The sequence below is a fragment of the Coregonus clupeaformis genome, chromosome 30 (genome assembly GCF_020615455.1).
Source record: "Coregonus clupeaformis isolate EN_2021a chromosome 30, ASM2061545v1, whole genome shotgun sequence".
NCBI classification, from domain to species: domain Eukaryota; kingdom Metazoa; phylum Chordata; class Actinopteri; order Salmoniformes; family Salmonidae; genus Coregonus; species Coregonus clupeaformis.
In genome coordinates this window covers 4,427,802-4,686,015 of record NC_059221.1, presented here as the reverse complement: position 1 = coordinate 4,686,015, position 258,214 = coordinate 4,427,802, and the positions used below count along the sequence as shown (strand labels likewise).

At 44.3% G+C, this 258,214-nt stretch overlaps 8 protein-coding genes across 12 annotated transcripts; 5 read left to right on the top strand and 3 right to left on the bottom strand.

Annotated features, from left to right (window-relative positions):
* Positions 1–48,109: 48,109 nt before the first annotated feature.
* LOC121546768 (ventricular natriuretic peptide) lies at positions 48,110–49,586 on the top strand. Its single transcript, XM_041858008.2, has 3 exons — positions 48,110–48,291; positions 48,514–48,823; positions 49,139–49,586. The coding sequence occupies exons 1-3, from the start codon at positions 48,181–48,183 to the stop codon at positions 49,165–49,167; spliced, it is 450 nt and encodes a 149-aa protein (XP_041713942.1). The 5' UTR covers positions 48,110–48,180; the 3' UTR covers positions 49,168–49,586.
* Positions 49,587–51,423: 1,837 nt separating this feature from the next.
* Positions 51,424–52,439, top strand: LOC121546767 (brain natriuretic peptide). Its single transcript, XM_041858007.1, has 3 exons — positions 51,424–51,621; positions 51,768–52,062; positions 52,246–52,439. Exons 1-3 carry the CDS (start codon positions 51,502–51,504, stop codon positions 52,260–52,262), a joined length of 432 nt encoding a protein of 143 aa, XP_041713941.1. The 5' UTR covers positions 51,424–51,501; the 3' UTR covers positions 52,263–52,439.
* A 2,343-nt stretch (positions 52,440–54,782) lies between these two features.
* On the top strand, positions 54,783–56,082 carry nppa (natriuretic peptide A). Its single transcript, XM_041856874.2, has 2 exons — positions 54,783–54,949; positions 55,342–56,082. Exons 1-2 carry the CDS (start codon positions 54,824–54,826, stop codon positions 55,672–55,674), a joined length of 459 nt encoding a protein of 152 aa, XP_041712808.1. The 5' UTR covers positions 54,783–54,823; the 3' UTR covers positions 55,675–56,082.
* Positions 56,083–69,896: 13,814 nt separating this feature from the next.
* LOC121545940 (chloride transport protein 6) lies at positions 69,897–92,985 on the bottom strand. Its single transcript, XM_041856872.2, has 22 exons — positions 92,775–92,985; positions 91,901–91,960; positions 91,668–91,733; positions 91,357–91,422; positions 91,066–91,132; positions 90,799–90,905; positions 90,255–90,381; positions 89,883–90,009; positions 89,660–89,792; positions 89,433–89,546; positions 89,114–89,280; positions 88,772–88,892; positions 88,208–88,340; positions 87,608–87,761; positions 78,287–78,443; positions 78,068–78,174; positions 77,526–77,712; positions 76,730–76,893; positions 76,302–76,458; positions 75,215–75,322; positions 71,530–71,655; positions 69,897–70,719 (listed from the first exon to the last, which is right to left on the bottom strand). The coding sequence occupies exons 1-22, from the start codon at positions 92,910–92,912 to the stop codon at positions 70,639–70,641; spliced, it is 2,667 nt and encodes an 888-aa protein (XP_041712806.2). The 5' UTR covers positions 92,913–92,985; the 3' UTR covers positions 69,897–70,638.
* A 34,209-nt stretch (positions 92,986–127,194) lies between these two features.
* Positions 127,195–149,873, top strand: LOC121545939 (methylenetetrahydrofolate reductase-like). 2 transcript variants are annotated; one of them, XM_041856871.2, is made up of 12 exons: positions 127,195–127,492; positions 131,759–132,010; positions 133,123–133,361; positions 135,081–135,191; positions 136,123–136,316; positions 137,005–137,255; positions 147,188–147,322; positions 147,558–147,738; positions 147,912–148,094; positions 148,566–148,667; positions 148,768–148,887; positions 149,373–149,873. In XM_041856871.2, the coding sequence occupies exons 2-12, from the start codon at positions 131,760–131,762 to the stop codon at positions 149,658–149,660; spliced, it is 2,055 nt and encodes a 684-aa protein (XP_041712805.1). In that variant the 5' UTR covers positions 127,195–127,492; position 131,759; the 3' UTR covers positions 149,661–149,873. The 2 variants fall into 2 exon arrangements, with proteins under 2 accessions (XP_041712805.1, XP_045065346.1); XM_045209411.1 differs by having other exon boundaries at positions 131,756–132,010.
* Positions 149,874–162,346: 12,473 nt separating this feature from the next.
* On the bottom strand, positions 162,347–254,740 carry LOC121545936. Of its 3 annotated transcripts, XM_041856867.2 has the most exons (29): positions 254,704–254,740; positions 254,250–254,343; positions 252,415–254,074; positions 252,165–252,220; positions 251,549–251,768; positions 248,783–248,979; positions 246,020–246,196; positions 245,023–245,214; positions 243,935–244,032; positions 242,988–243,174; positions 242,641–242,840; positions 242,276–242,420; positions 241,810–242,115; positions 241,573–241,672; positions 241,241–241,447; positions 228,187–228,330; positions 227,589–227,776; positions 227,101–227,309; positions 226,380–226,524; positions 178,905–179,177; positions 178,145–178,339; positions 177,145–177,418; positions 176,554–176,671; positions 175,988–176,132; positions 165,035–165,248; positions 164,565–164,680; positions 164,268–164,388; positions 163,788–163,898; positions 162,347–162,931 (listed from the first exon to the last, which is right to left on the bottom strand). In XM_041856867.2, the coding sequence occupies exons 3-29, from the start codon at positions 254,071–254,073 to the stop codon at positions 162,875–162,877; spliced, it is 6,054 nt and encodes a 2,017-aa protein (XP_041712801.1). In that variant the 5' UTR covers position 254,074; positions 254,250–254,343; positions 254,704–254,740; the 3' UTR covers positions 162,347–162,874. The 3 variants fall into 3 exon arrangements, with proteins under 3 accessions (XP_041712801.1, XP_045065344.1, XP_041712802.1); XM_045209409.1 differs by having other exon boundaries at positions 254,250–254,717; XM_041856868.2 differs by having other exon boundaries at positions 227,598–227,776; positions 254,250–254,717.
* On the top strand, positions 199,398–222,790 carry LOC121545937 (zinc finger protein 679-like). Of its 2 annotated transcripts, XM_041856869.2 has the most exons (5): positions 199,398–199,742; positions 210,777–210,942; positions 219,760–219,841; positions 220,060–220,405; positions 220,792–222,790. In XM_041856869.2, the coding sequence occupies exons 1-5, from the start codon at positions 199,455–199,457 to the stop codon at positions 222,355–222,357; spliced, it is 2,448 nt and encodes an 815-aa protein (XP_041712803.2). In that variant the 5' UTR covers positions 199,398–199,454; the 3' UTR covers positions 222,358–222,790. The 2 variants fall into 2 exon arrangements, with proteins under 2 accessions (XP_041712803.2, XP_041712804.2); XM_041856870.2 differs by lacking the exon at positions 210,777–210,942.
* Positions 254,741–254,838: 98 nt separating the features above from the next.
* Positions 254,839–257,946, bottom strand: LOC121546507 (peroxisome biogenesis factor 10). The gene is made up of 6 exons (XM_041857770.1): positions 257,554–257,946; positions 256,912–256,992; positions 256,695–256,756; positions 256,023–256,195; positions 255,703–255,841; positions 254,839–255,439 (listed from the first exon to the last, which is right to left on the bottom strand). Exons 1-6 carry the CDS (start codon positions 257,663–257,665, stop codon positions 255,374–255,376), a joined length of 633 nt encoding a protein of 210 aa, XP_041713704.1. The 5' UTR covers positions 257,666–257,946; the 3' UTR covers positions 254,839–255,373.
* Between the last annotated feature and the right edge of the window lie 268 nt (positions 257,947–258,214).

Below are 258,214 nucleotides of genomic sequence, written 5' to 3'. Positions count from 1 at the left end.
CAACCATTGGTTGATGCATGCAACTTCTGAGCAGGGTAACGCAACCAATTATAGACTTCTCAAAGGAGAAGACAGACACGCTCATCTTGAAGGGTACATCTCAATAGTCTAAATTGGCCTCTTCTCTTTGATCCACACTGAAGAATAATACAATTGTAGGCTTTTGCCATGCTGCTGAATTAAGGCCTGGGTTATTACATTCCAGTTGGAGCTCTAGACGCTACCAGCCAGACACTCCTGCGTCTCAGTTTGGGAGTGCTGATCTGGGCTCAGGTCCCTCCTGTTCATATAATGATATTCATAATATCTCAAAGGCATCCATGATTAGCCCAGCAGCTAAGTAGTTGGACCTGTAGCCGAAAGGTGGCCGGTTCGAATCCAGGGCAGGGAGCTGGGAAAAGCGGGGAATTGATCTGGCAACTGGAGGGCTGCTGGGTTCACATCCCAAATACATTCCCTTAGCGTTTGGCCCATGAGCAAGGCCCTTTACACTTGTGGGAAGTGGCCTATATAGATAGGGCTAAATTGAAATGTTTCTTTCAGAAGGCATATGTATAATCATGGTAGCAATTGAAAGGGAAAAGTTTGGAGATTATGGGAAAATTATTAGACTAAACACAAGACTGAATCCAAACATTACACTGTTGATTATAAGTGCATTTTACATTTACTGTACTTTTCGCTGCATTTGTTGAGAACAAAATCTGAAAATACTCTGGATATGTTCAGTAACATGATAACAATATTCCTGGAAAGGGGTTTGAGTGAGAGGACTAACTGGTGTTTCCACACACCTCTCCAAGGTGTGCATAGTTCCTAAGTAATTTCAATGGACTTTTATGACTCAGAGAAGAGTCTTCAACTGTAAGGTGCTTTTTTGAGCTCTCCTAGCTGTGCTGTTGAGTAACTAGAGCAAGCACACTTGTAGTTGTTTTGGTTGTAACACAACCCTGCATCCCCGCCATCACACAATTACTGTTGTTTACGCAATCCAAAAATGGTCCATTATAAATCACAATCTCTGTCGGGTGGGAATCATTTGAAAGCTTGTTCTATTGCCAACATGACTAGCTATACTATATTACAGTGTTAGGCTTTCACAATTCAATTCAGAGAAACTGAATTTTGGCGCGCTAGAAAGGAGTCAAGAATTAATTCAGGTGGGTGTGCTGCGGTGAATTTTCTTCACAACAGACAAATATAGGCTCATTCTTTTCAGAACAACCAGGGTATGACACCAAGTCATCTTGTAACTGTACATTAAACATAGTGATCATAAACGTTGACACTGTATATGACATGCGTTTTATGCTGTGAAAATGTGAAGTCGCTCTGGATAAGAGCATCTGCTAAATGACTAAAATGTAAAATGTAAAGTGCACATTTGGACTCATGGGTGTTTGGCTTGCTTGTATATCAAAGCAGTATTTATTATGATCCTCAACGTCTTATCTTTCCAAATACATAGAGTCCTCTTCATTTATAGCATTTTCCTCACTCAGATAACAAACTATTTGCAAAAGTTGCCCGATTAGTTGGTTGGTGGGATGGGACCAACTTCTTGTTGCGCCAGGTGCTCAAGTTCAGAACGGCTGTCAGTCAAAACCTATACAGCGCTGTGAAGCGCAGAGCTAGAGCTCTGACGTCATGTATAGCATGTTACTGTACAGCCACTGCATTCAAATGTAGGCGTTTATCAGTGCCCAAATCTGCCATTTTCAACCCGTATACAGGTGCGAGTGTAAAGGGATACCCCCACAACATGCTCTCCATCCAAGGGCGCTGCACTGCAGCTTGACCCTGCGCTTGTCTCAACTGTGTGTGTGTGATGTGTGCTGTCCAGAGACCGTGCTGTCAGGGGTTGTTCGCTGTAACATGGAAAATAAAGTTGTATTGTATGTATTGTGTTGTTGAATGGCCAAAATTCCACCCTGCCTGTCAGAAAGCACGGCAAAGCAAATACTCCATCTTAAACCTAAGATCTACAGCAGTGCCTCATGTAGTGGCCAAGGGTGGATTTGAAGTTCAGAAATCGTGTTGGTGAGACAATGGATGTATAATGGATGGTACTGTGTATAAATCATGTAGCTTGTCAAGTGTAAGGTGTTCTGTCAATATGCCACAAGGGGGCACAATTTGATCAAACTTCAGCCCCTTGCTGACGTACAAGCTTAGAGTGCCCTGCTTCACTAATCAAGGGCTGCAGGGGGCATAGCCGCGGGAAGTAATTTGGGGGTGGGGCTGCTTCGATTTGCAGAAGAAAAAAAAGTTACCCCACTGAAGACATCTAATTTATATCGGTCCGCTAATACAGGACTAGTAAACGCCCAGTGCACTACTTTTGTGAATTTTTTTAAACTAAATGTATTTGAGTGTTTACCAGCATTTGTAACTTGACTCTGATAATTATCTGTACAAAACAGTTAATCTGATAGTACTTGTGGAATATAAAAATACTTGCTTGATATATGTTGTCCAGTTTCTTGAAATACTTTGCAAATACAACTTATTTCTATGTGAAAAGTGAAATGGTCTAATCATTCCTTTTTAGTAGATGCACAAACAGTAGTGATGGCATACATTTTCATACTTTTCCCCTGTGGAAATCAAACCCACAACCCTAGCAATGCAAGTTCTATGCTCTACCAACTGAGCCACATCATCACCCACTCAATGTACTCAATTACTGTATTGTGCATTGTTTTTCTTCATGGTGATGGAAATCTAGAGGTACAAACCTAGATGACCAGCCTATGTACAAATACAATAGTGTACATTTACATTAAAAGTGGTTTGTAAGGATGTTAAATTAATACTGCACAAAAAGTGGTTGTTTTGCATGTTATTTGATCAACAAAAATATTTAATTTGATGTGGATGTTTTGTGTCTTGTTTTATGTATATATATATATATATATATATATATATATATATATATATATATATATATATATATATATATACAGTGGGGAAAAAAGTATTTAGTCAGCCACCAGTTGTGCAAGTTCTCCCACTTAAAAAGTTGAAGGAGGCCTGTAATTTTTATCATAGGTACACGTCAACTATGACAGACATATTGAGAAAAAAAAATCCAGAAAATCACATTGTAGGATTTTTAATGAATTTATTTGCAAATTATGGTGGAAAATAAGTATTTGGTCACCTACAAACAAGCAAGATTTCTGGCTCTCACAGACCTGTAACTTCTTATTTAAGAGGCTCCTCTGTCCTCCACTCGTTACCTGTATTAATGGCACCTGTTTGAACTTGTTATCAGTATAAAAGACACCTGTCCACAATCTCAAACAGTCGCACTCCAAACTCCACTATGGCCAAGACCAAAGAGCTGTCAAAGGACACCAGAAACAAAATTGTAGACCTGCACCAAGCTGGGAAGACTGAATCTGCAATAGGTAAGCAGCTTGGTTTGAAGAAATCAACTGTGGGAGCAATTATTAGGAAATGGAAGACATACAAGACCACTGATAATCTCCCTCGATCTGGGGCTCCACGCAAGATCTCACCCCGTGGGGTCAAAATTATCATAAGAACGGTGAGCAAAAATCCCAGAACCACACGGGGAGACCTAGTGAATGACCTGCAGAGAGCTGGGACCAAAGTAACAAAGCCTACCATCAGTAACACACTACGCCGCCAGGGACTCAAATCCTGCAGTGCCAGACGTGTCCCCCTGCTTAAGCCAGTACATGTCCAGGCCCGTCTGAAGTTTGCTAGAGTGCATTTGGATGATCCAGAAGAGGATTGGGAGAATGTCATATGGTCAGATGAAACCAAAATAGAACTTTTTGGTAAAAAACTCAACTCGTCGTGTTTGGAGGACAAATAATGCTGAGTTGCATCCAAAGAACACCATACCTACTGTGAAGCATGGGGGTGGAAACATCATGCTTTGGGGCTGTTTTTCTGCAAAGGGACCAGGACGACTGATCCGTGTAAAGGAAAGAATGAATGGGGCCATGTATCGTGAGATTTTGAGTGAAAACCTCCTTCCATCAGCAAGGGCATTGAAGATGAAACGTGGCTGGGTCTTTCAGCATGACAATGATCCCAAACACACCGCCCGGGCAACGAAGGAGTGGCTTTCGTAAGAAGCATTTCAAGGTCCTGGAGTGGCCTAGCCAGTCTCCAGATCTCAAACCCATAGAAAATCTTTGGAGGGAGTTGAAAGTCTGTGTTGCCCAGCGACAGCCCCAAAACATCACTGCTCTAGAGGAGATCTGCATGGAGGAATGGGCCAAAATACCAGCAACAGTGTGTGAAAACCTTGTGAAGACTTACAGAAAATGTTTGACCTGTGTCATTGCCAACAAAGGGTATATAACAAAGTATTGAGAAACTTTTGTTATTGACCAAATACTTATTTTCCACCATAATTTGCAAATAAATTCATAAAAAATCCTACAATGTGATTTTCTGGATTTTTTTCCCTCATTTTGTCTGTCATAGTTAACGTGTACCTATGATGAAAATTACAGGCCTCTCTCATCTTTTTAAGTGGGAGAACTTGCACAATTGGTGGCTGACTAAATACTTTTTTCCCCCACTGTATATATATATATACACAGTCAGGTCCATGCGTATTTGGACAGTGACACAGTTTGCATCATTTTGGCTCTGTACGCCACCACAATGGCGTACAGAGCCATTGTGGTGGCAGCCATGCATGCCCACACCATAACACTACCTCCACCATGCTTCACAGATGAGGTGGTATGCTTCGGATCATGAGCAGTTCGTTCCCTTCTCTATACTCTTCTCTTCCCATCATTCTGGTACAAGTTGATCTTTGTCTCATCTGTCCATAGGATGTTGTTCCAGAACTGTACAGGCTTTTTTAGATGTTTTTTTGGCAAAATCTAATCTGGTCTTCCTTTACTTTAGGCTTACCAATGGTTTACATCTTGTGGTAAACCCTCTGTATTTACTCTGGTGAAGTATTCTCTTGATTGTTGACTTTGACACAGATACGCCTACCTCCTGGAGGGTGTTCTTGATCTGGCCAACTGTTGTGAAGGGGTTTTTCTTCACCAGGGAAAGAATTATCCTGTCATCCACCACAGTTGTTTTCCGTGGTCTTCCGGGCCTTTTGGTGTTCCTGAGCTCACAAGTGCGTTCTTTCTTTTTAAGAATGTACCAAATAGTTGATTTGGCCACACCTAATATTTTTGCTTTCTCTCTGATGGGTTTGTTTTGATTTGTCAGCCTAATGATGGCTTGCTTCACTGGCAGTGACAGCTATTTGGACTACATATTGAGGGTTAACAGCAACAGATTCCAAATGCAAATGCCACACTTGAAATCAACAACCAGACCCTTTATCTGCTTAGTTGTAAATGAACTAATGAGGGAATAACACACACCTGGCCATGGAACTGCTGAGCAGCCAATTGTCCAATTACTTTTGGTCCCTTAAAAAAGGGGGGGACCATCTATAAAAAGTGCTGTAATTCCTACACCGTTCACCCGATTTGGATGTAAATTCCCTTTAATTAAAGCTGAAAGTCTGCACTTTCAGCTCATATTCATTATTTAATTTCAACTCCAATATGCTGTGGTGGACAGCTAAAATAATAATAACTTTGCACACTCTTGGCATTCTCTCAACCAACTTCATGAGGTAGTCACCTGGAATGCATTTCAATTAACAGGTGTGCCTTCTTAAAAGTTCATTTGTGGAATTTCTTTCCTTCTTAATGCATTTGAGCCAATCAGTTGTGTTGGGACAAGGTAGGGGGGGTATACAGAAGATATCCCTATTTGGTAAAAGGCCAAGTCCATATTATGGCAAGAACAGCTCAAATAAACAAAGAGAAACGACAGTCCATCATTACTTTAACAAATGAAGTTCAGTCAATATGGAACATTTCAAGAACTTTGAAAGTTTATTCAAGTGCAGTCGCAAAAACCATCAAGCGCTATGATGAAACTGGCTCTCATGAGAACCACCACAGGAATGGAAGACCCAGAGTTACCTCTGATGCAGATTATAAATTCATTAGAGTTACCAGCCTCAGAAATTGCAGCCCAAATAAATTCTTCACAGAGTTCAAGTCACAAACACATCTCCAAATCAACTGTTCCGAGGGGACTGTGTGAATCAGGCCTTCATTGTCGAATTGCTGCAAAAAAAAACACTACCAACGGACACCAATAAGAAGAAGAGACCTGTTTGAGCCAAGAAACACAAGCAATGGACGTTAGACAGGTGGAAATGTGTCCTTTGGTCTGGAGTCCAAATTGGAGATTTTTGGTTCAAACCGGTGTGTCTTTGTGAGACGCAGTGTGGATGAACGGATGATCTCCGCATGTGTAGTTTCCACTGTAAAGCGTGGAGGAGGAGGTGTTATGGCTTGGGGGTGCTTTGCTGGTGACACTGTCTGTGATTTATTTAGAATTCAAGGCACACTTAACCAGCATGGCTACCAACGCATTCTGCAGCGATACGCCATCCCATCTGGTTTGGGCTTAGTGGGACTATCATTAGTTTTTCAACAGGACAATGACCCAACACACCTCCAGGCTGTGTAAGGGCTATTTTACCAAGAAGGAGAGTGATGGAGTGCTGCATCAGATGACCTGGCCTCCACAATCCCCCGACCTCAACCCAATTGAGATGGTTTTGGATGAGTCGGATGGCAGAGTGAAGGAAAAGCAGCCAACAAGTGCTAAGCATTTGTGGGAACTCCTTCAAGACTGTTGGAAAATCATTCCAGGTGAAGCTGGTTGAGAGAATGCCAAGAGTGTGCAAAGCTGTCATCAAGGCAAAGGGTGGCTATTTGAAGAATCTCAAATATAAAATATATTTTGATTTGTTTAACACTTTTTTGGTTACTACATGATTCCATATGTGTTATTTCATCGTTTTGATGTCTTCACTATTATTCTACAATGTAGAAAATAGTAAACTTTTGACTGGTACTGTATATATATATATATATATATATATATATACACTGCTCAAAAAAATAAAGGGAACACTTAAACAACACAATGTAACTCCAAGTCAATCACACTTCTGTGAAATCAAACTGTCCACTTAGGAAGCAACACTGCTTGACAATAAATTTCACATGCTGTTGTGCAAATGGAATAGACAACAGGTGGAAATTATAGGCAATTAGCAAGACACCCCCAATAAAGGACTGGTTTTGCAGGTGGTGACCACAGACCACTTCTCAGTTCCTATGCTTCCTGGCTGATGTTTTGGTCACTTTTGAATGCTGGCGGTGCTTTCACTCTAGTGGTAGCATGAGACGGAGTCTACAACCCACACAAGTGGCTCAGGTAGTGCAGCTCATCCAGGATGGCACATCAATGCGAGCTGTGGCAAGAAGGTTTGCTGTGTCTGTCAGCGTAGTGTCCAGAGCATGGAGGCGCTACCAGGAGACAGGCCAGTACATCAGGAGACGTGGAGGAGGCCGTAGGAGGGCAACAACCCAGCAGCAGGACTGCTACCTCCGCCTTTGTGCAATGAGGAGCAGGAGGAGCACTGCCAGAGCCCTGCAAAATGACCTCCAGCAGGCCACAAATGTGCATGTGTCTGCTCAAACGGTCAGAAACAGACTCCATGAGGGTGGTATGAGGGCCCGACGTCCACAGGTGGGGGTTGTGCTTACAGCCCAACACCGTGCAGGACCTTTGGCATTTGCCAGAGAACACCAAGATTGGCAAATTCGCCACTGGCGCCCTGTGCTCTTCACAGATGAAAGCAGGTTCACACTGAGCACATGTGACAGACGTGACAGAGTCTGGAGACGCTGTGGAGAACGTTCTGCTGCCTGCAACATCCTCCAGCATGACCGGTTTGGCGGTGGGTCAGTCATGGTGTGGGGTGGCATTTCTTTGGGGGCCGCACAGCCCTCCATGTGCTCGCCAGAGGTAGCCTGACTGCCATTAGGTACCAAGATGAGATCCTCAGACCCCTTGTGAGACCATATGCTGGTGCGGTTGGCCCTGGGTTCCTCCTAATGCAAGACAATGCTAGACCTCATGTGGCTGGAGTGTGTCAGCAGTTCCTGCAAGAGGAAGGCATTGATGCTATGGACTGGCCCGCCCGTTCCCCAGACATGAATCCAATTGAGCACATCTGGGACATCATGTCTCGCTCCATCCACCAACGCCACGTTGCACCACAGACTGTCCAGGAGATGGCGGATGCTTTAGTCCAGGTCTGGGAGGAGATCCCTCAGGAGACCATCCGCCACCTCATCAGGAGCATGCCCAGGCGTTGTAGGGAGGTCATACAGGCACGTGGAGGCCACACACACTACTGAGCCTCATTTTGACTTGTTTTAAGGACATTATATCAAAGTTGGATCAGCCTGTAGTGTGGTTTTCCACTTTAATTTTGAGGGTGACTCCAAATCCAGACCTCCATGGGTTGATACATTTGATTTCCATTGATAATTGTTGTGTGATTTTGTTGTCAGCACATTCAACTATGTAAATAAAAAAGTATTTAATAAGATTATTTCATTCATTCAGATCTAGGATGTGTTATTTTAGTGTTCCCTTAATTTTTTTGAGCAGTGTATATATACAACTTAAGGTTTTCAAGAAAATAAAACGGATCCGATTATATAAAGTGGTCCTCTGTAGCTCAGCTGGTCGAGCACGGCGCTTGTAACGCTAAGGTAGTGGGTTCGATCCCCGGGACCACCCATACACAAAAAATGTTATGCACGCATGACTGTAAGTCGCTTTGGATAAAAGCGTCTGCTAAATGGCATATTATTATTTCTATCACAGCGCTATGGTCCGCGATGCTTTATACTAGAAACAAGCTAAAATACTCTGGAAATACGTGATTCGAATGAATATGTGCATATCATTGTTTCGTTTCTTTGATATTCAGAGGCTGAGCTAGTACCTATAGCTGAGGAGACAAAACATTGACTTTGCTCTGGAAGTAATCTAATTATGTCACTATCAATTGATTAAGCTATTCACTTTCTATACAATAGAAGATGTTTAAACCCAGATACGTTTTAGGGAAACACTTGTGACTTTCTCTCGTTGGGTTAAGCCACGGAAGAAGAGTAGCCAGCAGTTAAAGTTTAGGACTACATTTTTCTTCGTCGGTAGACCTACTCTGTCTGGGGTGGAAAGCAAGGTAGGCTTAACTTTTGATTCCAAATGACGTCTCAGATTTAATTATTTACAAGCAGGGACAGTTACGTTGCAAACAAGAGACACTGATTTGGCATTGGAGAAATATGATAAGATGAACACATAAACCTATATCTCTGTCCATTCTTAGCCTGTAATTTTGGTAATTTGTGTGGTATTAAAAAATATTCTGCTAATATGTAAAATGACGTAGAAATGCATGAAATGTTTATAAAAGGCAATTTTTTCTCTGGCCTGTAAATACGATGATAGATTCATGCAATGCTTTTACTATAAATGAGATCTTTCCACCCCTACTCTTGTCCACAGTGGTCTGCGAACCCACAACCTTCTGGCCCGCAGCCTTGTGCTCTATCAAAATTCCCGCGTTGCCATTCAATGCTTACAGTAGGAAGAACAGTTTCTAAAACTGCATATTTAAGGCTCTGGTCTGTCCAAGAAGTCAGGGTAAACGGTAGACATGTTCTCTGCTATCCACTTTGTTTTAATTATTATTTTGGGTTAAGGGGAGGGTTTAGGTAAAATATATTTTGCTGAAGGGAGGCCCAGCCATCCATTTTCATTTCTGAGGGATAAAAATTGAAATACACCTTTGTTTACATGTGCACATTAAACCCTCCTCATGTTCAAACAGTCCTGATTACAGTTTTGCATTCAGAAGTAAAAAAAAACGTGAAGCTACTTCAAGTGGTCCAGAACTATAGTGTACATTATAGACATCATTATTAAAACATGACGACAGTGAAAACGGACTGGTTATATCATTAATTGGATACCCTTTGCATGTTCGAGCTCGAAGTCCAAGATGCCATGTGCGGGTTGAGAATATGTTGTAGGATGAGTTATTTATTGGAGCTAGCTGGCTTCAGGGACAATGACCTGAGTGGTATTAATTTGGGCACACAGTAGCAAAACATTTAAAACTGGTGTACAACAGAAAACATAAATAAGTGTTTCGTATTGGACAAGTTCAGATAGTACCTCACTGTTCAGGACCGTTTACTTCCATTTCGTGCCTAATGAATACGACCCTGCTATCTTTGTCAGGTCTACCAGAGGCTTCTGGGACTGGGGCATCATATGACCGGTGCTGCAGTAGGGTCCTGTAAACACTTGAAAGTGTTCGCCACGTCCATGGAGTGACACCCAGAGAGAGCGAGAGAGAGATAGAGAGATGGGAGTCGTGTGACTTTGACTGTGCCTGGAATGGCAAGAGACCCCTGTTACACATAACACACACACTGGTGCACAGCAGCACCAATCCAGTCTAGGCCAGCCATAAGTGACACAGTTACTGTTGGGTTAACAAAGATGGGAACATAGGATACATAGGTCCCCATTTGTAATGATTAGGGCCAGGAGTTTTACCTTACCTTTTCAACTGACCAAACCAGATTTTTTTTTATAATTGATTAATAACCTCCCTACCTAATAGCATTTTGAAACCTTAAAACACCACAGACAAATAACAATGGTCATTATGTACTGTATTTAGCATGGGTGAAATTATGTTAATCACTACATGATCAAACGTATGTGGACACCTGCTCGTCGAACATCTCATTCCAAAATCATGGGCATTAATATGGAGTTGGTCCCCTATTGCTGCTATAACAGCCTCCACTCTTCTGGGAAGGCTTTTCACAAGATGTTGGAACATTACTCTGAGGACTTGCTTCTATTCAGGTTGTGTGGCCTGCCACTTCGCGGCTAAGCCGTTGTTGCTACTAGACGTTTTCACTTTACATTTTTTGTCATTTAGCAGACGCTCTTATCCAGAGCGACTTACAGTTAGTGAGTGCATACATTTTCATACTGGCCCCCCGTGGGAAATGAACCCACAACCCTGGCGTTGCAAGCGCCATGCTCTACCAACTGAGCTATAACAGCACTTTCAGCTCTAGCAGGGCAGAAATTTGATGAACTAACTTGTTGGAAAGGTGGCGTCCTATGATGGTGCCACGTTGAAAGTTACTGAGCTCTTCAGTAAGGCCATTCTACTGCCAATGTTTGTCTATGGAGATGGCATGGCTGTGTGCTCGATTTTATACACCTGTCAGCAACGGGTGTGGCTGAAATAGCCAAATCCACTAATTTGAAGTGGTGTCCACATACTTTTGTATATATAGTATATTTGCTTATACCATGGCATTGTTGAATACTCATTTCTGATTGGGTTGAAGGGCATTCGTTTTTTCCAGTTGATACCCCTTACCGCTATGAACGCCTGCTGATGAGAGGTAATATTTACAAGAAGCTCTTGTCCTATGGCCCAACAGTGAATTGCCAGCTACCGGGGCCATTTTGAATGCCAAGCTTGTCATTTACTTCAATTACTGCTAGCAGCAGCCAGAGACTTGACCTCTGACCTCTGTAATTGAGCCGAGTGTATGAACAACACGACACCTGACAATAGCTAACTGAACCTGCCAGATGGCGACATAGGGATCCTGTCGGTGTTTAGTGTTAGTATCATACAACATGTTAATCCAAAATTGTTGACAAATTTATAGTATGACATTTTGGGAACCCATTTTTGTGAATAATTTAGTATTCATATTTTAAACATTTGAACACAGTCACAGATATTCAAATAAAATAAATGTATCTTTTATCTGGGAAAGCAGTTAGTGACGGGTGAATGACACAGTTGTGAATCAGTAGTGACGTGATGTGATAGAGGAAGGGGAAGATTGTTATGCTTCCACAGTTAAGTTTAGGATGCTGCTTCAGTGGACTACAATGTTGATATATAATATGGAAAGCTTATCACCTGCTCTGACGTAGAGGAAATGACTTAAATGCCACATTTTTGACTCTATAAAACAGTTCGTTCTTTATCACAGACAGTAGCCAACATACCTGCTGCGAACTTCATCCAAACAAATAAGTGATTAGGAGGGTAAGCCATTTAGAGAGTAATGTTGGCTTCTGTTGTTGAAGAGAAAAATGATCAAATCCATGCTCTTCTAACCTATAACCTATTATTATGTATTATGATACCACTTCATACCACATTAACATGTCCCAACAATCAACTTGAATAATGAAGCCATTTGACAGAAAAGGTCAAGATAGGCCTGTACCTTCCCATCTCTAGTCACCCCCACCCCCCCTCTTATACCCCCTCCACCCACCACAACAAACACCCACATTCTCTCTCTCACACATCACACACACACTCCCAAGGAGAGCCTGGATGTCATGCCACACTCACTTGTCGTGAGGTGTGGAAGCAGGTGGGCTCATTAGTGGAAATGACTCTTGTGTGCATTGCTGCCCTGATAATAACGCTGTCACGAGGGGACAACGTGATGATGGCACAGCAATGAATAGGTGCTGCCCTCTCTCTGCTCTCTCTCTTACTACCTCTATACCACAGGCAGCCAGTGGCAACTTAATTGGGGAGGACGGGCTCATAGTAATGGCTGGAACGGAATCAATGGAATGGTATCGAACACATCAAACACATGGTTTCCATGTAGTTGATACCATTCCATTCACTCCATTCCAGCCATTATTATGAGCCGTCCTCCCCTCAGCAGCCACCTGTGCTCTCTTTCTCGTTCTGTTTCTCTCACTCTCTTTGTCTCTCTCTTTGTCGCTCTCTCTCTTTGTCTCGCTCTCTCGACCCCAGGCACTGACTCAGAGAAAACGCACTGCCATCTAGTCATATGCACACCCCTGTGCAATATTACTCTATGACTCTTATATTACATTATATAATATTGTTTCATGCACGTCCTCTAAAACGGGTCCAATCAGAACCTATTGGGGGAAAGGAGAGGCTTGTTTTCTTAAACCAGCATCAGACACTTAGCGTTTGTTTTGCCCAGGACCAGTGAAAAGGTGTTAAATGTTCAGAGAATATCAGTGTAATTTCTCAATGCTTAGTGCTCCATGCCCTGCATACATATCTCAGTGGTTCTCTGCTTTTGAAAATGTAGCTGTTCTTCTAAAAGTCAATAGCCCGTCTAAAGTGCTGTATTATTTTCACTTCCCCAGACCTCTGTTTCAGTCACCAGGGCCATAGCCAGTGTCTTGAGTTTTAGTGAGGTCAGTTTAAAAAGTTGAAGTTTAATTTTGTGCATTTCAATACAATTTAAAAACTCAAAAATGCTATTTGGAGAACAGCAAAAACAAGCAAAAATTACTCCTACCGCTATCACATTGGTTGCTGGAGCTTCATTCACCTCAGTCGATCTACAAACACATAGCCTATTAGCTATACAATTAGCCGCTACACATTAACTCAGCACCGGGTTTATACACTATAATTGAATACGTACAGAGGGATCTGTTAGCAGAAAAAGTATTTTATTAACAAAAGATAAACAAATATGTTTGCTTTACAGCAGATTTCCTGCAATTCTACACATTTTGCCATGACTTGTGCCATGTTAATATGATATCTGAGTTAGAGGGACTAACATAATCAATGGGGGCCCACTGGAGGTCAGTGCCCCTGGGCACGTGCCCGGTCAGTAATTCGGCCATGATTACTACAAGTTTAGATAGCTGGCTTGACTAACTAGTCTAATTTGCCAATCTAAAATGTTCAACTGACGTGGGCTAATTGAGTGACTGTCAGTGAGTGAAATATAACAAGAGGAAAACTGCTGATGCACAACCAAGTTTTTAAATGTCACATTATGTATTCTATTATTCTATCTCTCAACAGTAAGTTGAGACCCCGACTGAGTTCCCAATTGTATTATTATTATCTATTTTTTTACATTCGAAAAGATTGCCGAGGTCCAGACCTCTGTGTCCTCATATGTAGCTAAGGCCCTGCCCTACCAGTAACTAGGCTCCATGTGTGACGTTCTGGCACAAAGGGGCGAGAAGCATTCCACCCCAAAAATGGAAGTGGTGCGGTGCAGATAGGGCGAGCCGAAACATGGTCTCATAGACTTGATGTAACATAGTAAACGAAAATCCGGGACACTCAAATTAGTATGATAAGTTATGTTTGGTATGGTTACATAAGACAGAAGGTTACTTAAGGCAAAAACAAAAGGAGGGAGGTTGGTCGTGGTGGATGGGTGGGCCTATAACGCAAATGTCTAGCAACCCAAAGGTTGCGTGTTCGACCTTAACCCCTAACCCTAACCCCTAGCCTAGCTAAGGTGTAAAATATCATACGTGTTTGAAATTTTGAACATATTGTACATATTATAATCGTAACATCAGACAAATTGTAATTCGTAACATATCACATAAATTGTAATTCGTAACATATCATACAAAATGTATGATAGACATACTCAAATTAATACATACCATACCAAACATAACATTATACTAATTTGAGTGTCACTAATTTACATTTTCTATGTCACGTCTACCCCTGAGTCCAGGTTGGTTCAGTAGTAATGAAACAGAAAACGATTTGAAACAGAAAAACAAAAATGAGCATTCTCATTGGACACTTTACAGGTAGTACCTTCTCCATTTCAAAGTGTTTTCCAATTGAAATGCTCATTTTCCTTTTACGTTTCAAGACATGCTTTAAAAAAATAAATATCTGTTTTAATGCCTACTGAACACAACCCATATGTGCTCCATGTTACTATACTAATTCCATGGAACATACTGCCTGTTATTAAGCAACAATGTTATGTTTATGACCATTCATCGAAATTCATGAATACACTTTTTCATCTATTCAGTGAATTCTGGATGACTAATCAACACATCACCCAAAGCATTCCTGATATCATGCTTTAAACCTTCCGAATATCAACTTTTAAAAGATTTGGACATTGAATGGCACAGTCGGGGTAATGTCGCAGGTGGGTTTCATACAAAGCCACCAGCCCAGACATAATAGCACATGCCAACAGCAAAAGCCAGAATTCAAAGCTAATTAGTCATGGGTTTGAAACCCTGTGGACTGGGCTTTGATACCGGACCAATGCGTTACCACAGGAACACACAAACTGGCTGTCGCAACTGTCCCTGAATCCCCTCTCCAAGGAGAAAGCCCTCCCCTGAAAAGTCTGAAAGTACCACTGGGGTGTGTGTAGTCGGGTGGGCACAGTGTTTCCATTATTACTGCGTGTGGCTCCTCCAACATTAGACACGGCGGTGGTGCGTGTGGCCTGGGGTAATGTCATTGATATCTGTCAGAGAGCTATGGGGGGTCAAGTTTGGGAGGAAGGGACACTAAAGAGATTTTAATGATATTGTAAAGCTAGCTCTTTGGATTTGTGCACCGGTGCAGAATGTCTTGGAAACACATTTAGTCATTGACTGTAAATGTGGTACATTGAAATGTATATTTGATGTTGTTGTTGTTGTGGGGTGGTAGAGCCACACTCTGAAAGATGTGTTTACCATCAAAGAGTGGGCCTGCCAATATTTCAAGGTACATTCCAGGACAAGGTATTTTTGATATTGTTCAAATATCAACTGGTTATTATTTATTAATTATTTGTTGAAATCCCCAATTGTTGGAAATCAGATTGGTATGACATTTTCTCAGCAAATAAATACTACTCAAAATCTTGTAACAGGAATTATCTGAGGACTAGGAAATTCTAATCTACGCATCCAAATATACAGTAGCATATATTTCACTTTACGAGAACTTCTTTGCCATTTCGAAAGCTCCACTTGGCTTGTTTAAGCGACATACGATAAAAATAGCATGAACTAACGCTGAAGGAGGTTTCTGACATGTTAAAATAGCCTTATCTTTGTAAAAGGTGGCACTAGAGAGGTCACGCTCAGCACACGGTTATGTAGGGCCTTACGTAACTCGAAGGGAGTGCAGCAGGCCTTAGATTCCTCATGGAACCATAGGCTGTGATGTAACCGTTTGAGACTGGGAGTGCAGGCTAGGGTGGCTATAGGGGCAGGGCTAATGAGTACATGGGCCTATATGTTCTAACTCTAAGGAACATCATCCATGTGGCGTGTGTCTGAAGTCAACCATGCATGGTCCATTGCAGACCTGGGTTGAAATACTATTTGAAATCATACTTTAGCTGGGCTTGACTGGGCTTGCCTGTTGCAATTGAACCAATAGAAAAGTCCCAAAAGTGCAAACCCTGCCCATGTGGCACTCCAGGCAGGCTATAGCAGGTCGGATATGTCCTAACTCCGACGTCCATCATGCCTGTGGTGTGTGCCTGAAGCCAACCTTGGTATATTGACACAATTGGACAAATTGAAAAGTAATGAGATGACATGACATGAGGTAACATGATATGAGATGAGATCTACAATGGCTGCTCATGAGAGTCAGTATGAAAATGTTACAAGTTATTATGTTATTATTATGTTACGTTACCCAGAGTTTTTCCTTGTCAAGTCACGTGGCCTTAAGTCTTGAGTATTAATCACTCTATTCATATCCTAATCTAGAGGATATGTTTGCATTTTCTCATCTTTTGATATATGTCCAACAAATGCCTATCATTTGAGTCTTGTCGTATCTCCTGCCCTGCAAATGCCATTCCATTATGAGGTCAGTGCACACACCTCTCTCTCCCTGGCCTTTCAGAGGCTGGCAACACACACACACATGCACGCACACACTCGCACACACACGCATGCGCACACATGCGCACACATGCATGTCACAAGGTGGATGAGTGACAAGTTCTAGGTCTGGGATTGAGCAGGCAGCATGATGCAGAGGCAGAACACAAAATACTGTTTTCAACATGTATGTAAGACATGGTTTTCAATCAGTCTCAGCACATTCTTAGTTCCGGCACATTGTAAATTTGGTTTCACAATTCAGTTAGAATGTTAATTTCGGCAATTCATGTTCTCGATACCTTTACTTTAAAAACCATGCTACTTAAAACCAGACACATACAAACAAAACAAAGCAACAAGGGGCACAGGAAGCGACGCAGCCCACCAGGCTTTAAACAAGTAAATCCAGCCACCATGGACCAGGTGACTGGAGATGGATCAAAGGGACCCACTAGAGCAAATCGACCTAATCTAGTTGGGACATGCCCCAATGTTGAAGTCTCCATTAACGGGAGACGAGCGACATTTTTAATGGACACTGGGTCCCAAGTTACCCTTATGACAGAGGCATGGTGGATCCTTGTTGCTGAAAGCTAATGGCTGAAACGTTTGGTGAGAGCAACAATTCCTCAACCTTGTGAATATTGAACCAAACAGTTGAGACATATTTACTGGTCCCTGTTTCTTTGTGCCTCAGGTCCATTAGGAAGAGACGAATCTACTGGACGGAGCAGAAGTAAAATAAGGAGCTGCTGATTTTCCCCCACCCCCTAAAACAGGATAAACTATTTTTCATATTTCCATTTTTCCCTTTTGTGGAATCGATTCCACCTCAACCCCTTTAGTGGGTGGCCTACATTATTTTTGATACATTTCCAATCTACTAATTTTTCCAAATAAATGTTCATCCTTTTTGCTGAAATCTTTCCTCCTTGTGTTTCATGGTTACTGTGAACTGGTCACTAGAACTCAAACCTTTTACAGTTGAGTCCTGGTGCTCCAAACCTCCACCAGGGGGCGTAGTCAGGTTTTTATGACATACACACACCCACACACACACACAACCCTCACGTGAACACACACACACTCCACCAGAACACCTCAACAGCCAAGCTAATGATCCCCCACTGGCAAATCAATCATTACACACAGGTGCCATGAGCAATACCCTCAGTTCATAGCCAAAAATAACACGGATACTGTCTTCACAATATCCTGCCGATGACGCACTGTTAAAAAGTCATCCAGATTACCTTAATTGTCTTTGAAAAGTCAGGTTTTGCCAGGTATTTTTAGCATTGACATTAATGATTGGTTAAAGGGGACATGGAAGTGGGGGTGGATAGGGATTCGACCAAGGCCTTTCTCAGAAAGACAGTGGCTGCGTCCCAAATGGCACTTCCTAATCCCTATGGGCCCTCGTCAAAAGTAGAGCACTATATAGCGAATAGGGTGCCATTTGGGATGCATCCAGTGAATCAGGGATAGTGAGTGTTCTTCTTGCTGCGCTTTAGCAATGTATCTATGATAAGGTAATCAGTGTGTGTCGGAGGAGTGAGAGGACAGTGCTGACAGACTGGGTTAGTTGAGAACATCCGTGGTTCAGTGGCTGTCCCTCGTCCCCCTCGCCCTGTCCCTAATCAGGTGACAAATTCTCGACTCCTTCTTGTTCTGTCACACAGACATTGATGTAGATAGATATAATTCAAGTGTTGGAGCGGGTGGATGGTTAGCGTCGTTGTAATAGTCAAGATCATCAATGATTCATTATCAATGTTCACTATCATCTCTCATAGCTACAGTGCTTTCAGAAAGTATTCACACCCCTTGACTTTTTCCAAATGTTTTGTTACAGCCTGAATTTAAAATTGATTGCATTTAATTTTTTGGGTCATTGGCCTACACACAATACCCCATAATGTCAAAGTGGAATTATGATTTTAGAAAATTGTTTTACAAATTAATTAAAAATGAAAAGCTGAAATGTCTTCAGTCAATAAGTACACAGCCCCTTTGTTATGGCAAAACTAACTCATTTCAAGAGAAGACAATTGCATAACAAGTCACATAATAAGTTGCATGGACTCAATCTGTGTGCAATAATAGTGTTTAACATGATTTTTTAATGACTACCTCATCTCTGTACCCCACATATACAATTATTTGTAAGGTGAATTCCAAACACAGATTCAACTAAAAAGACCAGGGAGGTTTTCCAATGTCTCACAAAGAAGGGCACCTATTGGTAAAAGCAGACATTGAATATCCCTTTGAGCAGTTAATTACACTTTGGATGGTGTATCAATTCGTCACTACAAAGATACAGGCATCCTTCCTAACTCAGTTGCCGGAGAGGAAGGAAACCGCTCAGGGATTTCACCATAAGGCCAATGATGACTTTGAAACAGTTGCAGAGTTTAATGACTGTGACAGGAGAAAACTGAGGATGGATCAACAACACTGTAGTTATTCCACAATACTAACCTAATTGACAGAGTGAAAAGAAGGAAGCTTGCACATATTACAAATATTCCAAAACATGCGTCATGTAGTCCCGTGTAGCTCAGTTGGTAGAGCATGGCGCTTGCAACGCCAGGGTTGTGGGTTCGATTCAAACGGGGGGGGGGGCAGTTTGAAAAAATAAAGAAATTATGTATGCACTCACTCTGGATAAGAGCGTCTGCTAAAATGACTAAAACAATTTTTTTGCAATAAGGCACTAGAGTAAAAGTAATTAACTGTCCTTAATACAAAGCGTTATGTTTGGGGCAAATACAACACAACACATCACTGAGTACGACTCTTCATACTTTCAAGCATGGTGGAAGCTGCATCATATTATGGGTATGCTTGTTTTTTAGGATAAAAATAAATGGAATAGAGCTAAGCACAGGCAAAATCCTAGAGGAAAACCTGGTTCAGTCTGCTTTCCAAAAGACACTGGGAGACAAATTCACCTTTCAGCAGGACAATACCCTAAAACACAAGGCAAAATATACACTGGAGTTCCTTACCAAGACAACATTGAATGTTCCTGAGTGGCCTAGTTACAGTCTTGACATAAATCGGCATGAAAATCTATGGCAAGACTTGAAAATGGCTGTCTAGCAATGATCAAAAACAAACTTGACAGAGCTTGAAGAATTTTGAAAAGAATAATGTGCAAATATTGTACAATCCAGGTGTGCAAAGCTCTTAGGGACTTACCCAGAAATACTCACAGCTGTAATCACAGCCAAAGGTGATTCTAACATGTATTGACTCAGGGTGTTGAATACTTATCTAATCAAGATATATTTGTGTTTTATTTTTCATATATATTTTTTTACAGATGTTAGAATTTTTCTTCCACTTTGACATAACAGAGTATTTTGTGTAGATCATTGAAAAAATACAATTAAATCAATTTTAATCCCACTTTGTAACACAACTAATTGTGGAAAATGTCAAGGGGTTTAAATACTTTTTAACATCACTGTAATATATTAACATGACTGTGATTTACACTGTAAAATACAACCTATAACATATTGACGTTCTTGTGTAAGCACTTACGACGACAAATTAGTCTGTCTACTGTAGGTGACATTTATTCATTTTTTGAAGTGTGTGGGTGGGTGTGTGTGTGTGTGTTTGCATGCATATTAATGCCTACCTGCGTGTCTAGAGGCTAGAGGCTTGTTCCAAACAACCCTACACACAACCAAGAGCACACTCACACACTACCCCAGTGAGAAGAGAGACCAAGGGCAAATTATGAGCGATTAGCCTGATTACTCCCTCCTCCCACCGCCTTGGATGTGGGGCACACAGGGTGGAGATGGAGGGGGACTAATTGACATCTCACCAGCCTCTTGGCACAAGGAGCTATCATCCCAAATTGACTTAAGTCTCAGGGCATCTGGTGATAAAATACTTTTAAGGGGTTTGAAACGGTTTTAAACTTTCCTTAAGACCATTTATCATATTGGACTTTTTCAGAATGTAGCACCTGGCAGACCAAACAGTCGCCTTATCAAATATTGCAAAAAATAAAAATGTCTGAAATCTCTCTCTCTCTTGCTCTCTCTGTCCCAGGGAAAGTCTGACCTCAGAACAGAGTTGATTCGGTAAAACATTATGTGTGATCATTTGCAATAATATATTGATATGTATGTGATAATAATAATATATTATGAATCCACATGAATGTTAACCTCAGTGTTTCATCAAAATTGGAAACAAAGATCTCGACTTTCAAATGGTAATACCATGGGAATCATTTCAGGATACAATCCGGTTTTATCTAATCATGTGTTTCATTTTCCTTTCCAAATTACTACAGCTTTTGAACGTACAGTTCTGAACCTGAAGAAAACTAAAATCATGCCCATTGGGCCAATGGATGCCGTGCGTAAAGCACGCACCGGACACAGGCCATGCAACCTACATTGTTCACTGGAAGCAAACGGAGGAGGTGAGAAAGGGAACAGCTCGAAAGCCAGAAACCTGTAAGACATACAGTAGCCATAACCTTGGGAGCGAAAGCTGCATCAGGACGTAACATCACTTTGGAGTCTCCAAACAGGAAGGGTGTACTGATAGTGCGTGGAAATCCTGAACGCGCTTGGCCGATGCCAAGGCCATGAGCAGGGCAGTCTTGCAGGAAAGGACCTTCAGGTCCACAAACTCCAATGGTTCAAACGGAGGCTCACACAGAGCGTCCAGGACCAAAGCCAGATCGGTGCAATAGGCTTAGACACTGGTCTGAGCCGACGCATGCCTTTCAGGAACCGCACCATCAGAGGATGAGACTCCGGGGTAGAGCCTCAATCCCTACATGACACGCTGAGATGGCGGCCATATAAACCTTTAATGTGGAAAAGAAAGACTCTGCTCAAAAAGCTCTTGCAAGAACATTAAAATGTCCACCAAAGACCTCTGAAAAGGAGAAACTCCTTTAACCTGACACCAACCCTCAAACGTGCGCCACTTATATGCATACAACCCTCTAGTAGAGGGAGCACACGCGGTCATAATAACGTTTGAGGGTAAACTCCTACCCATCAAATTCAACCTTTCAGGGGGCAAACCCACAGATCCCATATCTGCGGTCGTGGGTGCCAAAATCTCCTGTGTGCCTAGGACAATAGATCCCGATGACACGGAACCCTCCACAGGTCCCGCCCAACAGGCGGATGATCTCCGGGAACCAGGGTTGTCTGGGCCAATGGGGAGACACCAGAATCAACAACTGACCCACCTGACAGACCCTCTCCACGGTGGCCTGAATCAGGTCCACTGGAGGAAACGCGTAGAGCAGGGTCCGAGGCCAATGATACGCCAAAGCATCTGTTCCCAACAGAATGCCCAGATCCCTCATTGAGAAGACAATGCACGTTTTCTCGCGATGCGTAAATATCTACGTCACCGTAGAGATAAAAAGTAGATCCGCACCCACGTTGAGAGATCCGGAAGGAAACGTCGCCCTGAGCGACAGGAAATGTGCACTGCTCCATACGAGCAGATAACGGGCCAGGAGAGAGAGAGGCCAAGTCCCCCCCCTGCCTGTTGATTTTTATTTTTTATTTTTATTTCACCTTTATTTAACCAGGTAAGCCAGTTGAGAACAGGTTCTTATTTACAACTGCGACCTGGCCAAGATAAAGCAAAGCAGTGCAATAAAAACAACACAGAGTTACATATGGGGTAAAAAACATAAAGTCAAAAATACAACAGAAAATATATATACAGTGTGTGCAAATGTAGCAAGTTATGGAGGTAAGGCAATAAATAGGCTATAGTGCAGAATAATTACAATAGTATTAACACTGGAATGCTAGATGTGCAAGAGATTATGTGCAAATAGAGATACTGGGGTGCAAAAGAGCAAAATAAATAACAATATAGGGATGAGGTAGTTGGGTGGGCTAATTTCAGATGGGCTGTGTACAGGTGCAGTGATCGGTAAGGTGCTCTGACAACTGATGCTTAAAGTTATTGAGGGAGATAAGAGTCTCCAGCTTCAGAGATTTTTGCAATTCGTTCCAGTCATTGGCAGCAGAGAACTGGAAGGAATGGCGGCCAAAGGAGGTGTTGGCTTTGGGAATGACCAGTGAGATATACCTGCTGGAGCGCAGACTACGGGTGGGTGCTGCTATGGTGACCAATGAGCTAAGATAAGGCGGGGATTTGCCTAGCAGTGATTTATAGATGGCCTGGAGCCAGTGGGTTTGACGACGAACATGTAGTGAGGACCAGCCAACAAGAGCGTACAGGTCACAGTGGTGGGTAGTGTATGGGGCTTTGGAGACAAAACGGATGGCACTGTGATAGACTACATCCAATTTGCTGAGTAGAGTGTTGGAGGCTATTTTGTAAATGACATCGCCGAAGTCAAGGATCGGTAGGATAGTCAGTTTTACGAGGGCATGTTTGGCAGCATGAGTGAAGGAGGCTTTGTTGCGAAATAGGAAGCCGATTCTAGATTTAACTTTGGATTGGAGATTCTTTATGTGAGTCTGGAAGTTGAGTTTACAGTCTAACCAGACACCTAGGTATTTGTAGTTGTCCACATACTCTAGGTCAGACCCGTCGAGAGTGGTGATTCTAGTCGGGTGGGCGGGTGCCAGCAGCGTTCGATTGAAAAGCATGCATTTAGTTTTACTAGTGTTTAAGAGCAGTTGGAGGCTACTGAAGGATTGTTGTATGGCATTGAAGCTCGTTTGGAGGTTTGTTAACACAGTGTCCAATGAAGGGCCAGATGTATACAAAATGGTGTCGTCTGCGTAGAGGTGGATCTGAGAGTCACCAGCAGCAAGAGCGACATCATTGATATACACGGAGAAAAGTGTCGGCCCAAGAATTGAAGCCTGTGGCACCCCCATAGAGACTGCCATAGGTCCAGACAACAGGCCCTCCGATTTGACACACTGAACTCTATCTGAGAAGTAGTTGGTGAACCAGGCGAGGCAGTCATTTGAGAAACCAAGGCTATTTAGTCTGCCAATAAGAATGCGGTGGTTGACAGAGTCGAAAGCCTTGGCCAGGTCGATGAAGACGGCTGCACAGTACTGTCTATTATCAATCGCGGTTATAATATCGTTTAGGACCTTGAGCGTGGCTGAAGTGCACCCGTGACCAGCTCGGAAACCGGATTGCATAGCGGAGAAGGTACGGTGGTATTCGAAATGGTCGGTGATCTGTTTGTTAACTTGGCTTTCAAATACTTTCAAAAGGCAGGGCAGGATGGATATAGGTCTGTAGCAGTTTGGATCTAGAGTGTCACCCCCTTTGAAGAGGGGGATGACCGCGGCAGCTTTCCAATCTCTGGGGATCTCAGACGTTATGAAAGAGAGGTTGAACAGACTAGTAATAGGGGTTGCGACAATTTCTGCGGCTAGTTTTAGAAAGAAAGGGTCCAGATTGTCTAGCCCAGCTGATTTGTAGGGGTCCAGATTTTGCAGCGCTTTCAAAACATCAGCTGTCTGAATTTGTGTGAAGGAGAAGCGGGGGGGCATGGGCAAGTTGCAGCAGAGGGTGCAGAGTTGGTGGCCGGGTTAGTGGTAGCCAGATGGAAAGCATGGCCAGCTGTAGCAAAATGCTTGTTGAAATTCTCGATTATTGTAGATTTATCGGTGGTGATAGTGTTTCCTAGCCTCAGTGCAGTGGGCAGCTGGGAGGAAGTGCTCTTATTCTCCATGGACTTTACAGTGTCCCAAAACTTTTTGGAGTTAGTGCTACAGGATGCAAACTTCTGTTTGAAAAAGTTAGCCTTTGCTTTCCTGACTGCTTGTGTATATTGGTTCCTAACTTCCCTGAAAAGTTGCATATCGCGGGGGCTATTTGATGCTAATGCTGTACGCCACAGGATGTTTTTGTGCTGGTCAAGGGCAGTCAAGTCTGAGGAGAACCAGGGGCTATATCGGTTCTTAGTTCTGTATTTTTTGAATGGGGCATGTTTATTTAAGATTGAGAGGAAATTACTTTTAAGGAACAACCAGGCATCCTCTACTGACGGAATGAGATCTATATCCATCCAGGATACCTGGGCCAGGTCAATTAGGAAGGCCTGCTCGCTAAAGTGTTTTAGGGAGCGTTTGACAGTGATGAGGGGTGGTCGTTTGACCGCGGACCCGTTACGGACGCAGGCAATAAGGCAGTGATCGCTGAGATCCTGGTTGAAGACAGCTGAGGTGTATTTAGAGGGTATGTTAGTCAGGATGATATCTATGAGGGTACCCATGTTTACGGATTTAGGGTTGTACCTGGTAGGTTCGTTGATAATTTGCGTGAGGTTGAGGGCATCTAGCTTGGATTGTAGGATGGCTGGGGTATTAAGCATATCCCAATTTAGGTCACCAAGCAGTACAAACTCTGAGGATAAATGGGGGCAATCAATTCACATATGGTTTCCAGGGCACAGCTGGGGGCTGAGGGGGTCTGTAGCAAGCGGCAACAGTGAGAGACTTATTTCTGGAAAGGTGGATTTTTAGAAGTAGAAGCTCAAACTGTTTGGGCACAGACCTGGATAGTATGATAGAGCTCTGCAGGCTATCTCTACAGTATATTGCAACTCCACCCCCTTTGGCAGTTCTATCTAGACGGAAAGTGTTATAGTTGGGGATGGAAATTTCAGAATTTTTGGTGGCCTTCCTGAGCCAGGATTCAGACACTGCTAGAACATCAGGGAAGGCAGAGTGTGCTAACGCAATGAATAACTCAAACTTAGGAAGTAGACTTCTGATATTTATGTGCAAGAAACCAAGACTTTTGCGATTACAGAAGTCATCAAATGATAGCGCCTGGGGAGTAGGAGTGATACTGAGGGCTGCAGGGCCTGGGTTAGCCTCTACATCACCAGAGGAACAGAGGAGGACTAGAATAAGGATACGGCTAAAGGCTTTAAGAACTGGTCTTCTAGTGCGTTGGGTACATAGAATAAAGGGGGCAGATTTCCGGGTGTTATAGAAAAGATTCAGGGCATTATGTACAGACAATGATATGGAAGGATATGAGTAAAGTGGAGGTAAACCTAAGCGTTGGGTAACAATGAAAGAGATAGCATCGCTGGAGGCATCAATTGAGTCGGTCTCCGCGTGTATAGGGGGAGGGGCAAAGGAGCTATCTAAGGCAGGTTTAGCTAGGCTGGGGGTCTACAGTGATATAGTACAATTAGAAATAACCGAAACAACAATAAACTAACCATGTTTGGGCTGAGGCTAAACATAAACAGGATGTAGTACCGTAAAAAGGAACAGTCCAGCAGACATCAGCTGTATAGCTGAGTTATCATAAGGTCCGGTGGTAAAGCACTAGTGAGTAAGAGGCCACGGCTAGCGTGTGCTAGCGGGCCGGGGCTAGCAGATGGATGGAATCTTCGTGGTTAACGTCGTAACCACATCAGACGATTTCGTCGGCAGACCAGTCGTGTAGGATCGGCGGGGCTCCGTGTCAACACTAGGTGGTCCCGTCCGGTTGACAGAGAGGTAGATAGCCGGGAGATGGGCCTAGCTCAGGATGATTAGCCAGACCACAGCGTCCGTTTTGTTGTAGCTAGCTGGTAGCGATGAATCCGGAGTTAAAGGTCCAGTGATTCAGTGATTCCGGCGGAAAAACGGATATGTTCTGGGTCGATAACGCGCTGTGCAGACTGGCCGAATATCCGGTGATTAATGTCCAATGATTAAAATTTATCCTGCAGAAAAAAAATCCAATGTTCTGGGTGAAATACCGCTAGCTGTGGCTAATAGCAAGTAGCTAGTTAGCTGGCTAGCTAGTTTCAACTGGAGATTCTTGATTCTAGATAAAGGTAAGTCAATAATAGAATCCGTTCCACATTGAGTGAGGCGGGTTGCAGGAAAGTATATTTTGTAGAAGGATGAAAAGTCTGATAGGGAAATATGTACGAAAAATACAGGAAAATAGGGTATTTACAGGCTATTTACAGACATACGATAAAAACACAACTGCACTACTACGCCATCTTGGATGTACACCACTGCCGTCCTGTTGTCGGACCTTACCAACACATGCTGGCCCTCCAACATCGGAAGGAAAAGCCTCAGTGCTAGCAAAACAGTCAGTAGCTCTAGGTAATTGATATACAGTGCACCATTGCACTGTTGACCAAATCCCTCTATGTCCAGAAGCCTAGCAATCACCAAGCGCCGAAACAGACGCACCAACAGAAATCCCAGAGACACCACAGCTATCATAGAGGCCATCAGACCTCTATGAAAAGGCACCGAGAGCCCCAGCTGAAACCGTGCCAGACAGAGCCGGAATGCAACCCTCAAACTGAATGCGCTGAGCCGGAGCCAAACAACTTTTCTTGTGATTCACTATGAACCCCAGAGACTGAATATGGGAAACCAGCGTGGCAGTGTGGAGCTCCACCTGTTCTCTCGACTGCTACGACCAGCCAATCATCCAGATCCAGCCAATACTCTGATCCTGTCACGCCCTGGCTCTGGGGACTATGTTATGTTGAGCCAGGGTATGTAAGTCTATGTTTGTATATCTATGTGGGCCTGAGTGACTCCCAATCAGAGGCAACGAGTGTCGGCTGGTTGTCTCTGATTGGGAGCCATATTTAACTATCGGTCTTTTCACTTTGTGTTGTGGTTTCTTGTTCCGTTAAGGTTTGTTCGTGTTGTAACCTTAGACGTCACGCATCGTTGGTTATTGTTTTGATCGTGTGATCAGTTAATAAATATATATTATGTTCACCTTCAACGCTGCGCATTGGTCCTCTCTCGTAGACGATCGTGACAGAAGAAACCACCAGAACTGGACCAAGCAGCCTAGTGAGGAGCAGAGTAGGTGGACTTGGCAACAGTGGAGGCAGAGCTTCGACTGGGTCAAGCCGAATGAGGAGCTGAATGACGGAGATTGGAAGCAGAGGAGCGAGAGGTGGGCGAGAATTATCGAGGCCTGGCCCACGGGGAAGAGAGTCTCCCAGAAATTTTTTAGGGGGGGGCTCACGACGTCGGACCAGCAGGAGGCCGCGATAGAGCGGCCCAGTGGGTTGCCAGAGGAGGCCGCCAGGTTACGGCGGCCACTGGTCGAAGAGGGGATGGAGGATGTAGAGGCACGGCGAGAGGTACTGGCGTGTGTTGCCAGTCCGGTCCGGCCCGTTCCAGATCCCGGTGTAGGGCCAGTGGTGTGTGTCCCCAGTACGGTCCGGTCTATTCCTGCTCCCCGCACCAAGTCAGGGGTGCGCATCGTCAGCCCGGTTCGGCCCGTTCTTACTCCACGCACCAAGCCTACGGTGTGCGTCGACAGCCCAGCCCGGCCCGTTCCTGCTCTCCGCACCAAGTCTGTGGTGCGCGTCGCCAGCCCAGTCCGGCCCATCCAAGCTCCCCGCACCAAGCCAGTGGTGTGCGTCGTCAGTCCGGCACGGCCCGTGCCTGCTCTCCGCACCAAGTCTGTGGTGCGTTTGCGTCAGCCCTGTCCGGCCCGTTCCTGCTCTCCGCACCAAGTCTGTGGTGCGCGTCGCCAGCCCAGTCCGGCCCATCCAAGCTCCCCGCACCAAGCCAGTGGTGTGCGTCGTCCAGTCCGGCACGGCCCGTGCCTGCTCTCCGCACCAAGTCTGTGGTGCATTTCGTCAGCCCTGTCCGGCCCGTTCCTGCTCTCCGCACCAAGTCTGTGGTGTCGCGTCGCCAGCCCAGTCCGGCCCATCCAAGCTCCCCGCACCAAGTCAGGGGTGCGCTCGTCAGCCCGGTCCGGCCCGTTCCTGCTCCCCGCACCAAGTCAGTGGTGTGCTTCGTCAGCCCAGTCCGGCCTGTCCCTGCTCCACGCACTCAAGCCTACGGTGTGCGTCGTCAGCCTGGTAAGGCCCGTTCCTCCTCCACGCACCAAGCCAGGGGTGCGCGTCGTCAGTCCAGCACAACCCGTGCCTGGGTCATGTCCGAGCCGGATCCGCCGCCGAGGCGAGTGCCCACCCGGTCCCTCCCCTGTTGTGGTTGTTTGGCGCGGTCGGAGTCCGTGCCTTTGGGGGGGGGTACTGTCACGCCCTGGCTCTGGGGACTATGTTATGTTGAGCCAGGGTATGTAAGTCTATGTTTGTATATCTATGTGGGCCTGAGTGACTCCCAATCAGAGGCAACGAGTGTCGGCTGGTTGTCTCTGATTGGGAGCCATATTTAACTATCGGTCTTTTCACTTTGTGTTATGGTTTCTTGTTCCGTTAAGGTTTGTTCGTGATGTAACCTTAGACGTCACGCATCGTTGGTTATTGTTTTGATCGTGTGATCAGTTAATAAATATATATTATGTTCACCTTCAACGCTGCGCATTGGTCCTCTCTCGTAGACGATCGTGACAGATCCCCTGGCATCACACCGGTGCCAAAGCCGACTCCACCACCATAGAAAAGGTGCAGGCGATAGGGAGAGCCCGAAAGGTAGGACCAGAAACTCGTAGGCCACACCCTCGAAAAACCTGTGTGGCCAGAGAAACCAAAATGAGCCTCACTCAGCTGAATGAGCCACCCTATCAACTCTGACCTCAGACATCCCCATTACCGGGGTCGCTTCACCGGAATACCCTTCACCTGTAGCCCCAATCTTTCTCACAGTCAGCCCGATGCCCAATGGAGGTTGAATTTTGCCGCAGACAATGGTCACATGAGCCAAGGCCTCCTGAACATGTTTCCACCCCAGGCAAACAGGACAGCACTCGTGAGTATCTTTCATTTAAATTGTGAAACCACATGCCCTATTGTTACAGGAGTAGGTCGCAGTTCCGGAGCGACCCACTAGGTGTCACCCTCCGACTGGCCCAAGGGTGGAGTGTTCCGTTACTCTCTCTCTCCGAGCTGGTTCCGGTCATGGGCCTGGACGGTCGGCCGTTGGGGTCGGGCTGCATCACCCAGCGCACTGTCCCACGCGTGTCCGGGTGGCGGTGGGGCTATGGGAGTATATCCAGTTTTTCATTGTGGACTCTCCAGAGTGTTCTCTCATCCTCTGGCACCCCTGGCTGGTCGCCCACAACCCCGGATAGACTGGTCCACGGGGCGGCTCATCCTGGAGGGAGGCTCCGCCCCTGTCCTGTTCTGGTCGCCACCGACCACTCATTAGCTCAAACCACCGTTCCAGACCACCTACCAGTCCTCACCTCTTCACCAGGAGTATTGGGATCTGGGGGAGGGGTTTAGTAAGAGGCGTGCCAAGGGCCTACCTCTTCACAGGCCTTATGACTGCGCTATCGATCTCCTGCCGGGCGCCATGCCCACACGAGGGCGATGGCTTTCCTTGTCCCAGCCGGCGACGCTGGCCATGAAGGACGACCCCATTGTCCCCAACGCCCTGATGGCTGCCCCAGTTTCTTGGGGAATTGATAGGCTGGTCAGAGCAGCGCTACGGCGGGAGCCCGATCTGGGCAGAGGTCCATCGGGGAGGATGTACGTACCCAAGGCTGCGCGCTCGCGACTGCTTCAGTGGGCACACGCGTCCGACCTCACCAGCCATCCGGGGGGCGCCAGGACGTTGGAGTTCCTGCGTAGGAGGTTCTGGTGGCCATCTGCTGAGGGGGATACGCGCGCCTTCGTGGCTGCTTGCCCGGTGTGCGCACGCACGAAGAGCTCGTCAGCCCACGGCAGGGCTGCTCCGACCCCTGCCTATCCCCAAGCGCCCCTATTCCCCGAGCAAGAGAAGGAGGCGGTGGTCCCGTCGGGCCATTCAGAGTGAAAAGGCGAGTCAACACAGTGACCTACCGCCTGCAACTTCCCCCCACCATGCGGGTGCATCCCACATTCCATGTGTCCCTCCTCTAGCCCGTCGCCACCTGTCCCCTGGCTCCCCCTCCTCGTTCTGTTCCCCCGCTGCGCCTCGTCGGAGGGCAGCCGGCTATTACGGTGGACCGGATCCTGGACTGCCGGTGGGTGGGGTCTCCTGGTGGACTGGGAGGGTTATGGGCCGGTGGAGCGGGGTGCCCAGGAGGGACATTCTGGAGGGACATTCTGGACCCAGGGCTGATACAGCATTCCGTCGCCTCCACCCGGAGGCGCCGAGGTGAACGGCTAGGGCCGTTCGTTGAGGGGGGGGGGGGCACTGTTACAGGAGTGGGTCGCAGTTCCGGAGTGACACACTAGGTGTCATCCTCCGACAACCATAGGCCGAGTGATGTTACGTCCTAATGCAGCTTTTGCTCCCATAATTATCTACGTATTGGTGTCACCTGTGGCTATCTGATTCACCTGTGTATTTATGCCCTCACTTCCCTGTGTTCCCTTGCTCAGTTTTCTCTGCTAGTTCCTTAATGTCAAGCAGTATGTATCAGTTTCGGATCAGTTTCGGATCATGTGTCAGGTGCTCGAGAAGTGTTCTCCCTGTGTCATTGTGTTTTTCCAGTCAGAGTTAGTATTTCGTATTGTTTGCTGTCAGCCTGTTTTTTGGAGACCTACAGTGAGGGAAAAAAGTATTTGATCCCCTGCTGATTTTGTACGTTTGCCCACTGACAAAGAAATGGTCAGTCTATAATTTTAATGGTACAGTGGGGAAAAAAAGTATTTAGTCAGCCATCAATTGTGCAAATTCTCCCACTTAAAAAGATGAGAGAGGCCTGTAATTTTCATCATAGGTACACGTAGGTTTATTTGAACAGTGAGAGACAGAATAACAACAAACAAATCCAGAAAAATGCATGTCAAAAATGTTATAAATTGATTTGCATTTAAATGAAGGGAAATAAGTATTTGACCCCCTCTCAATCAGAAAGATGTCTGGCTCCCAGGTGTCTTTAATACAGGTAACGAGCTGAGATTAGGAGCACACTCTTAAAGGGAGTGCTCCTAATCTCAGCTTGTTACCTGTATAAAAGACACCTGTCCACAGAAGCAATCAATCAATCAGATTCCAAACTCTCCACCATGGCCAAGACCAAAGAGCTCTCCAAGGAGATTGTAGACCTACACAAGGCTGGAATGGGCTACAAGACCATCGCCAAGCAGTTTGGTGAGAAGGTGACAACAGTTGGTGCGATTATTCGCAAATGGAAGAAACATAAAATAACTGTCAATCTCCCTCGGCCTGGGGCTCCATGCAAGATCTCATCTCGTGGAGTTGCAATGATCATGAGAACGGTGAGGAATCAGCCCAGAACTACACGGGAGGATCTTGTCAATGATCTCAAGGCAGCTGGGACCATAGTCACCAAGAAAACAATTGGTAACACACTACGCCGTGAAGGACTAAAATCCTGCAGCGCCCGCAAGGTCCCCCTGCTCAAGAAAGCACATATACAGACCCGTCTGAAGTTTGCCAATGAACATCTGAATGATTCAGAGGAGAACTGGGTGAAAGTGTTGTGGTCAGATGAGACCAAAATCGAGCTCTTTGGCATCAACTCAACTCACCATGTTTGGAGGAGGAGGAATGCTGCCTATGACCCCAAGAACACCATCCCCACCGTCAAACATGGAGGTGGAAACATTATGCTTTGGGGGGGGTTTTCTGCTAAGGGGACAGGACAACTTCACCGCATCAAAGGGAAGATGGACGGGGCCATGTACCGTCAAATCTTGGGTGAGAACTTCCTTCCCTCAGCCAGGGCATTGAAAATGGGTCGTGGATGGGTATTCCAGCATGACAATGACCCAAAACACACGGCCAAGGCAACAAAGGAGTGGCTCAAAAAGAGGCACATTAAGGTCCTGGAGTGGCCTAGCCAGTCTCCAGACCTTAATCCCATAGAAAATCTGTGGAGGGAGCTGAAGGTTCGAGTTGCCAAATGTCAGCCTTGAAACCTTAATGACTTGGAGAAGATCTGCAAAAAGGAGTGGAACAAAATCCCTCCTGAGATGTGTGCAAACCTGGTGGCCAACTACAAGAAACGTCTGACCTCTGTGATTGCCAACAAGGGTTTTGCCACCAAGTACTAAGTCATGTTTTGCAGAGGGGTCAAATCCTTATTTCCCCCATTAAAATGCAAATCAATTTATAACATTTTTGACATGCGTTTTTCAGGATTTTTTTGTTGTTATTCTGTCTCTCACTGTTCAAATAAACCTACCATTAAAATGATAGACTGATTACTTCTTTGTCAGTGGGCAAACGTACAAAATCAGCAGGGGATCAAATACTTTTTTCCCTCACTGTATGTGCTCCTCCTTTGTTTTCGTGTATAGTCTGTTGTTTTGTATCCTGGCTTTTGGACCACCAGTAAAGATCCTTGTTTCACCATCCTTGCCTACTGTCTATCCTGCACCGCACCTGGGTCACACCCAGTGTTGCCAACTAATCTTCAGGGGATGTTGCTAGAGGCAGGTCGATTTGTTGCTAAAAGTTGCTAAATGATGTTGTGATGTCATTGCGTGATGACGTCATTACTTAATAACGTAAAACTGCATCATTACATAGAATACACAATAAAGTTACTCAAATTGACTGGCCATCTTGGCGACAAATATGATTTAACATTTGTTAGTTTAGATTTGTTAGTTTATTATCACATATTTTTTATTTGTAAAAGTAATATAAACACAACACATTTTATATGATCAGATATTTTTAAACAAAACACATTGAATTATTGAACAATTACACATTACACATTATTGAACAATTACATTTTATTTATTTTCTTATTAACTAGTAAACCTACACATTCTGAACAATTATAGTTTTAAGCAGTGTATTGGTAGTTAGTTAACATGCTACCTAACTGATCAACAATTATAGGTACAAGCTAATAACAAGGTATACAGTGGGGAAAAAAAGTATTTAGTCAGCCACCAATTGTGCAAGTTCTCCCACTTAAAAAGATGAGAGAGGCCTGTAATTTTCATCATAGGTACACGTCAACTATGACAGACAAAATGACAAAAAAAAATCCAGAAAATCACATTGTAGGATTTTTAATGAATTTATTTGCAAATTATGGTGGAAAATAAGTATTTGGTCAATAACAAAAGTTTCTCAATACTTTGTTATATACCCTTTGTTGGCAATGACACAGGTCAAACGTTTTCTGTAAGACTTCACAAGGTTTTCACACACTGTTGCTGATATTTTGGCCCATTCCTCCATGCAGATCTCCTCTAGAGCAGTGATGTTTTAGGGCTGTCGCTGGGCAACACGGACTTTCAACTCCCTCCAAAGATTTTCTATGGGGTTGAGATCTGGAGACTGGCTAGGCCACTCCAGGACCTTGAAATGCTTCTTACGAAGCCACTCCTTCGTTGCCCGGCGGTGTGTTTGGGATCATTGTCATGCTGAAAGACCCAGCCACGTTTCATCTTCAATGCCCTTGCTGATGGAAGGAGGTTTTCACTCAAAATCTCACGATACATGGCCCCATTCATTCTTTCCTTTACACGGATTAGTCGTCCTGGTCCCTTTGCAGAAAAACATCCCCAAAGCATGATGTTTCCAACCCCATGCTTCACAGTAGGTATGGTGTTCTTTGGATGCAACTCAGCATTCTTTGTCCTCCAAACACAACGAGTTGAGTTTTTACCAAAAAGTTCTATTTTGGTTTCATCTGACATTCTCCCAATCCTCTTCTGGATCATCCAAATGCACTCTAGCAAACTTCAGATGGGCCTGGACATGTACTGGCTTAAGCAGGGGGACACGTCTGGCACTGCAGAATTTGAGTCCCTGGCGGCGTAGTGTGTTACTGATGGAAGGCTTTGTTACTTTGGTCCCAGCTCTCTGCAGGTCATTCACTAGGTCCCCCCGTGTGGTTCTGGGATTTTTGCTCAACGTTCTTGTGATCATTTTGACCCCACGGGGTGAGATCTTGCGTGGAGCCCCAGATCGAGGGAGATTATCAGTGGTCTTGTATGTCTTCCATTTCCTAATAATTGCTCCCACAGTTGATTTCTTCAAACCAAGCTGCTTACCTATTGCAGATTCAGTCTTCCCAGCCTGGTGCAGGTCTACAATTTTGTTTCTGGTGTCCTTTGAGAGCTCTTTGGTCTTGGCCATAGTGGAGTTTGGAGTGTGACTGTTTGAAGTTGTGGACAGGTGTCTTTTATACTGATAACAAGTTCAAACAGGTGCCATTAATACAGGTAACGAGTGGAGGACAGAGGAGCCTCTTAACGAAGAAGTTACAGGTCTGTGAGAGCCAGAAATCTTGCTTGTTTGTAGGTGACCAAATACTTATTTTCCACCATAATTTGCAAATAAATTCATAAAAAATCTTACAATGTGATTTTCTGGAATTTCTTTTCTCATTTTGTCTGGTCATAGTTGACGTGTACCTATGATGAAAATTACAGGTCTCTCTCATCTTTTTAAGTGGGAGAACTTGCACAATTGGTGGCTGACTAAATACTTTTTTTCCCCACTGTATATGCTATCTTATTGAACAAGCAACTTAACACAAATAATGATGTGTGCGCTAGGCATCTCTCTCCAGCTCTCTCCAGGTTGTTATGCTGCTTGGCTGGCCTGCTGCTGCCCGTGCACGAACTGAGCGCCTGCTGCTGTCGTCACTCACAATGCACTTTTGCAGCCAGGCACGTGTGTTGTGACTGAGTGTGTTACAGAGAAAATTCGTTTTTGTGTCATTTAGAGGGAAAATTTGTGTATTTTAGCGTTTGAGTGACTTTTCAAAAGTTGCTAAAAGTTCCAAATAAATTTTTAAAAGCAGCTACATTTGTTGCTAGGTGCTGTTTGAAAAGAAAGTTGCCCGGGTAGTCTGAAAAGTTGTTAAATCTAGCAACAAAATTGCTAAGTTGGCATCACTGGTCACACCTCACACCAACCCCTACACCCTAGGGCACGGTCGGAGGTTAAAACTCAGCTGGTTAGCCATTTTGAACTTACTCTTACCACTGGCCATCTTACTCAAGCAAGGAAGTATTAGCTACACTAGCAGAGCAGAAAGTAGTTCGCTTTTAGCAAACACAAAAACCGATACCAGGACCCAAAACTCATAACATCTAGGGGTACAAGTACTCTCTCCCCACTAACAGACACTTAAGTCAGAGACGAATCTCGTAGTCTTCACGTGCTTGAAAAGTTTGTAAATTGCGTGACACGTTCTTCCTTCAGGCAAGCTGAAGAGCCAAGAATTTAGGAAATGAATGTCTTCTGGTATTATAGCCAGAAGGCAGGGCTTCCAAGGGTGGGCTTGGCATCCATTGGCCTGTTGGGCGTGATTTCAGTTTTCTTTAGGTGAATATGATTGGTCGTTGACTCCCCATAGTATGTGATACAGAGTGACTGACTGAAAGAGAACCACATATTAACCAGTGGAGGCTCTTCAGAGGAGGAAGGGGAGGACCATCCTCCTCAGTGAACTTCATAAAAATATATTTTTTTAAACATTTCAAAAGATATCCTTTTTAGAGAAAACTATACTAAATATAATCACGTCACCAAATAATTGATTAAAACACACTATTTTGCAAAGAATGTCTACAGTAGCCTCAACAGCACACCATGGTGTAGCCGGAGGACAGCTAGCTTCAGTCCTCCTCCGGGTACATTGACTTTAATACAAAACCTAGGAGGCTCATGGTTCTCACCCCCTTCCATAAACGTACACAGTAATTATGACAACTTCTGGAGGACGTCCTCCAACCTATCAGAGCTCTTGCAGCATGAACTGACAGGTTGTCCACCCAATGAAAGGATCAGAGAATTAATCTGGTACTGAATGCATAAACTACAGCTAGCTAGCACTGCATAAAATGTGGTGAGTAGTTGACTCAAAGAGAGAGAAAGACAGTAGTTCAACAGTTTTTAACAAATTAATTTCTTCCAAACTGAAGGAGAAGCAAGAGAGAAATAGAGAGAGAGATTTTGTCATTTCTTTTCACTTTCAGTTTCACTCAACGTTACTTAGCTAGCAAATGCAGCTAGCTAGTTTAGCCTACTGAAACACCCTGCTCAAACGGAGAGATGCTATGTTAGCTAGCTGGCTATGACTTTCCAACACATACAGCTGATGTGTTGTGCACTGAAGTCCACAAGCGAAGGGAAGAGGTGAAAGGAGGAGAGCTCAAAGATGCGAGAAGGAATATAACGTGGCTGCTATGAAAGTGAACTTTGTCTGCGCGTGATCAGGGGTGTATTCATTCCGCCGATTCTGTTGAAAAACCTTTCTTCAACGGAAGCAAACTGAACAAAACGGTGATAAACATACCTGAATTTGTCCAATACAAACTCTCGTTTGCAACTGTTGGACTAATGATTACACCCTATATCAGCTAGATGCAGGCAATAGTGTGCAAGGAGGTATTGAATGTCACTGTCTGTCACCTCAAATTTTTCTCTCGACCTGTGTGCACCTACATTGTAAACTATCATTCATAGGCTAGGTTGTAGCAACCTCATGATGGGTATAGGGAAAATGTGATTATCATGTAGTAGCCTAAACCTATTGATGTTACATTGAACTGGGTGAATTGAATATGAATGACAGTCATCCAATATGCTGTAATAGAAAAAATCCTCCCTCATCTTAAACGGCACTGACCGCCACTGATATTAACCTATATGTGAAAATGAACTACATAACTACCCCAGATGTGAGACATTTAAAACAATAAACTGTCACCGAGATGAAGAATGAGTGTGATCCAGCTAACGGGGGTTCCCCCTCATTAAAAATCTTAATTAGCACATCAGTGCTTCATCATGTAAACAATGCACAACGCTAACTGATATGAACCTGATGTGTGTGTGTGTGTGTGTGCATGCACGTGCGTGTGTGTGTGGCTGAGAATAATGAACAATAGGCACATACAGCAAGTAGCCTTGAATCACATTGTATGATTTTTAAGTAATTAATCTGCATTTTATTGCATGACATAAGTATTTAATACATCAGAAAAGCAGAACTTAATATTTGGTACAGAAACCTTTGTTTGCAATTACAGAGATCATACGTTTCCTGTAGGTCTTGACCAGGTTTGCACACACCGCAGCAGGGATTTTGGCCCAATCCTCCATACAGACCTTCTCCAGATCCTTCAGGTTTCAGGGCTGTCGCTGGGCAATACGGACTTTCAGCTCCCTCCAAAGATGTTCTATTGGGTTCAGGTCTGGAGACTGGCTAGGCCACTCCAGGACCTTGAGATGCTTCTTACGGAGCCACTCCTTAGTTGCCCTGGCCGTGTGTTTCGGGTCGTTGTCATGCTGGAAGACCCAGCCACGACCCATCTTCAATGCTCTTACTGAGGGAAGAAGGTTGTTGGCCAAGATCTCGCGATACATGGCCCCATCCATCCTCCCCTCAATACGGTGCAGTCGTCCTGTCCCCTTTGCAGAAAAGCATCCCCAAAGAATGATGTTTCCACCTCCATGCTTCACGGTTGGGATGGTGTTCTTGGGGTTGTACTCATCCTTCTTCTTCCTCCAAACACAGCGAGTGGAGTTTAGACCAAAAAGCTCTATTTCTGTCTCATCAGACCACATGACCTTCTCCCATTCCTCCTCTGGATCATCCAGATGAACTTCAGACGGGCCTGGACATGCGCTGGCTTGAGCAGGGGCACCTTGCGTGCGCTGCAGGATTTTAATCCATGACGGCGTAGTGTGTTACTAATGGTTTTCTTTGAGACTGTGGTCCCAGCTCTCTTCAGGCCATTGACCAGGTCCTGCCGTGTAGTTCTGGGCTGATCCCTCACCTTCCTCATGATCATTGATGCCCCACTAGGTGAGATCTTGCATGGAGCCCCAGACCGAGGGTGATTGACCGTCATCTTGAACTTCTTCTATTTTCTAATAATTGCGCCAACAGTTGTTGCCTTCTCACCAAGCTGCTTGCCTATTGTCCTATAGCCCATCCCAGCCTTGTACAGGTCTACAATTTTATCCCTGATGTCCTTACACAGCTCTCTAGTCTTTGCCATTGTGGAGAGGTTGGAGTCTGTTTGATTGAGTGTGTGGACAGGTGTTTTTTATACAGGTAACGAGTTCAAACAGGTACAGTTAATACAGGTAATGAGTGGAGAACAGGATGGCCTTCTTAAAGAAAAACTAACAGGTCTGTGAGAGCCGGAATTCTTACTGGTTGGTAGGTGATCAAATACTTATGTCATGCAATAAAATGCAAATTAATTACTTAAAAATCATACAATGCGATTTTCTGGATTTTTGTTTTAGATTCCATCTCTCACAGTTGAAGTGTACATATGATAAAAATTACAGACCTCTACATGCTTTGTAAGTAGGAAAACCTGCAAAATCGGCAGTGTATCAAATACTTGTTCTCCCCACTGTAAATACAGTATTCTGAGTGTTTGCTATTGTATAGATATAATACAAGTAGAAAGTTGCATGAAGATATATGCAACCTTATATTGTGTTAATTTCATGAACATGAACTGCATCATCACAGGTCCATACAGTGGCATTCAACGACAGATTTACCATTTTGAAATGACAAACCACTGGCAATATGTGAACTCAACTCTTCTCTATATTGGACACTATAATATAAATAATAATATGCCATTTAGCAGACACTTTTATCCAAAGCGACTTACAGTCATGTGTGCATACATTTTTACGTATGGGTGGTCCCGGGGATCAAACCCACGACCCTGGCATTACAAGTGCCATGCTCTACCAATTGAGCTACAGAGGACCACACTACAGCAATAAAGTCCAGAAAACACAGTTCAAACAGTATTGACAATTATTATATTATGGAATATCATAATTTAGATGTATGCTCTAGTTTTGGTACATTATGTTTAAATAACCAGCCTTGTGTGTCTTTTCATCACACATAATGCATAAGCAGCCTTAAGGCATCATTGTTATAGAGGCCAGATCCATTTCTGTATCCATGGATACAAGGGGAATCATCTATTTATTTTGCTTTCAGCATTTCCTTGTGCATGCAACAGGACTAGTGAACAGTATACCAGCAAGTGTCTAAAACTCTTTGGCCAAGTATAATAAAAGGTTCATATAGAGCCCCACATTGGAGGTCTCATAATACCCATAAAACCTGGTGGTCAAACAGGGAAATGGTTCCAATTGTTTTTCCACCATTCATTTTTCCCATACAGAGTTTTAGAAATAAGGGCTGTGGCCTCCCGAGTGGCGCAGCAATCTAAGGCACTGCATCGCAGTGTTTCGGTGTCACTACAGCCAGGGGTTCGAACCTTTGCCTCAATTCAGCAGTCTCGTCCAGCTCATCAGCTCATCATATAGCCTATACAGCGCCGGAGAAGATGGCTGCCGTTTTACAGCCCTCTAACCAATTGTACTATTATGTGTGTTTTTCCGCGTTATTTGTAATTTATTTTGTACATAATGTTTCTGCCATCGTCTCTTATAACCAAAAAGAGCTTCTGGATATCAGGACAGCGATTACTCACCTCGTATTGGACGAAGATTTTTTCTTCAACGAGGCGGCCGCGAAGGATATCATACAGACACCCAACAAGGCCCAAATCCCCGTCATTCGCGTGAAGAAGAGACGGAGATATCGTGGACGCAGATCGGGGTGCCTTGTAAGGATCCGACGGCGAGCGAGTAAACTGCCTCTTCCATCAATCCTATTAGCCAACGTTCAATCTTTTTAAAATAAAGTGGACGATTTAAGATTACGGTTATCCTACCAACGGGACATTAAAAACTGTAATATATTATGTTTCACCGAGTCGTGGCTGAACGACGACAATGATAACATTCAGCTAGCAGGCTATACGCTACATCGGCAGGACAGAACGGCTGACTCTGGTAAGACAAGGGGTGGCGGTCTGTGTATATTTGTAAACAACAGCTGGTGCACAAAACCAAATACTAAGGAAGTCTCGAGGTTTTGCTCGCCTGAGGTAGAGTATCTTGTGATAAGCTGTAGACCACACTATTTACCAAGAGAGTTTTCATCTATATTTTTCATAGCTGTCTATTTACCACCACAAACCAATGCTGGCATTAAGATTGCACTGAATGAGTTGTACAAGGCCATTAATCAACAGGAAAACGCTCATCCAGATGCAGCGCTCCTAGTGGCCGGGGACTTTAATGCAGGGAAACTTAAATCCGTTCTACCTAATTTCTACCAGCATGTTAAATGTGCAACCAGAGGGAAAAAACTCTAGACCACCTTTACTCCACACACAGAGACGCATACAAAGCTCTCCCTCGCCCTCCATTTGGCAAATCTGACAATAACTCTATCCTCCTGATTCCTGCTTATAAGCTAAAACTAAAGCAGGAAGCACCAGTGACTCGGTTAATAAAAAAGTGGTCAGATGACGCAGATGCTAAGCTACAGGACTGTTTTGCTAGCACAGACTGGAACATGTTCCGGGATTCTTCAGACAGCATTGAGGAGTACACCACATCAGTCACTGGCTTCATCAATAAGTGCATCGATGATGTCGTCCCCACAGTGACCGTACGTACATACCCCAACCAGAAGCCATGGATTACAGGAAACATCCGCACTGAGCTAAAGGGTAGAGCTGCCGCTTTCAAGGAACGGGACTCTAACCCGGACGCTTATAAGAAATCCCGCTATGACCTCCGACGAACCATCAAACAGGCAAAGAGTCAATACAGGTCTAAGATTGAATCGTACTACACTGGCTCTGACGCTCGTCAGATGTGGCAGGGCTTGAAAACTATTACAGACTACAAAGGGAAGCACAGCCGCGAGCTGCCCAGTGACACAAGCCTACCAGACGAGCTAAACCACTTCTATGCTCGCTTCGAGGCAAGCAACACTGAAGCATGCATGAGAGCACCAGCTGTTCCGGATGACTATGTGATCACGCTCTCCGTAGCCGATGTGAGTAAGACTTTTAAGCAGGTCAACATTCACAAGGCCGCAGGGCCAGACGGATTACCAGGACGTGTACTCCGAGCATGTGCTGACCAACTGGCAAGTGTCTTCACTGACATTTTCAACATGTCCCTGACTGAGTCTGTAATACCAACATGTTTCAAGCAGACCACCATAGTCCCCGTGCCCAAGGACTCTAAGATAACCTGCCTAAATGACTACCGACCCGTAGCACTGACGTCTGTAGCCATGAAGTGCTTTGAAAGGCTGGTCATGGCTCACATCAACAGCATTATCCCAGAAACCCTAGACCCACTCCAATTTGCATACCGCCCCAACAGATCCACAGATGATGCAATCTCTATTGCACTCCACACTGCCCTTTCCCACCTGGACAAGAGGAACACCTACGTGAGAATGCTATTCATTGACTACAGCTCAGCATTCAACACCATAGTGCCCTCTAAGCTCATCACTAAGCTAAGGATCCTGGGACTAAACACCTCCCTCTGCAACTGGATCCTGGACTTCCTGACGGGCCGCCCCCAGGTGGTAAGGGTAGGTAACAACACATCTGCCACACTGATCCTCAACACGGGGGCCCCTCAGGGGTGCGTGCTCAGTCCCCTCCTGTACTCTCTGTTCACCCATGACTGCATGGCCAGGCACGACTCCAACACCATCATTAAGTTTGCCGACGACACAACAGTGGTAGGCCTGATCACCGACAATGATGAGACAGCCTATAGGGAGGAGGTCAGAGATCTGGCCGTGTGGTGCCAGGACAACAACCTCTCCCTCAACGTGACCAAGACTAAGGAGATGATTGTGGACTACAGGAAAAAAAAGAGGACTGAGCACGCCCCATTCTCATCGACGGGGCTGTAGTGGAACAGGTTGAGAGCTTCAAGTTCCTTGGTGTCCACATCACCAACGAACTATCATGGTCCAAACACACCAAGACAGTCGTGAAGAGGGCACGACAAAGCCTATTCCCCCTCAGGAGACTAAAAAGATTTGGCATGGGTCCTCAGATCCTCAAAAAATTCTACAGCTGCACCATCGAGAGCATCCTGACTGGTTGCATCACCGCCTGGTATGGCAACTGCTTGGCCTCCGACCGCAAGGCACTACAGAGGGTAGTGCGTACGGCCCAGTACATCACTGGGGCAAAGCTTCCTGCCATCCAGGACCTCTATACCAGGCGGTGTCAGAGGAAGGCCCTCAAAATTGTCAAAGACTCCAGCCACCCTAGTCATAGACTGTTCTCTCTGCTACCGCACGGCAAGCGGTACCGGAGGGCCAAGTCTAGGTCCAAAAGACTTCTCAACAGCTTCTACCCCCAAGCCATAAGACTCCTGAACAGCTAATCATGGCTACCCGGACTATTTGCACTGCCCCCCACCCCATCCTTTTACGCTGCTGCTACTCTGTTAAGTATTTATGCATAGTCACTTTAACTCTACCCACATGTACATATTACCTCAACTACCTCAACTAGCCGGTGCCCCCGCACATTGACTCTGCAACGGTACCCCCCTGTATATATAGCCTCCCTACTGTCACTTTATTTTACTTCTGCTCTTTTTTTCTCAACACTTTTTTTGTTGTTGTTTTATTTTTACTTTTTTTGTTTAAAATAAATGCACTGTTGGTTAAGGGCTGTAAGTAAGCATTTCACTGTAATGTCTGCACCTGTTGTATTCGGCGCATGTGACCAATACAATTTGATTTGATTTGATTTGATGGCATTTGTAGTTCTTTATGATAGCCACATTAGCAGCTCATTAGCATTTCAGTTTTGGGGGTAAATACAGGCGAATATATTGATAAAAGTCACCTTGTTCTAAATTTAATTTAATTTTATTAGGATCTCTTTTAGTCCTCATTTGGACTAATCTTCCAAGGTTCCTTAAACATTAAAATACAATTTACAATACAATCACATTTTCACATATAACACACTGTTACAAACAACAGACATAATACACTGACATATTGACCAGACAAATACTCTAACAGTCTGAAAAGATAGATTGATTCCTTCATCTACCATATTCCTGCAAAACCTTTCAATGTATTATATTTCAATGGTTCTAAAGTATTGTTTGAATTTACATATTGAAATGTTTCTGGTTTGCTCAGATAAATTATTCAATTTCTTTATTGCTCTAAATCGAAATGTTATTTTGCCGATTTCTTTTTTCTGCCGGGATAACACGTAGATGGTGTCCTAGAGAGATTTACATGGTCATCAAAACTTCCCGATAACAAACTTGAATAATGAAAACATTCTTGGCAAATGCTTTCGCTTTCGTCCGTCTTATTTGATGAAAATGTTTAAGCCTACACAAAACACAGCCCTTACTTTAAGTGTTTCTAAAATCCCCTATAGGAAACATTTCCTTGTTTGACCGCTATGTTTTATGGGTATTCTAAAAACTATTGGACGCTAAATCCGGAGATATTACGGACCATGTAAAAAACTGTTGGTCACTAAATCCGGCTAGAAGGACCACATAAAAACAGTTGGCTGGTATGCCCTCACCCGTCTGAGCGGTCGGCTGTGAATGCTCTCACCCGCTATATACTTATAACTGATTGGTTTGGTTCTGTCCTCTATAGTGCTGTCCGGTTAGAACATGACGTTGAGGCCCATCGCTGTACTCTTGATAGTCACCACCACACACACACATATACACAGCTGTTTCCTTTTTAAATGTTTATATGATTTTGGTCATTCGAATGACTTGGAATCTTATTGTTGTGGTTCTATAAGACAAAGATATGCACACTGTCACGGCTTCTGCCGAGGCTGCCTCTCCTCCTTGTTCGGGCAGGCTTCGGCGTTCGTCGTCACCGGCTTACTAGCCACTGCCGCTCCATATATCATCATTCCATTTGTCTTGTCTTGTCAATTACACACACCTGGTTCATATCCCCTCATTAGTCCATGTATAAGTGTTCCCGCTGCCCCCTTGTCCTTGTGGGTGATTGTTTTATGTGAGTTGAGTGTAGTTCGGTGGAGCTACTCGTACCTTGTATTGCCGGGGTAGATTGTTCCCCTGTGCCTGCCTGCCTGCCCGCTCGCTTGCTCGCTCGCTTGCTTGCCGTGGTACTCTGTTGCTCAATTGGTAGAGCATGGCGCTTGTAACGGCAGGGTAGTGGGTTTGATCCCCGGGACCACCCATACGTAAAAATGTATGCACACATGACTGTAAGTCGCTTTGGATAAAAGCGTCTGCTAAATGCATATTATTATGTCTCTCTGTCTGCCTGCCTGCTTGCATGTCTGTCCCTCCTTTTGACAGCATCACAAAACAGCATATTCTCAAATGAACCGCAGAGACCTGCCCACCTGACTAATTTAGCTTGAAGTATAGCCACCTTTCTGCCTCTCTTGGTATGGAGATATGGGTAATTTGGTAGAGTCCTCTTGGCATAACAGTTTTAAGGATATTATGTCAATTGAGGTGGAGCTAACTACACCCCCACGGCATTGTCGGCTCCTCTCTAGATTAGTCACGGGCCACGGTTAATGTTCTCTTGGGCCTCCGTAACGAAACGCCACAGATATAAAAGCGCACCTGGTGACGTCTTGTTGCCAAAGGAGAACAGGCAAGGGGAACGATTTGGTCTACCTACACAGCGAAGGGGGGAAGACCAACTACACATGAAAATGATTTCAAATATCACATTTTTCTCTTTATCTGCGCTTGTACTTCTGAACTTGGTAGGATCCAAACCCGTGTCCAACCTGCAGGTAAGTTTGTGCATCATGCGCCAAACTTTCGATCATTACATTTTTGCAGTTCTTCTTATTCCACCAATTCCCATAGATATATGTTTATTGTAATTGATGGAAGACTGTTTCAAGTGGCTTTAAGTGACATTGCGACTAATGATTCCATGTTTTCTCTCAATTAGAGCTTGAAACAGCTTCTGGAGGAGGAGAGTAATGTACCATATTACGTGTCGGAGGAGAGGGAGGTGGGTGGAAGAGAGTTAAATACAGAGAAGGCAGCCTTCACTGCGGGAGTGATGGGTCCATTGAACTCGGAAGATGCAAGGAATTCCGCGCTGGCGGGAAAGGATGATGCAATTGCGCGTCTTCTCAACTACATTATGAAGACCTCCAAGCACCCGTGGAGCCGATTCAAGAAGGGTGGACTGAGAAGCTGCTTCGGCGTCAGGCTAGAACGAATTGGGTCATTCAGCGGGCTTGGATGCTAATAGACAGGTATGGTTATCCACTGCGTCAATCCAACCGATGGATTCGCCATTTAAATTGTAGGCTATGTTGGTGTTTAATTGATATTAACATGTCACTTGTTTGAACCATCAAATACATGCAATAATGTTTCTCAAGACCGGCTCCATGTTTTGTGTTGTTTCTACAGGTTTTAGTGGCTGTTGATCAGAGCACAAGAAACGACCCTTACTTGAACTCTTCGACAAGGATGAACCTCTTCAACTCAGAAAGTATTGACTGAGAGTTTACAATGGCGTTTGTGATTAGATTTATTTAAATGTGTGGTTTGCATTTGGCATATTGAATTGTTCTCATTTTAGAACTGTACAGACGCATTTTAATTTTCAAATGAACAGCAAACATTTGGCTCTTGCTATAATATATTATTGTTGTAAGCTATGTATTTATCTAGGTCTATTTATTTAAATAACGTGTATACTTAGATACAGTAGCTTGTACTCCGGCGAAATAAATATTTTGCACAATAAGTTACTCTCTTATTTTTACAATGTGGTCCTCTGTAGCTCAGCTGGTAGAGCACGGCGCTTGTAACGCCAAGGTAGTGGGTTCGATCCCCGGGACCACCCATACACAAAAATGTATGCACGCATGACTGTAAGTCGCTTTGGATAAAAGCGTCTGCTAAATGGCATATTATTATTATTATTACAATCTTTGTCTGGCATAACGAGACTTAGAGCCTTCACTTGCTTGAGTGAGGAGAGTGTATGTTTCTGATAATAAGTTCTCATAGGCTTATCTCTCGAATAACATCCCTAATGGTTGATTTTGATATGATGTTGATACTGCTGAGTGAGTTACTAAACATTAGGCTATGCGAGGTTGCAACCCACATATTGTGGGGTATAGCCGAAAAAGCGGCCTTGCGCTATCTCCAAATAGTCAAATAGAACTAGTACAGAGTATCCAGCACACCAGCCAGCTAATATGTCCTTCTTGGCAATAATAAATACATTTTTATAGCCAAAATCCTCATAACTCCCACCATATATCATTTTTATTTTAAGGTGTTACACATAGGATTTTTGTAGAATTTTGCATTGTAATTTCAGAAAATGTCCATAATATATCTGGCGCTAATAGTGGAATGATAGTGTTTCACAGTATTACTTACCCGCCAGTGTTGTGATTGGCTGTGATATTCGCCTCTTGATTTCTCCCGCGAAAGCCCCATCTGTTGTCAAACTGTGAAAGCGGTTCTGACTTTGTAGATGTGTTATCTAGTGGAAATCGCTAATTTCCCGGTTGCAAAATGTTTTACACTGCTCACTTAATTTCTATGTGAGAAAATAAGCACTGAATAGTGCAGGGAATCATTGTACCATTTAAATATTTTCAATAAAACTAAAATATCGTTTTTACATCTGTTTTAAGTTGTTTGAAGCTGGTGGACCAAAACCGAAAGTAACTTTTGTTTTGGTCCATCAGCTTCAAAGCTGTAAAAACAATATTTTGTTGTTGGTGAAAATATATTTTATAGCGAGTTAGATGGTACAATGATTCTCTACACTATTCAGTGCTTGTTTTCTCACATAAACTTAAATTGAACAGTTTAGAATTTTAGAAACCAGGAACCATTTCCACTAGATAACACATCCACAAAGTCAGAACCGCTTTCCTAGTCCGGTAGGAGAAATCAATAGGCCAATCACAACACTGGCAAGTAAGTAATACTGTGAAACACTATCATTCCACTATTAGTGCCAGATATACAGAGTGTACATTACAAAACATTAAGAACACCTTCCTAATATTGAGTTGCACCCGTCCTTTTTCCCTCAGAACAGCATCAATTCGTAGGGGCATGGACAAGGTGTTGAAATGCTTCCCACAGTTGTGTCAAGTTGGCTGAATGTCCTTTGGGTGGTGGACCATTCTTGATACACACGGGAAACTGTTGAGCATGAAAAACCCAACAGCGTTGCAGTTCTCGAGACAAACAGGTGTGCCTGGTACCTACTACCATACCCTGTTCAAAGGCACTTCAATCTTTTGTCTTGCCCATTCACCCTCTGAATGGCACACATACACAATCCATGTCTCAATTGTCTCAAGGCTTAAAAAGTATTGTGTACATACAAAGAGCACAATACAATACATAGAAAACAATCACTATGGTCAACATTTCCTCTATCAGAGCTTGAAACTCAACAAGTGATACCATATATCGATGAGTAGCCTATCACAACCTCCTCCTCATCATCCTTCACCTACTCTTCTTCATCGTCCCTCATCCTCTTCCTCCTCTCATCCCCAAAGACAAACTAAAAACACGACACCAAATAGTTAGGCTACAATTGATTCTAGAGCGCATAAGTATCTCCAGTCCAAATAATGGTCCAAACGAAATCTTATCTTAAAAGGATGTCGGTCAGGGCGCCGCACACAACCAGGCTCCCTTATCACTCACTGTCAAGGCAACGGAATGTCAAGCTGAATTCTGTCATAACATGCAGTCCTTCATAAGTAGGCCTACTGTCCAAAGCACGGGGCTCTATATAAAAAGGGGACTTAGTCATCCCGTCATTAAAACACTGAACGGGACACCTCAAAAAGACCACAGGGGGATCGTTATTGGAATGGCGAAATTGCATATTTTCCTTGGATATATCGTATTAATAACGACACACAGTGTAAGCTGTGGAACTCCGTATGCCAGTCGGAATGTTCAAGAGTTGGAAAATCTGAAGGTAAGACACCTTACTACAGTAAGAACCAGCTCAGAAACATAAAATAGAAAATCAAGTAAATTGATGTTCTTAGAATTATTTAATTTCTGTAGATTTATAACAACTTTTAACTGTTGACACAACACATATATTCTATGAGCATCTATAAGTTCTATTGAAATCACCTTTCAAAGTAATGTGTTATGACTATGACATTAATACGTGCCATTTGTTCACTTATAGAACCTGATCCAGCGGCTCGAGGACAAGCTGACCGTTAACGAGGAAAATTACGCTTATCCATCGGAGTCTGAGGAGGTGGACACAGCCGAGACGGAGGACATTGAGAACTCGCCCGCGGTGATCCGGGGGCAGGAGGAGAGAATGATCATGAACGCACCCAACAGAATTGCCCCCGAAAGCCCTGTGGTGTCACGCCTGAAAGATCTCATCGGTTTGACGAGGACGGCCAAATCGTTCAACAGCTGTTTCGGTAACCGGATTGAGAGAATCGGCTCATGGAGCGGACTTGGGTGCAATAACGTCAAGACTGGTACATATTTTATGGCAATAACTTGAGTGGAATGTCTTTAAAAACCTTACAAATCTGCTCAAGAATGTAGTAGGCTACGATGTCACTTTGGCTGCATTTAGACAGTCAGCCCTAATCTTGTTTCCAGTAATTGGTCTTTTGACCACTCACATCAGATCTTTTCACATCAGATCTTTTTCAGAGCTGATCTGATTCAAATCAAATTGCCAATTAGTTAAAAAAAAGATCAGAATTGGGCTACCTGTCTAAACATAGCCTTTGTGTGGAAAAAGTACATAGGGCCTAATTTTATATTATTTTCATTTGTATTTGCAGGTAACAAGAAGAGAATATTTGGGAACTGAAGAACAATGTAGGCTACCCATTCATGGACGTCACGAAACTGCGTCATGTCTGACGTCTGTGGAAATCTCCCTCCCATTATGGAGAATGCATTTTTTTCATTCAAATAATATATTTATTTGATAAACTAACATATATTAAATCATTTTGATATTAAAACATACACAATTCAATCTCTTTATTTCAGTGTTGGTTTGTTTCTAGACTTGGTCAGTGAGAATTAGACATATGCATATTTGATTTCTACTACGAAAAAGGAATATATGATTGCTAATGGCACTCTCCAGAAATAGCCAATATTACGTATTTGTTATGTTGGACGCCTGTACAGTATTGTTCACTTATGTGTATAAAATTGATATATATATGTTTGATGATGTTGTGAGATGGTATCATTTGTAATAAACTATTAGATATAGAACACTTTGCTTTCTTGTCATCAACATATATTTATTATGAATTCAAGACATTATAGCCTACCAGTTGTCACATTAGGCTAGTTGTCGCAGAGAGAGAAAGATAATGAGAGAAATTCAAGTTGTACTGACAATGAACTACTGCAATTCAAATAGTTTATGGACTAAACCAGCGCTGCAATGCCAGCACATTAGGTCCAAATAATCGGAGGATCATCATATGAAAACTAATTATCAACAATATTTAGCATTCTTGTAGACAAGTAGTATGACACAGTTAACGAATGTGTTCCCATCATAAGCCCAACTATTGTCGTTGGACCAGTACATTGGAAAGGCTCCCATTGTTTATTGTAAAAAAGAAAGTTATTGAAACTCTACAAAAGTCAATGTAAGTTCAGGAACAAGAATGTGGCAGATGCAGTAGCCTATATTCCACATCGATATAGCACGATTAAAACATTTGACAGACTGCCAACTTTAAAATCTATATGGCAGGTCTGTAGAGAGGGCCCAGCACACCCCCCACCTTAGACACACACACAGGCTAAATTATGTCTAAACCAGTGGAGGCTCCTCAGAGGAGGAAGGGGAGGTCCATCCCACTCAGTGAATTTCATAAAAATAGGGAAACATTAAAAAAGTTATCCTTTTTAGATAAAACTATACTAAATATATTCACATTCACATTTTAGTCATTAAGCAGACGCTCTTAATTGATATGTTGGATTCACGTCACCATCTCAACCAAAGTTATAGAATAGGATTACATCAAATCAAACTTTAAATGCACTATTAATAAAGTTTGATTTAGTCCTATTCTTCAACTTTGATTTTTGGTTGAGATGGATATGTGAATCCAACATATACATATTTTATTTGTAGACAAACTGGAATTAAAGCCAGACTAAGTCAGTGGCACAAATGTTGATATGTGGTTGCATTGACAACCAAACACAATTCAATATCACTAAATATCATTACATTTCAACTCAACCAGAGCTTGAAATCCTAGGCCTATTGTATTGTCTATTTTTAGTTGAATTCTGCGTTGAATTCAAACAATTGATGTTGATGTTGATGACTTTGCAACTGCTATATAGGCCTAAATAGTATCATTGATGATTGATACATTTTGGTCACGTTTCATTTGCTCTGTTAAACCTACCCTTTGGAATGACTTTGATAGCAACAGTGACTCTATTTCGTTTTTAAGTGGATGTCTCTCAACAATCATTCTGAAAATAGCACATTGGTAATAGTCAGGGATAAATATCAAAGCTAAGCGGGCTTGGTTAAAACCTTGGATGGGATTCTCCAGTTGGAGGTGTTGCCCAGCCTATTGTTTTTGTTTCTGATAGTGGATAACGTTGAAAATCTGACATTGTCACGATACGTTGACAAATTCAATTGATATAACCAGTTTGTGCCCAGTGGGACGTAGTTTAGTGAGAACTTGATAATTACTTCATAATTAATATATCACCAATTTTAGAAGCCTAACATTAAACAAGGCGCAAGGTCTGTCCTCAATGCTAGGCAGCGGCCCACTGTTGGCAAGACCCGTATTAAGCCTGTGACTTTCAGTAGGCTACTCAATGTGAAAAATCTCTTACAATATGCAAGCCAATTTATGAACGTATGTTTCTAAACAAAGGATTGAACTGACTAGGTCATGGGTATGCCCCATTATCTAGGAAGACAACGCTTTAAAAGGAGTCATTTCCGACAGCTAGTGTTATCACAATCAGGTGTCGGCATGCAACTCCAATTCTTTGCATAACTGTGCGTGTCAGACTAGATATAAAAGACCCTGGGGTAGGTGTGTAGACACAACGACAATTGAACTGCAAGGAAAATAAGCTTCACACACAACTTCAATTTACACAACTTCAATTTCGCTGAAGAACAAAGAGAATAATGCAGCTCGCCAACATTCCTCTTTTTGGCCTTGTTCTCCTGTTCTTAAATATGCCGCTGAGCAACGAGTATCCTGTCTACAACGGTTTACTGACCAATGATGACATGGAGGTCTTAAATGTGAGCCCCTTTTAGGCTATACAGCCTTATATCTGCCTTTGAGGGATGTCTTGTTCCGGAAATATCTAGTAGTTTATAATCCCTAGACGTTGAAGCCCAAGGGTATCATTAAAACTGTTTGTTCAAACTTGTTTTTGACATTGCAGGTACTTCTCCATCAACTTGAAAAGTCCTTTCCTGAGCGGAGTGAGGTCGAGCAAGTCTCCACAGAAAAGTTGGACGACGTCACTCCCGAAGACATGGCAATGGTTGCAGAGGATGAGAGAGAGCAACCACAAACAAGACTGGACAAAGCCGTCATAAGAGAGTTCCTCTCGGCTCGGGACCTGAAAACTGTCCGAAACGACTCAACATCAAAAAGATACTCAGGCTGCTTCGGGCGAAGGATGGACCGAATTGGCTCAATGAGCTCTCTTGGATGCACCACGGTTGGCAAATACAGTGAGTATAGTTCAGGTTTAGATGGTATAGGCTACTGTGCATCAGATACAATCTCTTAATCAAATAGTGTCCAAGTAGTTGACGCCAAAACAGTGTGGTAAATTTGTCTGATATCCATTGTGAGAGTTCTAATGTTAAGAGACAAACTTATGTTGTCTAATGTCTTGTTTTCTCTATTTTCAGATGCAAAGAGAAGATGAAGTCTTACACATAACCTGGAACAGCAACGTCATTACTTACCAAAATGTATTCTTATTTATAGGCTACGTATTTATTTTATTATATTTATTGAACTTTGTTTATTGCCAATATATTTATTTGAACTGATGTAAGATGGTGTCATGGTGTACAATAAATGTTTACAACTGAGCACAAAACGTTGTTTTGGCTGGTTACTTTCATACGTCCATTTCGAAAAATAAATAGCAAATTACAGAATGCCTAAGTCATTATAAGCTCAGGCTGAATATTCAATGAGGAAAATAATGAGATGTGAAATTTGCCTAAACCTTGGGATCACATTCATAGATCTATCATGCGCCAAATTGAGTCAGGTGCAGCAGGTACACCTGCTCATTGAACATCTTATTCCAAAATCATGTAGTTGGTCCCCCCTTTGCTACTATAACAGCCTCCACTCTTCTGGGAAGGCTTTCCACTAGATGTTGGAACATTGCTGCGGGGACTTGCTTCCATTCAGCCACAAGAGCATTAGTGAGGTCGGGCACTGATGTTGGGCGATTAGGCCTGGTTCGCAGTCGGCATTCCAATTCATCCCAAAGGTGTTCGATGGGGTTGAAGTCAGGGCTCTGTGCAGGCCAGTCAAGTTCTTCCACACCAATCTCGACAAACCATTTCTGTATTGTGCATGGGTGCATTGTCATGCTGAAACAGAAAGGGCCTTCCCCAAACTGTTGCCACAAAGTTGGAAGCACAGAATCGTATAGAATGTCATTGTATGCTGTAGCGTTAAGATTTCCCTTCACTGGAACTAAGGGGCCTAGCCCGAACCATGAAAAACAGCCCCTGACCATCATTCCTCCTCCACCAAACTTTACAGTTGGCACTATGCATTCAGGCAGGTAGCGTTCTCCTGGCATCCGCCAAACCCAGATTTGTCTGTCGGACTGCCAGATGGTGAAGCGTGATTCATCACTCCAGAGAACACGTTTCCTCTGCTCCAGAGTCCAATGGCAGCGAGCTTTACACCACTCCAGCCGATGCTTGGCATTGCGCATGGTGATCTTAGGCTTGTGTGCGGCTGCTCGGCCATGGAAATCCATTGTGATTGTGCTGACGTTGCTTCCAGAGGCAGTTTGGAACTCGGTAGTGAGTGTTGCAACCGAGGAAAGACGATTTTTACGCGCTAGGCACTTCAGCACTTGGCAGTCCCATTCTGCGCGCTTGTGTATCCTACCACTTCGCGGCTGAGCCATTGTTGCTCCTAGACTTCCCACTTTACAATAACAGCCTTTACAGTTGATTGGGGCAGCTCTAGCAGGGCAGAAATGTTACGAACTGGAAAGGTGGCATCCTATGACGGTGCCATGTTGAAAGTCACTGAGCACTTCAGTAAGGCCATTCTACTGCCAATATTTGTCTATGGAGATTGCATGGTTGTGTGCTCAATTTAATACACATGTCAGCAACGGGTGTGACTGAAATAGCCAAATCCACTTATTTGAAGGGGTGTCCACATACTGTTGTATATATAGCGTATTTTAGACGTATAACTTTATATGGTTCAATGATTACATGAATTACAATGTCGACATTTACATTTACATTTACATTTTAGTCATTTAGCAGACGCTCTTATACACCAACCCTGGACTCTGCCCAGTTCAGACCTTCTGGAAACGCACACTTCATCTTAACATTGTACCAAGTGGTGTGGGTCATCATTACTGATAACCTGACCCGTGCTTAGTTATGCTGTCCAGTGATAAGGCAGCGTTACGTTTTAGGAATGAATGACGTATTTTTACAGTAATGCCAAAAATTCTAATCATTTTATGAGTCATGAGGGTTATCGATTTGAATAGGACATGAGATATGGTCTTGCCTTCTAATATGGAGTCTTATATGGAGCACCCAAGACTGTCATCCATCTATCAGCCAATGTCCAACAAGTCACCTTAACAGATCATTCACATGCTTTACGGTAATACTGTTTGAAGGGGCTGGAAACTTTTTACATAACTTGACTTATTCACAAGTCCCCTATTTATTATTGATGAGTGACTCAAATACCACCACTCAAGGTGAATCAAGTCATTATGGCCTCTCAAAGGCCTCTCTCTCTCTCTTTTGGGCCATGCAAGATGATTGGAAAACTCCAAGAGAAAACTCCATGAAGGGGGTCCACACACTCAAATTAAGATACTTTTTTTGCCTACTATATATAGAGCAGCAGAACATGCTTTTAACCCACTGTGGTATATTTAGGGTTTGGAGAGAGCGGATGTATTCCCGGCAAAGCACGGCATGTCTGAGCTCAGGCCCCAAAGACCTACCATGAGTATCCTCTCACTCACACACACACACACACATCAGCCACCACCCAGCCACCACTTAAAATTACATTTTACCAGCAGCCTTATCAGACAGAGGTGTCGGAATGCACTTCAGACAATCCACAAAATGATGAGCCACTGACACCAGACCGTCTCCTCTGTATGTGTGTGCGCCTGTGTTATGTGTCTATTTAAGAGAATGCCTGGCTAACAACCTGCCTTAGCACTAACAAACCACAGCCTAAATGGAATCAGGCATGGCGAGGACGGCCGTCTCATGGGGACTTCTGCTCCTGCTTTGTCAACAGACGCTGGTGGCGGCCCATGTGTTGGGCAGACCCTACCCTGCTAGCGACTTGGCCCAATTGAAGGTAGGTAGTTACTAGTCCTCTCAGTTGATGTAGGTAGAGTACACAGATTTATTGTCCCTAGGAGAATTGATAATAAAGTTGTGTTGGATTGAATTGATGGATAGTTGACTTAGAGTTGTTTGGCAACTTTTGTGATGTAATAACAGCTAGTCAGAAAGAAAATGTCTGACCTAATATGCGCTTTTCAAAACTGTATTTTGTGTACAATATCTAGAGTTATATTGGAAGGAAGGTTTTTTGTATTTGAGGATAAATAATATTATTTTTGTACAGCCTTTATGTCAATGGATTAAGGAACCTGTTTGTCTTTGATAGATGGCTCTAACAGTGCCCATGATACTGTAACTAAATCAAGTAATGAAACATCATGACATGAATTCCCTGTTCTACAGAATCTACTGGAGCGATTCGAGGAGACCTTGGCTGCAGTGGCCACAGCAGAGGACCCTGCAGTGGACTACGAGGGCCCCAACCCAGAGCCTGAACATAGTCAGGCTAGCCCAGAGTGGGACAGGGCCCCAGAGGCCCCACAGAGGCCTCTACTCTCAGACGTCCGGGAGCTAGCTGCAGATGAGAGCTACAGCAGGGCCCAGAGTCAAAGGAGCCGGCTGCAGGACCTGCTCATGGCCACCAGGAGTAAAGCTGTGTCCGGGTGCTTCGGAGCCAGGATGGACCGCATCGGGACCTCGAGCGGCCTAGGCTGCAGTCCTAAAAGACGTAGCTAGTCAGTTGATGTATATACGTTACACAGAAAAAACATATGTAGGTTATGTCAACTTAGTTGATTATAAGACACATGTTGATACAACTTACAGTGCAGTCAAACATTTTATTTTCCAGCGCTTTATATATATTTTCACACTGAGGTTGGAATAATACTCTGAAATTATGAAAATTATGATAATGCCCCTTTAGTGTAAGAGCTGTTTGAAAATACCGCCTGAAATTTCAGCCTGTTTTAGTGGGATGGAGTTTTAGCCTTCCATGTTAACACCACCATGCGATAAATTGGTTAATATACCAATGAGAGAGTTCCGAACCTCTGTCAATAACAGCACATTTTCAGTTTTCCCCTCCCCACTCAGTCCACTCCCAGACAGTCCCAGCTAAATTCTTGCTTGAGAAATTAATCTTTGCTAAGAAGCAATTTTTGTTTATTTTTTACCATTTTAATTTAAAAAACAGAAATGATTTGATATCGAGATAAAAACGGCGGCATTGGCCCTTTAACAATTGAAGTCATGGTAACAAGTTTTAAGTCTTGAATCTCTCCTCATAACTTGTGATACTATTATGACACATGCGGTTGTCAGAGGCATCAAGCCCATAGGGGGGCACAAGGGCACATGACCCCTTAAGATATGTCCTGTTTTTTTTATTTTTCACATGTCAAATCACTCAACTTTATTTTGAAGCCGACGATTTATCATAATATATATATTTTTTTTAATCTGTCAGCTCTATTTTGCAGAGGGCCACATTGACTGGACCAGGCAAAGAGTACCCTCCCCAGGATGCTAGATACTCTAGTCTAATGCATGCAGACAGTAACGTCAGTGGAGGAGGAGAGAGAGTGTAGAGTGAACACAGCGTTTGATTTGATTTTAGCTGCTGGTGATGGGCAGGACTAGCACGAGGTATGTTTTGTAAATGAATTTGATCAAGCTATGTATGTAGCCAATTGATTCCTTCTTGATGAATAAAATAAATGTAAAAAAATTGTTGTTTCTCTGTAATAGTAGCCACCTATCAATTTTATGAAGTTGTCTTTAGCTAGCCAGCTAGATAAGTTCCAACTCTCATAACTAGCTACAAAGCCATTTCAGGCTATCAACCAAGTTAGAGTAGCTTGTCTGACTACAGTGGGGAGAACAAGTATTTGATACACTGCCGATTTTGCAGGTTTTCCTACTTACAATGCAAATTAATTACTTAAAAATCATACAATGTGATTTTCTGGATTTTTGTTTTAGATTCTGTCTCTCACAGTTGAAGTGTACCTATGATAAAAAATTACAGACCTCTACATGCTTTGTAAGTAGGAAAACCTGCAAAATCAGCAGTGTATCAAATACTTGTTCTACCCACTGTATCTTAGCTGTCATGCCTGCTAAAGTTGCTACACTTTAGAAAATACAAAAATTGCTTTAATTCTTGGGATATGATACTATATACCAGTGTGGCAGTTGTACTAAACTCCTAAGGCATAAAAGTTCTAAAGAATAAATGTGCATCATTATGAATTAAAATGACAATTGAACAGGTAAAGAGGTATGCTTAATAGATTGAGGGAGGTGTTTCAAAAATGCAAAATTCTCCGACTTAAGGAGGGCCCCCTCCAGAACACCTCCCTCAATTAGAGCTGGCCGATATATCAAATTAATTCTAAGTAACGTTTTCGTGCAATATTCCAAATGTCTGTATGCTAGAATTACCTTTATTTTTTATTTTTATGTCCGCTTGTTCTCATGTTGTCTGTTTGGTCTCATCTCCTTAGCTCCCTCTGTACTGTGTGCACCTTCCCATTTACACCAGAGATCTGTATATAATCACGAGATGCTCCTGTCTCCGCCCTAACAATGGGAGTTGTTGTCCCAAAGGCGGGAAGGCAGGCAACAAGCTTAGGTCCAAAATAAGCCCATAGAAACGCATTGGGCTTATTTTTGACAGAACTCTGGTTTACACACACACACACACACACCAAGCCCCTCCCCCTTCCACTCACAACAACAAAGGTGAGATCGCTTCTTCCTCTCTGACAAGCGGTTTCAACTCGCTATTTGCATTTGACGTTTGGTCCAACAGAATCGGTCATATGGACAATGAAACACATCGAGACATTATTGTACACTTTTTATACCTCAACAAAGCAGACACTACTAAAACAAGAGTATCAATGAACATTGATTCTGGAAAATGAATGCTCAGTTTGTTGTGCGCGGCATTGCGGTGACAAGTACTGTTAGCAGAATTTTAGCCCAAGACTCCAGGCCAGCCCCCTCATTAGGCAGGATTTACAGACGCACCTCCAACAACCCATACAACCTCATAATTCTGACAATTTCTCTCAACCAGTGGCATATGGGCTTTTTAGGTGCAGTAGCGGTGCATGGGTAAAATCACTGGGGAAGCCAGTGTGCGTGTGTGCATGCGTGTTTGTGCAAGTAGAAAAACATGTTGACTCACCCTATTTGTAGAGAAACGGCAATGCCATCCTCCTCTCTTTCATGTTGACGAAACAGTCTATCACTCTGTCAAATAGTACACGCTTTAATTTTTTGTTGTCCTAGGCTACCTGCCTAAAACGCTTGCTCGCTAGCCTAACATCCATTCATGGGCAATGTTACCTAGTTAACATTAGCCTTCTACATCTAGCTACATATTGAACTTCCATCCTCTCAGGCCAGGGGCATAACAATGTATGAATTAATGGTTGGATCAGAATCGCTGTTGTAATCATTGGCCAGTACGGAGAATTAAGTAAAACCACAAGTCCAAATCCCTATCTCCATCCATGGCTAATTTATGAAAGGGACCATTTTAGCTAGCTAGCTAGCTAGCCACCGGAGGCCAACAACACAACGAGATGCAACAATTCAAGTTTTTCTGTCAATGACCTATGCTTTCAATGGGATTTGATGGAAGTGACGCCAAAATCCAAGCTGGCTTCCCTTGACACTTTTTTTCTTCCCCAAGGCCCTCATTACATCCTAAAACACCTTTCTAGGCAGCGGTGAAGTGAGCTAATAAGATCCTAACACCCTGTCATTTACAGTAGGGCATTCCTACAAGGAGTCTGTAGTTCCTTCAGACATGAGATGCATCTCAATGAGGTTGCTCTCATATCTTTGCTGGCCTACGAACACAGAGTAAAGGAGAGCAATATGGTGAATGCCAACCACAACAATGGCTTTTCACACTACTGAGCTGAACTGAGCCGCGCAAAACAAAGCTGTCCTGAGATGGCCTGGTCTGTGAAATGTCATTATAATTCATTTCAATATTTTGTATGTGCCACAACTCTGTGATATTCTAAAAACCAACCATTGGTGACTTAAGAGTCTCCCTATAGCAGGGTTCCCCAAATGGCGGCCCGCGGTTTTATTTGGTCCCCAAAGTGTTTTTGTAGAATTTTCATTGTTGGATATAAAAAAAAACTGTAAAAACACCAGGAAATCAGCTCCAACTGATTTATATTTGAGAAATCTGTTCCCAAGTATTTCCATGCATAATAGAGACACGTGATCATATACAAATGTAAGCAAGGTTTGAAATTATTATGTTTTAGTCAAATATTATATCTGTTTGGCCTTCTTGTGGTCAATTTGCAGTCTACAAATTATTTGTAATTATGTTCCGGCCCCCCCGACCATCCGCTCAAGAAAAAAAAAATTGGCCCGCGGCTGAATCTAGTTGATGATCCCTGCCCTATAGCCTACAATGATCGTTAGAGAAAGCACTGAGGTGGCTACAGTATGAGACAACACCAGGAAATAGTAAAAATCTGTATAACAGCCACTTCGGTACACGAAGACAAAAATAACCTCTCACCCTGAGATAAAGAATGTGGTTAATTCATAACTAATAAAAAAATGCTACAAACAATGTATGTCTGGTGGGAATGTATTCTGACAAGCAGTGTGAATGGGATGCCACTGTTTATTACGCTAAAGCGAAGCCATGTCACGCCACTCCCACACTCATGTCTAGTTGGGTTACCCGTAATGAATTAAACTCTGGTACTCTGCTTCAGTGATGCGTCACCAAATATGGCAGCGACCAATTGAAAGAAGGTGCTACATACATACAGGAGCTGTGCAGGAACTAATTAAACACAAAATGATGTGCCTGGCAACTTTTCCCTTAACAGTGTGTCACCATCGCTTGAAAACTTTAAGTGCCGCCGCAACTGACCCTTAAGGAACTCCAGATAGATTCCAGGGCCTGTCAGTGACTGTGATCCCAGTGATAAGCACAGGTGTGATGGCCAATGGATTTTTCCACTGTGGGGAAAGATTGGCCTGATTGGTAGTTTATAAGTGTGGGCTAGGTTCCCAGAGCCAGTCAAATGTGGAAAACTCAGACCTGGACCTCGTATCCGGCACATCAGGATACGATACTACCTTACACAGCCAGCCTGAGCATGCATGCCCTCATTTTAGTACCAGGCAACAGGGAGTCTTAAGTCCTTCTGGACTACTCAAGCATTGGAAAGGTGAAGTCGTGAAATACGAGAATATATTTTATATATAGAATAAGCTAAGTGAAAATAACAACACTTTCGAATTATATCTTCTAAAACATATTTTTAACAGTGATAATTATAAAAAAATAAGATGGACACATCTGAATGATTTGCAAAACAAAGGGATCTTTATTTTGAAGAGTAATGTCAAGGCACAAGACAGAGGTTTCTGCTTTCTCTTTCCCAGGGACATATGGTGTTTGCCATGGGCTTGCTATGGTGTTTGCCATGGGCTTGCTCTGACAATGGCTAAGCATAGCGCATTTACCACTTGTCCATTTTTCATAGAACTTCATCTGATCCATCTCATCTGCAGAGACACATTTAGTGTGGATGTAAAGTAGAATGATATATAAAAACATATCTTTAAAATGACAACTGGGCTAAAATTAACTTTCCCCAAATTCCACGGTTTTCCAGGAATCCTGGTTGGACGATACCTGAAACTATGAGGGAATAAGCAGGATATCCAGGAATCCTCCAACCAGGACTTCTGGAAAACCAAGGAATTTTGGGAAAGTTCCCCTTATATTTTGCAACCCTAGCTATGGCGAAGCTACAAAAAATTAATAAAAAATGTCCCCAAAGTAACATTGGTTTATCTTGTTCTAGACTAAATGTAATGCCATATCATTTTATCCATTTATAGTACATGAAGCAAATCATACAAATAACATTTCATAAAAATAAACTCTTAAATAAAACATTGAGCAAAAAATATGACTAACAAAACGAGGAATGCTTAGTGTATACAGTTCATTCGGCAAGTATTCAGACCCCTTGACTTTTTCCACATTTTGTTCCGTTACAGCCTTATTCTAAAATGGATTAAATTGTTTTTTTCCCTCATCAATCTACACACAATAGCCCATAATGACAAAGCAAAGACAGGCTTTTAGAAAATTTGGAAAATTTATTACAAATAAAAAACGGAAATATCACATTTACATAAGTATTCAGACCTTTTACTCAGTACTTTGTTGGAGCACCTTTGGCAGCGATTACAGCCTCAAGTCTTCTTGGGTATGATGCTACAAGCTTGGAACACCTGTATTTGGGGAGTTTCTCCCATTCTTCTCTGCAGATTCTCTCAAGCTCTGTCAGCTTGGATGGGGAGCATCACTGCACAGCTATTTTCAGGTCTCTCCAGAGATGTTCGATCGGGTTCAAGTCCGGACTCTGGCTGGGCCACACAAGGACATTTAGAGACTTGTCCCGAAGCCACTCCTGCGTCGTCTTGGTTGTGTGCTTAGGGTCGTTGTCCTGTTGGAAGGTGAACCTTCGCCCCAGTCTGAGGTCCTGAATGCTCTGGAGCAGGTTTTCATCAAGGATCTCTCTGTACTTTGCTCCGTTCATCTTTCCCTCGATCCTGACTAGTTTTCCAGTCCCTGTCGCTGAAAAACATCCCCACAGCATGATGCTGCCACCACCATGCTTCACCGTAGGGATGGTGCCAGGTTTCCTCCAGACGTGAAGCTTGTCATTCAGGCCAAAGAGTTCAATCTTGGTTTCATCAGACCAGATAATCTTGTTTCTCATCGTCTGAGAGTCCTTTAGGTGCCTTTTGGCAAACACCAAGCAGGCTGTCGTGCCTTTTACTGAGGAGTGGCTTCCGTCTGGCCACTCTACCATAATGGCCTGATTGGTGGAGTGCTGCAGAGATGGTTGTTCTTCTAGAAGGTTCTCCCATCTCCACAGAGGAACTCTGGAGCGCTGTCAGAGTGACCATCGGGTTCTTGGTCACCTCCCTGACCAAGGCCCTTCTCCCTCGATTGCTCAGTTTGGCCGGGCGGCCAGCTCTAGGAAGTGTCTTGGTGGTTCCCAACTTCTTCCATTTAAGAATGATGGAGGCCACTGTGTTCTTGGGGACCTTCAATGCTGCAGACATTTTTTGGTACCCTTCCCCAGATCTCTGCCTCGACACAATCCTGTCTCGGAGCTCTACAGACAATTCCTTCGACCTCATGGCTTGGTTTTTGCTCTGACATGCACTGTCAACTGTGGGACCTTATATAGACAGGTGTGTGCATTTCCAAATCATGTCCAATCAATTGAATTTACCACAGGTGGACTCCAATCAAGTTGTAGAAACATCTCAAGGATGAACAATGGAAACAGGATGCACCTGAGCTCAATTGTGAGTCTCATAGCAAAGGGTCTGAATACTTATGTAAATAAGGTGTACGTTGTTTTTTTTTATACATTTACAAAAATGTATGGGGTATTGTATGTAGATTGATGAGCATTTCTATTTATTTAATCCATTTTAGAATAAAGCTGTAACGTAACAAAATGTGGAAAAAGGGAAGGGGTCTGAATACTTTCTGAATGCACTGTAAATACAGTGCCTTCAGAAAGTATTTAGACCCCGTAACTTATTCCACATTTGTTGTGTTACAGCCTTATTCTTAAATTGATTAAATAAATAGAAATGCTCATTTTCTCACCCATCTAGACACAATACCCCATAATGACAAAGTTAAAACATGTTTTTATAAATTTTTGCAAATGTATTGAAAACGAAGTACAGAAATATCTCATTTACATAAGTATTCAGACCCCTGAGTCAATACATGCTAGATTCACCTTTGGCAGCGATTACAGCTGTGAGTCTTTCTGGGTAAGTCTCTCAGAGCTGTGCACACCTGGATTGTACAATATTTTCACATTATTATTTTTAAAATTACTTATGCCCTGTCAAGCAGGTTGTTGATAATTGCTAGCCAGCCTTTTTCAAGTCTTGCCATAGATTTTTCCTGAGCTTAGCTCTATTCTGTTTTTTGTTTTTTTAACTCCCTAGTCTTTGCCGATGACAAGCATACCCATAACATAATGCAGCCTCCACCATGCTTGAAAATATGAAGGGTGGTACTCAGTGATGTGTTGTGTTGGATTTGCCCCAAACATATTTGCCCCAAACATTTCAAGCAGACCACCATAGTCCCCGTGCCCAAGGACTCTAAGATAACCTGCCTAAATGACTACCGACCCGTAGCACTGACGTCTGTAGCCATGAAGTGCTTTGAAAGGCTGGTCATGGCTCACATCAACAGCATTATCCCAGAAACCCTAGACCCACTAATTTGCATACCGCCCCAACAGATCCACAGATGATGCAATCTCTATTGCACTCCACACTGCCCTTTCCCACCTGGACAAGAGGAACACCTACGTGACAATGCTATTCATTGACTACAGCTCAGCATTCAACACCATAGTGCCCTCAAAGCTCATCACTAAGCTAAGGATCCTGGGACTAAACACCTCCCTCTGCAACTGGATCCTGGACTTCCTGACGGGCCGCCCCCAGGTGGTAAGGGTAGGTAACAACACATCTGCCACACTGATCCTCAACACGGGGGCCCCCTCAGGGGGTGCGTGCTCAGTCCCCCTCCTGTACTCCCTGTTCACCCATGACTGCATGGCCAGGCACGACTCCAACACCATCATTAAGTTTGCCGACGACACAACAGTGGTAGGCCTGATCACCGACAACAATGAGACAGCCTATAGGGAGGAGGTCAGAGACCTGGCCGTGTGGTGCCAGGATAACAACCTCTCCCTCAACATTTACATTACATTTTAGTCATTTAGCAGACGCTCTTATCCAGAGCGACTTACAGTTAGTGAATACATATATATATATTTTTATACTGGCCCCCCGTGGGAATCGAACCCACAACCCTGGCGTTGCAAACGCCATGCTCTATCAACTGAGCTACATCCCTGCCGGCCATTCCCTCCCCTACCCTGGACGACGCTGGGCCAATTGTGCGCCGCCCATGAGTCTCCCGGTCGCGGCCGGCTGCGACAGAGCCTGGATTCGAACCAGGATCTCTAGTGGCACAGTCAGCACTGCGATGCAGTGCCTTAGACCACTGTGCCACTCAGGAGACCATAGACAAAGGAGATGATTGTGGACTACAGGAAAAAAAAGAGGACTGAGCACGCCCCCATTCTCATCAACGGGGCTGTAGTGGAACAGGTTGAGAGCTTCAAGTTCCTTGGAGTCCACATCACCAACGAACTATCATGGTCCAAACACACCAAGACAGTCGTGAAGAGGGCACGACAAAGCCTATTCCCCCTCAGGAGGCTGAAAAGATTTGGCATGGGTCCTCAGATCCTCAAAAACGTCTACAGCTGCACCATCGAGAGCATCCTGACTGCTTGCATCACCGCCTGGTATGGCAACTGCTTGGCCTCCGACCGCAAGGCACTACAGAGGGTAGTGCGTACGGCCCAGTACATCACTGGGGCCAAGCTTCCTGCCATCCAGGACCTCTATACCAGGCAGTGTCAGAGGAAGGCCCTCAAAATTGTCAAAGACTCCAGCCACCCTAGTCATAGACTGTTCTCTCTGCTACCGCACGGCAAGCGGTACCGGAGTGCCAAGTCTAGGTCCAAAAGACTTCTCAACAGCTTCTACCCCCAAGCCATAAGACTCCTGAACAGCTAATCATGGCTACCCGGACTATTTGCACTGCCCCCCCACCCCATCCTTTTACGCTGCTGCTACTCTGTTAATTATTTATGCATAGTCACTTTAACTCTACCCACATGTACATATTACTTCAACTACCTCAACTAGCCGGTGCCCCCGCACATTGACTCTGCATCGGTACCCCCCTGTATATATACCCTCCCTACTGTTATTTTATTTTACTTCTGCTCTTTTTTTCTCAACACATACTTTTTTTGTTAAAAATAAATGCACTGTTGGTTAAGGGCTGTAAGTAAGCATTTCACTGTAATGTCTGCACCTGTTGTATTCGGCGTATGTGGCCAATAACATTTGATTTGATTTGATTTGATTAATGCTTTGTATTCAGGACAAAAAGTGTATTTCTTTGCCACATTTTTTGCAGTTTTACTTTAGTGCTCTGTTCTGTACAGGTTTCCTTCTTTTCACTCTGTCAATTAGGTTAGTATTGTGTACAATGTTTATGATCCCTCCTCAGTTTTCTCCTGTCACAGCCGTTAAACTCTGCAACTGTTTTAACGTCACCATTGGCCTCATGGTGAAATCCCTGAGCGGTTTCCTTCCTCTCCGGCAACTGAGTTAGGAAGGACGCCTGTATCTTTGTAGTGATTGGGTGTATTGATACACCATCCAAAGTGTAATTAATAACTTCACCATGCTTAAAGGGATATTCAATGTCTGCTTTTTGTTTTACCCATCTACCAATAGGTGCCCTTCTTTGCAAGGCTTTGGAAAACCTCCCTGGCTTTGTGGTTGAGTCTGTGTTTGAAATGCACTGCTCGACTGAGGGACCTTACAGATAATTGTATCTGTGGGGTACAGAGATGAGGTAGTGATAAAAAAATAATTGCACACAGAGTGAGTCCATTTAACTTATTATGCTATTTGTTAAACACATTTTTACTCCTGAACGTATTTAGGCTAGCCATTACAAAGGTGTTGAATATTTATTGACTCAAGACATTTCAGCTTTTAATTTGTACACATTTCTAAAAACATAATTCCACTTTGACATTATGGGGTACTGTGTGTAGGCCAGTGACATACAATCTCAAATATGGAAAAAGTCAAGAGGTGTGAATACTTTCTGAAGGCACTGTATGTGCCATCATGGTTTGTCATAATTGATTAACTTTACGTCCATCTTTACTATTTAGAATTTATAGAAAAGCTGCACTGGCCTCATCATCATGTTTAATCACATGTTAAAAAAGGTAGACTCTGCAATATGACATCACCATACACAGCAGGGATGTAACGGTACATGTATTTGTACCGAACCGTTCGGTACAGGGACCTTGTTTCGGTCCGCACTGTGAACCCGAATTAATACATTAAAGAAAAATATGTACAAAATAAAAACACTAGGGCTATAGGTTATGCCTACGCTGCGTTGTAGGCCTATGCCTCGAGTAAATCTGATCTGAAAAAACATTTCAGGCTATTCCGTTAAAACAACTAGAGCTTAGGTGCACATTGTAATCAAAATTCTAATCTTAATTGGCGCATTTCAAATTTTTGTGAAGCGCAGCCAAGAACTAGTTCTGTACAAATGGCGAGTAGTGGGGTCAATAAACCAGAATTGGCGGATCCTCCATCATCATTTAAATCTCCAGTTTGGGAACATTTTGGATTCCCAGTAGAATACAACGGCGATGGACAGAGAGTTGAGGATAACAATATGTCACCTATGCAGCTGCCAACACCTCAAATATGTTGGCACATTTACGCCGACATCACTCCAGTATACCGGAGCAAGACGGAAACGCAAAGAAACAACGTCTCCCCTCTGAATTCAAGCAGCTAAATCTGACCGGGCCAAAGAAATTACAAGAGCGATAGGATGGCAAAGTTATTTTTTTTAAAATGTTTTACAGTCTTTGGTTTATAGCCGCGGATATGCACCCAGTCTCGGTGGTTGAGAATAGGGGTTTCAGCACCTTGTGAAAGTGCTGGAGCAACGTTGCAAACGTCCCTCTTGCACCCATTTCAGCAAACAGGTAGTACCCGCTCTATATAAGCAAGCCAAAGCCAAAGTTTTCAATGAATTGGCCAATGCACCCTGTGTTGCGCTTACTTAACAGTGACAGCCCATCACATTACCCCGGAGTGGGAAATGTACAGTGCTACAGACTCGCCCCCTTTATGGGAGTTAAAGTGTGCATCTCGCACTGAAGGAAGCAGTGTCATGGTGCGTTCGTAACCAAGTGGGAAGTGGGAATTTACCACATACGACTGGGAAAAACCCACTTGAACGGCCCTCCAACTGGTAATTACTCGTGGGAAACTTGTCGATCATCCTGAGCACCCACTTCTCCCACATGATCTCTGAAGTCACCTACTAAGTAAATGGCCACTTCTAAGAGCATTTTTGGCAGTTAAATGCAACAAAACATTATTTATAAAAAGCAATCTATTATTGAGGTTTTTGAACTCTATAATTTGTTTACAAACGTGATAGCTGTACTTTTAGTTTATGGTTGACGCAGCTTGTTGGCCATTAGCCAATCGCATGAATGCATCCAACTGCTATTTATGTTTTCAAAACGGGTAAATTTCCACCTCCCACATGGTTACAGACACAGCATCAGAGTGGAAACTTGAGGCCCAACATAACAATCCTGTCACAACAGACAATGCCAGGAACATTGTGAATGGCATTTAATTTTCCCGCAGTACCGAGACCGAACCATGACCCCAAAACGTACCAAACTGTGGATTTGGTGAACCATTACAACCCTAATTGACAGTGGGCAAACTTCCTACTTACACACATCAACTTAACAACACAGCCATTACTGGCTTATCCCAATTTATGCTACGTTCAAAACAACTGGGAACTCGGAAATCTCTGACTTCCGACTTCAGTGCGTTCAAGACAACTGGGAACCTGGAAAAATAGTTTTGAACGGTCATCCAAGTCGGAATTCCAAGTCGGAAACTCTGGCATCTTTCTAGTGCTCCGACTTTCCGACCTGAAGATCACTGACGTCATGATTTGACCTTTTTTCTGAGTTCCCAGTCTTGAAAGCACCATTACACCTTCCCTTGAGTCGTGTGATAATGTCATATAGCGGATTCCACCTTTTAAGTACCACGATCCCAACCTACATCGATGGGGAAACTAGCCAGAAAGTCACCATACTATTGGTTTCCCAATTGGTTCCCTCCAATGTGAATCTACAAGGTGAACAACGGCAATGTTTCCACAAAGGTTTTACAGAGGTACTTAGTGACAAACAAATGTCCAGCCTTTTCTGTCTAGAAAATATGCTGGACCTTTACAGTGTCTTGCAAAAGTATTCATCCCCCTTGGCGTTTTTCCTATTTTGTTGCATTACAACCTGTAATTTAATGGACATACACAAAATAGTCCAAATTGGTGAAGTGAAACTTGTTTCAAAAAATTCAAAAAAATAAATAACGGAAAAGTGGTGCGTGCATATGTATTCACCCCCTTTGCTATGAAGCCCCTAAATAAGATCTGGTGCAACCAATTACCTTCAGAAGTCACAATTAGTTAAATAAAGTCCACGTGTGCAATCTAAGTGTCACATGATCTGTCACATGATCTCAGTATAGGCCCCAGAGACTGCAACACCACTAAGCAAGGGGCACCACCAAGCAAGCGGCACCATGAAGTCCAAGGAGCTCTCCAAACAGGTCAGGGACAAAGTTGTGGAGAAGTACAGATCAGGGTTGGGTTATAAAAAAATATCCAAAACTTTGAACATCCCACAGAGCACCATTAAATCCATTATTAAAAAATTGAAAGAATATGGCACCACAACAAACCTGCCAAGAAAGGGCCGCCCACCAAAACTCACAGACCAGGCAAGGAAGGCATTAATCAGAGGCAACAAAGAGACCAAAGATAACCCTGAAGGAGCTGCAAAGCTCCACAGCGGAGATTGGAGTATCTGTCCATAGGACCACTTTAAGCCGTACACTCCACAGAGCTGGGCTTTATGGAACAGTGGCCAGAAAAAAGCCATTGCTTAAAGAAAAAAATAAGCTAACACGTTTGGTGTTCGCCAAAAGGCATGTGGGAGACTCCCCAAACACATGGAAGGTACTCTGGTCAGATCAGACTAAAATTGAGCTTTTTGGCCATCAAGGAAAACGCTACGTCTGACGCAAACCCAACACCTCTCATCAACCCGAGAACACCATCCCCACAGTGAGGCATGGTGGTGGCAGCATCATGCTGTGGGGATGTTTTTCATCAGCAGGGACTGGGAAACTGGTCAGAATTGAAGGAATGATGGATGGCGCTAAATACAGGGAACTTGTTGAGGGAAACCTGTTTCAGTCTTCCAGAGATTTGAGACTAGGACGGAGGTTCAACTTCCATCAGGACAATGACACTAAGCATTCTGCTAAAGCAATACTCGAGTGGTTTAAGGGGAAACATTTAAATGTATTGGAATGGCCTAGTCAAAGCCCAGACCTCAATCCAATTGAGAATCTGTGGTATGACTTAACGATTGCTGTACACCAGCAGAACCCATCCAACTTGAAGGAGCTGGAGCAATTTTGCCTTGAAGAATGGGCAAAAATCCCAGTGGCTAGATGTGCCAAGCTTATAGAGACATACCCCAAGAGACTTGCAGCTGTAATTGCTGCAAAAGGTGGCTCTACAAAGTATTGACTTTGGGGGGGTGAATCGTTATGCATGATCAAGTTCTGCTTTTTTTGTCTGCTTTCTTTTTTTTCTTTTTTCTTTTTTCTAAATTTTTTATAATCTTTTTTTATTTATCATTAGTTTGTTATTTTTTTCATTTTTTATATTTTCTTTTATCCTTTTTTTTCTTCTTTTTTATCTTTTTTTTCTTTTTTTGGGGGGGGGATGGATCAGCTTTATATTGCAGATAGATTGTATCTTCTATCAATGTAATTGTCTGCATCACTTCCAATCCCCCATGTTTTTTTTATTTTTTATATATATATTCCCCTTTATTACTTTTCAACCCCACCATCCTTTCCCTACTTGGAGTAAATTAGTGAACAACAACGCCCAGGCCTCTACTTCCGGTCTATACTTACTATCTACACCTTATGGACAGAGTTAATTTTGACAATAATTCTATATCTATATATATATATATATATATATATATATATATTGTTTGTTTCACAAGAAAAAAGATTTTGAATGTTCAAAGTGGTAGGCATGTTGTGTAAATCAAATGATACAACCCCCCCAAAAATCCATTTTAATTCCAGGTTGTAAGGCAACAAAATAGTAAAAATGCCAAGGGGGGTGAATACATTCACAAGCCACTGTATTGGTCCACACCCTCTGCTCAAAACTAAAACTAACAAACCTTGGTTGATTCTATCCAGTCTTGACATACACCATATTATATTCCTCCATATTCCTCTGTGCTTTCAAACACATAACATAGTATTGCTGCCTGAATATTTGTGAGAATAACGTCCTCTGTTAAGCTTAACATATGCGAGTGCAATTATGTATTTTTGTGTTAATGTAGCTCAACACATATGCCTTGATTAGAAATGGTCCATAATATGACATCTTGATAACACTGCAGGGAAAGCCTACTTTAATCGAAACCCTGGCGGCACAGTGAAATGTTTTTAGTGCAAATATATAGTATAATACATTTAAATACACAGAGAATGTAACAAAATTAAAATGTACAGTCAGAAGTCAAAAGAAAAGTGTTACAGTGATAAAGATGATAAAGCGTTGGTCTGTTGGTAAAGCGTGGACACTTGGGACATGGGGGGAATGTCTTGGGCTGTAGAGGCTCCGTAGCAGACAAAAGTCATCCTTTAACCTCTCGTTACAGAGGTGTGTGCCCATTGTGTCGTACTGAGTGTGTGAATGTGTGGGGGAATCGATAAGACATGGAAAAGTATGGTACATGTCGAGTTGAAGGAGGGATTGCAAGATGTAGGCGGCTCTTGACGGCTTTATTGACTGGACTCTGGAGCTCAAATCGTGACGTAGTGCTGTCTGAGTTTCCCCAAGAGGAACTCGTGGGTTAAATTGTGTCTTGTGATTATTCCCACAATCTGAAAGAGAAGGTACAGGGAGCGACATCATGGAGCAAATTGCTTCCTCCACTCTAGAAAGACTCAAAAATATTGAATTAGCTACAGTAGTTAGCTACTGAGCAATTTATCTGCTTAGTGCTTCTAAGCAAAAGCAAATTATATCTTATTTTGACAGTTTGACAGTAAAAATAAGTGGCATTAGTCCCTTGAAGCTGCATGTCTGTCAGAGTGTTGATTATTCATGCAGGTTTAGAATGGAACAATATGGACCTTTAATACATACTGCATCAAGTACATAAAATGAGTATTTTGACAGGGCCAGTTTTTATGTTATTAAAATGTCACCATTAATAAGCATTAAGGCTATAGTGGCCAACACCGCTTGGTGTGTCAGTCTTTATGATGGACAGACAGAGACATGTTGTAATTTGAAACAGTTCTTATTATAATTCCACATCTGGGAATTATTGAATCCTAAGAAAACTGACTGAAACAGGGAGGGACTACCTGAACTTGTCAATAAGAAATGTTCATTTTCCATTTCCGTTGCAAACAGTTTTGCTACGGCGTGCCCTAATGCAGTGTTTTTTAATCCTGGTCCTGGGGACGCAAAGGGGTGGACATTTTTGTTTTTGCCCTAGCACTACACACCTGATTCTACTAATCAAAAGTTTGATGAGTTGATTAGTGGAATCAGGTGTGTAGCACTAGGGCAAAAACAAAGGACCAGGAATTTAGAAACACTGCCCTACTGAATATGACCCAGGCCACAGAGAGGAAACAGAAAGTTAAGGAGTGGGAATTTTAACCCCTTATGGTGCGACTCACCTCTCCTACTGCGTTGACCACAGGCAGGTGTCGAAGTCCCATGGTCCTGAACAGGTTAAACACTTGGGACACGTGTGTGTTTGGGGACACCGTGTAGGGGGAAGGGTTCATGTACGAGGTGACGTCCTGAAAGTGAAAGAAGATTATCACTTACTATCACAAACATGTAACCAGGTAGTAACAACAAATAGCCTCAACACTTTTGAGGTAAATTGTTCCTTTTAGGTGACAAAGCATTTTTGGCACTGTACTGACTTCATTAAGAGATGTGTAAGTGCAGCAGTATCTGTAGATGTGTGACTGGGTTGTACCACTATCACGTAGGGCTCTAAAGTGCGACCAATTTGGTGTTACCTATTTTGCTGTGGGACCTGGAATTTTTATTTGGGAGCACTGTGCTACCCCTCAAAAAATAATTTAAAAAAAATATATAATAACAATAATTGTTACAATGATAACGCTCCCTGTACCATTGTTTCCCGAGCTCAGATTCGTTAGCGTCATGCTTGCACCGCTAATACAGCGGAAACTGCTTGTTTACAACTCAAACAGTTGTATAGATCTGACACATATTCCAGGTGCAATGTTCTTTCTTCCTGTCACGGATGGGGTGCATTTTTTTCTTCATAAACCATGTAGCGGGCCGTTCTAAAACTACTAGCAGGCCACATTTGTTTTACACCTTGTTCAGTCATGTAGCTAGCTAGCTAACAACCTGGTAACTTTACCAGTATATCCAAACATGTATTTGTATCAATATTTTAGATTTTAAAAATAAACAGACTTATTTACAGGGTTATACATTAGTTTCTAGAGCACAACATGTGCTTCAGAAGTAGCTATATTTCATATAGGCCAGGGGTATGCAACTACACTGAACAAAAATCTAAACATAACATGCAACAATTTCAAAGACTTTACTGAGTTAAAGTTCATAAATCAGTCAATTGAAATAAATTAATTAGGCCCTAATCTATGGATTCCACATGACTGGGAATACAGAGATGCATATGTTGGTCACAGCTACACTACATGGTCAAAAGTATGTGGACACCTGCTCATCAAACATCTCATTCCAAAAATATGGAGTTTGGCCCCCCTTTGCTACTATAACAGCCTCCACTCTTCTGGGAAGGCTTTCCACGAGATGTTGGAACATTGCTGCGGGGACTTGCTTCCATTCAGCCACAAGAGCATTAGTGAGGTCGGGCAATGATGTTAAGCGATTAGGCCTGGCTAGCAGTCGGCGTTCCAATTCAGCCCAAAGGCGTTCGAGGGTGTTGAGCTCAGGGCTCTGTGCAGGCCAGTCAAGTTCTTCCACACCGATCTCGACAAACCATTTCTGTATGGACCTGGCTTTGTGCACGGTGGCATTGTCATGCTGAAACAGGAAAGTGCCTTCCCCAAACTGTTGCCACAAAGTTGGAAGCACAGAATCGTCTAGAATGTCATTGTATGCTGTAGCGTTAAGATTTCCCTTCACTGGAACTAAGGGGCCTCCACCAAACTTTACAGTTGGTACTATGCATTGGGGCAGGTAGCGTTCTCCTGGCATCCGCCAGATGGTGAAACGTGATTCATCACTCCAGACAACGTGTTTCCACTGCACCAGAGTCCAATGGCGGTGAGCTTTACACCACTCCAGCCGACGCTTGGCATTGTGCATGGTGATCTAAGGCTTGTGTGCGGCTGCTCTGCCATGGAAACCCATTTCATGAAGCTCCCGATGAACAGTTCTTGTGCGGACGTTGCTTCCAGAGGCAGTTTGGAACTCGGTAGTGAGTGATGCAACCGAGGACAGAAGACTTTTACGCGCTACGCGCTTCAGCACTCGGCAGTCCAGTTCTGTGAGCTTGTGTGGCCTACCACTTCGCGGCTGAAACGATCTTGCTCCTAGACGTTTCCACTTCAAAATAACAGCACTTACAGTTGACCGGGGCAGCTCTAGCAGGGCAGAAATATGACGAACTGACTTGTTGGAACGGTGACATCCTATGACGGTGCCACGTTGAAAGTCACTGAGCTCCTTAGTACAGGCCATTCTACTGTCAATGTAGATTACATGGCTATGTGCTCGATTTTATACACCTATCAGCAACGGGTGTGGCTGAAATAGCCGAATCCACTAATTTGAAGGCTGTTGATTGTGGCCTGTGGAATGTTGTCCCACTCCTCTTCAATGTCTGTGCGAAGTTGCTGGATATTGGCTGGAACTGTAACACGCTGTCGTACACGTCGATCCAGTGCTTCCCAAACTCAATGGGTGACATCTCTGGTGAGTATGCAGGCCATGGAAGAACTGGGACATTTTCAGCTTCCAGGAATTGTGTACAGATCCTTGCGACATAGGCCCATGCATTATCATGCTGAAACATGAGGTGAAGGTGATGGTGACGGATGAATGGCACGACAATGGGCCTCAGGATCTCGTCACGGTATCTCTGTACAATTGTGTTCGTTGTCCGTAGCTTATGCATGCCCATACCATAACCCCCACCGCCACCAAGGGCCACTCTGTTCACAACGTAAAAAAATTCCTCTGTAGAGATTGGAGAACCTTCCAGAAGGACAACCATCTCTGCAGCACTCCACCAATCAGGCCTTTATGGTAGAGTGGCCAGAAGGAAGCCACTCCTCAGTAAAAGGTACATGACAGCCCACTTGTAGTTTGCCTAAAAGCACCTAATAGACTCTCAGACCATGACAAACAAGATTCTCTGGTCTGATGAAACCAAGATTGAACTCTTTGGCCTGAATGCCAACTTCACGTCTGGAAGAAACCAGGCACCGCTCATCACCTGGCCAATACCATCCCTACGATGAAGCATGGTGGTGGCAGCGTCATGCTGTTGGGATGTTTTTTAGCGGCAGGGACTGGGAGACTAGTCAGGATCGAGGGAAAAATGAACGGAGCAAAGTACAGAGAGATCCTTGATGAAAACCTGCTCCAGAGCCCTCAGGACCGCAGACTGGGGCAAAGTCCGGTCACTGGCTGGGCCACTCAAGGACATTTAGAGACTTGTCCCGAAGTCACTGTCCTGTCCTTCCAACAGGACAGTGACCCTAAGCACACAGCCAAGACAACGCAGGAGTGGCTTCGGGACAAGTCTCTAAATGTCCTTGAGTGGCCCAGCCAGTGCCCGGACTTCAACCCGATCAAACATCTCTGGAGAAACCTGACAGAGCTTAAGAGGATCTGCAGAGAAGAAATGGGAGAAACTCCCCAAATACAGGTGTGCCAAGCTTGTAGCGTCATACCCAAGAAGACTAGAGGCTGTAATCGCTTGCAAAGGTGCTTCAACAAAGTACTGAGTAAAGGGTCTGAATACTTATGTAAATGTTATATTTCCGTTTTCTATTTTTAATACATTTGCTAAAATTTCTAGAAACCTGTTTTTGCTTTGTCATTATGGGGTATTGTGTTTAGATTGATAAGGAAAAATAAATACACATTCATCAATTTTAGAATAAGGCTGTAATGTAACTAAATGTGGAAAAGTCAAGGGGTCTGAATACTTGCCGAATGCACTGTAGGTTATATCTCAATCTATTTTTAAAAATCGTATTTTCTGCTGCTCATAAATCTTATGTTGTGCTCCTAACTTTTTAAAGTTGGGAGCACCAGGGGAGCACCCTGATTGTAAGTGCAGCAGTAGCTGTAGATGTGTGATGAACTGGGTCGTACCACTATCATGCGGGGATTGAGAAGGGTCAAGTCTAGGTCGTGGATGTCTGGGAAACGGGGGTAGTCCTCCGTCATCTCAGCATACGACAGTCTCGGCTGCATGGCACTCTATGTGGACACAGACAGACAAATAAAAAGGTGCACAGACATACACAGACGACAACATGTGTAGAAACACTCTCTCCTACACACACTGACTAACTCCTGGGTCGTATTCATTAGTGCACAGAACACAGTAGCAAAACGTTTTGCAACGGAGAACGAAAACGAGAGTTCAGGTAGTTCCTTCATGTTTCAGTCCGTTTTATTCCATTTGTTGCCTAATGAATACGATGTGCAAGTGACATCGTCCTACGTCATACTTCCGGATCCTGTCCCCTAATCTTTTGATTGGGCTTGACGATTATATCATAGAATTAGTGAAAATCCGGTCATTTAAGATACAGATAAAATTATATTTGTGTTTGTGGATTAACTTACTTCTGCCAGATGCCTTTTATGAAGTTGTTGCGCTCAAGACCCTTGTGCTACGTTTTTCCCATTGAATACCATTCAAAAAGGTTACAAAAGTTCAAAAACTACAAGGCTACTTCCTGGAAAATGACACGTCACTTTCATACCTCATACTAGGGCTGGGAATTGCTAGGGACCTCACGATACGATATTATCACAATACTTAGGTGCGATTCTTTATGTACCACGATTCTATATGTATTGCGATTTGATACTGCAAAAGATTCTATATGTATTGCGATTTGATACTGCAATTTTATTGTGATTCGATGTTCAAACAACTGGCTCACTACAGGTCTTACTACAGAGGCATGAGAAAACAAGTTTTAATAAGTCATAGAAATAAAATCGCTGATGGATAACAAACTATAGGATGAAAAATTCCGGAGTTTTGGCACAAGTACAGCCGATTAGCACTAGCTAACATTGACTCCACATTAAATATTAGATTCTCTTTGAGTCAGAGAATCGAATGCAAAAATAATATTGCGATGCTCTCCTGTATCGATATTTTCCCCCCATCACTAATGAATACGACCCTGTTGTCCAGTGGGTTGGGAGTTGGGCCACTGACCGACTGGTTCTCTGCGTAGCAGACACCGCGGATCAGCAGGTTGACCAGCTGAGAGCGCAGGATGATGCCGTGGAAGGTCAGAGGTCGGAAGCGCTCCTCCATGGTCCACTCTTCGCTAGGGGACTGGTCTGGGTACAGGTTAGGGTAGGGCACATGTCTAGAAACATACATAGTCACAGACGCGTTAGAACAGCATTCTCTCCAAATAGAAACACCGGACTGACTCATTTGTGAATATATCGATTACAATGTGTGCAATGTTTATTAATAGTTAATTTCAGAAGAATGAGGGATGCAAAATCCAAATTTGACCCAAGTCAAAGTTACAGGGGATAGGATGGTTACATGGTTGGTGATGTAAAAAATGGGATGTGGCCAACTCAGGTGTGAGAATTAAAGGTGTGCGTATGTGTGTGTGTGGGGCTCACCTCCTCTCCAGCATCTGCTGCAGCATGTCCTGGCCCTCCTCCATAGCGGGCACCACGGCCGCCAGCTGCTCGTCACACACGTTGCGCAGCTCACTGGACGGGTATGACTTCATGGACTGGCAGCGCCGCCGCTGCTCCCCGGCCCGCGTCAGCACGCTCGCTTTCTGAGGAGGAGGTGGGGGGAGAAGGCAGGGTTCCACACAGACTGTCTGTGCATTCCTGTTCCCTACATTCCCTAATGTAATTACTGACACTGCCCTAACATAGAAATAGATGTGATTTACACAGCCTTTTTATCAACAACAATACTACAAGGAGGGGCGGAAGGAAGGATAGACACCATTTTCCAATTATTGGAAACACGGCCGAATTAAGTGGCCTATATCGATATCCCTAGCCCATGCATTATACAGTATAACAGGGCTCTGACTACCCCTGGTGGCAGTTCATGGTAATGCAAGGGCACCTTCAGCAGAGGTGTATTCATTTGTCGCAGACTGTAGCAAAACGTTTGGCCTGATGCTCCAAACTCAAAACGTTTGGTAACGAAAACGAGAGTTTCTATTGGACAAATCCAGGTAGGTCCCTCCCAGTTTCGTTACGTTTGCTTCCTTTTGGTTCCTAGAGTAAACAGGCGAAACGTTTCGCTACGATCTGCAACTAATGCATACACCCCAGGACACAAATGTTAAGACAGAAATAGGTAAAGTAGAACAAACATCTCTGATGTGTAGAATAAAGAATCACGTGAGTTCTATTTATGACATTTCTATCTGCACGTTGCCCTGGCTCCTACCTTGAAGCGGATGTTGTTGCTGATGAGGATGTTGCCCTTCATGAACTCGTGCTCGTTGTCCCTATTCTCGGTGACCACGGGGAAGGCATGGTAGACGGTGGTGCGCAGGATGCTCACCAGGGACTGGATGCGCGTGTGGGGGTATACGTACGTCAGGTTGGGCTCCATGATGTCACTGGCAGTCAGTCTGGGGGATAAACAAGGGACACATATGTACCAGGGTTAGGGTCAGTCAATTCAGGAAGTAAAATTCAAATTCAATCATTGAAAAATGGGAATCTATTTTCAAGGTCTTGCCAAGAAACTGAAAAGGAGAAGCAATTCTTTTCCATATTTTTTTTCTTCTTCATGAATTTAGTTCAAATTCGAATTGAACCCATCAGCAGACTACACAGTTGGTTAAAGTTTGAAAAGGGCCACATATATACAGAATATGTGTGTATACTGAAGAGAAATGTGTTAGTTGTAAGTTGGTTTGGATACAAGGGTCTGTTTAATGACCACTGATCTTTATTATCATAAATGTAGTATTATTTGCTTACTTGTCCATCTCCACCTCTGTCTCCCACTCCAGCAGTGGCACTCCTCTCAGATGAATGTGGATGTCATAGATGCCCTTATTGAAGAAATCCCCCGTCCACTTGGCCACCTGAGCATACGCACACACACACACACACACACACACAATCCTGTAAGTACCAACACTGATGCAAGTGTACTAAATTGTGAATGTAAGTTCAAATCAATGAGGTGTACTTTACCATGAGGGTTATCATAATGGGCAAGCCGTAGGTGATCTCATTGGTCGATTCGATGAGAATGACAGTCAGGCTGATGGTCATCCGGACCACACCTCCCAGGAAGGCAGCTGCTCCAATCAGAGCAAAGGTCCCAGAATAGATGTCCATCCCCAGGTTGCTGTGGCAAAAGGACAGCCAAAGGAACCAATCAGGAAAAGCAGGATCAGTCGAAACAGTAAGTGTCAACATTAGCAACATTTGGAAAGGTTTTGTCAAAGGATGGGGGAGAAATCTCAACTTGACTTTCTAAAAGCGGTCAGTTTGATTTCGATATCTAAGGAAAGACTCTCAGGCTTAATAATAGAATTGTCCGCTCAAACTGCATTATTTTCTCATTCCTAAGACCACAACGAATCTATGAACTAACAACTGTAAATCAACATATTTATCATGTTTTGATAAGACAGTTTGCATTGTCTTTCAACAGGTGGCATTACACTCACACAAGTCACGCTATCTGAAGTGAGACAATGAACTGGCACCTACAGTCCAAAACGCCAAGAGAAACTAAAATTTTAGCTAGGTTAACGATCTAACACTTGCATTACAAGGGCCCCAGTGTGGCACATGAAAGCAGTCATTACTTGCAGTTGAGTGGAACCCAGGAACTCAAAAGGCCTGAGTCTGACAAAGCAGAGTACGGAGGACAAGTGGGTCAAAGAGTGAGAGGAAAAACTCAGAGAGTGAGAAGCGCTGAGAGAAAGTGCCCAATCAGCAGATTCCCTCTCAGAGGCTATGTCAACTTTAAAAAGTAGCTTTGTTAGCATTATTTCACTTTCTAAGAGATACAAACTCCATGGGAAGTTACACTGCAGCTACACTTTATATATAAAGTACTTTGCTGCTGGGAAAGTAGTTGAGAGATTTCCAAACCAACAGATTTCAAATCATATAAACCAGAGCCATATACAGTGCCTTCAGAAAGTATTCATACCCCTTGACTTATTCCACATTTTTTGTGTTGCAGCCTGAATTCAAAATAGATCTACACACAATACCCCATAATGACAAAGTGAAAATTAGTTTTTAGAAATTTATTGAAAATGAAATACAGAAATATCTAATTCACAAATATTCAGACCCCTTTGCTATGACACTCCAAATTGAGCTCAGGTGCATTCAATTTCCTTTGAAATTTCTATATAAGGTTCCACATTTGACAGCGCATGTCAGAGCAGAAACTATACCATGAAATCCAAGGAACTGTCCGTAGATCTCTGAGATAGAACTGTGATGAAGCATACAGTGAGGGAAAAAAGTATTTGATCCCCTGCTGATTTTGTACGTTTGCCCACTGACAAAGACATGATCAGTCTATAATTTTAATGTTAGGTTTATTTGAACAGTGAGAGACAGAATAACAACAACAAAATCCAGAAAAACGCATGTCAAAAATGTTATAAATTGATTTGCATTTTAATGAGGGAAATAATTATTTGACCCCTCTGCAAAACATGACTTAGTACTTGGTGGCAAAACCCTTGTTGGCAATCACAGAGGTCAGATGTTTCTTGTAGTTGGCCACCAGGTTTGCACACATCTCAGGAGGGATTTTGTTCCACTCCTCTTTGCAGATATTCTCCAAGTCATTAAGGTTTCGAGGCTAACGTTTGGCAACTCTAAACCTCAGCTCCCTCCACAGATGTTCTATGGGATTAAGGTCTGGAGACTGACTAGGCCACGCCAGGACCTTAATGTGCTTCTTTTTGAGCCACTCCTTTGTTGCCTTGGCCGTGTGTTTTGGGTCATTGTCATGCTGGAATACCCATCCACGACCCATTTTCAATGCCCTGGCTGAGGGAATGAGGTTCTCACCCAAGATTTGACGGTACATGGCGCCGTCCATCGTCCCTTTGATGCGGTGAAGTTGTCCTGTCCCCTTAGCAGAAAAACACCCCCAAAGCATAATGTTTCCACCTCCATGCTTGACGGTGGGGATGGTGTTCTTGGGGTCATAGGCAGCATTCCTCCTCCTCCAAACACGGCGAGTTGAGTTGATGCCAAAGAGCTCCATTTCGGTCTCATCTGACCACAACACTTTCATCCAGTTCTCCTCTGAATCATTCAGATGTTCATTGGCAAACTTCAGACGGGCCTGTATATGTGCTTTCTTGAGCAGGGGGACCTTGCGGGCGCTGCAGGATTTAAGTCCTTCACGGCGTAGTGTGTTACCAATTGTTTTCTTGGTGACTATGGTCCCAGCTGCCTTGAGATCATTGACAAGATCCTCCCGTGTAGTTCTGGGCTGATTCCTCACCGTTCTCATGATCATTGCAACTCCACGAGGTGAGATCTTGCATGGAGCCCCAGGCCGAGGGAGATTGACAGTTATTTTGTGTTTCTTCCATTTGCAAATAATCGCACCAACTGTGGTCCTCTGTAGCTCAGCTGGTAGAGCACGGCGCTTGTAACGCCAAGGTAGTGGGTTCGATCCCCGGGACCACCCATACACAAAAATGTATGCACGCATGACTGTAAGTCGCTTTGGATAAAAGCGTCTGCTAAATGGCATATTATTATTATTATTATTATTATTGTCACCTTCTCACCAAGCTGCTTAGCGATGGTCTTGTAGCCCATTCCAGCCTTGTGTAGGTCTACAATCTTGTCCCTGACATCCTTGGAGAGCTCTTTGGTCTTGGCCATGGTGGAGAGTTTGGAATCTGATTGATTGATTGCTTCTGTGGACAGGTGTCTTTTATACAGGTAACAAATTGAGATTAGGAGCACTCCCTTTAAGAGTGTGCTCCTAATCTCAGCTCGCTACCTGTATAAAAGACACCTGGGAGCCAGAACTCTTTCTGATTGAGAGGGGGTCAAATACTTATTTCCCTCATTAAAATGGAAATCAATTTATAACATTTCTGACATACGTTTTTCTGGATTTTTTTGTTGTTATTCTGTCTCTCACAGTACTTTTTTCCCTCACTGTATATCTGTGAAAGGGTATAAAACAACTTCTAGAGTGTTAAACATTCCAAGTGCACAGTGGTCTCAATCAATGGAAAATAGAACAAATATGGAACTACCCAGACTATGCCTAGAGCTGGCCGTTCGACCAAACTGAGCAACCGGGCAAGAAGGACCTTGAGATGGGGAGGGGCTTTAGCGGGGGAATTAGTGGAGAACAATTGGAAGGTTACTTAGTAGCAATGCAAATATCATGGTACAGCTATATGGACAGTCAATCGCTATGGCATTTTATATTGGTAAATTTACATACAGTGCTATGAAAAAGTATTTGCCCCCTTTCAAATTTTCTCTACTTTTGCATATTTGTGATACTGAATGTTATCAGATCTTCAACCAAAACCTAATATTAGATAAAGGGAACATAAGTGAACAAATAATTTCATAAACAAAGTTATGCAACACCCAATTCCCCTGTGTGAAAAAGTAATTGCCCCCTTACACTCAATAACTGGTTGTGCCACCTTTAGCTGCAATGACTCCAACCAAATGTTTCCTGTAGTTGTTGATCAGTCTCTCACGTCGCTGTGGAGGAATTTTGGCCTACTCTTCCATGCAGAACTGCTTTAACTCAGTGACGTATGGGTTTTCAAGCATGAACTGCTCGTTTCAAGTCCTGCCACAACATCTCAATTGGGATTAGGTCTGGACTTTGACTAGACCATTCCAAAACTTCCAATTTGTTGCTTTTTAGCAATTTTCATGTAGACTTGATTGTGTGTTTTGGATCATTGTCTTGCTGCATGACCCAGCTGCGCTTCAGCTTCAGCTCACAGACGGATGGTCTGACATTCTCCTGTAGAATTCTCTGATACAGAGCAGAATTCATGGTTCCTTCTATTAAGGCAAGTCGTCCAGGTCCTGAGGCAGCAAAGCATCCCCAAACTATCACACCACCACCATGCTTGACCTTTGGTATGATGTTCTTACTGTGGAATGCAGTGTTTGGTTTTCGCGAGGGGAGGATGGATGGGGCCATGTATCGCGAGATCTTGGCCAACAACCTCCTTCCCTCAGTAAGAGCATTGAAGATGGGTCGTGGCTGGGTCTTCCAGCATGACAACGACCCGAAACACACAGCCAGGGCAACTAAGGAGTGGCTCCGTAAGAAGCATCTCAAGTCCTGGAGTGGCCTAACCAGTCTCCAGACCTGAACCCAATAGAAAATCTTTGGAGGGAGCTGAAAGTCCGTATTGCCCAGCGACAGCCCCGAAACCTAAAAAAAAATAATATAATAAAGGATCTTGGTCAGGGAGGTGACCAAGAACACAATGACCACTGACAGAACTACAGAATTCCTTGGCTGAGATGGGAGAACCTGTCAGAATGACAAATGTCTCTACAGCACTTCACCAATCTGGGCTTTATGGGAGAGTGGCCAGACGGAAGCCACTCCTGAGAAAAAGGCACATGACAGCACGCCTGGAGTTTTCAAAAAGGCACGTGAAAGACAGAGCATAAGGCAAAAATATTCTGTGGTCTGATGAGACAAAAATGTTACTCTTTGGCCTGAATGCAAAGAGCTATGTCTGGAGAAAACCAGTCATAGCTCATCACCTGTCTAACACCATCCCTACCGTGAAGCATTGTGGTGGCAGCATCATGTTATGGGGATGCTTTTCAGCGGGAGGGACTGGGAGACTGGTAAGGATAGAGGGAACAAACAAATCCTTGATGAGAACCTGCTACAGAGGGCAAACGACCTTAGACTGGGGCAAAGATGTATGTTCCAACAGGACAATGACCCAAAGCATACAGCCAAAGCAACGCTGGAATGGCTTCAGAACAAGAATGTGAAAGTCCTTGAGTGGCCCAGCTAAAGCCCATACTTGAATCCCATTGAAAATCTGTGGAAAGACTTGAAGATTGCTGTTCACCGCTGCTCCCCATGTAACTTAACAGAGCTTGAGAAAATCTGCAATGAAAAATGGGAGAAAATCCCCCAAACCAGATCTGCAAAACTGATACAGACATACCCAAGACGACTCAAAACTGTAATCGCCGCCAAAGGTGCTTCTACGCAGGAGTGTGAATACTTATGTAAATTAAATATTTCATTTTCACTTCGTCATTATGGGGTATTGTGTGTAGATGGGTGAGAAAAAAAATATATATATATAACACAAAATATGGGTCAAGGGGTATGAATACTTTCTGAAGGCACTGTAGCTGCCTTCGGAAAGTATTCAGACCCCTTGACTTTTTCCACATTGTTACATTACAGTCTTATTCTAAAATGGATTATATAAATAAAAAATCCTCAGCAATCTACACACAATACCCCATAATGACAAAGCGAAAACAGGTTTAGAAATGTTTGCTAACTTATTAAAAATAAAAAACAGAAATACCTTATTTACATAAATATTCAGACCCTTTGCTATGAGACTCCTAATTGAGCTCAGGTGCATCCTGTTTCCATTGATCATCCTTGAGATGTTTCTACAACTTGATTGGAGTCCACCTGTGGTAAATTCAATTGATTGGACATGATTTGGAAAGGCACACAGTTGACAGTGCATGTCAGAGCAAAAACCAAGCCATGCGGTCGAAGGAATTGTCCGTAGAGCTCCGAAACAGGATTGTGTCAAGGCACAGATATGGGGAAGGGTACCAAAAAATTTCTGCAGCATTGAAGGTCCCCAAGAACACAGTGACAGAAGGGCCTCGTTCAGGGCCGTGACCAAGAACCCGATGGTCACTGACAGAGCTCTAGAGTTCCTCTGTGGAGATGGGCGAACCTTCCAGAAGGACAACCATCTCTGCAGCACTCCACCAATCAGGCCTTTATGGTAGAGTGGCCAGACGGAAGCCGCTCCTCAGTAAAAGGCACGACAGCCCGCTTGAAGTTTGCCAAAAGGCACCTAAAGACTCTCAGACCATGAGAAACAAGATTGAATTCTATGGCCTGAATGCCAAGCGTCACGTATGGAGGAAACCTGGCACCATCCCTACGGTGAAGCATGGTGGTGGCAGAATCATGCTTTGGGGATGTTTTTCAGCGGCAGGGACTGGGAAACTAGCCAGGATCGAGGGAAAGATGAATGGAGCAAAGTAAAGAGAGATAATTGATGAAAACCTGCTCCAGAGCGCTCAGGACCGCAGACTGGGGCAAAGGTTCACCTTCCATCAGGACAACGACCCTAAGCACACAGCAAAGACAACGCAGGAGGGGCTTCGGGACAAGTCTCAATGTCCTTGAGTGGCCCAGCCAGAGCCCAGACTTGAACTCGATCTAACATCTCTGGAGGGACCTGAAAATAGCTGTGCAGCAACGCTCCCATCCAACCTGACAGAGCTTGAGAGGATCTGCAGAGAAGAATGGGAGAAACTCCCCAACCAGTAATCAGAGGGATTTTTGCCCATTCCTCCTTACAGAACTCAGACAATTGAGTGAGGTTTGAGGGGTGTCTGGCATGAACTGCCTGCTTCAGGTCCTGCCACAGCATCTCGATAGGAGGAGACTTTGACTTGGCCAATCCAAAACACAAATCTTCTTTCTCCCGAGCCATTATTTGGTAGATTTGCTTGAATGCTTTGGGTTGCTGTCTTGTTGGAAGACCGATTTTCGGCCCAGCTTTAGCTCCTTGACTGATGGCCTGACGTTCTGTTCAAGAATCTCCTGGTATACCTCAGAATTCATGGTTCCCTTAATGATGTGGAGTCGTCCAGGTCCAGAGGAAAAGCAGCCCCAGATCTTGACATTCCCACCACCACGCTTGACTGTTGGGATAAGGTTATTTTTGTGGTAGGAAGTGTTTGGTTTACCATACCGGTGTTGACTGTGACCAAAAAGGTGAATTTTGGACTCATCGGTCCAGAGAATGGACTTCCAGAAACCTTCAGGTTTGTCCACGTTTGTCCAGGTGGTCTCTGGCAAAGTTAAGACAGGCAGTTTGGTTCTTTTTTGACAGCAGAGGCTTCTTCCTAGCAACCCTCCCATGAATGGCATTTCGATTCAGTGTTCTTCTTATTGTTGATTTTATAGCCTTCCCCAGACAGATGTGGTCTCACTACCCTCGTCCTGATGTCCTCTGAGATCTCCTTTCCTCTCGCCATGGTGTGCTTTGCATTCACCTGGATGGGCAACACCAAACTGACCAGGTTTCTTATCTCTATTTATCAGTCCCGCCCAAACTCTTTCCTAACGATCTCTCCTTTGATTGGTTCATTTGGTAGCTAATTATTTACCCACCTGATTCTACTTACCTACTTGATTTAACCAATGCAACTTGGGGTTCACTTATTTTTGCACCTGCACCAATTCCTTTTTAAATTTTGTTTTTCTACTACAAGCATGATTTCCTCTACACCAACATATGCTATTGGTAAATATAAACCTGTTATGTCAGATCAAAAAGACTGGTTCTGATTAAATTAAGATTTCATGGTAAAAACTTACTAAATCTGTAATTGCACAAGGGGTTCACTTACTTTCAAGCAGCACTGTATATAAACTCAGGAAAAAAAGAAACGTCCCTTTTTCAGGACCCTGTCTTTCAAAGATAATTTGTAAAAATCCAAATAACTTCACAGATCTTCATTGTAAAGGGTTTAAACACTGTTTCCCATGCTTGTTCAATGAACCATAAACAATTAATGAACACACACCTATGGAACGGTCGTTAAGAAACTAACAGCTTACAGACGGTAGGCAATTAAGGTCACAGTTATGAAAACTTAGGACACAAGAGAGGCCTTTCTACTGACTCTGAAAAACACCAAAAGAAAGATGCCCAGGGTCCCTGCTCATCTGCGTGAACGTGCCATAGGCATGCTGCAAGGAGGCATGAGGACTGCAGATGTGGCCAGGGCAATTATTGCAATGTCCATACTGTGAGATGCCTAAGACAGCGCTACAGGAAGACAGGACGAACAGATGATCGTCCTCGCAGTGGCAGACCACGTGTAACAACACCTGCACAGGATTGGTACATCCGAACATCACACTTGCGGGACAGGTATAGGATGGCAACAACTGCCCGAGTTACATCAGGAACGCACAATCCCTCCATCAGTGCTCAGACTGTCCGCAATAGGCTGAGAGAGGCTGGACTGAGGGATTGTAGGCCTGTTGTAAGGCAGGTCCTCACCAGACATCACAGGCAACAACGTTAACTATGGGCACAAACCCACCGTCGCTGGACCAGACAGGACTGGCAAAAAGTGCTCTTCACTGATGAGTCACGGTTTTGTCTCACCAGGGGTGATGATCGGATTCGGGTTTATCGTCGAAGGAATGAGCGCTACACCGAGGCCTGTACTCTGGAGCGGGATCAATTTGGAGGTGGAGGGTCCGTCATGGTCTGGGGCGGTGTGTCACAGCATCATCGGACTGAGCTTGTTGTCATTGCAGGCAATCTCAACGCTGTGCGTTACAGGGAATACATCCTCCTCCCTCATGTGGTACCCTTCCTGCAGGCTCATCCTGACATGACCCTCCAGCATGACAATGCCACCAGCCATACTGCTCGTTCTGTGCGTGATTTCCTGCAAGACAGGAATGTCAGTGTTCTGCCATGGCCAGCGAAGAGCCCGGATCTCAATCCCATTGAGCACGTCTGGGACCTGTTGGATCGGAGGGTGAGGGCTAGGGCCAGAAATGTCCGGGAACTTGCAGGTGCCTTGGTGGAAGAGTGGGGTAACATCTCACAACAAGAACTGGCTAATCTGGTGCAGTCCATGAGGAGGAGATGCACTACAGTACTTAATGCAGCTGGTGGCCACACCAGATACTGACTGTTACTTTTGATTTTGACCCACCCTTTGTTCAGGGACACATTATTCAATTTCTGTTAGTCACATGTCTGTGGAACTTGTTCAGTTTATGTCTCTGTTGTTGAATCTTGTTATGTTCATACAAATATGTTAAGTTTGCTGAAAATAAACCCAGTTTATATCTACAGTACCAGTCAAAAGTCTGGACACACCTACTCATTCCAGGATTTATTTTTACTATTTTCTACATTGTAGAAATAACACACATGGAATCATGTAGTAACCAAACATTTTAAACAAATCAAAATATATTTTATATTTGAGATTCTTCAAAGTAGCCACCATTTGCCTTGATGACAGCTTTGAATGAATGACTCTGATATACACCATTACCATTCCTGGACATTTTGTTTTGAGACAGCTTACGTATTTGAGTACTGACTATGAGAACGTTGGCATTTCTGGAAAAATAATTATAACAAGAACGTCGACCTAACAATTTGCGTACATTAGAATATGCCTAACATTTTGAGAACATTTGATTATGAGAACGTTGGCCTAACATTGAGAACATTATCAAAACGTTGGTCTTACATTTTGAGGAGGTTGGCCACCAGGCGTCCGAAAGCGGCACCACAGAGCAGCGAGGGCACAAAGAGGCCGCTGGGCACCGACACGCCGTACGTCCAGCATGCCAACAGGAAGTACAACACAAAGAACACCATCAGTGTCACAGGGCTGAACGTACCTACAGAGACAGACAGGAAACACAGGAAATCACACAGTAAGGCTGCGTTTACACAGGCAGTCCAACTCTGATCTTTCTTCCACTAATTGGTCTTTTGACCAATCACATCAGATCTTTTTCAGAGCTGGCCACAGAGGTGTTCATTATGTTCTGTTTAATGATTGACTAAAGTGTAGCCATTACCATAACACTAACATGTATTCCGGTGTGTATGTGTATAGGGAGTGAGACTAGTGGCCATGTTCAAAGAAAACACAGATTAAGCCTAGTCCTGGAACTAAGAAGTGCTTTACATATTATTAATATACACAGATTATTAATTGAGCATGCTGTTTAGTACAGGCATGGGATCAGTTTTGCCCTTAAAATCAGGTGGGAGCCTGTCCATAATCTTATTCATCATTATTTAAAAGGCTAATATGATCCTAGAACAGCCCTTGTCTCACCGTCCTGGTGGAAGAGCTGGTGGATGGCCACCTCCTGAGGGTTGAAGAACAGAGTGGCCATGTCGTTGTACGTCTTGTTGGGGCAGAAGAACTGGCGGATGGTAGAGTTGATGACGTCTTCGTTGAGGGACACCTAGATAAAGCACCATATCACATATTTTACCATTGTAACAAAACCATTGGATGTGAGTATGTTTCTAACTTTAGTTACATGTATGCACTGTATACATGATGTCTGTCCGATGTGGGACGCGTTCAAAATGTGAAACTCCACTTCTGAAGGACTTGCGTGTACACTAGACTAGAGAGGCCTGGGGAAACAGTTTTGGAATAGAATGTCAATGCCACTTCACTTTATTCAACTCAGGCGGCCAATCAGAGAGGTCAGAGAGGCAATAGAAAACGTTTTAAGGATGGCTTTAGTATGAATATAGGTTGTTTTATGGGCTTGTTATGTTTCAATATGCTTTTCGTGCATATTGATTACGACGTCGTTTTACGGCTGTTCTTATCTTATTTATATATGCTTCACTTTTTTATAAAGTTGAGCTTTGCCAAACGTACCTGAGCTGTAGTGTTGTTGTTGGTGATTGTGGAGGCCAAGTCGCGACATTCACCCAACGTCATGGATGCCACGAAGATCACCACCGTGGTCACCATGGCGACCAGCAAACTCTCTAGAACCCTAGCCAGGGACCAGACAAAGAACATGAGATGAAACACAAATCACTGTAAACACTTTGAGAAATATGCCTTTCCACTTTGATGGGGAAGTTAAATATATTGATAATTTGAAACAAACATTTTCAATATGTTAATTTGAAACAAAGCATTGCAGCAACGCAACTTTCACTACAATGAAGTGTATATGTATGTGTGTGTGTACATATCTCTCCTAGCAGGTACCTGACAAACTTGGCCTTGGGGTGGACGTGTCTCATGCGGTACTTGGCCAGCCTCTTGTTGATGCAGTTAAAGAAGGCCCCCAGCAGCCCTCCCACCACCCCCATCAGGACAAAGAAGGCCAGGTCCACCGCCGTCCACAGGTGGCACTTCTTATCCCCGTCTGAACACTGTGGGAGAGGGATGGACACCCATGGAGATATAGAACTCAAGTTGCTAAATATTTATATGCACACACAGACCCACATACACAAACACTCTACGCACACCTCCACAACATGAAAAACCGTGAATGTGAATAAGTGGGAATGAGTGCTTGTACCTTGAACTCTCCAAAGTTGAGCAGGCCGGGGAGCTGGAACGAGCCCCATTTGTTGTAGTTGATCCCTGAGCGGAAGAAGTTGAGGGTGAACGTAGCCGACATGGAGCAGAAGAGCTGGGGGGGTAGACAGGAAGAGAGTGGTACCTCAGACCAGGCTGACTGACAATGACAGAAAAACAGCCTGCGTGTGTTTGCATGCGTGTCTCTGTCTGTGACCTTTGACCTACCACTTTCCAGGTGAGTGCCTGGTTCCAGAACGAGGAGCCCTCCTCCAGGCTGAAGAGGGTGCCCCCTATTGGTGCCCCAAATGCAGCCGCCACCCCAGCCGCCGCCCCCGCCGACACAAAGTCCCGCTTGTCCCTGAAATCAAGATAAATCTCTGTGCTTAAACTTACAATGATGAACTACTGCACTATTAGAACTTCAGAGTAGTAGAGTGTGCTACTGTACCTGTCACTGCGGAAGTAGGGGAAGTCAAAGTTGATCTTTTTGAAAGTGATGCTCTGAAACTGAGGGAGTCCGGCTCCCACGATGGCTCCACTGTGGATCATTGGGCCCTCCTTCCCCACAAACAGACCTGAGGGATCAAACACTTAGAGGCGGAACAGACGCATTGCCACTGGATTCCTTTCAGTTAAATCCTATAATGTTTGCATCTGTTGGAAAGTCAGGGGTCGTATTCATTAGTGCACACTGTAGCAAAATGTTTTGAAACGGAAAGCGAAAGAACTATTGGACAAGTTCAGGTAGTCCCTTTCTGTTTCAGTTTTCTTCTGTTTGGTGCCTAGTGAATACGACCTTGTTCCATCTATTTTGTAGTACCTCCGGCTACGGTGAAGAGGACTCCGATAGCCTTGCAGAGTAAAGTCCGTAGCCGGACTATTCCAGGTATTTTCACTCCGTTCAGGTAGCTCTTGATCTCAGGGATTCCCGAGCCTGCAGCTACAGGCTAAAGAACACACGACAGGGACGTTCAGTAGGAGTTGGGACAATTCTGATATGATACCACCAGACAAGCAAAGAAAACCAAAATAACTATCCAACAGGTGTAAAGAAGCGGTTTTGATAATAAACCGTCAAAGCGTATTGTCAAAGGGATTATGAGCATGCTCATTACTTCTGAAAATGAGGGTATGGTCAGTACAGGCAGGTAGGCAGTACAGTAGACTCCTGACAAGTGCACTTCAGATAAGCGCAAACTCCATTGAAGTGCAAAGGAGTCCCTTTTTAATTGCTCCTGATAACTGCACACCATCGCGACAGTCCCAAGCGACAGTCAGGAGTCGACTTTAATAGCATAACAATAGCATGTAAGGACATAATAGCATGTTAGGACATGTTAGGTATTTGTGTAGAGCGGCTTTACCTCGATGAGGACCAACATACTGGCGATGAAGATGAAGGTCATGTTGAAGGCCAGCAGCTCAAGAAGCGACAGAGCCAGGCAGCCTTTCTCACTGCACTCCTCCACAGCTAGCACACACTGGCTAAGGAAAAGCACTGTCTGCCACACAACACCTCACTGCTCTCAACTAATACAATATGTTGATTTTCAATGTTCAACATCAGAAAGACATTATCAATTAGGGATAGACGTTTTTGAGTGAAATATTCCATCTTCAAAAAAAGATACATTTTCCCACCAAGTTGAATTTGAGCTGAGTGAAAAGGCGTACAAAAAAGTCCACAAAAACACCCACCTGAAACAAAAGACAATGGTGTTAATAAGAGTTTAATTTGCATTTTTTTCAAAGCATGCAGACATTTGTTAGAAGCACCTGCACATCATCCATACCTTCGTCATACATTATTTCCAGAGAATGTACAAAGGGCCATTGTTTAATCGCTAACATACCAGTATGTAAGTCAACCAAAAATCTGAATGTCTGATTTTACATGCAGCATAGAACATGATTGCACTTACCAGGCCTACTGAAACTCCAATGGCAAACACCAGCATCCACCTCACAGCTTCATACTTTTTGGCTCTCTAATATGTGATAGAAGAACCCATGTTAGAAGAGATGGAAGTATAGACAGAACAATTGCAATATGCAGTTTGTGGAAATGAAAATGTGATTTTCAGAGGCTGTAAAAAAACAAAAAACAAAAGGCATTCTAGTGTAGTTGGTGGTCTCACCACATACTTAATGACTTAGTAACAACTTTGTAACTAACTCAAAATGTAGCCCTATTTATCACAATACCAACACCACAGTTCATTTCTTAGTATACCTTATTGTTCATCCCCTCCAGAACCTCGACATATGGTTCATTGATGCACCTGTCATAATCCAGGCTCTGCCAAAAGATAGAGAACCATTGGGAGAGGAGTCAGTGTGTGTTCCATTGAATTTATTCTGTAGTTTATAGTCAAGAGCTACACTGATTCTCATTTGGGTGTGTCTGTTTTCCCTTCATTCATATGGAGTTAGACATCTTGATCTGCTTCAAGGGGATTTTCTCACCTCATAATCTTTCCTTGGAAGGATCTCATCCTCTTCATCTTGAGTTTCCCCAAGAATAGTCTGGAAATGAGAAGAATGTGACACTGCCATTGTGCATGAAGAATAAAAAAAACAACGACACAAAACGACTCTCAGCCTGACAAATAAGGTTGTGCAGTGCACCTTTCCAGTCGTCATTAAAAGATAGCTGGCACTTGCTACACCTAGTACTATATGACACACAATAACCCCAACAAAAGAGCAAGCCGTTGGCTGAAGTTTTTTCCTGAGTCATCATGCAAGGCTGTGAATAGCTTGAGGGAAATAAATAGCTAGATGCTAGCTCTCTTTCAACATACACTTCCTCGACAATTAATGCCTCCTTGTCAAACAGTCCAATATGGTGTTTGACAAGAGCCTCTATTAAACAATGCACATCATGCATAAATAAATGGCATAGGTCGTGCTTGGCAAGTATCAAGCCAGTGTCACAGATAAAACAAGGAGGGTTCGTTATAAAAAATATTTGCTAGCGTAGTGCCAGTGGCTACTAGTTAGCATATTAGTTGCTCACCACTGTCAGCTAGCTGTCATGTTGTTAGTTTGACTCACAGTACACATTTCCCCAAAACATTTATTTAGCCTATATTGCTACCCGAGAGCTATATACTGTAACATAGTCGAACTCAATATTTATTTATTTATCAAATTATTGCGCAATATAGTTAGCTAGCTAAGTTAGCATTGAGAGATGTCCATACATCAAAACAGAACAGGGTGGAGCTTTCTCCAGCCAGGGTGAAGTCAGGACACAAGCTCAGTTTTCCTTGGACAACTCACACACAATCTTTTGCACATTGAGGCAATTCTACACATTATGCGAATTCTCTCTTACCAGTTCCTCGGGTGTTCGGGTCTCTTCATCCGTGCAGCAGCAGTGACAACATAAGCAATTCCCACAGCACGCCATCTTCGTTGTTGCCTCTTCAGCACCACCACTTCCCACATTGGCCGTGTTCGAGAGGATCCGCATGGATCATGGGTAAATTGTGACTGACTGATCTACAAATCATAGTGAGTCGCAATTTATGCTGCAAGGTGACTTGGGGCGGCAGGTAGCTTAGTGGGTAAGAGCGTTGTGCCAGTAACCGAAAGGTTGCTGGTTCTAATCCCAGAGCCGACTAGGGGAAAAATCTGTCGATGTGCCCTTAAGCAAGGCACTTAACCCTAATTGCTCCTGTAAGTCGCTCTGGATAAGAGCGTCTGCTAAATGACTAAAATGTAAATGTTGTAGAACAGTCAGTCAGCAGTCGTATTGATGCTCTCGAACACGGCCAATGTCATGTGACGAACAAAGACGCGGTAGTTTACGCAAAAGTATCAAAACTGGGTGTAATTTATGCATGTGTGATACTTGTTCTTCTTAATAAAACAACATTTGCGCTATTATCAAAGTATATTTGATATAAAGATTGCAAGACCCAGTTATAATAGTTCAATACAAATAATGTGTATGAATTCACCTTCAAACCTATCGAAAAGACCTTGTTAACAATGCCCAGCTGGAGCTTATGTAAACTGACAGGACACATTGGCCGTGCTCGAGAGGATCATGGGTAAATTGTGACTGACTGACTGATCTACAAATAACAATGAGTAGTTAGTTATTTATGATGGAAAGTAATTTGTAGATCAGTCAGTAGGCAGTCTCCTGCACTGTCGCTTGCAAAGAGGAACAAGCCCATTTTTTCAGCCATTTTGCCAGGTGAATGGTGCTATACAGTTGTGGTCAAAAGTTTTGAGATTGACACAAATATAAATGTTCACAAAGCCTGCTGCCTCAGTTTTTATGATGGCAATTTGCATATACTCCAGAATGTTATGAAGAGTGATCAGATGAATTGCAAAGTCCCTCTTTGCCATGAAAATGAACTTAATTCCCAAAAAACATTTCCACTGCATTTCAGCCCTGCCACAAAAGGACCAGCTGACATCATGTCAGTGATTCTCTCGTTAACACAGGTGAGAGTGTTGACGAGGACATGGCTGGAGATCACTAGGTCATGCTGATTGAGTTAGAATAACATACTGGAAGCTTTAAAAGGAGGGTGGTGCTTGAAATCATTGTTCTTCCTCTGTTAACCATGGTTACCTGCAAGGAAACACGTGCCGTCATCATTGCGTTGCACAAAAAGTGCTTCACAGGCAAGGATATTGCTGCTAGTAAGATTGCACCTAAATCAACCATTTATCGGATCATCAAGAATTTCAAGGAGAGAGGTTCAATTGTTGTGAAGAAGGATTCAGGGCGCCCAAGAAAGTCCAGCAAGCCCCAGGACCGTCTCCTAAAGTTGATTAAGCTGCGGGATCGGGGCACCACCAGTGCAGAGCTTGCTCAGGAATGGCAGCAGGCAGGTGTGAGTGCATCTGCACGCACAGTGAGGCGAATACTTTTGGAGGATGGCCTGGTGTCAAGAAGGGCAGCGAGGAAGCCACTTCTCTCCAGGAAAAACATCAGGGACAGACTGATATTCTGCAAAAGGTACAGGGATTGGACTGCTGAGGACTGGGGTAAAGTCATTTTCTCTGATGAATCCCCTTTCCGATTGTTTGGGGCATCCGGAAAAAAAGCTTGTCCGGAGAAGACAAGGTGAGCACTACCATCAGTCCTGTGTCATGCCAACAGTAAAGCATCCTGAGACCATTCATGTGTGGGGTTGCTTCTCAGCCAAGGGAGTGTGCTCATTCACAATTTTTCCTAAGAACACAGCCATGAATAAAGAATGGTACCAACACAACCTCCGAGAGCAACTTCTCCCAACCATCCAAGAACAGTTTGGTGACGAACAATGCCTTTTCCAGCATGATGGAGCACCTTGCCATAAGGCAAAAGTGATAACTAAGTGGCTCGGGGAACAAAACATCGACATTTTGGGTCCATGGCCAGGAAACACCCCAGACCTTAATTCCATTGAGAACTTGTGGTCAATCCTCAAGAGGCGGGTGGACAAACAAAACCCCACAAATTCTGACAAACTCCAAGCATTGATTATGCAAGAATGGGCTGCCATCAGTCAGGATGTGGCCCAGAAGTTAATTGACAGCATGCCAGGGCGGATTGCAGAGGTCTTGAAAAAGAAGGGTCAACACTGCAAATATTGACTCTTTGCATAAACTTAATGTAATTGTCAATAAAAGCCTTTGACACATATGAAATGCTTGTAATTATACTTTAGTATACCATAGTAACATCTGACAAAAATATCTAAAAACACTGAAGCAGCAAACTTTGTGAAGACCAATACATGTGTCATTATCAAAACTTTTGACCACGAGAGGGGTGGGTTTCAAAGTGCAAGGACTGTAATGTGTGGCGTCCACGTTCAACCGAGAACCCTCCGCTTGGGACCTCATTCATAAATTAAGCTATGTTGGGTTTATACTTTACAGTGTATAATTGCACTTTTATATTAGTACATCATTTTGCTTTATTTGAACTGTAGTCCTGTGTAGCTCAGTTGGTAGAGCATGGCGCATGTAACGCCAGGATTGGTGGTTTGAATCCCAAGGGTGACCAGTATGAAAATGTATGGACTTAATACTGTAAGTCGCTCTGGATAAGAGCTTCTGCTAAATTACTAAAATGTAAAGATAGCTAGCTACCCAACCTAGTCTAAGAACATTTCATATTATTCTGTAAGTAAATCTGAGACACTCCATTTAGGATGTTTCATATGGTATGTATTAATTTGTGGATGTCCATCACTCATTTCGTATGATACAATATGAATTGTAATTCGTAACATATGTTACAGATTTGCAAAACGTGTGATATGTAATGAATTATAGCTAGGTGGGTAGCTGGCTAACGTTAACTGGGTTAGGGTTAAGTTTAGGAGTTAGGTTAAAGGGTTAAGGTTAGGGAAAGGGTTAACTAAAATTGTTAGGGTTAGGGGAAGGGTTAGCTAACATGCTAAGTAGTTGCAAAGGAACTAAAAAGTAGGAAGTAGTTGAAAAGTTGCAAATTAGCTAAAATGCTAAAGTTGTCTGTTATGAAGTTCGAGCTCGTAACCATTGGGTTGCTAGACGTTCTCGTTATACGCCCACCCATCCACCCCAAACAAGTAACCATTATAGGTATTTTTCCATTACATATATTATAAAATAATTTAACAATAAGCAGAATCATTATGGGTTTAAAAGAGGATTAGTGACTACACCTGTCTATGATTGTCACGGTTTCGGCCGAGGCTGCTCCTCCTCCTTGTTCGGGCAGGTTTCGGCGGTCGTCGTCCCCGGAGTACTAGCTGCCACCGATCTATGTTTCATGTTCGTTTGGTTTTGTCTTGATGTTGTACACCTGTGTCTAGTTAGTCCTCGTTAGTGTCCTATTTAGTTCTCGTTGTGTGTGTTTGGTGTTGTGTGTGATTGCTCCTCTGTTTGGTGTTCTGAGCTACGTATCTTCCCTCCGTTGTTTGGAGAGGTTTTCGCACATGTTAGTGCGCCTTTTGTTTGACGCCTGTGTGCGCCTTTATTTCGCCTCCGGGCTTATGGTTCTCGTGTACTACGTGAATAACTCACTAAAGTCTTTTGGACTAAGCTTCTGCGTCCTGCGCTTGATTCCTGCACCACACCCACCTTCAGCACCCCTGACAGAATCACACACCTTAATGAATGGAATCAGCAGGAGCAACAGTCACGCCTGAGTCGCTGGAGGAGCATGTCCGCGGCCAGGATGACCAGATACGACAACTGGGGACCGCTCTACAGGACGTCATCAACACCCTGCACCGATGGGAGTCCAGAGGGGTACCCACACCTCCACCTACCCTGCCACCCCCCATCGGCCGGTCCACCAGTCCCAGGTCCGGAACCCAGTGGGATTCGGCTCTCGCTCCCGAGGGCGTATGACAGAACAGCTGCCGGGTGTCAGGGGTTCCTCCTGCAGGTGGAGCTCTACCTGGCCACTGTACACCCGGTGCCCTCGGGACACGAGCGTTTCCGCCTCATCTCCTGTCTCACGGGCAAGGCGTTGGAATGGGCCAACGCCGAGTGGAGGAGGATGGACGCCACCACCATCTCCTACGCCGAGTTCTCCCGTCGCTTCAAGGCCGTCTTCGACCATCCACCTGAGGGCAAAGCGGCGGGGGAGCGTCTAGTCCACCTGAGACAGGGGAGGAGGGGCGCACAGGCGTTCGCGCTGGAGTTCCGGACTCTAGCGGCAGACGCAGGGTGGAATGAACAGGCCCTCATCGACCATTTTCGATGTAGCCTACGGGAGGACGTTCAACGTGAGTTGGCCTGCAGGGATACCAATTTCACCTTCGACCAGTTGGTCGATATGTCCATCCGTCTGGACACCCTGCTGGCCACCCGTGGACGTCCCCGAGTGGGGTCCGTCCATTCCACCCTCCGGCACCTCCGAGCCGAGCCCTATGGAGCTCGGGGTGCTGGCGCTAGAGAAAGGAGGAGGAGGAGCCCGAGGGGGGCCTGTCCCCTGCACCAAGTGCGGTCGTGGAGGGCACACTGCGGCCAGGTGCTGGGGAGGGTTCCCCGAGGGAGGAGACAACAGGCCACGCACTGGGGAGCCCTCCCAGGTGAGTAGACGCCCCACTTACCCAGAGCTCTCTGATGCGCACTTTTGTATACCTGTTTGTTTTCCACAGGTTGCACCTCATTCCCAGCATAAGGCGCTAGTAGATTCAGGCGCAGCTGGGAATTTTGTTGATCGGAAGTTTTGTTTAGATTTAGGGATCCCTCTCCTACCTGTTGACAAACCTTTTCCCGTTCATGCGTTAGATAGCCGCCCGTTGGGGTTGATTAGGGAAGTCACAGCGCCACTTAGGATGTGTGCGCAGGGGGGTCATGAAGAGACTATACAGTTGTATCTGATCGACTCTCCTGCGTACCCGGTGGTGCTGGGAATTCCTGGTTAACACCCATAACCCTGCTATTTCGTGGCAACAGAGGGCTCTCAATGGGTGGTCTGCTCAGTGTGAGGGGCGATGTCTGGGTGTTTCCGTAGGGGGCGACTTCGGTGGAAAGTCCAAACCAAGTGCCCGCACTGCACATTCCGCCTGAATATGGGGATTTAGCTCTCGTGTTTAGGAAAGCTAGGGCGACGCAGTTGCCTCCTCATAGACAGGGGATTGTGCGATTGATCTCCAGGCAGGAGCAGCGCTCCCACGGAGCCACGTGTATCCTTTGTCTCAAGAGGAGAGAAAAGCTATAGAAACTTACATGGCCGAATCTTTGAGACAGGGATACATACGGCCCTCCACTTCTCCCGCCTCCTCGAGCTTCTTTTTTTGTGAAGAAAAAAGATGGAGGGTTGCGCCCGTGCATCGATTACCGTGGTCTCAATCAGATTACTGTGAAATACAGTTATCCACTCCCTCTGATTGCGACCATGACGGAGTCATTGCATGGAGCAGCGGTTTTTCACAAAACTGGATCTCAGGAGCGCGTATAACTTGGTGCGCATTAGGGAGGGCGACGAATGGAAAACAGCGTTTAGTACCACGTCAGGTCATTTCGAGTATCTCGTCATGCCATATGGGTTGATGAATGCTCCATCAGTCTTCCAATCCTTCGTAGATGACATTTTCCGGGATATGCAGGGGCAAGGGGTGGTCGTGTACATTGATGACATTCTAGTGTACTCGTCTACCCGAGCCGAGCATTCCTCATTTTGACTGACCATCGGAACCTGGAGTACATCCGGGCAGCGAGGAGACTGAACCCTCGCCAGGCTCGATGGAGTATGTTTCTCACCAGGTTCGTATTTAAAATCACGTACATCCCTGGGTCCCAGAATGGTAAGGCAGATGCGCTGTCCCGGCGGTATGACACGGAGGAGAGGTCCGTTGAGCCTACTCCCATACTACCGGAGTCTTGTCTTGTGGCACCGGTGGTGTGGGAGGCCGAAATCGAGCGGCGTGCGTGCACGACCCCAGCCCTCCACAGTGTCCTGAGGGTCGGAAGTACGTTCCGCTCGAGATTCGGGATCGACTCATTTACTGGGCTCACACGTCACCCTCCTCTGGACATCCGGGTATTGGCCGGACAGTGCATTGTCTTAGCACTAAATACTGGTGGCCCACGTTAGCCAGGGATGTGAGGGTTTATGTCTCCTCCTGCTCGGGTGTGCGCCCAGTGTAAGGCGCCCAGACACCTGCCCAGGGGTAAGTTACAACCCCTGCCCGTTCCACAACGACCATGGTCCCACCTCTCGGTGGATTTTGTGACAGACCTTCCCCTCTCTCAGGGGAATACCACCATCCTGGTCGTTGTGGACCGGTTCTGTAAGGCCTGTCGTCTTCTCCCTATGTCGGGTCTTCCTACTGCCCTACAAACCGCAGAGGCCCTATTTACCCACGTCTTCCGGCATTAAGGGGTACCAGAGGATATAGTGTCTGATCGAGGCCCCCAGTTTACCTCCCGAGTATGGAGAGCGTTCATGGAGCGTTTGGGGGTCTCGGTGAGCCTTACCTCAGGGTACCACCCGGAGAGTAACGGGCAGGTAGAACGAGTCAACCAGGATGTGGGTAGGTTTCTGAGGTCGTATTGCCAGGACCGGCCTGAGGAGTGGGCTCGGTACATTCCCTGGGCCGAGATGGCCCAGAACTCTCTCTGCCACTCCTCTACCAACCTAACCCCCTTCCAATGTGTGTTAGGTTACCAGCCGGTTCTGGCACCTTGGCAGCAGAGCCAGATCGAGGCCCCTGCGGTGGATGATATGATGAGGTGCTCGGAGGAGACGTGGAACGCTGCACACGTCCACCTGCAGCGGGCCATCCGTCGTCACAAGGCGAGCGCCGATCTCCACCGCAGTGAGGGGCCGGTGTACGCACCCGGAGATCGAGTCTGGCTCTCTACCAGAAACCTACCCCTCCGCCTGCCCTGCCGGAAGCTGGGTCGGCGGTTTGTGGGGCCTTTTAAAGTCCTGAGTAGATTGAACGAGGTGTGTTATAGGTTACATCTGCCTGTTGAATATAAGAATATTAATCCCTCGTTCCATGTGTCTCTTCTCAGGCCGGTGGTAGCTGGTCCACTCCAGGAAGGTGAGATAGGAGAGACTCCTCCGCCCCAACTGGACATCGAGGGGGCTCCGGCGTACACCGTTCGGTCCATCTTGGACTCAAGACGCCAGATGGGGGGTCTCCAGTATCTCGTGGAGTGGGAGGGGTACGGCCCGGAGTAGCGGTGCTGGGTGCCGCGGAGGGACATCCTAGACCCATCTCTCCTGTCGGAGTTCCACCGGGACCATCCCGCGCGCCCTGCTCCGCGTCCTCCTGGTCGTCCCCGAGGCCGGGGTCGGCGCACGGCTGGAGCCGCGCGTCAAGGGGGGGGTACTGTCACGGTTTTGGCCGAGGCTGCTCCTCCTCCTTGTTCGGGCAGGTTTCGGCGGTCGTCGTCCCCGGAGTACTAGCTGCCACCGATCTATGTTTCATGTTCGTTTGGTTTTGTCTTGATGTTGTACACCTGTGTCTAGTTAGTCCTCGTTAGTGTCCTATTTAGTTCTCGTTGTGTGTGTTTGGTGTTGTGTGTGATTGCTCCTCTGTTTGGTGTTCTGAGCTACGTATCTTCACTCCGTTGTTTGGAGAGGTTTTCGCACGTTAGTGCGCCTTTTGTTTGACGCCTGTGTGCGCCTTTATTTCGCCTCCGGGCTTATGGTTCTCGTGTACTACGTGAATAACTCACTAAAGTCTTTTGGACTAAGCTTCTGCGTCCTGCGCTTGATTCCTGCACCACACCCACCTTCAGCACCCCTGACAATGATGTATGAAACATATTTTGAAACATATGATGTATGAAACATATTATGAAACATATTTTGTAATCCAGATGCATGACTGGACAACCACATTGTGACTACAGTAATCAATGTACTATATAATTATCATCAGGTGTGTATGTACAGTTGAAGTCGGAAGTTTACATACACTTAGGTTGGAGTCATTAAAACTTTTTTTTCAACCACTCCACAAATTTATTGTTAACAAACCATAGTTTTGGCAAGTCGGTTAGGACATCTACTTTGTGCATGACACAAGTAATTTTTTCAACAATTGTTTACAGACAGATTATTTCACTTAAAATTCACTGTATCACAATTCCAGTGGGTCAGAAGTTTACATACACTTAGTTGACTGTGCATTTAAACAGCTTGGAAATGTCATGGCTTTAGAAGCTTCTGATAGGCTAATTGACATCATTTGAGTCAATTGGAGGTGTACCTGTGGATGTATTTCAAGACCTACCTTCAAACTCAGTGCCTCTTTGCTTGATATCATGGGAAAATCAAAAGATATCAGCCAAGACCTCAGAAAAAAAATTGTAGACCTCCACAAGTCTGGTTCATCCTTGTGAGCAATTTCCAAATGCCTGAAGGTACCACGTTCATCTGTACAAACAATAGTACGCAAGTATAAACATCATGGGACCACGCAGCTGTCATACCACTCAGGAAGGAGACGCGTTCTGTCTCCTAGAGATTAACGTACTGTGGTGCGAAAAGTGCAAATCAATCCCAGAACAACAGCAAAGGACCTTGTGAAGATGCTGGAGGGAACAGGTACAAAAGTGTCTATATCCACAGTAAAACGAGTCCTACAGTGAGGGAAAAAAGTATTTGATCCCCTGCTGATTTTGTAAATTTGCCCACTGACAAAGACATGATCAGTCTATAATTTTAATGGTAGGTTTATTTGAACAGTGAGAGACAGAATAACAACAAAAATATCCAGAAAAACGCATGTAAAAAATGTTATAAATTGATTTGCATTTTAATGAGGGAAATAAGTATTTGACCCCTCTGCAAAACATGACTTAGTACTTGGTGGCAAAACCCTTGTTGGCAATCACAGAGGTCAGACGTTTCTCGTAGTTGGCCACCAGGTTTGCACACATCTCAGGAGGGATTTTGTTCCACTCCTCTTTGCAGATCTTCTCCAAGTCATTAAGGTTTCGAGGCTGACGTTTGGCAACTCGAACCTTCAGCTCCCTCCACATATTTTCTATGGGATTAAGGTCTGAAGAATGGCTAGGCCACTCCAGGACCTTAATGTGCTTCTTCTTGAGACACTCCTTTATTGCCTTGGCCATGTGTTTTGGGTCATTGTCATGCTGGAATACCCATCCACAACCCATTTTCAATGCCCTGGCTGAGGGAAGGAGGTTCTCACCCACGATTTGATGGTACATGGCCCCGCCATCGTCCCTTTGATGCGGTGAAGTTATCCTGTCCCCTTAGCAGAAAAACACCCCCAAAGCATAATGTTTCCACCTCCATGTTTGACGGTGGGGAGGGTGTTCTTGGGGTCATAGGCAGCATTCCTCCTCCTCCAAACACAGCGAGTTGAGTTGATGGCAAAGAGCTCCATTTTGGTCTCATCTGACCACAACACTTTCACCCAGTTCTCCTCTGAATCATTCAGATGTTCATTGGCAAACTTCAGACGGGCCTGTATATGTGCTTTCTTGAGCAGGGGGACCTTGCGGGCGCTGCAGGATTTCAGTCCTTCACGGCGTAGTGTGTTACCAAATGTTTTCTTCGTGACTATGGTCCCAGCTGCCTTGAGATCATTGACAAGATCCTCCCGTGTAGTTCTGGGCTGATTCCTCACCGTTCTCATGATCATTGCAACTCCACGAGGTGAGATCTTGCATGGAGCCCCAGGCCGAGGGAGATTGACAGTTATTTTGTGTTTCTTCCATTTGCGAATAATCGCACCAACTATTGTCACCTTCTCACCAAGCTGCTTGGCGATGGTCTTGTAGCCCATTCCAGCCTTGTGTAGGTCTACAATCTTGTCCCTGACATCCTTGGAGAGCTTTTTGGTCTTGGCCATGGTGGAGAGTTTGGAATCTGATTGATTGCTTCTGTGACAGGTGTCTATTATACAGGTAAGAAACTGAGATTAGGAGCACTCCCTTTAAGAGTGTGCTCCTAATCTCAGCTCGTTACCTGTATAAAAGACACCTGGGAGCCAAAAATCTTTCTGATTGAGAGGGGGTCAAATACTTATTTCCCTCATTAAAATGCAAATCAATTCATAACATTTTTTACATGCGTTTTTCTGGATTCTTTTGTTGTTATTCTGTCTCTCACTGTTCAAATAAACCTACCATTAAAAGTATACACTGATCATTTCTTTGTCAGTGGGCAAACTTACAAAATCAGCAGGGGATCAAATACTTTTTTCCCTCACTGTATTAGTGTCAGAACAAATTCCAGTTAATCTAGTAGGAAGAGATGCACTGTGTAGAATGGGGGTCCAAATTAAATGCATATCAGAGGGACTAATAATAGTTCAGGAAGGGGTATGTCCACAGAAGATGATGGACCAGACCATCATCACATTAGTAAACTGGTTTGGTAGAAGAGGGGCCACAGAGCATGTGTAAAAGTACAACCAACGAGGCAAGAGATAGCATATTTGGGAATTGGAGTTTTCGAAGTCACGAAACATGTTGGGCGTGATGGAGTGGGAGCAGTGCGACTAGGGAAAAGCCTAGGGGTTTAAATCTTATGGGACTTTATTTCATTCTACAGTGGGGAAAAAAAGTATTTAGTCAGCCACCAATTGTGCAAGTTCTCACACTTAAAAAGATGAGAGAGGCCTGTAATTTTCATCATAGGTACACGTCAACTATGACAGACAAAATGAGGGAAAAAAATCCAGAAAATCACATTGTAGGATTTTTTATGAATTTATTTGCAAATTATGGTGGAAAATAAGTATTTGGTCACCTACAAACAAGCAAGATTTCTGGCTCTCACAGACCTGTAACTTCTTCTTTAAGAGGCTCCTCTGTCCTCCACTCGTTACCTGTATTAATGGCACCTGTTTGAACTTGTTATCAGTATAAAAGACACCTGTCCACAACCTCAAACAGTCACACTCCAAACTCCACTATGGCCAAGACCAAAGAGCTGTCAAAAGACACCAGAAACTAAATTGTAGACCTGCACCAGGCTGGGAAGACTGAATCTGCAATAGGTAAGCAGCTTGGTTTGAAGAAATCAACTGTGGGAGCAATTATTAGGAAATGGAAGACATACAAGACCACTGATAATCTCCCTCGATCTGGGGCTCCACGCAAGATCTCACCCTGTGGGGTCAAAATGATCACAAGAACGGTGAGCAAAAATCCCAGAACAACACGGGGGGACCTAGTGAATGACCTTCAGAGAGCTGGGACCAAAGTAACAAAGCCTACCATCAGTAACACACTATGCCGCCAGGGACTCAAATCCTGCAGTGCAAGACGTGTCCCCCTGCTTAAGCCAGTACATGTCCAGGCCCGTCTGAAGTTTGCTAGAGTGCATTTGGATGATCCAGAAGAGGATTGGGAGAATGTCATATGGTCAGATGAAACCAAAATATAACTTTTTGGTAAAAACTCAACTCAGTCGTGTTTGGAGGACAAATAATGCTGAGTTGCATCCAAAGAACACCATACCTACTGTGAAGCATGGGGGTGGAAACATCATGCTTTGGGGCTGTTTTTCTGCAAAGGGACCAGGACGACTGATCCGTGTAAAGGAAAGAATGAATGGGGCCATGTATCGTGAGATTTTGAGTGAAAACCTCCTTCCATCAGCAAGGGCATTGAAGATGAAATGTGGCTGGGTCTTTCAGCATGACAATGATCCCAAACACACTGCCCGGGCAACGAAGGAGTGGCTTCGTAAGAAGCATTTCAAGGTCCTGGAGTGGCCTAGCCAGTCTCCAGATCTCAACCCCATAGAAAATCTTTGGAGGGAGTTGAAAGTCTGTGTTGCCCAGCGACAGCCCCAAAACATCACTGCTCTAGAGGAGATCTGCATGGAGGAATGCGCCAAAATACCAGCAACAGTGTGTGAAAACCTTGTGAAGACTTACAGAAAATGTTTGACCTGTGTCATTGCCAACAAAGGGTATATAACAAAGTATTGAGAAACTTTTGTTATTGACCAAATACTTATTTTCCACCATAATTTGCAAATAAATTCATTAAAAATCCTACAATGTGATTTTCTGGAATTTTTTTTCTCATTTTGTCTGTCATAGTTGACGTGTACCTATGATGAAAATTACAGGCCTCTGTCATCTTTTTAAGTGGGAGAACTTGCACAATTGGTGGCTGACTAAATACTTTTTTTCCCCACTGTATGTGCACTCGATTGTGGAATTCACCGGGGAAGGGAGCAATCACTAGTGATGTTCTTGAGGGTTTTCTGGGGGGATCAGGAGATGTGGCAATAGAGAGTGAGAATTTCGAATTTAGATTGTGTGGACTGGTTAAGAGGTATCAATATGGAAACTAACTAAATGTGTACTTTTTCTTCCAGAAAAAAGGGGTGAGTGATTTTCTCTTTTCTTTGAAATATTTTCAGAGACTATAAATACGGCCATTTTTTGTTTGTTTGTTGTTTTACTATATGGTTTTCAAATAACCACAAACAACCTACTTAGTATGAAATGTTAGCTGTATAGGATTTAGATTTTTTGAATTTAGGGTTCTTTTCACAGGATAGAAGTGATATGTCTTAAAGGGGCAAACACATGTATTTTGGGCTTTTATTTACTGAGTGATAAGTAAATACGTGTGATTTATTTTGAAAAGAGCTGTACTAAGGACTTAATGTACACTTGGGATACAACATTTATGAAATGCTTTGACGGTTATTAATGATTAGACCACTATAGAATGAAACATTTCTTTAAAGGGTTTGAACGACCTCAAACCTTTGTCCTGATTTTCTAGTGTGATCTGATCACCCACACTGGAAAACTGAGTGACATAGGATGATGAGTTTAAGGTAATTTATACAGAGTTAAGGGTCATTTATAATACCGATAATTATTAAGAAGTTTATAACTTGGCAATAATCCTACACATTATTCCAAACAGGACAAGGATGAAGTGAGAGTGTTAGTCCTGAATAAGGGGTATTCCTTGAATAATGTTATGGGATACAATTAAGTAAAGACATGCTCAAAGGATGTCATTTTAATTTAATTTATTATTTTGGTTTAACAGGCAATGTTGTTTTGTTTTTGAACGCATGAATCACGATGTGAATCGTGTGTTCAAAGGGGGGAATAGTACTGGTCGGAAGTACTGGTCGCAGAGTTTTTGGGGGGAAATATGCAAGTTGTATTAAGGATATGAGCAGTAGTAATAATGTGTTATGGGTTAGGTTAAATGTTTTTTGTTTTTGTGATAGGAGGCAGGGTGTAGAGGGGGTATGTCTATGAAATGAGTGGACTGCAACAAGCTGAAAGTAGGTGCGCTTCATAATCTCAAGGCTTCTCCTGACGGATGAGAGGACATGAGTAGCATACTGTGTCTCACCTAACCTAACAATGTTCTTAAGACTTTCTTCCCATGGGTGAAGGTAACTCTGCCCAACTGAGCTGGAGAATCTGAGCATTTTCTGCGCCCTGAAGACTATATGACGGTAAAAGACTACAGAAGAAAGAGCTAGAAAGACCCTATATGGGGGGCTACCAGGTGTTGTTGGCTACCTCAAGGATGGTAAATGTGGCAGAGACAGATACTTAGATCCATGTTTCCCACCGTAGGAGTGTTCCAACCCCAGGAGAGGAAGATGGCCCCGCCATTGGGTAGCATTGTTTTCTGTTGTGTCTGTCTGTGTTTGTGTGTCTTTGCAGCAGTAACTCCGAGCTTCCCTATGGGTAGGCTGGTAGAAGGACACTCTTCACAGACCGAGGGTAATGGATTGAGAGGGACTCTGGCTGATTCGGAGACCCTAGTGACGGAAGAAGATTAACAGCTAAAGTGACCATACATCGTCATTCAGGTTACACCAACGGCTGTACGGATAGAGGGGAGAGCGACCTGGTATCATCTAAACCATTGTACCAGAGTACCACGAGGGAACCGATGACTTAGAGATGAGAGAGCTGAGGATGCTGGAGCTGGCAAGAATCAGGAGATGGGGGAGGATGGCAATTACTGATGAGCTACGTGTTCTTGCTGATTCCCTCAGCGGAGGGGCAGACCTTCGAGACCTTCGAGACCTTCTAGAACTTCAAGATATTTCATACATCCAAGACGCACCAGATATCCCCATCATTGATTTCTCTGCCCTTGAGTAGTTCCCCTGAGAATAAAGGGAATGGCATACTGACAATAGTAAAGAGCAAAATAACAAGACATAGAAGAGATATAGACAGGATTAAAATGTATATTCTTGCACAGGCAGGAACCATAACTAAAATACAGGAAAGGATCACTATTAGAGTACGAGGGTTAAATGGTTATTGGTGTGGGATGAATCAGCACAAGGATTATGGGGAAATCACATGGGGTAACTGTGACCTTAAGAAAATAAAATAAAATGACAGATGGATCAAAGACATAAGGATAGAAGGCCAAGACTTAGATAAACGATTTGATGTAGTACTTAGTGCTACATTTCCAGGGGGAAGGGATGTTGAAGTAGTTATTCCTTGGGAAAGTGCACTAAACCTTGTACATGTTAGAACCATACCAACTGCAGATGAAAGGGAATGGAAGAAGCCGTTAAACTAGTATACAGTGGGGAGAACAAGTATTTGATACACTGCCGATTCTGCAGGTTTTCCTACTTACAAAGCATGTAGAGGTCTGTAATTTTTATCAAACATAATAATTTGTCCAGCACCACCTCTACCAGGAGACCTGTATCAGAACCAGCATCCAATCAAAACAATCAACTGCCTTTTCTCTTATGCCTTTTCTTTCAAGAATGTGACAGGAGTCCACGTGGAGTGGGCAGGAAGAGAGGGCAATTCAAATACAACATTTATCATAGTTTGGGTATACTGGTTGGCAAAATGGACAAAACAGAATGGAGGTAGAGGTGGGGCGGCTCAGGTGTGACATTGGAATTGGGACATTGCCATGGGCAATCCAAGATGAACTATGAAGCTATCTGAAGAACATAATGAAGACACGCCAGAAGATTGAATGCCAGGGGAAGAAGGGATTGTTATTTGAGGTAGTAGGTGTCACGATTCAGACAGACGACCAGAGGACCACAATTGCGTCACACCAGAAAGTTTATTAAACTTAAGGGAAAAGGGAAGTAGGGAGTGAATGAAGGCTCCAGGGGTAACAGGGATCCCGTCCAATGCGCTGGGTCTGTGCCCCCCCCAGTGGCAGCGATGCGTCCTATGAAGCCAGTGGTGGGTGGTCCAGAAGTCCTGGGGGGAAACACAGACACAACAGGGCGGAATGAAACCAGGCAGCAGTACAGTTCAAGGGAAATCCAAAATACGTAGTAGCAAGGCAGAAGGCTGGTCAGAGTTACCGGGATTGAAGAGTAGTCAGGAGTCGTAATGGCAGAAGCAGGTCTGGATCTCCTGAGGCAGAAGAGTATCCAAAAACAGGCAGGTCCGGGGTCACAAAACCAGGGTGAGCCAGAAGCGCGAGCAAACAGGTTCCGGGTGTGAGCTTTGCAGACGATCTGACACCGGAGAGCTGAAAGACAGGGCCTTAAATACTGGGAGAGGTTAGTGGGTAATGCAGCGCAGCTGGCAGAGTAATTAGAGCCGAGCAGAGCAGGGACAGGTGGAGCTAGTTAGGCTGAGTAGAGAGAGGGAGGTGAGCAGAGTGGAAGATAGTGGAAACAAATTAAGGTGGTAACCCGGTGGAGTGAGAGGGCTCATGACAGAACCCCCCCAAGGGACGGCCCCAGAAGTCCCAAGAGCAACACCACGCCGGGCGGGAGGAGGGGAGCCGGAGGAGGGCTAGAACTCCTCCGAACGGTCCGAGTGAACGTCCTCATCCTCGGAGGAAGCCGGAGGGCCGTGGTCGGGAGATGGGACAGGTCCCGAGACAGGATCAGGCACAGGACAGGAAGCCGAGCGGGCCGGACGGTTAGGGACCCCTCTGGGGCGGCCCCCTACGGATTGCAGGTTGATCAGGATGCCGTTGGTGGAAAGCGGTGATGAGAGTCCTATCCACAATCCGACTAGCTGGCACCCAGGTCCTTTCCTCAGGTCCATAGCCCTCCCAGTCAATGAGGTACTGAGACCCCTACCCCTCCGTCTGGACCGAAGCAGGCGGCGGACGGTGTAAACCAGACCACCATCGACGAGCCGTGGAGGAGGAGGACCAGGCGCAGCAGGGACCAGCGGACTCTCATGGATGGGCTTAATCTTAGACACATGGAAAGTGGGGTGCACCCTCAGGGAATTAGGCAGTTGGAGCCGGACAGCAGTTGGGCTAATCACTCTTATGATAGGGAATGGGCCAATGAACCGAGGTGCCAGCTTCTGCGACTCCACCCTGAGTGGCAGGTTCTTCGATGACAACCACACCCTTTGACCAACATGGTAGGTGGGAGCAGGAATTCTCCGACGGTTGGCCCCGGTAGTGTAGCTGGCAACGGACCTGAGGAGTGTGGCTCGGGCTTGTGACCAGGTGCGGCGACATCGACGGGCAAAAGCAAGTGCAGATGGGCAAGTAACCTCCTCCTCCTGGCTGGCAAATAGAGGAGGCTGGTATCCATAAACACATTGGAAAGGGGACATACCGATGGCAGAGCAGGTCAGAGAATTGTGTGCGTACTCCACCCATGTCAATTGCTGCGACCAGGAGTGGGGGTTGCGTGAAGTCATGCATCGCAGCGCCTTCTCGAGCTCCTGATTAGCCCGCTCTGACTGCCCATTGGATTGGGGATGGAATCCGGAAGTCAGACTGACTGTGGCTCCCAGCAGGTGACAGAACTCCTTCCAAAAAGCGGAGGAGAATTGTGGACCACGGTCAGAAACAACATCCCTTGGCAGTCCGTGGATCCGGAAGACGTGTTCCAGGACCACCTGGGCGGTCTCCTTGGCGGTTGGGAGCTTGGGGAGGGGAATGAAGTGTGCCATCTTGCTGAAACGGTCAACGATGGTGAGAATGACGGTCATGCCACTTGAAGGGGGCAGCCCCGTGACAAAGTCAAGGGCGATGTGAGACCAGGGACGTCTGGGCACAGGCAGGGGCTGCAGCAATCCGGCTGGGGGCTGGCAGGACGACTTGTGTTGGTTGCAGATGGGGCAGGCTTGGACGAATTCCCGTACATCCTTCCTCAGAGAGGGCCACCAGAACCTCTGGGCGAGCAGGTTGTAAGTGCGGGTGGAGCCAGGGTGACAAGCTAGGCGGGAGTCATGTCCCCACTGAATGACCTGGGACCTCAGGTCTTCGGGGACAAAAAGGCGGTCAGCTGGGCAAGTGCTGGGACCTGGCTGGTTACGGAGAGCCTCCAGCACCTGTTCCTCAACAGCCCAGGTCAGAGCTGCAACGATGCAGGGACTTGGCAGAATCGACACAGGGTCCTTGGAGGGGGTGTCATCCTTCTGGAATTGACGGGAGAGGGCGTCTGGCTTGGTGTTGCGTGATCCAGGCCGGTATGACAGAGTGAAATTAAACCTGGTGAAGAACAGGGCCCAGCGGGACTGCCTGGAGTTCAACCGTTTGGCCGTGCGGATGTACTCCAAGTTCTTATGATCGGTCCAAACGAGAAATGGAATGGTGGACCCCTCCAGCCAGTGACGCCACTCCTCCAAGGCAAGCTTCACAGCCAGCAGCTCACGGTTCCCTATGTCGTAATTGCACTCAGAGGGGAACAACCGACGTGAGAAAAAGGCACAGGGATGGAGCTTCCTATCCTCCGCAGCCCACTGAGAAATCACAGCCCCAACTCCCACATCCGAGGCGTCCACCTCCACAATGAATTGCCGGTCCACATCAGGCATCTGGAGGATGGGAGCGGAGGTGAACCTCACCTTGAGGGTACTGAAGGCTTTGTCGGCTGCTGGGGTCCAGGTGAAGGGTTGCTTGGTGCTGGTTAGAGCAGTGAGAGGGGCAGCAACGGTACTGTAGTTCCGGATAAACTTCCTATAGAAGTTAGCAAACCCCAGAAACTGTTGCAGCTTCTTTCTGTTCTCCGGAACTGGCCATGAAGTGACTGCTGATACTTTGGCAGGATCCATTTGGATACTTCCTTCTGCCACTATGTACCCCAGGAAGGCCACTGTCTTGACGTGAAACTCACATTTCTCTGCCTTGGCGTAGAGGGAATTCTCCAGAAGACGATGAAGGACTTGCTGGACATGGCGGGTGTGTTCAGACAGGTTTCTGGAGTAAATTAAGATGTCATCCAGGTAAACGAAGACAAACTTGTTTAACATGTCCCGCAGTACATCATTCACTAGAGCCTGGAACACAGCAGGAGCATTGGTGAGGCCAAAAGGCATAACCAGATACTCGTAGTGGCCTGTTGGTGTATTGAATGCGGTTTTCCATTCATCTCCCTCCCGGATCCGCACTAGGTGGTAAGCGTTTCTGAGATCCAACTTGGTAAAAACAGTGGCTCCCTGGAGCAACTCAAAAGCAGAGGTGAGCAGAGGCAGAGGGTAACGGTTCTTCACTGTGATGTCGTTGAGTCCCCTGTAGTCGATGCAGGGGCGAAGAGATCCGTCCTTCTTCCCCACAAAGAAGAAGCCAGCACCAGCAGGAGATGAAGATGAACGGATTAATCCTGCGGACAGAGAGCCATTGATGTAGTCCTCCATGGACTTTCTTTCAGGAGCAGACAACGAATAAAGACGACCCCTTGGAGGAGCTGTTCCAGGGAGGAGGTCGATGGCACAGTCGTACGGTCGGTGAGGGGGCAGAGATGTGGCTCTTGCTTTGTTAAACACCTCTCTGAGACCATGGTAGCATTCTGGGACATTGGAGAGGTCAGGAGCGGAGTTAGTAGGTACTGGCCGAGGGGGTAGTGCGGCAGCAAGCAGGCAGGTTCGGTGGCAGTCCTCTCCCCACTCCCTGATCACCCCGGTCACCCAGTCGAGCTGAGGGTTGTGCCGGGCGGAGCCATGGGTAACCCAGGATGAGGGGTTGGCCTGGAGAGGGGAGCAGGTGAAACTGGATAGTTTCTTGATGGTTTCCGGACAGACCCATCGAGACCGGGGCCGTGACATGAGTGACCGATCCGAGTAAGTGTCCGTCCAGTGCCCGGGCAGGAATAGGAGGTGTCAAACGGAGGTTCTCCAGTCCCAGTTGGCGTGCCAGCTTGATGTCCATTATGTTGGCTTCGGCGCCAGAATCCACCAGAGCAGCCAGGGTGTGAGTTGAATCAGAGAGGCGGAGGTGAACTTGCAGCAGGGGTTTGCGGTCGGAGGACTGGATGGTCATTGAACTCAACCGGACTCCCCCTACGCCCGGTGAGCTTCGGCCCTTTAAAGGGCAGGTTACCACACGATGTCCATCACCTCCACAATAGAGGCAGAGGTTTGAGGTGAAGCGGCGCTGGCGCTCTGCAGGAGTGAGGGAGGCTCGCCCAATCTCCATAGGCTCAGACTGATCAAGCTGACCTGGGTGAGTGGCAGTAGATGACAGGAGCCCAGTCGGATCTCTCCGAATGCCGGTAGTAGGTGGACCTTGGCGCCCCCTCTCACGACGACGGGTCTGTATCCTTCTGTCGATCCTGACAGTCAGTGCGATGGCTTCATCAAGAGTGGAAGGCAGTTCATGGGAGACCAACTCGGCCCTGATATAGTCAGCCAAACTATGGAAGAACGCGTCCACCAACGATGGTGTGTTCCAAGAACTTCGTCTAGCCAGGGTTCGGAAGTCGATGGAATGGTCTGCGACTGTACGTCTGCCTTGTCGAATACTGAACAGTTCACGAGACGCCTCTGCGGTGGGTGAATCCAGGTCAAACACCTTCAGCATCTCCTCAGCAAACAGGTCGAAGGTTGCACATGCGGGGGTTTGACGTTCGAACTCTGCTGTTCCCCAGAGTCGAGCTCGGCCCGTCAGGTGAGTGATGGCATACCCAACTTTAGCCCCCTCCGTGGCGAAGGTCCTTGGCTGCAAGGAGAACTGAAGTCGGCAGCTAGTCAGGAATGGCCGGACCTGGGTTGAATCGCCGTTGAACCGCTCGGGGTTTCCAATCTTGGGTTCCGGAGCAGCGGCTGCAATGACCGGGGCAGGTAACTCGGGGGCTGGGCTGGTGGGCAGACTGGCTGGGGTAAGGTTGGTGAGGAGTTGAATGATCATGGCGAGTTGTTGTTGCTGCTGCTGGAACTGCTGCTCATGCTCATCGGTTTCATGTCGGGAAAGTGTGCGCTGAGTCCATAATGGTCAGATCGTACTGTCACGATTCAGACAGACGACCAGAGGACCACAATTGCGTCACACCAGAAAGTTTATTAAACTTAAGGGAAAAGGGAAGTAGGGAGTGAATGAAGGCTCCAGGGGTAACAGGGATCCCGTCCAATGCGCTGGGTCTGTGCCCCCAGTGGCAGCGATGCGTCCTATGAAGCCGGTGGTGGGTGGTCCAGAAGTCCTGGGGGAAACACAGACACAACAGGGCGGAATGAAACCAGGCAGCAGTACAGTTCAAGGGAAATCCAAAATACGTAGTAGCAAGGCAGAAGGCTGGTCAGAGTTACCGGGATTGAAGAGTAGTCAGGAGTCGTAATGGCAGAAGCAGGTCTGGATCTCCTGAGGCAGAAGAGTATCCAAAAACAGGCAGGTCCGGGGTCACAAAACCAGGGTGAGCCAGAAGCGCGAGCAAACAGGTTCCGGGTGTGAGCTTTGCAGACGATCTGACACCGGAGAGCTGAAAGACAGGGCCTTAAATACTGGGAGAGGTTAGTGGGTAATGCAGCGCAGCTGGCAGAGTAATTAGAGCCGAGCAGAGCAGGGACAGGTGGAGCTAGTTAGGCTGAGTAGAGAGAGGGAGGTGAGCAGAGTGGAAGATAGTGGAAACAAATTAAGGTGGTAACCCGGTGGAGTGAGAGGGCTCATGACAGTAGGTTGATTAAGGAGGTATTATACACCGATAAATGTATAGTAATTTAGACTAGGAATGCATTGAGATACTGATCTGTTGTAATTCTCTTTATGAGGAAGCTAATGCTACATTTGTTAATTAATGTGATTATGATTATGAATTGTAAGCTGACTGATTGATCTGAATGAAGTTATGTTAGTTAAAGATGTTGACACTATTCTTAAACATGTCCTAGGTAGTATGGCTAAAACAACCCTACGTTAATGTTAATACGTTTAATGTGTTAGGATACTAACACTTATATTTGTCACGGTTTCGGCCGAGGCTGCTCCTCCTCCTTGTTCGGGCAGGCTTCGGTGGTCGTCGTCTCCGGAGTACTAGCTGCCACCGTTCTTTGTTTTCGATGTTTGTTTGGTTTGGTCTGTTTTGGTACACCTGTTCATGTTTAGTGTTGATTAGGTGTCCTATAAGTTCTCGTTGTTTCTGTCATGTGTTGTGTGTAATTGTTTTCACCTGTCTGTTGGTGCTGTTCATTTTTTGCCAGTCGCTAGTGTTTACCGTCGCACTGTTGTTTTCGTGCGCAGTCGGTTTTGGTGTTTTACGCACTGTTGCATATTGTTCGCCTCCGGGTTGGTTTAGACCCGTTTGTTATTTTGTCTTTTCAAGTAAAGACTGGTTTGACTTAGCTCCTGTGTCCTGCACTTGATTCCGCACCACATCCGCATCAGATACCCTGACAATATTGGAACTGTTTTAAGTATAAATATTGATATTGTTCATTATGAGTATAACCTTGAATGCAAAGATTGTGATTGATATTATAAACATAATATACTTTTGTAAATTGATGGGATTAGTAATCCCATATGGGGGGATATGATGGATATTTTTTAGTGGACTATGAGATAAAACTGGGGTAATCACGAACATAGAGTTAGAATTCTTTGTTGCTGGGCCAGGAACTCAATTGGGTCATTTCACTGTGTGTGGGTGGGTAAAGTGAGAATCTGACCTAGGGTAGAATTGCTCGCTCTTATCCATGGCTGTCCTACTTAATGGAGACTGAAACCAGATTGTGGCCTTTTGCCTTTCTCCTCAAACAAAGTGAAAAAAGCGTCCGGGGTTGAACAGAGTTGTCACGCCCTGGCTCTGGGACTCTGTTATGTTGAGCCAGGGTGTGTTGTTTCTATGTGTTTTGTGTTCTAGGTTTTTTATCTAGTTCATTTGTTTCTATGTTGGCCGGTGTGGTTCTCAATCAGAGGCAACGTGTACCAGCTGTTGCTTGTTGTCTCTGATTGGGAACCATACTTAGGCAGCCTGTTTTCCACAGTGTGTTGTGGGATCTTGTTCCGTGTATGGTTTGTGTCTGTTACTAAGGACGTCACGTATCGTTTTGTTGTTTTGTTCGTTCGTGGTGAATTAATAAATAAGTATGTTCACTCATCACGCTGCGCATTGGTCCACTTCCTTCAGCGATCGTGACAGAAGATCCCACCATAACTGGACCAAGCAGCGTGTCCAGGAGCCAACGCCAGAGAGGACTCTAATGAATATCAACCTCGACTGGGTCAAGCAGCATGTCCAGGAGCCAACGCCAGAGAGGGCTCTAAAGGATATCAACCTCGACTGGGTCAAGCCACGGGAGGAGGAGAGAGGTTGGACTTGGGAGCAGAAGAGGGAGAGTCTGGCGAGAGCCATGGAGGCCATAGCCACGGGGGAGAGACGAACCCAATACATTTTTAGGGGGGGGCTCACACCGTGGACGACGGGACTGCTGGAGGCAGATAAGGGGCGAGTTGGTGGACGAGGAGAGAAGGCCACCGGGTTACGGGAGCCATTGGCGAGTAGAGGGAAGGAATATGTAGAGGCACGGCGAGAGGTACTGAGGTGTGTAGCCAGTCCGGTCCGGCCCGTTCCTGATCCCCATGTAAGGCCAGTGGTGTGTGTTCCCAGTGCGGTCCGGCCTGTTCCTGTCCCTCGCACCAAGCCTGTGGTGCGCGTCGCCAGCCCGACCCGGCCTGTTCCTGCTCCCCGCACCAAGCCAAGGGTGCGCGTCGCCAGCTCGGCCCGGCCTGTTCCTGCCACTCGCACCAAGCCTACGGTGCGCGTCGCCAGCCCGGCTCGGCCTGTTCCTGCTCCCCGCACCAAGCCTGTGGTGCGCATCGTCAGCCCAGTCCGGCCCGTCCCTGCTCCCCGCACCAAGCCTGTGGTGCGAGTCGCCAGCCCGGCCCGGCCTGTTCCTGCTCCCCGCACCAAGCCAAGGGTGCGCGTCGCCAGCTCGGCCCGGCCTGTTCCTGCCACTCGCACCAAGCCTACGGTGCGCGTCGCCAGCCCGGCTCGGCCTGTTCCTGCTCCCCGCACCAAGCCTGTGGTGCGCATCGTCAGCCCAGTCCGGCCCGTCCCTGCTCCCCGCACCAAGCCTGTGGTGCGCGTCGTCAGGCCGGTCCGGCCCGTTCCTGCTCCCCGCACCAAGCCTGTGGTGCGCGACGTCAGCCCAGTCCGGCCCGTCCCTGCTCCCCACACCAAGCCTGTGGTGCGCTTCGTCAGCCCGGTTCGGCCCGTCCCTGCTCCCCGCACCAAGCCTGTGGTGCGCGTCGTCAGCCCGGTCCGGCCCGTTCCTGCTCCCCGCACCAGGCCTGTGGTGCGCGTCGTCAGTCCGGCACAGCCCGTGCCTGGGTCACCGGTGCCTGGTCAGGTACCGGTTAGCTGCTCCACATCGGCGCCTGAGCGATCCGCTCCACCGATGTCCAGTCCAGATCCAGCCAGCAGGGCCAGACCGGACCAGGGGCGCTATAGGGGGTTTGTTGGAGGGTGGGGGTCAAGCCCGGAGCCGGAACCGCCTCCGAGGAGGAATGCCCACCCGGCCCTTCCCTGTTCGGTTTATGTTTGGCGCGGTCGCAGTCCGCGCCTTTGGGGGGTACTGTCACGCCCTGGCTCTGGGACTCTGTTATGTTGAGCCAGGGTGTGTTGTTTCCATGTGTTTTGTGTTCTAGGTTTTTTATCTAGTTCATTTGTTTCTATGTTGGCCAGTGTGGTTCTCAATCAGAGGCAACATGTATCAGCTGTTGCTTGTTGTCTCTGATTGGGAACCATACTTAGGCAGCCTGTTTTCCACAGTGTGTTGTGGGATCTTGTTCCGTGTATGGTTTGTGTCTGTTACTAAGGACTTCACGTATCGTTTTGTTGTTTTGTTCGTTCGTGGTGAATTAATAAATAAGTATGTTCACTCATCACGCTGCGCATTGGTCCACTTCCTTCAGCGATCGTGACAAGAGTTTAACCTAAACATGACTGTTTTTGCAAGATAAGGGATTGATTGATTGGATTACTATTGATTCTGAACTGAATGAAAGTCGAATTTAGCCGCCCTCATAGACAAAGGAAGTGGGCGGAGCGATAAAGAGCGGGAAACTGAAGAGGGAGGGATTTTAAGATAGGGTGGGGGTGAAGGAGACTAGAGAGCTAGGGAAGGGAGAGAGAAAGGAGGCCTAATCTGCAGATTAGCCTGGCTTTGTTGAAATTGCAATAAAGTCATTCTTGATTCTACAAAAACTCTGAAATAACTTTGATTTTTAATAAAGTATAGTGATTATTTTCCACAACACTCACAGGGCACTTCGGATCCCCAGCTGCATGGGCACCCCCACAGTTGAAACAGTGCTTCTGTATCCCAACTGTACACTCCCTCTGACTATGCCCTCCTGCACATTTCTCACATCGTGGGATCTCCCTTCTACACACTGCTGCAACATGTCTGAATCCTTGGCACGTAAAGCACCGAAGCGTGTTCAGAACATAGGCCCTCACAGAATAGCAAATATAACCTAACCTGACAGACAGAGTATTCTCAGTATCGCCATTGCCAGCGGGTATACTGTACGTCTCACCAAACGGCAGGCGTCACAAACATTAGGAATATTCCTTTTCATTTGATCCATCTATACACCCAACGCTACCCCACTGATCACCCCTTTTTGCGTCACCCTGCTGTGTAGAGCAAAGCACACCACAGGTTGAGCCACGTGACTCAAAGCGCCCGCTTCTTCTGGGAGGCGGATACACACATTTTTTTTACAATTCCACTTCTTGAAACTTTTACAGATGTAACCATTCCCAGTTTGCCCTTTACAATGTATGGGTTGGCCAAAAAGCAGAAATCCACTCTTTCCAAAAATCTCACTCCTACCGGTCCATCTCTGGTAGGATTCTCAGAGCAAACATTGGAAGTCTCCACTACAACTGTCACCGCAGGTAGGCCCACTTAATCCTGGACTGGCTCAACCTCAGAGCACTCACCACTACTGTCTGACTCCATTTCGAGATCATCAAGGTTCTCAAGAGAGCATGAAGACCTATAAGTCATTATTTGGTTTGTAATCAGGAGAAGTAGGTATGTACACCTCAAACGAAGGTGTATACTCAGGAGACAAATCTCTGATCTCAACAGCGTCATTCTTAAGCTTTCCCGTCATCGCACCACCTTGCAGTCATCAAACCAATCTACTAATGTTGGGTTTTCACTAGTCTCGTGTTGCCATACCTCCAAAATCATGCCGTTGTCATGCCTCCCTTGGAGGTCTGGAGAATTTTGTATTGCAAAAACGGTTTGAATGGACCGCTGATTTTGGAGGTATGGCAACAAGATTTTGATTGGATATTACATTTCAAGAACACACCCGTAGAAGGGGTGTTGTGTGCATAACTTTTTTCTATCCGGGTAGTTGTTGCCTATGCTAGTTTCAAGTGCTAGTTTTCAAGTTGTCAAGTGTGGCCGACAGTCTGCGATTTATATTTCTTGAAATTGAAAGTGGATTACGCTGGTAAAGTCAAACGTCACAACACGTTCTAAACCGCTCTGGTGACATACTTTTTTCCTTGTCTCCATTCGTCCACATGGCTGCTGCTCCACATTTACATAAGTATTCAGACCCTTTACTCAGTACTTTCTTGAAGCACCTTTGGCAGCGATTACAGCCTCAAATCTTCTTGGGTATGACGCTACCAGCTCGGAACACCTGTATTTGGGGAGTTTCTCCCATTCTTCTCTACAGATCCTTTCAAGCTCTGTCAGGTTGGATGGGGAGCGTCGCTGCACAGCTATTTTCAGGTCTCTAATCTCTCCAGAGATGTTCGATAAGGCCTGCCATCCAGGACCTCTATACCAAGCGTTGTCAGAGGAAGGCCCTAAAAGTTGTCAAAGAATCCAGCCACCTTAGTCATTGACTGTTCTCTCTGCTACCGCACGGCAAGTGGTACCGGAGTGCCAAGTCTAGGTCCAAAAGACTTCTTAACAGCTTCTACCCCCAAGCCATGAGACTCCTGAACAGCTAATCATGGCTCACAGACTATTTGCATTGCCCCCCCACCCCACCTCCACCCCATCTTTTACGCTGCTGCTACTCTGTTTATTATCTATGCATAGTCACTTTAATAACTCTACCTACATGTACATATTACCTCAATTACCTCGACTAACCGGTGCCCCCGCACATTGACTCTGTACCGGTACCCCCTGTATATAGCCTCCCTACTGATATTTTATTTTACTGCTGCTCTTTAATTATTTTTTATTTTTTATTTTTCACTTATCTATTTTTTACTTAACACTTTTTTTAAATCTGCGTTGTTTGTTAAGGGCTTGTAAGTAAGCATTTCACTGTAAGTAGTAAGTAAGTATTCGGCGCATGTGGCAAATACAATTTGATTTGATTTGATTTGAAGCAGGCTGAGAGCTTCAAGTTCCTTGGTGTCCACGTCACCAACAAACTAACATGGTCCAAACACACCAAGACAGTCGTGAAGAGGGCATGACAAAGCCTATTCCCCCTCAGGAGACTGAAAAGATTTGGCATGGGTCCTCAGATCCTCAAAAAGTTGTACAGCTGCACCATCGAGAGCGTTCTGACTGGTTGCATCATCGTATAGTATGGCAACTGCTCGGCCTCCGACCGCAAGGACTACATAAGGTAGTGTGTACGGCCCTGTACATCACTGGGGCCAAGCTTCCTGCCATCAAGGACCTCTATACTAGGCGGTGTCAGAGGAAGGCCCTAAAAGTTGTCAAAGACTCCAGCCACCCTAGTCATAGACTGTTCTCTCTGCTACCGCACGGCAAGCGGTACCGGAGCGCCAAGTCTAGGTCCAAGAGGCTTCTAAAAAAAAAAAATGCATTGTTGGTGATGGGCTTGTAAGTAAGCATTTCACTGTAAGGTCTACACCTGTTGTATTCGGCGCATGTGACAGATAAAATGTGATTTTGTGACATGATACTTAGATTTGTGTGTATTGGGTATATGTTGTGAAATTGTTAGATATTACTTGTTAGATATTACTGCACTGTCGGAGCTAGAAGCACAAGCATTTCGTTACACCCGAATAACATCTGCTAAACACATGTACAGTGGGGAGAACAAGTATTTGATACACTGCCGATTTTGCAGGTTCTCCTGCTTACAAAGCATGTAGAAGTCTGTAATTTTTATCATAGGTACACTTCAACTGTGAGAGACGGAATCTAAAACAAAAATCCAGAAAATCACATTGTATGATTTTTAAGTAATTTATTTGCATTTTATTGCATGACAAAAGTATTTGATCATATACCAACCAGTAAGAATTCCGGCTCTCACAGACCTGTTAGTTTTTCTTTAAGAAGCCCTCCTGTTCTCCACTCATTACCTGTATTAACTGCAGCTGTTTGAACTCGTTACCTGTATAAAATACACCTGTCCACACACTCAATCAAACAGACTCCAACCTCTCCACAATGGCCAAGACCAGAGAGCTGTGTAAGGACATCAGGGATCAAATTGTAGACCTGCACAAGGCTGGGATGTCCTACAGCACAATAGGCAAGCAGCTTGGTGAGAAGGCAACAACTGTTGGCGCAATTATTAGAAAATGGAAGAAGTTCAAGATGACGTTCAATCACCCTCGGTCTGGGGCTCCATGCAAGATCTCACCTCGTGGGGCATCAATGATCATGAGGAAGGTGAGGGATCAGCCCAGAACTACACAGCAGGACCTGGTCAATGACCTGAAGAGAGCTGGGACCACAGTCTCAAAGAAAACCATTAGTAACACACTACGCCGTCATGGATTAAAATCCTGCAGTGCACGCAAGGTCCCCCCTGCTCAAGCCAGCGCATGTCCAGGCCCGTCTGAAGTTTGCCAATGACCATCTGGATGATCCAGAGGAGGAATGGGAGAAGGTCATGTGGTCTGATGAGACAAAAATAGAGCTTTTTGGTCTAAACTCCACTCGCCGTGTTTGGAGGAAGAAGAAGGATGAGTACAACCCCAAGAACACCATCCCAACCGTGAAGCATGGAGGTGGAAACATCATTCTTTGGGGATGCTTTTCTGCAAAGGGGACAGGACGACTCCACCGTATTGAGGGGAGGATGGATGGGGCCATGTATCGCGAGATCTTGGCCAGCAACCTCCTTCCCTCAGTAAGAGCATTGAAGATGGGTCGTGGCTGGGTCTTCCAGCATGACAATGACCCGAAACATACAGCCAGGGCAACTAAGGAGTGGCTCCGTAAGAAGCATCTCAAGGTCCTGGAGTGGCCTAGCCAGTCTCCAGACCTGAACCCAATAGAACATCTTTGGAGGGAGCTGAAAGTCCGTATTGCCCAGCGACAGCCCCGAAACCTGAAGGTTCTGGAGAAGGTCTGTATGGAGGAGTGGGCCAAAATCCCTGCTGCATTGTGTGCAAACCTGGTCAAGACCTACAGGAAACGTATGATCTCTTTTCTGATGTATCAAATACTTATGTCATGCAATAAAATGCAAATAAATTACTTAATAATCATACAATGTGATTTTCTGGATTTTTGTTTTAGATTCCGTCTCTCACAGTTGAAGTGTACCTATGATAAAAATTACAGACCTCTACATGCTTTGTAAGTAGGAAAACCTGCAAAATCGGCAGTGTATCAAATACTTGTTCTCCCCACTGTATGTGACCAATAAAATTTGATTTGATTTGAACTGCAGTTGAATTATGCTGATAACTAATTAAATGTTACTTGTCACTTTCATTTACACTATATTCTGTGACTCCCATTTAGGTAACACAAGCGTTTAAGGGTGAACCAGGCCACCTGAAACCCTCGACGGCCCGTTTCTTGGTTATTATGGCGGGAAGATTGATCGGCCACTCTTTTCTTCATGGGGGTCCCTGCCTCCATGGACTGAGCCCTGCTGTGATCCATGTACTTCTAGGGGGAACAGCAGAAACAGCCACAGTGGACCTCCAAGACTGTCCAGAGCTGGACATCCTTGAGATCATTCACTTTGTGTGTATATTATAATTGTACATTCTATGAACACAATATTTATAGAGTCAATGTGTCATTAGATTTACTTTATCCTGTTGTGTTGATATTGAGAGCACATAAATGTAGCCTTTGTTTCGTCATGGTGTCTATTGGTACCAATGTCGTTGTCTGGGTGCTGTTCTAAGGCTTCACCACATCAGTTGACAGACAACAAAGACTATAGTATTAAGAACACGTCTCTTTCCCAATTGTCTTTCCTCGTTAAGATTCCTCCCCTCTAACATGATCTCAAATGTGTTTTTGTCATGGATTAAAATAATCAAGGATGTGATGAAAAGATGAAAGGTCTGGGGTGGGGTAAAAACATGGTCTTTGTAGTCACTCAACCCATGTGATTTAGATGGGGACTGTGGAACAGAAGCACGAGATCCAGTCATTGGCCCTGTTATGTGACCTGCCTGGAGTGACCTCGGAAAACCGGAGATGTGTTTTTGAAACGCTTCTCTTATTTGCAGTAAGTACCTTTTTGTGGTAATTGCGCCAAACACGGAGGCCTGATGTATTGAGCTATTATAATGCAGTCTAACTGCATGACGACAACATTTAAAAAACCCTTTTATAAATATTGGAATGCTTCCTCATGACCAAAGGCTTGTGTACATTACAATCATGTCTTTTAGGTGGTTGGACGAACAATGAGACAGGTGAAGCAACTCAGAAAGGGCCTTCAGGAGACCCCCGTGTGGCACCTCCTGACACAGCAGCCAGACATCATTCCAATGGAGTTTCTTGGAGAGGAAGCTGCTGTGTTACGCCCAGAGGTGCAGTGCCCTTCTTAATGTTTGGACATTGATGTAAATCTATACCCCTGACCTGGCCATGACCTGGCTAAGCATCTGGGGGTAGCTAGCTCTTTGATGTTGCTGGTACAATGAGTCAATAATTGATGGGGTAACCATTGGGTATGTACATTTTACATTTACATTTTAGTCATTTAGCAGACGCTCTTATACAGAGCGACATACAGTGCATTCATCTTGAAATAGGTAGATGAGACAAGCAACATATCACAGACATAGTAAGTACATTGTTCCTCAATAAAGAAGTGATCAACAAAGTCAGTGCTAGTAGGAAATTACAACAAAACCGCTGGGGGCTAAGACAGATTCGGTAAGATGTTTTCGGAAGATGGGCAGGGACTCCGCTGTCCTGGTGTCAGGGTCTTTGTTCGACCATTGGGGTACCAGGACAGAGAAGAGCTTTGACTGGGCTGAGTGGGAGCTGACCCCCACCTATGGGTGGCAGGGCCAAGAGACCAGAGGTGGCAGAATGGCGTGCTTGGGTTGGGGTGTAGGGTTTTAGCATAGCCTGAAGGTAGGGAGGGGCAGTTCCCCTTGCTGCTCCATAGGCAAGCACCAGTGTCTTGAAGCGTCTGCGAGCTACGACTGGAAGTCAGTAGAGTGTGCAGATGAGCGGGGTGACATGGGAGAACTTGGGAAGGTTGAACACCAGGCGGGCTGCGGCATTCTGAACAAGTTGCAGGGGTTTGAAGGCACAAGTGGGGATCCCAGCCAACAGACAGTTGCAGTAATCCAGACGGGAGATAACAAGTGCCTGGATTAGGACCTGTGCAGCTTCCGGTGAGAGGAAAGGTCGTACTCTACAGATGTTGTAGAGCATGAACCTGCAGGGGCGAGTAACTGCTTTGATGTTTGCAGAGAACGATAGGGTGTTGTCCAGGGTCACGCCAAGGTTCTTTGCACTCCATGGAGTTGCCAACTGGGATGGAGAGGTCTTGGAGTGGGCAGGCCTTACCCGGGAGGTAGAGTAGCACAGAGAGCCTCCGTGACACAGAGGAGAGCGGTCTCAGTTGAGTGAGCCGTCTTGAAGCCTGACTGCTTAGGGTCAAGAAGATCGTTCTGAGAGAGAGAGTTTGTCAGTGTCAGCATGCTCAAATGTTTTGGAAAGAAAAGAAAGAAGGGATACTGGTCTGTAGTTTCTGATGTCAGAGGTGGTCCCTGATACGCATGGGTCCCCTATTCATTGGTCCATAGACCCAAAACCGATCCAAATGTAGCATGCATCGGTCAGAAACTCTATTCAAACAGTAGGAATTGCCAGTTCAAATTTTTTTGCTCATATTACATTCTTTCTACCTTCCAAGACTACCTAATATTTTGTGACAACAGATGCGTCCTCTCCTTCAGTGTTAAACTGCATGTAACTTTGTTCAGTCATTGATCTACAAGTCATTTTGCATGCCAAACCACCCCAGGCAATATCAGTAGCCTAGTCAAACTGTGCACTGTGCCCAGGTTGGCGTGCTGTCACCTTCAGCAGAGTCTGGAGATGTTGTGGAGAACGTTATGCTGCCTGCAACATCCTCCAGCATGACCGGTTTGGCGGTGGGTCAGTCATGGTGTGGGGTGGTATTTCTTTGGGGGGCCGCACAGCCCTCCATGTGCTTGCCAGAGGTAGCCTGACTGCCATTAGGTACCAAGATGAGATCCTCAGACCCCTTGTGAGACCATTTGCTGGTGCGGTTGGCCCTGGGTTCCTCCTAATGCAAGACAATGCTAGACCTCATGTGGTTGGAGTGTGTCAGCAGTTCCTGCAAGAGGAAGGCATTGATGCTATGGACTGGCCCGCCCGTTCCCCAGACCTGAATCCAATTGAGCACATCTGGGACATCATGTCTCGCTCCATCCACAAACGTCACGTTGCACCACAGACTGTCCAGGAGTTGGCGGATGCTTTAGTCCAGGTCTGGGAGGAGATCCCTCAGGAGACCATCCGCCACCTCATCAGGAGCATGCCCAGGCGTTGTAGGGAGGTCATACAGGCACGTGGAGGCCACACACACTACTGAGACTCATTTTGACTTGTTTTAAGGACATTACATCAAAGTTGGATCAGCCTGTAGTGTGGTATTCCACTTTAATTTTGAGGGTGACTCCAAATCCAGACCTTCATGGGTTGATAAATTTGATTTCCATTGATCATTTTTGTGTGATTTTGTTGTCAGCACATTCAACTATGTAAAGAAAAAAGTATTTAATAAGATTATTTCATTCATTCAGATCTAGGATGTGTTATTTTAGTGTTCCCTTTATTTTTTTAAGCAGTGTATATATGTGTATGTATGTGTATATATATATATATATATATATATATATATATATATATGCGAGAAAAAAACAAAACATATGGGGGATTGGAAGTGATGCAGACAATAACATTGATGGAAGTTACAATCTATCTGCAATATTAAAGCTGATCTACCCCCTAATTATTATTTTTATTTTTATATTTAAAAAAAGAAAAACAAAAAAAATTTAAGAACAAGTGAAGGAAACTAGGAAAGGGATATAGGAAAGGATAGGAGGAAATTGAGCTAGGAAAGGAGGAAAGGAAATGTAACCCCGCCGACACTCCACCTAGACTCTCCCTGAACCTATTCCCTCGTAAATCCCTCCACATCATTTTGATCTTTTAAATGTACTTCTTGTAAAAAAGACTCACTACTTATACACTGTATTTTAAACATTTGTATAGAAATCCATCTCAATAATATTCAGCTACTTTTCAGGCTGCCTTTGGGGAGTTTTGACACCAAGGGTTTCTATGGTTTTGATAGCATTTAGTGACTTTTCCCACTCAACTTTGCCGCAAACGAGAGCAGGAGAAGCTGTCTGTGCAACAGAAGTCAGGGTTGTCTAAGTGTTAACCATAACCTTATGGTTAGGGTTTAGGGGCAAGCTGAACGAGAGATTCACGGAAGATGGCGGAAGCGGATGATGAAGTGAAATCTGAATACAATGGCGGTAGAATCAATGAGAATTGGAGTATTGTTCAAAAGAATAGAAAACGGAGCGAAGTAGGGTACCGTGATGACAATGACCCTTCGTATCTAGTAGGAGTATGGTTTGTTAATAAGGAGCAGCTGAGCAGAGTACCAATCTTGAAGAAACCATTTGAGTTATCCAAACTGGTGGAGAGTGTGCTGGGTAAAGTGAAAGATGTGAGGATCACGAGAGGCGGGCTTGTTTAGATTTTTTTAGATTCTGCGGATCAGAAGGATAGTGCGTTGTGTCTTAATCAATTTGATAAATGTGTGTGTCGCTTCGGAACAGGGCACCCCTTAAGGGGGTTATATCTGGCGTTTCGTGGGAAGTTGGTTTGGAAGAGATAAAAAATATTACTAGAGTGATTGAAGCACGTCGGATGAATCGAGTGGTGAATGGGGAAAAAGTGAAGAGTTTATCTGTTCTTTTGTTTTTTGAAATTGAGTCTCTCCCTAATGAAGTGTGGTTAAGGTATATTAACTACAGAGTTAGAGCATTTATCCCAAGAACAATGCATTGTAAAGCTTTTGGTCATGTAGAAAGTGTTTGCATAATGGAGAAGCCAAGATGTGGAAAATATCATATGTGTTATAAAAGTATGAAAATGTATGCACTCACTAACTGTAAGTCGCTCTGGATAAGAGCGTCTGCTAAATGACTAAAATGTAAAATGTAAATAAAAGTGAAGAAAATGTGACATGTAATTGCGGTGGGAATCATGAAGCCACGTCTTCTGAATGCCCCACAAGGGTAAAGGAGAATGAGGTGGTCAAAGTCAGGGTTGTACAGAGCATTTCATTTTCAGAAGCTGTGAAAGGGTTGAGGGTTTGAATGTTACACCAGAAGAGTCCATGGTAGTGGATAGGCCTTCACTGCAGGCTGCAGGAGTTGTCTTACCAAGAGGATCCTGACAGTTAAAGGTTAAAAAGGTGGACTTTGTGGCCTTTATCGCAATGGTGATAAATGACACTGCCAAGGTGGAGAAAAGATCTAGGAAGATTGAAATCATTGTGATTGCAGCGGAGCGGTTCCTGGGGCTGAACGATTTCACAGCAAAGGATTTACATGGAATATTAACAAAAGCCGTACCATCTTCTCAGGTCCTAGAGCCTGATAAGGGAGATATGGAGAACTAAAAGAAGGAAGAAGTGGGAGTTTTGTTTGTTTTGGCAATGTACTATTTTAATTAGGGTGGATTGTTAGAATGACTATTAAGTATGGATTTATTTATTTTAATTTTATTTTTGGTTTCAAACCGTCCAGCTGGTGGCGGCAATACATATTTTAGATGTAGTCCGCCATAAAACCCACAGAAGAAGAATATGAAGTTAGGGTTTAGGGTATTAGGGTTTAGGGTATGGACGTCCCAAGGATCTCGGATTGCACTGAGCCAGCAACATATAGGCATAGAAGCACAGGGGGAGGGGTGTTCGGCTTGAGGGGGGAGAAAACGCTAGCTACGACGGAGACACAGCTGCTAGCTGTGTAGCAGTAAGGCAAATTAGTGTTGTAGCGACAAATCAAGGAGCCAATAGCAGATCTCACTGAAAAATATTTGGCAACACTGTTGAAAAGTTCATTCTGGGGACGGGACGGAGATAAATGAGCAGACCCACGTTGTAGCTGCTCACATAGCTGAGGCGAACCTGGGGGAATTGCTACATAGGAATTTGCGGAAGAATTGAGAGAAACAGGTAGGCTAACGGTAGCTATGCATTTGTTGTATTTTTTGTTTGCACTTTTGCCCAGGATAGCTAGCCAACCTTCTTTTTGTAGCGGATTTTTTTATTCTGTTCAGTGGCTAGCTAGCTAGCTAGTTCTTATTACGGTAAATTAGAGACATAAGTGTACAAGTATGTAAAGTATGATTTGCACATGTAAAATATGAATTGCACCTGTATAATACGTTTTGTAGTTGCAAAAAATATTTGCAAACTTCCTTTGAGAATAAATGCAACAACACTCGCAAGCAATTGTCCCTCAATGTTTTCGTCACTGAGCAAATTTCAGGTCTGCTGAGCACAAAGTTGAACGTTGTGAAAATTCTGTGAAACTTCCAGCCCGCGTTTACTGTGAACACTGAGGCTGTACCCGCTTTAATTTACAGTTTTAACAGTGGCCAAGTAGGCTACTGTGGCTATTTGATCATAATGTAGGCCTACCAGAGTGGCCTACCATAAAACAATGTAGAAAATGCATCCCATAACATTTGACAATGGCTGTTCAGCCTACAGTAGCAGCCAATGTGTGTCGTTCGATGGTCTACATTCCATAAGACTTGTGAAAAAAACATGCAGGACTTGACATTAACCTGTTTATCCACTTGTCCTTCAGACAAGGAGGTGACTGAATGTTGTTGTGGTGTTTGATGCAATAAATAAAATGCATTATTATTCCCATACCATTATTACAGAGAATCAGACACATTATGCCACCCTCAGTCTATTGGCTACTTAGCCTATTCAAGCCTGTCCCAAAATACAACACTGCCCCTTTTTAAGACAAAAAAAAAGCTCTTTACCTGACTGCATTTTCAAATATGTCTAGAAATGTACACGTGTTGTGCTCTTGTAGGAAGCAATCACTCCCCTATTGCTGACTACAAATGATCTATAACTGGGCTAACTCACTTACGCTCTGGATAAGAGCGTCTGCTAAATGACTAAAATGTAAATGTACTAGCAAAGGATATGAACTAAATGAGCCAGCAACATATAGGCATAGAAGCACAGGGGGAGGGGTGCACACATGGCTACATGCAGCTCTTTCTTTGATCTCAAAATGCATCTACTCAGGACCACAGCTGTAAACACAGTTCAGTTAAAAGTAAATGGCACAGATCCATATATGGCAATGGTCTATTTGCATATAGGCCTACTGCAGATGATTGGTTATGCCGGACTGGTCTGTGTAGAGTACGGGCTGAGTCGTTCCCAATATAATCGTACTACAATGCGTTCTGCCTACAACAAAATCTCTTGCATAGTTCGTTTTGTTTTGGTATGTTGCATTGAATGTGGCTAATATTGCGTTGATTCGATCAAAATTGCCGCAGTAAAGGGAACCGTTGATAGTGTTAACTAACGGAGAAAACTCTAGAAAGTTGCGTGAAGTTCAATCTTGTGCTTTTCTCCATGGGCTGATATTTCTTCTGTGCTCTGCAAGGCAGTCCCGGGGAGCTGCACAGCAGTCTGGGCTACTGGGCGCCCGCACGCAGCTTAGAGGGAACAGTGCTCGCAAGCACGTAACATGATGTGTGAATAAATACAACAACACTTGCAAACATTAAACTTGATATGTGAATAAATTCAATAAGATTTGCAAGCATGCAACTCAATTTCAGAATGAATGCAACTCATTTACTAAACTTAAGACTGGTGATTCTTCTGCGAATCAAAACTACATTTGCCGATGTCAAATCTGTTTTGGCACTAACTTAGCGACTAACCTGTGGTGAAAGTTTTGTAGTTGTAAAAAAGAATAATAAGCAAGCAGCAGATAACTTACATCAAATCTATGTACATTAATGGAAAAGTTGATTGTAGGCAGATTGTTGTGTTTTCTGGAACATAGTGGTCTATTAAGTCCATACTAGAATGGATTCAGAAAAGGAAGGACAACCCTTGATGCATTGGTTAAAGTTATTACTGAGGTGAACAAAGCTTTGGCAATGAAGGAAGTGATATCGATAGTATATTTTGACATTGAAAAAGCATATTATACAATGTTGCGGGAAGGTCTACTGATTTAAGTTGAATTGAATGGGTATTAGTGGGAGAATGTACAACTGGATTATGGATTTCTTGTTTGACTGAACCTTCCAGGTCAGGATGGGATCGGAGATATCAAGAGAATATGAGGTGGAAAATGGAACTCCACAAGGTAGTGCTATTAGTCCTATCTTATTCACGTGGAGGATTGATGATATCTTCTGGGATATCGGACAGGGTATAAGGGCGGCCTAATATGCAGAGGATGGTGCCATATGGAAGAGGGGAAGGAATATTCCTTATGTAATAAAGAAAATGCAAGGTGCTGTTGTAGCAGTAGAGGAATGGTCCTTATCATGGGGTCTCAAGTTACCTTTATCTAAATCTTGCCACATGTTGTTCGCTAACAAAAATATGAAGGAAGATGTGAGTCTTCGATAAAATGGAGAACAAATGGAAAGGGTAACAGAATTTAAGTATTTGGGTCTATGGTTTGATGAAAAGCTTACATGGAGAAGTTATATTACATGTATTGAGACTAAAGGTAAGAAAGTATAACATCTTATGAGGACAGTAGTTGGGCATGATTGGGGGGCAGATAGGCAATCTTTACTGAATATTTATCGTACTTTGATGAGATCGTCCATAGATTATGGGTGCTTTGTATATGGTTCTGCAGCTTTTACATCGCTGTTGCGCCTTGATAGGATGCAAGCGAGGGCACTCAGGATGTGCGATGGTGCATTTTAAAACTACACCGGTTGAGGCTTTACAAGTAGATACTGGGGAAATGGCACTATCCCTTAAACAAGTTAAGCTAGCCCTAGCATACTGGGCAAGACTGAAGTATAGTACGGTAGATCATCCTACTCTGACAGTATTGGAAGACTGCTGGGAATAATCAACGATATCAAAAGAGGGGTTTTGGCCCAGAGATTGGGAAAAGGGTTGATGAATATGGATTCGGGAACCTTGTTATAGGGCCATCTGTAGCAATAGGAAATGTGCCACCATGGTTATTGATCTTAGCCTGATCTAAGAAAATGGTGGTGTGAAGAAGATAATGTAGGAACAGTAGTGGATCAATATATTAGTAATCAGTTTTATTCTTTCCTTGATGTGTATACAGATGGTTCAAAGGAAAGACCGGAGCAGGTGTATTTATTCCCGAGTTCGTTGTTAATCTATGCTAGAGACTAACAAATTATTGATCTGTATATTCAACAGAAATGGTTGTGATAATTGTTGGATTGCAATGGATAGAGGTGCAACCAAGAAGAGTAGTAATATGTTCGGACTCTGCATCAGTTTCTGTAGTTTAAGATCTGGAAAGTCAGAACGTGAGGATTTATGGTTAAAAATAATGATGCTGTTGTTGGGCTTACAAAGAAATGGCATTTAAATTAAGTTCTCTTGGATTCCGGCGAATACTCGAGTTTATGGAAATTATATATTAGATATAATAGCAAAAAAAGCAGGTCTCTTCTTGTTATTGGTGTCCTTTAGTGGTGTTTTTTTTGCAGCAATTTCACCATGAACAGTTGATGTTGAGATGTGTCTGTGACTTGAACTCTGAAGAATTTATTTGGGCTTCAATTTCTGAGGCTTGTAACTCTAATGAACCTATCTTCTGCAGCAGAGGTAACTCTGGGTCTTCCATTCCTGTGGCGGTCCTCATGAGAGCCAGTTTTATCATAGCGCTTAAAAGTTCTTGAAATGTTCCGTATTGACTGACCTTCATGTCTTAAAGTAATGATGGACTGTCGTTTTTACCGAACTCTGACGTTCTGTCCTGCCGATGCATAGAAAAACCAGCTAGCTTTATATTATCCATGTGCTTGTTAGTGATAGCTGTTCTGATGTCCAGAAGCTATTTACGGTCATGGGAAACAAGGGCGGAAACTTTATGTCCAAAAAAAGTTACAATCAGCATTTATTCTCAAAAGAAGTTACATGTTTGCAAATACTTTTTGCAATTGCAAAACTGATTATACAGGTGCAACTCATATTTTAACATGTGCAAATCATACTTTACATTCTTGTACACTTATGTCTCTAAATTACGTTAATACATTCTGTTCAACAACAGCTAGCTAGCCAGCAGTGTATGCTGGCTAGCATGTCTTTCACGTTTTCACCAGGAATGCCCATTTTCGTGTGTGTGAGAGAGAGAGAGACCGAGAGAGAACTTCAGTTTAAGCCCACTCGTGACAGTTTGGGAGTCAAACACTTTTTTTTATCCTGCAGCAGCATGGTGAATAATGTGCAGAGAGTCGACGACACCTGGCGAACATGCACCAAAAGCGACTCGAGTGGCGCGAGCAACAGCGGCGGCGAGAGTTCCAAAGAGAGCTCTCGCTCCTCGACGCCTGTGCTGGATGCCGACAGCATGGACAGGCTACGGGACAAGATGCGCCGCCGGACAGAGTCGGGCGACCACTGGTTTTCCCTCGAGTTCTTCCCCCCTCGTACTGCCAGTGGGGCTGTCAACCTCGTTTCTAGGTCTGTAGCTAAAGCTCGTTTGGCGTTGGCTTGTTCTAGCTGGTAACTCAAAACGAGGTCAGAGTTTGAAATTAGCAGCTAACTAGCCAGCGGATACGACCCTCTTGCTTACAGCTGCGCTAGGATCGGACAGACTTCCTGTGTAGATTAAGACACAGCGGAGCCGGTGCGAGATATGTGTCGGAAAATGTACCTCAATACAGGGATGAGAAATGCTTTGTACTGCAGAATTGTCCCATTATCCCAACTGTTACACCGAGAAGATCGTACAACTGCTAGTTTTTTAGCAGTTGTTCAAAATTCTCTGTGTAACAGTTGGGATAATGGGACAATCTCGGAGTACAATGCATTTCTCATCCCTGTGTTGAGGTACGTTTTCCGAGACATATCTCGCACCGGCTCCACGTTGTCTTAATCTACACAGTAAGCCTGTCCGATCCTAGCACAGCTGTAAGCAAGCTGGTCGGATCTGCAGGCTTAGCTGCTAACTAACTACCTGCTTTTAGCAACACTAGTATTTACACACTAGCGTTGCTAGGAATTGGCTTGCAAAACAACTGAATAGTCCGCCGGAAGCCAGAAGTGAAACAAAATTCAATTTCAATTTACTCTGCCGATTGTGCGTAGGATTGGTCCTTATGCAGGGGGGAAATTGAGAAAAAACATCTAATAGAACACATATTAAACAGACTTTCCAAACGTGGGTCTGTTGTAGACCCACTTCCTCTCCGCTTACCTCATGCACGTGTGCCATACCTGCACAAAAAAAGCAAGGACTTGTGGGGGACCTTTGTTTTGACATGAGGTAAGCAGAGAGGATCAGACCTCGCTAAGGAGCTGCTGCATGCATCTACAACAGATCCACATTTGGAAATTCTAGTTAATTATATGTTCAATTACATAATTTTTTCTCAAATTCACCCATGCATAAGGACCATAGCTACGGACAATCGACAGTTGAAATAGAAATGTATTGAACTTCTGGCTTCCGACGGACTATTCGGTTTTTTTGCAAGCCAATTCCCAGCAACGCTAGTAACATATAAATACCAGAGTTGCTAAAAGCAGCTACTAACTAACCACATCTTCTCTCTCCCATTTTTACCATTCAGATTTGATCGCATGGGCTCTGGGGGGCCCCTGTTCATAGACATTACCTGGCATCCGGCGGGGGACCCAGGTTCGGACAAGGAGACCTCCTCCATGATGATCGCCAGCACAGCGGTCAACTACTGTGGCCTGGAGAGCATCCTGCACCTGACCTGCTGCAACCAGACCAAAGAGAAGATCACCGGGTACCTGAGCAAAGCCAAACGCCTTGGCCTGAAGAACATCATGGCTCTAAGAGGAGGTAGGGCCACTTTGAGTAGGGTGACGTTGCACAGATCTAAGGTCAGTTTTAATATCTTCCTCTTAACGGTTAAGGTTAGGATTTGGGGAAGGTGAGCTGATCCTAGCTCTTAGGGACAACGTCTACACAGAGCAGGGTTAGTCCATTGTGGGAGTGTTTGTGTGTGCTTCGGTATTGTATTACAATAGCCTGAGGGTCTGCCTGATATTTTTTAGAGTGAAGTTAATTCCTGTGCACATGCGCAGATGCACTGTGTGGGTGCTCGCAATTGCACCCTCTTGCATCGCTCTGACTCTGCAATGTCTTTGGTTTACAACTCCACGTTGCTGCCTCTTGCATCGCTCTAACTGCAAAATCTTTAGTTCACAACTTCACATTGCTGCTCGTGGTCATACAATCACAATTGCAGCCTCTTGTATCACTCTCACTGCAATATTTTTTTTGTTCACATTGTGGCTCGTGGTCAAATCATATCGTTGAGTCTCAGTTTCACCCTTATCCCGATTTTTCTCATTGAGGATAAGTATTTTTCAAGAGACGTGGCTAACTATACTGAGCATAAATATAAACGCAACATGTAAAGTGTTCATCCCATGTTTCATGAGGTGAAATAAAAGATCCCAGAAATGTTCTGTATGCACAAAAAGCTTATTTCGCCCAATTTGGGCACAAATTTGTTTACATCCCTGTTAGTGAGCATTTCTCATTTTCCAAGATAATCTATCCACGTGACAGGTTTGCCATATTAAGAAGCTGATTAAACAGCATGATCATTACACAGGTGAACCTTGTGCTGGGGACAATAAAAGGCCACTCTAAAATGTGCAGTTTAGTCATACAACACAATGCCACACGTCTCAAGTTTTGAGGGAGCGTGCAATTAGCATGCTGACTGTAGGAATGTCCACCAGAGCTGTTGCCAGAGAATTTAATGTCGTTTTAGAGAATTTAGCAGCACGTCCAACCGGCCTCACAACCGCAGACCACTCCAGCCCAGGACCTATATCTGGCTTATTCACCTGCGGGATCGTCTGAGACCAGCCACCCGGACTGCTGATGAAACTGGGTTTGCACAACCAAAGAATTTCTGCACAAACTGTCAAACTGTTTCAGGGAAGCTCGTCGTCCTCACCAGGGACTTGAACTGACTACAGTTCGGCATCGTAACCGACTTCAGTGGGTAATTGCTTACCTTCGATGGCCACTGGCATGCTGGAGAAGTGTGCTCTTCACAGATGAATCCCGGTTTTAACTGTACCGGGCAGATGGCAGACACGTATGGCGTTTTGTGGGCGAGAGGTTTGTTGATGTCAACGTTGTGAACAGAGTACCCCATGGTGGCGGTGGGTTTATGGTATGGGTAGGCATAAGCTACGGACAACGAACACAATAGCATTTTATCGATGGCAATTTGAATGCACAGAGATACCATGACGAGGCAAAGGGTGGTCACACCAGATACTGAATGGTTTTCTGATCCACGCCCCTACCTTTTTTTAAAGGTATCTGTGACCAACAGATGCATATCTGTATTCCCAGTCATGTGAAATCCATAGATTAGGGCCTAATGAATTTATTTCAATTGACTGATTTCACTGAACTGTAACTCAGTAAAATCGTTGAAATTGTTGCATGTTGCGTTTTATATTTTTGTTCAGTGTAGCTACGTCTCATTGTGACATTCCCATTGAACACCATGTTTTCCTGATCTCTTTATAGATCCCATGGGGGCTGACTGGGAAGTGGAAGAAGGGGGCTTCAACTACGCCACAGACTTGGTCAAACACATCCGCTGCGAGTTTGACGACTACTTTGACATCTGTGTAGCCGGTATGATTGAAGCAGAATTACTTTCTTTTCTTTTTTTACAAAGCTTCATCATATTGTCATTTTATAGTAATGATAACCTTTTATCAGGTCATTTGTGGAGGACTTTAAAGTAGGCTGTTGTACCTACTTACAGTGCATTCGGAAAGTATTCAGACCTCTTGACTTTTGCCACATTTTGTTTCGTTACAGCCTTATTCTAAAATGGGTTAAATAGTTTTTTCCCCTCATTAATCTACACACAATACCCCATAATGACAAAACGAAAACAAGGCACTTACCTTGATAGTAACGCACACATGTCCAAAGTTATTATTTGTAAGGAAAACATCAATGCAATAATGCGAGTGCCAGTCAGAAAATGTGCCAGATCGTGGAAGACTGCACAAATGTCTGCATACTTGATGTGCAGAAGAAATGGGGAAGTGCTCTCCTCAAAGAGGGACGTTTTGTCAGGCTCAGTAAAGCCTCAAACTTACATTGTCCGCAACAATGAAATGGGCTACTTCTATGTGAATTAATGAGGAGGCGGAACACACCTCAATTCAAACTGTGTTAGAAAATACAACTTGTTCGAAAATTATTTGAAATTGACAAGTTGAAACATAGCCTATAGATAATTAGCAGGCAGCGGGCCTTGGTTTGAGGGCAGCCTGGGTTAACTGTCCTGTTCCGTAACAATCACATTTTGGAACAGTGAGTGCATTCTGACATCACGTGCATAAAACAACTCATGCTGGGGCGACCGTTAGAGATATTTGGAACTCACGTGTGAAAAGGTTAAATTAGCAAAAATGTATAAAATACACATTCCGAAGGCACTGTATATGCTGTGAGCATTTTATCTCCCCAAAAGCCATTTAGTCCTTCAAGTTGTTTGTAAAATGTGACCTAAACACACACACTGCGCATTAAAACCCAATTATTGTGGCAGGCTACCCCACTGGCCACCCGGAGGCAGAGAGCTACGACGAGGACCTGAGACACCTGAAGGAGAAAGTGGATGCCGGAGCAGACTTCATCATCACGCAGCTCTTTTTCCGGGCCGACACCTTCCTCAAGTTTGTCAGGGACTGCAGGGCCATAGGGATCACCTGCCCCATCCTACCAGGCATCTTCCCTATCCAGGTACTAGGGCTGGGACGATGCCAGTATCGTGATACTCGTTAGTATCGTTGCAAGGAAACAACGTGAAGCGGATTTTACTTCTTTAAGAAAACAGGCTTAATGTTGGAAACAAACATTGTTGTTATGCAGAGTCACATTTAATTATTTTCCAAGCTATAGCACACTTTTTTACATAAAGCAGGTTTTTAAAGGACCAAAGAGTGAACTCTACTTCATGTTTTCATTTTTGCCATGGAAAAATATTGCGATACTGGTATCATCCCGGCCCTACCAGGTACTGTGGGACGTAGGCCTAAACTGGGCCATGGACTTGCGTGTGGGGTGGTGTGGTCAAAGACTACATTTGTCAAAGTTTGAAAGGGAGGGGTTGCGTGGGTGTACTTTCTAACACTTTCTTGGAATGGCATGTTCTAGGATGTGATGATAGCTAGCAACGTTGTAACAAATGACCAAGTACGTTCTGTGCAAAAACAAAACAAGACATTATATCGGACAAGGGGACATTTACCCATAAGGGGCAGTGTATGTTTTGGAGTGTCTGGTGGGAGGGGTTTGCTTAATTTTAACAGGCAAGCTCAATCAAGCACAGCTAAAGTATTTGAAATGATTTTCTAAAGTATTTTAAATAGTATTTGAACCTAGGTTTGACCAGTAGGATTTGTGTTTTGTCATTCCTCCTTTCCTCCAGGGCTACCAATCTCTAAGGCAGCTGGTCAAGCTGTCCAAGCTGGAGGTGCCCGAGGAGATCATGCGGGTCATCGAGCCCATCAAGGACAACGACGCAGCCATCCGCAACTACGGCATCGAGCAGACGGTGGGCATGTGCCGCGTGCTGCTGGAGAGCGGCGAGGTGCCGGGCCTCCATTTCTACACGCTGAACCGTGAGGTGGCCACCATGGAGGTGCTGCGGCAACTGGGCCTGTGGATCGAGGACCCCAGGTTGGTTGTCTAAGCCCGGACCACCCACCACACCATACCTGGGTCCAAAATAGGATTGTTTTTTCTTTCAAACACTTCAGGTTGTTTGCTTGATTTAGCTGGCCTAGTATTAAAATGTATAAAATGTAAGGTTACATGCGTAACCCCGGTTCTCTGATAATATGAGTGAGATGTATCACATATGGGGATTCGTTTAGGATCGCCTACTCGAATGAGGTGAGACCCTCACCTTTCTTAAAGGACGACTGCACTTCCTGCTTTGACCTCGTTTTAAATTTGGTTCATTAACAAATGCTAGCGGCCATGACTGAATTCAAACGTGAGTTGGTCGAGGTGTAGTTTGATGTGGTTGTCTCTTGTCTGTGTTAGCAGGTGGGAAGAGTTAGCAAAATTATTTAGCCAATTAGCTTCAGCCGGCTGGTGTGCGACATTGGCAAAATTGGTTTGACTTTGGATAGCCCATCTCCAGGGCTAGTTAGGGACCGTCAATAAATTACACGTAAATGAGACAATATTTTCATGTTGCACACCTTTTTATTTTCTCATTAAATGCTTTCAATATTTGTATATGCATTTCTACAATTTGTAATTGGTTTGAGGTTTTTAAGTCAATTTGGAGGAATTTTTACATATTGTCCCATGTACATTGTGTAATTTACAGATGGTCCCTAACTAGCCCCATTGGGATTCCAAAGTCAACCCAAATGTACCATTGCGATTGAGTCAAGTGCACCTGCTCTCCAAATTGATGATTACTTGTGTGCTGTGGGCAGGATTGAAACAAACCCAACCTTCATTTATGTTGTGATGCAGTCATAAAACTTGTCATAAAGCTCTGTTTTCGACGAGACTGACTTTATAACAATAATTATTCTATGTACACTTTGTAGTCAATTTTGACAGTATAATAAATGTTTCTGACTCATCGATGCAACATAAGATGTTTTCTAAAGGAGAAGTTGGTTTTTAGGAGCGGTTGCTCTTTAAAAGGAGCCACTCTCCCGCCTTCTGGTTATTCTCAAGCATGCTTCTCTTCCTCACACCCTTGCGAGCAGGGGAATGCGGTGATATATCTGTCATATTATCAGAGGACCGGGTTACGCAAGTAACCTTAAGTTCTCTTTCAAATACTAATTTCGATGTATCACATATGGGGATATGGCCAACTCCCGTATCGCAAAAACATGCTGTCCGAAGCCAGGGTAGGCCCGACATCAGCAACCCTCCGAGGTCCCGAGACTGAGAGTACGCACCAAGAAGGTGCAGAAACATAGCAAAGAGAGGTGAAGCCCAATACGTGGCTTATAAAATCTCAGTTCAATGAAGGACTATATATACAAAAGTATGATTCAAAAGATTTGGCTATTTCAGCCACACCCGTTGCTGACAGGTGTATAAAATCAAAACATTGGCAGTAGAATGGCCTTACTGAAGAGCTCAGTGACTTTCAACGTGTCAGTTCCAAACTGCCTCTGGAAGCAACATCAGCACAAGAACTGTTCATCTGGAGCTTCATGAAATGGGTTTCCATGGCCGAGCAGCCGCACACAAGCCTAAGATCACCATGCGCAATGCCAAGCGCCGGCTGGAGTTGTGTAAAGCTAGCCGCCATTGGACTCTGGAGCAGTGGAAACGTGTTCTCTGGAGTGATGAATCACACTTCACCATCTGGCAGTCCGACGGACAAATCTGGGTTTGGCAGATGCCAGGAGAAAGCTACCTGCCCCAATGCATAATGCCAACTGTAAAATTTGGTGGAGGAGGAACAATGGTCTGGGGCTGTTTTTAATGGTTTGGGCTAGGCCCCTTAGTTCCAGTGAAGGGAAATCTTAACGCTACAGCATACAATGACATTCTAGACGAACAGTTTGGGGAAGGCCCTTGCTTGTTTCAGCATGACAATGTCCCCATGGACAAAGCGAGGTCCATACAAAAATGGTTTGTCGAGATCGGTGTGGAAGAACTTGACTGGCCTGCACAGAGCGCTGACCTCAACCCCATCGAACACCTTTGGGATGAATTGGAACGCCGACTGCCATTATACATAAATATAATAGACCCCCTGATCCGGCAGGATGTAGTCGAAGAGGAAAAGTGGGGCCCCACCCACTTCTGAAGGGTGGTTGCCCAATGAGCGAAGAGCATGACACACTTCCCTTACTACAATCCAAGTCGATGTGCACTGTGTGTACTGGACAACGACAGGGTCGCCCTTCAGGGGAAGGCGACAGATGAAAAGCCACAGGCTCCAAGGTGCGACAATGGAAAAAAGTTGACCTGGGCCAAAGATGGGGGGGGTTAGGTCATTAACCCTTTACACTCGTGGGAATTGGCCTATATGGATAGGGCTACATTGAAATGTTTCTTAAGGAAGAAATATGGAATGCATAACCATGGAAGCGATTACAAGGGAACAGTTTAGAGATTATGGGAAATTATTAGAATAAAGGTAATGACAGTTCTACATCTGCATTGCTTGCTGTTTGGGGTTTTAGGCTGGGTTTCTATATAGCAATAAATGTGATTGAAATTTGAGTCACCTGACATGACTGAATCCAAACATTACACTGTTGATTGTGTATTTTACATTTACTGTACTTTTTGCCGCATTTGTTGCTAACCAAAATCTGAAAATACTCTGGATACATTCAGTAACATGATAATAATATTTTTGGAAAATCTGGGGTAGGTGCAACATAAGACAAATTACAAGGGTTTGAGTGAGAGTCTAACACTTGTAGTTGTTTTGTTTGGAACACAGACCTGCATCCCCGTCTTTACACAGTTACTGTTGTTTTTTTACGCAATCCACAAATGGTCAATTATGAATCGCAATCTGGGTCAGGTTTGCATAATTTGAAAGCTTGTTCTATTGCCAACATGACTAGCTAAATTATAAAATACGATCTTACAGTGTTAGGCTTTCACAAGGCAATTCAGAGAAGCAGATCATAATTTTGGTTTGCATAGAATAGTCATGACTGACTGCATTCAGATGCGTGGTCCGCATCAGATTTTCTTCACAATACAACAGGCTCATTCTGTTCAGGACAACCCAGGGTATAACGCCATATCATCTTGTACATCAAACATAGTGATCATTAACGTTGACACTATATATTACATACGTTTTATGATATGGAAATGTGAAATGCACATTTGGACTCACAGGTGTTAGGCTTGCTTGTATGACATCAGAGGTATTTATTATAATCCTCAACGTCTCATCTTTCAAAATACATAGAGTCCTTATAATTTACAGCATTTCCCTAACTCAGAGAACCAAAAATGTGCTAAAGTTGCCCAGTTAGCTGGAGGGATGGGGGCAACTTATTGTCACGCGTGGCGCTCAAGTTCAGAACGTCTGTCAGTCAAAACCCATACAGCGCTGTGAAGCGGAGAGCCTGAGCTCTGACGTCATGTATGGCATGTTACTGTACAGCCACTGCGTTCCAATTTAGGTGCTTATCAGTGTCCAAATCTGCCATTTTCAACCCTTATACGGATATGAGTGTTAAGGGCTAACCTGAATAAAACCTTGGACTGACTGCTGGTAGAGCACAGTCCACACATACGCTTAGGGATGCCAAGGGCAGTAGCAAAGTGAAAGATGGAGGAATATTACATATTCACGCTTTCTGCGGCTAGTAGCTGCTATGAAAAGGATTTCAAGCACAATAGACACGTACCAGGACAAGCTAAAGGCTTAGAGACTGGGCGTAACGGCCCCCCTTAGAGACGACACAACAATTATGGGTAAACTGTATCACTGTCCGGTCCATGGCAGGCTGAGAAAGTGACTTAAAGGGGAACTGCACCCGCTGATTTTGCCTTGTTTTGTGGCTCCTCAAGAAATGCTGGCGCCATGACAGAAGCCAAATGTCTGGACTTCATCGCATCATCTTACAAGTCTCCATGTGCTGGCTCCATACATGTTTCTGTGAACACATACACAAATAGTCACTTTTCCATTACCAATGGCAGTTAGGATAGGTAATATCTGACACACAAACAGGTACTGTGTTGAAGTTTCAACAGGTCAGACTAAACCTACCTAATTCTGTTCTCCCCATCTGTTGGTGAGCAGGCAAGAGGTGAGGCTGGAGGTGAGGTCTTTGCCAGAGCCCCATTGATGGGCATAGCAGCATAGATCAGCTCCTGGCCCCTCATCAAAGATACTGGTCGGTCACACACAAACACACATTCACACAAAGCACTGATTACATTATCAATAGTGGTTATGATTAGCCTGGTGGAACCAACCTAATCGCTGCGTTCACCTTTATATTTCACTTCAGATATCATTAAATGTGAAGTGAAATAGAATGGTGAACACATCGATCAGGCTGGTTCCACCAGGCTAGGTTATGCCCTGGACATTATATACATCTAAGAAGTAGAAAATAAGCAACAAATAATGTCTCAATTGGGTTATCAAAGTAATGAAGTGGGTTACCTTCTGTATTTGTACAAATGATGAGTCTGAAGGTTGAAGGTTGCTGGCTGGATACTTGCCAACATGTCTGCATGATGCTGATGAGTGCCCCCTTGCTGGTCTTCTCTATGCTGTATGTTCGGCTGCAAACTAGACATCTCTCGTACAACTGCAGCAGGCAATCTTATGAGGTGTTGTTGACTGGGAGGGTCTCTGACAGGGTTATATAATAGATAGCCAAGTGGTAAATGTACATTTTGTTCTAAAGAAAGGACAAAGCTTTTTGGCTAATGCACTTCACAACCAAAATGACTCTTAGTTGTATCTACTTGGCTGGGGAATTAGCCTACTAGTTTATCGAGCCAGGTATTTTTTTAATACAACTTTTCACAAGTTACCTGTCGTTGTTGATGAAGCCATATGTGTTATCAGGGCAGTAACTTGGTCACTAGACCTCATGATGGCGTGTCCTTTTCATAGGAGTCGAGGGAGACTGGCAACAACTGAGGAGGTGTCACAAGGATACTTGTGTCGCATGACACACTTTTATTCTGAGGTCTTGCCTGACAAGCTGTGAAAATAGCAAGTGAACAGCGAATGAAATGATTTTTAGAGGTTGCTAAACCATTGCAATAACATTGCTGGACATGTTATGATACCCACCTTTGCTCCTTCTGGTAGGTCCCGGCATCCGTTCATGACCAGGGGATCAGTCTGTGTCAAATGTATACTTTGTCAATGATTGTCATCATCCCTCAATTAAACGTACACTGAACAAAAATATAAACGCAATATCAAATCAAACAATTGTCACATGCGCCGAATACAACCTTACCGTGAAATGCTTACTAACAAGCCCTTAACCAACAATGCAGTTCAAGAAATAGTTATGAAAATATTTACTGAATAAAATAAAGTAAACAATTAAATAAAGTAACACAATAACATAACAATACCGAGGCTATATACAAGGGGTACCGGTACCAAGTCAATGTGCGGGTGTACAGGTTAGTCAAGGTAATTTGTACATGTAGGTAGGGGTAAAGTAACTATGCATAGATAATAAACAGCGAGTAGCAGTTTAGGGGGAGGGGGAGGGGGGTTCAATGTAAATAGTCCTGGTGGCCATTTTATTAATTGTTCAGCAGTCTTATGGCTTGGGGGTAGAAGCTGTTAAGGAGCCTTTTGGACCTAGACTTGGCGCTCAGGTACCGCTTGCCGTGCGGTAGCAGAGAGAACAGTCTATGACTTGGGTGACTGGAGTCTTTGACAATTTTTTGGGCCTTCCTCTGACACCACCTAGTATATAGGTCCTGGATGGCAGGAAGCTTGGCCCCAGTGATGTACTGGGCCATACGCACTACCCTCTGTAGCGCCTTAAGGTCGGATGCCAAGCAGTTGCCATACCGGTCAGGATGCTCTCGAGGGTGCAGCTGTATAACTTTTTTAAGGATCTGGGGACCCATGCCAAATCTTTTCAGTCTCCTGAGGGGGAAAAGGTGTTGTCGTGCCCTCTTCACGACTGTCTTTGTGTGTTTGGACCGTAATAGTTTGTTGGTGATGTGGACACCAAGGAACTTCAAACTCTCGACCCGCGCCACTACAGCCCTGTCGATGTGAATGGGGGCGTATTCAGCCCTCTTTTTCCTGTACTCCACGATCAGCTCCTTTGTCTTGCTCATGTTGAGGGAGAGGTTGTAGTCCTGGCACCACACTGCCAGGTCTCTGACCTCCCTATAGGCTGTCTCATCATTGTCGGTGATCAGGCCTACCACTGTTGTGTCGTCAGCAAACTTAATGATGGTTTTGGAGTCGTGCTTGGCCACGCAGTCGTGGGTGAACAGGGAATACAGGAGGGGACTAAGCACGCACCCCTGAGGGGCCCCCGTGTTGAGGATCAGCGTGGCAGATGTGTTGTTGCCTAACCTTACCACCTGGGGGGCGGCCCGTCAGGAAGTCCAGGATCCAGTTGCAGAGGGTGGTGTTTAGTCCCAGGGTCCTTAGCTTAGTGATGAGATTTGTGGGCACTATGGTGTTGAACGCTGAGCTGTAGTCAATTAACTGCATTCTCACATAGGTGTTCCTTTTGTCCAGGTGGGAAAGGGCAGTGTGGAGTGCGATTGATACAACAATTTCAAAGATATTACTGAGTCAATTGAAAAAAAATCATTTGGCCCTAATCTACGGATTTAACATGACTGGGAATACAGATAGGCATCTGTTGGTCACAGATACCTTACAAGAAAGGTTGTCCCACTCCTCTTCAATGGCTGTGCGAAGTTGCTCGATATTGTCGGGAACTGGAACGTCGATCCAGAGCATCCTAAACATGGTCAATGGGTGACATGTCTGGTGAGTATGCAGGCCATGGAAGAACTGGGACATTTTCAGCTTCCAGGAATTGTGTACAGATCATTGCGACATGGGGCAGTGCATTATCATGCTGAAACATGAGGTGATGGCGGCGGATGAATGGCACGACAATGAGCCTCAGGATCTTATCACGGTATCTCTGTGCATTAAAATTGCCATCGATAAAATGCTATTGTGTTCGTTAGCCGTAGCTTATGCCTGCCCATACCATAACCCCACCGCCACCATGGGGCACTCTGTTCACAATGTTGACATCAGCAAACCGCTCGCCCACACGACACCATACACACTGTCTGCCATCTGCCCGGTACAGTTGAAACTGGGATTCATCCGTGAAGAGCACACTTCTCCAGCATGCCAGTGGCCATCGAAGGTGAGCATTTGCCCACTGAAGTCGGTTACGACGCCAAACTGCAGTCAGGTCAAGACCCTGGTGAGGATGATGAGCACGCAGATGAGCTTCCCTTAGACGGTTTCTGACAGTTTGTGCAGAAATTAGACGATTGTGCAAACCCACAGTTTCATCAGCTGTCTGGGTGGCTGGTGTCAGACGATCCTGGACAGCTATGCTCCATTTTCTCGTGTGAGCACAGTCTCTAAAGTGAGCTTCTGCTCAGAGAATAGGGTTTTGTATCAATGCAGCCCTGCCTTTCCACTGCTGCGAAAACTCTGCTACTCCTTCCCCTTTCAAACGTTAAACCCAAAGAGAGAGGGTAGGGCAGAGAGCCGTAGGCCCTGCACACTATGCTCCTCAGCTGCCAGGGCTGCGCCCTAGGTTGGCTGACCCTTCTTACCTCCCTTAGGAAGGTTAGATGGGTGGATCCTTGCTGCAGCGTAAGACCCCTTTACTACAGGTTTCGCCTGGTTCAGGAGCCTGAGTCTTGGCAGGCTGCTGTGTCACTGGGGACCTCAGTCCCCCAAGGCCAGCTGGTTGCCTCCTCCCAGCTGTGATGCTGGGGAAAGATGCAAGAACCAACTTCCTGCCACGGGGCCCGGGTCTGTGGGGAAAGCAGAAGTTGAAGGCTTTGCCTTATCTCTTGCGCATGTCATACTTCTGCTGCATGGCAGGGACAGTGGGCCCGAACAACTCCTTGGGTGTCACTGGGGCTTCCAAGCTGTAGTATAAGCTTAGCCAAAGCGCCATTCCTCCCTCCACCGCAAGGCTCAAGGTACGACCACAGCCTTGGACGGCACCACGGGAGGCACAGAGGTTCAGGTCTGTAATCATACAGATCTCCTTCCAAGCATCTGAGTCTAGGGTGTTCGAGTCCAGTTGCTTCCCCACCTCCAGTAACTCAGCCTGATACTCCAACAATAAGGAGGTTGAGAACGGAGGCAGTAAAGCGCTCCACCTTCCAATGGAGTGAGGCGCTGGCGTCGTTCGTAACGCCGTGAGGGGCTGAGGTAGTAAACCAGTGATGGCTCCACTGTGGGAGGGTTGCCAAAATTCCTCCCATATTGTGCATATCCAGGCTAGGGGTACCCCTAGCAAGAATCTTTGGGATGGGACTCTCTTCCCCTTGTATAGGTCCCTTGACGGGCCCTGAGCCCCTATAGGAGATGGCCACTCAATGCCGAGTCTGGCCGCGGCCCGCTTGCAGACATGAAGGAGCCCAAACTCCACTAGAGGAAAGGCAGCTCCACCGCTCTCGGGGCCTGAGAGGGTGGGAGAACGGGGTCGTCAGTCCCCATCTTCTGAGCAATCTCGGGGATATCCGTTGTCCCCTGACTTGCTACACCATCAGACAGCGAGGGGAGGGAATCGAGGCTATCTGTGACCTCTCCCCAACTGGGCTTGGTTGCAGAGAGCTGACCCTCTGGTGTCGCTGTTTGCTTGGAGGCAAGAGGGGCTATCGAGATAGAAGCATGTTTAAGCCACTTCAGACCTGCCCTCGTCACCAGTCTGTAGTGCTTGCAGGACTCCGGGTCCTCGAGCGCCTCTTGGGGATGTCCCTTACCCAAGCAATTGATGCATAGAGGGCAATCATGGACCCACAAGCACATGAACCTGGGTTAGGCTCGTCCCGGGACGGGGAAGCAGTGGACATTGTAAGGAACAAGGCTTGCTAGGGGGACCGAGCAGCGTCTGTTGTAGGAACAAAGTGTAAAAAGCGTACTAAGCTAGCTAGTTAGAAGCCTTGCGACTAACAGCTAGCAATAATGAGCTTCGTAGAACCCTATAGCCGTGAGACTAGTGGGGCGTTAGCTAGCCAGCAGCTACCTCGTGGTGAAGGGTTGGGGCTTTAGCTAGCTAGCAGCTACCTTGTGGTGAAGGTGCGCCGTGGCTAGCTCAATGCTGGCTGAAGGAAACAACCTGGTGGCAGAGTTAACCTTCAGATAGAGTGCTCCCGTAAACAATGGTGCCATGAGGCAGAGATGGTCGGTCTAGTTAACAGAACGGGTGAACGTAGGTTAAACTACACGAGAGAAGTGAGATGACAATGCTACCGTGTTTCAGGATGGTATGCTAGTATGCTAGTGAGGATAGCTTGCCTCTCAGTGAGCTAGCCAAGTTAGCCTCGCAGGGTGGACTAACTGAGTCTCAAAAGCTAGCCGTGAAGCTAGCTACCAACGGAGACTGAGAAGTAGAAAAATAATTTCTATATGAAAATAATACCTTAGTACTCAACCTCTCGACAGGGTCTGAAGACCTTTCGCGCGGCAGCGATATGGTTCACTTGTGTTAAGCAGGAAAACAGGTATACAGTCGATATGAGGAGAGCTAGAGTAGTATTGCTCTTCGGGAGGAAGAGATGCGAGAATAACCAGAGGGCAGAGAGTGGCTCCTTTTTAAGGAAGGTGAGGGTTTCACCTCATTCACCACTATACCTGTCTGTCTCCAACATATACTTTTGATAGGTACTTCCGAGAGTATATGTGATACATCGAAACAAGTATTTTAAATAGACCCAAATGGGCATACTGTGTAAGGTTTAATTGTCTATTGCACAATAATCAGATTCAATTTGATTGGTACATGCACTCTCTGTCCTGGAACGCTTAATAAAACCAAACAAACCACTTCACATGAAATCTAACTGCCTATGTATTAGAATGGAATAGCTGCTGTCACACCCATTTCTACTAGAACTGATGCCTTCTGGTTGTCTTCTTTGGTTGCCAGGCGGCCACTCCCCTGGGCGGTGAGCGCTCACCCCAAACGCAAAGTGGAGGACGTGCGGCCCATCTTCTGGGCCTCCAGACCCAAGAGCTACATCTACAGAACACAGGACTGGGACGACTTCCCCAATGGACGATGGTGAGCAAGCAACACACTGGACGAGCTTCTAGAGAAATCACCTTGCACCTTGGCTAGTTTGTGGCTAGACAGTATGTTACATTTCCAATGTTTTTGTAACTGTCATTGGCCTAAGAGTTAAGGTATGTTTGTTCTCTCAACCTATTCTGTGACTTTTCCATGTGAATAAGTACTGTATAATCAGTGAACAGGCAATGTTCCCAGGACTTATCATATTGGCTCTGTGTTATTTCAGGGGCAACTCGTCGTCTCCGGCCTTTGGCGAACTCAACGATTACTACCTGTTCTACCTGAAGAGTAAGTCGTCCAAGGACTCCCTGCTGAAGATGTGGGGCGAGGAGCTGACCAATGAGCAGAGCGTCTACGAGGTTTTCACCAGCTACATCAAAGCCCAGCCCAACCGTGCCGGACACAAGGTGACGCCTGGCCCTAGACACTTCAGACTGAAATGTTTCAGTCAGCTTTCTTCCGTTTGGAGCCTCATGAATTCGACCCACGTGGCCATTATGACTACCACTTAAAACAAAAGCCTAAACCCTTGACTTCCGCTTTGCTCAACTGACATCAATGATCGCCTGTGATCTCCTAGGTGATGTGTCTGCCGTGGAACGACGAGCCGCTGGCCCCGGAGACCAACTTGCTGATGGACGAGCTGGACAAGGTGAACCGCCGGGGGGTCCTCACCATCAACTCCCAGCCCAGCATCAACGGCAAGCCCTCCGACGACCCCATCGTGGGCTGGGGCCCACCGGGGGGCTACGTCTTCCAGAAGGTAAAGTTAGGCCTCCGTGGTTTGGTCGTGGGGATTACCAATTATAAGCCTTATTATAAGATTATAAAACATGATAAAGGCTCATACATACTTTATAACACGTTATAAATCATTATACTGCACCTGCAGGCTTAAAGTAAAGTTTTACCAAAATAATTATAGAAAGAAGGTAGGCCTACTAAAGTGAGGGGGGATTTACACATTTGAATTTATAACACAATTTAGACACACAAAGTCATTCAAATGATCAAGGATTAAAGTAAGGTAAAATAACTGGTTTAGCAAAATGAAGGCTGTCCCCTTTTCTTTGTCACGATGTTGAGAGTAGGGTGATTCACAATCTTTCCTAGAAATGAAGAAGAGTGAATAAATGGAAGGTTTCTCAAACTTAGTAACATTTATTGTATTACATGCATACTCATCATGTAATGACATGAACCTAATGCTTTGCCACGTTTGCAAATCCAACAGGCCTATCTGGAGTTTTTCACCTCGAGTGAAAACGTCACGGTTCTCCTCAAAGTGCTGAAGAAGTACGAACCTCGCGTCAACTACCACATCGTCAATGTTCATGTAAGTTCTCAACTACATATATTAGCCTACATCTGCACTTATTTTGTGAATTGAAACGGATTGTTAGATTGATCTACTGGTCGATTGTTTCTATTTACAGGGTCAGAATACGACGAACGCCCATGACATGCAACCCAACGCTGTGACGTGGGGCATCTTCCCCGGCAGGGAGATTGTCCAGCCCACGGTGGTGGATCCAGTCAGCTTCATGTACTGGAAGGTAAGGTGAAAGGTCATCTCATTAACCTACTGGCCCCTTCCAGGAACATTACCCCCTATGCACTTGTGTAGATATAAGAGGACTGGATAGGTGTAAGCAATTTGGCGAAATCACCTATCAGAGGGAATGATGGAGTGTGCTAGGGGTTGTTTCTGGTTCTGGACAGTGCCCTTGACTCGGATGAGTTTGTGAAATGGTTGTCATTAGTTCTCTACAAACATTTTCTGAGATTTTAGTTGAGTATGGAATTTTTAACCCTCTACATCGTCTCTTTGAGCTGGAGCGTTTGGAAAGTCCCATGGCACAAAAACCTCCCATGAAGCCTTTTCAATTAATCCTTTTCAAAACCATTATTTTGTGTGGAACTGATAAAGCTTCCTGATAAAGTTTTATCAGCACTGTAAAGATAAATCGATGGCAAAACACTTGAAATTCCCACCTTTCTGAAACATGTAGAGTTAATTGTTTTCGCCTTCTTTTAATAGGACGAGGCCTTTGCCCTGTGGATTGAGCAGTGGGCCAAGCTGTACGAGGACGAGTCGCCGTCGCGCATGATCATCAAGTACATCCACGACAACTACTTCCTAGTCAACCTGGTGGACAACGACTTCCCATTGGACAACTGCCTGTGGCAGGTCATCGACGACATGTTCGAGCTGCTTGACAACCCCCCAGAGGAGCAACCCACGGAGCAACCTGCAGAGCAGCCCGCCGAGGAGTCACCCGTGGAAATCAACCCGCAAAGTAACTGTGGCGACAGCCAGACTGACTGACTTTTTTTCTTTTTCTCCCCGGTGCTGCTATCAAGAACTTTTCATTCGAAACTAACACCACAAAGTACTTAACTGGAGTATTATACTATACAAATATAATCACTACATGAAACAATTTAATAGATTTTACTGTATCTTATGCCTGCTCATACCATAACCCCACCGCCACCATGGGGCACTCTGTTCACAACGTTGACATCAGCAAACCGCTGGCCCACACGATGCCATACACGTGGTCTGCGGTTGTGAGGCCGGTTGGACGTACTGCCAAATTTTCTAAAACAACGTTGGAGGCTGCTTATGGTAGAGAAATTAACATTTAATTCTCTGGCAACGGCTCTGGTGGACATTCCTGCAGTCAGCATGCCAATTTCACGCTCCCTTAAAACTTGAGACATCTGTGGCATTGTGTTGTGTGACAAAACTGCACATTTTTGATTGGCTTTTTATTGTCCCCAGCACAAGGTGCACCTGTGTAATGATCATGCTGTTTAATCAGCTTCTTAATATGCCAAACCTGTCAGGTGAATGAATTATCTTGGCAAAGGAGAAATGCTCACTAACAGGGATGAAATCAAATGTGTGCACAACATTTGAGAGAAATAAGCTTTTGTGCTTATTGAACATTTCTGGGATCTTTTATTTCAGCTCATGAAACATGGGACTAACACTTTACATGTTTATTTCTGTTCAGTGTACTTCAAAATGTGTATTTAAAAATATATATTTTAAGCCTATGGATTTCATTTGAGCGATAAATGGTGTGAAAATGTGCCATGAAACTAACTAAATTAACTTAGTCCAACACCATATGACTGTAGCAAACTGAGCTACTATCTGGATGATGAATCGTAATCGAGAGGCACTTGAGTGAATTAATATTATGATAAATGACACAGGGAAAGATTTTGGACTTTTTAAACCATTTAATTGTGTTTGGTGTATTCATGTATGTGCTTAAGGGTGAGAAAACGGTGGTACGGTATAGGAAGCTGTTTACATAGTGCGAAATGAGAGAAGAGATGTGTAGACTATATAATTGCATAAGCATAACCAAAGTTTAAATTGAGCAATACAGGGACTTTCTCCTGAAGCATCAGGGTTAACAGAACACATGAGCAACGACGGACTTGATTTGTGATTACCATTGTAATCTGCCATAGACAACAATTGTTACAGTACCGAGCTGCTATTGACTGTTTTGGAAATTTCACACGAGGCCTTAACTAAAAAGCATTAAGCATTGATCTCACATGGCTTTATTTATCAGTTTTTGTTGTTCATATTTATTTCTGTTGTGACACGTGAGGATTTATTAAGATCAATAGAAAAACACTTAATGTTGGAACAGTCAACTGTAGCCTGATGTGTACATGGTTGTCTACATTCAGCGTCTGCTAAATGACGTAAATGTACATGGTGATACCGTTTGCTTTGTGACAGTCAGTACAAAGGCTATGAGACCTCGTCACCCACTGATACATATTTGGGATTTCCCCTCAGAACATAGAAGTCTGTGATTTGTCAGAAATTGGGTGAGGTATCATTCATTGCCCCTGTGGCCAGAGTGAAGTCAGATTATCAAATCAAATCAAATCAAATTTTATTGGTCACATGCGCCGAATACAACAGGTGCAGACATTACAGTGAAATGCTTACTTACAGCCCTTAACCAACAGTGCATTTATTTTAAACAAAAAAAGTAAGAATAAAACAACAACAAAAAAAGTGTTGAGAAAAAAAGAGCAGAAGTAAAATAAAGTGACAGTAGGGAGGCTATATATACAGGGGGGTACCGTTGCAGAGTCAATGTGCGGGGGCACCGGCTAGTTGAGGTAGTTGAGGTAATATGTACATGTGGGTAGAGTTAATATCCCACTGCATGATATCCCACTGCATAAGTTGGAATGATTTATTATCATTTGAACCTGCTGACCTATAACCTACATAAAACCTAGCGCACTTGGCTGCAGTCCAAACATTACCTCATGTTCAAACGTGTACCTAACCTGAGGTTAACCTACTGTAGTGCTGCCATTGGTAGATGCCAACATGAACCCTGTTAGTCATGGTGGTACGGGTTCAAAATATTGACCAATGTGGTCACTTTGACACCCCCCCTGCCACCAACACATATGAGTCAACAAACTAAAAATAACAGCATTGAAGCCTACTTGGCATAACTCTTCTCAAAAGAGACTGACATGACCAACTGTTCTGGGGCAGCAGAAGTTGGGGGGTTTGAGAAAGATAGCCAGTCTCAGGTCTGTTATGTATGCGTGTCTCCGGGCACGATTACATATCAAATGCCATAGACCTACAAACACAGACCGCTGCACCTCTAATTAATTTATGTACTCCACTGGGAGGTGGCATATTAGCCTACAGAGAGCCTGTTCCAGTTTCACCTTCTTTCATAACTCAGTGAAACCCATTAAACATGGCAATACTAGTCTGGAGTTGCACAGATTATGAGTGTCAGTTGGTGAAGTTTACCATGTTCAATGCTGAGTGTGCAACATATGTAGTCCAGACCTACTCTCATCATATAGCTGTTTAATTAGATATTTGTTTTTTTGTGATCCTTGTAATGAAAAGCACAATAGATGTTTAATAAATTATTATTATTATTATTATGTAAAAACGATTGGCTGGTATGCCCTCACCCGTCTGAGCGGTCGGCTGTCAATGCCCTCACCCGCTAGTACACTTATGCTGACTAACTTGGGTTGTGACCCTCTACAGGATGTCAGGTAAGAACAATGCGGATGCTTCTCCTTTCAGGGTTTTTATTTCCTTTTCCTCTTCACCACCACACGTTAAGCACACACACTTTGATTATATACAATAGATCTTGACTTGGAATGAATCTTGGTGGAATAGAAACTGTGGTAATGAATGATTTGTGATTATTTCAGACATTCAGACAATAAAAAGTCCTCTGAAAAACGTGCGTAACACTTGACCTGAGTGGGCAAGTGCAGTGTCCAGATGCACATTTCCAAGCGCTCTGATTGGTTGGGAATGGCAGGGCTATGATGAGTGCGTTACAGCTAAGATAGGTTGAGCAGCCAAACTAACGGGACTTAAGGGAAATTGAAGGGACTGTGAGGGAAAGTTAGGTAGAGAGGAGGGGAGCAGGACGGCCTTTTTTTACAGCCGCCCCAATATTTCTTCTGGAAATATTAGCATCCACTAAAAGGCCTCTAACCTAAAGGGCACAGGCTCTAAAGGGGCAGAGTCTCTGCAGCCACAGGCGTTCATGTGCCACAGTCTTGAAAAGGGGTCTCTAAAGAGCTAGTTCTAATCTAGCAGGGCAGGGAGTCGGATGATCCGAGCCACTTGGCGCACGTAGGTTCTGTCACCTACACGCACCTCTGCAGTCCTGATCCTGTCGTCGGGTCCAGGAAGTACCTGGGAGACCTGTCCCGCAGGCCACAGTGCTGTGGGTCGACATGAAGGTCTGGTGTGTCTGCTTGCCACTTCTGAGGGGCCTTTAGGCCAGGCAGGTAGTGGCTGATGAAGCGCTTCCAGTACTGAACTGCTAGCAGTTGGCTGTGTCTCCATCTGCGTTGGCTGAGTAGCTCTGATTCAGTGTAGACAAGCTGAGGAAGTGAGGCGTCTGGCTGCCCCATCAAGAGAGTATTTGGGGTTACCGGGTATGGGTCTGAGGAGGTGTAGCCCCTAGGGGCTTGGAGTTGAGGATCCCCTCTATCTTAATGAGGATCATCCTCAGGACCTCTTCCGTCACGATTGGCTCCCAGTGTTGCTTGAAGGCCTTGCTTGAGGGAGCGGAACTCTCTCTTCCAACAACCACCGAAGTGGGGAGTGCTTGGTGGATTGAAGGTAAACTCTGGTTGGCGAGCCGCAAATGCTTCCTTCAGCTCCCATTCTCCTTTGAAGTTGGTACCTTGGTCAGACACCAATTCGAAGGCCCTTCCACAAAGTGTATGAGGGCCATCATGAAGGATTCTGTATCAATACTGGAGAGGAGGTCAAGGTGGACATCCCGGGTGGTCATACACTTGAACACAATGCCCCAAATCTTCTCGTTGCGGAGGCCTATCCTGACCATGTAGGGGCCTAAACAGTCCATGTGGGTCTGTGTATGTGGAGCCGTGGGAAGGTCTGCTATCTTGGGAATCTCCGGAGTCCCAAGCCACTTCCGACATTCCGCACATTCACGCTGGTGACGCCAGATAGCCGCTCTGTCACGGATGATCCAATACCTCCGCCGGACTTCAGCGAACACTTGTTCGGGCCCTAGGTGGCACATTCTCTCATCGAAGTGATTGGATGTTGGGGGTTGAGCACGGCGGGGTGCATGGCCTCTTGATCCAGAACTGTGCTGCGGTGGAGGCGACCCTCCATTCAAATTAGCTGAGTAGGCGATCCAGCTCCAGGGCGAGAGTGACTAGGCGGCTACTGGTGGGAACAGGCTTGTCTGCTGTCAAATGGGTAACTTTGATGGCGAAGCAGTCCTGCTGCACGCGACGAAGAAGGGATAGCTCTGCTTCCTTGTAGTCGCTGGCTGGAGGGCTGCCCTCCGCCGCCTGGTTGAGTAAGTGGACGGTTGCCTCCAGAAGTTCGCCAAAGGTCTTGAACTGGCTAGCTTCTGGTAGGACAGGGTCCAGCACTTGAGCAGTAAGACCACAGAATGTAGACTTCCTCAACTTGTCCTCTTCCATAGGAGCAGGAAGTGGTTTCTCCGGCCACTGGTCTGGGGTTCCTTGCAGGAAGGATGGGCCATGGTTCCAGCGACTTCTGAGTCCCAGTTCTGCTAGGGTATTCCCACATGTGATGTCATCCGTTGGATTGTTTGCTGAGTCCACATAGCACCATGCCTCGTGGTTAGTGAGATCCTGTATCTCTGCCACTCGGGTGCCAACGAAGATCTTGAATCGTCAGGAATCCGATTGGAGCCATGTGAGCACCGTCATGGAGTCCATCTACAGGATAACTTGGCAGATGGTGAGAGTGAGCTCAGTCTGGAGGACCTTGGCCAGCTGCACTCCAGTCAGTGCTGTGCACAACAATTCCAGACGAAGGATCGCCTGTTGCTTCTTCGGGGCTACTCTTGACCTGGCTGTGAGTTAGGCCATCAGTTCTGAGGCATCGCAGAACACATGGATGTCCCTCAGGGAACCCGGGGAATCCATCTCGGTTGGTGTAGCACCTGGGCAGGGCTATCTGCTGCAGATCTGGAGATTCGCTCTCATTTAGGCAGGTTACCTTAGCAGGTTACCTTAGTGTTCTTGGGCACAGGGACTATGGTGGTCTGCTTGAAACATGTTGGTATTACAGACTCAGTCAGGGACAGGTTGAAAATGTCAGTGAAGACACTTGCCAGTTGGTCAGCGCATGCTCGGAGTACACGTTCTGGTAATCCGTCTGACCCTGCAGCCTTGTGAATGTTGACCTGTTTAAAGGTCTTACTCACATCAGCTACGGAGAGCGTGATCACACAGTCGTCCGGAACAGCTGATGCTCTCATGCATGCTTCAGTGTTGCTTGCCTCGAAGCGAGCATAGAAGTAATTTAGCTAGTCTGGTAGGCTCGTGTCACTGGGCAGCTCGCGGCTGTGCTTCCCTTTTGTAGTCTGTAATAGTTTGCAAGCCCTGCCACATCTGACGAGCGTCGGAGCCAGTGTAGTACGATTCAATCTTAGTCCTGTATTGACGCTTTGCCTGTTTGATGGTTCGTCGGAGGGCATAGCAGGATTTCTTACAAGGATAGTTCTTCTTGACTTTCTCCTTGGTGGCGGTGGCTTGGGACTCCTCTTTGGTGGGGTGTCTTTTCCGTGCCAAGGAGGATGGTTGTTGTCCTGACAGAGGCCTTAGGCTCCTTACAGCAATCTCTGCTTCTAACTGACATCTCTCTTTGTGAATTTCTGGTGAACCTGGCGTTGTCCTCCTGCACCTGGATCTCATACTCATACTCTCGGACGGCAAACAGCCAGAAGGCCTTGATGTCCCCACTGGCAACATTCGGGCCATCCATGAGTTCGGCGATACGCTTCAGAGCTAACTTATGCGGCTGTCCGAACTGCTGGTTGAGGGCAGCCATGGTGTCTGTGAAGGGAATCTCAAGTTGCTGTAAGAGTCAGCAATGAGCTGGGCCTCTTCTAGCTTAAGGTGGTCACCGGGGATCTGGAACTTAAACCGCTCTGTGGCATCCACTGGGAGGATGTTCTTCAGGGCGGTCTTCAGCCGTGAGAACTCTGTCCGGGATCATTGGAGTGAGCCCTCTGTTGATCCGTTCCTGACCTGGGAGGACGTGTTGGATTCCTTGTCCTGGGTCTGGAGGGACGCCTGTCAGCAGAGTAGCTGTGCCGCCTCGAGGGATAGTAGCGCTCCCTGGGCTCTCGTGTGGAGACCGATGGCTCTGTCCAGGGTCACTGGAACAACATCGGCCTGGGGAGTCGCTCGACAGGTAGTAGCCCTCCCGGTGGTATCGTGACTGTGTCGCAGGCTCTGGTCGGGAGACTCTAGAGCGGCACTCGATAGGGAAGTAGCTGGACTCCCTAGAGGCCCGGTGTAGGCTGGCCGTCGCTGGGTTGGCCATACTCTCGGTGGTCGGCAGTCCCTTTTGGTTCAGGGTGTGGGGTTGGTTTTGGCCAAGTCCACTCCCCCCAGACCTCATCCTCGTTCTCCTCCTCCCCTCTTGAACTTGTTGGTGGGAAGATGGCTCTCAAGCTGCAGGTGGCCGTTCTTGGCATCGACATTCCTTGTGAAGCTCTCTTAAATGCCAGCAAAGGATCTCTTATCATAAGCGTTCAGACGGCCCTGACAATCCACCTCACAACGCTGTTCTGCAGTCTGCAGGCTCATCGCCTGTACAGCTGCAAGAAGCTCTTCGTATTGACGGCGCAACTCGTCTTTCTCATGCCTCAATCTGTCCGTCTCTGGTACCCACAGATTCTTTGCGGTACACTGTGAGGGGCTGAACTGTTCCTGGCTGGAGATGAAAATTGGTTGCAATCTTCAGCTCTCTGCCGCTCCTGGCATTCGGCAGAGTAACACCGCTCCTCTTCCTCTTTAGTGAGGCGGTTTTGTGTGTGTGTGGTGGTGACCGCTGCCTTATGTGGCTCAGGTCTGTGAGGTCGTAATCTGCAAGGTGTGCCTGGAGGAGTCCTCTGCCTCATGGGGCGCATAGAAGGGTCATCTTTTGCTAATGAAGTCATCTTACCTGTAGCTGGTCAGAAATCCAGTGAAACAAAGGACTGTTTGGAAAACACTGCTCTACAGGATGTCCAGTAAGAACAATGCGGATGCTTCTCCTTTCAGGGTTTTTATTTCCTTTTCCTATTCACCACCACAGATTAAGCACATACACTTTGATTATATACCATAGATCTTGACTTGGAATGACTTGTGATTATTTCAATGCACACACAACATTCAGACATTCGTGTTACTGTCGACAATAAAAAGTCCTCCGAAAAACGTGAGTCTTCTCTCTTCGGACGACAATAACACTCTGACCTGAGGGGGCGGGTGCTGTGTCCAGACCTGCACATTTCCAAACACTCTGATTGGTTGGGAATTGCAGGGCTATGATGCTTAAGGGACAACTAAGGTAGGCTGAGCAGCCAAACTAACAGGACGTAAGGGAAACTGAAGGGACTGTGAGGGAACGTTATGTAGAGAGGAAGGGAGCAGGACGGGTTTTATTGTTATTTTGTATTTATCTTTACATATTATGTGGTCTATACTACCCTATAGGTAGCCCTAAAACCGTCAGCATGTATTGCATGGTTCTTCTTTTACAGTATGTGTGTAGAAAACTCATTTGAGGGGAAGCACCATTCATTTGGGGGACAGCCCCACATGTTTTTTATGGAAGGCTACCTAGAACTTGGACTTTAGACAGATGGGACTGCAGAGGTCATTATTCTCACTACAGATCAGTAGGTCAGTAGTACTGAATTGTAGAAGACCACAATGGCTGCGTTTAGACTGGCAGGCCAATTCAGATTTTCTTTTCACTAATTGGTATTTTGAACAAACAGGTCAGCTCTGAAAAGAGCTGATGTGAAAAGATCTGATGTGATTGGTCAAAAGACCAATTAGTGGAAAACAGATCAGAAATGGGAAACTGAAGTATCCCAACTTGCACCCTGTGGGTCCTGGTCAAAAGTAGGGTGAGGGATACTTAGGTATGGGTGTCATTTGGGATGCAGACCTTAACTTTAGGCAGGAAAAAAGAATGCCCCAGATATATCCAACAATCAAATGCATGAAGGTTTATATACACCACCATTCAAAAGTTTGGGGTCACTTGAAATGTCCTTGTTTTCGAAAGAAAAGCAAAAAAAAATGTCCATGAAAATAACACAAAATTGATCAGAAATACAGTGTAGACATTGTTAATGTTGTGGCTATTGTAGCTAGAAACGGCTGATTTTTTATGGAATATCTACAGTTGAAGTCGGAAGTTTACATACACTTAGGCCGCTCAGCAAGGAAGAAGCCACTGCTCCAAAACTGCCATAAAAAAGCCAGACTACGGTTTGCAACTGCACATGGGGACAAAGATTGTACTTTTTGGAGAAATGTCCTCTGGTCTGATGAAACAAAAATATAACTGTTTGGCCATAATGACCATCATTATGTTTGGAGGAAAAAGGCGGTGGTGGTAGTCAAAGTCGTTTTAACTGTAATGCAGTTGATTGGTAACAATGACATGAACATGCGTTGGGGTTGACATCCATACAAGCATTATACTTCGATTTTTACCTCGACATGTGTGAAATACTGTACACATATACAGTGGCTTGAGAAAGTATTCACCCCCCGTGGCATTTTTCCTATTTTGTTGCCTTACAACCTGGAATTAAAAGGGATTTTTTGGGGGGGTTGTATGATTTGATTTACACAACATGCCTACCACTTTGAAGATGCAAAATATTTTTTTGGGTGAAACAAACAACAAATAAGACAAAAAAACTGAAAACTTGAGCGTGCATAACTATTCACCCCCCCAAAGTCAATACTTTGTAGAGCCATCTTTTGCAGCAATTACAGCTGCAAGTCTCTTGGGGTATGTCTCTATAAGCTTGGCACATCTAGCCACTGGGATTTTTGCCCATTCTTCAAGGAAAAACTGCTCCAGCTCCTTCAAGTTTGATGGGTTCTGCTGGTGTACAGCAATCTTTAAGTCATACCACAGATTCTCAATTGGATTGACGTCTGGGCTTTGACTAGGCCATTCCAAGACATGTAAATGTTTCCCCTTAAACCACTCGAGTGTTGCTTTAGCAGTATGCTTAGGGTCATTGTCCTGCTGGAAGGGGAACCTCAGTCCCAGTCTCAAATCTCTGGAAGACTGAAACAGGTTTCCCTCAAGAATTTCCCTGTATTTAACGCCATCCATCATTCCTTCAATTCTGACCAGTTTCCCAGTCCCTGCCGATGAAAAACATCACTATTATTTTCTTTAAGCAATGGCTTTTTTCTGGCCACTCTTCCGTAAAGCCCAGCTCTGTGGAGTGTACAGCTTTGCAGCTCCTTCAGGGTTATCTTTGGTCTCTTTGCTGCCTCTCTGATTAATGCCCTCCTTGCCTGGTCCGTGAGTTTTCGTGGCGGCCCTCTCTTGGCAGGTTTGTTGTGGTGCCATATTCTTTCAGTTTTTTAATAATGGATTTAATGGTGCTCCGTGGGATGTTCAAAGTTTCTGATATTTTTTTATAACCCAACCCTGATCTGTACTTCTCCACAACTTTGTCCCTGACCTGTTTGGAGAGCTCCTTGGTCTTCATGGTGCCGCTTGCTTGGGGGTGCCCCTTGCTTAGTGGTGTTGCAGACTCTGTGGCCTTTCAGAACAGGTGTATATATACTGAGATCATGTGACAGATCATGTGAGACTTAGATTGCACAATATTTATGTGACTTCTGGAGGTAATTGGTGGCACCAGATCTTATTTAGACCCTTCATAGCAAAGGGGGTGAATACATATGCACGCACCACTTTTCCGTTATTTATTTTTTTAAATTATTTGAAACAAGTTATTTTTTTCATTTCACTTCACCAATTTGGACTATTTTGTGTATGCCCATTACATGAAATCTAAATAAAAATCAATTTAAATTACAGGTTGTAATGCAACAAAATAGGAAAAACGCCAAGGGGGATGAATACTTTTGCAATGCACTGTACATAGCCTAAATGTAGGATAATTTTGCTGGTGGGCAATGAAGAGAGTCGGGATCTTTCCCTCACGGCCTTTTCCCCCTACGCGTTTCCATGGCAATTCCATTATTTTGGTCTAGTTCGATTGACAACTTTACCGCATCTATCAGGAGCATAGGATGTTCTATAGTTCATAACAGAGAGCAATAGTAATGGTGTCTGTTTGTAGGTGCTAACTCAATGTTTTCTTTGGATAAACGCTAAAAATAAGGTCTGTGGTAGCTTAGGAGATCTTATACATTTTGTTCCATGAGATCATCTTCATCAGCGAACATCACTTTTTGTGAATTTTGAAGCATTTATGTAAATCAAAACCAGCACATAAAGCACATCAAGGCTTCATAATTCATAAACGTCATGTTAACTATCTCATAGAACAAAATGTATCTCCTAAGCCTGTGTTAACCTCAGACCTTATTTTCAGCGTTTATCCCAAAACTCCATTCTTTCCCTACTCATTTCCCCCATAGGAATGGCTGAACAAACCAGAGGTAACTTTTACGTTTTTTTAAAAATACATGCTGGCGCGCTATATAATGTCATAGGCTGATGTCATAGTCAAGTTCCAGAAGTCCAGTTCCACAGAAGGACCTTTCACAATGGTTGAGGAGGTTGTTTTTCTCCGTAGAAATCAAAACGGATCAGAGTGAAACAGACAAGAAGGCCTTGCAAATCCTGCTCTTATCTTGTAAGTACTCTCGTCACATTTCTATTTCTTTTTTTACTTTTACTTCACAGCCCGTGTTTGAGAACAGGTCAACTGGGGATGGGGCCATCATCATCAAACACAATCCTTGGCCAGTCCAGAGCCACACCCATTGTGCAGTTTTAGCCACACCCATTCAGAAGCCATCCAATCAAGTGATAGAGTGGGCTGAGAATGATGACATCTCCCTACAAAACTCCCGTGGCCTACTGGTAAGGCCTACTACTTGTCTTTGTGTAGGCCAAACTTTCTATCTGAATGGACTGCTGACTAACTGGCTCTCTCTCACTCAGTCTATTGGTGAGGAAGTGTGAGCGACTGGAAGAGAAAATGAGGACGATGGAGGAGTTGAACAAGGAGGCCGACCAGTTCCAAGAGGTGATGTTTAGGAGGGTTGATGAGATCAAGAAGATCCATGCCGTGGACAAACTGGCCGAGGACCAATTCCTGAGGTCAATGCTGTCAATAAATGAATGTTTTTAGACAGACTAGTATGGCTTGGCCTCATTTGTTTGTGTTCTCCTCCCCACAGAGCCCAGCGTGCTGGTGAGAGAACAGCCCTGAGTATACGGTTAGAGACTGGCTTAATGAAATCTCCATGACGGGTCGCTCTTCTCTTACGACCTTGGCTGACCAAACCACCGCCTCTCCCAGCCGTCGCTCCACCGGTTGTGGAGTACTTGCCTTACCGGTACCCCCGCCTGGCTCCCATTACCAACTGGAGTCTTATGTCAGAGGATGACGCCAAGTCTCTGGCCTCTCCAGCCCTGACTGGCCTCTGGTTGCCCTGTGATTCTCAGTCTCCCATGACTGGCCGCTCTTCTCTCATTACCTTGGATGACGATGACCAAACCACTGCCGTGGTCCATTTCTCTGCTGATGATGACAGATCTCTGGCCTCTCCCAGCCCTGTGGAGTACTTCCGCCTGGCTCCCACCACCGACGCCAACCTGAGAGAGTTAGCCAGGAAGCTCATTCAGGCCCAGGGACAGGAAGTGGTGGTCGTGCAGGTGAGTGAAATTATGGGAAGGGGAAAGTAGTCAACCAACAGTGAGTTAGAAGAAATAGTAGTCAACCAATAGTGTTGGAAGGAAAAGTACTCGTCACTTTGGCTCTAAAAGTTCAGGTGATCCATTTTAGAGAGGTGTAGTCATTTAAATCTGGTATTTTTGTCTCTTCTTGACTTAATTCAGGAAGGGAAAGGCAACAAGAAAAAGAAGGCAAAGGCAGGTAAAAAGTGAGTAAAGGGAGAGGAAAACAATAACAGCCAGCAGGAGAAAGAGGCTCCTCAGAAAAAAGGCAAAAAGAGTCTGAGGAAGAGGTGAGGACAGACCTTAGAGAGGGAGACAACATGGTGAGGAGAATGGTGACAGACAGCAGTGTGGTCCAGAGAATAGGTTTATACTGTACTGTAGTTGTAGTGTATGTTTTCACCCTTCGAGTGATTGTTAACACAACCATGTTTACAAGTCATGTTCTTATTCAAACGTAATCATAACTCTAACAACAGGTTTCTTCAGTGGCTGCTTCCTAAACTAATGAAAACCTACCATACCCACCTACCTACACCCCCCCCTTTTTCTACCTAACCATTTATTTACATACCCACCCTCTACCTACCTATCCATATACCTACCGCTACGCTACCCAAGTATTGTGTTTTGTCTGTTTATTTCTACATATGGGACATATTGTGATTCTGTTTCATATTCTGATTACAATTTCAAAGATATCATTTTATCATTAAGACAATCACAGTTCAATTGGGAAACACAAAAACAAAAGTCGACACAGAATGGAATGTATTTATTGTGAAATAATTTGAAATATTGAAGTTAAATGAGTTATAATAGTGGCACTCACGTACAGTGTGCTGCTTTCCAGGATTAATAGTGTGAACAGTGTATCTATTACGTCTCGAAGCTGTACTCACTAGTTTCCCCTCGTGTTAGTAGTTTCCCCACACTAGTTTCCACTTCTAAGAACATTCAAAGGAGCTCTCCAATGTCAAAGGAGGTAAAAGCCAACATATATGAGAATGGTTGGCACATGTTTTCAAAACAATACATTTGAAATGTAAGCAATGACTGTTGCCAGATGACATTGACCCAATAAACATGTTCTGATCCCTCTATCATAAAAAGTGAACCTCTATTTTGAGATGAAGTGCTGTACTGGTAGTATGGTGAAAAGCTACACACTACTCCTGATCTCCCCTACCATATAGGGGCTAGGAGTTGGGGGGAGAGGTGAGAGGTCAAGGGTTGTGGGAGGACGGAGCAGAGGACAGGCGTGGACAGCTACTTCTCCCTATAGGTTACGTGTTGGTCGCTGTGGAGCGAAGAGCATGCTTCTGCCGCCACATGTTGAACACCTACAGTAGGAAACACAGAAACAAACTCTCGTACTGTTGTAGCGGGGCACTGCCACTGACCTGCTTCAACCACAGTGAGGTTTGATATGCAGTAGCTGATGGATCAACCAGGTACAATCAGAGCCTATCACAACTCTGCAAATAGAAGGCTATGGGTAGAACGACAGGAGAACCAAAGAAATCGATACATTTGGAGATTTCAGTTACCATTAAAAATGTCTGATGTATTTGTTGTAATAACTATTAAAGGAGTAGTTCACTATTTTACAACTTGATGTTAGATGGTTCCTCACCCTGAAAGTAGTCTATGGGCCAGGGGAAACTGTAATCCATGGTTAACCTTTCTTTAAACAGCCACTAAAAACTTCAGCCACCACAAGCTAACAATCAATGGAAGTGATGGGGGCATGTTTATTTTTATTTTTATGGCCAAATCACCTTTAAGTAACATCAAACCAAATATGGAGTTGATTTGATGTGACTTCAGGTGATTTGGACATTATTTTTTTTAAACATGCTCACATGCCCCCCATCACTTCCATTGATTGTTAGCTTGTGGTGGCTAAGGTTTGTTGAAGTTTGAATTTACTGTTTAAAAGAAAACTGAACTATGGATTACAGTTTCTCTTGGCCCATAGACTACTTTCAGGGTGAGGAACCATCTAACATGAAGTTGTAAAATAGTGAACTACTCCTTTAAAAAGTAACAAAATTACCTTTGGTAAAGGTATTGGCTAAACAGAGAGATTTTATATAATGTTGATTTCGGTATGACTTCGGTATAACTATAGAATAAGAATGGCTAATAATAACTAGTCCTCTATACAAAAATACATGGGAACTGGCTCTGTCTCACCTGAGCAATGAGGGCTTGGTCCAGTTGCGCAGCAAAGGTCTCAGACACCCGGGTTCTGATGCGTCTCTTCCTCCAAGTCAGCCACGCCCCCTGCTGCAGTCGGTCAGTGTGCTGCAGAGAGGAGGGGTCACACACACACACACACACACACACACACACACACACACACACACACACACACACACACACACACACACACACACACACACACACACACACACACACACACACACACAAACAAATGAAACTGCATTACAATGCCTTACACACAGGTGGTAATATGCACTATAACATATGCTGTAAGCATTCATAACAGCTCATGACAACTATAAATGCATAAATAATAACCATTAATTTAAGCAAATATATTACAAAACAGATGGCTCATTAAAAAGTGTCACTGTAACCTTCTCTGGTGAATCCTAATAGGTCCACTTCTATAAGTGTCCCAATGTGCGGGACAGCACTTTGCTTTCTTACCAGGGTCGTGAGTAGGAGCGCAGCAGCGGTCTGGTCTCTCCAGCTGACCCACAACACCTGGGTGAGTCTCCTCCGAGCCTTTTTCAGCAGCACACCCAAACGCCACTGCCGTACACACTCCCTTTGGAAGTGTGTGTGTGTGAGAGAGAGAGAGGTTATCAAAGGTTTGATTATATTGATGATTTCATTAACACATTAATTTACCTTGCTTACACCAACTACTTTTGTATACAGACTAAAATCTGAAGTAACATTTTTCTCAGTTCAGATACATATACATTCAGCCATGAGACGTACCTCAGTCTAGCCTCCAACTGATTCTTCCTTTCAATGCGTCTGACGCCAATTCTGTTCACCCAACAGGCAAAGTACTTCTGTGAGAGGTGTAGAGATTGTCTTTTACACAACTGGACCTGATGCAGGTGGAAAACAAAGACAAATAGGACATTATCTACTACCTACTTACCTGCTACACATAAGTGAGACAGCAGTTCACAGAAATAGAATTAGGACTATTGATATTATATGCATCTCTGTGCAGTAGCTAACCATGCAAAGACAGAAGGGCTTAACCACTTTAAATTAGAGGACAGGCTCATAGGAATGGCTGGAATGGAATGAATGAAACAGTATCAAACACATGATATACTGTCATTCATCAGCTTCCTCTGGATAATAATGACTGGTCTAATGAAAGAATCCATATCACAGCAATGACTGCTGATCATGTTGTCATCGACTCCATTATGATTCTTCCCAAAAGATACCTCTTGGTGCCAGGTGCGGAGTGATGATCTCAGCAGACTCCTCCTCTGCCTGGATCTCGTTCTCTGGACCAGGTCACTTAAGACATTATGGGACATGGTGCGCCGCCTCCAGACACTGAAAGCTGATTGGGTCTGGAGGGTGCGTAGCCGTGACTCCGCCGTCTGAAAAGTTGACAGGCTCTCCCTCACTACCCCTCGCCAGCCCTGAAAAGACCTATATGGGACAAAAAAGACAGCAAAGAGATGACCAATTGGGAAGGAAAGGTCTTGACATGCCCACAAACAAAGAAACCAGGGGCAAGCAATGTGATGCCGTATGACAACTTCAACTGTACTGTGACTCAAAGGTTACAGATGACCTACACTGTATGTGAAGCCTACCTGAAGAGAATGAAATTTGGCCACTCTTGGAGGACAATGGAAGTAGATTCAATAAATACTTATTTATTATTACAACTTCTTAGATGTTAAGTCCCCTAAAGAGGGGACTAGCGTGCTTCTACATGTTATGTTATAGCAATCTGTCAGTCGATGACACAGTCGATGACGTGGCACGCAACCATTGCTTGATGCATGCAACGTCTGAGCAGGGGAAAGCAAACTCTGTATTCTGACACCACTTGAAGCTGGGATGTCCTGCCTACAGTACCATTTAATTCGATCTTCTGACTGTCCATCAACTACCATAACTGTCTCTGAAACATTCAGTGAGTAGCAGCGCATTTATGAACACATCAGATTAGGGGAGATGGGGGCTATAGCCTAGAGGTGTGGACACGCGTCACATGACTTGGTCTCAAGTCTGACTCCAGCCACAAATTTGATGACTTGATAGAAAATAAAATAACTTCAAACTTGATTTGGAGCCTCAAGGACTGGGGACTCGACTTTAACTTGAGACTGATGACTTGAAATGATCTGGCCAGGTTTTGTAATGTTTTGTCACTCATTTTGTGGCACAGAGTCTCCGTGGATTACTCTCCATGCAGCATACCTTTGCTTATTCGACCTGGTCTCTAACATAGGCCTATGGCATTGCACCAATTTCTAATCTGTGCTTCAAAACCAAAACGTTGCGCATCTTGACTGTTGACCAAGATTAGTGACCAGAAAGCAATTGTTTTCAATACAGTTTAGCAATCTGCTACGGACACATCTTTGCTAGAACATATTTGGCAAATCTGATCATAACTATCCTCCCGATTCCTGCTTACAAGCAAAAACTCAAACAGGAAGTAGCTCAATACGGAAGTGGTTCGATGAAGCGGATGCTAGGCTACAGGACTGTTTCGCTAGCATAGACTGAAATATGTTCCGGGATTCATCCGATAACTGAGGAATTTACTACATCAGTCACCGGCTTCATTAATAAGTGCATTGATGACGCCGTCCCCACAGGGACCATACGTATATATCCCAACCAGAAACCATGGATTACAGGCAACATCCGCACTGAGCAAAAGGCGGACACTAATCTGGACGCTTATAAGAAATCCTGCTACAACCTCAGACAAGCCATCAAACAGTCAAAACGTCAATACAGGACTAGGACCGAATCCTACTATGCCGGCTCTGATGATCGTCAGATGTGGCAGGGCTTGCAAACTATCACGGATTACAAAGGGAAACCCAGCCGCGAGCCTACCAGACGAGCTAAATACCTTCTGTGCTCGCTTCGAGGCAAGCAACACTGAACCATGCATGTGAGCTCCAGCTGTTCTGGATGGCTGTGTGACCTCGCTCTCTGTAACGAATGTGAGTAAGAACTTTTAACAGGTTAACATTTACAATGCCGTGGGGCCAGACAGATTACCAGGGCGCGTACTCAGAAAATGCACTGACCAGATGGCAAGTGTCCGACATTTTCAACCTCTCCCTGACCCAGTCTGTAATACCTACATGTTTCAAGCAGACCACCATAGTCCCTGTGCCCAAGAACGCCAAGGTAACCTGTCAAAATTACTAACGCCCCGTAGCACTCCCATCTGTAGCCATGAAGACTGGTCATGGTTCACATCAACACCATCAGCCCACACACCTTGGACCCACTTCAATTCGCATACCGCCCCAACAGATCCACAGATTACGCAATCTCTATTGCACTCCACACTGGCCTTTCCCACCTGGACAAGAGGAACACCTACACTACATGAACAAAAGTATGTCGACAGCTGCTCATCTAATATCTTATTCCAAAATCATGGGCATGAATATAGAGTTGGTCCCCCGTTTGCTGCTATAACAGCCTCCACTCTTCTGGGAAGGCTTTTCACTAGATGTTGGAACATTGCTGCGGGGATTTGCTTCCATTCAGCCACAAGATAATTAGTGAGGTCGGGGACTGATGTTGGGCGATTAGACCTGGCTCACAGTCAGCGTTCCAATTCATCCCAAAGGTGTTCGATGGGGTTGAGGTCAGGGCTCTGTGCAGGCCATTCAAGTTCTTTCACACGGATCTCGACAAACCATTTCTGTATGGACCTCGCTTTGTGCACAGGGGCATTGTCATGCTGAAACAGGAAAGGGACTTCCCCAAACTGTTGCCACAAAGTCCCTTCACTGGAACTAAGGGGCCTAGCCTGAACCATGAAAAACAGCCCAGATCATTATTCCTCCTCCACCAAACTTTACAGTTGGCACTATGCATTCAGGCAGGTAGCGTTCTCCTGGCATCCGCCAAACCCAGATTAATCCGTCTGACTGACAGATGGTGAAGCGTGATTCATCATTCCAGAGAACGCGTTTTCTCTGTTCCAGAGTCCAATGGCGACGAGCTTTACACCACTCCAGCCAATGCTTGGCATTGTGCATGGTGATCTTAGGCTGGTGTGCGGCTGCTCGGCCATGGAAACCCATTTTATGAAGCTTCCGACGAACAGTTATTGTGCTGACGTTGCTTCCAGAGGCAATTTGGAACTCCGTAGTGAGTGTTGCAACCGAGGACATTTTTACGCTCTACGCTATGGAGATTTCATGGCTGTGTGCTCGATTTTATACACCTGTCAGCACCGGGTGTGGCTGAAATAGCCAAATCCACTAATTTGAAGGGATGTCCACATACTTTTGTGTATATATAGTGTATGTGAGAATGCTGTTCATTGACTACAGCTTCGCATTCAACACCATAGTGCCCTCCAAGCTTATCACTAAGCTCAGGACCCTAGGACTGAACACCTCCCTCTGCAACTGGATCCTGGACTTCCTGATGGGCCGCCCCTAGGTGGTGAGGGTAGGCAACAACACATCCGCCTCGCTGACCCTCAACACGGCGGACCCTCAGGGGTGCGTGCATAGTCCCCTCCTGTACTCCCTGTTCACCTGCGACTGCGTGACCGCGCACGACTCCAACACCCTCATTAAGTTTGCTGACGACACGACGGTGGTTGGCCTGATCACCGACAATGATGAGACACAGTGCCTAAAATTTACTTTTCAGTCTACCAGCCACTCAGATTTTTACCTGAAATTACACCAACAAAACACAAAAAAACAGATGAGCATGCTTTGTAATGTTTCTAAAACAGTAAATGTATTACTAGTAAGAAGTAATGTGGTACAGTGGCTTGCGAAAGTATTCACCCCCGTTGGCATTTTTCCTATTTTTCTGCCTTACAACTTGGAATTAAAATGGATTTTTGGGGGGTTTCAATCATTGGATTTACACAACATGCCTACCACTTTGAAGATGCAAAATAATTTTTATTGTGAAACAAACAAGAAATAAGACAAAAAAACTGAACTTGAGCGTGCATAACTATTCACCCCCCCCAAAGTCAATACTTTTTAGAGCCACCTTTTGCAGCAATTACAGCTGCAAGCCTCTTGGGGTATATCTCTATAAGCTTGGCACATCTAGCCACTGGGATTTTTGCCCATTCTTCAAGGCAAAACTGCTCCAGCTCCTTCAAGTTGGATGGGTTCTGCTGGTGTACAGCAATTGTTAAGTCATACTACAGATTCTAAATTGGATTGAGGTCTGGGCTTTGACTAGGCCATTCCAAGACATTTAAATGTTTCCCCTTAAACCACTCGAGTGTTGCTTTAGCAGTATGCTTAGGGTCCTTGACCGAAGGTGAACCTCCGTCCCAGTCTCAAATCTCTGGAAGACTGAAACAGGTTTCCCTCAAGAATTTTCCTGTATTTAGCGCCATCCATCATTCCTTCAATTCTGACCACTTTCCCAGTCCCTGCTGCTGAAAACCATCCCCACAGCATGATGCTGCCACCACCATGCTTCACTATGGGGATGGTGTTCTCGGGGTGATGAGAGGTGTTGGGTTTGCGCCAGACATAGCGTTTTCCTTGATGGCCAAAAAGCTCAATTTTAGTCTCATCTGACCAGAGTACCTTCTTCCATATGTTTGGGGAGTCTCCCACATGCCATTTGGCGAACACCAAATGTGTTTGCAATTTTTTTTCTTTAAGCAATGGCTTTTTTCTGGCCACTCTTCCGTAAAGCCCAGCTCTGTGGAGTGTACGGCTTAAAGTGGTCCTATGGACAGGTACTCCAATCTCCGCTGTGGAGCTTTGCAGCTCCTTCAGGGTTATCTTTGTTGCCTCTCTGATTAATGCCCTCCTAGCCTGGTCCGTGAGTTTTGGTGGGGGGCCCTCTCTTGGCAGGTTTGTTGTGGTGCCATATTCTTTCAATTTCTTAATAATGGATTTAATGGTGCTCCGTGGGATGTTCAAAGTTTTGGATATTTTTTTATAACCCAATCCTGATCTGTACTATTCCACAACTTTGTCCCTGACCTGTTTGGAGTGCCCCTGCTTAGTGGTGTTGCAGACTCTAGGGCCTTTCAGAACAGGTGTATATATACTGAGATCATGTGACAGATCATGTGACACTTAAATAAAGTCCACCTGTGTGCAATCTAACTAATTATGTGACTTCTGAAGGTAATTGGTTGCACCAGATCTTATTTAGGGGCTTCATAGCAAATGGGGTGAATACATATGCACACACCACTTTTCCGTTATAAAAAAATAAAATAAAAATAATAATAAGTTATTTTTTTCATTTCACTTCACCAATTTTGACTATTTAGTGTATGTCCATTACATGAAATCCAAATAAAAATCAATTTAAATTACAGGTTGTACTGCAACAAAATAGGAAAAACGCCAAGGGGGATGAATACTTTTGCAAGGCACTGTATATTCTTACATTTCATTTTTTGGGACCTGAGTGTTTGAACAGAAATAACACAGATGAGACAAATGTTCACTTGCCCCTTTAAGTGCGGGAGGGTACTGTGGTAATGTGACTCGAGTCATGTTTGTGCCTGTGAGATTGAGTCTGTCTAGTAGAAGCGTTGTCTTTGCTTCCCTAGCATCCAGTAGTTGATCTAGAAGTGTTGGTGAGACTACAGAAAGATAGGGAGGGTGTTGATCCATCTGATTTGTTTAAGAGACGTCTGGATACTGTGTATCAGGATTTTGTGGCCATTTACACAGATGGTTCAAAAGATCCAAGGACAGGATGTACTGGGTCAGCATTTGTAGTGCAGGAATGTGGGGTGGCAGTCAGGAAACGTATTAGTCAGGGAGGGGAGGACGACAGGAAGGGACAGAAGAGAGGAGGCTATTTTTACAAAATTAAGGGTGGGACACAGCCGGTTGAATAAGACCTTAAATGTGATAGGAAAGCATCCAACAGGAAAGTGTGATTATTGCTAGGAAACAGAGACCGTGGAGCATGTATTGATACAGTGTGGGCAGTATCAGAGGCAGAGGGAAAGAGAGAGGCTGAGATCTAGTATGAGGGAGAAGGGGATACAGGAAATTAGTTTAAAGAGTATATTGAGTGGAACGTCATTAGATATAGTCTCAAATATTTTGTTATCTTTTTTTAAGAGCAACGGGGCTGGCAGGTAGGATTTAGTTTATCCGTCTCTGGCCCACACTCCAGTACAGTAGGTGGCGGTAATGCACCATATCATTGGATGCCAACCGCTGATAAACCCCACCGAAGAAGCTAACCTAGCAGTTGAAACTCAAACATTGAAAAACAACCTAGCTTGTGAACAAAACAATATAAATAGACAAGATACACACACAATGACAAAGTCCCACATTAGTAGCCTTTCATTTCAAGTAAATTAGACCAACTTTTATGCCTTTGCGCAGCGCTTCTAAAAATGAATATTTAACTCAGCTCTTCGCGTGCGCACAGCCCCCAGCCCGTCAGTGTTGCAGCGCGAGGTGGGATAGGCTCTATAGGATTTGTAGTTATTTTACTTTGTGCGATTAATTTACCAACGACAGAAATACTTTGAAAACAGCTACTGAAGCATTTATCTTACTATAAATGTGATCATACTTGACTATTTTTATTCACAAATGCAAATGAAATGCTCTCACTGTGGAGCCCTGACCACCCGCCAACATGGCTGGTGAAATAGACATATTACCTGCCAACAGTTGTGTAAAGTACTTAAGTAAAAATACTTTCAAATATTACTTAAGTCGTTTTTTGGGGTATCTGTACTCTACTTTACTTTACTATTTATATTTTTGCCAACTTTTACTTTTACTTCACTACATTCCTAAAGAAAATAATGTACTTTTTACTCCAAACATTTTCCTGACACCCAAAAGTACTCTTTACATTTTGACACGAAAATAGTCCAATTCACACACTTATCAAGAGAACGTCCCTGGTCATCCCTACTGCCTCTGATTTGGCAGACTCACTAAACACAAATGCTTTGTTTGTTAATTATGTCTGAGTGTTGGAGGTGCCCCTGGCTATCCATCAATAAAAAATAACAAGAACATTGTGCCATCTGGTTTGCTTAATATAAGGAATTTTAAATGGTTTATACTTTTACTTTTGATACTTAAGTATATTTAAAACCAAATACTTTTAAACTTTTACTCAAGTAGTATTTTACTGGGTGACTTTCACTTTTACTTGAGTCATTTTCTATTAAGGTATCTTTACTTTAACTCAAGTATGACAATTGAGTACTTTTTTCACCACTGCCTGCCAATGCCAAAATCTACCCGCATTTGGCAGATGTTAATTTTAGGCACTGATGAGACAGCCTATAGGGAGGTCGTCAGTGACCTGGCAGTGTGGTTCCCCCGTGGGAATCGAACCCACAACCCTGGCGTTGCAAACGCCATGCTCTACCAACTGAGCTACATCCCTGCCGGCCATTCCCTCTCCTACCATGGATGACGCTGGGCCAATTGTGCACCACCCCATGGGTCTCCCGGTCGTGGCCGGCTACGACAGAGCCTGTCTTAGAACACTGCGCCACTCGGGTATGAAAACTGCTTGGCATCCGACCGCAAGGCGCTACAGAGGGTAGTGCGTAAGGCCCAGTACATCACTGGGGCCGAGCTCCCTGCCATCCAGGACCTTTTTTTTTTTTTTACATTTTAGTCATTTAGCAGACACTCTGGACTTGTTCTGAACCCACTGCCATTACATTTATTGGGAGTATGCAGAATTACTAGTTATTGTTTATGGCACTCTCAAGATAAATAATTACTTATGGATTTACATAGATTACATTTAAAATTACATTTTAGTTGAACATTTTCACATTTTATTGCATACAAAGTGGGATTTAAATGGATTTAGTTGTGATTTTTTGGTCGTTGATCTACACAAAATACTCCATAATGTCAAAGTGAAAAGAAAATTCTACAAATGTTAACAAATTAAATAACTAAAACAGTTGTTGCAAAAGTATTCACCCCTTTTGTTTTGGCAAACCTAAATTAGTTCAGGGGTACAATTTGGCTTAACAAATCACATATTAAGTTACATGGACTCAATCTGTGTGAAATAATAGCTGTTGACATTATTTTTTTATGACTACCCCTTCCTCTGTCCCCCATACATACAACATATGTAAGGTCCCTCAGTCAAGTATTGAATTTCAAGCACAGATTCAACTGCAAAGACCAGGGAGCTTTTCAAATCAGACATTGTATATTTCTTTAAGCATGGTCAAGTTAATAATTATGCTGTGGATGATGTATTAAACCACCCAGACACAACAAAGATACAGTTGTCCTTCTGAACTGAGCTGCAGGACAGGAAAGAAACTGCTCAGGGATGTCACCATGAGGCCATTGGTGATTTAAAACAGCTACAGAGTTCAATGGCTGTGAAGGGAGAAAACTGATGATGGATCAACAACATTGTAGTTACTTCACAATAATGACCTAAATGACCGAGCGGAAAATAATGGAAATATACAAACTGAAAATATCCCAAAACATGCATCCTGCCACAAGGCACTAAAGTAATACTGCAACAAACAAAAAAGATGGCAAATTAATACACATTTTGTCCTAAATGCAAAGCGTTATGTTTGGGGCAAATCCAACACACTGAGTAACTGTCTCCTTACTTTCAAGCTTGGTGGTGGCTGCATCATGGTATGAGTATGCTTGACCTCAGCAAAGACTGGGGAGTTTTTCAGGATAAAAAGAAATGGGATGGAGCTAAGCACAGGAAAATTCCTAGAGGAAAACCTGCTTCAGTTTGATTTACACCAGACACTGGGAGAGGAATTAACCTTTCAGCAGGACAAAAACCTAAGACACACTGGAGTTGCTTACAGTTTTGACTTAAATCTGCTTGAAAATCTATGGCAAGACTTGAAAATTGCAGTCTAGCCATGATCCCCATCACCTTGACAGAACTTGAAGAATTTAGCAAATAATAAATGGGCAAATATTACTCAATCCAGGTGTGTAAAGCTCTTACATTTACCTTTTAGTCATTCAGCAGACGCACTTATCCAGAGCGACTTACATGAGCAATTAGGGTTAAGTACCTTGCTCAAGGGTACATCGGCAGATTTTTCACCTAGTCGGCTCAGGGATTCAAACCAGCGACCTTTCGATCACTGGCCCAACACTCTTAACCGCTAGGCTACCTGCCTGAAACTTACCCAAGAAAACTCACAGCTGTAATCTGCCAAAGGTGTCTCTAACCTGTGGTCCTCTGTAGCTCAATTGGTAGAGCATGGCGCTTGTAACGCCAGGGTAGTGGGTTTGATCCCCGGGACCACCCATACGTAAAAATGTATGCACACATGACTGTAAGTCGCTTTGGATAAAAGCGCCGCTAAATGGCATATTATATTTATTATATTATTATAACCTGTATTGACTCGAGGGTGAATACTTATCTAATCAAGGAATGTTCGTTTTATTTTTCATTAATTATTTTGTTTATTTTTGTTGAATTTTTCTTCCACTTAGACATTACAGAATATTTTGTGTAATTCAATGACAAAAAATCTAAATTAAATTAAATCCCACTTTGTAACACAACACAATGTGGAAAAAAATCCAGGGGGGTGAATACTTATGGTATTCATTCGGAAAGTATTCAGACCCGTTGACTTTTTCCACATTTTGTTACGTTACAGGCTTATTAATCAATCTACACACCATACCCCATAATGACAAAGCGCAAACAGGTTTTTAGAAATTTTTACAAATGTATTACAAATATAAAACAGATACCTTATTTACATAAGTATTCAGACCCTTTGCTATGAGACTCGAAATTTAGCTCAGGTGCATCCTGTTTCCATTGATCATCCTTGAGATGTTTCTACAACTTAATTGGAGTCCACTTGTGGTAAATTCAATTGATTGGACATGATTTGGAAAGGCACACACCTGTCTATATAAGCTCCCACAGTTGACAGTGCATGTAAGAGCAAAAACCAAGCCATGAGGTCGAAGGAATTGTCCGTAGAACTCCGAGACAGGATTGTGTCGAAGCACAGATCTGGGGAAGGGTACCAAAACATTTCTGCAGCTTTGAAGGTCCCCAAGAACACAGTTGCCTCCATCATTCTTAAATGGAAGAAGTTTGGAACCACCAAGACTCTTCCCAGAGCTGGCCTCCCGGCCAAACGGAGAAATCGGGGGAGAAGGGCCTTGGTCAGGGAGGTGACGAAGAACCCGATGGTCACTCTGATAGAGCTCCAGAATTCCTCTGTGGAGATGGGAGAACCTTCCAGAAGGACAACCATCTCTGCAGCACTCCACCAATCAGGTCTATATGGTAGAGTGGCCAGACGGAAGCCACTCCTCAGTAAAAGGCACATGACAGCCCGCTTGGAGTTTGCCTAAAGGCACCTACAGGACTCTCAGACCATGAGAAACAAGATTCTCTGGTCTGATGAAACCAAGATTGAACTTTTTGGCCTGAATGCCAAGCGTCACGTCTGGAGGAAACCTGGCACCATCCCTACGGTGAAGCATGGTGGTGGCAGCATCATGCTGTGGGGATGTTTTTCAGCGGCAGGGACTGGGAGACTAGTCAGGATCGAGGGAAAGATGAACGGAGCAAAGTACAGAGAGATCCTTGATGAAAACCTGCTCCAGAGTGCTCACGACCTCAGACTGGGACGAAGGTTCACCTTCCAACAGGACAACGGCCCTAAGCACACAGCCAAGACAACGCAGGAGTGGCTTCGGGACAAGTCTCTGAATGTCCTTGAGTGGCCCAACCAGAGCCTGGACTTGAACCGGATCGAACATCTCTGGAGAGACCTGAAAATAGCTGTCCAGCGATGCTCCCAATCCAACCTGACAGTGCTTGAGAGGATCTGCAGAGAAGAATGGGAGAAACTCCCCAAATACAGGTGTGCCAAGCTTGTAGCGTCATACCCAAGAAGACTCGAGGCTGTATTTGCTGCCAAAGGTGCTTCAACAAAGTACTGAGTAAAGGGTCTGAATACTTATGTGATATTTACGTTTTTTTCTTTTTAATACATTTTGTAACAATTTCTCAAACCTGTTTTTGCTTTGTCATTATGGGGTATTGTGTGTAGATTGATAAGGAAAAAATACAATTGAATCTATTTTAGAATAAGGCTGTAACATAACAAAATGTGGAAAAAGTCAAGAGGTCTGAATACTTTCCAAATGCACTGTACATCTAACAGGTTAAAACCAACAGCATACCTGCGCACTAGGTGAGCCCGGCCCAGCCGTGAGGCCTCTTGGTGGCGACGGTGGACTCTGAGCCACAGTTGGAAGGCACTGGTCACTCTGCGACCCTCTAGCCACAACCACACTGCCTCCCCCATCTGCCTCTGGCCTCTAGACTCTGACCAACACAAACAGACCGTGTGTGGGTGGGGATCAGGGAGTGCTTCAGCACAAAATGGCTGCCATACTTTGCCATACTTCACCCATGTGAATGCGACACATTGGAATATGGCAGCATTTCTCCATCCATTCCTTGGTTGCACACCCGGATGTGCACCTTTTTATTTCAGCCCTGCATTAGCACACCCAAACACCTAACTAATGAATCAATCACCAAGCTGATTCCCTTGAATCAGGTTTGCTAGTACAGGGTTAGAACAAAAATGTACACACCCTGGGGATCCCCAGGAATGGATTGAGAAACGCTGAAATATGGAACCTTATAGCCACTTGGCTCTCAAACAAAGGCAACACCACATATTAAACAGTCCCTCTGTTCAATGTGTTAGAGAATGATACATTACAAATCATGTCGCTACCTTTGGTCCACTGCCACCAGCCTAGCAGAACTTCCCGTGCTGCTCTCCTCTCTCTCTGTACACACAGCATAGGGACTGCTCTGGATGTGTGTGTCCTCTCTCTCCAGTGATCAAAACACTAAAACAAACACACACTGGATACTTACTGATGGGAAAGTACAACACAGATTGAATGAGTCTTGTTAGGTCGACACAAAAGTCTTTTTTATTTTGATCCATGAAGATGTCACCTTATTGATGTCACCTTCCTTCAGTTCCTGCTAAATATGTGAATATGACCCTGTCCAGAAACAACCACTACCCCTTTTGCAGTTGTGTGAAACTGAAAGAATTGGATTAGTATTAGAAATATGGTAGTACTGCAACTTCTTTCCTAGTTCCTTTTTCTCAGATAGGCTTGGTGTGGCTTGTTGTTTTCCCCCATAGAAATAGAATGAAAATCATTGATAATGAATTATTGAATGATTTGACAATCATCTAATTCTATGATTTTTCAGCAGTCCTCTCAAATGTGCATGTGCCAAAAGGGCTAAAGCCTTAGGGTTGTGTCGAGATGGGACCTGTGTGTATAAAAGGGAAGGGATGCTGCACCTGACGTATTGTCCCTCTGTTGAAGTTTTTGAGCGCTATGCACCCTCTAGTGGCCGTTCTCCAGTGGTTTATGGTGACAGCAGTGAGTTTGAAGTGTATGTGTTTCAGTCTCTGCTCCAGGACCTTCTGTCTGTTTCGAGCCTGCTCCAGCTCACTCCTCCAGTGGGTAAAACACAGGGCCACCAGCCTCCTGGCTCTGCCAAGATGGAACCTGGCACCTCTGTGCCTACGTGCCAGGGCAGGGCCGGTGTAGGCTTGCCAGCTCTGGAAAACCCTGCACGGGAGAAAGAGAAGTGAAAAGAGGTGAGCGTAAATCTGAATGCTACACAGAATTACTTGTCCAATCCACTCAAAAGTTATTGGAGGAATGTCCCTTTGTGAAATATAGTACATGCAGTTCTGAGAAAAATCAAGTAGCAAACTAGTACTGGAATGCATGGCACACTGCTTTGATATTGTCGGGCAAATGTTTATTTTCATATTCAAGGACAAATGATTAGTTACATTTTCTCTCTCACACACACAGTCACACACGCACAACACATTGCCTGGCTACCCAAACCCCTTGCTCCGGCCAAACGCTACGCCACGCCACGCCCACAGACTTTAGTTTCGTCTCCGCAATGAGTCTGGAACTGAGTACCTACCCGGCGATTTCTAGAACGCAAACACAATCTAAACATTCTGATTGCTCCCAGAAACCGATGCGTTGGGCCAGAGCCAGAACACACTTAGGTAAAGCGGCGTTTCGAAAATTCGTCATTGGGTTGGATACTCGGATTGGTTAGAGATAATCCAATTGCTGATAACTATGTTTTGTACAACACCCCTCATTTTGACGTCACCCCAAACAACTTCAACGACGGCTGTCTCAGACTGAAATATATAGAGCAGTGGAAGAATTCAGTTTGAGTCGTAAGGCAACACAGCACACACACACACACACACACACACACACACACACACACACACACACACACACACTTCCCCATCATCACACCTCTTGCACAGAGTCTGGTTGTGGAATACCAAACTGGTCAGTGAGGACTGATGGGCTGTGACCCAGTAGTAGAACCTCTCTGTGATGTCTCTCCTCTGTCTCTGCTGAAAGAGCTCCGTCGCCCTCTCCTGGTCATCCACGCTCTGCTTGGCACGCCGCGCCCACTCCCTACCCAGCGCCCTCGCCCGCTGGCGCCTAGGGAGCACACACATGGACGTCAATATTATTATATGACATGAAGCAGACAATCATGAAAAAGTATTTAGCACTATGTAGTCAACCGTTTCTTGCGTTGAGCTTCGTATTGGTTGATTCTGATACTGTTCAAGTAGGAAACTCACACCTCGTGTTTCCAAGTCAGAATATGAAAGGTATGCTAACTGCACAGACCCCGAGTGGCGCAGCGGTCTAAGGCACTGCATCTCAGTGCTTGAGGCGTCACTACAGACCCCCTGGTTCGATTCCAGGCTGTATCACAACCGGCCGTGATTGGGAGTCCCATAGGGCAGCGCACAATTGGCCCAGCGTCGTCTGGGTTTGGCCGGTGTAGGCCGTCATTGTAAATAAGAATTTGTTCTTGACTGACTTGTCTAGTTAAATAAAGGTTAAATAAATAAATAAATAAATAAATAAAAGACACTTATGTTGCCAGGCAAGTATGTTGCCTGTTCAAATTGTATTTTACAGTGTATGGTACATTAGTTATCTTCTGCACCTTAAAACATAATTTATTTGTCTACTTATTTGGTATACCTAATACCTGTCTCTCCGCCTGTGTAGCGCCCATCTCCACTGGGTGAAGGAGTACCATGTCAGACAGGTGATGCGGTGGCTGGCTGCCCTGCTTTCGAGTGCCCTCTGTCTCCAGTGGCGTGCTACTGCCCTGGCTAAGCTCTGCTGGTAGAGGACACGCTCCTTCCAGGAAGTAAAGGCCCCAAGCTGAGTTCTTCTGTGCCTCTGCGTCTTCATGGCTATGATGGTGTTCTGCTCTCTGGCGCTGCGTTGGGCCTGGGCGTGCCATCGCTGCAGTAGTCTGAGTGGAAGACAGAAGCAACTGGAAAATGTAAGGCATTGACATTTTTCCACAAAAAAAAAGAAATCACACTCAAACATGAAGTAGAGATGAATGACCTCACGGCGGCCCTAGTTGTGCCAATGGCCCCTTGTCTCACCTGTGGGACTGGGCCATGGGCTGTTTTCTTCTCTATAAGCCAATATGTAATTTATAGTGCGTTGCTGATTCTACAGACGCTACCTAGTACTTCTAACCCCACTTTTACCTAAGCACAAAAAATAGTTTTCTCTAAGCCAATACTTAATTAATATACAGCGTATTGCATTGGGGCCAATGGAATGGGCCAGCAACACTCTGTATTCCTCAGTCCCCATGAAATGACACCAGATATACTCTCAGTTTATTAGGTACACCCATCTAGTACCGGGTCGGACCCCCCTTTGCCTCCAGAACAGCCTGAACGTAACGTGTGCCTGGAAAACATTCCCCACACCATTACACCACTGCCAGTTGACACCAGGCAGGATGGGGTCGTGGACTCATGCTGCTTACGCCAAATCCTGACTCTGCCATCAGCATGACGCAACAGGAACTGGGATTCGTCAGACCAGGCAATGTTTTTCCACTCCTCAATTGACCAGTGTTGGTGATTGTGTGCCCACTGAAGCCGCTTCTTCTTGTTTTTAGCTGATAGGAGTTGAACCAGGTGTGGTCGTCTGCTGCAATAGCCCACCCGTGACAAGGACGGACGAGTTGTGCGTTCCGAGATGCCGTTCTGCACATCACTGTTGTACTGCGCCGTTATTTGCCTGTTTGTGGCCCGCCTCTTAGCTTGCATGATTCTTGCCATTCTCCTTCGACCTCTCATCAACTAACCGTTTTTGCCCACAGGACTGCCGCTGACTAGATTTTTGTTTGTTTGTTGCACCATTCTCGGTAAACCCTAGACACTGTCGTGTGTGATAAGCCCAGGAGGCTGTCGGTTTCTGAGATACTGGAACCGCTGCGCCTGGCACCGGCGATCATACAACGCTCAAAGTCCCTTAGAATGGGCAAAACGAGTGACCTAACATTCAATCGAACAGTAACTGAATGCCTTGATGCCTGTCTGCCTGCTGTATATATCAAGCCACAGCCAAGTGACTCGCTGTCTGTAGGAGTCCTTCCAACACCTCTGCAAAAAAATTTTTTGTCTCTACAGCACAATTTTGTGAACATACCAGTCTGAACATTGTATTTTTTAATAGTGGTCTTAAAATGTTTTTTTTTTTTTTTTAAGCATACTTTGGTTTTCATAAATTCCTTCTTGCATTTGCTTAAAAGCACAATAAAAATGGCAATTTATAAAATGTAATATATTTTTAATTAATTATCAACGTTGCAATGTTTTTAAATGCAGGCTTCCTCATTATATACAAACGTCATCATTTGTGCTGCTGGCAGAATGGTAATGGTGTGTTCAAGACAACTCGGAATCTCTGAGCCTCAGAATAAAAAATGTGCATACGTTTTCTGCATGGAGCTTCCTATTAGTTGGTTTTGATACTTTCCAAGTGGGAAACTTGGACCTCATCTTTCTACAACGAGTTTCACTTTCACTTTAGGCAATGAGGAGCAAAAGCAGTAGCTGGCTGCAAGGCAGTAAATGTTTCTTTGCACTTCCAACTGAACAATCATTGCGTCTGATATGGCTTTGATTTATTTGTAAAGGGGCAGTGCAGAGGTCGGAATAACACTCTGAAATTGTGAAAATGATAATGCTCTAATTGTGTAAGAGTAGTTTTTAATTTTTTAAACGGCTGGAATTTCAGCTAGTTTTGGGCGGGTCGAGTTTTGGCCCAGACCATTACGTAATAATCTGATCTGATTATAATAGACCAATGACAGTTCATATTTTATTTGCAGATCCTCCCGCAGCAGCTGCTGGTCCCGCCCATTGAGGTATATAAATCACACCGGTCAAAAGGATAATTTTGTGCCACAGACTAGCAGACAACCTCCAACTCCCGCACTCAATCAGAAATATCATCTCAAGATTCCTCCATAACAGCCTAATCAAAGTCAAGGTTTCCACAGCCATCTCTCCACCATTCAGCCCAGAAGCTGGGGTCCCTCAAGGTGCAGTCCTCAGCCCACTTCTATGAAACATCTACATCTCAGGCATTTACTACCCCCCACCTCACCCTATGTCGGACAGGTATCACAATTTGCCGACGACTTCTGCTACTGGACCAGCTCCAAATGTCCACAACAACTAGCTTCCACAAAACACACCAAGTGCATAGATATTTTTTTTTAAGAGGTCATCCATGTGGGGAGTGAAACTAAACACTCAAAAGACACAGTGCATCTTATTCACCAGAAACACAAACCTAAAACCAAAGAAATCCATTACCCTCAAATTGTATAATGAAACAATGAAAATGGAAAAAAGATGCCAAGTTCCTGGGTGTAACATTTCTAAGAAACATGTTGTGGATAACCCATATTGAGAACCGAAGGACTGAAGAGGATCAATCACTTAAAAACACTTTGTGGAAGGAAACACAGAGCAGCACCTGAAACCATTAAAAAAGTTTACACCAGTTACATCAGATCAATCCTTGAATATGTACTACCTGCCTGGATTACAACTTCCACAAATCAAATGAACAGACTACAAAGAACACAGACCAAAGCAATAAAACTGCCATTCAGATAACCACGCTTCATCAACACTCAAAACGTCCACCACATATCTGGAGTCAAGACCATGACAGAAAGACAAGCAATATTATGACAGATATACCTGAACAGAGCAATCCACAACCCAAGCACAATGGGTCACAGAAACACTATCAACCACAGGGCTCTAAAGTGCAACTATTTTGGTCGCATATGCTCTTTGATATTTTGCTGTGTAACCTGACATTTTATTTTGGGAGCATCAGTGCGACCAGGGAAAAAAACACCCAGATAATAATTGTTGTAATGATAGGTTTCACAGTGCAGTTGTTTCCAAGTGCTCTATAGAAAAAAGTGAGTGCCGTTTCGTTCAATCCAAAGCCTACATATAAGGAACACTAGGGCTGACCCCAATTAGTCGACTGGTCGATTGTTTGGTCGTTCGGCTGTTGGTCGACAGAGACTGTTTTAGTCGAGCAGTAACATATACATATATATACAGTACCAGTCAAAAGTTTGGACACACCTACTCATTCCAGGGTTTTTCTTTATTTTTACTATTTTCTACATTGTAGAATAATAGTGAAGACATCACAACTATGAAATAACACATATGGAATCATGTAGTAAACAAAAAAGTGTTAAACAAATCAAAATATATTTTATATTAAAAATTCTTCAAAGTAGCCCACCCTTTGCCTTGATGACAGCTTTGCATACTCTTGGCATTCTCTCAACCAACTTCATGAGGTAGTCACCTGGAATGCATTTCAATTAACAGGTGTGCCTTGTTAAAAGTTAATTTGTGGAATTTATTTCCTTCTTAATGCGTTTGAGCCAATCAGTTGTGTTCTGGTAGGGGTGGTATACAGAAGATAGCCCTATTTGGTAAAAGACCAAGTCCATATTATAGCAAGAACAGCTCAAATAAGCAAAGAGAAATGACAGTCCATCATTACTTTAAGACATAGTCAGTCAATCCGGAAAATTTCAAGAACTTTGAAAGTTTCTTCAAGTGCAGTCGCAAAAACCATCAAGCGCTATGATGAAACTGGCTCTCATGAGGACTGCCACAGGAAAGGAAGACCCAGAGTTACCTCTGCTGCAGAGGATAAGTTAATTAGAGTTACCAGCCTCAGAGATTGCAGCCCAAATAATGCTTCGCAGAGTTCAAGTAACAGACACATCTCAACATCAACTGTTCAGACTGCGTGAATCAGACCTTCATGGTCGAATTGCTGCAAAGAAACCACTACTAAAGGACACCAATAAGAAGAAGAGACTTGATTGGGCCAAGAAACACGAGCAATGGACAGTCTAATGACTGGTGGAAATCTGTCCTTTGGTCTGATGAGTCCAAATTTGAGATTTTTGGTTCCAACCGCTGTGTCTTTGTGAGATGCAGAGTAGGTGAACGGATGATCTCCGCATGTGTGGTTCCCACCGTGAAGCATGGAGGAGGTGGTGTGATGGTGTGGGGGTGCTTGTCTGGTGATACTGTCTGTGATTTATTTAGAATTCAAGGCACACTTAACCAGCATGGCTACCACAGCATTCTGCAGCGATATGCCATCCCATCTGATTTGAGCTATCCGATTGGCCAGCGCAGTAGGCACACTCGATTTTGCCACAGATCTCCAAGTCCGCCGGGTGAGCAGAGTTTGTTTTTTCAGACAAATTAAAATGGTTCAAAATGGGAACACTTTGCTTACCTGGTGCACAGGGCTTCTGAATCAAGTGCACCTACCGCGAACAGCACAACACAAAAAATAATAAGAATAATAAGAGCAAGCAAGCCTTTATCATTGGCTTTTCTACAGAAATGTTTGGTGATCAACTAGGAATGCCTTGAGGATCACAATCTACCGGTTGGTGACCACTGGTCTAAGTAGTTCAGTACTCTAACTCTTGCTTCGCGAGGAGGGGCTATCGCTGCTAATTTGAAGGGGTGTCCACATTCTTTTGTATATATAGTGTAACTATGTAATTCTCTCTCAGTTATCAATATATTTGCCTCAATTTACTCTGAATTAAAAAAAAAATGCTAATTAGCAACAGAGAAGACCTTAGCAAGACTACAAATTCCAACAGGAAGCTCCTGCATGTCATCTCTAGCCAACACTGTCAGCTCCAGTTCACCAGCGCGATCAGAGACCTTCTGTGCCCAATCCATGATTAATCCATTTGCTGTATTGAAATGAATTGAATAAAGTGTTGCACTTCTTACGTCCCCTTTCTCTGTCTTATCTAGCCACTGACTACACTTTAGCTAGCTAGTTAGCAGAGCAGTAGATAAAAAAATAAAGTTGTTTTACTTTTAAGTATCTTAGCAATACAATGAGTTCTATACAGCTGTCAAGAGTCACTTAATCAATTATATAATAATTACCCAGATTAGAATAAATAACTCAGTTCTAGAATGTTGTCATTGACGAGGATAAATCAAAAAATCTATTGACATTCAGAATTGACTTTTAGACTACCAGCCTGTATTGTAGTTACATGACCAGAGACAAATCTTCAAAGGCACAGTATTTATTTATTTGGAGTGGTACACAGTCTTGATTTATAGGATCCTTCCCACTATATGATTTATACGTTATCAATGAATAGTTTATGGAAAGAAAGTGCACTTGTCCTCATGAAAATGACAGTTTATTAAATATTCTACAGCTGTAATGTCATCAATCAAATAAAACGTTATTTATATAGCACATTTCTGTAAGTTATACAGCAGGCAACAGTTGGACAGCGCACCAACCCCAACTAGCACACCATGAGGAGAGGGAGGTTGACGGCCAGCAATTTTGCAGCAGTGGTTAGGGTCAATCGCGTTACTCCGTCGCTGCTAAAAAGGGTCCTCAGATCAGTTGTTGGATGGGGTGTTGTCTGTAAAGTGGGGCACAGACAACGAAGAGGAGGGCATCAAGGCATTCAAAATGGCTACAGGGATGGATGTACAGGAGTCAGAGCTTTGGGTTACAGGGTCTGGGATCCTGGGTGCCTCACCGTATGGTCTGGTGGGCACCACAGCAGTGGTGGAGGTCAAGTGTCCCTATGGTGCAAGGGACCTTACCATTGAAGAGTCAGTGAAGTCGAAGGATTTCTATATCAAGGAGGGAGAGTCTTACTGCCTCCGTGAAGAACATCCTTACTGGCACCAGGTCCAAGGTCAGCTCCACATCACTGGAGGGGTCACATGCTTCTTCGTTGTGTGGACCACCATCCAGCGTGACGACCTCTGACAGACTCATATTGCTCCTTCTGTCAGTACCTGTTTTCAGGGAAGCCAATGGTCCAAAAATATTCCACATAGTTCATACACACACTAAGCTCCCATAATAGGTTATAAAAGTTTTGCTCAAAGTTGCCAACTAAAGTAATGTACCGTGGCTTGTGAAAGTATTCACTCCCCTTGGCATTTTTCCTATTTTGTTGCCGTATATCCTGGAATTAAAATGGATTTTTGGGGGGTTTGTATCATTTGATTTACACAACATGCCTACCACTTTGAAGATGCAAAATATTTTTTATTGTGAAACAAACAAGAAATAAGACAAAAAAACAGAAATCTTGAGCATGCATAACTATTCACCCCCCCCAAAGTCAATACTTTTTAGAGCCACCTTTTGCAGCAATTACAGCTGCAAGTCTCTTGGGGTATGTCTCTATAAGCTTGGCACATCTAGCCACTGGGATGTTTGCCCATTCTTCAAGACAAAACTGCTCCAGCTCCTTCAAATTGGATGGGTTCCGCTGGTGTACAGCAATCTTTAAGTCATACCACAGATTCTCAATTTGATTGAGGTCTGGGATTTCACTAGGCCATTCCAAGACATTTAAATGTTTCCCCTTAAACCACTCGAGTGTTGCTTTAGCAGTATGCTTAGGGTCATTGTCCTGCTGGATGGTGAACCTCCATCCCAGTCTCAAATCTCTGGAAGACTGAAACAGGTTTCCCTCAAGAATTTCCCTGTATTTAGCGCCATCCATCATTCCTTCAATTCTGACCAGTTTCCCAGTCCCTGCCGATGAAAAACATCCCCACAGCATGATGCTGCCACCACCATGCTGGGGATGGTGTTCTTGGGGTGATGAGAGGTGTTGGGTTTGCGCCAGACATAGCGTTTTCCTTGATGGCCAAAAAGCTCAATTTTAGTCTCATCTGACCAGAGTACCTTCTTCCATAAGTTTGGGGAGTCTCCCACATGCCTTTTGGCGAACACCAAACGTGTTTGCTTATTTTTTTCTTTAAGCAATGGCTTTTTTCTGGCCACTCTTCCGTAAAGCCCAGCTCTGTGGAGTGTACGGCTTAAAGTGGTCCTATGGACAGATACTCCAATCTCTGCTGTGGAGCTTTGCAGCTCCTTCAGGGTTATCTTTGGTCTCTTTGTTGCCTCTCTGATTAATGCCTTCCTTGCCTGGTCCGTGAGTTTTGGTGGGCGGCCCTCTCTTGGCAGGTTTGTTGTGGTGCCATATTCTTTCCATTTTTTAATAATGGATTTAAAATGGTGCTCCGTGGGATGTTCAAAGTTTCGGATATGTTTTTATAAATCAACCCTGATCGGTACTTACATTTACATTTTAGTCATTTAGCAGACGCTCTTATCCAGAGCGACTTACAGTTAGTGAGTGCATACATTATTTTATTTTTCATACTGGCCCCCCGTGGAAATCGAACCCACAACCCTGGCGTTGCAAACACCATGCTCTACCAACTGAGCTACATACTTCTCCACAACTTTGTCCCTGACCTGTTTGGAGAGCTCCTTAGTCTTCATGGTGCTGCTTGCTTGGTGGTGCCCCTTGCTTAGTGGTGTTGCAGACTCTGGGGCCTTTCAGAACAGGTGTATATGTACTGAGAGACATTTGACAGATCATGTGACAATTAAATAAAGTCCACCTGTGTGCAATCTAACTAATTATGTGAATTCTGAAGGTAGTTGGTTGCACCAGATCTTATTTAGGGGCTTCATAGCAAAGGGGGTGAATACATATGCACGTACCACTTTTCCGTTATTAATTCTTTAGAATTTTTTGAAACAAGTTATTTTTTCACTTCACTTCACCAATTTGGACTATTTTGTGTATGTCCATTACATGAAATCCAAATAAAAATCCATTTAAATTACAGGTTGTAATGCAACAAAATAGGAAAAACGCCAAGGGGGATGAATACTTTTGCAAGGCACTGTAGTTAATTTTATCATGGGCAGGGTGGGAATTTATAAAACAGTGTGGTCCTCTGTAGCTCAGCTGGTAGAGCACGGCGCTTGTAACGCCAAGGTAGTGGGTTCGATCCCCGGGACCACCCATACACAAAAATGTATGCACGCACGACTGTAAGTCGCTTTGGATAAAAGCATCTGCTAAATGGCATATTATTATTATTATTATGTTCTAATTATTTCTTACTCCCTGTGTCTTACTTGCTGAAGGCCCCAGTCATCCTTGTCTGTATCTGGCATTGTTGAAAAACAAGTGAACAATGAATAAAGATCATACACAAACAATAGGCTCCTAGAATTGGTTATGTTACATTCAAGTCAGTGGCGGTCGGTGCCGTTTAAGATGAGGGAGGATTATTATTTATTTGGTGAGCATGGCCTTATTTCTATTACAGCATATTAGATGACTGTCATTTATATTCCATTAACCCAGCTCAATGTAACATCAATAGGTTTAGGCTACTACATGACACTAATTTTTCCTATACCCATCATGAGGTTGCTACAACCTATCCTATGAATGAAAGTTTACAACGTACTGTAGGTGCACAGGTCGAGAGAAATTTGAGTAATCAAGGTGACAGACATTGACACATTCAATACCGTCTTGCACAATCTTGCCTGCATCTAGCTGGTCTAGAGAGTAATCATTAGTCCAACAGTTGCAAACAAGAGTTTCTATTGGACAAATTCAGATATGTTTATCCCCGTTTCGCTACGTTTGCTTCCGTTTAAGAAACATTTTTCAACAGAATTGGCGGAATGAATATACTCCTGATCACATGCAAACACAGTTAACTTTCATAGCAGCCACATACAGACAGCGTGGTCCCTTTGATCGTTTGGTAATTCCTTCTCGCATCTACGCGCTCTCCTCCTCTCACCTTTTCCCTTCACTTGTGGAATTTAGGGCACAACACATCAGCAGTCTGTGACCAGGCGAAAAAACCTTTCCAAGCCAAACCTTCATATCATAACCGCTACACACAGCCTACATCGTTGTCATCATATTAGCTAACGCCAAGTCAACATAGCTGTTAGAACTAACGCTTTAGTAAACCCACTACAATCACGCAGTGCACTGTACAGTTAGCAAACAGTTTAGCAGTTACACCGGCAGGCCCCGGTGGCAATAACTTTATAAAACTAAAAGCTTACATTGACTTAGAAGACTTCCAGTTTGGATAGCCATAGCCAGCTAGGTAACATAGCATCCCTCTCCGTTTGAGCCGGTTGTTTGAGTAGGCTAGCTAGCTGCATTGGCTAGCTAAGTAAGTGAAAGTGAAAGAAAACCCCCAAAATATAGTTAGCTAGCTCTCTCGCTCTTGCTTCTCCTTAATTTTTGAAGAAATGTATTTGTTCAAAACTGTTCAACTATTGTCTGTCTCCTTCTGAGTCAACTACTCACCACATTTTATGCACTGCAGTGCTAACTAGCTGTAGCTTATGCTTTCAATACTAGATTCATTCTCTGATCCTTTGATTGGGTGGACAACATGTCAGTTCATGCTGCAAGAGCTCTGATAGGTGTAAGAATATCCTCTGGATGTTGTCATAATTACTATGGAAAGGGGTGAGAACCACGAGCTTCCTAGGTTTTGTATTGAAGTCAATGTACCCAGAGGAGGATGGGAACAAGCTGTCCTCCGGCTACACCATGGTGCTACCCTACAGAGTGCTGTTGAGGCTACCGTAGACCTTCATTGCAAAACAGTGTGTTTAATCAATTATTTGGTGACGTGAATATATTTAGTATAGTTTATCTAAAAAGGACAACTTTAATGTTTCACTATTTTTATTTTCATGAAATTCAGTGAGGAGGATGGTCCTACCCTTCCTCGGAGGAGGACCCTCCACTGATTCAAGTTTTGCTCAAAGCAGCCAACGAAAGTAATGTAGTTAATGTAAGTTCAATCACAAAGGCTGGTCTGAGTGCATCTCTTCACAGCTGCATTCAGTAGTACAACAAAATTCACATTGCATTTTATCATGGGCACAGTGGGAATTTATATATGTGATGTTTAAATGATGCCTTACCCCCAGAGTGAGAGAGAGTAAGAGAGAGATTACATAATTTCCAGCAGATCTCCTTGCTGAGGGTGGCGTTGATCATGCACTGCTTCTCGTGGGGTGAGCCTGATGTTCAGCATGTCACGGCTCATGTCTAAAACATGGGGAAAAGTGGACATAAAGTCAAAATGTCGCTGCATCTACAAATTCAATGTTTTACACAATATTGTATCATATTTTATGAGGTACTGACCTGTCCGTCCACAGGCTCGATGTGCCGTAGTCTCCACAACTGGAAGCTCATGCTTGGATCACACTGGCACAGAATGTCCATGCACTAGATGGTTTGAGGGATGTAAAGAGACATTTGGTCAGTGGTGGGTCTCTTTCAATGCTGTATCACCATGTTTATCTGGACAAGAAAACGCATTGTTTATCATAACACAAACACATTATGCTAGCCTATGCTGGTTTTCTTTTTACTTGTAAGGAAGGTAACGTGCGTTGTACACGTAACTACAGTCAGTGGTTAACTAGCTAATTTTCAAAAGCATCTAGCTAACCACAGATCTTTGACCTAACCAAAATAGCTTGTTAGCAGCTAGCAAACAGGGCTTACCTTATCACACAGCTCCAGCGACGCCTGTCGCTTACAGAGGTCGGAAAACGATGAAATACACGTGTGCTTATCGTAGTGGTTACAATCCGTGGTCCTCTGTCGCTCAGCTGGTAGAGCAAGGCGCTTGTAACGCCAAGGTAGTGGGTTCGATCCCCAGGACCACCCATACACAAAAAATTATGCACGCATGACTGTAAGTCGCTTTGGATAAAAGCGTCTGCTAAATGGCATATTATATTATTATATTATTACATAGCACAGAACCATCCTTGCTTCTGATCGACGGAGAGACCTAAGGTTAGCTAGTTAGCTACAAAGGCCAGTGTAATTCAAAAAAGTATAGTAATAAAAAAATGCTACGGTAGCTAGCTAGGTAAAAAAATAAATAAACACCCCTTCACTTTTTCAATATTTTGTTGTGTTCCAGCCTGAATTTTAAATGGATTATATTGAGATTGTGTCACTGGCCTAAACACAATAACTGCAATTATGTAATTACAAATTATTTCACCATGATGCCAATGGTGACTTTAAAACAGTTAAGCGTTTAATGGCTGTGATAGGAGAAAACTGAGGATGGATCAACTACATTGTAGTTACTCCACAATACTAACCAAATTGACAGCGAAAAGAAGGAAGCCTGTACAGAATACAAATATTCCAAAAGGCACTAAAGTAATACTGCAAAAAAAGTGGCAAAGAAATTAACTTTATGTCCTGAATACAAAAGCATTATGTTTGGGGCAAATCCAATACAACACATTACTGAGTACCACTCGGCATAATTTCAAGCATGGTGGTGGCTGTAATCGTTAAGGACTGGGTTGTTTTAAAGGATAAAAAAATCAACTGAATGGAGCTAAGCACAGGCAAAATTCTAGAGGAAAACCTGGTTCAGTCTGCTTTCCACCAGACACTGGGAGATGAATTCACCTTTCAGCAGGACAATAACCTAAAGCACAAGGCCAAATCTACACTGGAGTTGTTTACCAAGAAGATAGTGAATGTTCCTGAGTGGCCGAGTTACAGTTTTGACTTAAATTTACTTGAAAATCTATGGCAAGACTTGAAAATGGTTGTCTAGCAATGATCAACAAACAACGTGTCTAGCAATGATCAACAAGCCCAGTTATACAGCACCATGCAGCAGGAAGTGGTCTGGGGCCAAGATTCAATAATCAACAATTCTAGAATGTTCGTCAAAAACGGTATATAGTTTACCACCCGGACAGTAGGTGGCGGCATGCATCTCTAACGATTGTTTGCAGACCGCCATAATACCTTAGAAGAAGAAGGTCTGGTGCTGAGCGATTAACCAAAATGTAGGTTATTTTTAGTTTTTTAAACAACTAATTGACTCACATCAGTTCAATTATTAATATTACATTTCGTTCTGGTTTTTTTCTGTGAGCTCAATGCGCACATTGCACAGTTTCTCTAGAGACAAATCAGATCCAGCCTGAACTGTGTGAGGTAGTAGGGAGTGGTAGTTTCCAACAGGCCAATATTCTACATAGTTTAGCGCAGAAAACGTGGTAATTAACTACAATGATCATAATCCATTGCGCATCTACTTGTCCGGTCTGTTTCTTTTATGCCTGCTATGGAAGAGAGAAGAATGCGTGAATGTGAGGTGATATAGAGAGCAACTGTTGCTTCGCAAGCTATCTCTACCTGAAAAGACATGATCTAAGTCAGGGGTGTCAAACGTCCGGCCCGCGGGCCGGATCAGGCCCGCAAACGGGTTTAATCCGGCCTGCGAGATGATTTTGTAAAGTATAAAAATGTGCTGCAATTTTTCAATAAAATAAACTGCTGTTCCAATTGCGTCCACTGGATGGCGCAATAGCAATTGTGTTAAGCAAGCAAACTGTTTATACCGGGGCAGAGCAAGTAGGTCAAGTCTGTGTTTACTCACAGCCGAGACATCAGTGACGCTGCAGTGAAAGCTAGCTACCTCATTGCTAATGAAATCGCAGTGGCTTCAAAACCATTTAGTGAGGGTGAATTTGTAAAAACATGCATGATGAAGGCAGCGGAGATTGTGTGCCCTGAAAAGCATCAGGCTTTTGTAAATATCAGCCTGACAAGAAACACAGTTGCAGACAGGATTTCCGATCTTTCAGTGGATTTGGACAGCCAGTTGAAGCAAAAAGTAAAGTCATTTATTGCGTTTTCGGGTTGCAATTGATGAAAGCACGGACATTACAGATGTTGCACAACTGGCCATTTTCATCCGCGGAGTTGATGACACATTGACCGTCACCGAGGAGTTCGTGGAGTTGGTGCCGATGACAGATACAACGACAGCAGCTGATATTTTTACCGCACTCGTCGACGCGCTGGACAGGGTCGGAGTGGACTGTTCCCGCGCTGTCAGCCTGGCTACAGATGGTGCGCCCTCAATGATCGGGAAAAAAGCAGGCGTTGTGACAAAGTTCAGAGAGAAAGTGCAATCTGCAAATGGAGGACGTGATCTTTTGACTTTTCACTGTATTTTGCACCAGGAGGCTTTGTGTTGCAAGTAATTAAAGATGGATAACGTCATGAAGGTGGTCATCCAAACTGTTAATTTCATCCGATCCAGAAGCCTGAATCACCGTCAGTTTGACAGCCTTCTCAGAGAGAAAGACCACATCTATGGCCTGCCATACCACACTGAGGTAAGATGGTTAAGCCGAGGTGCTGAGGCGTTTCTTTGATTTACGAGAAGAAATTGAACAGTTCATGGAAGAAAAGGGCAAACCAGTGTTAGAATTCCATTCGGCAGAATGGATGCAGGACCTTGCATTTATGGTGGATGTTACAGAGCACCTGAATAACTTGAACAAACAGCTGCAAGGGTGCAACAAAGTTGTCACGCAGTATTATGACAGCATACGTTCTTTCAAGTTGAAGCTGTCATTGTGGGAGACGCAACTTGCCGGTGGTGATGCAGCTCACTTCCCCTGTCTGAAAAATGTGTGCGCGACCCAACATGTGGCAGACATGAAGCGGTTCAAAGATAAAATAACGGGACTGTTAAGGGAGTTTGAGCAACGCTTTCAGATTTTTGGTGAACTGGAGAAAGACGTTTTTTGCTCGCCATTCACCGTGAATCCCTTTGATCTGCCCGTCAGCATCCAACTTGAAATAGACTTGCAGTGTGACTCGGATTTGAAGGGCAAATTTGCCGCAGCTGGCTTGGACACATTTAATCAGAATCTCTTGCCAGGTTACCCCAACTTGACAGCCCTCGCTGCAAAACTGTTGTGCATGTTTGGAACCACATATCTTTGTGAGCAAGTTCTCTCTGTAATTAGCATAAATAAAACAAAGCTGCGCTCAAGGCTCACGCACAAGCACTTGAATCACATCCTGAAGTTGGCTGCCACTCAGGATGTGACGCCTGATATTGATGCGCTGGTGAAAGCTAAAAGATGCCAGGTATCAGAGTCAAATAAACTATGCAACCCCACTTAAAGTGCTACATGAGACACCCTGATATAGTTCTGTGATCTGTGATATACTTCTGTGAATCACTGAGGCATTGTGTGTTTGTGTGTTCTTTGTCCTCAGAACTTTCAAATAACTTGGTGTTTTATGATTAATAGTGATGTTGTGCTTTTGGACACACTGTCCTCAGGCTCCAGCTTTATGTTTATATGTTTTTATGTTGATGTGCTATTGTTTTTAATTGATTTTATTTTATTTGTATATTTAACCTATTCTTGACTCTGTGGTTCTTGCACTTGTTTGGGGAACAGGATTTCATTCTTTTTATCTACATTGCTGCCTGAGAAATGACCCCCTGAAATAGTTCTGTGATCTGTGAAACAGTTCTGTTAATCACTGAGGCATTGTGTGTTTGTGTTCTTTTTCTTTAGAATTTTCAAATAAACTTGACGTGTTTTATGATTAATAGTGATGTTGTGCTTGTACTATTTTGGAAACACTGTCCTCAGGCTCCAGCTTTATGTTGTATGTTGATCGTATTAAAACAAAGAAAACAATCTGAAGTTGTTGTTTTTAAGTTATATATACCATGATTTTTCCGGTCCGGCCCACTTGGGAATAGATTTTCCTCCATGTGGCCCCTGAGCTAAAATGAGTTTCACACCCCTGATCTAAGGCCAGAACCAATGTTAGTCACCATGGCCCCTAGCCCAGTGGTGGGTCGCACAAGGGCGGGGAGGGTAGTTAAACCTGTCAAGAGACTAATTGAGTCAATCCCCCAGAAGGTGCAAGTTGAACATAGTACAGAGATATAGTACAGAATGACAGTTTATTTTACGGCTAAGGTAGATATAGTGTAAGAGGCACTATGCATCTAGGGGCAGTTGAAGGTCTGACCAACTTTCACTTTCCCTGAACCCTATGGGTAGCTTTGAGCTGAATTCAGAATTATGCCTTGAGCTTGGTAGATTATTTTGTTTCGTTTTACAAGGTTGGTGAAATTCAAGAGGGGTGAATGTAACAGTTGTTAAAGTACTTTGTGAATTTCACCATGTTCATATATTAATATAGCATGTTGATTTGTTATTTTGCATGCCTGCATCCTGGGAATAGGAGAGTGTGTACTTATGTTTTGCCCTGCGTGCTCGTGCTCAAATAATTTTGATGCACTATGAGAGGTAGGCACGCTTTTTCTGTCGTCTTCAGAAAAGTTAGATTCCTTCAAGCACAAAGTCGTACACACAGTGTTTTGTCATGAATAATGTTGTATATTTAGAGTTTACTCATGAGTGGATGGTATTGTTAAGATGCAATTGTAATTGTACTTTTTAGGATGATATTAACATTCTGAATTCAACATGTGGTTACTAGCTAGCTAAGGTATTGTATGTGTGAACGATGGCTAGCTCCTCCACTGATCCCAGTCCTTTGTATTGTGCATCTATGTTGTAGAAAGAGGCGACAATGGGCAGAACATATTTGTGCTCTACAAATGTTTTGTATTTTCTTTTGGATGCAGGTATGTGGTTTTATCTATGTAAAATGTATGTTGTGTTGATACATTATAAGGAGAGGTTGTACTCATTTTTGTATTCTAAAAATAATGTTGATGCACTATGAGAGAAAGAGGCGACAATGGGCAGAACATATTTGTGCTCTACAAATGTTTTGTATTTTCTTTTGGATGCAGACAGAATTCTGATTCATTAAAACAGCCTGATCTCCGAAGTCCACGTCTATAGTCCCAATCAATCACACACAACGCAGAGATACAGCCGTGCAGTACAGTGCAGGTTACATTTATTTAATCAATTTTAGAATAATGCTGTAATGTAACAAAACGAGGAAAAAGTCAAGGGGTCTGAATTGTATACGATTCAATATGTATGTCCAATATGTGAAATATGTATGTCCAATATGAAAAAACAATTTGATTTAAGCTGATTGGCAACTTTTTAAGGGCCGCAGGATTGAGCAGTGATGATCCTCTTGGTGTATATTCTGTACAATTGGAAACTAGAAGTGCTTCTGAGTAGAATTGACACCACATTTACTCAAACACGAAGTACAGAAAATTGTGGTCGGTGCAATAAATGATAGGAGTACACACAAAAACCATTGTTCACCATTTAGGCTTGAAAAAATAAATCACATAATATCGCAAATAAATACTTAATTATTATTTGTATGATAACTTGTGTAAAATATATCTTTGTGAACATTTCCATAATTTTCACCGTCATTTTTCATTTACAAAAGGACGGGACTCTTATTCTAAGAGTCCAAAAATCCGTGATATGGAAGTACTTAGTTATTCTTGCGCGCTTCACATACTTCACAGCGTCTGGTGACGCTACGTATTATCCCTTCTTTATACCTCAGTTGAACTATCCCATCAGGCTCCAGTGCTAGCTACCTAGATAATTTGTCGTTGTTGGCTTGCATAAATATATTGATTACTTCCCCTTTCATCTGTGGGTAATGACGAGAAAAAGCAAGAGAGCGATAGTTTGTGCAGTAGGTGGCTGCAAGGCTGAAACTGTTTCTTTGCACCGTCTTCCATCAGAACAGACACTTCGTCTGATTTGGCTTACATTTATTTTTAATAATCAAGTGCCAGAGAAGTTCAGTCAGTACCTGCGCATATGCACAGCACACTTCTCATCGGACTGCATTGCAAATCAGGATAGGTACACAAGTGGATTTACTAAGAGCTTGATCCTCCATCAAGGTTCTGTCCCATCCATCTTGCACCCGGCAGCGGCAACTAACCAAGTAGTACGTTTTTAGCTAGATAATGTAAAGGACATGCTATATCTTGTAATGCTGCTGCACATCAACACAATCAATCATAATCAGTCTTTGCTCGCAGCAATCGTGAAAGTCCTAAAACAATGTTGAAAGGGGGGTTAATGTTACCGGTGGCGGTAGCACTACGTAATCAGAATAGTGCATGCACTTGTACATAAATCCACCATGGCTACTCCCGCCTCCAGTAGTTGATCTAGAAGTGTTGGAGAAACTACAGAAAGATAGGGAGAGTGTTGATCCATCTGATTTGTTTAAGAGACGTCTGGATACTTATATTTTTATTTTGTATTTCACCTTTATTTAACCAGGTAAGCCAGTTGAGAACAAGTTCTCATTTACAACTGCGACCTGGCCAAGATAAAGCAAAGCAGTGCGATAAAAACAACAACACAGAGTTACATATGGGGTAAAACAAAACATAAAGTCAAAAATAAAACAGAAAATATATATACAGTGTGTGCACATGTAGAAGGTTATGGAGGTAAGGCAATAAATAGGCTATAGTGCAAAATAATTACAATTAGTATTAACACTGGAATGCTAGATGTGCAAGAGATTATGTGCAAATAGAGATACTGGGGTGCAAAAGAGCAAAATAAATAACAATATAGGGATGAGGTAGTTGGGTGGGCTAATTTCAGATGGGCTGTGTACAGGTTCAGTGATCGGTAAGGTGCTCTGACAACTGATACTTAAAGTTAGTGAGGGAGATAAGAGTCTCCAGCTTCAGAGATTTTTGTAATTTGTTGCGAAATAGGAAGCCGATTCTAGATTTAACTTTGGATTGGAGATTCTTAATGTGAGTCTGGAAGGAGAGTTTACAGTCTAACCAGACACCTAGGTATTTGTAGTTGTCCACATACTCTAGGTCAGACCCGTCGAGAGTAGTGATTCTAGTCGGGTGGGTGGGTGCCAGCAGCGTTCGATGGAAGAGCATGCATTTAGTTTTACTAGTGTTTAAGAGCAGTTGGAGGCTACTGAAGGAGTGTTGTATGGCATTGAAGCTCGTTTGGAGGTTTGTTAACACAGTGTCCAATGAAGGGCCAGATGTATACAAAATGGTGTCGTCTGCGTAGAGGTGGATCTGAGAGTCACCAGCAGCAAGAGCGACATCATTGATATACACAGAGAAAAGAGTCTGCCCAAGAATTGAACCCTGTGGCACCCCCATAGAGACTGCCAGAGGTCCAGACAACAGGCCCTCCGATTTGACACATTGAACTCTATCTGAGAAGTAGTTGGTGAACCAGGCGAGGCAGTCATTTGAGAAACCAAGGCTATTTAGTCTGCCAATAAGAATGCGGTGGTTGACAGAGTCGAAAGCCTTGGCCAGGTCGATGAAGACGGCTGCACAGTACTGTCTATTATCGATCGCGGTTATAATATCGTTTAGGACCTTGAGCGTGGCTGAAGTGCACCCATGACCAGCTCGGAAACCGGATTGCATAGCGGAGAAGGTACGGTGGAATTCGAAATGGTCGGTGATCTGTTTGTTAACTTGGCTTTCAAATACTTTCGAAAGGCAGGGCAGGATGGATATAGGTCTGTAACAGTTTGGATCTAGAGTGTCACCCCCTTTGAAGAGGGGGATGACCGCGGCAGCTTTCCAATCTCTGGGGATCTCAGACGTTACGAAAGAGAGGTTGAACAGGCTAATAATAGGGGTTGCGACAATTTCGGCGGCTAGTTTTAGAAAGAAAGGGTCCAGATTGTCTAGCCTAGCTGATTTGTAGGGGTCCAGATTTTTCCAGCTCTTTTAGAACATCAGCTGTCTGAATTTGTGTGAAGGAGAAGCGGGGGGCATGGGCAAGTTGCAGCTGTAACGATCCCGGCAGTCTGAGTCGGGTCCTGTCTGTGGACTAGTTTTTCTGCTCGTGAGCTCCAGTTTCCCGAGGGTTCTGGAACGCTCCGGGGAGCTCTCTTGATTTCCGCACCTGCATCCCATCAGCAATCTGCACACCTGGTCCTGATCATCACCCTTCTTAGGCTCTGGCCTAACATCCATTCCCTGCCGGATCGTTAGCCATGAACAGTAGGTTTACCAGAGTATCAGTCTTAGAGCGTCTAGCGTTAGTTTTGTTGTTTTGCACCTTGTTGGTTTGTTGTTTACTTACCTCCGTTTTGTTCCATCTGCAGTCACTCATCCGGGACCTTCATCCAACCTCTGCCTGGTGGTCGGTGGCTGCCGAGCCATGATGGGATCAACCACTGCACCCCCAACAACTAATCAACGCCGCCCGCTCTGTTCCCTGGATTATTCAGCATCACTCTTGAATTTGTAAATAAACACTCACCTTCGTTTCAACTTACCTTGTCCTGGTCTGCTTCTGGGTTCTGGCTTTGTAACTCGTGACAGCAGCGGAGGGTGCAGAGTTGGTGGCCGGGGTAGTGGTAGCCAGGTGGAAAGCATGGCCAGCCGTAGCAAAATGCTTGTTGAAATTCTCGATTATTGTAGATTTATCGGTGGTGATAGTGTTTCCTAGCCTCAGTGCAGTGGGCAGCTGGGAGGAAGTGCTCTTATTCTCCATGGACTTTACAGTGTCCCAAAACTTTTTGGAGTTAGTGCTACAGGATGCAAATTTCTGTTTGAAAAAGTTAGCCTTTGCTTTCCTGACTGCTTGTGTATATAGGTTCCTAACTTCCCTGAGTGGCCATTCAGACAGAGTAGTTATTTGCTCTGATTCATGTGCAGTGTTAATGAGTCTCCAGTCCTTTAGCTCACGTAGCAGACAAGACCTGCTTTATGAGGTGATACAAACCCATGGCAGGATTAGACAGATGGGTGTACAGATAATATTTACTTGGGTCTCAGCCCATGTGGGGGTGGAGGGGAACGAGGCAGTTGATGTACTGGCTAAACAAGCACTTAGTAGTGGGGATGTTGATATTGTAGTTCAATAAGCAAGGCAGAGGGGAAAAGCCTGATATGGACAGTGATGGTGCAGAGATGGCAGAAGCAGAGGGATAGAGATACCAAGGGCAGGCATTTATTTCAAGTACAGAGGAAAGTCGGGGAGGACAGCAGGAAGGGACTGAAGAGAGGAGGCTATTTTTACAAGATTAAGGGAGGGACATAGCCAGTTGAATAAGACCTTAAATGTGATAGGAAAGCATCCAACAGGAAACTGTGATTATTGCCAGGAAACAGAGATGTTGGAGCATGTATTGCTACAGTGTGGGCAGTATCAGAGGGAAAGAGAGAGGCTGAGATCTAGTATGAAGGGGATACAGGAAATTAGTTTAAAGAGTATATTGAGTAGAACGTCATTAGATATAGTTTCAAATATTTTGTTATCTTTTTTAAGAGCATCGGGGCTGGCAGTTAGGATTTAGTTTCTCCCTGTCTCTGGCCCACACTCCAGTACAGTAGGTGGCGGTAATGTATCATAACGTTGGATGCCAACCGCCGATAAACCCCACTGAAGAAGAAGACGACGACTTTGTACAACCTCCCCCCAAACCTAACAGACGTGTATTCTGAAGAATGTAAACAGTAACGTTAGCTAACAGTTTTCTAGCCACTCCACCATGTCGCACATACCGCCGGTAACTACTTGTAGCTTTCTTGGTTGTTCCAAAGCCAGGACTGATACTTTACACAGTCTTCCTAAAGACCCTGAAATCAGAAGACAGTGGGTGCAGTTTCTTTTTACTTCGAATCCAGATGTTCATATCGGTACTACAACACGAATTTGCAGCGCGCATTTCAACAGGGATTCATTTCTAAATTGGGGGCCGAAGTCAATGGGGTATGCCAAACTATTTGTTCTGAAACCGGACGCCATCCCAACAATTTTTCCGATTCATGAAGTATCGGTAAGTTTACCTGTCTCCCTATGGAACGCCGTTTGGGTCTTTGCTTTTAATTTGACACGTCAAATAACACAATTATATTATAGAATGTTGTGTGTGCTGAATGTGCACGTCTATCAGTAGCAGTCAAAGCTGTACAAAAAAAAGTCTGCAAAGAAGCACACACCGGCCACGAACGATGTGTTTACAATACCGCGTTGGTAATAAGGCATTATTTGTTCGACCGCAACTTCTGGGGGGTAACTAGCTAGCTTTAGCTTGGTCCCTAGCTAGCACCAATGCAACCAGCCTGAAAACAATGACCAGTAGAAACTGCAGTTATTTTCATTATTCTTAGCAATGATTTAGGAATCCTTGTGAGTAAGTATTAGCTAGGTAGCCACTTGTTGTTCGCCTATTGAAATTGAACTTCGGTTCATGAAAATAAATAGTTAGCCAGCTACTTAACCCTGTTGCCCAAAGCTAACGTTATAAGCAGCCAGCTAGCTTCATCTGGCTAGTGAGGCTCGACCGGACCGGGTTGTGTGTTGTGGAGCTAGCCACAAAAAGGATTAGGCACAATAGTGAGAATTTGCGGTTCGCCTTCAAAATAAAATAACCTCTTAAAGTGATGCAGAAAGTTACAATTGGTGGAATCATGTCATATTTAGACTAGATCATTTTAAACAAGGTTGGAATGTAGAGCAATGAAATGGTGTAGCAGTCTACTCGGTGACACCCGCAGAACACAACTGTGAAGAGTTTACTCAAATATTAGCTTTTTAGCTAACTATAGCTACTACTGAAACAGATGTCGTTTTGCTTTTGGGGAAGAACATTGTTTGCATCCATCGGCTAGCTAGCTTTTTTTTATGACCAGCACTGTAGGTGCGCGAGACAACTTTACCAGCATCATAGCAAAGGTATCGAAGAATCGTTATGACATGAAATACGAGTGATAGTGTAATCAATGTGTAATAACTACGTAAAAAAATAATAAACGCGTTAAATTATGTGACATGCAGTAATATTCGGGTCCTGGTTGGTCAACAAGCTAATTTGACGTCAAATAGTGTTATTTGACGTGCATCTTTTTTGACACGCAAAGACCTAAACGGTGTTCCATATCTCACTAATAATAGTTAATAATTAGCTAGCTAGCAAAAACAACGGGGAAAATATTGCGAAGCTAATCTCACTGGCTTCTCTTTTTTTGTGCCGATAAAATCAAACATGTTTGAAAATATCAGGACGTCTGGGACTGCTCAAAGACATCGGTAACCCTCAGATTGCATCTCTCACCCGCTCACATTAAACGAGCGTTAGTGACTGCCGTGCACCCGAGTAGGCATGGGGATTTTGTCTCCGATCTCAAAAAAGTGTCTAGGACAGCCAAATCGGTCCCCAAATCATGTAGTGTACACCTGGCTAAAGCGCATACAGTGGGCGACATCAGCTCTCCGCGCTCACGTTTTTTCATTAAACGTTGGAGGAAATACGTTCCTAATGTTTGAGGAACGTGTTTGTTGGCTTCATAAATGCTAGTTTATTTAGACAAATATTTTTGGTTTGCCTAGAGTTATGCTAACCGGTTTGCAATCCCTTTAGCTTTGTTAACTAGCTTGTTGGCCAGTTACAGGGGTTAGCTGGTTAGTTAGCTAGCTACAGTAGTTGGCAACTGCCATCAAGTTGTTGTTGTGTTATCACATTTAGCCTGTTCAACCGTTTCCAGATTGCATACAGGCATTTGAATATAGAGCAATGTGGACATGGTAGACACACTTAAATGTATGTGTAGACGCATGACATGTTCGGAATTCCATGATCAGAACTCCAAATACAAAAGCTGCATGAACTGTCAAGTGTAGACATGACCTTATATGGTGGGGGAGTGGAATATTTTTAACTGGTCGCGCGATTTGCAAGCAACGACATTGAGTCACCATCAGTCGATACTGTCAATTTTGAAAATGCTTACCTGTACCTATGTTTGTCTGTACAACTGCGGTCCTTCAGCAGGGTGCTGAAATTAATACTTTTAATATAAAACTTATATCGAATACAACCACCGACCTTTCCCTCATTTGTGTTGCTCAACTCAGCGCGAACGGGTTTGTGCCAATTGAAACTCAAGCCTAGTTCACATTACCCATAAGCACTCCGTTATGTTGCGCAGGATGTCATGCATTTCAATTGAGAGTCCACAACGGTGTGGAAACGCAACGCCCCTTGCGCGTCGCGCTACGGATGCCGCATACTTTGACATCTTCAGTCCAGCTAGAGTCCGTTGAAGAACAGGAAGTTTCCAAACCAGAGATGAAAATGTGGTTATAGGTGATGGATTTATGGGATAGCTAGCAACTGATAAACAATTACCCATTCCTATATGTGGGTACTATTTTAATAGTAATGTTAAATAATACACATTGTCTGTTAAGCAAATTTAATTTATAATAAAGTCTTCATATCTCAAAATCAATGTCGTGGTTAATCGAAATTCTATCTAAATGAAAATAATACAAAATCTAAAAGTAACTTCTATTGCCATTGCCAATATGTGACCGACCGGCTCGATTCAGTCTTATGTAGCAAAATTTGAAATTGTGTTTTTTACATTGGATAAAAGCGAATTTACCAGCTACGTCTATCGACAGTTGTCGCAGTGACATTAACATTCTATTGAAATGGTTACTTGCAGTGGGGTCTTTTGTTTAGACATGTAGATAGCTAGCTAAACAATTAACCATAATCCCAACTCATAGCGTTACTACCCTGCATGAATCTGCAGGTAGCTAACCAACCAGGTTCAATGTTAGCTAGCTAGCTAACATTAGGCTATAACTAGCAATGCAAATGGCTCTGAGATACGAATATTACTACACAGATCATACACGTAATGTTAGCTAGCGAGCCAGCACGCTTTAACTTGAAATGAAAACGACTTTCTGACAAAATTAGAAACTTGTAATATCTGAAAATGTAGCTAGCTAGACTATCTTACCCATATACATGGATGGACGCTTCTCCCTCTGTCACGGATGCCATGGTTGCCTTAGTTTGAAGATGTAATCGGAGACAGGTGTTTTATACAACAGCCTTCTGTGTGTTCTCTTTTTGACTCCATCTGCATATTTGCAATCAAACGGCAGAATTTTCTCAATTTCCTTAGCTATCATACTCTAATTCCACTGTGCATTCCACTGATTTCAAAACTCGGTCCTCCAGAAAGTGGAGAGCAACACCTTTGCAGTTCTACTACGTGATATCTTTCAAAAAAGCTGCGTTAGAAAGGATTACCTACACATACTGACCAGCTCATGTTATAGATAGAAGCATGCTACATGGCAGACCAATCTGAACTCATCTCTCGGCATGTCCTGCCCACCCATTATTTCAGCCAATCATCATGGCTAGCGGGAAGGTTCCTTGTCTTTTTCTGTGGCTAAACCAACTAGGCTCGTAATTTAACAATTTTATTTGTATTTACAGATGGCATACAAGTTTGTTATTAAGGCACATGAAAGTTCACATGTTCCAGAGGGCATTTCTGCCGAAACACGCATTCTTATTTAAAAAAAAGTTTACTTGAAACATTGTATCAACTATTGTATTAACTTGGTCTGGTGGGAAGCTCATGCAAGCAAACTTGCAACATTGTATAAAATATTCTGGGCCCTCCCATGCCAGTGAGCTCCGGACAGACAGACACTGCTGTAGGCTATTTGCGCAAGGGATAAGAAGTAATCCGGTAGGCCTATTTTATGAAGTTTCTACCGGAACAGAGCACAATTAATCAAATGGCTACCCAGACTATTTGCATTGACACCCCCCCACCCCTTTGTTTTTACACTGCTGCTACTCGCTGTAGTCACTTTACCCCTACCCACATGTAGAAATTATAACCTGTACCCCCGCACATTGACTCGGTACCGGTACCCCCTGTATGTAGCCTCATTATTATTTTATAGTGTTTTTATTTTTTACTTTAGTTATTTAGTAAATATTTTCTTAACTCTATTTTCTTAAAACTGCATTGTTGGTTAAGGGCTTGTAAGTAAGCATTTCACGGTAAGGTCTACACCTGTTGTATTCGGCGCATATGACATAAAATGTGATTTGACATCTTTCTCCTTTCATGCTGAGTGGTAATCGAAAGGGTGAGAGCTGGAAAGATTTTTAAATGGGCTACATTGAGGAACTATTTTAATTCTCAATGGATGTAAAAACAGACTTTGTTTACTTGCTGTTTGAGGAGAAGAAAACATTACTTTCAGAAGCTCCACAGTGATGGTGAGTTACGACAATCAGAAATAGTATCAGATCTCCAAATAGGCACATTTATAGGCCTACATTTGCGCGCAGGCCAGGTAGACTAGTCCTACTTATATATGCGTAATCATGTGCGTGTCCTTACTCAAGATTAACAGGAGCGCTCCAAACAAGACAATGAATAAATTGACAACTCGTAAATGGAATGAAATACACCAAAACATTTTTTGTAGCCTAATTTGTACGCTGTGCAAACAACATGTCCACTCCTACAATGACAACGGTAAGACTGTAATAATAATATATTGAATGCATTAACAGAAATTACAGTAACCAAACAAACATTGTAGATTAGAAATTATGGAAATTAACGGTAAATGTACTACTGGTGATACTGGTGTGCCATCCCCGCGGCCTCCACAATGGATTAGTCCACTCAGACAGGCGTAATTCAGACAGGTTTATTGTGTGGCCACATTTTTAAATTATATATTTGCGACTGCTAGACAAAATAAAATCTTGGTCGACACCTGCCTATCGACCAAACAATTGACCAGTCGACTAAATGTGGTCAGACCTAGCCTACGCAGTACATCAAGGCCTCTACGTCTCCAGTTGAGCAACACAAATTAGGAAAAAGTAGGTGGTTGTATTCGACTGATGGTGACTCAATGTTGTTGCTAGCAAATCAAAATAAAAGTCCCCCACAAGTTATTCCTTTTTTGTCCATATGACGCACATGCAGGACTTTTATTTTGACATGAGGTAAGCAGAGAGGAAGTGGGTCTACAACAGACCCACGTTTGGAAAGGGTTTAATAATACGATCCTTTAGATATTTTGTCTTAAATTCCCTCCGTCATAATGACCAACCGTCCTGCCCACCGGCACAGTAAGTTGAAATGGAATTGTATTTAACTTCTGGTTTCCCGCGGACTGTTTTTGTGCAACCCAACACAATTCAAAGCAATGCTAGTGCATGTACATACAACCTTTTTGCTAAAAGAAGCTAATCCTGGCCGTGATCCCACTCTCCGAGGGTGTCTCGGGGAGAGTTGGGATATGCAAAAAAACACATTTTCAATTCACACATGGGTATTAATCAGGGGAGAAAGACTGCCCCTTCTCATTGAAGCCACGTTAGTTCATGGCTGACCGCGGTATTGCAGGCATTGTTTGCAGAAAACAGGATCGTCATTATAGTGAATGCAAAAATGGCAATCTTCGTGGTCAATGTTGGTGTAATTATACACATTTCGAAAATAATCATGGTACCAGTAATTGCTTCTAATACACCAGATGTCTGTCCTTGAACAGATCATTTTCAAATCGCACACAAAATAAGTTATGGATAATTTAGTTGCTAATGGCAGAATGTAGTACACAGGTCGGCCTTCAACTTGAGTCAATCAATGAGGGGCAGCTCTGAGCTAGCCTGCAACGTCACTTCCTAGAGTAGCTCAAACTGCACGTTATGTCTCCATGAGAAGCCATCTATGTTATGTCTCCATGAGATGCGATCTTAATCTACTTCATTTGGCTTCAATTTTCTTTTGAGTCTTCACATAGGAATGAATGGTGTCACGTGATCGATGGCTTTGTTCATTCATATATACAGTTGAAGTCGGAAGTTTACATACACTTAGGTTGGAGTCATTAAAACTCGTTTTTCAACCACTCCACAAATTTCTTGTTAACAAACTATAGTTTTGGCAAGTCGGTTAGGACATCTACCTTGTGCATGATACAAGTAATCTTTCCAACAATTGTTTACAGACAGATTATTTCACTTATAATTCACTGTATCACAATTCCAGTGGGTCAGAAGTTGACATACACTAAATTGACTGTGCCTTTAAACAGAAAATGATGTCATGGCTTTAGAAGCCTCTGATAGGCTAATTGACATAATTTGAGTCAATTGGAGGTGTACCTGTGGATGTATTTCAAGGCCTACCTTCAAACTCAGTGCCTCTTTGCTTGACATCATGGGAAAATCAAAAGAAATCAGCCAAGACCTCAGAAAAAAAATTGTAGACCTCCACAAGTTTGGTTTGTCCTTGGGAGGAATTTCAAAACACCTGAAGGTACCACGTTCATCTGTACAAACAATAGTACGTAAGTATAAACACCATGGGACCACGCAGCCGTCATACCGCTCAGGAAGGAGACGCGTTCTGTCTCCTAGAGATGAACGTACTTTGGTGCTAAAAGTGCAAATCAACCCCAGAACAACAGCAAATGACCTTGTGAAGATGCTGGAGGAAACAGGTACAAAATTATCTATATCCACAGTAAAATGAGTCCTATATCGACATAACCTGAACGGCCGTTCAGCAAGGAAGAAGCCACTGCTCGAAAACCAACCATAAAAAAGCCAGATTACGGTTTGCAACTGCACAGGGGAACAAAGATCGTACTTTCTGGAGAAATGTCCTCTGGTCTGATGAAACAAAAATAGAACTGTTTGGCCATAATGACCATCGTTATGTTTGGAGGAAAAAGGGGGTTGCTTGCAAGCCGAAGAACACCATCCCAACCGTGAAGCACGGGGGTGGCAGCATCAAGCTGTGGGGGTGCTTTGCTGCAGGAGGGACTGATGCACTTCACAAAATAGATGGCATCATGAGGAAGGAAAATGATGTGGATATATTGAAGCAACATCTCAAGACATCAGTCAGGAAGTGAAAGCTTGGTCGTAAATGGGTCTTCCAAATAGACAATGACCCCAAGCATACTTCCAAAGTCGTGGCAAAATGGCTTAAGGACAACAAAGTCAAGGTATTGGAGTGGCCATCACAAAGCCCTGACCTCAATCCTATAGAACATTTGTGGGCAGAACTGAAAAAGCATGTGCGAGCAAGGAGGCCTACAAACCTGACTCAGTTACCCCAGATCTGTCAGGAGGAATGGGCCAAAATTCACCCAACTTATTGTGGGAAGCTTGTGGAAGGCTACCCGAAACGTTTGACCCAAGTTAAACAATTTAAAGGCAATGCTACCAAATACTAATTGAGTGTATGTAAACTTCTGACCCACTGGGAATGTGATGAAATAAATAAAAGCTGGAATAAATTCATTCTCTCTACTATTATTCTGACATTTCACATTCTTAAAATAAAGTTGTGATCCAAACTGACCTAAGACAGGGAATTTTTACTAGGATTAAATGTCAGGAATTGTGAAAAACTGAGTTTGGCTAAAGTGTATGTAAACGTCAGACTTCAGCTGTACAGTAATTGGTATTAACACACACGTGTTCATGTGTGAAATAGGACACATATAAGCATGATGTGCACCTGTGTAAAGCTAGCCACAATAAGGATTAGCCACAATAGTGGAATTTGCGGTTCGTCTTCAAAATAGAAGTCCCCCATTGAAACTGATCCAAACGCATAAAAATAGTGGAATAATGCCATATTTGGACTAGATAATGCTAAACAAGGTTGGAATGTTGTTATATAACTGAATTATTTTGACAGTAAAAAAAAAAAAAAACATCAAATGCCACTGTGGATTTACTAGACTGCATAATTGCATTGGGGCATACATATACAGTGGGGGAAAAAAGTATTTAGTCAGCCACCAATTGTGCAAGTTCTCCCACTTAAAAAGATGAGAGAGGCCTGTAATTTTCATCATAGGTACACGTCAACTATGACAGACAAAATGAGAAAAAAAAATCCAGAAAATAACATTGTAGGATTTTTAATGAATTTATTTGCAAATTATGGTGGAAAATAAGTATTTGGTCAATAACAAAAGTTTCTCAATACTTTGTTATATACCCTTTGTTGGCAATGACACAGGTCAAACGTTTTCTGTAAGTCTTCACAAGGTTTTCACACACTGTTGCTGGTATTTTGGCCCATTCCTCCATGCAGATCTCCTCTAGAGCAGTGATGTTTTGGGGCTGTCGCTGGGCAACACAGACTTTCAACTCCCTCCAAAGATTTTCTATGGGGTTGAGATCTGGAGACTGGCTAGGCCACTCCAGGACCTTGAAATGCTTCTTACGAAGCCACTCCTTCGTTGCCCGGGCGGTGTGTTTGGGATCATTGTCATGCTGAAAGACCCAGCCACGTTTCATCTTCAATGCCCTTGCTGATGGAAGGAGGTTTTCACTCAAAATCTCACGATACATGGCCCCATTCATTCTTTCCTTTACACAGATCAGTCGTCCTGGTCCCTTTGCAGAAAAACAGCCCCAAAGCATGATGTTTCCACCCCCATGCTTCACAGTAGGTATGGTGTTCAACTCAGCATTCTTTGTCCTCCAAACACGACGAGTTGAGTTTTTACCAAAAAGTTATATTTTGGTTTCATCTTACCATATGACATTCTCCCAATCCTCTTCTGGATCATCCAAATGCACTCTAGCAAACTTCAGACGGGCCTGGACATGTACTGGCTTAAGCAGGGGGACACGTCTGGCACTGCAGGATTTGAGTCCCTGGCGGCGTAGTGTGTTACTGATGGTAGGCTTTGTTACTTTGGTCCCAGCTCTCTGCAGGTCATTCACTAGGTCCCCCTGTGTGGTTCTGGGATTTTTGCTCACCGTTCTTGTGATCATTTTGACCCCACGGGGTGAGATCTTGCGTGGAGCCCCAGATCGAGGGAGATTATCAGTGGTCTTGTATGTCTTCCATTTCCTTATAATTGCTCCCACAGTTGATTTCTTCAAACCAAGCTGCTTACCTATTGCAGATTCAGTCTTCCCAGCCTGGTGCAGGTCTACAATTTTGTTTCTGGTGTCCTTTGACAGCTCTTTGGTCTTGGCCATAGTGGAGTTTGGAGTGTGACTGTTTGAGGTTGTGGACAGGTGTATTTTATACTGATAACAAGTTCAAACAGGTGCCATTAATACAGGTAACGAGTGGAGGACAGAGGAGCCTCTTAAAGAAGAAGTTACAGGTCTGTGAGAGCCAGAAATCTTGCTTGTTTGTAGGTGACCAAATACTTATTTTCCACCATAATTTGCAAATAAATTCATTAAAAATCCTACAATGTTATTTTCTGGATTTTTTTCTTCTCAATTTGTCTGTCATAGTTGACGTGTACCTATGATGAAAATTACAGGCCTCTCTCATCTTTTTAAGTGGGAGAACTTGCACAATTGGTGGCTGACTAAATACATTTTTCCCCCACTGTACAGTGCTGTGAAAAAGTATTTGCCCCCTTTCTAATTTTCTCTACTATTGCATATTTTTGATACTGAATGTAATCATATCTTTAACAAAAACCTAATATTAGATAAGGGGAACCTGAGTGAACAAGTAACACACTTATTTCATTTATTTCATAAACAAAGTTATGCAACACTCAATGCCTGTGTGAAAAAGTAATTGCCCCATTACACTCAATAACTGGTTGTGCCATCTTTAGCTGCAATGACTCCAACCAAACGCTTCCTGTAGTTGATCAGTCTCTCACGTCGCTGGAGGAATTTTGGCACACTCTTCCATGCAGAACTGCTGTAACTCAGCGACATTTGTGGGTTTTCAAGCACGAACTGCTCGTCCTGCCACAACATCTCAATTGCGATTAGGTCTGGACTTTTGAATAGGCCATTCCAAAACTTAAAATGTCATGCTTTTTAGCCATTTTCATGTAGACCTGATTGTGTGTTTTGGATCATTGTCTTGCTGCATGACCCAGCTGTGCTTCAGTATCAGCTCACAGATGGATGGTCTGACATTCTCCTGTAGAATTCTCAGATACAGAGCAGAATTCATGGTTCCTTCTATTAAGGCAAGTCATCCAGGTCCTCAGGCAACAAAGCATCCCCAAACCATCACACTACCACCACTATGCTTGTCCGTTGGTATGAGGTTCTTACTGTGGAATGCAGTGTTTGGTTTTAGCCAGGCATAATGGGACCCATGTCGTCCAAAAAGTTATACTTTTGAATCATCTGTCCATAGATCATTCTTCCAAGAGTTTTGATGATCTTCCAGGTGGTTTTGGCAAACTTGAGTCAACTTTTTGGAGAACATGGGTCCCATTATGCCAGGCAAAAACCAAACAATTCTTAATTAAATCAATAAAATAAGTATACATTGTTTTATTTGTAAAATGTCTGATAATTCAGTATCGAAAATATGCAAAAATAGAGAAAATCAGAAAGGGGGCAAATACTTTTTCACGGCACTGTGAAATTTCGTGGCACCACAAAATTGTTTAGCATACTTCGCAACAACGTAAAGTTGATAACTGTCTGGCTCACAAGCTATTTGCTCATTAAAACAGTTTCTGTTCTGAAAACGTATTAACAATATAGCTAATGTTTCCACCGCAGCATAGAGATACTAGCCAGAGATTGTGCTAGCTACTTTTTCCCGTGGGTTGAAAATATTTGAGAACACCCAATCAGAGGTTCTACAACACCACGCCTGAGAGTATTGTCTGTTTGTTTTATATGATCTATGGATTTGATTATTTATAGTAATGACCAAATCTTGTTCGGTAACAGGATGTGCCAAGAATTTGTTAGCATTTCAACACAGCCTTCCTAAAGACCCTTGACTCCTGCTTGAGTGGTTGCTGTTTCTTGCTGAGTGTAACATTAAGCCTGGTGAAAAGTTTAAAATTACTTCAGAAACGAGTATCTGCAGGGCTCACTTTACAGATGAGTGTTTCACCAATTTCACTCAAGTGAAGATGGGATTTGCAAAAAAGGCTGAACTTGAAGTTCGACGTTGTACCGTTGGCGAAGGGTAAAGAAAATAGCTAGCCTATCTAGGCAAATATTCCTAACCCCGGTTGTTTACATTGTACTTGTTTTGTTTAGGTGGAACACACGACGTCGGGTGTGACAAAAGATGAGGGATGTCAATATGAACCACCACCAGCATGCAACATTATGGTACCATCACCTCCAAGACCCGTTCTGGTACCGTTAAAACACAACGTGTCAACACAGGCTTATTATTACAGAGAAAAAAATAAAAACAAAGGTGAGGCATATGGCTTGTATCTTTTGTAGAATATTTTCCTTCTTTTCAATTACAGCTGAAATGAATTGGTGTGTAGGGCAATTCCTTGGTAGCGGAATTGCGCTGAGACTAGGCTGTCGCGGTGACCGTATTACCGCCACACCGGCAGTCACGAGTCATGACCGCAGTCAAATTCCCACGGAATTGCCCTGAGACTAGGCTGTCGCGGTGATCATATTACCACAGTCAAGGTAATCCCATCGAAAACTGCGCAAATTAATGCAGCTGATGGGTAGCCTACCCAACTTGCTAACAGCCCTCTCTAATGGCCTGGTACTCAGTGCTTTGTTGTCCCTTTAATCACTCTCTAAACACTTCATGATTGAATTTGAATAATCTGAATGATGAGGACAAAATGGTTAGAGGCAGGGCTTGCAACTAATTATTTCCCCCTCACCGTCCCGAAGTGCAATTTCAACTGTCAAATTGAACTTGAACCATCCCAAAATTAAAATACTTGTTTTTTTGTTGTTTTGATATGCCAAAATGGGTCTAGGTCATTTGCGGTGCTTTTAAAGTAATTGGTGTATTTCTGAGACAGATACAGGCAGTCTATATTACAAACTTAATTTGTTAAAAAAAAACGTTTTGCATCTTAATGAAAACAGACAAACATCCATTATTGTTCAATTAATACATTATAATTATTAATAATCTAACCACATGTACAGTTGAAGTCGGAAGTTTACATACACTTAGGTTGGAGTCATTAAAACTTGTTTTTCAACCACTCCACACATTTCTTGTTAACAAACTATAGTTTTGGCAAGTCGGTTAGGACATCTACTTTGTGCACGACACAAGTAATTTTTCCAACAATTGTTTACAGACAGATTATTTCACTTATAATTCACTGTATCACAATTCCAGTTGGTCAGAAGTTGACATACACTAAGTTGACTGTGCCTTTAAACGTCTTGGAAAATTCCAGAAAATGATGTCATGGCTTTAGAAGCTTCTGATAGGCTAATTGACATCATTTTAGTCAATTGGAGGTGTACCTGTGGATGTATTTCAAGGCCTACCTTAAAACTCAGTGCCTCTTTGCTTGACATCATGTGAAAATCAAAAGAAATCAGCCAAGACCTCAGAAAAAAAATAGTAGACCTCCACAAGTCTGGTTCATGCTTGGGAGCAATTTCCAAATGCCTGAAGGTACCACGTTCATCTGTACAAACAAAACTACACGCCATGGGACCACGCAGCCGTCATACCGCTCAGGAAGGAGACGTGTTCTGTCTCCTAGAGATGAACATACTTTGGTGCGAAAAGTGCAAATCAATCCCAGAACAACAGCAAAGGACCTTGTGAAGATGCTGGAGGAAACAGGTACAAAAGTATCTATATCCACAGTAAAACGAGTCCTATATCGACATAACCTGAAAGGCCGCTCAGCAAGGAAGAAGCCATTGCTCCAAAACCGCCATAAAAAAGCCAGACTACGGTTTGCAACTGCACATGGGGACAAAGATCGTACTTTTTGGAGAAATGTCCTCTGTTCTGATGAAACAAAAATAGAACTGTTTGGCCATAATGACCATCGTTATGTTTGGAGGAAAAAGGGGGCGGCTTGCAAGCCGAAGAACACCATCCCAACCGTGAAGAACGGGGATGGCAGCATCATGCTGTGGGGGTGCTTTGCTGCAGGAGGGACTGGTGCACTTCACAAAATATATGGCATCATGAGGAAGGAAAATTATGTGGATAAATTGAAGCAACATCTCAAGACATCAGTCAGGAAGTTAAAGCTTGGTCGCAAATGGGTCTCCAAATGGACAATGACCCCAAGCATACTTCCAAAGTTGTGGCAAAATGGCTTAAGGACAACAAAGTCAAGGTATTGGAGTTGCCATCACAAAGCCCTGACCTCAATCCTATAGAAAATGTGTGGGCAAAACTGAAAAAGCGTGTGCGAGCAAGGAGGCCTACAAACCTGACTCAGTTACACCAGCTCTGTCAGGAGGAATGGGCCAAAATTCACCCAACTTATTGTGGGAAGCTTGTGGAAGGCTACCCGAAACGTTTGACCCAAGTTAAACAATTTAAAGGCAATGCTACCAAATACTAATTGAGTGTATGTAAACTTCTGACCCACTGGGAATGTGATGAAATAAATAAAAGCTGGAATAAATTCATTCTCTCTACTATTATTCTGACATTTCACATTCTTAAAATAAAGTGGTGATCCTAACTGACCTAAGACAGGGAATTTTTACTAGTATTAAATGTCAGGAATTGTGAAAAACTGAGTTTAAATGCATTTGGCTAAGGTGTATGTAAACTTCCGACTTCATCTGTATATTATCCATGTTGTCGTTCAGCCACGACTCGGTGAAACATAAGATATTACAGTTTTTAATGTCCCGTTGGTAGGATAGTCTTGAATGGAGCTCATCCAGTTTATTCTCCCAATGATTGCACGTTGGCCAATAGGACGGATGGTAGAGGCGAGTTACCCACTCGCCGATGAATTATCACAAGGCACCCGGACCTGCGTCCCCTTTATCGGTGTCTTCTCTTCATGCGAATGACGGGGATTTGGGCCTGGTCGGGTATCTGGAGTAAATCCTTCGCGTCCGACTCAATAAAGAAAATATCTTTGCCCAGTTCGATGTGAGTAATCGCTGTTCTGATATCCAGAAGCTCTTTTCGGTCATAAGAGACGGTGGCAGAAATATTATGTACAAAATAAGTTACAAACAACGTGAAAAAACACACAAAATAGCACAATTGGTTATGAGCTTGTAAAACGGCAGCCATCTCCTCCGGCGCTATTCTGGTCTTGAAGACCAACGTTAATTTGCTTTGACTATTTGTACATTCTGAGAGACAGCAACCACAGTTAACTCGCTCTAGACTAACTTCTTGCTAGTTATTTATCATCCCATCCGATTACATACTACCTGTCATGACTGCATCAAACCGAGAGAAGCTAGCTAATTGAGGCTAGCCTTAACTTTACTGCGTTTCTCACCTTCCTACAGTTAGCCTACAAATAACAACAACTCCATTCATTTATAAATAGTAGCCTACCCGGCTTTTGGTCATTGTAGCCTTTCCTTCTTATTTCACTTTTAATTCTGTGCATCTTCCATTGATTAGATATCTTATCTTGCTTGCCACACAAGCAGAGCAGCAATTCAATTTTCTCTCTCGCTCTCTCCACTGGAAGCTCAATGATCAGAGTGCATGCCTTTTTCCAGATCATCAATATAGAGTCGCAACATGCAGCCCATATGTTTTGATTTCTAAGACATTCTAAGGTTTGTGGGCATATCACAACTAAATAAATCATGGCTTTTATTGTGATCGTGTATATTAAATGGATTTATTCGACTTTTTGAAATGTAGATGTTCCAAAGGCGCGCATCAGCAGCTTGTATGCTAGAAGCCCAGAGATGCTAAACGTCTATGTTAATTAATGGTCAATTAGTGAAGGTAAAGGGGATACCTAGTCAGTTGCACAACTGAATGCATTCAACCGAAATGTGTCTTCTCCATTTAACTACAGATGGGCATGAGTAATACAGTACTCGAACTGATGTCAAAACTCGATCTTTAACCAGGGATCAATTTTTCAAATACTGTCTTGAAGACAACGTTAATTTGCTTTGACTTTAGTGTTCTATTTGTACATGTGTATTTGTGGGACGCAACAAGAAAACAAACCAAGCATCACAGTTCTGCTCTCAATCCCCTTTCCCCGCCGTGTCTCACTCAATTGCGTTCCGACCGCTCCCTCTACACACGCCTGCTGGGTGCGCCTACAGAAATAAATGCCTATGAAAACTAATCTAACTGATGGGATACACAAGCTACATTCCTTGACAAATGACCGTTTTATCACAAATTCTAAATGGACTGGTTGACCGAAGTAGGGAAATATGTATCCCAACAAGGAGCTGCAGTTTTGAAATAATTGCGTCATTTTCTGCTTAGGACACACCGACTGCGTCATTGCGTTTTGGTACACCAGAAGTACATTCATTTCCAATGGAACGCTGCGTTTGCCTTGCAGCATTGCGTTGCAGAGGCAGTTGCAGTGCGTTCTGTGTGGTGCATACGTTGGATTTATCGAACGTATGCGTCAAACTGTATGGGTAAACGGGTTGACAGAAATGGTAGCAGAAGGTGAATGTTTTAACTTTTGTTGCACACATATCTAGATGATGCTGCATACTATTTTGTGCAATGACGCAGTCAGTGTGTTCAAATCGTTAGGCTACATTGCGGTTGTCACTAGTTACCACAGCACTGAAAATATGCAACAACATTAGTTTGATAAAGACAAAGAGTGTGTTTTCATCAGAATCATTAAGCCTAGGCCTACTCATCAAACTGATGTCCTGGCCATAATTCATCCACATGCAGTGTTCAATGTAGAATTGTTCATCCATTTTGAAAATTCAAAGGAACAGACATAATAAACTAAATCGAACCTCTGTATATCGAAAAGACAGATTTTGGTTTGTAACCTTGAAAAAAAAGTTTTTCTTCTTGCCAAATTCAGCCCTGTTTCAAATGAAACATACTCCAGTACTCGATTACTCGATTTACACCCATAATATAATTGCGGTAACGGAATTTCATCATGGGTCCCTGATCTGTACTACACAGAAATGCATAATTATGGATATGAATGGCATTCTCTTCCATGGTAAAGTATCCTAAATAGACACACAAAGGTAGAAATATGCAATATCCTCCTTTGCATATTTGGGTATCATTCTACAAACTGGCTATTATTTTAAGACCAAATGCGTCCTCCGAAACACGACCCTGCCAAGCCGCACTGCTTCTTGACCCACTGCCCGCTTAACCCGGAAGCCAGCCACACCAATGTGTTGGAGGAAACACTGTACAACTGGTGACCGAAGTCCGCGTGCATGCGTCCGGCCCGCCACAAGGAGTCGCTAGAGCGCGATGGGACAACGACATCCCAGCCGGCCAAACCCTCCCCACTACAGACCCTCCCGGTCGCGGCCAGCTGCGGCCCAGCCTGGGATCGAACCCGGGTCTGTAGTGACGCTTCTAGCACTACGATGCAGTGCCTTAGACCGCTGCGCCACTCGGGAGGCCCGCACTACTTCAGTACTTTAGACACTAGAACATGAAAAAGGGCTCGTTCATTGTTTATTTTATTTTACTTTTGGTACTTCTGTCAAATGTATCTCTCCGATGTCTCCCTTATAGTGCAAGCGCACCATGCCTGCTCCACTTAGCCTGCACTGGGAGTCTGAGCTGTATCATGTTAGCTCCCCACTCATGCTGCACACAAGTTAACACACTTGAATAATCCGACACGGCATGTAGAAATGTTGAAACTGTTAATTACTGTTCGCAAAACAATGTCCATACAGGCTAGAACACTTTACAATGGTGACATTAATTGGAGGGAGAGAGAGGGGGAGGGGTTGTCCAGACTTTTCACACTCTTGCTTTGACCACCAGACAACAGAAAGATAAAAGAAAATGGTTATTAGCTGAACATAACAGTATGCCAGTGGAAGGGAGGACAGTTGCAGGTGACCCAACTGTGGTTTGTGAATACTATGATTTCCCATTGTAGCCAATTCAACTGCAGAAATTGGTAAGATAATTTTGAGTTTAAAGGTGCAATATGCCATTTCCTGGTTGCTATAATCTATGAATTTCACATGACTGTGAATACAGATATGCATCTGTTGGTCACAGATACCAGAAAAGCAGTCAGTATCTGGTGTGACCACCATTTGCCTCATACAGCGCAACACATCTCCTTCGCATAGAGTTGATCAGGCTGTTGATTGTGGCCTGTGGAATGTTGTCCCACTCCTCTTCAACGGCTGTGCGAAGTTGCTGGATATTGGTGGGAACTGGAACACGCTGTCGTACACTTTCATCCAGAGCATCCCAAACATGCTCAATGGGTGACATGTCTGGTGAGTATGCAGGCCATGGAAGAACATTTTCAGCTTCCAGGAATTGTGTACAGATCCTTGCGACATGGGGCTTTGCATTATCATGCTGAAACATGAGGTGAATACGGCGGATGAATGGCACGACAATGGGCCTCAGGATCTCTGTGCAATCAAATTGCCATTGATAAAATGCAATTGTCTTAGTTGTCTGTAGCTTATGCCTGCCCTTACCATAACCTCACCATGGGGCACTCCGCTTGCCCACACGACGTCATACACAATGTCTGCCATCTACAGTTGAAACCGGGATTCATCCGTGAAGAGCACACTTCTCCAGCGTGCCAGTGGCCATTGAAGGTGAGTATTTGCATCCCTGAAGTCGGTTACGATGTTGAGCTGCAGTCAGGTCAAGACCCTGGTGAGGACGGCGAGCACGCAGATTAGCTTCCCTGAGACGGTTTCTGACAGTTTGTGCAGAAATTATTTGGTTGTGCAAACCCACAGTTTCATCAGCTGTCCAGGTGGCTGGTCTCAGACGATCCCGCAGGTGAAGAAGCCGGATGTGGAGGTCCTGGGCTGGCGTGGTTACACGTGGTCTGCGGTTGTGAGGCTGGTTGGACATACTGCCAAATTCTCTAAAACGACTTTGAAAGCATCTTATGGTTGAGAAATGAACATTCAATTCTCTGGCAACAGCTCTGGTGGACATTCCTGCAGTCATCATGCCAATTGCACGCTACCTCAAAACTTGAGACATGTGTGGCATTGTGTTGTGTGACTAAACTGCACAAGGTGCACCTGTGTAATGATCATGCTGTTTAACCAGCTTCTTGATATGCCACACCTGTCAGGTGGATGGATTATCTTGGCAAAGGAGAAATGCTCACTAACAGGGATGTAAACAAATCTGTGCACAAAATTGGAGAGAAAAAAGCTTTTTGAGCAACTGGAAAATGTCTGGGATCTTTTATTTCAGCTCATGAAACATGTGACCAACACTGTGTTTATATTTTTGTTCAGTATAAATATGTGTATTAGTTGGCAGGGGTCTTTACTTCAACATTGTGCTTTGATGTATTTCTAGTACCGTAAGACTTTTTCTAAGACCCCTTTTCCATCTGTTTGGCAAGAAATCAAAGCCTTTGCTTATTCAAATTTTTTGGGATGGAAAATGGTTGGAAAATGTACAGTGAGGGAAAAAAGTATTTGATCCCCTGCTGATTTTGTACGTTTGCCCACTGACAAAGAAATTATCAGTCTATCATTTTAATGGTAGGTTTATTTGAACAGTGAGAGACAGAATAACAACAGAAACATCTAGAAAAACGCATGTCAAAAATGTTATAAATTGATTTGCATTTTAATGAGGGAAATAAGTACTAAGTAAGTAGCAGAGGTCAGACGTTTCTTGTAGTTGGCCACCAGGTTTGCACACATCTCAGGAGGGATTTTGTCCCACTCCTCTTTGCAGATCTTCTCCAAGTCATTAAGGTTTCGAGGCTGATGTTTGGCAACTCAAACCTTCAGCTCCCTCCACAGATTTTCTATGGGATTAAGGTCTGGAGACTGGCTAGGCCACTCCAGGACCTTAATGTGCTTCTTCTTGAGCCACTCCTTTGTTGCCTTGGCCGTGTGTTTTGGGTCATTGTCATGCTGGAACACCCATCCACGACCCATTTTCGATGCCCTGGCTGAGGGAAGGAGGTTCTCACCCAAGATTTGACGGTACATGGCCCTTTGATGCGGTGAAGTTGTCCTGTCCCCTTAGCAGAAAAACACCCCCAAAGCATAATGTTTCCACCTCCATGTTTGACGGTGGGGATGGTGTTCTTGGGGTCATAGGCAGCATTCCTCCTCCAAACACAGCGAGTTGAGTTGATGCCAAAGAGCTCCATTTTGGTCTCATCTGACCACAATACTTTCATCCAGTTCTCCTCTGAATCATTCAGATGTTCATTGGCAAATTTCAGACGGGCATGTATCTGTGCTTTCTTGAGCAGGGGGACCTTGCGGGCGCTGCAGGATTTCAGTCCTTCACGGCGTAGTGTGTTACCAATTGTTTTATTGGTGACTATGGTCCCAGCTACCTTGAGATCATTGACAATATCCTCCTGTGTAGTTCTGGGCTGATTCCTCACCGATCTCATGATCATTGCAACTCCACGAGGTGAGATCTTGCATGGAGCCCCAGGCAGAGGGAGATTGACAGTTATTTTGTGTTTCTTCCATTTGCAAATAATCGCACCAACTGTTGTCACCAAGCTGCTTGGCGATGGTCTTGTAGCCCATTCCAGCCTTGTGTATGTCTACAATCTTGTCCCTGACATCCTTAGAGAGCTCTTTGGTCTTGGCCATGGTGGAGAGTTTGGAATCTGATTGATTGATTGAGAGCTTCTGTAACAGGTGTCTTTTATACAGGTAACAAACTGAGATTAGGAGCAGTCCCTTTAAGAGTGTGCTCCTAATCTCAGCTTGTTACCTGTATAAAAGACACCTGGGAGCCAGAAATCTTTCTGATTGAGAGGGGGTCATATTTATTTCCCTCATTAAAATGCAAATCAATTTATAACATTTTTGACATGTGTTTTTCTGGATTTTTTTGTTGTTATTCTGTCTCTCACTGTTCAAATAAACCTACCATTAAAATGATAGACTCGTCATTTCTTTGTCAATGGGCAAACATACAAAATCAGCAGGGGATCAAATACTTTTTTCCCTCACTGTATATATGCCTTAAGTTCTCAGACATATAGATTCAACTTTCATTTGACACCCAATTCAACATGCTCCTATGAACTTCACGTTGGTGCTTATGGGTCCTTTTACATGGAAATGACCTGTAATATGCTACTGTATTTGTTTTGTATTTGATTTACAGCCATCCAAGTGCAGCCAATTCAGAAGAATGTCGGAGTCAATACTAGGTTTACGGAGGACATACCACACAGGGAAGTGAACAGGTATAAACTTTCATTTTACTTTAAGTAGCCCGTGGCAAACTATTCTAAATCAATTGGCTAATGACTTAGGCCACCTGTCCTCCTAATCTATGAGCGACTGTTCAACTGAAAATTGTCATACAACTATGCTTGATTACTTTTGAGCGGTCTCACTGTCCGGCCTGCTTGCGAAGCCCAATCTGTAGTAACCTTTGATAAAGAAATATATCTTCTTCCAGTTTAAACTCTGTCACGGTGTACATGGCGAGGAAGTACGTGGTCTACGAAGACTGCCTCCTTCCGTTGTTCAAGACTTGTCCGGTCTGTCGCGGCTCCTGCAGCATCGACAAGTCCATCCATGACACCCTGCTCACCATCAACCGGTTCTGCAACCACTGTGACCACCGGAGCCAATGGAAGAGTCAGCCCTTTAACCTCCCAGCTGGATACCTGACCTCCTCAGCAGCCAAAGTATCAACTGGCACAACTGATACTCCCACTGGCATGTCAACTGGTACATCCACTGATGCTCAGACTGGCACCTCAACTGGCCCAACTGGTACCTTCAATGCTCAGACCCTGAAGGTAGCATTTTTTGTTTACAATGCATGAATGCAAAAACACACAAGCCATGAAAACAACAAACTTTTTAAATGGGGAGGTGTTAGTCAAGTAAACCAGTAACCACAATTGTCATCAGCTATGGCTATGATTTGTAAACTAAGTGAAATCAGGAGGTTGGCAGTATTTTTGTCCATAGTCAAAGTAGGTTGAGATGCATTTGTCCATAGAATATTACATATTTAGGGAGGTTCTGTGGGGTATTGATGTCCATTTCTCATCTGCATTGTGTTTCTCTCTAGCCAGTAGTTATGTGGAACTATTGGTATAAGAGTGCCAATTGTAAGTACATTGAAGATTATTACTGATTCGTTGTAGCTATTGCTCATTATTGTTCATTGTCCTTGCAGACTGTGGAGGAAAGTGGTCTGTTGGAGAGTAAAGATGGTGATATCTGCAACAAAGGTCTAGAGGACATTCAAACCCTGGTGTTTGAGACGACTCTTTGTTTGGATGACGAAGTTCACGACGACAAATCCATTAAGAAGAAACGTCAGTCATTAGAGGAGGAGGAACAACAAGAGGTGGGGGAGGAAGAAATGAAGGAGGAGGAGACTAGTGAGGAGGAGGAGGAGGAGAGCTCTGATAGGGAGTGGGAACCTGAGGTGGAGTTAGGTGAACCTCTAGCCTCAGATTCCGAAGGGGAGTCCCCGGCACTCTGCCCGGATTGCGGCACGTTCACCAAAGGCTCCAAGGCACACGTCTGCGAGCACGTGAAGCCGTTCGTCTGCCAGGACTGTGGCAAGCGGTTCGTTAACGAGGTCTCTCTCAACATTCACAGAAGAATCCACAAGCCAGGCTACGTGCACGAGTGCAAGTACTGCCTCAAGCCGCTCCAAAGCAGGCCGGAGAAGCTGAGGCACGAGGAGAGCCACCCGCATGTGGAAAAGCCCTACGAATGCCCCGACTGCCCCAAAAGATTTAGTGACATTAAAGCCAGAGACAGCCACATTCAAGGCCACAGAGGGCCCACACAACACATTTGCAACATCTGTAAAATGGAGTTCAACAAAAAACACATCCTGGAAAGACACATGCTAGTCCACAGCGGGGACAAGTCCTACACATGCCCCGAGTGCCAGCGCTCCTTCAACCAAGCGAGCCATCTCAAGTCCCACATGCGCCTCCACACGGGCGAGCGGCCCTACAAGTGCCAGCAATGTGACAAGTCCTTCAACCACAACGTGAGTCTGAAAAGCCACATCCAGCGCTACCACCCAGGCCTTGGCTACGGGACCAAGGAGAAGGAAGAGGGACAGGAGCCCATCTCAAACTCAGTGACTCAGACTGAACAACAGGTAATGATAGAGGAGAGTCGAAAGCCAAACGCAGAGACTGGGCAGAAGAGAGTGAAGAGGGCACTCAGGGCAGGGAGGAAGAGGAAACGACAGACCTTTGACCCTGAGGAGTTTGTGGAGAGTAAGAACAACAGTGACTCAGAATTCAACCCAGAAGAGGAGGAGAGCGGGAGCAACAGTGACTCTGACTTCAACCCAGAAGAGGAGGAGAGCGGGAGCAAAAGGAGGACTACAGGTAGACCAATAGGCAGACCGAAAGGGAGACCAGGGACCACCAGAAAGATGCATGCAAGAACTGTTGGTAAAGAGCTTGATGGATTGAACCTGAATAAACACAAATCTGCAAAACAGTGGGAGCTGGAGAAAGAGAGGCAGAGCGACCCAGTGGAGGAGAGAGGGAGCAAAAGGAAAGCCACAAGCAGCGGAAGAGGAAGGGGGAGAGGCAGGGGAAGACCAAAAACCATTAGAGAGATGCATGAGGGAACTGCTTGCGAAGAGCTTGATGGTTCTAACCTGAATGAACAAGTACCATCAATAGAGACTGGTCTTTCTGAACTTTTAGAGAGTTGTAGGCCAATTCAAAATGTATATGAGGCTTTTGAACCGATGCCAAATTAACTGCTAGTTACTGAAGAGTTGGCCAGTGTTTTCTGTTTTTCTTTCTCGGTTTTCTATATTTTGTATACATTGAAGAAGAAAAATGCTGTTATGAAGGGACACAAATGTCCCCAAGGTTCAAGATTCCACAAGGAAACTACTGTGCCTCCCAAATGGTACCCTATTCCCTGTATAATGCACTACTTTGCATTGCAGAGTTACATTGAGCCCTGGCCATACGCCTGCCACCTGATTCCTAATGTTCAACATTTGTGTTCTAACAAACTTGACGTCTAGATTATCAGTTATGATCATTTAAGAAAATAGTTCAATAACAATAACTACTACTGCAGACAATGGAAAGTGCCTCCTATACTTAGTCTTTGATAAAAGGTTATCTTGGATTGCAATTGATATATTTTTCTGACAAGATTGTAATAAACTTTTCAATATAGCATGTCTATTTTACTTGTATTATTAAATGTAATGATATTACTGCTACCTTTTCCAAAATGTTTGCAACCCAAAATCTAGACATTCATATACTAGGGCTGGCACAATTACCGTATATCCATGTAACCGTTATGGATAAAGATAGTCATGAAAATAAAATAACTGTCATAACTGTGTAACAGTTTTTTTTTTTGGGGGGGGGGGGGGGTCGGAACTAGAAAACTCTGAAATGTACAACTTGCTAACTGCTTGTAGTTATACATATGCCGCGTTCAACCAGTTAGCAAGTCAGACATTTCCAAGTTCCGACTAGCACGTGAACGCGGCATGCAGACGGCAAGGTTTTACATTTTTTAAATTTTACCCTTATTGTACCAGGTAAGTTGACAGAGAACACATTCTCATTTACAGCATCGACCTGAGAAATAGTTACAGGGTAGAGGAGGGGGGATGAATGAGCCAATTGGAAGCTAGGGATGATTAGGTGGCCATGATGGTATGAGGGCCAGATTGTGAATTTAGCCAGGACACCGGGGTTAACACCCCTACTCTTACGATAAGTGCCATGGGATCTTTAGTGACCACAGATAGTCAGGACACACGTTTAATGTCCCATCCGGAAGACAGCACCCTACACAGGGCAATATCGCCAATCACTGCCCTGGGGCATTGGAATATTATTTTTTTTAGACCAGAGGAAAGGGTACCTCCTACTGGCCCTCCAACACCACTTCTAGCAGCATCTGGTCTCCCATCCAGGGACCGACCAGGACCAACCCTGCTTAGCTTCAGAGGCAATCCATAGTTTTTCCTATGTTCATTTTCAGATCTGATTTGCTAGTTTTTAGTTTCAGTTGTATAAAAATATTTATTTTGTTTTTATATGATTTAGGTTCAGTTTTACTGTTGGGGACAGAAAGTTTTATAGTTTGTGGTTTTTGGTATGTCAATTCTGGAACTGGGAGGCAGTAATACATAAGGTCATTAGTTAGGTTAGCCCTTTTCATGACTCCAATGCTACATTGGAGTCATTCCATGTCAAACGCACGTTTTTTTTGCAATTTCGTCATTTAAAAACTAGCGCACTAGCATTTCCATCCCTAACGCCAGGTTCGGCAATTTACCTGTCTTATATCAGCACGCTTGCACTCAGACGGAAGGGGTGGAAATATTTTAGGCATGTCCTTAAAAAACATGAGCCAAAGTGCTAATTTCAGGCAGCGCTGGTAGGGATATTTAAGACCAACCAAAAGCTGGTTTTAGCAGTAACGCAGTGGGTTATGGCATGCATTTTGACAGCGGAAACGCAGCCTATCCAGCCGTAACACACACTGCCCATATGCGCATGGAACAAGAGTAGCCTAATGTGCTTTTGGTGCCTGTATACTTCATATTTAGAAACATGTGTTTTCCCATTTCGTTTTTTTGAGTTAAAAACCAAGCATAGCCTCCCCTCCGCTCAATTAAGGCTTTTTTTTTTGTCCTGCCCAATGCAATCACGAAGTAAAGACTGTCGATAAAGGGTTTGGCTCCTGAGACCGCTTGGAAATAACTCTTAATCAACAAAGCTTTATTAAAATATAAAGTTTGAGAGGAGTAAAACAGCTGACATTCCTTTTTAAATCTATGCATTGTATGCAGGCCCACATTATTTTAGCCATGCAGGTCCCATTTTGGACGTGAGTAAAACCCCCTCCATGATGTAGGCTACGTGTCCATGCCCATAATGAAACGAGAGATCAGAACCTCGGTGAATACCGGTGAACCTCGTATTTAGTTATCTGCAACCTGTAACAATTGCTTGTTTTCCATTTCATATGTTCAAAACCCTTAGGCATTTTTAATTTTCATTTAATTTCATTACAACCAATCTTTTCTGACACATCCCTGAACCTATAGCGCTACCGCCTGCGCTTAGATTTACCATTGCGTTAGGTTTGTTAAAATAGAGCCCTAATTATCTTTTGTATTTGTAAAATCATTTTGGGGTGATATGAAAGTAGAATTACGGATGTTTCCAAAACCGTATTGCACGCTGTGATTATTAACGGTTAGACAGAGCGTTGGGAGAGTTGTACACGTTGGCCCCGCTGTGGTCAATTGTTCAAATGAGAACCCTATAGCTGTATGGCCAAGTAGGTGGTTTGTAGATGTTCAGTAGTTGTTCAATAACTGTCAACAACATTTCAACTATCTATCTACTAACCCTAATCTAGCCAAACCTTAACCCTTATTCTAAACCTAACCCTAACCTTAGCAAGCAGTTGCTTATCAACAGATATATTGTTGATGGTATGACCATCTGCAGATCATCTATATGGGACTATCCAAATAGTGTGACCGAATCAAGTTAGCTACCTAGACTTTTTTCCCGTTAGCTAGTTAGTGATAGTGATGCACAAGCTAGGCCTTTTGAAACATGCCATTTCCTGGCTGCATTTACCCACCAGATTCAGTAGCTTGAAAACCAACAAAAAGCTTGAAAACCCCCATTAGATTTCTGCTAAAGATAATTAATGATGGTTTTTATTTTGGTTAGTTTTGGAGTCAAAGATGGTTTCAGTATAGTTTTTGAAACGGGTTTGTAAATGATTTGATTTCAGTTTACTAAATGGTTTTTCATGATTCGTTTTAGTTTCAGTTGACTATAAAAACCTTGGAAGTCGGGATGGCCAGGCATTCGTGCGGTTGAGTACGTTTCTGTGATAACATGGACTCTTAACAACGTGATGAAACTTTGTTGCTCCTTGTGTAACAAGCAAGGTGTTTTCACACTTTTTAATGTCATGGACCCCCAAATATTAATGAGCCCCTGGGCGAGGACCCCTACTAAAATGTTGTATATTTTCGCAAGCTGACAATTAAGTTCCTGAGAGCCGCTTGCAAGCTGCGCAATTACTAACAGTGGTAATACTTATATTCTACACATTTTTACATGAAGAAAGTTTTTCAGTTTTAAAGCAAATTTCCTGCTTTTCTACACATTTTGCCATGGCTTATGCCATGTTCATATGCTATCTGAGCAGAGCTGGCTCTAGCCTTTTGGGCCCCTAAGTAAGTTTTGGTTGGAGGCCCCAGGGCACGTGCCCTGAGTGCCTGTTAGTAATGAGGCCCTGACTACCACTGGTTTACAGTGAGACAGGCAAGTGCAAATGCGATTTGCATATTGATGGAAAATATGATTGTCATTGGGGTTAGATAGGAAAGACCAATATTTAATTTAGTGAAAAATAACTTTTCTGCGGACACATAGAAAGGTGCAGAAGCAGCACACATATAAATATAATGTGGAAGCACATGGCAGTCAGGAGCGGAGGAATGGAGAAAAATTGAGTTTTTTTCTATTCAAACGGTTATTACAGAGACCGTGGCCATTTGGCTGGCCAATTACTGATCCTAAATTCCATGATCGTCACAGCCCTATCACATACAGTACCTTACCATACAAACAGCTAAAAGTCGACTGCAATATTGATATATGATCATACACAGTGATCACTCTTACTCTGAGACGCTTTATAAATAAGGGCCCTGGGCCCCTGCGGTGAAACGTTCAGTTACATTGCAGATAGAACAGAACTGCCACTGACCTGCTCATGAAAGCCTGCTGGTGTAAGTCTTGGGCTTTCCTGGCGTTCACAGTGGCCTGGACCCAGGCGTGTAGAGCTCTCCTCTTCGCTGCCCTTCTCTCACTCTCCACATACTGACCCAGTAGCTGTCTCAGCTCACACATCCCTTTGGAGAATCCACACAGAAATTGGGGTTTTCACACTTTTACAGTGTTAGTTTCATCAGCTGCTGTACAATAATGATACAAAACACAGGATAAACAGAATTTTGACTGCACTGGGCCAAGTTCTGTTCCAAGTGTATATTTGCTTACATGAAGTGTATGGCATGTGAGAAAAGTGGAGTTGCTGTAAAACTATCCCCCATTGTACAGAGGCTGATACAACACACTCAGAAAAGTGTTTCTCAACCCATTCCTGGGAGACGCCCAGCGGTTACAGTTTTGTTCTAGCCAAGCCCTAACACAACAACTGATCAAGGGCTTGGTGGTTAGTGGATCAGTTGACTCCAGTGTGGTAGGGCTGGGCTAGAACAAAAAAGTGCATCCGCTCCCTCCCAGCTATGGATTAGGAAAAATGTGTGTATTCAGAGACATTGAAACGGCTTTGTTGAAATAGAGCTGACAAGATTCCATATTATTTTGACAGACATGAATTATTCCTACCCAATACATTTATTTTTTAATATTCTGTAACGTTAAATCCCCCTGAACAGGCCCCTGGATTATTAAGTGAGACCCACTGTGGGTATGATCTCTCCAGCGCTGCAGACCCTCTCTGGCCTCCAGCGCCAGTCTCTCCTGGCCTCTCCTGCGGAACTCCAGGATGCGGGCGGCAGACCCCCTCCAGTGGGCCAGGGATTGGCCTAGCAGCCTCTGTTGGAGGTGGGCATGGGCTAGAGTGCTCATCTCCCTCTGGGAATGGACACATCGCTCCCACGCTGTAAACACCCTACAAACACACACGCAGGGAAGGGAAAGGAGGGATTTGGTACTGGTCAAGAGAAATCCTATTAACAGGAAATAGGGTGATAAGTCATGTACACACATCCAACAAAATCCCACATAGGAGAATTAAGTGAAACTTGAACAAAAGGTCCTTAGCGGTCGAAACATTGCAAATGAAACTACTGGAGCATCTAGAGTAGTGCCTGTATTTCTCTTAATCCCCTATACCCTTGAAAAATCATGTTTTGTTTGTAATAAAAAATATACATATATTCTCTCTCACACACACAACCTGGTGAGCATGGTGTGTGTGTAGAAGGCGCTGACGGCCTGGCTTTGTCTGAGGCGTGCTGTCCAGAGGGCGAAGGCGCTGTGTGTCCTCAGTCTCTCTCCTCTCCTCCGCAACCACACCGCCCTCCTCACCAGCTGGGCCCGGGCCTCCGGGTCTGGCCTTACTCTAATCAACATCCGCTGAGAGAGAGGATGTTATTAACCCATTATACCAACAGCAATAAATTGGAGGATAAATCGATGTGTGGGTAAAACGTTCTAACTTTTGCCTTTTTTTGCCTAGCTGAGAAATTGTGTTTGTTTATGTTCACTAATGGTCTGTGTTTTTGGATGTCACTGGACGAAGAAAAGTCAATTATGAAAATTATATTTTGTATCTCTCACTCTAGCCCACTTCCTCTTCTCTCCCAAGTGAACATTTGTTCACTCCCCTTTAAAAAAAAAAATACTTTCAGGTATTCCAGCATTGGATTGGTGTAAGCATGGGCTGGTGGGATTTTCCATCATATTCCCTACACCAGTAAATTCCTTGAGAGGTTAGTGTACATGTGCACACTTGGAGGAGAGGCAGTTGTGCTTCGTCTCCCTACCTTTTTCTCCCATGTTGAGAAGCTGCTCCTGAGGACTGCGGTGGTGTGGAAGTTGTCGGCCATCCTCTGCAGGGTGAGCTTTGACCTTTGGTGAGCGACCACCCCTCTCCAGTGAGCCACAGAGGAAGTCAGAAATGCAGTTTCCTGTGTGAAGCAGGAAGTATGTGTGACAGGTGACCGAGAATACTGGCACCCATGTTGACTTTCAACTGATCCCAATTCACTTCCTATCCCTTCGCCTTGGCCCTATCCCTTCGATGTTTGCAGATCTGTTAGATGGAAGCAATATGCCCTCCGTAAGGCAATCAAACAGGCAAAACGTCAGTACAGAGACGAAGTGGAGTCAACGGCTCAGACACGAGATGTATGTGGCAGGGACTCCAGACAATCACGGATTATAAAGGGAAACTCAGCCACGTCGTGGACACCGACACCTTGCTCCCGGACAAGCTAAACACCTTTTGTGCCCGCTTCGAGGAAAATACAGTGCCGCTCACGAGGACTGAGCTCTCGTTCTCTGTGGCTGAAGTGAGTAAGACATTTAAGTTTGTTAACCCTAGCAAGGCTGCCGGCCCAGACGGCATCCGTAGCCACGTCCTCAGAGCATGTGCAGACCAGCTGGCTGGAGTGTTTACAGACATATTCAATCTCTCCCTATCCCAGTCCGTTTTCCCCACTTGCTTCAAGATGTCCACCATTGTTCCTGTACCCAAGAAAGCGAAGGTAACTGACTATCGCCCCGTAGCACTCACTTCCATCATCATGATGTGCTTTGAGAGGCTAGTTAAGGATCATATCACCTCCACCTTACCCAACACCCTTGACCAGGGGTGTCAAACTCATTCCATGGAAGGCCGAGTGTCTGCGGGTTTTTGGTTTTCCCTTTCAATTCAGACCTAGACAACCAGGTGAGGGGAGTTCTTAACTAATTAGTGACCTTAATTCATCAATCAAGTACAAGGGAGGTGCGAAAACCCGCAGACACTCGGCCATCTGTGGAATGAGTTTGGCACTTGCCCTAGACCCACTACAATTTGCATACCACCCCAACAGATCCACGGATGACGGCAATCGCCATCGCACTGCACACTTCCCTATCCCATCTGGACAAGAGGAATACCTATGTAAGAATGCTGTTCATCGACTACAGCTCAGCCTTCAACACCATAGTGCCCTACAAGCTCATCATTAAGCTAGGGGCCCTGGGTCTGAAACCCGCCCTGTGCAACTGGGTCCTGGACTTCCTGACGGGCCGACCCCAGGTGGTGAAGGTAGGCAACAACACCTCTGCTACGCTGATCCTCAACACGGGGGCCCCACAAGGGTGCGTGCTCAGACCCCTCCTGTACTCCATCACTGCGTGGCCATCAAGTTTGCAGATGACACCATAGTGCCCTCCAAGCTCATCACTAAGCTAGGGGCCCTGGGTGGTAGGCCTGATTACCAACAACGACAAGACAGCCTACAGGGAGGTGAGGGCCCTGGTGGAGTGGTGCCAGGAAAAGAACCTATCGCTCAATGTCAACAAAACGAAGGGGCTGATGGTGGACATCAGGAGACAGCAGAGGAAGCACGCCCCCATCCACATAGATGGGGCCTTAGTGGGCGAGGGTGAAAAGCTTCAAGTTCCTCAGCGTGCACATCACTGACAACCTGAAATGATCCAGCCACACAGACAGTGTGGTGAAGAAGGCGCAAAGACCCTAACAAACTTCTACAGATGCACCATTGAGAGCATCCTGTTGGGCTGAATCCGCCTGGTACGGCAACTGCACTGTCCTCAACCGCAAGGCTCTACAGAGGGTGGTGCGGTCAGCCCAACGCATCACCGGGGGCACACTGCCTGCCCTTCAGGATTACTACAGCACAGGAAGGCCAAGAAGATCATCAAGGCCCTTAGCCACCCGAGCCACGGCCTGTTCACCCCGCTACCATCTAGAAGGCGGAGACAGTAAAGGTGCATCAAAGCTGGGACCGAGAGACTGAAAAACAGCTTCCATCTCCAGGCCATCAGACTTTTAAATATTCACCACTAGCCGACCTCCGCCCAGTACCCCACTCTGAACTTTAGTCACTGTTACTAGCCGGCTACCACCCGGTACTCAACCCTGCACCTTAGAGACTGCTGCCCTATGTACACAGTCATCGAACACTGGTCACTTTAATAATGTTTACATACCGTTTTACCCACTTCAAATGTATATACTGTATTCTAGTCATGGCTCATCCTATATAACTGCTGCTGTACACACCTTTTCTATTCATATGCTGTCCATAATGTCAATCCACACCATCATATACTGTTATGTGGGCAGCTTGTCTCTCCCTTTTCTGTTTCCCTTCCTCCTTGTTTTGTCCCCTCTTTTTCTGTTGTATCTGTATGTGTGTTTGTCCCCTTTATGTGGGTGTGTCTGGAGTGGATCAGGGGGCGTGCTCAGGATCTGCCTCTCCTGTGCAGCTGCGGGTTGTTTCCAGTGATTCCTGCCTACGCAGCTGCATCCTATTCTCTCATCAACCTGCACTACTTATTCCTGGGCATGGCTCTCCACCGGCGCCAGATCGTTGTTCTTACCAGAGCGGTAACTTGGCTCACCAGTAAAGTTATTTTGTCTTTGTCTTCAGCCTGGCTCTCCACTCTCCTTAACCTGTCGTTTGTTTTGTCTTTAGTTTCGGACATATCTCCCAACCTGCCTGCCTTCCTGCCTGTCGGTCTGCCTGCCTGCCTGCCTGCCTGCCTGCCTGCCTGCCTGCCTCAGCCTCTCCTTCCTCCGGAGCCGACTAGCCCACTCTGTTCCTTTACTTCAGTTGTTTTTGGACTAAGACAATTTTAACTTTGATTAAATATTTTTGTTTCTTCCACTCCCTTTGTCGTGTTGTTTCTCTGAGTGCTGGGTTGAACCATAGCCTAACAGAACGATCTGGCCATGGACCCAACAGAGAAACAGCACGGGGCAAACAAAGACAGCTTCCAACAAGCTATCCAGGCTCAAGGAACGTTGCTAGGACAGCATGACCAGTTGATTCGGACTCTTGTGGAAGATAATCATCAACTGCTGAACCAGGTGACTCAGTTAACTACACACGTCTCTAAATTGTCTGTTATCAGTTCTCCATCTCTCTCTGACCCCCAGTTTGATGCACCCCAAGTTGTTTCCTCGGACGCTAGGCAGGCTTCGTTCCGTCGGGAACCCCCTGTCACGTCGCCTGAACCGTTCAATGGAGAATTGGACAAGTGCCGGGGATTTTTGCTTCAGTGTGACTTGATTTTTCGGCAGAGACCACTGTCGTTTTCTACTGATTCATCTAAGGTACATTATGTTCTGGGGCTGTTAAGAGGGAAAGCTCTGGTTTGGGCTGAGGCTGTGTGCTCAGATCAAACTTTGACTGGATTGACTTTTGCTGATTTCTCTGCTAAATTGAAGACTGTTTTTGACCATCCTGACCATGTGGGTAATTCCTCCAAGATACTTTTTAATTTGAGGCAGGGTTCTAACAGTGTGGCAGTGTCACGAGTTACAAAGCCAGAACCCAGAAGCAGACCAGGACAAGGTAAGTTGAAACGAAGGTGAGTGTTTATTTACAAATTCAAGAGTGATGCTGAATAATCCAGGGAACAGAGCGGGCGGCGTTGATTAGTTGTTGGGGGTGCAGTGGTTGATCCAATCATGGCTCGGCAGCCGCCGACCACCAGGCAGAGGTTGGATGAAGGTTCCGGACGAGTGACTGCAGATGGAACAAAACGGAGGTAAGTAAACAACAAACCAACAAGGTGCAAAACAACAAAACTAACGCTAGAAGCTCTAAGACTGATACTCTGGTAAACCTACTGTTCATGGCTAACGATCCGGCAGGGAATGGATGTTAGGCCAGAGCCTAAGAAGGGTGATGATCAGGACCAGGTGTGCAGATTGCTGATGGGATGCAGGTGCGGAAATCAAGAGAGCTCCCCGGAGCGTTCCAGAACCCTCGGGAAACTGGAGATCCCGAGCAGAAAAACTAGTCCACAGACAGGACCCGACTCAGACTGCCGGGATCGTTACAGGCAGAGTACTCTATTGAGTTCTGGACGTTGGCAGCGGACTCCAAGTGGAACAATGTGGCACTTCAAGGAGCATTTCTAAACGGTTTGAATGAAGCCATTAAGGATGAACTGGCTGCTCGTGATGAGCCACATGATTTACATTCTCTCGTTTCCCTGTCCATCAAGCTAGACAATCGGTTGCGGGAGAGGCGTCGGGAGAGAAGCGATCGGCCACATCTAGGAGGACGAGTTCCCCAGCCTTCAACCACTCGAGTCTCGCCTCTCCGGAGTCGGCAGCTTCTTGTTCCTGATTCCATCCCGAGCACAGAGGAGGAACCTATGCAAGTGGGTCGAGCTCGACTACCTCCAGCAGAGCGGCAACGGCGCCTCCAGGCGGGTGAGTGCCTGTACTGTGGAGACGCCACACACATTCTGGCTACATGCCCTAAGCGGCCAAAAGACAAGGCTCGCTCGTAACGGTGGGTCTACTTGCGAGCCCAGAGTTAGATCCTGAACCCATCATTCCCCGATTACAAGTACCTGTAACCTTACGTTTCCAGAGTCATTCCCTGCCACTCTCAGCTCTCATAGACTCAGGTGCAGAAGACAACTTTATTAGCCACCAGTTCGTTACACAAGCTCGTATCCCCATGGAGCCACTACCTACCCCCATTCGGGTCACAGCCCTTGATGGGCGCCTCCTCGCGGAGATAACTCATCAAACCACCCCCGTTTCCCTAGTGATTTCTGGCAATCATTGTGAAAGCATTCAGCTAAGAGTTATGTCTGGCTCAGCTACCTCCCGTTTTGCTGGTCACCCTGGGATGAGACGCACGTTGACGCTGCTTAGGAGACATTTTTGGTGGCCTTCAATGGAAACTGACGTTCGGGCTTTTGTGGCAGCCTGTTCAACCTGTGCTCGGGGCAAAGCCTCCCATCAGTCCCCTTCGGGGCTGCTGCTACCCCTCCCAGTTCCCAGCCGTCCCTGGTCCCACATTGCCATGGATTTTGTCACCGGCCTACCCAAGTCTGAAGGTAATGATACTATACTTACCATTGTGGACAGATTCTCTAAATCTGTCCACTATATAGCATTACCAAAATTACCGTCTGCCAGTGAGACAGCGGACCTCCTAGTCCAACATGTATTCCGTCCCCATGGAATACCTGTGGACATCGTATCTGATAGAGGCCCACAGTTTACTTCCCGTGTTTGGAAGGTTTTCTGTTCTGCTTTGGGTGCTTCCGTTAGTCTGTCCTCAGGGTTTCATCCCCAGACCAACGGTCAAACAGAAAGAGCCAATCAAAACCTCGAAGCAACCCTTCGTTGTGTGGCTGCTCAACATCCATCATCCTGGGCCAAACATCTGCCCTGGATAGAGTACGCCCACAACTCCCTCACCGCCTCTGCCACCGGTCTTTCACCCTTCGAGGTTACCATGGGTTATCAACCCCCTCTGTTTCCTGCTCAGGAGAAGGAATTGGCTGTTCCTTCGGTTCAGGAGAACCTCCGCCGCTGCCAGAGAGTGTGGAGCGACGCTCGGGAAGCATTGCTTCGGACCACCGACAGGAACAAGACAACAGCGGATAGGAGCAGGACTCCCGCACCTGTGTTTCATCCTGGTCAAGAGGTTTGGCTGTCATCTAAGAACGTACCTCTTCGTACCAAATCACGCAAGCTGTCTCCTCGGTACCTGGGTCCGTTTGTGGTGGAGTCCATCATTAACCCCGCTGCGGTTCGTTTGAAGTTGCCTTCAGCCATGAAGATACACCCTACTTTCCACGTCTCCCAACTGAAACCTGTGTCCTCCAGCCTTTTGTGTCCGCCGGCTGATCCACCTCCACCTGTTCGCCTCATTGACGACCATCCGGCCTACACCGTCAGTAGGCTCCTGGACTCTCGGAGGCGGGGTAGGGGTCTCCAATACCTAGTCGATTGGGAAGGTTATGGACCAGAGGAGAGGTCTTGGGTCCCTAAGCGTTTTGTGTTGGATCCTCAGCTGATCACGGACTTCCATCACGACAACCCTGACAGGCCTGGTGGGTCGCCAGGTGGCGACCATTGAGGGGGGGGTACTGTTATGTGGGCAGCTTGTCTCTCCCTTTTCTGTTTCCCTTCCTCCTTGTTTTGTCCCCTCTTTTTCTGTTGTATCTGTATGTGGGTGTGTCTGGAGTGGATCAGGGGGCGTGCTCAGGATCTGCCTCTCCTGTGCAGCTGCGGGTTGTTTCCAGTGATTCCTGCCTACGCAGCTGCATCCTATTCTCTCATCAACCTGCACTACTTATTCCTGGGCATGGCTCTCCACCGGCGCCAGATCGTTGTTCTTACCAGAGCGGTAACTTGGCTCACCAGTAAAGTTATTTTGTCTTTGTCTTCAGCCTGGCTCTCCACTCTCCTTAACCTGTCGTTTGTTTTGTCTTTAGTTTCGGACATATCTCCCAACCTGCCTGCCTTCCTGCCTGTCGGTCTGCCTGCCTGCCTGCCTGCCTGCCTGCCTGCCTGCCTGCCTCAGCCTCTCCTTTCTCCGGAGCCAACTAGCCCACTCTGTTCCTTTACTTCAGTTGTTTTTGGACTAAGACAATTTTAACTTTGATTAAATATTTTTGTTTCTTCCACTCCCTTTGTCGTGTTGTTTCTCTGAGTGCTGGGTTGAACCATAGCCTAACATATACATATACATTTATATTCCGGATAGTTGACATTGCTCGCTCTAATAATTATATATTTCTTATTTTTTGGGATTTGCGTGTATTGATTTGTTAGGTATTTGTATTTATTTATTTATATATTTATCAAGGATCCCCATTAGCTGCCAAGGCAGTAGCTACTCTTCCTGGGGTCCAGCAACATTAAGGCAGTTATATACAATTAAAAATATTACATGACATTACATTTCATAAAATGTTTCACAACACGTTAAGTGTGTTCCCTCAGGCCACTACTCTACTACCACATAGCTACAATTCAAAATCCATGTGTACGTGTGTGTGTAGAGTGTGTGTCTTATCATGTGTATGTGTAAGAGTGTGTCTGTGCCTGTGTGCGTCTCTTCACAGCGATTCCATAAGGTGTATTTTTAACAGTTTTTTAAAATCTGATTCTACTGCTTGCATCAGTTACCATAAGACTGCTGAACAATTAATCAAATGTCCACCCGGACTATTTACATTGACACCCCTCCCCTTTGTTCTTATGCTGCTGCTGTTTATTATCTATGCATAGTCACTTTACCCCTACCTACATGTACAAATTACCTCGACTAACCTGTACCCCTGCACATTGCCTCGGTACCGGTACCACCTGTATATAGCCTCGTTATTTTATGGTGTTACTTTTTATTTAATTTTTTACTTTATTTAGTAAAATCTTTCTAAACTCTATTTCTTGAACTGCATTGTTGGTTAAGGGCTTGTAGGTAAGCATTTCACGGAAAGGTCTACACCTGTTGTATTCGGCGCATGTGACATAACATTTGATTTGGAATATTAGCCATGGCTCTATGTAGTACTGTGCACCTCCCATAGTCTGTTCTTGACTTGGGGATTGTGAAGAGACCTCTGGTGGCATGTCTTGTGGGGTGGGTATGCATGGGTGTACGAGCTGTGTGCTAGTAGTTTAAACAGACACCTCGGTACATTCAGCATGTCAACACCTCTTACAAAAACAAGTAGTGATGAAGTCAATCTCCCCTACATTTTGAGCCATGAGATTTACATTAATGTTAGTTCTCCGTGTACATTTAAGGGCCAGCCGTGCTGCTCAGTCCTGAGACAATTGTACTTTTCCGAGGTCCCTCTTTGTGGCACCTGACCACACGACTGAACAGTAGTCCAGGTGTGACAAAACTAGACATGCCTGTTGGACCTGCCTTGTTGATAGTGTTGTTAAAAAGGCAGAGCAGCTCTTTATTATGGGTGGACTTCTCACCTTCTTAGCTACTGTTGTATCAACATGTTTTGACCCTGACAGTTTACAATCCAGGGTTACACGAAGCAGTTTAGTCACCTGAACTTGCTCAATTTCCACATTATTTATTACAAGATTTAGTTGAGGTTTAGGGTTTAGTGAATGATTTGTCCCAAATACAATGCTTTTAGTTTTCGAAATATGTAGGACTAACTTATTCCTTGCCACCCATTCTGAAACGAACTTAAGTCTAACATAAACAGCTCCCACAATCTTTTTATCATCAATTTCTCTCAGCCAATCAGTAATTTGTGTAAGTGCTGTGTTTGTTGAATGTCCTTCCCTGTAAGTGTGCTGAAAGTCTGTTAGCAAAATAGCATTGTATCTGATGAAACACAATTTTTTCCAAAAGTTTACTAAGGGTTGGTAACAGGCTGATTGGTTGGCTATTTGAGCCAGTAAAGGGGGCTTTACTATTCTTGGGTAGCAGAATTACTTTTGCTTCCCTCCAGGCCTGAGGGCACACACTTTCTAGTAGGTTTAGATTGAAGATATGGCAAATAGGAGTGGCAATATCGCCCACTATTGCCCTCAATAATTTTCCATCCAAGTTGTCTGACCCTGGTGGCTTGTCATGTTGATAGAAAACAATTCTTTCACCTCTTCCACTCACTTTACGGAATTCAAAATGACAATGCCTGTCTTTCATAATTTGATAATTTATACTTGGATGTGTAGTGTCAGCGTTTGTTGCTGGCATGTCGGGCCTAAGTTTGCTAATCTTGCCAATGAAAAAAATAATTAAAGTAATTGGCAAAATCTGTGTTTTGTGATGAATGAGCCATCTGATTCAATAAATGATGCAGCTGAGAGTGCCTTTTTGCCCAACATTTTTATTTAAGGTGCTCCAAAGCTTTTTACTATAATTCTTTATATCATTTATCTTTGTTTCATATTATAGTTACTTCGTCTTTTTATTCAGTTTAGTCACATGATTTCTCAATTTGCAGTACGTTTGCCAATCGGTTGTGCAGCCAGACTTATTTGCCATTCCCTTTGCTTCATCCCTCTCAACCATACCATTTTTCAATCCACTGGGATTTAACAGTTTTTACAGTCATTTTCTTAATGGGTGCATTCTTATTAGTAACTGGAATAAGCAATTTCATAAATGTGTCAAGTGCAGCGTCTGGTTGCTCCTCATTACACACCACAGACCAACAAATATTCTTTACATCAACATAGGAATCGCTACAAAACGTATTGTATGACCTCTTATACACTATATTAGGCCCAGCCTTTGGAACTTTGGTTTTCCTAGATATGGCTACTATATTGTGATCACTACATCCGATGGATTTGGATACTGCATTAAAGAACATTTCTGCAGCATTAGTAAAGATGTGATCAATACATGTTGATGTTTTCATTCCTGTGCTGTTTGTAACTACCCTGGTTGGTTGACTGATAAACTGAACCAGGTTGGGTAGCTTGATGAAAGCATGTCAATATTTAAATCACCCAGAAAATATACCTCTCTGTTGATATCACATACATTATCAAGCATTTCACACATGTTATCCTGATACTGATTGTTAGCACTTGGTGGTCTAAAGCATCTTCCCACAAGAATGGGCTTTAGGTGAGGCAGATGAACCTGTAGCCATATTACTTCAACAGTATTTAACATGAAATCCTCTCTAAGCTTTACAGGAATGTGGTTCTGAATATAAACAGCAACACCTCCACCATTGGCATTTCTGTCTTTTCTGTAGATGGTTTAAGCATGTATTGCTACCACTGTATCAAAGGTATTATCTAAGTGAGTTTCAGAGATACATATGTTAACGTGGGCTATTTTTAGCACTTTTCTGGGATGCTTGATTGTTTTCATTGCTTTACTGGGAAGCTTAGCAGAAGTAGACATGCTCATGTTATTTATGTTAGTGCAAGGTGAGCTGCACACAGTGGACTTCCTATTAAGGCACACCGCCTCAGTGCTAACAGTATAACTCTGGTTCATAGACACATTATTACTGCATACAATCGCTGTAGGATCAGCAGAGTCAGTCAGGGCAGTTAGAGGGACATACATTAGGTTACTCACACTTACATTGTGTCTACCAACGCCCCAAGGATTATGTACATTTGGTGAAGCATTATGACAACTCAGTGACACAATGGTAGGGATTAACTGAGCTGGGCTTGGGTCATTGATAAGTCATTGTCTCAACGCAGCCTTATAGGTATTACTGCACTGTTGGAGCTAGTAACATAAGCATTTCGCTAGACCCAAAATATGTGAACGCGACCAATACAATTTGATTTGAATATGAAGGAATCTCCACCACTACACCCCTTATGCTGGGTGTACACTACACGACTTTCAAAATCCTAACATCGCTGAGCCTCTCACATTAAATGACCGTCTTTCTTGTACTTTTTTGTCTTGCCAACGTAGTGGTGCACAAAGTAAACAATGTGGCACAGACGGGGGGTCACACACTACAAGATCCTTCACTTGGTCATGAGGATTCTCGATACCACCACGCTCTCTCGCGAAAACAATGATGTGATGATGTGATTAGATTGTGTAGAACGAGCTGTGGCTCAAAGCAGCCTCATGAACGTTTTCAGTCAGACATTCACGCTTGCCATACAGAGTTGAAATACCTAGCCAATAAATGTTTAATTGAATAACATTGCTTGTGAACTTCAGAGCTGTAACGATTTTGACGCTTTGGTTAAAAGGCAATTACAAATGCATACTAGTAGGCTAATAGTAGTCATGGCTCCTGCTGGAGAGTCTACACATTCTGGGTGATGCGAAACATCATCATCTCACTGGTTTCTTCTCTGGCCAGCTCTCATTGGCTATTTCTGATCACCGTTCTCAAAACTTGTCGTTGCACATCTCACACTACAAGAGCATTGCAGATTTTGTGCCAATAAAATCAAACATGTTTTCAAATATCGGGATGTCTGGGCGTGCTCAAATACGGGATTGGTGGCCCTCAGATTGCATCACTGACCCGTTCACATTAAACAAGTGTCGGTGACGGCCTCGCGCCCCGAGTAGGCAACGACTTTGGGATTTTGTCTGGGACAGCTCCACTACCGTTCAAAAGTTTGGGGTCACTTAGAAATGTCCTTGTTTTCGAAAGAAAAGCAATTTCTTTGTCCATTAAAACAACATAAAATTGATCAGAAATACAGTGTAGACATTGTTAATGTTGTAAATGGCTATTGTAGCTGGAATCGGCTGATTTTTTATGAAATACCTACATAGACGTACAGAGGCCCGTTATCAGCAACCATCAGTCCTGTGTTCCAATGGCACGTTGTGTTTGCTAATCCAAGTTTATAATTTTAAAAGGCTAATTGATCATTAGAAAACCCTTTTGCAATTATGTTAGCACAGCTGAAAACTGTTGTGCTGATTAAAGAAGCAATACAACTGGCCTTTTTGAGACTAGTTGAGTATCTGGAGCATCAGCAATTGTGGGTTTGATTACAGGATCAAAATGGCCAGAAACAAATAACTTTCTTCTGAAACTCGTCAGTTTATTCTTGTTCTGAGAAATGAAGGCTATTCCATGCGAGAAATTGCCAAGAAACTGAAGATCTCATACAACGCTGTGTATTACTCCCTTCACAGAATAGCGCAAACTGGCTCTAACCAGAATAGAAAGAGGAGTGGGAGGCCCCAGTGCACAACTGAGCAAGAGGACAAATACATTAGATTGTCTAGTTTGAGAAACAGACACCTCACAGGTCCTCAACTGGCAGCTTCATTAAATAGTACCCGCAAAACACCAGTCTCAACGTCAACAGTGAAGAGGCGACTCCGGGATGCTGACCTTCTAGGCAGAGTTGCAAAGAAAAAGCCATATCTCAGACTGGCCAATAAAAAGAAAATATTTAGATGGGCAAAAGAACACAGACACTGGACAGAGGAAGATTGGAAAAAAGTGATAAGGACAGACGAATCGAAGTTTGAGGTGTTCGGATCACAAAGAAGAACATTTGTGAGACGCAGACCAAATGAAAAGATGCTGGAGGAGTGCTTGATGCCATCTGTCAAGCATGGTGGAAGCAATGTGATGGTCTGGGGGTGCTTTGGTGGTGGTAAAGTGGGAGATTTGTACAGGGTAAAAGGGATCTTGAAGAAGGAAGGCTATCACTCCATTTTGCAACGCCATGCCACATCCTGTAGACGGCACTTGATTGGAGCCAATTTCCTCCTACAACAGGACAATGACCCAAAGCACAGCTCCAAACTATGCAACAACTATTTAGGGAAGAAGCAGTCAGCTGGTATTCTGTCTATAATGGAGTGGCCAGCACAGTCACCGGATCTCAACCCTTTTGAGCTGTTGTGGGAGCAGCTTGACCGTATGGTACGTAAGAAGTGCCCATCAAGCCAATCCAACTTGTGGGAGGTGCTTCAGGATGCATGGGGTGAAATCTCTTCAGATTACCTCAACAAATTGACAACTAGAATGCCAAAGGTCTGCAAGGCTGTAATTGCTGCAAATGGAGGATTCTTTGACGAAAGCTAAGTTTGAAGGACACAATTATTATTTCTAACCTTGTCAATTTTATTTTACCTTTAACTAGGCAAGTCAGTTAAGAAAAAATTCTTATTTACAATGACGGCCTACACCGGCCAAACCCGGACGACGCTGGGCCAATTGTGCGCCGCCCTATGGGACTCCCAATCACGGCCGGTTGTGATACAGCCTGGAATTGAACCAGGGGGTCTGTAGTGACGCCTCAAGCACTCAGCACTCAAGCACTGAGATGCAGTGCCTTAGACCGCTGTGCCACTCGGGAGCCCTATGACTACATTTCCTATGCATTTTTCCATATTTCCTATTCAAACTCATTTCATGTATGTTTTCATGGAAAACAAGGATATTTCTAAGTGACCCCAAACTTTTGAACGGTAGTGTAAATCGGGGCCAAAATCGTATAGGGTACGCCCGGCTTTATACCTATCCTCTAGACCCATCAAAATCTGCAAACATCAAAAGAGGAAAGGGTAGGGAGCAAATTTGGTACGGCTTTCAGCCTTCCTGGTAGAATAAAGCTTAATAATAATATAATGATGCTTTAATACTGACCCTGTGTTTGGCTGCGCTGCTGAGGCTCTGGGTGTGTCTCCTCCACAGGCTGAGGGCGGTGCCCAGCGTTGCCCGTCTGCGAACGTCTGCCATCAGGCCCATGAGGCGTCGCTGCTCCCTGCCGACTCTGACGTAGTCCCTCCACTGAGAGAAGGCCACACTGAGGGAGGGACGTAGCATCCGGCCCACCACACTCACCATGACACCCTGACAAAGAGAAAGATGGAGGTAAGGGGTATAGAGAGAAGACGGATATTCTTTTACTTTTGGCATTATTTGATGTTTTGATAAAGGATGCAAGAGTGTTTGGAGATGAACACAGGATGAAATACCTTTAATCTGGGTGAGCTCTTGTGATCTGGGAGACTTTGATGCGAGAGACAGAACGTTTGGTCACCCTCTGCAAAATCAACATGGTTCTCGACCTGGATGCTGTGAGGAGAGCAGAGCAAAAGGCCTTGAAGCAGGGTCACACAATGTGTTTGTGTTTGTGTGCGTCAGTCATATTCTAACAAACACTCACCACCTTTCAAACAATGTGTGTGTGTGTGTGTATTCACCAGACTGACCAGGTCTTGAGACTGTCCAATGGGGATGAGGCCAGTAGGGGGTGACCTCTGTCCATCTGTGCTGAAGAGGAGCTGTTTGACCAATCGCTGAGCCCCGTGCCGATGTTATGCTCCGCCTCAGCAAGCTTCAGGGACAAGGAGAGGGGAGAGGTGCTGCCGAACCCTGAGGAAGAGGACGAGGAATCCAGCGCTGCCAGTCTAGTCCTGAACCTGTGCACCTTGCAGGCCTGGGAATCCCACGCCAGCTCACGCCAACGCTGCAGCGCCAATCTCACCTGCTCCCTCGCCCGGGCCACACAGTACAGTCTGAGACAGGTGGGGGGAGAGAGAGCAAGGGAGGGAAAGAGAGAAGGAGAGACGGAGCACTTTCTAAGTATACTCCAAAACAAGAAAGTGAAAAGGAAAGAAATCCACGGAGCAAGAAAAAGAGGCCAAGACGAGAGAGCAGCAGTGTGGTGGTACCTACCTGGCTAGCTGGAGCTTGCGCCTCTCCCTCCTCCAGGAGTGAAGGCTTCTCTGGAGCTGCAGGTTGTCACACAACTCCTCCAATGTGATGAGCCTGGCACCACCATACAACCTTGGCGTCACCGCCTCACTCTGCCTCATATTCCCTACAACATGTGAGATTGATCACGCACTTGCACTTTAACAGCCATGGAATTCATGAAGACCTGCTGGGTGTACAGGCTTCTGCTGCAGTCCTGCTCTGGAGCAAAAGCCTGTACACCCAGTAGTTCGACGAGCATTGAGGGTTGGCCTTCCCTGGTGGATGTATGGGAAAGAAGAAGTGAATGACAGAAGGTTTCATTAAAGTGAAGACGCCAGGCCAACCTGTCAGTGTCCCTAGGGTCAGGGCCTGTGTTCTTCTCCTCTCCAGCAGGTGTGTGAGGAGGTGCGTGTGTAGGGACCGCAGCTCTGTGGCTCTCCTCCAGCTCTGCAGGGTGTGTGTAGCAGTCCGATCATTCCTCTCGCTGCAGTAACACACACACGCCGCCCTGCGCTCAACTACACTCCGCCAGCCACGCAGGATGCTGTGATGGGGTCACACACACAAACAATGTTGATCAATGTTACAAACTCTGAAGGCACACTTGAAACTAACTGGAGCACACTTGAATCAAAATGGAGACATTTCATTTTATATGATTTCTCTATTTGTCTATGCTCCATAGACTGACTGTGAGAGCTGTGCCCGTTGCCTTCTCTCCTGTATCTCTAGGGCCCCTTTCCTGGCCAGGACCCTGCGGTTCCAGGATGTAAACGCCTCCTGCAGTCTCCTCCACTCCAGCAGGTAGTGCCACCTCTGCACCTGTCTGTGCTCGCATTCTGCCCGGGCAAACTCCTGGCGCCACCTCCCAAAGGCCACTGGTGAGAGGAGAGGAGATGAGGAGGCCAAAAGATATTCATCATCCCAATGACTCTAATAGACACTTAATTAGCCACTGGGCCATAATCGTGCCACTTCCGTGCAAGCCAGTGCATGCTAGTGCCAGAGAGGTTTGAAACCCAAAGACTCGATAAGGAAGACTCAGACCGACGGCAATTCAGTCAGTTGAGTCTCTTGGTTTGAAACCACTCTGGCACTACTAGCTAACACTGAAAAGGCAAGCACAGAGTGACGGGAACTATTTTGTGTGTGAATGCCAGCTGTTTAGCACAGGGTTTTCCAAACCTTTTTTGCACACGACCCCAAATTGATACTAGAAAATGCAGGGGACCCCACTTGGAATTTTTTTATTCCCCAGTTAACACTGTGTTCATATTCACTAAATCTTAGGTCCCGGAGGCTGCCCCAACACATAATAATGACATGAACGCTCATTCTTATTGTGTAAAAGGCCATTAGTTGACACTAAAAGGTTGTATTCTATACCCATTTGAAGATAAAAAACATTTCTCAGAAGATTTATATTTCAGGGGACCCCGCATGGGGTGCCGACCCCAAGTTTGGGAACCACTGGTCTAGCAGGAGAAGACAATTAACATGTTGTAGAGGTAGAGGGAGGCCCTATGCCAGTCAGTGTGAGAGTTGGGACTTGGATGTAAACAAGGCTGTCGTGGGTTTGTTTGAGGTCAGGGTATGACTTAAGAGGCGGACTCACTGACACACACACACACCACTTGCCTGCTAAAATTTGTCTGGAGAGCATCTGTTGGATCTCGACACACACACGCTGCAACCGGGCCCCATGTGTCTGCTCACGCCAGCGCTGGGCGGCCCTCCTGTGTGTGGCAGTCATATGGAGAGGGAGAGAGACCGACAGAGAGAGGGGAAGGGAGGGAGAGATAAGATCATTATTCTTGGATCTGTACAGTATGTGTTAATATTGTTGAGTTTGAGGTATTAAAATGTCAATCCTATACATAGAAGGGTAGGATCAATTACTGAACAAAAACCTAAACGCAACATGTAAAGTGTTGGTCCCATGTTCCATGACCTGAAATAAAAGATCCCAGAACTTTTCCATATGCACAAAAAGCTTATTTCTCTCAAATTTTGTGCACAAATTTGTTTACATCCCTGATAGTGAGCATTTCTCCTTTACCAAGATAATCCATCCACCTGACAGGTGTGGCACGTCCACCAGAGCTGTTGGCAGAGAATTTAATGTTAATTTCTCTACCATAAGCTGCCTCCAACGTCGTTTTAAAGAATTTGGCAGTACGTCCAAACCAGCCTCACAACCGCAGACCATGTATAACCATGCCAGCCCAGGACCTCCACATCTGGCTTCTTTATCTGCGGGATCGTCTGAGACCAGCTACCCGGACACTGATGAAACTGAGTATTTCTGTCTGTAATAAAGCCCTTTTGTGGGGAAAAACTCATTCTGATTGGCTTGGCCTGGCTCCCCAGTGGGTGGGCCTGGCTCCCAAGTGGGTGGCGGCGCCACCTTCCCAGTCATGTGAAATCCATAGATTAGGGCCTAATGAATTTATTTCAATTGACTGATTTCCTTATATGAAATGTAACTCTGTAAAATCATGAAAATTGTTGCACGTTGTGTTTATTTTTGTTCGGTATATCAGTTGAGGACATAAGCTGGAAGATCCTCATAGAATATTAATGGGCCATTTCCAGTTGAAAATAAATTGAATTTTAGTTTGTCTCCTGGTCCATTCTAGCATGGCCATTTAGTGACTCCAAGGCCATCACTACTGTAACCTAGCCCTATGGCCATCGCTATTTTGCCGCACTAGTAGGGTTATGACCTGACGATGTGTTGCAGCCTATCCCTCTGTCGTCTTCTCTGTTCTGCTCTCTCTTGCCACAGCAGGAGGCTGTGCTGCAGTAGGCTCTTCCTGTGGAAGCCAGCACTCTGATTGGCCCTGGCAGATCGCTCCTCCTCCCTCTGTGTGGCCCGGGCCGCCCACACGCTCCAGGCTGCAGCCAGGCAGTACGCCCTGGGTAAGAGCAGGGGTGTATTCAATTTCATGGAATGTTCTTATCATTGCAGGTAGAAATGTAATGTGTAGAGCTGACATGACCCACAGTTTTACATGACAAACACTCATACCTGATCTACACAATACATTTCTACCTGAACATTGTAACATTGCACCCTCCTGAACAGACAACAACACTAGGCTAAACTCAGGAGATGACCACACAGTACCATGGGATTGAAGTTGGAATTTATCATTGTATAGTTAAATACAACTATGTCCCCTCAGGATCCACTAAGGGCTCTACTAAATCAGATCCAATTAGCCGACATCCCCATAGCGGTTGTTTTGGCTATGTCAGAGGTGGAACTGTGTTAGAGCTGTCAAATCCACAAGTGGCTCCCGGCTTTATATCTAAAGCGGACATTACCATTGGCTGCACAGAGTCGCATTAAGAGAGATCCCATGCAGCCATGTTTACAAGTTTAAACACTGGAATGTGAGATGTAATCTACACCTCGATTAGGCTGATAGCAATCCTCATCATTTTGTTTAATGATTTTAAATTTGAATGTCATTATATCTATTTGGCCTACACTTTCTCCCTCTGAACTAACGCGAGTGGGACGGATGTTGCTTCGTGATAATGATCAAGAGCAGCTGCTCACCGATTTGACAGCACCAACGCAGTTCCACCTCGGCTCCGAAACCGGCAAAACATAAACTATGTGGGTGTCGGCTATCGCCGGTTAACACTTGATCTGATTGAATCTAGGCCTAAGACTGTAACAACACAAACTACTATCAATAACGCTCACTTTACCTGTGCTGTTGTGTGGCCAGACGTGCTGTGGCCCAGGCTGCTCTCCACACGGTGTAGGCCCGACTCTGCAGCCTGTGGTCCCAGTGGAGGGCTGCCCTCTGGGCTTGCAGCGCCCCCGCCTGCAACCTCACACCAGCCTGCCTCCACACCAGCCAGTGCTTACACAGCAGAGTCAGACTGGTATGGGACAAACACAGCAAAATGTTACAGGGCCCAAGTCTTTGAGGTTGTTATTACAGATGTTTGTGCATTCAGTTCACATGTTTTGTTCACACGTTTAGGGGTACATGCTGTAGGGCATCTCTCCCATACACAGTCGAGTGACATTGCCCTAGATACTGAGGTCAATTGTGGGCCATTCCATGGTAACAGAATGACGATGAGACTCTGATGTTTTAAAATGTATGCCAAACAAAAACCATTGATTACAAAGTTAAACAAACCATACATTTCTATAAACAAGGACTACTTTCAACAATTTCCACAGAACATTTGACAAAAACACATTTACTTGAAGAACAGTGCAGATGTAAAGTTTTGTAACAGAATGGCGGTAAACTCTCCCTCAGTTTTTTTGTGACCAAGTTGTCACAAACTCTTAAATATCTATTCTGAATTAAGATTCAAAGAAGTCTGCAGAAAGAATGGGTTGTCAGTTATGATATGACACCTTGAGTTTGAAAAATGTTATTTTGGTTATTGAACTACAGTAAGTGAAGTGGATTAACACTTGATAACAGAATGACATCATGGGTCCCCTGATCTGTACTATACAGAAATACATAATTATGGATATGTGATGTATTCATTGTGATGTATCCTGAATAGGTACACAAAGGTATGAAAATGCAATATCCTCCTTTGCAAGGTTGGGTATTATTCTACACATTGCCTATTATTCTAATGAGCTCCCCCCCAAACAAGACCAAATATGGTTGGTACAGACCGGAAGAGCTCTGTACCCCACCCGAGCCCGACAGGCCCCAACATTATACATCGAGTTAGGGCCGGGTAAGGCCTGTTTTTCATCAATAACTAGGGTATGGGAAGGGCTCGGATATCACTAAATTGATCACTAACATTTTGAAGCTGAGCCATTTGCTCGTGGTCTGCTGCGCAGTACAGTCATATTTAACTAAGATCATAACATTGTGTCAGAAGTGCTTCAACCTTGTCAAATATAAAACAGGGGAGATTAGTTCAGAAAATAATTATGTTCCTTGAGTTTTGTCGGAGTTTAGAGAGACGAAAAGTAGCTAACAGCTAACTGCTCTCTCATGTCTCTTCATTGAGCAGAGCAGCCCAAGCGGAGCCGTTGCTATGGACACTCAGAATCGGAGCCGCCATTAGCAGAGCAAGCTGCGTGCAGGGTGTGAGTGACAGACAGAGAAGAGCAGCTAATGGATTTACTAACAGAGGAAATTATTTCTGATTATGGGTTTCGGGCACAGCCTTAAATTTGGCAGAAGCAATAGGGTAGGGCCTGAATGTCACAGGCACGGATAGGGCTTACAATTCATGCCCGTGCAGGGCTCTATGGACCGGACCAAATCTGAACCGATCATAGATGTCTGTTTCACAAGTATGGACATCACAGTACAGCAAAGTACAGTACAGCACAGCAGAGTAGAGTAGAGTTCAGTACAGTGCATTATACTGTACTCTACTAGTGTGCTCTACTGTTCTGTACAATACTGTGATGTACAGTACTGTACTAAACTAAAGTACAATACTGTACTGACCTATACTCTACTTTTCTTTAATGTACTGTAAACTCTACAGTACTGTCTTATACTGACCTATACTCTACTCTACTTTTCTTTACTGTACTGTCCAAACATAGACGTCTAAATTTCAACTACTTTTCAACGTCCACGGACGTCCGGTGCTCAGTAGTTGAGGACGCAGTGGTTACAGTAAATGGAAAGAGAGGGGGCTAATGGGTAGGTGTTGGTAAGTGCCGGTAGAGGTGACATTAACTGGAGAGAGAAGAGAGAGCGAGAGAAAGAAAGAGAGGGAGGGAGAGAGACAGGGGAGAGAGAGAGGGAGGGGTTGTCCAGACTGTTTCACAATTATGAGCTATACATAACAGTATGCCAATGGAAGGGAGGACAGTAGCAGTTGACCCAACTGTGGTTTGTGACTACTATCATTTCCCCTTTTAGCCAATTCAATTGGATTTTTCAGCATTCTGTTAAGGATTATGTAACAGTGACAAGTTTTAATCACTTAATAAATCATAATATTGTTATCAGTAAAAACACTATAACCAATTGGTAAATCTACCTTTACTTACTTAGAAAATATCTTAAAGATAAATTAAATATGACATTTTAGTCATTTAGAAGACGAATATAAATGTTTATATTAGTTGGCAAGGGTCTTTAACTAACAATAATATTGTGTTTTGATTAATTTCTAATACCTTTTAACACATTTTCCTGGTAGATGTTTTCTAAGACCCCTTTTCCATCTGTTTAACCAGAAAAAAGGCCTTTGCTTATTCACAATTTTAGGATGGAAAATGGTTGAAAAATTGATATATCCCTTAATTTATCAAAAATATAAACTCAGCTTTCATTTCACACCAAATTCGATGTGCTCCTATGAACTTCACATGTTGGTGCTCCTTTTACATGGAAATGGCCTTGTACCCCCCCGATTGGATTTGCAAAAGGTAAAGGAATTTTTGTTGTTGATTTTATGTTGAATTCACGTTGAACTGACATCTGTGCCCAGTGGATGGTTGTGTGTCTGTCTTACTGGTAGTGTATGAGCGATGCTCTGCCGAGCTGCATGCCCTGGATGTGGCTCCTCCATGCGCAGTAGGCCGTCCTCAGGACCAGGGTGTCACTGGGCTGGGTCAGTCTCCTCAGCAAGCAATGCACATCCCCGATGTCACCCCGCACAGAGCCAGGGCTCACGTTGAGACAATGCCTCTGTTCCACACACCTCCTCCACTGTAAGAGGAGGAGGAGTAAGTAACAGTTTGCATGAACTGTATGTTCATGAAGATTACATTACTGTATGTTGTTCGTAGCATACATTACACATACGGTGCATTCGGAAAGTATTCAGACCCCTTGACTTTTTCCACATTGTTACGTTACAGCCTTATTCTAAAATTTATTAAACACTTGGGCTCCCGAGTGGCGCAGTGGTCTAAGGCACTGCATCTCAGTGCTTGAGGCGTCACTACAGACCCCCTGGTTCGATTCCAGGCTGTATCACAACCGGCCGTGATTGGGAGTTCCACTGGGCGGCGCACAATTGGCCCAGCGTCGTCCGGGTTTGGCCGGTGTAGGCCGTCATTGTAAATAAGAATTTGTTCTTAACTGACTTGCCTAGTTAAATAAAGGAAAAATAAAATTGTTTTTCCCCCTCATCAATCTACATACAATACCCCATAATGACAAAGCAAAAACAAATGTATTAAAAATTAAAAACGGATATCACATAAGACCCTTTCCTCAGTACTTTGTTGAAGCACCTTTGGCAATGATTACAGCCTCAAGTCTTTTTGGGTATGACGCCACAAGCTTGGCACACCTGTATTTGGGGAGTTTCTCCCATTCTTCTCTGCAGATCCTCTCAAGCTCTGTCAGGTTGGATGGGGAGTGTCGCTGCACAGCTATTTTCAGGTCTCTCCAGAGATGTTAGATCGGGTTTAAGTCCGGGCTCTGGCTGGGCCACTCAAGGACATTCAGAGACTTGTCCCGAAGCCACTGCTGCGTTGTCTTGGCTGTGTGCTTAGGGTCATTGTCTTGTTGGAAGGTGAACCTTTGCCCCAGTCTGAGGTCCTGAGCGCTCTGGAGCAGGTTTTCATCAAGGATCTCTCTGTACTTTGCTCTGTTCATCCTTCCCTCAATCCTGACTAGTCTCCCAGTCCCTGCCGCTGAAAAACATCCCCACAGCACGATGCTGCCACCACCATGCTTCACCCTAGAGATGGTCCCAGGTTTCCTCCAGTTGTGACGTTTGGCATTCAGGCCAAATAGTTCAATATTGGTTTCATCAGACCAGATAATCTTGTTTCTCATGGTCTGAAAGTCCTTTAGGTGCCTTTTGGCAAACTCCAAGCGGGCTGTCAAGTGCCTTTTACTGAGGAGTGGCTTCTGGCTGGCCACTCTACCATAAAGGCCTGATTGGTGGAGTGCTGCAGAGATGGTTGTCCTTCGGGATGGTTCTCCCATCTCCACAGAGGAACTCTGGAGCTCTGTCAGAGTGACCATCAGGTTCTTGGTTACCTCCCTGACCAAAGCCATTATCTCCCCTGATTGCTCAGTTTGGCCGGGCGGCCAGCCCTAGAAAGAGTCTTGGTGGTTCCAAACTTCTTCCATTTAAGAATGATGGAGGCCACTGTGTTCTTGGGGACCTTCAATGCTGCAGAAATGTTTTGGTACCCTTCCCAAGAACTGTGCCTCGACACAGACCTGTCTCAGTGCTCTACGTACAATTCCTTTGACCTCATGGCTTGGTTTTTGCTAGGACATGCACTGTCAACTGTGGGACCTTATATAGCCAGGGGTGTGCCTTTCCAAATCATGTCCAATCAATTGAATTTACCACAGGTAGACTCCCATCAAGTTGTAGAAACATCTCAAGGATGATCAATGGAAACAGGATGCACCTGAGCTCAATTTCAAGTTTCATAGCAAAGGGTCTGAATATTTATGTAAATAAGGTATTCCTGTTTTTTATTTTTAATAAAAGTGCAAACATTTCTAAAAACCTGTTTTCATTTTGTCATCATGGGGTATTGTGTGTAGATTAATGAGGATTTTTATTTATTTAATCAATTTTAGAATAAGGCTGTAACGTAACAAAATGTGGAAAAAGTCAATGGTACAGAATACTTTCCGAATGCACTTTATGTCAGTTATGATAAATTAATATTCTCATACAAGCATACATTAAGGTTGGCTAGTTAGCTATCCCAGATAATAGCCATGGTTTGTTTCCATGCAATCTTGTCCACCAGCTGGCACTCTGCGGTAGCAATTGAGCCTGGGGACGAGGTTAGTTTCCATGTAACATGGAGTTGAGCACAATGTCCTCAGGAGACATGTCATGTTTGTTATTGAGCTCTGCTGTGTGGAAATCAGAGAAAACACCAAACAGACATTCTGCCCCGGCAACAACAGCACACTGTCCTCTGTTACATAGGTGGGTGCCTCACATTGGTGGTGGATGGGGTGTCTTACCCTGATACAATGTAAAGTCTAAGGCCTAGTGTAAATCTCAACATAAACACCATGCACTCTTCATAGGGCCAGGAGTTCATCGTGACCATGTGACATGACCAGGAATAACTCTGGGTCCTAGTTATGGTTATGGCTAGGAGTTTTTGGCTAGGAGTTTTTCCTGATTAGGTTACATGGTGGGGAAAACCCTCTGGCCCTAGTAAGAATTGTCTGGGTGCCAGTCTGCTTCTGCTCTCTTGCCAACTCCTTATGGAATTGTAATACAATTGAAGGAGTTGGCAAGAGAGCAGAGAGACTGGCACCCAGGCTGAATATCACTGCTGACCCGATGGAAACAGTGGGCGAGGGTCAGGGCGTCCGTCCTCCTGGCAAGGGTGTCCGTCTGGGCACGGCGGATCACCACAGCCCACCTCAGGGCAGAGAGGCCGGTCCTCAGTAAGCGTCTCCGGTGCTGGAGTCTGGCCCATGTGTGTGACTTCCACTGCTGGTCCCATGTCCTGAAGCAGCGCAACTGCAATCTGAAACTGTAGAGCGCCAGCCACCTGCTACAAGTACATTCCATACAAGTTTATTAGACACAACCCTCAGGAGCAGTTAAGAGGTACAAACATCACAATACCACAATGCATCCCCCACCTCCACACAATACCTATACACTTGAGAGGTGTTGCTGTTGAACAGATGTTCACCAAAAGTAACAGGGTTGGGTTTAATTCTTTCTACAAAGTTTGGCTGGTTGTTCATTTTTTTCCAAAACGTTAAATTTACATTGCCGTCCTAAACAGGCAGAGTTCAAATGGAACTGACACCTGTCCTGCACCTCAATGTTTTTTTGTGTGCTTTTTTTCACCCAATTATTTTGTGTTAGGTGTCTGAGTGACCGCTAGTGACTTGTTATTTTTGCAGATATTTGACCTACGGAGTCCCATAATCCTCTTTACCTGTCCTCTATTGTCTCCACAAGACTGGGGCTATGAATCTCTACTGCGTCAATAGGCTGCCCAAACAAAAGAAAGGTGTTAGAGTGCCCAGGGCCATGTTCTTATGTTACACCACACACACACTGGACGCAGCCAGCCTGTAATGACACACACACTCATGCATGTATGCACACTCACACCCATATAAATAGACATACACATGCACATGCACACACACACTCAGCAAAGGTGCTTAAGTGTGTCAACATACCATAGGCAAGGACTGATGAACTGCAGACAGAGCTCTTTCACCAAGAAATTCACCACTGGCATCTCCTGTCAACATATGCAATGTTACCGATGTGCCTGTGTGTGTTTGAACTAATGGGTCAATCTGACATTGCCTTTCAGGAGCAGTTGACCCAGGAGTTCTTCTGTTAGGGCCTCTCTCTGTGCCTCCATAGCCATCTCTGTTGTCTTGGCTTGGCACATTCGGAGTGCTTCTCTTCAGGTGAGCTGCCCCCTCTATGTCCGCAAGGGTCAGTTGAGCCAAATTCTCTTTGATTGCAAGTCTTTCTTCCCACAAGAGAGAATGTGACACAGCTGGATTACTTGTTTTGACTCTAGGCACCTCAAACAAATCCTCCACCCCTTTTAGAGTAGGGTAAAAACTATGCACAGTGTCCACTGAACCTGACTTAGCTTGACCTGAGAGTTCATTGGACCATTTGGTATTATGCTCAGGGTACGCCACCTCTGTGCTGTTCTGTCTACCGCTGAAGCTATACTGAGAGAGGCTTGCAGGTAAAAAGTACTCATTACTTGGGAAATCTGAGCCACACATGGCCGACGCAAAAACATCAGTCTTCTTTTCTGCCTTTCTTTCAGCTTTCCTCCCTGGTTCAATGTGTGCCTTCACTAATACACTAGCAGAATGGATGTTTGTTGATTGTTGTCCAGCATTCTTTGCGATTTCGCTACGAGAATGGAGTTCGGAGAACTCGGTTTCCCTGTTGGCCTTATATGGACTTGTTGAGGAACCATCCTTGCTGGTAGAACACCTTCTGCCCCCTTTGTGACAGTGGATGATGGAGCATGACATTTTTGCACTGCAAGAGATAGAGGGCTTAGGGCCATGAGATGTGTTATCTAAAGGAGATTCAAGATTCACAGGAGATAAGGCAAAGTCTCCAGATGTATTCAGTGCCTGGGGGAGTAGGCCTAGATCCACAAATGATAAGCCGATCTCCAGGTCCAACATAGACCTATGCAAGCTCGCAGATGTCCAGGAGGACTCTAGTAGATCCTGGAATGTTGACAAGTTTTCATTCTGCTTCGGACAGGCAGGCTTTACATTGTGGACTTCGATAGGTTCCCTCTGACGCCTGTCTAGCAAGTCGGGGACTTCAGGGTAGAAAGGAGCATCTCCGGGAAAGTTAGAACCGCTGTTGCATTTTTGGACAAAAGAGACACATTCTCTCTCCTCTTGCTGTTGACGTCGCCTGCCCCATTTCCCAACCCAATCGACACACTTGCCACCATCACCTCGACCCACTATTGAGCCATAAGGATGACCAGAGCTCAATGATGCACCCCCTTGTAACCTAATAGGAACACTGATATCCCTGTCAGTCAAATTGGCCTCTGATTCTTTCTCCTCACTTCCCTGATTGGCCAACTTCCCAAGCTTGGCACTCCAAGTGGGACCACTTTCTGTTAAGTCAGTGTGTCTGTCCAGAACCTCATCAGAGACACTTAAGTAGGGAGGCCTGTCTTCGTTGAGAGTAGAAAGGAGGTCTAGTAGCTGGTCCACATCATTCTCCCCACAGACAGACAGGTTGCTTTGGACCAGGGGCCTCCTGGGCACGTACTTTCTTTGAGACCATCCCCCAGACTGCTTCCCCTGACCTCTCTGGGAATGCCAAGCCATTCTGAAATGTGGAGCAGAACATATAATTCAGACCTAATTGCATTATTTATCCATTTACATACTAGGCAGCCTATCGTTTGGGCCAAACATTTATTGAATAAAGTATTATATTTAAATACCAAGTTTGTGGACATAATGTCCATTTGAAAGAAATTATAAAGGTCTAGGTTTCTTACCATAAACTGTCATCCATTCAGCGTGCGTTCACTGTTCTGTTGCCTTAACAGCACTAATTGGCTGCTGCCGCCTGGTGAACACATGGCACCGCAACTAAGCGGATCAGAGGCAGATTAAAAAGACAGACTACACACTTGTAAATTGGCTGGGACTTCCTATATCAACTGTCTACACATTTGTCATCTTGCCGCAAAATAGTTAAATTGACAAAGTGGAAAGTGCATGAGCATATCAAAGCAAATAGCTAGCTAACTGCTGCTAGCTGGCTACCTTGGTTACAGTGTGCAGCTGGCTAATTTAACGTTAGCCACCGGTAAATGACCGGTGGTAGAACGCTCACATTTATTTAACTAAATTAGTTAACGTATTATTGTTTGGTTTGTTTTCCAGACCGGTTCAGAATACAATTTCATGAAATAACCATTTAAAGCCAATTTTCTGATTTCCACTGACCTGAGCCAACTTGCTGTCTGCAGCAAGTCAGTAGAGGATGTAGGCTGGAGCTAATACGTCACTGATCCATAAGAACAGCCATAAAGTAAACAAACATTATAGTCACCACTTTATCAATGAAACAAGACACATAAATAATTGCACAGTTGTTTATTACAAAAGTTGCATAGTTGATTCATATTTTATTAAGTTTTAATTTAGATAAATTAGACATACAATCCAAACATCATTCATATGCAAACCATTTCAAAATTAATGATTGCTCAATATAGTGCACTGCATTATGCATTCCCATAAAAAAATACACACACAAATTATTCCAGTGTGTATCCATGATACAGAATGAAAGGGCTGAGGACAGAGCTGTACAGATCTTTACAATAATATTCTGCAACATTACGAAAACAATTTGAAATGCTTTAACCATTTTGTTCACACTGGAGATATCTTGATACAGAGTTTTCAGTAATATCTGAATCAAGGGCCCAAAATAAGATCTCCAGGCATTCTCTGAAGTGAGCTGCTATTCGGACGTAACTTGAACAGGGATAGCTAAACTCTAAGAAAGACACAGTTGTGTTTAACGATTCAACAGTTCAATGTGGCGATCCAGTCATTTAGGAAGTGAAGCCATGTAATAAAAGCCACGCTAGTGGTTCTGGCTCTTCGGCTAATAGTTTCTCAGGTAGACTAGTCGAGGAGGCTGGAACTTCTCACGACACAAAGGGCACTCTGTCTGTGGAGAGAGAACAACAGCGATGCATTGCATTTATAGCTTTTAACTTGGTTTCATAGTACCTGACATGCTAGCTAGGTGGAATATTTGTCATTCTTTATACCCCTCCAGTCCTGTCAGACCTACACAAGTGCCTACGGGTTAGAGGTAGTTTCTGGACTGTGCCACTTTTATAGTAGACATACCCCCTTAAAAGAGTGTACGTGGTGTTTCCCCACATAATTAAATAGAACAGTAGTCATTTAATGTGTCTATGGTCTCACCTTGGTGTTACACCACTCTGTGATGCACTCCCAGCAGAACAGGTGGCCACATGGGGTAGAGGTCGAGTGCCTCCTCTCCTCTAGGCACAGGATACAGCGAGAGGCACGGGGTGAGTTGGTCTCCTCTACAGACTGGGACCTGGACACACACACACACGCACACATATGGGTTAACTGTAACACATGTATATGCTAAATTAATATGCATACCTCAATAATCACATTGAAAAGGATGCATGGGGCAAATTGTATCCATATTGCATCATTCTAATGTCCCCATAAACACTTCTGTAACATTTACTATTCTTCCTACAGTGTACCTGGAAGGCAGGTTCCTGTGTTGTCTCCACTCCTGCCGGGCTCTCTGTCTCTGCCGGTGGATGTTGAGCTGCAGGACCAGCGTGAGGGCCAGCTGCAGCAGGGAGACCACGCCCAGGAGCCTGTAACTGCTCTGGATGGCCTCGTCATCCCCTGTCATGCCACACACCCGCAGCTAACCGTCCGGGGAAAGAATGGTGAGAAATGGCATGCTGAAGCATACACTAGTAACACTGAGACATGGGTCATATTCATTAGGCCACACAGTAGCAAAACATTTTGCAACAGAAAACAAATGCGCTTGAGGGATTACCTGAACTTGCAAAAATACATTTTTGTTTATATTTTCCATTGAAACTACTTTTGCTATGGTGTGCACTACTGAATGGAGAAAAACAGCCCTTTGAGGCCTTGCTTCCCTGGCAACTGCTTAGGTCCTGCCCACCATGGGTAAAGAAAAAGGAATCTAATTGAAACTTTCAATTTAGTGCTGCGTTAAATGGCTAAAAATGTAAAATGTTCATACAATCATGTATTCTATCTATAACCGAGTTGATGTCTGACGTATGATCTATGAGCTATCATGTCAAATTGCCAAAACAAATCACTTTTACCACTTATTACAAGCTACGAAGCAAAGGTGGTGAAACGCTAATTCAATCCAACAACGGTACTCTGCACAGGGTGGGGTCCACCTGGATGATATTGACATACTCCTCACCCAACGTTTGGTACCCTGGATGACACATGGAGGAACAGTGAGGTCGTGTGGTTAGGAAAGGCATTGTAAAATCAAAGATGGATGCCATTTGTCTGGTCTGTCTTTAATGGTATGCTTGCATATCAGATTTTAACACTGTACTACAGGGGTGAAGCTGTATGTTTCCCTACCTGAGAATGTGGTTAAACCACAGTATGCAAGGTCTGACAGAAGTTCGAACTCTTTTCTCCAGTGCAGCCATCTCTTGGACCCTGTAGGAGTAAAGAAAAAAAAACATGGCTACTGTAAGAATAATATAACTACATGACCAAAAGTACATGTTCCAACCGAGGACAGACGATTTTTATGCGCTACACGCTTCAGCACTCTGCGGTCCCGTTCTGTGAGCTTGTGTGGCCTACCACTTCGCAGCTGAGCCATTGTCACGCCAAGAAGTTCCCACTTCACAATAACAGCGCTTACAGTTGACAGGGGCAGCTCTAGCAGGGCAGAAATTTTACGAACTGACTTGTTGGAAAGGTGGCATCCTATGACTGTACCACGTCGAAAGTCACTGAGCTATTCAGTAAGGCCATTTTACTGCCAATGTTTATCTATGGAGATTGCACGTCGGTGTGCTCGATTTTATACACCTGTCAGCAACAGGTGTGGCTGAAATAGCCGAATCCACTAATTTGAAGAGGTGTCCACATACTTTTGTATATATAGTGCATCATAAAGGAGGATATGGCTGACTAGCTTATGTATGTATGTATGCATAGCTATGTTATAAATTGTCATGTAGGGTATAGTGGTCTATCCTGCCTACTTGCCTGCAAGAGTCTGGAAAGTTTCATTCGCGTTGTTCCTCAGACAGTGTTGATAATGTTCGTCCTTCTGACTTGAGCGAATCAATTGTGGCTGGTTTGCAGGGACGAGAGGCATTGCTAGAGGCTGGCTGGCTGCTAGCTAGCTAGCTTAGCAAGCACTCAGTTGCTTGAATGACTGTGAATTCACGACAGTTGAAAAGTAATCATCAGTCCATTTATGTAACTGTCAGACTAAGACATTTTCCTGAACTTCACAGTTTAGCATAGTTATTAGACTTTCCTATTGCCTACCGAGACAGCTCTGTAAGCTAGCTACACATATAGTAGAAACAGCTACTAATGATGGGTTAGTTATAAAAATATTTGCTAGCAATCCGGAAAAACCTTTGACTTGAAGGAAACAATACACTCCTGCGGCCACAGCGCCGTGCGGTGGTAGGAGTCATCGCGCCTACTTTCCTGTGTAATGCATCAATATTGTAACATAGCCTTACACAACACATCCATTCCCCCCACCCCATACAAATACTGTAATATAATTTCAGCATGGGTGTAACAGTACCGGAATTACTGAACGTGAACTTGTGAAATGTCATAACAGGGGGGGCTGCCTAAAATCTACATTGGCAGATCTTTCCAACTTGCTGGCTCGAGGATTCGAACC

Excerpts from the sequence above, each read along its gene's own strand:
- LOC121546768 (XM_041858008.2), top strand. The coding sequence starts at position 48,181 with ATGGCGAAATTGCATATTTTCCTTGGATATATCGTATTAATAACGACA. Across the intron at positions 48,292-48,513 it reads AAGAGTTGGAAAATCTGAAG|AACCTGATCCAGCGGCTCGA; the intron begins GTAAGACACCTT and ends GTTCACTTATAG. Across the intron at positions 48,824-49,138 it reads GTGCAATAACGTCAAGACTG|GTAACAAGAAGAGAATATTT; the intron begins GTACATATTTTA and ends TTGTATTTGCAG.
- LOC121546767 (XM_041858007.1), top strand. The coding sequence starts at position 51,502 with ATGCAGCTCGCCAACATTCCTCTTTTTGGCCTTGTTCTCCTGTTCTTA. Across the intron at positions 51,622-51,767 it reads ATGACATGGAGGTCTTAAAT|GTACTTCTCCATCAACTTGA; the intron begins GTGAGCCCCTTT and ends TTGACATTGCAG.
- nppa (XM_041856874.2), top strand. The coding sequence starts at position 54,824 with ATGGAATCAGGCATGGCGAGGACGGCCGTCTCATGGGGACTTCTGCTC. Across the intron at positions 54,950-55,341 it reads GCGACTTGGCCCAATTGAAG|AATCTACTGGAGCGATTCGA; the intron begins GTAGGTAGTTAC and ends CCTGTTCTACAG.
- LOC121545940 (XM_041856872.2), bottom strand. The coding sequence starts at position 92,912 with ATGCGGATCCTCTCGAACACGGCCAATGTGGGAAGTGGTGGTGCTGAA. Across the intron at positions 91,961-92,774 it reads CCCGAACACCCGAGGAACTG|ACTATTCTTGGGGAAACTCA; the intron begins GTAAGAGAGAAT and ends TCTCATTTCCAG. Across the intron at positions 76,459-76,729 it reads CAGCAGATGCTGGAGAGGAG|ACATGTGCCCTACCCTAACC; the intron begins GTGAGCCCCACA and ends GTATGTTTCTAG.
- LOC121545939 (XM_041856871.2), top strand. The coding sequence starts at position 131,760 with ATGGTGAATAATGTGCAGAGAGTCGACGACACCTGGCGAACATGCACC. Across the intron at positions 147,323-147,557 it reads GACTTCCCCAATGGACGATG|GGGCAACTCGTCGTCTCCGG; the intron begins GTGAGCAAGCAA and ends GTGTTATTTCAG. Across the intron at positions 148,095-148,565 it reads GGGGCTACGTCTTCCAGAAG|GCCTATCTGGAGTTTTTCAC; the intron begins GTAAAGTTAGGC and ends CAAATCCAACAG.
- LOC121545937 (XM_041856869.2), top strand. The coding sequence starts at position 199,455 with ATGTCGCACATACCGCCGGTAACTACTTGTAGCTTTCTTGGTTGTTCC. Across the intron at positions 219,842-220,059 it reads CCACACAGGGAAGTGAACAG|TTTAAACTCTGTCACGGTGT; the intron begins GTATAAACTTTC and ends ATCTTCTTCCAG. Across the intron at positions 220,406-220,791 it reads TCAATGCTCAGACCCTGAAG|ACTGTGGAGGAAAGTGGTCT; the intron begins GTAGCATTTTTT and ends TTGTCCTTGCAG.
- LOC121545936 (XM_041856867.2), bottom strand. The coding sequence starts at position 254,073 with ATGGCTTGGCATTCCCAGAGAGGTCAGGGGAAGCAGTCTGGGGGATGG. Across the intron at positions 246,197-248,782 it reads GCATCGCTCATACACTACCA|TCTGACTCTGCTGTGTAAGC; the intron begins GTAAGACAGACA and ends GTCCCATACCAG. Across the intron at positions 162,932-163,787 it reads ACCAAGCCCTCATTGCTCAG|GTGTTCAACATGTGGCGGCA; the intron begins GTGAGACAGAGC and ends TTCCTACTGTAG.
- LOC121546507 (XM_041857770.1), bottom strand. The coding sequence starts at position 257,665 with ATGCCTCTCGTCCCTGCAAACCAGCCACAATTGATTCGCTCAAGTCAG. Across the intron at positions 255,842-256,022 it reads CACAGGAACCTGCCTTCCAG|GTCCCAGTCTGTAGAGGAGA; the intron begins GTACACTGTAGG and ends GTGTGTGTCCAG. Across the intron at positions 255,440-255,702 it reads CAGAGTGGTGTAACACCAAG|ACAGAGTGCCCTTTGTGTCG; the intron begins GTGAGACCATAG and ends CTCTCTCCACAG.